Source organism: Perna viridis, chromosome 15 (genome assembly GCF_037379345.1).
Source record: "Perna viridis isolate PV_CMFRI_1.1 ecotype Kerala chromosome 15, ASM3737934v1, whole genome shotgun sequence".
NCBI classification, from domain to species: domain Eukaryota; kingdom Metazoa; phylum Mollusca; class Bivalvia; order Mytilida; family Mytilidae; genus Perna; species Perna viridis.
The window spans coordinates 305,051-593,408 of record NC_142459.1 but is presented as its reverse complement, the minus strand read 5'-3'; the positions used below and the strand labels follow the sequence as shown (position 1 = coordinate 593,408).

General features: G+C 34.3%; 9 protein-coding genes, 2 long non-coding RNA genes and 1 pseudogene across 21 annotated transcripts; 6 read left to right on the top strand and 6 right to left on the bottom strand.

Moving 5' to 3' along the window:
- The first annotated feature begins 1,735 nt into the window (after positions 1 to 1,735).
- On the top strand, positions 1,736 to 11,928 carry LOC148596458 (uncharacterized). The gene is made up of 6 exons (XM_088564526.1): positions 1,736 to 1,883; positions 2,714 to 3,236; positions 3,597 to 3,973; positions 4,439 to 6,574; positions 8,172 to 8,202; positions 9,706 to 11,928. The coding sequence occupies exons 4-6, from the start codon at positions 6,536 to 6,538 to the stop codon at positions 10,005 to 10,007; spliced, it is 372 nt and encodes a 123-aa protein (XP_088420652.1). The 5' UTR covers positions 1,736 to 1,883; positions 2,714 to 3,236; positions 3,597 to 3,973; positions 4,439 to 6,535; the 3' UTR covers positions 10,008 to 11,928.
- Positions 11,929 to 13,881: 1,953 nt separating this feature from the next.
- Positions 13,882 to 36,741, bottom strand: LOC148596457 (uncharacterized). Of its 6 annotated transcripts, none has more exons than XM_088564524.1 (14): positions 36,655 to 36,741; positions 34,181 to 34,266; positions 32,603 to 32,793; positions 30,950 to 31,147; positions 29,438 to 29,536; positions 27,271 to 27,345; positions 25,091 to 25,165; positions 23,056 to 23,209; positions 22,497 to 22,589; positions 19,992 to 20,111; positions 17,911 to 18,119; positions 17,010 to 17,361; positions 15,075 to 15,137; positions 13,882 to 14,263 (listed from the first exon to the last, which is right to left on the bottom strand). In XM_088564524.1, exons 2-13 carry the CDS (start codon positions 34,209 to 34,211, stop codon positions 15,076 to 15,078), a joined length of 1,659 nt encoding a protein of 552 aa, XP_088420650.1. In that variant the 5' UTR covers positions 34,212 to 34,266; positions 36,655 to 36,741; the 3' UTR covers positions 13,882 to 14,263; position 15,075. The 6 variants fall into 6 exon arrangements, with proteins under 6 accessions (XP_088420650.1, XP_088420645.1, XP_088420651.1 ...); XM_088564519.1 differs by having other exon boundaries at positions 15,085 to 15,137; XM_088564525.1 differs by having other exon boundaries at positions 36,595 to 36,729.
- Positions 36,742 to 36,926: 185 nt separating this feature from the next.
- On the top strand, positions 36,927 to 50,344 carry LOC148596456 (talin rod domain-containing protein 1-like). The gene is made up of 2 exons (XM_088563451.1): positions 36,927 to 37,946; positions 48,238 to 50,344. Exons 1-2 carry the CDS (start codon positions 37,148 to 37,150, stop codon positions 48,696 to 48,698), a joined length of 1,260 nt encoding a protein of 419 aa, XP_088419577.1. The 5' UTR covers positions 36,927 to 37,147; the 3' UTR covers positions 48,699 to 50,344.
- A 7,676-nt stretch (positions 50,345 to 58,020) lies between these two features.
- LOC148596455 (LDLR chaperone boca-like) lies at positions 58,021 to 71,238 on the bottom strand. The gene is made up of 5 exons (XM_088563450.1): positions 71,041 to 71,238; positions 68,365 to 68,521; positions 67,321 to 67,402; positions 63,457 to 63,601; positions 58,021 to 60,405 (listed from the first exon to the last, which is right to left on the bottom strand). The coding sequence occupies exons 1-5, from the start codon at positions 71,227 to 71,229 to the stop codon at positions 60,259 to 60,261; spliced, it is 720 nt and encodes a 239-aa protein (XP_088419576.1). The 5' UTR covers positions 71,230 to 71,238; the 3' UTR covers positions 58,021 to 60,258.
- A 2,658-nt stretch (positions 71,239 to 73,896) lies between these two features.
- On the top strand, positions 73,897 to 126,835 carry LOC148596454 (ubiquitin carboxyl-terminal hydrolase 8-like). Of its 2 annotated transcripts, none has more exons than XM_088563448.1 (26): positions 73,897 to 74,067; positions 80,490 to 80,597; positions 81,746 to 81,890; positions 83,522 to 83,607; positions 85,300 to 85,442; positions 87,367 to 87,538; positions 92,136 to 92,298; positions 95,541 to 95,682; positions 96,587 to 97,005; positions 99,735 to 99,892; positions 101,009 to 101,129; positions 101,484 to 101,684; positions 104,656 to 105,001; positions 105,938 to 106,090; positions 107,889 to 108,060; positions 108,843 to 108,927; positions 109,909 to 110,039; positions 110,824 to 110,929; positions 111,778 to 111,882; positions 112,739 to 112,861; positions 113,401 to 113,514; positions 114,696 to 114,838; positions 115,465 to 115,597; positions 120,462 to 120,492; positions 122,279 to 122,367; positions 124,862 to 126,835. In XM_088563448.1, the coding sequence occupies exons 2-26, from the start codon at positions 80,497 to 80,499 to the stop codon at positions 124,931 to 124,933; spliced, it is 3,654 nt and encodes a 1,217-aa protein (XP_088419574.1). In that variant the 5' UTR covers positions 73,897 to 74,067; positions 80,490 to 80,496; the 3' UTR covers positions 124,934 to 126,835. The 2 variants fall into 2 exon arrangements, with proteins under 2 accessions (XP_088419574.1, XP_088419575.1); XM_088563449.1 differs by having other exon boundaries at positions 73,902 to 73,943.
- A 2,591-nt stretch (positions 126,836 to 129,426) lies between these two features.
- Positions 129,427 to 172,191, top strand: LOC148596453 (paired amphipathic helix protein Sin3a-like). 4 transcript variants are annotated; one of them, XM_088562783.1, is made up of 28 exons: positions 129,427 to 129,550; positions 133,684 to 133,744; positions 134,588 to 134,697; positions 136,809 to 136,932; positions 138,651 to 138,701; positions 141,380 to 141,537; positions 141,801 to 141,990; positions 142,463 to 142,663; positions 143,034 to 143,120; positions 143,763 to 143,903; positions 145,390 to 145,530; positions 150,035 to 150,121; positions 150,692 to 150,810; positions 151,290 to 151,420; positions 156,730 to 156,827; positions 157,155 to 157,271; positions 157,547 to 157,704; positions 158,060 to 158,140; positions 159,228 to 159,411; positions 160,191 to 160,311; positions 160,784 to 160,897; positions 164,342 to 164,559; positions 165,175 to 165,358; positions 166,266 to 166,435; positions 167,464 to 167,646; positions 168,572 to 168,747; positions 169,394 to 169,613; positions 170,760 to 172,191. In XM_088562783.1, the coding sequence occupies exons 2-28, from the start codon at positions 133,721 to 133,723 to the stop codon at positions 171,006 to 171,008; spliced, it is 3,837 nt and encodes a 1,278-aa protein (XP_088418909.1). In that variant the 5' UTR covers positions 129,427 to 129,550; positions 133,684 to 133,720; the 3' UTR covers positions 171,009 to 172,191. The 4 variants fall into 4 exon arrangements, with proteins under 4 accessions (XP_088418909.1, XP_088418911.1, XP_088418910.1 ...); XM_088562782.1 differs by lacking the exon at positions 129,427 to 129,550 and adding an exon at positions 129,842 to 129,961; XM_088562785.1 differs by lacking the exon at positions 138,651 to 138,701.
- Positions 172,192 to 174,644: 2,453 nt separating this feature from the next.
- LOC148596452 (cathepsin L-like peptidase) lies at positions 174,645 to 181,391 on the bottom strand. 2 transcript variants are annotated; one of them, XM_088563343.1, is made up of 9 exons: positions 181,280 to 181,391; positions 180,826 to 180,959; positions 179,956 to 180,061; positions 178,800 to 178,952; positions 177,558 to 177,681; positions 176,413 to 176,513; positions 175,841 to 176,006; positions 175,176 to 175,281; positions 174,645 to 174,889 (listed from the first exon to the last, which is right to left on the bottom strand). In XM_088563343.1, exons 2-9 carry the CDS (start codon positions 180,957 to 180,959, stop codon positions 174,790 to 174,792), a joined length of 990 nt encoding a protein of 329 aa, XP_088419469.1. In that variant the 5' UTR covers positions 181,280 to 181,391; the 3' UTR covers positions 174,645 to 174,789. The 2 variants fall into 2 exon arrangements, with proteins under 2 accessions (XP_088419469.1, XP_088419470.1); XM_088563344.1 differs by lacking the exon at positions 181,280 to 181,391 and adding an exon at positions 181,206 to 181,230.
- A 9,232-nt stretch (positions 181,392 to 190,623) lies between these two features.
- Positions 190,624 to 212,596, bottom strand: LOC148596451 (solute carrier family 23 member 2-like). The gene is made up of 12 exons (XM_088564190.1): positions 212,522 to 212,596; positions 208,780 to 208,933; positions 206,694 to 206,851; positions 205,797 to 205,882; positions 204,345 to 204,424; positions 202,755 to 202,936; positions 199,957 to 200,083; positions 199,391 to 199,547; positions 198,874 to 199,127; positions 196,873 to 197,146; positions 194,818 to 194,913; positions 190,624 to 191,245 (listed from the first exon to the last, which is right to left on the bottom strand). The coding sequence occupies exons 2-12, from the start codon at positions 208,930 to 208,932 to the stop codon at positions 191,055 to 191,057; spliced, it is 1,758 nt and encodes a 585-aa protein (XP_088420316.1). The 5' UTR covers position 208,933; positions 212,522 to 212,596; the 3' UTR covers positions 190,624 to 191,054.
- A 7,170-nt stretch (positions 212,597 to 219,766) lies between these two features.
- On the bottom strand, positions 219,767 to 247,770 carry LOC148596450 (solute carrier family 23 member 2-like). Its single transcript, XM_088563780.1, has 12 exons — positions 247,346 to 247,770; positions 245,186 to 245,345; positions 242,379 to 242,536; positions 234,012 to 234,106; positions 229,170 to 229,243; positions 228,226 to 228,407; positions 227,423 to 227,543; positions 226,180 to 226,336; positions 224,371 to 224,624; positions 223,819 to 224,092; positions 222,763 to 222,858; positions 219,767 to 220,007 (listed from the first exon to the last, which is right to left on the bottom strand). Exons 2-12 carry the CDS (start codon positions 245,330 to 245,332, stop codon positions 219,832 to 219,834), a joined length of 1,734 nt encoding a protein of 577 aa, XP_088419906.1. The 5' UTR covers positions 245,333 to 245,345; positions 247,346 to 247,770; the 3' UTR covers positions 219,767 to 219,831.
- A 3,519-nt stretch (positions 247,771 to 251,289) lies between these two features.
- On the top strand, positions 251,290 to 256,065 carry LOC148596449 (uncharacterized). Its single transcript, XR_015918990.1, has 2 exons — positions 251,290 to 251,480; positions 253,473 to 256,065. It is a non-coding gene; the product is annotated as an uncharacterized LOC148596449 (long non-coding RNA).
- A 3,394-nt stretch (positions 256,066 to 259,459) lies between these two features.
- Positions 259,460 to 263,992, bottom strand: LOC148596448 (uncharacterized). The gene is made up of 3 exons (XR_015918989.1): positions 263,833 to 263,992; positions 260,644 to 260,794; positions 259,460 to 259,537 (listed from the first exon to the last, which is right to left on the bottom strand). It is a non-coding gene; the product is annotated as an uncharacterized LOC148596448 (long non-coding RNA).
- Positions 263,993 to 266,161: 2,169 nt separating this feature from the next.
- LOC148596447 (uncharacterized) lies at positions 266,162 to 276,967 on the top strand (annotated as a pseudogene).
- Positions 276,968 to 288,358: the final 11,391 nt, after the last annotated feature.

The window sequence follows — 288,358 nt, the reverse complement described above, 5'->3', positions numbered from 1 at the left end:
TTTCCATGCGGGATAGTGAACCTAAACTGGGTCTTATCTCGTACTATTTTAAGTAGACTAAAAGAACGAATTGTGCAACCATTTGGTAATATTGTTTATATTCTGTAATTCGAAACCCAAAAACATGTTTGTAGTTCGCTGCATGGTACGGTTATTGTTTCTTTAAAAAATCCTGATTTCCATTTTGTTTGCAAATATAAAAAATACCGTTCATATAAAGTTTGTTAATTGCAGTATGATGTATACATGATTCAAGGAGAAATCTTCCTTCAACAAGAATCATTGGAAGATTTAAATCCTAAAGTAATTAACCAAAATCACTTAAATCGAGAAGTTATAACATGTTCCCTATCTTAATAAAGAACCCACTTAAGAGATTCATCTAATGTATTTGTTGACATTAGATAGTGCTCTACACCATTATTTCTCTTTGACGACTTTATTTGTGTTATATCCCACAATGGATAAAATTATGTGAACTAGTGATTTAAAATTTACCATGTTTCAAATGGTTCAATTGTGGTTGTGTTTCATTATCTATCAAACATAATTGGTCGAAATCGGCGTTGTGATATTAATCACATCACCTGTAATTTCAAAGACGGCTCTGAAATATCCGTCACGACAAAAACAGAATGTCAGAGTGACGATCGCTGAAATATCCGTCATGATAGAAGCAGAATATGAAACGGTCAAAGTAATCGAAGTAAATTATATAGACAAATGTTTTATAACTCGCCGAGGTTCTTTTTTTATGATGTTTAAATTAAATAACATGAGTTGATATTTTGCGATATTCAACTTTCACTCAATATGAAACATATTAGTATTTCTTAAATATTTCTAAATATTGCTATTACACATGCCTTGTCATACCTCCGGTAACATATGATATTGAATTCATATTATGTTCCTACCAATGAAAATACTTATCGACATTATGTAATATTATTATATTACAGTTAAATGTGTTTAATGTACTGGATCAAATATCAATATTTACGAAGTCAATGTCGTACTTATATTGTCTTACAAGCACTGCACATTGTGCAATTTAAAATATTTTACTTTTTAATGCAGGATTGCCAAAAGAACTTCTCTACTTATCTATGGTTGACGGGGCTACTTTTTCTAGCAATCTTAGGGCAGGCTTTTATGAGTCATTCGTTGGTAAAATAATGTCTGTGGGGTGCGAAGCTATTGGTAAAGAGTAATCAAGGGAACCAAGGTTATAGCGGTAATCAAACGAATGTATTCCAGGGACAAAGACCAGACATGGAAAACAGACATACACAACAAAGAACATTAAGTAACTAAAATCATACATACAAAGAAACAAAAGGAAATGAGCAACTCGGACCCCACTGAAAACTAGGAGCATGGACCAGGTGCACCGGTAGGGTAAGCGTCCACTGCTTTTCTAGAAACACCCGCCGAGTTGCTTATAAGTCAAGTCCGTGGTAGACAAACGAGCAAAGGAAAACTATGACCCGTTGAATAAATCAGTTTTCATGGTGCTGATGGATACACCATAACGATCCACGAGTTCACGATGACGACCATAAAACTTCTGTAGTGATGACTTCAATCTTGTAGCAACATAACCCTGTTCCAGAAGCCTATTTGTTAGAGACCTAGCGCGATATAAAAAGTCTGCGTAATTTCGGCAAGCTCTGGCATAACGTATGAGTTGTGATATGAACACTCCATACGCAGGAGCCGAAGGGATGTTGCCACAGATGAAAGGAAAGTTGAGAATTCAGCTATCATATCTGTCTTAAAAGGAAATAAACTAAGCAAGAAGAGAAAAGCCATTGAAGGACTAGACCTGCATATTTATAAAGCAGCCGTCGATGTGGAAAAAGACTCGTGGGTTGTAGAAGGTAAGAACAGAATGATTTAAATAAAACAGTGAGAAAAAGTAATACACGTATGTGTACAAAAGAGAAGCAACCAGCTTTACAAATGTTGCAAAAATAATCAGAAAAGTATTGATTTTACGAAATGGAATTGGGTTTTCACTTTGAAAAAAAAAACCTTCATGCCTAAAATATTTTGTAATAATTGCAACGCGTTTATAATTGCGAAAAATACAACCGACTTAAATATAACAAAAACTGACATTTCGGATTGTTAAAAAATGTTTATCAAGGTCAAAACCGCAAAAGAAATCACATTTTCGGCAAAACTTGTAAAATCACAATAAATAATATACGCAGTAAGATCTAAATTTAAATATCAACACACAAAGTCCGCATTCTTAAAGACATTTTTTGATCTTCAAGAGAGCGACGACGTAACTAAATACCTACGCAAAAACGATTCCTATGCTTGATATCATCGATGAACGTTTCATCTTTGAAACATTCAATATATTACATCACTATTTTATATCCAAGATTTATGTACTATTAAAAAGGGCGAACGTCTTTTTTAGCACTTCATTCGTCATTTTGTATGTCGAAACTAAGGTCACAATTTCATGTCTGTACATCTTAAACCGATGATCTGGCTACTTTATGATTAGTCGACTGCTTCGTCTGCTGATTTGTCCAGTGATTTGTGTTCGGATTTGTGCACTGGTTGGTCGATTTGTGTAGTGATTTGTCCATTGATATGACTTTTCTCTATCGCTTTTCTTTTCACCAATCAAGAGTATTTTCAAAAAACTAGTAACATTTTTAAGTGTATTTATTATTCTATATCATTTAAGCATTAAATTCAGACGATGTCGCCTACAGAGACCTGTTAAACAATTCAAACCAAGTCCCCATGGAGATTGACAAGCTAGAGGAACAGGAAGATGTTGAATATGAACATATTGATGAGGACGAGGAATACGATAACGTGACACTAACCACGGACAAAGAAGATAGACCATCGGGAGCAGGCGCTGTAGAAAAGGTACATTATTCCCAAACTATAGTCACAGAAAAACATAAATCGATATTACAACGGTTAAAAGTAAAACTTGGTATGGAGAAACCTGAGATTCGTACAATTGATGATGTACAAAAGGAAGCAGCACGACGTGGAAAAAAAGGTCTACTAAGCAGTTCCCTGGGCCCCATTAACATGATGGATTTTGGGGGCGTCAGCATTCTATTCCACATACCAATCTTTTTTCACGTACAGAGGGATATACATTTTTGTTCTAGACGGAAGCAAGGAATTTGACGAAGTAATTGATACTGAATCATTCATTCCAGGGCGACACGGGAAACCTACAGCACGCAGTAAGTATATTTAGGCAAGAAAATTGTTTAGACGGCGCCAAAAAAAAAACCTCGTCATGTAATAGGTATAAGTTTTAAAGAAATCGTTCGTTGCTATGGGAAATATATATAATGAAGTAAGTATATATATATATATTGATTAATCATTCACGGAAAGGAGTTTCACCCAACCTATAACTAGCATGTGTAAACAGGACTTGGTATGTAACGCTAAGTTACCTACGTCTAGAAGTTATAAAAAGATATAATAATGAATCTTCCAGCGCTTTTGCTCCATGGTTCTACGTAACAGTATAGGTGCAACCTTTCAACTAGAATGAGACATGCATATCTATAGTTAAATGTTGTGTCTTGTTTCAGATATAGCTGACCTAAAGAATTCATGGTTATCAACAGCTTATCATCGTTCATACAGAGCCCTACTGACGTAATATTTATCAGTTATTTTTATGTTTAAATCAATGAGACTACACCAGCCGTTTGTGAAATGATTCGTTCTAAGAAATGGAAAAATTATAATAACAGTTAAACCAGTAGAGCTGTTGAAGGTGTGACTTGAATAATTATGCGTCAAATTTGATCATGTAATTTGTATGACATTGACAATATTGTGCGTATTTTTTTTTTCGGAATTTACAATATTTTGGGTCAGCTCAATTGTATCTTTTTCGAAAAGAGGATCAAGCGGATTTCCGAAGATATTAGTAGTTTGTACTCAGAAGGACAAAGTTCCAAAGGTACCACAAAATTAAACTATGAAATTGTTAAGCTATATTTCTATACATCTTCATGCTGGCATAACAAATATTTATAAAAGACATCGCGTAATCTTAGTAATTAAGCGTATTTTGGCATTGCCCAAACAGCCCCAAAACGTTCATATTAACAATAACGATTAAAGACATGCAGTTCTATGAAATATCATCAAAAATTAACAATGCATCAAACAAGAAGGACAATTCAAAGTCAGCTAAATCCAAGTTCATAGCCAAAAAGTGAAAATGAGGAACAGAGGCGATCTTCATACGTAATGTAAATAACAGAATAAAGTATAATTACATGTAAAAACTTAAGGTAAAAACAGGGGAAAAAAACCAAAACAAAACAAAACAAAATCACTTGCATACGATCTCCCTACAAAACAAACATGATATAAATTTTTCTGATTTGTTGCATATAAAGTTTTACCTGTTTTACTACAGGATAAGGCAGATCAAATGGCGTAGGCCATCTTTGAAGAAATTGAAAAGATGTTTCATTGCACGCCTGCAATAAAACATTTAGTTCTACAACACAAATTATTCCTCAACGCAATGGAGCCCAAAGATCCTGGTTATCACCAGTTGAAAAAAGTTCTCGTTGAATTGCTCTATACTCAGCCATCATGGGGTGAAAAACTACCAAAGTCATGGATTTACCCCAAAATGATAATCAACAGAGCGGTAGAGAAGGGAGACTTAGTAATGTCCATTAAAACAATTAGAAGTGTAACATACGGGGCCAAGGAATGTTCCCAAATAGGGCTAAATATTCAGTGACATTTCCCCATATCCATATATTGTTAACCTTGATTCGACCTCTGGATACATTTGAAGCACATGGCTGAACTTTCAATAGGCTAAATTAGCAAGCTTCAACACAAATATATTTATTTTACAATATAACAATGGTGAATGTAAAGTTTAGTATAAAAAATAACAATATTCAACAATTATTATCACCTTTGAAAATAAGCTTTATCAAAAATATGTCTAAAGACCTCAGAAAAACTGAATGAAGCTTCAAAAATAAGTTACTTCATTATAAATTACATGAAAATACCCCAAATGATAGCCAAAATGTGAATTAAATACTTCGCGTTGTGTTTTAAATGAAAAAGCAAATGAAAAGAGCCAATAGTGATCCCTAAATGTCGGGAGACGGACCCTGGGATAAGTTAACAAATGGATATACCTTTTACAAACGTGGCAAGGTCACAATCTAGAACTCCGTGTGAGCCCGGTGGAAATTGTTCAATTTCCGTGGGTGAGGGTGACCTGGCTCCAGGTCGGCTCTTTCTGCAACTGAGGAATACTTAAAATTGAGCTTTATTTATACTCCTGAGGACAATAGAGCTAAACCTTGACCGACAGCATCGTAAAATCAGCTGTTAAACCGTGAGAACTTACGAATGTTAACAAAACGATTTGCCGAAATTGACCCATCGTGGACCAGATACTAGAACGACTTTGGCACGTGCACTTCCGGTTTACACGGTGCACATGGACAAGAAAAACATACGAAAAATATCGAAAATTATGGCTTCTTCCAACAAATAAGTAAGTACAACGAACAAACTACGAGCTAAGCTCCCTAATGATGTAATTTGCATCAAAATATTGAAAATATAACTTTTGGCTAAAACAGTCCCGGCTACAAGAAGTATAAACCAGGAGAACCAAATCCAGTCCAAAACCTGTCGGAAAAAGATATACAGTTGTTTCTGAAAGTTCATCACTCTCAAGGGGAAATCATCTACTTTCCATTGCCTGGGCTTCGAGACAATGTAGTTATCTCACCAAAGTTTTTGGTCGATGCTTTGCGATCATTGATAAGCGGTTTTGTAAAGGTGACCGACTGAAAACCCTCAAATCTCTGCACCAGCATGGCCTCCTAAAGAAAGAAGATATTGATGCAATTTGGAAGGGGGAACCAAGATTCATACAGTATAAACAATACCTACTGTCACTGATGAGACACCTTGATATTCTAGCTACACCAAAAAAGTACGATGAATCTGGCAAATGGATCGAATCTGACTACTTTTACGTCCCTAGCCTTGTCAAAACTGTTGAAGATAAAAGTTATTTATCGGAAGGCTTAGAAACCAGAGCACTGGGGATATCTTTCAAGTTTCACAGCAGCGTGCTACCACCTGCTATTGGGTACAGATTGATAGCTTCTTGTGTTGACATGTTCGAGTTAAAAAGTCAAAAGGGGATGACGATGTTGTATTCTGGAATGGCAGTTTTCAGGGTTAAGAGAAATCTGGATCTTCTTGTCATGCTACGTTTTGATAGAGTAGACCTTTTTTGCTTCACAGTTCTAAAAGATTTTCAATTGTTCGAGACACCGCTACCGGCATTTCTAAATGTCTGGCAGATATCCTGATTAGTATCCTGGAAAGCTATAAGGTGACGTCATCAGAAGTGAAGATAAAAAATGAAGTGCCTTACCATACTGAGTTCCCATGTTACAATACCTTTGACCCCTGCTACAATCAGCTGCAAACCACGTGGACATGTAAACATGGACACACAATGGGCCTAGAAATTAAAGAAATGTGGTTCGTAAACAGGGTACGTATATAATCTTAGATATATAGTCGACATTATCATATACTAATAATAGCTCATTAGAATTATGGCGGAATTATTTGGGTTTTAAAGATGTTGAAAAGTGTAATATTTAATTTAGGAAAAATATAAAATGGGAACAACGGTTTGTTGTCATACTATAATTCAATAATGTTTCATTAGTTCTGTAAATACGCAATTGTTTCAGCGAAGGTAAAAATTGAATATTATCCCGATTGTCAAAGAACGCCTAGATTAAAAGAGTGTGCGGAACTTGTTCCGCATACTAGTTAAATCCTCAAGCGTTTTTGGCACGATTGACCATATTTTGTATATTCACGATAATCTTTTTATTATAAAAATTTTCTTCATAATATATCGATATTTTTTATATGAAATTTGAATTCTGTGATTGGAGGATTGATATCAAAGTTGTGACGTTTTAGCGGGAGAGAGTCGAAGAGTGAAATTACCGAATTTATTTAACAGTATGAATTATCAAAATTTATTACACAGAAAACTTCCGACAAAACACTACTTTCTATATCAGGCTAAAAACCACTAATTCCACTTCCCATAGGCTTCTATGCTAATTTCACAATATTCAATGGCTTCTCTGGACTTTACCTTAACTTTAACCTGCAGATGACTATATATCAGCATGATTCTACATATGTCAGCTCACAATCCTCAGAATGGCATGTGGGGTTAGCAGACTTGCAGTGCAGTACTGGTCACCGGAAGTGAAGGGTCTATAAATAGCATGGGAAATCCCAGTGTTTTCACAAGATAGGGTTATATTTAAAAATCATTATGGAGATTAGGCTTCACATCACAAGAAGCAAAATGCACCTATAAAATGTACAGAAATGTTTTTCCTTTCAGAAACTGTTTAAATTTTTTCAATAAGATGAGAACTTTTTTTCACAGCACTATGAGGAACAGGGGTAATTTCTGCGTAGGACTATTTTTGCGTACGTTCCAAATGCTCATTGGTTGAATTGGTGGTCTGTAACCTAAAATAATTAAAATGATAAACGATATACAGATTACAATATCGAATAAAGAAAATTCTTACACAGTTTATTCAAGGTCATATCAACTTCTATATATTTTCGTCTAAGTGAACTTCATGGAACTTTACTGAATTTTTTTACAGTATTTGTATAAATGAACTTCCCATTCTACGGTATATAGAGAAAAGGAAAAGTGGATAGTGTTTTGGGGGTGAAATATAAAAGGGGATGATTGAGTAAATTAGTTTTTATATTTTTCATTGATACGATAAATGTATTAGATTTTATACGAAACAACAGTGGAAATTTAGAAGAATTTAAACATATAAAATTCAACTTGATAAAGTCGATATCTGATTAGAAATATGAAATGTTTATTCCATGGGGGATGAGAATGTGGATTTTTATAGGGAATAGGGAAATCTCTACTGGGAATAGGGAATGGGTATGGTATAAGAGGAAAGTTCCTATCATTTAAGGGCTGCACCGCTATAAACGTAATTGCGTTATACTCTCAGTTAGCCTTTAAAGAATGATTCACATTATAATAAGAGTGGCACCATATGTGAATGATTTTTTTTCAGGAGAAAATCTCTTGTGGAGCAGAATGTGAAGGTAATTTATCAACAAACAACAAAACAACACATCCTTAGGAATTCCTATGTTTTGATTAATGCTAGATGTCTATTTAACCGGTATTTGATAAACTTACAAACTATTTCTATTCATGCTGTTCATATATAATATACCTTTTTTTCTCTTTTTATGTTGTTTCTTTTGCACTTACTGACCGTTAATATTCATGCCGGGTTTTATAATAAAAAGTTAATATACAGAAAACAATTCATAGTTATCAAACAAGGCAAACTTCAAAATGGTAAAGGCCCCGCGCGGGTACGGATATCAACAGAATAGGTCCACAGTAGCGCTAAGTTTGTCGTATAAAATGACTGAATAGGGCTCATAACCTTGGCCAGGGCCTAGGGCGATCTGCACTTTAAGCAACTGGGTTTTGTGCCATATTGTGCAATTGGGTACCCATTGTATACTGGGGTCGTCAGGCCATAATACGCAAAACCTGACTTCAAACCACAGTACTGCCACGTTCCTCGCACGATAAAGAACCCTAACGTGGTATTCGATAGGAGCAGAAACATTTGATCTCCTAACTTCCAGTGGCATTCTAAACCCATTAACCCTATTATCCTTGTGTCCTCTGTCACCTTTCATTTCGTCATCATTTCATGATCATTTTATCATCCATTTCATGTTCATAGCTAAAATGTTGCTGCTAGGGCGTTAAACACAATCAATTAAGCAATCAATCAATCAAAGTGTTTTACAGGGAAGCCATTCTAACCATAAATAAATTATATAGAATTTAGAATTTAACTCTAATTTGCTTTGATATATACAGATTCTATTCAGTGCTATGTCTAGACTGTAAATCTTAGAAAGAATATTTCAGGAATGACTGTTATTTGTTTTCGGTCTGTGAAAAAAACATAACCTCAATCACGTGGTGCTCACCAAAAACCTGTGTAGAAGGTTACTTTCAAGGGTACCCCAAGTATTGAAGCTATTTCAAATAGACAGATAAAATATTACAGTCATTCTTTATAATTTGATTTAAAATATAAAAATTCACGAAGTAAATCATTTTAAAAAAATTGATGGCGTCACAGTCATTACAAAATGTGGCCAATGAAGTGATGGACGATTGTTTTTATCCAATCAAAATCAATGTTATTTCTGAAATCAAACTATAAATAAGTGGAGATAAGAGCAACAAAACCACTGTGATGAAAGAAATTATTTTCGATGAAGAGATTAAACAATGTTTAGATTCTTTGACGAACCATTCGCTACATGTAGAATCATTAAATGTTAAACAATGTTAGTGGGTGATGTGGTGGAGTTTTATAACAGTCTGCTTTGCTAGACTTAGTATATGGTTGGCTGACGTAATACACAAGTCAAAGTGTTGTGACATGAACATAAACAATGCAAATTTGATGATGAAATATTTTTTTTTAATATTTAACAAATGTGTGATGTGATTACGCAGAAGTTTGTAAACTATAAAACCTTAGTAATATCCTTGTTATAATGTTATAGCTGTATCCAGTGTAATGTGTGAGAAACGTGTAACAGATCAAATCATTGATGCAGTACCTAGAGAGGTAATTGATGAAAGTCTGTTGTTGTCTGTACAACTTGAAGAGGAGGCTTCGTTTTGGTTGAATATGAAAGATGATCGATATAAAATTATCAACATAAATAGAGAGGTCCTTAAGAAGTGGCGATCTGAGCACCCAGAGAAAGATCAAATGAAAGATCTAGATCAAGCGTTGTGTAACGTTGGTGTGAGCATTACAAGAATGCTTCTTGACTTAAACATACACAACAATCACGCATGAATTGGTGTCAGATTGACATGAATGCTACAAGAGACTTATACATGACACAATATAATGAATGAGTCTAGAAAATAACAATTCTAAACAATAGTACACATTAATATTGTTTACATAATTATTGATGTTTGTTAATTTGAATTAGTATTTAATCAAATATAGATTTGCTACAGTTATTTAAAATAACATATTTTTTGGTTTGTTCTGGGCACAATTTATTGCATATCGATAACAATATAAATCTGTCATTTATTATAATTCTGTAGTTAGAATTGAAAAACCATCATTTGTTTGGTAAGGTTCTCTACACCATGAATCACTCAGACAGTGTCCGACTTTTATGCAGAATGGTACTTAATGTTAACAGTTTTATGTTTTTGTGGTTATTCTTAATATCACTGTAAACCATTTTAGCATGCAGTATCAATTAAGATCATTGTTACAAAATAAAAATAAAAACGCCAATTGATCCTTAGACTGATTTCTTAATCAAATTTCTATTTACTACATCATGTTTTAAATCACTTTCTTGGGATACCTCTAATGGATAAATTGAATTCAATCCAATTATGTCATATTATTGTTTCTATATTTCATCGCAGAGTGAATAGTTTCAGTAAAGTAGTTAAAAAAATATCACAATGTATTTTACTTTTTTCTACATAAATGGTTAAATACCATGTCTTAACTACAGTTAAGTTTGTAGTCTGCTAGTTTGTTCATTTCCTGTCTGTTTTTTTGGTCAGGTATGAATTGTGGGTTTTAAGCAGGAAATCTTTGTCTGGTTTTGACTGTGGGTCAGTATTTGTGTTATATAGTATTCATTAGTTTCAGTAATTTTAGATAATACACTGTATTTCTGTAGGCATACTACTAATACTAAACAATTCATCCCAATCCCGAAATCTTAGAAAGTGATATTTTAGAGGAGTTTTCCAAAATTGCCTAGATTAATTGATTTATGTAAGATATGTATGTATTATGCTAATTTGTGAACTATATTTAAGTAGCAATCCAGATAAAAATCGTGCAATATGAGATTCGTGGTTGGAAAGCCGAAACATTTTTATTCTAAATATGTTGTTTAAAATGGTATAGCAAATAGACATTAATTTGTGGCTTTTCGTATAACCTTTGTTCACATTGAGATAACAATTATATAGAACATACTGTAGAATTCAAAATTAAGGGAGGCAACTCTGTAAGTGACACTGCAATACAATAGAAACTACTGAATGTTAAATGTGGATTATCTCCAAAGAGCAGACAGATTGGAATGAATAATTATATATTTCATCATATAGACCTATAAAGCATTAAAAAAATAAAATGTGTAGACTTTTTGGAGGTGAATTACATACTACAGAATGTGCTTCATTCGTACAAAAGCTACTACTTTTAAAAAACTATCTTTTAATTGCAGTTACTTTAGTCTCGATGACTTTAAATGGAAATGATAACTTGCAAATAATTATACAGATATTGTACATTAGATATATCAACTGTTTTAGTCTAGATGACTTCAGTACCAGTCCATATAAATTTCAGCCACTGTGTATATTAAAATGATTCATGGTTTAGAAAACCCCCACCGACAAACAATGCTTTTTAAATTTGCATATGCAATGTTTTTGCGTATCAGTTGTCTTTCCAATATTCAGATCAGTACTTTAGAGAAAATCTCCCACTAAAATCAACCAAATAGAACAAAATCAGTAACGATAACTCTTGTAAAGACAATCTATAAAATCAACCAAATAGAACAAAATCAGTAACGATAACTCTTGTAAAGACAATCTATAAAATTTTATTTCAAAAGCAAAACACCCAAATGAACATATATGATTGTAACGGATTCTAAATAAGAAATAGAATTAAATTTGTCAGTTTTTGACATGCGTGAATCACCTCCTGTCTGATTTTTTTGTGTTTTTTTTTACACTGTGGTAATTACTGAAATATAAAATTAAAGAGTTAAAGGGTCAGAGAGCCTTTGCCTTTATTGTGAAGTTTGTAATTATGAATGCTTTGTTTTTCTATGTTTAGCTTCAGCATGTTTTAATACTTGTAACTTAAATTTTCTTCTTTGCAGATAGTTATACAACTGTTAGAATTTATATAAAAGTATATGTGAATATTAGCATGGCATGCATAAGGTACCTGATTTGATTGATATTTTGGAGAATATTTAAGTACCATTATGTAAAGAATAAGGCAATGAGTGACACATTATTATTCTCAATTGAGTATTTTTTGTCTTTAATACATTCAATACATTTACAAAACAACTGAAAAGCTATTTTAGTTTATCCTGAAGCATCTGTGACGTAGAAAATTTTTGTCTGATTATACAAACAATTTGAGGATTATCAGGTATAAATACTTGGTTAATGCAAAACAATCTTTGTGTTTTTTTCCCTCACATGCCAGACATTTAGCCCAATTCTTAGACAGAGGGGTACTTAAAACTGATTAAAAAATGACAAAGTATTGTTAAAGAACACAGTAAAGTAACCACTTTTTAATGATATGTCACCAATCTGTAAAAGTAACCTTTAATAATGTTCGAATAGAAAATGATTATTTCTTTATCAGCTATTTATTGCAGGGCTGATTTTATCTTTGCATCTCTGCTTCATTTCCACTTAATATAATGAATAAAGAATCTTTACCCTGAGAGTTACTTTGTTCCCTATCAGTAACCAGAAAATTCCTTTCTATGACAACTCAAGTTAGTGTTCAGACATGATGAATGATGTAGACCCATTTAAAAGGCTCGATAGAAGCACTTACAAGATATGTGGGCAGATGAAGACTGACGGACGGACAGACAGGGTAATTCCAATATACCTCCAAAGCATTGTTTTCCTTAAGTGTAGAATATTTTGTAATGATTGTCTCTAACAAGAAAAGTAATATGTTTAAAATACTAAAACCTTAAGTTTGATAATCTCCCTATGGAGTTTTCTAAGTTAGATAATCTCCCTATGGAGTTTTCTGAAAATATTTCCATTCATTCATTACCACTAGACATTCCTGTCAAATCTTCATTCATTCCCACTACACACAACATTCCAGTCAAATCTTTATTCATTGCCATTACACTAAGACATTCCTGTCAAATTTTCATTCATTCCCATTACACTCGACATTCCTGTCAAATCTTCATTCATTCCCATTACACTAGACATTCCTGTCAAATCTTCATTCAAATCACACGAAGACATTCTTGTCAAATCTTCAATCATTCCCACTACACGCAACATTCCTGTCAAATCTTCATTCATTCCCATTACACTAGACATTCCTGTCAAATCTTCATTCAAATCACACGAAGACATTTCTGTCAAATCTTCATTCATTCCCACTACACGCAACATTCCTGTCAAATCTTTATTCATTCCCATTACACTAACACATTTCTATCAAATCTTTATTCATTCCCATTACACTAAGACATTCCTGTCAAATCTTCATTCATTCCCACTACACGCGACATTCCTGTCAAATCTTTATTCATTCCCATTACACTAACACATTGCTGTCAAATCTTTATTCATTCCCATTACACTAACACATTCCTGTCAAATCTTTAATCATTCCCATTACACTTGAAATTCCTGTCAAATCTTATCAAAGTCCCTGAGCAGTTTAAGAGGAGTGGTGTTTACATAAACTGTTGACAGATGAACAGATTGACAGACAGGCTGGTGTTGGTGAAATCAAATATATCACTGATTTTAAGAGTTATGTCCCTTACCCTAGGTCTACCTCTTTAAACTTGGTTTGCAGGGATATGATAAAAATAAAAGCAAAGAGAAGATGCCTGGTTTGTAGTTACTTCAGACATAGAATTAAAATTTAAGATAAAATAAAACATGTTTTAATTAGCTTTAATGTTTTTTATATCAATGTGAAAAGAAATGAGTCAATTATACAAAGATGATGATCAATAGCTGCACAAAGGTCAGGAATGGTAGCATAGTTTATCCATTCCCAAAACTCAGATCTGATAAAAATCAATGTCAAACTGATGCTTGGATAAAAAAAATGTTATCTACTCATTTACTGGCTGTAACATTTTGTAAGATATCCTCTGATTGGTCCCCAGATGTTAAACCTATGTCACTCAAGCGTTTTTTATATGATGCTGCCTCCTCTTCTTTCTCCTTCAATTGTTGTTTAAAAGCCTCAGCTTGTTTCTGAACTTCTTCCAATTGTTTTTTTAGATTGTCCTTATCCAAACCTGTCAAAGAGTCCTACAAGTAAAAATATTTTTTTTAATATTATTTCCACAGATAAGTCAGCAGTATGTTCACTGGCTTTTCACCAGATTGAAAGATTTTTTTAAGATACCGTATAGCAGATAATTTTTGCAAGGTGCTAATGACAAAGTATTGAAACAGTCTATCTAAAAAAGGCAGAAATAAATTCTGTGAAATATTTACTCTGAGCTTAAGTACTAAGTCATCCAACCACAGAATCACCAACATTTTGGCATCAGCCAAGCTTAGAATAACCAACATTTTGGGACATTTCTGTGCATCAAAATCATGGAATTTTACACCCACTAAAATAACCTGCTATACCGAATGCAATTAGAGATAATAATTTCTTTTATTTCAGACCAATAATTGTTGGACCTTTTCAGCCCGTAATTCTTACACTGTTCAACCACAAAACTTATTTATAAGTTTCATCAATATTAATCAAATAATATTCAAGTCATCACAAAAAAATCAAGTGTCTGGTGACAACAATGACATTGATAATGACACTGTCACACAATTATATAATCACAACTTTTTTACAGTCAAATCAAAATTTCATATCATCAGCCCCTCAACATCCCTGTTAAAAACAATATAAATACAATTGCTGCCCTAACATAAAAAATCTCCTTTCCCATCTTTATAAAATGTATATACCCCACCCCTCAGTGACCCTGATACAAACAACATCAATACAATAGCTACCCTAACATACACCATACCCTGTGTCTCTTTTTTAATTTTCATACCCCCCGCCCCTCAGCATCCGTGTTACAAACAACATAAATACAATAGCTACCCTAACTTACGCCATCCCCGATGTCTTCTATATCAATTTTCCGTTGCTTGGTTGGTGGCTCATCTACAATTGAGAGCATTGAATTTTCTAGATGTATTTTTAGGGGAAAAGATCATACCTTTCTAAACTTCTACTGTGAAAGTTCTTTAATTCATGGATTTTCATGGATTAGGGAAGAAACACAAATTTTTGGATTCTTGAATTCGCATTTTTGAGGTTTTCAATAAACACATCAATAGAAATCTCCTTTCCATTGGGAACCACATTTTGTAGTTTGGCCTACACATGAAAAATTGGTACTCCACGATTTCACTGTATCTGCTCTTAAACCATTTATTCTAATAGAAATACAGTTGAAATATATATTGAAGATAATCAAAAGACTGGGGATTAAGTGGAAAAGTACCATATGAATTTCTGATAACAAACCTGAGCTCAAAAAAATTAAATGAATTTATATAGAAATCATGAGCTTGTTAGCCAAATTCTGCAAGCCCACCAGCATTTCTATCAGCCATTTGCTGTTGGGCTGGGGGTAAACTCTGAAGACCGTCAGCTATGTGGTAGTGAAGAAATGTGTGTCAAAGTTCAAACCATCAGTAAATAGGAAGAGGATTGTTAATCATTAAAGCAGTACAACATGGTGTAAAATAAATCTTAAAGTCAATACCTGTAAATGCTTCAGTCATGACATTTTTTTAGCAACTCAAAGATGTTTCTATAAGAGCAGAGGATGTTTACCCAACAATGCACCTAGAACATGTTCCCAATATAATTTGAACACTAAATATAAATAGTCCAGACTTGCAAATGGTACTTTATTACAATCTATTATTTTTGGCCTTATAAAAATGACTAGTACAATAACATGTTTTGTGATTTTAACACAGGTATTATAGAGAGATTTACAATCCATCCTGAGTTATTTGCAGGCAAAATTTGAAGAAACAAGAGGCTCCCAGGAGCTGAATCGCTCACCTTGTTGTATTTTGCCTTTCAAAGGCAATAAGATAAACAAGAAGTTGTCCAACAATTTTCACTCAAGAAGTCTTTGGTAGGACTTATCACAAGATCTTTTAAACAATTGAAAGTTTCTTTTAATCTATCATAGTTTTCAAGATATTGACTGAAAACTATTAAAAAAAAGTCATTTTTCCCCTATCAAGGGCAATAACTCTTACAAGGAGTCTGAAGACTTTCGTAGTCCTAATAATATGGATCATTTCAGCTATTGAAATAATTTGGATAAACCTAACAGTTTTGGAGATATATGTGAAAAACTACTGTCTAACCCCTATGTTCTATTTTCAGTAACAGTGGTCATGTTTTTCGAAGAATCAAAATTCCTCACGTCAGTTCTATGCAGGATACCCTAAGGTACATTCATACCAAGTTTGGTTATAATTAGCCAAGCAGTTTCAGAGGAGAAGAGTTTTGTATAATTATTAACAACGACGACAGACGATGACGATGACGATGGATGCCAAGTGAGCTAAAAAAAACTACAGACAAATGTTGTGGTAAACTTCTTAGGATTACCAAAAGTCTGATAGCTGTGGTATAAAAAGGTTGAGATCCAATAACCCATCAGTACAAGCTTTAAATAATGTCAATGTACTGTTTTTAAGTTCAAACCTGGTAGTAGTACTTTATGACATACTGTTTTTACTGCTATTTTATAAAAATTACTATATTACTTTATGACAAATCATGTTGCTCACTTACTTATGTTACTTTGTATGTATTATTTTAGTTATTTATGTTCTTTGTTGGTGTGTCTCTTTTCCATGTCTGGTAATTGTACCTGGACTACATTCTTTTGTTTTGCACCAGAATCTTGGTTTCCCTTGATTACTCTCACAAAACATAAAAAATCGAAAATTCAGAAAAGTTTTGCACAACAAAGTACCCCAACACCTACAGTTTGACTCTTACCAGAGTTATCTCCTCCTGCTTCTGTATCTATCTCCGTGGCAACAGTATCAATCTGTAAACTTTCACCATCAATCTCTACTCCTTCCATTGTTACATTTGTGACATCATCAGTAACCTCGGTAACAGTCAATATACCATCAGTAGGGGTCACAATTTCTCCAGTGACCTCTGTTACCATGACAATACCATCTGCTGGTTCAGATACATCCCCAACTAGATCCTGCCCTTCCATAGTGATGACTCCTGTCTGATCATCAATGGCAACAATGTTGCCTTGGTTATTGATATCAACAACACTCCCTTCTGGGGCTTCATGGCTCAGACTCTGACTTGAGACAATAGTTAATACATTCTAAAATAAAACAAAATTACATGGTAACCATAATAAAACCAAGATGTTTCCTATACATGTAATGTCAGTTAAGATTAAGATTAAGATTATACCAATTACACCGAGCATTCCTTGCTCACATCCTGCTAAATCATACAAAAGTTTTCAATGACCAAATAGTGCTTAAAACAATATAAAAACATTTAATCTAATTTAAAAGACTTTTTCAAAGATATGGGAAAATGGCAAACATTTAAAAATGCTCAATAGATAAGTAATAGTAATTATTTTAAAGTATTCTACTTTTCTTTTTGAAGTATGAAAGAATGTCAGATTAGTTCTTAATAGATGGGCTTCTAAGTTATCTTAATAAATCTTAGATAGGTGAAATTTGAAAGGCAGTGTCCAGAAGATCACAGTGGTGTCCAGTAGTAGTTAACATTGGTATAATATAAGGAAGAGCCATTTTTATTTCTCAGTCTCTCCAGTATAAAGCGGTACCAGGTTAATTGTCACTACACCTTATTTGGGTGCGGGTGTGGGTGGGATATAACAAAATGAAATATTCACCTGGTCATCCCCTGCAGAGGAAACTAATTCTGTCCCTTCAGGAAGTCCAGTTACGATATCTCCTACATCTCCCTCCTCAATGTGACTGGTTCCTCCTTCAACTTCAGTAACCTCAGTTCCAAGGTCAACCTCAGGTTTAACAACAATTTCTCCTTCTTCTCCTTCAGTTCCCTGCTGTTTGATAAAATTAAGGGCAATCTTTCCTGCTTCTGTAAAAAAACACTTGGACATAACATCTCTTATGATTATTTGACATTTTTTTTTTTTTATCACCTCACAGATGTAATTTTACCATGTGATTGTGTACCTTTCTCAATTTCCTTGTTAAGTAGCACTCCACATAATAATGATGCAAAATGTGATTCATGGTTGGAAAGCCTACATAATTCTATTTTTGATATTTTGTTTTTAATGTCATGGTAAACAGAAAATAATATGGTTTTTCATATACCCCTTGGCCAGCACTCCACAGTTTTTTTACCATGCTAAATTTAATAAGTGGATTACAAAGTGAAATAGCTCAAAATCTAACCGGCGATGCCCATATGAGGATGGGGTTTTCGAAGGAAAAAGTTTGGACAGTTTCAGGGGATGAAATAAAAATTTAAGATATTCTGCGGGAAATTTGATATTTTTAAACCTGCTTTTCTGAACTTTTTTGCAAATTTTCCGTATTTTTGCATGGTTTCTATGGTAACCTTTTTTGCTGTGGGTAATTTTTTTCCAGAAAATTTTTGCTTCACCCTGAAGGCCTTGGCTTGAGCTATTTCTAGATATATAGATTTACAGATGCTTGACAATTTTTTAAAGTGATAAATGTTATAAAGCATCGGATTACAAGACCAAAATTAGGCAGTTCTACAATACTGTGGAGTGCTGGCTTAAAGGGAGCTGCCAATACCCCTACTCATTTAAAAAATTGCTTTACATCTTAGAAACTTGTGTTTTTATGCTATGCTTTGATACAAGGGTTAAAAAAATGTAACTTATGGTATGGACCTATGTTGTTGTTAGGTAAGAAGTCCCTAGCAACCAATTATGCTGATTTTTTGCAAAGTTAACAAAACAATCATTGAACTAATTCATGTGTGAATATGGCTCTTGCCATCACAAAGAATGGAATATCTTTTTAAAAGCTAAATATTTGTGCAGGTTACATGTAAAATAGTAAAACCGGGCAACTTTTAAGTGCAAAGGATTAATAACCTTAGACCTAGAGCTTAATTTTTTTCCAGAAATTTTTTACTGCATCCTGAAGGCCTTGGCTTGAGCTATTTCTAGATATATAGATTTACAGATGCTTGACAATTTTTTTAAGTGATAAATGTTATAAAGCATCAGATTACAAGACCAAAATTAGGCAGTTCTACAATACTGTGGAGTGCTGGCTTGTTCATAGGAGATACAAATTTTATAGAATATACTGTAGAATTCAAAATTAAGGGAGATAACTATGTAAACCACCATGAAAATACAATAGAAACTATTGGATTTTTCATCAGGATTATTTCCTAAGAGCAGACAGATTGGCATTTTTTCATATTTCTAGGGCAACAACTCTTACAAGCAGTTGTCTGACAACTTCGATCCTGGGGGACTTTCGTATGCCTTATAATAAGGATCATTTCAGCAATTGAAAAAATTTAGTAGAACTTGATGGTTTTGGAGATATATGCAAAAAAACTATCCGACCCCATGTTCTATTTTTAGTAACAAAGGCCATGTTTTTTGACAGATCAAAAATCTAAACACAACTTTTGTGCAACATACCCTAAGGAACATTCATACCAAGCTTGGTTCCAATTTGTCAAGTAGTGTCATAGGAGAAGATTTTTTGAAAGAAACATTAAAAATAACAAAGAAGCATTGAAAAAGGGCAGTAACTTCAACATGGCTTAACAGATTTAAATGAAAATTTTTACCACAGATAGATCTCATCATGCTAAAAACTTTTACCAAATGTCAGAAGTACCTCTGAGGTTGTTATCATAGACACGAACCTATTAAAATATATGGATTGCCTGCTTTCTTTTGCCCATGCAATAATCCCTCTCTGTGAAGTTGTTACCATGGATACAAACCTGTTAAAGATATGGACTGCCCACTTTCAATCGCTGATGTTATAATTCCTCCCTCTGAGGTCGTAATCATGGTGATGCCCTGACTCTCTAACCAATTCATTGCCTCTGTGGTTGCTGTATCTAAATATCAAATGATAAAATACAGTTAAAAACAAGAAATCAGTTTTCAATGGCTCACTATTTATGCCCTCGCTTTCAATCACAATATCAGGAACATAAACAAAGTCCTCAGTAAACAGGAGTCAAATTTTTCTGAACATGTATCCCACAATATGGCATACCCACAGAAAAAATGTGTTAAATGTTGAGTAGTTTATAAGAAAAGTGTGAGTAAAATTTAAATGTTCAAAAATTTAATGTAAAAATGACATATGACATACCTACAGGAAGTCAGTGCTGCTGTGGTAAGTAGTTCCTGAGAAAACTGTGACGGAAAAAAGTATTGTGGAAACACAGACACACAGAAACAGGGAAATGTTAATACAGTATACCTTCAAAGCTGGTGCATAATTATATGCCAAATAATCTACCAGTTCAATGAAATCTGTCTTAACTGAACTTGTTTTGGACTGTAGAGTTTGTCCAGATTAGACAAAGATCTGATTGGCTACCAAAGTTTAAAATACAGTTATACTTAAATGAAGGAATTTTTAATAAATTTTGTTTAGTTTCAATTTACGTTTCTGTTTCTGGAGTCTATAGGAGTAACTATTTTGTTGTGTATAATGTTGGTTTGGGGATGACTTTAGGTAAACCATTTTTGTGAGCAGTTCTTTGAAGTTTACAGTGATTCAGGTAGCGCTTGTCATTTTCGCCACTTATGAAAGGATTTCATAAATGTCGAAAATATATTAGATCATTTTCGTCACTGAAAATTTGAAAAGTGTATAAAAAATTCCATTCAAAAAGTATCTCAGAAAAATTTTCGTCACCTTAAATATAAATGTTGTTAAAAAACTGGCGATCGAAAGTTACATAACACCTGGCCTTACGCTCTGACAAGTTTATGACCATACGCTTGGTAATTCCTGGTCAACCAGGTGTGAAATACATTCTATTGTTGTTAACCTGGCATCCCTGATATGTGCATTGTTAATAATCCTTCAAAATAACAATTGTTCAATATTTTGATCATTAGGAACACAAAAGATAATCCCAGGGTTTCACTAGTCTTCAGCCAGTCGTTTTCTACCACCAAAAAAATCTTCAGATTTTACTCAAGTCATTTTTTATTTTAAATACGTTTAAAATATAACTTATATATCCTTATATTAATGATGAATTGTGTCAAACTATTTCGATTTTTAATGTATCCAGACCGATATTTACTCCTGTATAAAAACAAACCCTTCACGAACCTTACACTTATACAGCTATCTAATTTTAGAAATATAAATACACACATTATATTTACTATGTCTCCGATGTGTGTCTGGTCATCTAATAAATTTCAATTAATTTTAACGCAATACCAGACAGTTAGGAAGTATTAATCAACGATAATTATTTATTATACGATTCTCTTTTATTCTTGAAATGAAATCACAAGGATTACGAACTTCTTCAATTCTTCTCATGATCCGGGGTCTAAAGGTTTCTAAAAAATTACCACCCAGCAGTAAGACATCACGGAGCAACCGCTTACAGAGTTCAAAATGACTTTGCCAATGTGGCCAAGCTCCTTTCTATGTCTAGTTTCAGCTTTATCATCTAGTGACCGTAACAAACATGTTTTCTGATATAAAATAACAGTTATTTTGTTGTTACATTTATTGTATTTATTGTTATGTCTGTATCTGTAAACTTTAAGTAAATATATTAAGCATGTTTATATCTTTAGTTTATTATACTATTAACTATTTACAAAATTCTGCTGCCCATAATATGTCGTTCGTGCTTTATGCAAAAGTGACTAAAGCCCTTCAAATCCTAGCTAAAACCCTGAGTTTGTATGTGTATTTTTAATCCTTAACTTAGACAGAATTATTGTTAAAAGGTGATCTTTGTCTGTCCAAAACCTGTCCGTGACAAAACAATTACTTAACAATAAGTATTGAGTTTATACTCTATAACAGGTGACCAACCTGGGATTGGCAACAAAAAAGTAATCTCAGTTTTCGATGGGTTATCAAAATGACACCCAAAAATTTCAGTTTGTTGCAAAATTAAGTCCCATCAGGTTTTCAGTAAACTGACTATCTTAGATATTTAATTTTAAACTAGAATCTTCTTTAGGATTTGGCTTACCTATGTTACCTATGGCTTACAAAAAAAATGGAGGTAGACCTATGGTAAGGGACATAACTCTTTAAAATCAGTGATATGCTTGTATCATATTCAATTTTAACAAAGCTTATCAAGCTTTCATTTGAAATAGAAAAAAAAATCAATTCCAAGTTTCTTTGATGCTTACATGAGATTGATCAAAAATGCTGAATACAAAAGTTCCAATGATTTGTAAGAGTTGTGTCCCTTACCCTAAGTCTACATCCTACAGCAACTTACTCTGTTGAGAAGTATTTGGTGCAGTTGCCTCAGCAAGGGCAGCCAGTGTAGCTAAAACTGATGAGTTCTGCTGACCTTCTGTTGTATCATTTTCTGTCCAAAATAAATAAACATAAAAAATCCATTAACACCGCAGATAGTACTAGAGTAATAAGTTCTTACATTAGTCCCTCGTCTCTTCCTGGCCTGACATGGAGCGGAACAATTAAGAAGACAATGGATATCTCTTATGCATGAAATGATTGATTGATAATGGTTTAGCCTCCTTTTCCAGATATTTCTTGGTTTTCCAGATAATAACAATCATTTGACAATTGACCAATCAAACAGTCCCTGTTTTGTACTTTTTATTGCACTAGCTCACAGAAACAACAGCCTGTTAGTACATGTATGCATGCCACAACACTCAGACACATTATACTGACTCTAACCAGTCATCTATCAATTCCCTTGGTAGAGAAGCAGTGACTACCAATTTTAAAGTCCTTGATATGACTTGGCTAGGGATCAAACATACCATTTAAAACTTGTTCCCTGTAAACAGTACATGACAACTCACTTGAAACATTCTGAAATATGTTGACAGGCAATGAATCTTTAGATGTTTGATCGTCTGTTGTCACAGTTACTGTTTCTATGTTATCTGATTGGTCAATATCTGTGGTTTCTATGGTAATTGAGTCCCCCTCTGTAATGCCAGCAAGATCTGGATGCTGAAAATCAAACAACCAGTGCAGTATGCATATACATGTACATTGTTTACAAGTTTTCTGTTTTAAATGGGAAAATGTGACTGGCAGACAGTACCAACTGATAAGTTATTCAGTTATCAAAGAGTGACTGGCAGACAGTACCAACTGATAAGTTATTCAGTTATCAAAGTGTGAATGACAGACAGAACCAACTGATAAGTTATTCAGTTATCAGAGTGACTGACCGACAAAACCAACTGATAAGTTATTCAGTTATCAAAGAGTGACTGGCAGACAGTACCAACTGATAAGTTATTCAGTTATTAAAGAGTGACTGACAGACAGAACCAACTGATAAGTTATTCAGTTATCAAAGAGTGACCGACAGTCAGACAGAGATGATAATTATTGTAACCATCAGACTTGTTGGGCAGGGGTATAAGTAAATAATACTTAAAGGGAAGTTACTACATGTGCTGAAAAATATTATAATTAGTATAAATAAATCACACACAGGGGTGAAATTAATACCGTATAGCAGTTATGTTTATGGATGCCAAAGTTCGTGATTTGCTCAATGAAACAGGATATTAAATTTTCATTGTTTCTTTGTTCGCGTCTATTGATATGGTTTACCAGAAATAACTGTGAAATATCTAGACTTGAAATAGGCAACATTTTATTTTAACAATTCCAGAAAATCGGAAATATAGCAAAAATTTTAGGGACAAAGCAGACTTGTTTTCTTTAGTCTAAAGGAAAAAAAATGACATCAATACAATTTTATTCCAGCTTTCAAATAGTAAGGTTTCCACCATATTCATAGTCAAAATTTCATGTAGACAGGTTTCCATGATATTCAAAATCCACCATGAAAATAGCAAAGATTGGTAGACAGTGAAATTTGGTAATATTTTCAATAATACATTATAACCTTGAACTGTATTGCGGAATTTGCAGTGAAAACCTGCACAAGTTTTATGAAGGGAACCAAGATTGCAGCAGAAATTAAAAGAGAGCAATCATTCATGGTTAAAACTACTGTATTTTCCAGACTATAAGTCGATGTGCTGTATAAGTCGAATTGCCTATTTTTTACCAAAATTGACGAAAAAAACATAGATAAGTCGAATTCGGCAGATGTCACTTTGTCTATGGTATTTCATAATTAAATTAATATTTGTGTTTTTGTTAAAGTGTACTTTGTCCACAAGTTCAATTATTTTTATGGAATGGTGCATCAATGGCTCTGAACCTTAGATCATCAGGTGTAAGAAATTGTACACGTCAGACATGGGTAGCCGTGGGTGAAATAAGCAGGAAATTTGTTTGATGAATTAGTCATAATTTAGACCAGTAATTAATAAATAATATTACCTGGTATTACAAAATACAACAAAAAATAATTGTTACCTACAAATTTGGTTGCAATTAGCCTTTTAGATAACAACTATAACTAATTATAATTTGAGTCACATGCGAATGTGTTATGACATACCATAAATGGGTATAAATTTGCATATTAAAGGACCGATAACTCCAGAACACTTGATAATGTCATTCCAGTTAAAAAAACGTATCTTCTAGTGTTTGTTTATAAATTTTATATATTTAAATGGTTTCAAAGTTTCAAAGTTTTTATTAACATCATCATATTCATTCATAAATGATAGCGGCACTGATCAATAATCTTCAAGTTTGATTGCTGGTTTGACTGTTTGAGTGACGGCTTTCGTTGATTGCAGTTAAACCAAAATTTTGAACTAAAGCAATCAAAAGTGAACTAAACAAATGTTATGAAATGCATGAAGTGGACAATAAGTCAAGGCTGACACTTTATTGAAAAAAAAAATATCAACTTATAGTCCGGAAAATACGGTACTTTGATTTCAGTAAACATACCATGGCACCATTCACCATTACTTCATGTGTTTTTACTTCTTCAATCTGTTGTACTGCTCCACCCCCTAACTGCATCTAAAAGTAGAAACGAAATTTGATATCACATCAGCCAACAAGTAAACTACTAGACAGTAAATTAAAATATTACAATATTAACAGCCATAGTCAAATGTGTTATAACACTGCCCTTCCCTTCTTTTCATACTGCATCAGCAGTCTTGTGGACTGATCCTTGCCTTGAAAAAAGTAATCAAGGGCACCTAGATTCTAGGGGAAGTCAAAAGAATGTAATCCAGGGATAAAGACCAGACGTAGAAAACAGACACACGCAACAAAAAACATAAAGTAACCAAAACAATACATACAAAATAACATTAGCAAATGAGCAACTAAAAACTGGGAGCATGGACCAGGTTCACTGGTAGGTTAGGCATCCTCTGTTTTTTTTAGAAACACAAGTCAAGTTGCTCATAAAAACCATTTCATATCTGATCCATGCAAAAGCCTTATAAATTCCTCCATTGAAATTTACGGTCGTATATCATATACAAAAAAATGTTGCACGCTACGTCATGCTAAGTAAGAATACCCCACTCAACCATTGGTGACTAACATGAACAGGGTTGGGGCTGATTACTTTGAAATGTAATCGATTACATCATGATTACTTGGGTTTTTAATGTAATCAATTACAGCATGATTACATGATTTTTTGTGTGTGTAATTGATTACATTTGATAAGGTAATCATGATTACATATGATTACATGACTTGTACAAGTAAATAACATCACTTGAGTAGAGGATATGTTAGCTGTATATATAAGTGCATGTTTTGGTTCATAGACAGAAGTAAGTGGCCTCTGTGTCCCATGTATCATTATTTGACTCTGATTGTTGAAGAAGTCTGGACTTTTGTGATTTCAGAACGACTCAAAAGTTTGCTTTTTTTATTGTTATTGAATGTATTTTTTTTATCTCAGTGCTTAGATGTCTATTTTCATACATTCACCACTTCAATTCTACTGTACATCATTGTTTTAATTTATGTAATCATAATGAAGTTTTTAAAACATGTTATATTAAGTAACTGTGATACTCTCTTGAAATAAAGGATTATTATTCAATTATTACTTAAATATGATACTTTATTTTTTTTACAAACTGTACTTTGTACAATAAGATCAGATTCAATACTTTTATCTTCATTACACTTTATGATCATAAGCATTTGAAATGTTGAATCACTAAGTCTACATCGATCAGGTCTAAAGAACTTTACAGCTATGATGAAAGTCTCTCAACTGGGGCTGAAGTGGCAGTTATTGATTTTCCTTATTTTATATTATTTATATTTGATAGCTCTAGAAAGTTTACCCAAGAGACAATCTAAGAATCATTTTCGCATTTCACAATTGTTACTCTAGGGACATTCTATAGTTATAATAATCATTCTTTTAACATGTTAAATGAACTCCTAACATAAAGGAAATATATTTTTTGTAAATGATCTGAATTCAATTCACTTCAATTGCAATTTACAGCACACAATATATTAACACATTGCTCAGTTTAAGCATTTATAAACACAAACATAATTCAATTCTCAAACATTTTATTTACATGTAATCAAAAAGTTATCATGATTACAGCCTTTTTTTCCTTGAGTAATCGATTACATGTAATCAAACATAGGTGTGATTACTGATTGTGTGTGATTACTTCCAAAAATACAATTGATTACAGATGATTACGATTACCCCATCCTTGAACATGAAATAGATAAGTAAAGAACCTGGAAATGGGGGACACTGTACAAATCATCATTCTTGGACCTTTCACAGTTTGCTTTATGGTATGAGTTTTGCCCAACGTTAAAGACAGTGTGATGACCTGTAGAATTGGGTTTGCTGCTTGACTTTGGGTGAATGTCTCATTGGCAATCATACCTCATCTCCTATTTTCATAAATAACGCTAAAGCAATTTACCAAAATCTCAGCATTTCCTCAAACAAAAGCTGAGAAATCAAACACAAAAATTTCCAAAATACATAGTCGTATTTCACACAGGGAGGAGACAAGCAAACAACCTGGTTAAACAAGCTGAGAAATTTGTTACAGAAAAGTGTAACTGACACATGGACAGACTGATGATTGAAGGTTCTTCTCTTTTAAACTTACCTGAGCCATCGTCAGTAACTCAGCAATATCTGCTCTTCCATTGGCTATGGCTATATCTAACGGCGTACGATCAAACTGAAAAATCATTAAAGGTCATCACTAGTGTAAAACATGGACTAAATATTTGTACAGTAAAGCCTTGTAAGGAATTCTTTTCCGACTAAAAAATATGTTTTGATAAGACAGTTGGTTGAATAACAGTTTCATAAAAAATCAAATTAAAACTTCAGGACTACAGAAGTTTTATGGTTGTCATCATGAACTCGTGGATCGTTACAGTGTATCCATCTGTATCATGTCATCATGAACTCATGGATCGTTACAGTGTATCCATTAGCACCATGAAAACTGAACTCGTGGATCATTACAGTGTATATGTCTGTACCATGTAAACTGAACTTGTGGATCATTACAGTGTATCCATCTGTATCATGTCATCATGAACTCATGGATCGTTACAGTGTATCCATCTGTACCATGTCATCATGAAATCGTGGATCGTTACAGTGTATCCATCTGTATCATGTCATCATGAAATCGTGGATCGTTACAGTGTATCCATCTGCACCATGAAAACTGAACTCATGGATCATTACAGTGTATCCATCTGTATCATGTCATCATGAACTCATGGATCGTTACAGTGTATCCATCTGTACCATGTCATCATGAAATCGTGGATCATTACAGTGTATCCACCTGCACCATGAAAACTGAACTCGTGGATCGTTACAGTGTATCCATCTGTACCATGTCATCATGAACTCGTGGATCGTTACAGTGTATCCATCTGCACCATGAAAACTGCACTCGTGGATCATTACAGTGTATATGTCTGTACCATGTAAACTGAACTTGTGGATCATTACAGTGTATCCATCTGTATCATGTCATCATGAACTCATGGATCGTTACAGTGTATCCATCTGCACCATGAAAACTGAACTCATGGATCATTACAGTGTATCCATCTGTATCATGTCATCATGAACTCATGGATCGTTACAGTGTATCCATCTGTACCATGTCATCATGAAATCGTGGATCATTACAGTGTATCCACCTGCACCATGAAAACTGAACTCGTGGATCGTTACAGTGTATCCATCTGTACCATGTCATCATGAACTCGTGGATCGTTACAGTGTATCCATCTGCACCATGAAAACTGCACTCGTGGATCGTTACAGTGTATCCATCTGCACCATGTAAACTGAACTTGTGGATTGTTGCGGTGTATCCATCTGTACCATGTCATCATGAACTCGTGAATTGTTACGGTGTATCCATCTGTATCATGTCATCATGAACTCGTGGATCGTTACAGTGTATCCATCTGCACCATGAAAACTGAACTCGTGGATCGTTATAGTGTATCCATCTGCACCATGTAAACTGAACTCGTGGATTGTTACGATGTATCCATCTGTACCATGTCATCATGAACTCGTGGATTGTTACGGTGTATCCATCTGTATCATGTCATCATGAACTCGTGGATCGTTACGGTGTATCCATCTGTACCATGTCATCATGAACTCGTGGATCGTTACGGTGTATTCATCTGTACCATGTCATCATGAAATATGTGGATCGTTACTGTGTATCCATCTGTACCATGTCATCATGAACTCGTGGATCGTTACGGTGTATTCATCTGTACCATGTCATCATGAAATATGTGGATCGTTACAGTGTATCCATCTGTATCATGTCATCATGAACTCGTGGATCGTTATGGTGTATCCGTCTGCACCATGAAAACTGATTTATTCAACAAGTCATAGTTTTCCTTTCCTCGTTTATCTACCCTGGACTTGACTTTTTATTACCAACTTGGCAGGTGATTCTTGAAAAACATAAGACACTTACCCTACCAGTGCACCTGTTCAATGCTCACAGTTTTTAATGGAGTTCGAGTTGCTCATTTACTCTTGTTATTTTATGTATTATTTTGGTTGTTTTACATCCTTAAAGGATTTCCCCTCATTCTCTAGATCTGTGTTACATTTTCAAACTTATCTCAAAGGTTTTCCCCCATCTATACTTTCATATTTACAACTTTTCCCACTTTTCCAGCTCAACTGGATGGGGATTCCCCCCCCGCCCCCATTTACATGTTCAGGGACTTCCCCTCCTGTCCCTTCCTTCATACACTCATTCTGACCTTATTTTCACAATTTATGTCTGCTCCATGTCTAATCAACGTTTCAAGCACAGGTCTGTGTCCTTTTTCTGAGGCCCAATGAAGGGGTGTCATCTTCAACTAAAGAAAAACACAGCCATTTGTTTTAAACCAATAGTAAACTTATCCTATACTTGAAATAATTGATATCTTACATTCTAACAGTATTGGTTTCATTACAGCTTCACAAAATTAAATTCATGTTGATTTTCATGAAAAACTGGTTAAGAACCAAGAAATTAACTTTGAATGTCCTCCAGTGTCAAACCACTTTTTTATTACTGACAATTTTCATAATAAATTACCTTTGACTGACCTCAAGTGCCAAACAACTTTTTATTACTGAAAATTTTCATAATAAATTACCTTTGACTGACCTCCAGTGTAAAACCACTTTTTTATTACTGACAATTTTCATAATAAATTACCTGTGAAAGACCTCCAGTGTCAAACCACTTTTTTATTACTTAAAATTTTCATAATAAATTACCTTTGACTGACCTCCAGTGTCAAACCACTTTTTTATTACAGAGAATTTTCATAATGTTCATAACTAATTATTTAACTATGATAACAACTTTTAAGTAGCAATACAGATAGAATCATGCAAAATGCACTTCATGGTTGGAACATATTTTTATTTTTGATATTTTGTTTAAAATGTTCTAGTTAACAGAAGTTTACCACTGTCGCACCATGGTCATAAATGTAGTTTATATGTAATGTATATTACATTGTACTGTTTTTGTTCATGCCATAACCATTTACTGTAAACACGGTAATGTGTTTGTGCAAATAAAATTGTCTATTGTGACTTTTCATATCAGACTTGTTCTTAAGAGATAAAAATTACATAGAATGTACAGTAGAATTCAAAATTAAGGGAGATAATTCTGTATATAACACTAAAATACAATAGATACAGTTGGGTTTTCAATGTGTATTGTCTCGTAAGAGCAGACAGATTGGAATGAATGATTACACACTTCAGCAAATAGACCTATAAAGTTAGAAACTAAATAACAAAAATAAAAACATGTAGCCTTTTTGTGGTGTTTCACATATTACAGAATTTGTATGATTCTTACAAAGACTGTAATTAGTTTAAAACTGAAATCAATCTGACAAGAGGTATTTAATTTGAAACCATTTTTAGTTTTCATTTCAATGAAAGTCAAGTTTGAGTTGTATTATTACTTATTTTTGTTAAGAAACTTATTAGGATAATATTTATTTTTTTTTCTGTACAATAACCTCACCTAGTCATAAAACCTTATGCTGCTGTTTTCAATTTATTTTGATATATGAATCATTCAAATATTTCTGGAAAATACTTCATAAAAAATAATGCAAAAACAAAACTAAAAAAAGCCAAAAAAAAAAAAACAAATGATTCCCCAAAATATTTTTTACACATCAAGCATATTATAAGATGGGCAGCTTTTTTCTAGAGGAGAGTTTATGTCCTACACCTGACTGCTAGATAAGTCTTACCATATCTTTAGCATCTATATCTGCTGCATGTTGTATTAGAAGATCTACTATACCATTATGGCCTTCCTGAGCAGCTACATGGAGGGGAGTCCTGTCCACTTTTGTTCGAGCATCACGACTAATTCCAGCTCTTAGCAAAACTTCAGCTGTGTCATGGTGGCCATATTGAGTGGCAAAATGTAATGGAGAAGTTCCAAGCTGACAAGAAGATAAAAAAAATAGATGAATTTAAGCACAATATAGAACAGTTTGCCATACATATATGCACTAAAATTAATTTAATCAGTAAAAGTTTCAAGTTTCATCAAAAATTGGCTTAAAACAATATGGTAAACAGTGAACCATTAAACATCTATCATACTCACCTAATCAGTGGTAAAGGGAGAACCATTGGACATCTATCATACTCACCTAATCAGTGGTAAAGGGAGAACCATTGGACATCTATCATACTCACCTAATCAGTGGTAAAGGGAGAACAATTGGACATCTATCATACTCACCTAATCAGTGGTAAAGGGAGAACAATTGGACATCTATCATACTCACCCAACCAGTGGCAAAGGGAGAACCATTGGACATCTATCATACTCACCTAATCAGTGGTAAAGGGAGAACAATTGGACATCTATCATACTCACCCAACCAGTGGCAAAGGGAGAACAATTGGACATCTATCATACTCACCTAATCAGTGGTAAAGGGAGAACAATTGGACATCTATCATACTCACCCAACCAGTGGCAAAGGGAGAACAATTGGACATCTATCATACTCACCTAATCAGTGGTAAAGGGAGAACAATTGGACATCTATCATACTCACCCAACCAGTGGTAAAGGGAGAACAATTGGACATCTATCATACTCACCTAATCAGTGGTAAAGGGAGAACCATTGGACATCTATCATACTCACCCAACCAGTGGTAAAGGGAGAACCATTGGACATCTATCATACTCACCTAATCAGTGGTAAAGGGAGAACCATTGGACATCTATCATACTCACCTAATCAGTGGTAAAGGGAGAACCATTGGACATCTATCATACTCACCTAATCAGTGGTAAAGGGAGAACAATTGGACATCTATCATACTCACCCAACCAGTGGCAAAGGGAGAACCATTGGACATCTATCATACTCACCTAATCAGTGGTAAAGGGAGAACAATTGGACATCTATCATACTCACCCAACCAGTGGCAAAGGGAGAACAATTGGACATCTATCATACTCACCTAATCAGTGGTAAAGGGAGAACAATTGGACATCTATCATACTCACCCAACCAGTGGCAAAGGGAGAACAATTGGACATCTATCATACTCACCTAATCAGTGGTAAAGGGAGAACAATTGGACATCTATCATACTCACCCAACCAGTGGTAAAGGGAGAACAATTGGACATCTATCATACTCACCTAATCAGTGGTAAAGGGAGAACCATTGGACATCTATCATACTCACCCAACCAGTGGCAAAGGGAGAACCATTGGACATCTATCATACTCATCAAATCAGTGGTCAACGGAGAACCATTGGATATCTATCATACTTACCCAACCAGTGGTCAACGGAGAACCATTGGACATCTATCATACTGATCCAATCAGTGGTAAACGGAGAACCATGAGACATCTATCATACTCACCCAATCAGTAGTAAATGGAGCACCATTGGACATTAGAGTACGAACTTCATCAGTTTCTCCACGCTTCGCTGCTTCTAATAACCTTTTTCCAAGATCTACCAATGACATTTTATGAAGGTTTCTGGGAACCGATTTGGATTCCTGAATGACAATTTCTCGATCAAGGGGAGGTAAAACCAACACTTCCCGTTCTGGAAAACATATATATGTATGTAAAAGACAAATGGTGAATTAAATAAAGTCATTTTTTTCACAGGTTAGTTTTTGTTCATTTTTCCAAATAAAAAAACTAAAGGGAAAAAAAAACAATATATAAAATGTAAATTATTTTTCAATTGACAATTGTTTACATGTGATGCTCTTCTTGATTCAAAAATAAAGTGTTGGAATCTGTTAGAATCAGGCAAAATTGTGAACAATGTTCAGAAAACACACCAGTTTGACAATGTGGGCACATAGGTTGTCTTACACATGACAGAGGATACAGAAGATGAATTGACAGGTTGTCTTACACATGTCAGAGGATACAGAAAATGAATTGACAGGTTGTCTTACACAAGAAAGGTCCTAGTTTTTTTATGCATCCAAAATGAAAGGTCCTGAATCAGAAACTGAAAGGTTTTCAATCAGAGTAAACATGGACTAAACTGAAATATGGTCCAGAACCTACATGTACAATGTAGGTAAATTAGGAGATACATGTAACAATATTCAATGATATTGTATTTGATGATTTGAATGGTGGCAAATTGAGTTTACAAGATAACCATAAGAGGAGACAGTAAACAGATATTTGCCACAACCAAGTCTACATGTACATGTAGATTGATGTAGACAAATCTTGGCATGCAATATGGTTATCTCCATTCTAAAGCAACTGTCAAAGAGTCAAAATAAAAATTAAAATTTATCAAAATAACTCTGCACATGCAAAAAAAACCTTGCAACACAGTCAATCATGGAATTGCTATCCTGGAATTTACAATATAGAATAAAAATTACCGGCACATGATAAAACAAAGGTTACATGAGAATCATCAGAATGATTTACAAATCATAAATTGAGGGTCCCCATCTTTGACCAGTGCTAATGTGAACCCTTGCAAAATGTGAAATCATTTTGTCATATAAAAGCTCCGAAAAATGTTACTTAAAGATGTAGACCCAGGGTAAGGGACACAACTCTTACAAATAATTGGAACATTTGTATTCACCATTTTACACCAATCTCATGAAAGCATCAAAGTAACTTGGACAGATTTCATTCTGTTCCAAAGAAAATCTTAATACCCTTTGGTGAAATTGAATATGATACAAACATATCATTGATTTCAAGAGTTATGTCTCTTACCCTAGGTCTACCTCCATCAATGTTTACATTCTCTGCAAAAGTGGGTCTTGGAAAATAACCGAAAATATCCAACCAATGATTTTTTTCAAGGATAATCAGAATAATGTGTACAGTCTAAATATCATCTGAAAATGGTCCATTCACAAAATGATAATCAAAGTCATCAGTTAGAATGCAGGGAAATGGAACTTATGGTAATTAACTTTTTCAACCATCTAAAAATATACCTGAAACCTCAATTCTTCTGTTTTCGGACATCAATGATCCTATTTTGAGGCATCCAAGGCTCTGTTATACACCATTCAAATTCAGTCTGAAAATTATACAAAATGTACATGTACATGGTTGCACTTATGGTCTGTTTTTACAGTCTTCCAGAAATTTGCCAGACTGTCTATGTCATGACAAAAGATTTGAATCACTTTTAAAAAATATGCTTCTTCAGCAAAAGTTACTCAAATTTACACAAATGGCCCCACTCAGTGACTTTTTTACAATGTTTCATGTTAATTGAGAAAACCATGATCTAATTAAAACTAGACCTCACACTTGCTCCCTGTTAATTGATTAAGAAAACCACATAAAATTTGGTTCATTAGACTTATATCTATTCTTTGCTGGAACTTACAGTGGGTGTGGTAGGAAAACTCCAACATTTCTTTTTTAACAATATAAATCTTTTAAAACTTTACCCAAAGTCTTTTAATGAAGTTTTTATCTTTAAGTGTTTTCATAAAATGAGAAATACTGTGAAAGTACTATTATTCGTGGGGTACCAATTTCTGTCATTTTCTTACGTAGGCCAAACCATGAAATTTGGTTTTCAATGGATAGGACATTCCAATTAATGTGTGTACTGAAAACTTTAAAACAATAAATTCAAGAAAACTGTTATTTATCAAATTTGTTTATGTAATCTTAATTTTGTTTCATCAATTATGTATGCTATGTAATAAAGTTGAAGAACATTTTCTTTTTACTTGTAATAAATTGTGTTGCAATAAAATGCATATTTATAGAAATTAAGTTTCAATAATAATGATCCATACACTACCTACTAATGATTTGTCAAATATTGAATCCATCTCTATACAAAATGCAAGAAATATTTGTTTATACATTTCCATATGCTTTGATATCAGATAATTTGTTTACAAAACTTGAATATGATATTCTGTTTTGTTAACTGAATTTTAATATCATGTTAATGTGGAGAAAGACACCATCAGTTTTGATTTATATTTGACTTTGACCCAAATATACTTACATACATGTATTAACTTTTGTTTTATACAATGTACGTGTATCTGTCTACTGATGAAAACTTTCATCAAGATTGATTCTATGATGACTTCACAATATTTTTTTTTTTATGAAAAAAGTAATTTTATAACTGAGCCATGTTGAATGATCTTGATAAAATTACTCTGAACCTTCAACTGTACTTGCAATAATCTTACAAATATTTGGAATATCCATCTCCAATCAATTACAGAAATAAACAAATATTTATTAGCTGTAACAGTTACAATAAGTGGTTTTGGCCAATCTTAAAAATTACATGAACTGAACATATTGAACATGTGTTATATATAATGTAAAGTAGTTACAAATGTAGGTTACTGAAATAAAGTAATAAAGGGTTATTAAGACTTTTTCTTTTTTCCATCCAATCTGATATGAAATTGGAAGACAACTTCAGTAATTTAGGATTTTTACTGTTAAACAATATACTTGGGTTTTTTTTTATAATATTAAACATATCAAAGTTTTTATATAAAGAAGAAAATTTTCAGTTTTAGTTCATCTCTTAGTGTGTTGTATAGATCATACTCAAATAAGAAATGTTCTTCGTCTTCAATGTGAATATGGCATATGGGGCATATTATATTGTCATTACAGATGAAAAAATCTTAAACAAACTTGACAATATGATAAATGGCATTTAATTAATTTGCTGAAAGGGGAACCTAATGCTTTATACTTCACTCAAACCTCAGGCCATTGCCTTCTGACCCCAACCCGACATATCAATATCCAAATGAAAAAGAGGATGGTTGCAGGGCCAGAGGATTTGGACTATAACGAAGTAAGTGTTTCTGTCACAATTCCATATGATTTTGACACAAACCGGATGTGTGGATGATTAGCCTGAGGAGTCTCCCTGTCCAAGAAAGTGTGGTCACTGGACAAGGAGCCACTGACTTTCAAAATGCGAGTCCTAAAAATATCCATGGATTTGTATACAAAGGCACTTGTTTTTATCAAAAACCGACCATTAATAGAAACAGTGACAGTGTTTTCTTTTCTTTTTTTTTTTTAGACTCTTTAAATACATTTGTATATTTTACCAATGGCAAAATTAAAGAGGAGATGAAATCTGCAAAATTCTTCACATGTATGCCCAAAAATGTTAACCGTGGTTTTATGAAATAGCCAAGTTTGTTTTGTTCTGTCATTTTGTTTTGATCATCAATATCCTGTCAATAGTTCAGATTAAGAAGTTAGAAACCAGTGCAACTTAATGAACTGAAACTAAAATTTATTAGCGGAGCGGAAGTTGTCAAAGACAAGCGGAAAAGGACATTGATAGTGCCACTTCCGCCTCGATGAAATGCTTCCAAAAACATTTGCTACTGACCTTATTCATGAAATACAATCTGAGGTTACCATTTTACAATAAATACACTGATATTTCTACCTTAAAACAAACTATTCCAACAATTTTACCAAAGCCGGAAGTACGATCTTTTTGTGCTGGGCGATAATGAGGGTTTATGAATTAATGTGCATTCTATTAAAAATGAATACATGTCCTGTTTTTTCTATTGTACTAATTGCTTATAAAATTAAATTGAAAATTTATGCAAGATATAAAGATAGAGGTAGGATTTTTTCAAAATTCGCACAATTTCTTATGAACTATTTCTTGAACGCGGATTTACTTTGAAAGTCGGTTTTTCTCGCTAATTCACGTCCTACACGAGATGAAAAGTGCTTCCTGCTAGAAAGTTGACCACGCCCACACACTCCCACAAAAACTGAACGAGATGGTCGTCTTTCAAAATAGCAGAAGAGCCTAACACAGGACAAAATGAATATTAATCAAGCTTTGCTGTCGACCGTTCCTAAAATGATACCTTAGATAATTTGCAATAATGAAGTGAAAAAGCACATCCATAGAAGAAGATGCAATGAATAGCAGTAGCTCAAGTTCAGCCTCAAGAACCTTGACTGGAGTTAGTGAATTTTGCATCAATAGGATGCAAGGTGTTGCTGAGTTACTCCTCTTATCCTGTAGTGTCCGCCCAGTCATGTCTGATTTTATAAAACACCTGAAATCGGGCAATATCAGAACAGTGCTGAACTCAAAGTTAAAGATTATCTCTGTTATATCAGAAACATTGATTTCGCATGTGCACATTCTTCCATCCAAATTAAATGATATCTGTGAATCTCTCCAAGACTTGTCATTAACAGTGGTGCAATTAATTGAACTAGTCAGCAATTCTACGTATTTGATTGTCACAAACTTGCCCAAATGTTCACCCTCGTGTGTTGGACTTGTTGATAAGTATTCAGTTTGCTATTCGGGTTTGGAGATCAAACTGAGTTGTATGAGATTGAAAAGAACTCGTAGTGATGAACTTTCTCCACAAATCATAATAGATCTGTGTTCCAATATTTCTAAGCATATAGCAGTTATTACAGATATATGCAAGATTGCTGGGCAAAATGTTACTGAAGAAAGTTTAGAAGATCAATTTAAACTCAGTGTAAAAAGTGTTACATGTGCAGCTGGGTGTCTTATTGCCAGTATAAAGTCATATAGATCATCACAAAATCTGACTCATCACTCAAGGGTCATATTATTCTGCGAGCCTGTACTGGCCTCCTCCCAAGCTCTAGTTTCATTTGCCACTGAGAATGATTTCGTTGGAGAGGAGGGGATACTGTCCATACAAGCTAAGGATATTCAGAAAAGAATACTAGGTATACATATATAATGTGAAACCTGTCTGATATGAGACCTGCCAATCTGATCATCTGTCTGAACCTGGTTAAACCAAACACCTGTCTAATATGAGACCTGTCAATCTGATCACCTGTCTGAACCTGGTTAAACCAAACACCTGTCAAACAGTTACAAAAAAGCTTCAAGCATGTTTCACTGAATATTAAAAATAACATAAAGAAGCAGACCTATTTCTAAATTCTTGATTGTCAGGACATCAAAAACAGTCCTTAAGAGGTAATGAGATCCCTATTGATTTGGGGGAAATTTTGTAAAAAGTCAAGGTCACAGTGGCCAAAAAAGCTTAATTTTTTGTCTCGACTGCAACAAAAGTCATGGAAGGCAAGACTTGGGTTTTGCAGCAACAGCAACGGCATCCACAAATTTAACATTAAGTTGTCTAACAAGTTCATTTAAACATGAACCTCTTTCACTAGGTAAATGATATTTGGTGGACAGATGCATTACCATCATTGCATCACTATTTTATGCCATTGTTACGCATATACCCCTGCAGTTATGGTCTGTTAAAGTTTAATGAGTGTCCATCCATCTGTCGCCTAGTTCATTTTGTTGTGGTAACACAAAAATGATAATTTTGTAATTTCATATTAGTATACAAAATATGAAAGCAACACAAAAAATAATATTTAACAAACACACCACTATTTTGACAATGTCGAACAGACTTATCTTTGTGATAACAGTATATTTTCTTTTAAACTGAAGTTTCTGTATAATAACTGGAAAGTTTATATCTGATTCAAACTAACTTTGTTATATACCAGGTAAATGGGATTCTTATTGATTTTTGGGGAAATTTTGTGTAAGGTCAAGGTCACAGCAACCAAAAAACTTAATTGTTTTCCTTAAAATTGAGGGTTTAAAACAATAACTCAAACAGTTTACATCAGATTCAAACCAAAGTTTGGAATATTGTTACATACTAAGTAAAGGCAAACACTATCAAATTTTTGGATATTTTGTTGTTGAATGTCAAGGTTACAGCAGCCAAAAAACTTTTTTTCCCGATGATAACTCAAAAAGTTTTCCTCTGCCTAACTAACCAAGTGGTAGGATATTGTTACATGCCAGATGAGTGAAATAGATTTGAGAAAAGTTTTGGTGAAAGTCAAGTACTTTATGCCAAAAAAATTAAAACTTTTGCATAAAAATTAGGATTCCAGATGATAACTTCAAAAATTTACATCTGAGACTGATTGAAACAGATCTCTCGGATATTGTTACATACCAGATGAATGAAAACACTATGGATTTTGGGGGAATTTCAGTTGCAGTCAAGGTCACAGTTGTAAAAAAACTTCATTTTTTTTTGTAAAATTAAGTTTCTGGATGATAACTCAAAATGTTTGCATCAAATTCAAATTGAACTTTGTGATATTGTTACCTACTACATATGTAGGTAAGTGAGAATTCTATTCACTTAAAATATCTAAAATATTTCTTTCTCTTAAATGGGCATGCAACTGGACTTGTGCTCCTGGGTGCATTTCGATTTTTTGTCCCTATCGGCTTTAGCCGAAGGGGATTTTAGATTTGTACTCCGTCCATTTATCCCTCATTTCGAAATTTAAGTTTTCCAAACTTTTTTTTCTTAATGCTTGCAGATATTGAGCTGCTTTTTAATATATATGTGTCTGCCTTGATGAGTTACATTTCAAGTAGATGTTTTGTTCTGCTCTGCTGATTTTTGTTAGAGTTATGGCCCTTGAATTTGACGAAATTTAAGTTTTCCGTACTTTTTTTCTAAACACTTGCAGATATTGAGCTGATATTTGGTATGTATGCCTACCTTGATGAGTTACAGATAATGTTTACATTTTGTTCCACTTTGATTTTTTGCAAAGTTTCAAAATCAAGGTCATTTCCTCAATTTGGCATTTATACTTGAGGATCCAAGGTAGTATTTGGGTCAGTGATATAAACAGCCGGTAGAGGGCTATGTATTGTTTTGCAATTCTCTCAGAATGCTTGTTATACTTGCTTTGATTTCAATGACATTTGGTTCATGCGGTAAACATGGTCTCCTGAGTTGAATGGTGATGATAAAAATGTTGTATATATAGCCATGATTTTACATCATTTTCTGTTCTTTCTCAGCAAATGCATTGCAGTCTTATGCCCACTCCCCCAGCTAATATTAAACAGGGATAACTTGTGTAACCTTGGTTTTTTTTCAATTTTAGTTATTCTTTTTTAATTGTGCTCCTTATTTGATTCTGGTAATATATGAAAGCAGACTTGATGTGTGTAGGACCATTTTCAAGTTAAGGGGGGTCAAAGTTGGGCAACACCCAAAAAGTTCACCTTTTTCATTTTGGTCAAAGTTAAAAAAAAATTTATTGGATTCCTCTTAAAATTCTGTGCCAGATTTCAGTTGTTTCTTACCGTTTTCATGTCAAATGGGCCACACACCAAAAAATTGACTTTTTATTATTGTTCTGATTTTGAAATTTTTTTTTCATTGGATTTTTCATAAAAGTCCCTGCCTGTGTTCTTCAGTCAGTTTTCAGATATCTCTTATGGTTTTTGAGGTACATGTATAAGGCGTCAAGGTGCCACACCTGAACAAAATCAATAAATTATGGTCTGATTTCAAAACTTTAGTTCATTGGAATCCTGTGTTTGATCCTTCAGTCTCAGTTTCCGCTAAATAGATGACATATTATCTTTAAACAATCCTAATTTCGGGGATTTGATACATCGCATCTACCCAAAAGAACTTGAGGTAAAGGATACTACAGACACTGTGAAATTAGCCTCATATCTTGATCTGCACTTAGAAATCGATGGTAAAGGAAAACTATTGACCAAACTTTACCACAAATGTGATGATTTTTCATTCAGAATTGTCAACTTTCCTTTCATCTGCGGCAACATCCCTTCAGCACCTGTGTATGGAGTGTTCATATCACAACTCATACGTTATGCCAGAGCTTGCCGAAACTACGCAGACTTTTTATATCACGCTAGAATTCTAACAAATAGGCTTCTGGAACAGGGTTATGTTGCTACAAGATTTAAGTCATCACTACAGAAGTTTTATGGTCGTCGTCATGAACTCGTGGATCGTTGTGGTGTATGCGTCTGCACCATGAAAACTGATTTATTTAACAGGTCATAGTTTTCCTTTCCTTGTTTGTCTACCCCGTACTAGACTTTTTATGAGCACCTTGGCGTGTGTTTCTAGAAAAGCAGAAGACGCTTACCCTACCGGTGCACCTGGTCCATGCTCCCAGTTTTTAGTGGAGTCCAAGTTGCTCATTTGCTTTTGTTACTTTGTATGTATGATTTTAGTTACTTTATGTTCTTTGCTGTGTATGTCTGTTTTCTATGGTCTTTGTCCCTGGATTACATTATTTTGATTACCGATATAACCTTGGTTCCCCTTGATTACTCTTTCAGTCAGATTTCATGATCTCGTACTATTTTCAAGAAAATCAACTTTTTAATTTTTGGTCTAATTTTGAAAATTTTAATTGATTTAAAAATTTTGTGCAATATAGTTTTCAAATCATTTGTTGTGTTCATAATAAATTGTATATCATTTTTTTAAGTGTGTCAGAAACTAATGTTGTGTCCACATTTGCCCCAACAGTTCAGTGTTCGACCACTGTGGTTGTATCATGATGTGCTCGTCAAAGCTGTTTATTTCCCGAGGTTCTTAAAACATTTTACAGTGCCTTAGGTACTCGGTTGAACTTACATCATTCATTAATATGTGCTCTTTTTCAGCATTTTTTTGTCAAACATGGTAACTAGGCATGATACCTTTACTTACTTAAGTGAATAGAGCATGGTTTGAAAGGTGAGCAATTCAGATTAAAGATTTCAGTGATTCACTCTTGACAGAAGATCTGTGTTTGTAGGTCATTTCTGGTGCTCCATTCCTGTAAAAACTAGACAAAGTTTCTGTCAGAAGTATATGCAATTAGGATGTGATTGTTTTGAACTTTTTGAAGATTTTACTTGAAACTTTGAACTGACGCTTATTGTGTGTTATAACAATTAGGATCTGATTATTTAAACTTTTAACTGATGCACATTGTGTGTTATTGGACGTCTTGTACATTTATTTATTTATTTATTTATTTTTTTTTTTAATTTATCTGTTTTATTGAAAACTGTACATTTGTTAGTTTGAAAACATCGAGTACCGGTACTTTATCCCGGTTCATTAACATTAGTAGCAATAATATCAAAATATACACAGATGTTAGTATTTGTTAGTACATACATGATTTTCAATAATAATATTTACACACATCACAACAGAATATCAAAGAAAAAAACCACAGATATGTAAGTCTAGAGCAATAAAAATGTAATTTATTAACAAACATACAGATTTGAAAGCAGTTTGTTTAATTGAAAAAAAAATTAGATAATTAGGATTTGGGACAAAATTAAAAAACCACATGAAAGAAAAAAAAAAATTAATAATAAAAAAAAACAAGATTTTTTTGTTTCCCTGGTAAATTTCTTAATCTATCTGTTGGCCATTGTACATATGTTATTTATTGTTTCATCATTTAGAATGAAATCTTAAGTATATATAATTAGTTTTCATAATATAACAGTGAAAATATTCCACAATTCATTAAATTGCTCTAGTTTGTTATTTCTGACAGCAATAGATTTTTCAATGTTATATAAATCTTTGACAATGTTTTTAAATGCTTGTAAAGATAACTGTTTTCTAAGATATTTACAATTGTATATGAATTGTTTAATTTTGAGAAAGAAAAGATTAAAAACTAGACTTCTTCTGCCTCTAGAAGTATCTCCCAACAAAAAATTCTTTTTAGTAAAGGGGATGCTGATATCATTCGATAAAAGCCAAAAATCAATTTCCAGGATAAAATTCTGGACTTTTTCACAGTTCCAAAATAAATGTTCTATAGTCTCAACCTCTTCATCACAAAAAGTACAATTTGCAGTATCTGTAATTTGTATTCTAAAAAGATATTTATTTGTTGCAATTATGTAAAGATTTATTCTAAATTGTAACCATTGGAGTTTAGTGTTTTTTGTCACTAAAAATGGAAGTTTAAAAATATCCTTCCATTCTTGATCATTAATATCCAATATGTCCCCCCATTTTTGTTGTCCACAAGGCACACAATTATTTTTTTATCAACACTGAATACTTATCTTTTGTGCCTTTTTTACTCTTCATAAACAATTTAATATAATTTGGACAGAATGGACATACAACATTATTATCATTGTACACAAAAGATCTTTTTGTCTGTCTTAGTGCAGATATTAAACTATTATACTTCATAGTATCAATATTAATAGCAAATTTCCGCTGAAGTTCTAAATTAGACAAAAAGCATCCATCTTCTTTCAAAATATCATTTACAAAGATACCTTTTTGAAAAAAATCCTCATAAAATACAGGTTTATTACCAACAATAATATTTTTATTCCACCACAAGGGACTAGTAACAAAAAATTTCCAGCGATCATCTTTATCTTTTTCCTTTTTCAATAATACTGTTCCAAGCATTAAATGCATCTTTCCAAAACATATTTTTACATTTTACTGACACTGCATATCCATTCCCACATTTTAAAAGTTTTTCTCTATCAACAATAGAATATAATATATTAAGCCATTTACTCTCAGAATTGAAAACTTTTCTAACCCAGGTGGATTTTAAAGCATCCATAAAACATGCAATATTTATCATTTTCAGTCCACCTTCAGCATTATTTTTTTGTAAAATCTCCTTTTTTACCCTGCCTGTAGGTGAATTCCAAATATATGAGTAAACAAGGCCATTTATTTTATTTATGACCACACTTTTTGGACGTGGTAATGTTAATATAAGATGGTTAAGAATTGGTAATATCAGAGTTTTAACAACTGATATTTTACCAATGACTGTCAAATTTCTCTTCGACCATGTGTTAATTAGACTTTTAATCTTAACCAACTTTTCATCATAGTTCATATCTATCATATTAACAAGATTAACATCAAAATATACACCTAGTAATTTGAAAGTTGTTGCTCCCCAAGACAAATGTCTTTCAGGGCAAAGCACATCTTCGCTATACTTTTTGCTGCCCATCCAAACAACCTGAGTTTTATTAAAATTAATTTTAAGCCCAGATATGTTTGCATACCAATCTAGCTCTTGCATAGCTGCATTTAAAGATTTCTCAGATCCGTCCAATATCAATGATGTGTCATCGGCATATTGAGACAGTTTATGATCTACTTCAAAAACCTGAATACCAGAAATATTTCTGTTACCCCATATTCTGATAGCAAGTATTTCTGCACACAGAATGAAGAGGTAGGGAGACGAAGGATCCCCTGTCTACATCCTGGACCGATTTGAAAAAAAATCAGATAAGTTCCCACCCTGTATAACGGCAGAGTTAATGTTTTTGTAAAATACTTTGACGAACTGTATAATAGAGTCTCCAAAATTAAAGAAACTCAAAACATTTAATAGAAAGCTCCATGACACAGAGTCAAACGCTTTCTCAAAATCTATTAACAATAACAAACCAGGTATATCTTTTTCTTCGGTATATTGCAAAATATCATAAATCAATCTGATATTATCTCCTATAAACTGACCTTTTATAAACCCAGTTTGATCTAAGTCTATCAATTTGTCTAAAACTTTTCTAATTCTTGTAGCAATAACCCCTGAACCAATTTTATATACTGTATTTAGTAGAGAAATAGGACGCCAGTTCTTTAAAAAGTGTCTTGGCTTATTGTCTTTAGGAAGACAAGTAATAATACCTTGTTTCTGTGTAACTGATAACTCTCCCATCATTGCCCCATAATTTAGTGAATTTAAAACATAAACATGTAAGTCTCTCCAGAAAAATTTAAAGAATTCTGTAGAAAAACCATCAGAGCCAGGTGATTTGTCATTCTTCATATTTTTCAAAACCTCACTGGCTTCTGTGATAGTTATCTCCCCTTCTAAAGAATTCTTTTCATCCTCAGATAATCTATTGAAACTCAAATCCTGTAGATCATTTTCAAGATCAGTTAGGTTATAAGTATTCAACGGATCATCTCGAGAACGATATAATTCTGTATAAAAATTTTTTGTTTCTGTCAGTATATCAAATTGATCAGTTACAGTAGTACCATCTTCCTTTTCTATTTTAGGTATAATCTTATTAGCAAAATTTCTAGACTCAAGTCCACAAAAATACTTTGTTGGTTTTTCCCCTTCTTCTATCCATTTAGCCCTTGATCTAATTAATTTACCCTTCATTTTTTCTTTCCTCAGAGCTTCCAATTCAGTCTTTTTATTGTCTAACTCTAAAAAATTAATAATTGATTGTGACTCCAGTTTTTCAATTTCTTTTTAAAGTTCAGATTCTAAATTATTCTTTTGTTTTTTCTTATAACTAGCATAAGAGATAGTTTTACCTCTTATTTCAAATAATAAGGTTTCTAAAAATAGCTGACTATTAATTGTCAACTGTATATTTTCATCCTCTATCATATGTAAATTTTCCATATTATATACTGGAGCACAATACTGTTTTTTAACATCCATAATTTTTTCTTTAACACAATTAATATATTCTGAGTCATATAATGAGGAGTTGTTGAGCTTACATAGTCCTTTACCTCTCACATAAGGATTAAATTCTAATTCTAAAGTAACCATTGAGTGATCAGACCTATAGCTTGGTTCAATTTTACATGTTTTTGAATGTGTAAGCATAGAATCTGGTATCAAAAAGAAATCTAACCTAGATTGCTTTAAAGGAGTTCTTTTTCTCCAAGTATAACGTTTCATATTTGGATATATCTCCCTGAATGGATCTACAAGATTCCACTGATCTATAATTTCTAAAACCTTCATTCTAGCATTTGGATTATTAATATGTAAATAGTTAAAACAATCAATAGTTGGATTCAAAACAAGTTTAAAATCACCAAAAATCACATAATTTTCATTTCCAAAATCTTCAATAATTGACATAATATTATCAAAAAATCCTGGTATATCTTGATTATAATGACAATAATGTAAGTCTGGTACCATTAATACTTATATCTAAGACTAAAAAGTTACCATTTCAATCTTTTTTCTCTTTCCATATTTTAAATTCTACATTATTATTTACTAAAATAGCTACACCTCGTGAATTAGAAGTTAGGGATGAGAAAAAACACTCATACCCCCAAACAGATCTAATAATAGATTCATTTTCAGTTACAAAATGTGTATCCTGTAAGCAGTACAAATTATAGTTTTTGACTTAAAGAAAATTAAGAACATCTCTTCTCTTGCCAGGGTCACCTAGCCCTTGGCAATTCACTGTTAATATTTTCACAGATCCCATATTAAAATATATATTAACAGATCAGTTAACCAACATTTATAACCATCTATAAGAAAAATCACCAGGTAGTTGTAGCAAAATATGAAAAAACTTAATATTTTAAAAATACTCAAAAAGTAAGTTTCTTTAATGATACAAAACAGATAGGATAAAAAATAAATAAGTCTCAAAATGGCGAGCATGTTGAATTAAAAATACTCAATTCAATCTTTGCAAAAAGAAAAAATAAAGTCAACAAAATTTGAACAGAACATTTGTAATGTAAACAATAAAATTCAAGTTACTTCCCTTGCCTCAGTCTGTACTCAATATCATCATATAATCCAAATTTCAGCTGTAGTCCACGCGGAGTCCTTCCATAAGCACCACAATTAAAATACCATACAGATTCAAAATGCCCAGTTTCTTCAAGTCTGTGGATCAAGCCCATATTTCTTCTAGTAACATCATCAACAAATTTCACTTTATTTTTAAGGTCTCGTCTGACACGCATCAAGCTTCTTTTCACATCTGAATTGAAGAGTCTAACAATAATGGGTCTGGGTTCTCGATCGGCTGGTAGCCTATGAATCGCTACTACATCTCTTTCGTTAAGTTCCACTTTCAGGTCATCTTTAACCATCTTAATAAAATCCTAACAAAGGTTTTGTTTTTCTTTCTTTGGTAAATTATATACTTTGATATTGTTTTTCCTTGAATATTGTTCGTTATAGTTACTACTGATGCTGTTTTCCTTTGCTATCTTTTGTGTTTCTGCCATGTCATGTTTCAATTTTGACATACAAGATATATTCATTTCAATATTCTTTTTCAAGTTTTCATTTTCTATAGTAAGGGCTTCCATTTTTTCTTGCACTTCATTTTGAAATTTTGCTAATTTGTCATTCAATTTCTTTTCAAGTGAAGATTCAAATTTACTAAAAAGTTTCTTCACTATATCATTTACAAAATTTTCCAAGTCTGATTGTTTGACAAGGTCTTTTGTCACTTCATTTAGATCATCTTTAGTTGTAAGATCCCTTAGGCTAAACTTAATTTCATCAAGGCCTTTCTTAAAGTTAATAATACTATATATATCAAGGCTAGTATTTGAATCAGATGACACTTCAGAAAAAGTTCTCTTAGATGGATTACTTACAGGTTTATCTACTTTGGCTGCAAGCAATTGTTGAACAGTTTTTCCTTTGCCCTCTGTTTTGCCCTTAAGTTTCGGTTTTGTAGAGTTGTTAGAAAGTCCTGAGGCCATAATAATGTGTTGAAATAATCCTTGTATATTGAAATAATCCTTTGTTTGTAATAAAACACTGCAAAATATGCACTAAATGTCTATTTTCCTCATTTTCCATTTAAATTTGTCTCCAGAAAATGACACTATTGGAATTCCCAAGTAAAATCCCATCTGAAGGTATAACTTTAAAGTCATATCACACATTATTAACACAGAATTTTGCAAAAATTGAGGAGCAGAATTTTAGTGTGTTAACTGCTCGGCTGCCATCTTAATCGTACATTTATTTTGGTTGAGACATTAGTGATATTTATAACAGCAAATCATTGCATTATCAATAAATTTAAATGTCCCTCATAGGCAAAGCCTTAAATCATATTATCATTTGCAAAATAAAAAATGATATTCTGACATTCCCCATACGTCTCAATACTTGAACTTCTGATCAATTATCTCCCCCTTGAAAAGAACTTTTTTGTAACTTTGCAAATAATTATTTTATTCAAATCTTTATTTTAATTCATTTAACAAAAATGTTTTGCATGCATAATAAATGCAAGTTGAAATATTCATTTCTATATAAAGATGCTCTGTGTAATAGATAATCGACATTAAAAGCTTGGAATTATTTTTTCTATTTTTCTTATTATTAATGGCTCTTGTTTTCTTCTTTTCAGGTGCCTGTATGAATATTGTGTCCTCCTGTGTTCAGCTGTGTAAAACAGTACGTGATCTGACCTATGACCTTATGACCTCTTATCATAAAGACAGACTTAAGTCTTGTTTACAATCAATTGGACATAACTCACACAAACTAGTCAAACTTTTAGAAGAACATGATGTGGATAGACTTCTTAATGATTACCAAGAGAAAATTTCTGAAGGATTAAAGTTATCCAAACTGTCAGTTTCTAGTGAACAAACATGTAGTTCCTCTGTGTCAACATTAAGTTCTAATTTTAGCTTCAGTCCAAATGTTTCACCTGTGGATAATAGATCTTTAGCGGATAGTTTAAATAACAGTTGCTTTGATGGAGGTTGCCAGAACAACCATGCAGATAAACCAGAAAGCAATGATCGGAGCATCAATAGTACTACTTCCTTTTCTAGTTCAGAAAACTCTCTAGCTTCCAGATAATAGATTACACTTCAGCTTTTGTTGATTTTGCTATTTTCTCCTCTTTGAGCAACCTGTTTATAGGAATACATGTACCACTTCAGCTAATGTGTACACCCACCACACTTAAGTGGTGCAGTATGATGCCCTTCACACAATGTTGTAGTTTAGTGCCATATGTATGTCCCCTGACAGTTTCCAAATCATATTGAAGGATCTTTTTCAAACTTGAAACAGTTATCTAATACAGATCAATTTGAATTTTCAGTTTTGTTCATGTAAGATATATGAATTTTAGATTGTTTTTACCCCTAAATTTTTTAATGAATTGGAGTTGTCTTTCTTGTTATTTTGAAGAATTGTGGAAGTTAGTTCTTTTGAGGTATTATGGAACCTAGAAAGTTTTTTAAGTTTTAAATTTTATTTTCAGTTGTTCTTACCTACTATATATTTGATGAATAAGAGTTATCTTTCTTTGAATATTTTCAGATTTTCAATATCACTTTAAACATGAAAGTTTATTTTTGACTAAAACTTTCTTGATGAAAATCAGCACAATACTAACTGTATTAAAGGTTCTTGGTGCCCACCCTAGCATTTTAATGCTCATTTTGACAGAATCACTGTTGACTTAAGATTTCATTATCATTAACTCAAGGTAATATACATCACCTACTACCCAATTTTTATATGACTGCAAATTTTTTTGCAATCATATAATGTAATGGGCAAAGTGGCACAGTCTTCATTGTCTGTGGACACTTCATTAAGATGTGACAACTTAAGTTGTGGTTAGTTCTTATTTAATTTGTAGTTAGTGGCACATAACCTTTCAGAATTAATGGCCAAAAAGGGGAAAATAAGTTTTTTTTAAAACTCGTGTAGAATGATTGTTTTTCATTCGATTGTGATATTCTTTTTTTAATGTGTTCCTTATTTAATTCTGGAACAAAGCACAGCTGATTTGATGTGTTTTTGAACATTTTCGAGTTGTAAATGATGAAATGGGGCACACCCCAAAATATTGATTTTTTTATATTTGGTATGATTTTGATTTTTTTTAATTGATTTCCTTATGAAAATTCGCTGCCTGCTTTTTTCAATCAGATTTCAGATATCTCTCACAGTTTTCGAGTTAAAGGGGTCAAATGGGGTACACCTGGAAAAAAAAATCTTTTTTATTTTTGGTTGGATTTTGAAATTTTTTTATTGAATTTCAAATTTTGCACGTGTCCAAAACACTCCATAATGAATTGTAAGTCCTTAAACAAGTGTGTCAAAAACAAATATTGTGTCCACACTTGCCATAACTGTTCAGGGTTTGGCCACTGTGGTCGTATCATGCTGTGCTCTGCAAAGCTTTATATTTAAGGTTTTAAACCTCAAATTGACATATTTTTCCTTTTGGCCCAAGTGTGATGCTGTAATTCATGTAGCGAAACAGACTTGTACCTCTTAGTCTATCATTCTCTATTATTGGCCCGAGTGTGATGCTGTAATTCAGAACAGACATATACATCTTAGTTTATAATTCTCTATTATTGGCCCGTGTGATGATGTAATTCATGTAGAGAAAAAGACTTGTACATCTTACAATAGTGCAATACCTGATGAGATTGTAACTTCCTGATTTATTTTTGTTTGTGTATTAAAATTGTGGAAAACTATTTTGAAAATGACATTTAGTTAATACACAAGGTCAAAGGTCAAGGCAGGGGAAAGATAGGACAGAAAAAAACCACAACAGTCCAAATTCAAATCATTATGACTATTCTGAGGATGACCATTTGAACCTGAGAGAGGAGGCCTGGCAGATTTTCGAGGTTACTAATCTGGCCCAGAAAAAGTTGAAAATAAATAGTCACCTCCTAGAAAATTAATGTTTTTTTTTACCTCAGTCCAGATACTTCATACAGTAAAATGGAAATAAATAAACTTGTCCTGATGTGGTTGAAAAAAGCATGTAAAAAAATAATATTCTGACCCCACAAAATTTGCCGGGCCCACACCTCAGAATTAAATGGTCATCTCCTCATTAGGCCATTCAGATCTACTCAGTCTTTCTGGTCTGTTTTCATTGTACATTACCATAAGTACATGTCATCGTTCATTGTTTTGGGATTTCATAAAAAATTATTTTGGTTTAAGATCCCTAGTGGGGACAACATTGCAAACTTGAAGGTAGACCTTAGGCAGGGGCACAACTCATGCAAATCATTGGAATGTTTGTATTCAGCATTTTACATCATTCTTATGTCAGTATCAAAGTAACTTGGATTGATTTCATTCTGTTTCAAATGAAAGCTTCATAGGCTTTGGTGAAGTTGAATATGATACAAACATATCACTGATTTCAAGAGTGATGTCCCTTAACCTAGATCTACCTCCTTAAATTGGTACTTGCCATTCTTTTTGTTGTATATGGCTTTAACAAGTGGTAGAAGAATGTCTGGTTTTATACAGCTAAGAGTCAGAGTAATGTTATATGAATTCTGTGGACAACTCTATCAAAACCCTTGCTCAGTTTGTTGAACAAGAACAAAGCAGAATATTTCTTTGATCAATCCAAAGTGATTTTCAAAAATATCTGCCAATGGATGGTAAACTCCAATCATTATATCAACATTTTAGGAATAAACAACTGTGAAGTTATCCCCTACTTACTGTAAACCATGAAATTATTGTGGCAACTTCATATTCACTACTTCCACTGTAAGACATGTAACACGAAATTTCCCACAAAGAAGGTTATATTACAATTGCAAGTTTTAAGCTATGTAAAAGTAACATGATAGCAGAAAGAGCAAAAAAAATTCTCAGCTTACAGTATGTAAAATTATGAAGTTTGATTATCTAGAAATAACAAGAAATCAGTGAGTGACGGCTCAATAATATAGCAATCATGGTAAAAGGAAAGTAAACAAAGTCATCAATAAACATAAAATAGTTGTATAATTTTTCTAAAAATGAATCTCACCCTACAGCATACCTATAGGAAAAATGTGTTAAAACTAGAAATCATTCAGACCATCTCTGTGCAGCCTGTCATAACAATTAAACCATGTACATAGATTTGATTTAGGTTTTGTCAACAAACATGAGGCTCCCAGGAGCCTGAATCGCTCACCTGGTTAAATTTTGCCTTCCAAAGGCAATAAATTTTGACAAGAAGTTGTCCAACAATTTTGACTCAAGAATTCTTTGGGAGGACTTATCATAAGATCTTCTCAACAATTGGAAGTTTCTTTTAATTATAGTTTTCAAGATATTGACTGAAAACTGTTAAAAAAAGAGTCATTTTCCTCTTTCAAGGGCAATAACTCTTACAAGAAGTCATCTGACAACTTTTATCCCTGAAGACTTTTGTAGTCCTTATAATATGGATCATTTCAGATATTGAAAGAATTTTGCTAAACCTAACAGTATTGGAGATGCATGTGGAAAACTGTCTGACCCCTATGTTCTATTTGAATCATTCAAAAAGGGCAATAACTCCAACATGGCTTAATGGATTAAAACCAAAATTTGACCAGAGATAGATCTCTTCATGCTGAACACTTTTATCCAGTCAGAATTTAGATAAACCTAAAGGTTCAGGAGATATATGTGAAAAACTACTGTCTGACCCCTATGTTCTATTTTTAGTAACGGCGGCCATGTTTTTCGACATATCAAAAATCCCCACATCAGTTCTAAGCAAGATACTTCAAGGAACATGCATACCAAGTTTGGTTTCAATTAGTCAAGTAGGGTCAGAGGAGAAGATTTTTGAAAGAAATAACATTAAAAATGACAAAAATTGTTGAAAAAGGGCAATAACTCCAACATAGCTTAGGTCTCACTAACCACTTCTAACGTTTCCATTACTTTACATGTTAAAAAAGTAATTTTCTCACTGTGAATTCCCAGGACAAATGACATCTTAAAGTTGCATACGGTTGCGAAGCTTGGAAAATATGGCTTCCAAAATCAGTATGCTAATGGTACGATGATAGTAGAAATTCTTAACAAAATTTACTTGAATAAATAATACTGAAAATCCACATTTTTACCTGTTCTGCTAACTGACAGCATGGAGGCAAATTACTCGCACATGTAAACAATATTCATACACTTTTGTAGTTAATTACATATATGATTTTAAAGTACACATTCTCAGCTTCATTTTGACTACTTTTAATCATAATACACACAAATAATGCACTTACAATGCATATGTCTAGGTTCAGTGTGTTTTAGGTACTACATAGGGGGGTGGCCATTTGACCCGGAAGTGGTTAGTGAGACCTTAAAAACATTTTATGAGTTTTTATGTTTTTTCTGTTTTTACATTTTATGAAAGCTTGTGGTATTGTGAGTCTATTAAGACCAAAACTATCAAAATCAGACATAGGACTACAAAGAAATGGTCATTTTTATATCATGCCCCTCAGTGATATTTTCCCTAAATTACTAAAAATTACAATTTTAACTAACTTGTCACACCAAAGTGATACCTATGATAATTCAAGAAGTTGTTATAGCAAATATCATTTATCATTATGAAAAAAGAACAGATTTCAACAATTATATCATACCTATTTTATTACTGTGTGATTCTAAATCTGTGCTGTGTGACTATTTCAGTACTTTGAATATCCCAAGCAGTGACGTTGTGTATTTTATGGATGACGTCAAGTTTTGAGACACTGTTACTGATAAAAATCTTGTTGCTGTTGTTTTTTAAAATACCTTGCACAATGCACCTCTTACATTATAGCCAGATTACCAATATCACTATACTGATTTTATGGGAAAATGGAAATAATGACCAGGAAAGGCAATTTTCCTCAAATTATGCATTTCTCTGAAATATGCCATAATTTAATTTATGGTCTCACTAACCACTTCTAACGTTTCCATTACTTTACATGTTAAAAAAGTAATTTTCAAAGTCTCACTGTGAATTCCCAGGACAAATGACATCTTAAAGTTGCATACCGTTGCGAAGCTTGGAAAATATGGCTTCCAAAATCATTATGCTAATGGTACGATGATAGTAGAAATTCTTCACAAAATTTACTTGAATAAATAATACTGAAAATCCACATTTTTACCTGTTCTGCTAACTGACAGCATGGAGGCAAATTACTCACACATGTAAACAATATTCATACACTTTTGTAGTTAATTACATATATGATTTTAAAGTACACATTCTCAGCTTCATTTGACTACTTTTAATCATAATACACACAAATAATGCACTTACAATGCATATGTCTAGGTTCAGTGTGTTTTTGGTACTACATAGGGGGGTGGCCATTTGACCCGGAAGGGGTTAGTGAGACCTTAACAGATTTAAAACCAAAATTTGACCAGAGATAGATCTCATCATGCTGAACACTTTTACCCAGTCAGAATTAAGCTAAATCTAACGGTTTGGGAGATACATGTGAAAAACTACTGTCTGACCCCTATGTTCTATTTTTAGTAGCAGCGGCCATTTTTTTTTACAAATCAAAAATCCTCACGTCAATTCTATGCAGTATACCCCAAGGAACATTCATACCAAGTTTTCTTTCAATTGGCCAAGTAGTTTCAGAGAAGAAGAGTTGTATAATTGTTAACAACAATGGACACCAGGTGATGGCAATAGCTCACATGGCCTTTGGCCTGGTGAGCTAAAAAACAGAAATTTGATCTTGATATCAAAGTTCAAGGACATAGGCCACTATCCATGGTACACATCATTCTTCCATGATCTACCCAAAGGCCAAATATCAAAAGCCCATGCTAAATGACAAAAAAGTTGTACCCTGGACACAAGTTTATCACTGAAAGTTCAAGGTCAAAGGACAATATCCATGGCAGGTAACACATCATCTTTAGATGACCTACCCAAATTCCAATTATCAGAAAACCTACATCGAAAGACAAAAAAAGTGGTGGGGCCCAAAATAAAGCTGCTGTGATGAGTAGTTAATAAATTGTGACTGAAAATATAGTTAGACACAAGGACAGACAAACAAGGGTAAAAAGTAAACCCTCCTCTCCTTCGGAGCAGAGGTATAACTGTCTTATATTCATGTACACCAAAGTCTTTACCTGTGTGGATCAACTATATTTGCTGTGAATTTTGTCGGTAATTTACGATATCATAGTACCTACATGTTTATTTAAAATCACATTATTCTAGATTTTTCAGATCTCAATGTCAAAAATACTGCCAAGAATATGAATTGTCAAAAGTAGTTTAAAAGGTCTGTGAAATCTACATACATGTACTTGTTTGATGCTCAACCATTCCATAACATTTGAGCTTACCAGAAACATGGACTACCTGATCAGGTTATTCATATACGATCAAGGCAAATTTGAAACATTTATCTCCACAAAAACAAACCCTAAGGCAATGGCTTGAAAATACGGTCCAATACTCAAGTTTTCTCATTAGGAACACATATAAACAAATAACAAATTCTTTTATTACAATGAGATGAAACAATGGATAAGGAGGTAGACCTAGGGTAAGGGACACAACTCTCACAAATCATTGGAACGTTTGTATTCAGCATTTTACATCAATCTCATGTAAGCATCAAAGTAACTTGTACTGATTTCATGCATCCTTGTTTATGAACAATAAAATATGTTTAAACTAATGAAAGCTTGATAGGTTTTGGTGAAATTGAATATGATACAAACATATCACTGATTTCAAGAGTTATGTCATTCTAGGGCTACCTCTTTAACTGCACATGATTGAAATGTTTCTAAAAACATTTGGAATGAGTATACATAAGTTATAAAGGCACTTTAAAAAAACATACCATGCACCACATTGCCATGTACAAATTGATTCTGCACCAAATGCATCATTTACATTTTGTCATGCTAGTAATACCCCAACTTGTACTGGTACCAGGTTGATATCAGAGAATACCTGCTAGGAATACCCTAACTTGTACCGGTACCAAATTGATATCAGAGAATACCTGCTAGGTATACCCTAACTTGTACTGGTACCAGGTTGATATCAGATAATACCTGCTAAGTATACCCTAACTTGTACTGGTACCAGGTTGATATCAGAGAATACCTGCTAGGTATACCCTAACTTGTACTGGTACCAGGTTGATATCAGAGAATACCTGCTAGGTATACCCTAACTTGTACTGGTACCAGGTTGATATCAGAGAATACCTGCTAGGTATACCCTAACTTGTACTGGTACCAGGTTGATATCAGAGAATACCTGCTAGGTATACCCTAACTTGTACTGGTACCAGGTTGATATCAGAGAATACCTGCTAGGTATACCCTAACTTGTACTGGTACCAGGTTGATATCAGAGAATACCTGCTAGGTATACCCTAACTTGTACTGGTACCAGGTTGATATCAGAGAATACCTGCTAGGTATACCCTAACTTGTACTGGTACCAGGTTGATATCAGAGAATACCTGCTAAGTATACCCTAACTTGTACTGGTACCAGGTTGATATCAGAGAATACCTGCTAGGTATACCCTAACTTGTACTGGTACCAGGTTGATATCAGATAATACCTGCTAGGTATACCCTAACTTGTACTGGTACCAGGTTGATATCAGAGAATACCTGCTAGGTATACCCTAACTTGTACTGGTACCAGGTTGATATCAGAGAATACCTGCTAGGTATACCCTAACTTGTACTGGTACCAGGTTGATATCAGAGAATACCTGCTAGGTATACCCTAACTTGTACCGGTACCAAATTGATATCAGAGAATACCTGCTAGGTATACCCTAACTTGTACCGGTACCAAATTGATATCAGAGAATACCTGCTAGGTATACCCTAACTTGTACTGGTACCAGGTTGATATCAGAGAATACCTGCTAGGTATACCCTAACTTGTACTGGTACCAGGTTGATATCAGAGAATACCTGCTAGGTATACCCTAACTTGTACTGGTACCAGGTTGATATCAGAGAATACCTGCTAGGTATACCCTAACTTGTACTGGTACCAGGTTGATATCAGATAATACCTGCTAGGTATACCCTAACTTGTACTGGTACCAGGTTGATATCAGAGAATACCTGCTAGGTATACCCTAACTTGTACTGGTACCAGGTTGATATCAGAGAATACCTGCTAGGTATACCCTAACTTGTACTGGTACCAGGTTGATATCAGAGAATACCTGCTAGGTATACCCTAACTTGTACTGGTACCAGGTTGATATCAGAGAATACCTGCTAGGTATACCCTAACTTGTACTGGTACCAGGTTGATATCAGAGAATACCTGCTAGGTATACCCTAACTTGTACTGGTACCAAATTGATATCAGAGAATACCTGCTAGGTATACCCTAACTTGTACTGGTACCAGGTTGATATCAGAGAATACCTGCTAGGTATACCCTAACTTGTACTGGTACCAGGTTGATATCAGAGAATACCTGCTAGGTATACCCTAACTTGTACTGGTACCAGGTTGATATCAGAGAATACCTGCTAGGTATACCCTAACTTGTACTGGTACCAGGTTGATATCAGAGAATACCTGCTAGGTATACCCTAACTTGTACTGGTACCAAATTGATATCAGAGAATACCTGCTAGGTATACCCTAACTTGTACTGGTACCAGGTTGATATCAGAGAATACCTGCTAGGTATACCCTAACTTGTACTGGTACCAGGTTGATATCAGAGAATACCTGCTAGGTATACCCTAACTTGTACTGGTACCAAATTGATATCAGAGAATACCTGCTAGGTATACCCTAACTTGTACTGGTACCAGGTTGATATCAGAGAATACCTGCTAGGTATACCCTAACTTGTACTGGTACCAGGTTGATATCAGAGAATACCTGCTAGGTATACCCTAACTTGTACTGGTACCAAATTGATATCAGAGAATACCTGCTAGGTATACCCTAACTTGTACTGGTACCAGGTTGATATCAGAGAATACCTGCTAGGTATACCCTAACTTGTACTGGTACCAGGTTGATATCAGAGAATACCTGCTAGGTATACCCTAACTTGTACTGGTACCAGGTTGATATCAGAGAATACCTGAAATTGCTCACAAGGTATAGCTCATCGACATAAAATAAAATTTAAACCAACCCATCAACTGGGTGCCAAGATAATTGCAATGACATTTGGACAAATGGACAAGGTGATTCCAGTGAAGGAATTAAATCAAGATTCTCTGAGTAATATAGCAGTACATACAGATCACCTATCCACCCCCCTTTTTCCAAAAAAAATTGAAAAAAAAAGAAATGTTCAAGGGTGATAAATAGGCCAAAGGATGCTCACTGCTCTGTTTAAAAATAACAATGATTTCAGAGGGTTGTGAAATCATTAAAATCTTTAATTCTAGAACAATATAATTACAGAAGAGATATAAAACAATGTATAAGTGTTACATTTTGGCAGGAAAAGGATTTCTCTGGATTTTATATAGGTTTTGACTTAGGTTTTATCTATTAAAAAACCCTGAAGAAATAACAAGAATTTTATAAAAACTTCTCAATTAGATTTTAAGGTGTGTGTAATGAAATAATGAAAGGGAAAAGTGGGAGTCACTGGGCAAAAAATATTGATGCTATGACATGAATAAAACCAGAGCAGTTTGAAAATCTGACAAAAAATTACTGAACATGAGTAGCAAACATCCTTGACCACTACTAGGTCATTTCCAGTTACACTATACACAGGGAAAGCCATATATGGAAGCCAATACTAAGACAGTCACTACAACCAATTATACAACAGATTCATACTAAATATAACGAGAATAGGTGTAGACAACAACCCCACTGGGATGAAAATGTCAACCCGAGGCCACCCATTGGTCTTCAAACCCATTGGTTGATAAAGTTCACATCACTAGTGAAGATTTCTTAGTTAACACAGATACTGGGTACAATTTATTTGACCGAACCCACATACATACCAATCTGATTAAAAACAGCTGTTATGATACGCTACACTGACTTACGCTCCATAACAGCTGATTTTAATGAGATAGCATACATACAGACAATACTGTAGACATATTAATTTTCGTGGCAGCAAATTTTCGCAGCTTTTGAAAAGTGAGCATGTTCGTGGGTATTAATTTTCATGGTTCTCCAGGTTGAATAAATTAAGTTTTTCTCGGCAGTGTGTGATCTCTCATTTGATCAGTTATTTTACCGTCAATATTTAAAACTAAAAAGAACTCACTTAATTGCCCAAGCCGTAGCTAATAGTAGGGATTAACTTTCGATACTTTAATTGCATGTTTACGGATTACTTTTACCTGACAGTTATCAGCGTGTGTAAAATGGTAATCTTTCATAGGTGATTACCTGTAGTGTGTGTGTTTAAAACTTACATTTGTTCTTTTTGTGAATAAAAAGTTTGCACAATATTGATTTCTACTCTTTGATGTAACAGGCACTCTATGGTCATTGATACAAATATGTATACAAGATAATGAATTTAGAAATTATAACCCACATGATTTTACCATACATTTTTGTAATAGACTTAGTATAAATTCATACTAGATTGCATTGAATGATACAAACCTTACACAAAACAATGTCTCCATTCAATATTGTGGAAACCATGATTAGAACAGTCAAAAGACTTTAATAGTTAAGTGAATGTATTTTCACAGGTATTTATTTCACTTTCTTGAGGCAAATGCGAAAATAGCAAAAATTAGTACAAGGCGAAAATTAATATGTTTACAGTAGTATAACATAACTGATCCAAGTTGTTCAAATCTTTATCCAGTGGATACAATTACCGAACCATCCAGTGGTATTAGTAGGCAGTGGTGGATTCAGAGATTTAGGTAAGGAGGGGCCCAAAAAAAATTTCTTGACAGGATCACCTTTGAGAATAACAAAGTGATCCAAATTTGCTAGGGTGTTTGAAGGCATGCCCCCAAGAAACTTTTGAAAAATTAAACCTCAAATCCTGCATCCTGAGGGTATCTTGAACAATTTTTCAACAATTTATAAAAATGGCAATTTTCTAAGGGGGAGGGGCCCCCTGAATTCGCCACTGGTAGGAAAACGAACATTTTACCTAACCATTCAATGGTGCTCAGGGGATAACTTCAATACATTTTACTAAAACATTCAGTGGTACTCAGTGGATTACCTGAATACATTTTACTAGACCATTCAATGGCACACAAGTGATAACTTGAATACATTTTGCAAGACGTTATGTGGTATCCACAGGATAACTTGAACACATTTTAATAGACCATTCAGTGGTACTCAGGCGATAACTTGAATACCTTTTTCTAGACCATCCAGTGGCACCCTGGCAATAACTTGAATGAATTTTACTAGACTTTCCAGGAAAAAAAACTTTTGTCCATGGCCAAGTTGTCCAAAACATTATCCTTTGGATAAGTAGTTATCCACAGGATAATTTGTAAAGATTGTACTTTAACATATTTCGTGGATACATTGTGCCACTGCGGCCAAGACGATAAATCATTGAGATAACTGGATCCAGGAATAAAAAGTTTTGAACAAGTGACTCAGATGTCTAGAAGAACAGGATAAATGAAGTGTCCATTGTTTCATAATTCTTCCTTCTTGGGACTACTTCTATTGTCTTCTACTCTTGCACTATTTTTATCCTTCTGCACTTTTTTGTGTATTATGTTTTCGTCTCTCTCAGAACTTGTTTTCATTTTTCCTTTATTCTGACTACTGTTACTGTTTTTCTGAAATAAAATCATATTGATAAAAACAAAAGAAAAAAGACCAAATTAAAAATAACTTCAGGTCTTTGTCTCCTTTGAGGATGTTTTGTTTTTATTGATTTAAAATTCATAATATTTTATACTTTCTTTTTCTAAGTTTAGACTTTTTAGTCTTTGATTAAAAAAAATCGTAGTGAGGGGGTCCTGGGATTTAAAAAAAATATTATTCCAAATTTGAGCAAAACTTTTTTTTTACTCAGCCACACAGAAAAAATACTATGGTTTAATACCCCCTTTATTACTTTACAATGTAGATTTTCAAATAATATATTTAACTCCAGCTGCTGCTGAAAAAAAATTTATATTTTCTAACTCAAAATAAAATTCCAAGCCTCCTTGAGAAGAAAATTGTCTGTGCCTAACAGGACTCTTTTCTAACCCTAACCAGGTGCACATGGTCCATGCTTCCAGTTTTTTGTGGAGTCGGAGTTGCTCATTTACTTTTGTTACTTATTATTTTGACTATTTAATGTTCTTTGTTGTGTATGTCTGTTTTCCATGTCTGGTCTATGTCCCTGGATTACTTTCTTTTGATTTCTGCTAGAATCTTGGTCCCCTTGATTACTCTTTCATATTTCCAGTAAAAATTGATATTTTTCTGCATAAAACTAGAAATGTAGTCAGCAATTTCACCAAAACATACACTCTCTATTTCTAGTAAACTTCAAACCCTGAAGTCGGATTATTAAATCTCTTCTTTCATGCACACAAACTAATGCACATGTACATGTATATGATGTAAGACATTTTAAAAATTGTCCCCAAAGTCCATTGAGGAGACCTTATGAGGCAACAACATGTTAATCATTATTATCTCCCTTTACAGGCATCAGACAATGTATTCTATAAACCTTTCCATGTGTTGCTTTACCTTCTTAAAAATTTCTTACAAAAGCATTCTACCATGAAAATAAATATACATGTAGCTATGCATGACAAATTAAGTTTCATAATATACTATAATTGTGCTTATTTTCGTGGGTTCTTAATTTTGTGATTATTGAAGTAGCTTCAGAAAATATCAAAATCAGCCTAAAAAATAAAGTGTTTCGAATAAATTAGAAAATTCACTAATTGTATATATGTCTTAATAAAAAATAAAGTTTCATTGCTGTAAATGCATGTGTTGCACTAAAACTGAAAATGAAAACAAAGCAAAATTAGAAAATTCAGCCTAATTATCTTAAAATTGCATATTTCATGAGACATTTTTATGTAGAAAATATAGAACCCTTTGTCCAACTCTTTACTATTTATACAAAAAATAACCTTCTGTACCATCGCAACTCCTGAAAAAAGATCTTCTGGGTCATAGCTTGCACTCTATATTTTTGGATTTAAAAAGCTACCCCTTATCCTCTCATTTGTGTGAAAATTCTTTGAAAACTGTGTAGAAGCAGTTTTATGCCCTCTTTGTGACTAAATTATGACACAACAGCTCATATTTTCTGTACACTAGTATTAAGATAGTATTTTAGCTTAAAATCAGGAAAATAAAAAATTTCTACCAGTAATACTGAGTTGAAAACTCAGCAAAATAGTAGACTAGAAACAAGTGTTAGTGAATTTATCCCTTTGAGGGGTGTAGAAATCATAGTTTCATAACACAAAACCAATAGTTGCTCTCCCACACTACCACATGACAACTATGGCGCTCAGATTTGAACTCCCATACTGAAGGCTAGCATACTACCACAAAACCACAATGGTGCTAAGAGTTGTACGACACACTAGATGCTAGCACACTACAACATGCCCACTACTGTGCTCAGAGTTGTACTCCCACACTTGAGGCTAGCATACTACCAGGAGACCACTATGGTGCTGAGCTTTGTACTCACTCCCACAGTGGAGGCTAGCATCATCCATAAGACCACTATGGTGCTCAGAGTTGTACTCCCACACTAGAGGCTAATATCCTCCATGAGACCACAATTGAGGTTAGCATGCCACCACAAGACCACTATGGTGTGTAGAGTTGTACTCCCACACTGGAGGCTAACACACTACCCCAAGACCACTATGGTGCTCAGAGTTGTCCTCCGACAATGCAGGGTAGCACACTACCACAAGACCATTATGGTGTCCAGAGTTGCACTCCCATACTACAGGCTAACATCCTACCATAAGACCACTATGGTGCTCAGTGTTTTACTACCACACTGGAGGCTAGCAGGCTACCATGAGACCACTATGGTGATCAAAGTTGTAATACCACACTGGAGGCTAGCATGCTACCATGAGACCACTATGGCAATCAGGGTTGCATTTCAATGAGTCTACAATGGTGATCAGGGTTGTACTTCCACAAGACCACTATGTCGATCAGGGTAGTACTTCCAGGAAACCACTATGGTGATCAGGGATATATTCCCACAGTGAAGGCTAGCAGGCTACCACAAGACCACTATGGCAGTCAGGGTTGTATTTTCATGAGACCACAATGAAGATAAGAGTTGTACTTCCATGAGACCACAATGAAGATAAGGGTTGTACTTCCATGAGACCACAATGGGGATCATGGTTATACTTCCATGAGACCACTATGGTGATCAGGGTTGTACTACCACACTGGGGCTAGCAGGCTACCATGAAACCACCATGGCAATAAGGGTTGTACTTCCACAAGACCACTTTGGTGATCAGGGTTGTACTATCACACTGAAGGTGAACAGGCTACCATGAGACCACTACAGCTATCAGGGTTGTACTTCTATGCGAGCACTATGGCTATCAGGGTCGTAATTCCATGAGACCATTATGGCCTTCAGGGTTGTACTTCCACACTGGAGGCTAGCATGTTCCCATGAGACAACTATGGCCATCAGGGTTGTACATCCGCAGGACCACTATGGTGTTCCAAATTGTACTACCACACTGGAGGCTAGCACACTACCACAAGACCACTATTGTGATTAGGGTTTTACTCCCACACTTGAGGCTAGCAAGCTACTATGAGACCACTATAGGGATCAGGTTTCCAAAGAAAGTATAAACTATATATCTCTATACCTTAGTTGCTGCTGCTCCTGGATAACTTTTCCCTTCAATAGTTACTTCTTCACATCTCTCTTGTCTGACCAGAAAATCCTTTACATCCCAAGCCTTGGATCCATCTGTTAGCATGAAAATTACTCTATTGCTTCCAACAACATACCTATAAACAAATTCTAATATAACATACTTCAAAGCTCTTTATACCACAGGTAAAAAAGTGATTAACACATGACCAACATTTCATACAACACATCGGCTGTGTTTAATAAAAAATATAAGGAAACTAGTCCTATTAGAATTGAAATAAATCACCGAAACTCCATTATATCTGTGTTTTACGACCATTAATGTTGTTATTTAACTCCTCGCTTATGCTCAAGGTAAAACAATGTGACGTAAATGGTCATCAAGTGGTAAAACACTGATAAAATGGAGTCTACATTATTTATTTCTTAATTATTCTGATACACTCATCAAGTAAGACTAAAAAATAGTTAGATATCACTATAAATCAAGAGCAATAACTCCTGTAAGAATTTTTGTGTGAAGAAAAGAGCTAACAAAGAATAATGGTAAAAAATTCCATCAGACAATCTACCACCAGACATACTACGACCAGATAAACTATGACCAGACAAACTACGATCACACAAACTATGATTATCAGACAAACTATGATAACACAAACTATGATCACACAAACTACGATCAGACAAACTATGATAACACAAACTACGATCAGACAAACTACGATCAAACAAACTACGATCAGACAAACTACAATCACACAAACTACGATCAGACAAACTACGATCAGACAAACTATGATAACACAAACTATGATCACACAAACTACGATCAGACAAACTACGATCAGACGAACTAAATCAGATGAACTACGATCAGACAAACTACGATCAGACAAACTATGATCACACAAACTACGATCAGACAAACTAAATCAGACGAACTACGATCAGACAAACTATGATCACACAAACTACGATCAGACAAACTACAATCAGACGAACTAAATCAGACGAACTACGATCAGACAAACTACGATCAGACAAACTATGATCACACAAACTACGATCAGACAAACTAAATCAGACAAACTACGATCAGACAAACTATGATCAGACAAACTACATTCAGACAAACTATGATCAGACAAACTACAATCAGACGAACTACAATCAGACGAACTAAATCAGACGAACTACGATCAGACGAACTACGATCAGACAAACTATGATCAGACAAACTACAATCAGACAAACTAAATCAGATGAACTACGATCAGACAAACTATGATCAGACAAACTACGATCAGACAAACTACAATCAGACGAACTAAATCAGACGAACTACGATCAGACAAACTATGATCAGACAAACTATGATCACACAAACTATGATCAGACAAACTAAATCAGACAAACCACGATCAGACAAACTATGATCAGACAACTACGATCAGACAAACTACAATCAGACGAACTAAATCAGACAAACTGCGATCAGACAAACTATGATCAGACAAACTACGATCAGACAAACTACAATCAGACGAACTAAATCAGACGAACTACGATCAGACAAACTACGATCAGACGAACTATGATCAGACAAACTACGACCAGACAAACTACGATAACACAAACTACGACCAGACAAACTACGATCAGACAAACTACGATCAGATAAACTACGACCAGACAAACTACGATCAGACAAACTACAATCAGACGAACTACGATCAGACAAACTACGATCAGACAAACTATGATCAGACAAACTACGACCAGACAAACTACGATCAGAAAAACTACAATCAGACGAACTAAATCAGACGAACTACGATCAGACAAACTACGATCAGACAAACTATGACCAGACAAACTACGATCAGACAAATTACGATCAGACAAACTACGATCACACAAACTACGATCAGACAAACTATGATCACACAAACTACGATCAGATAAACTACGACCAGATAAACTATGATCACACAAACTACGACCAGACAAACTACGGCCAGACAAACTACGATCAGATAAACTACGACCAGATAAACTATGATCACACAAACTACAACCAGACAAACTACGATCAGATAAACTACGGCCAGACAAACTACGATCAGATAAACTACGACCAGACAAACTATGATCAGACAAACTACGATCAGACAAACTACGATCAGACAAATTAAATCAGACGAACTACGATCAGACAAACTACGATCACACAAACTATGATCAGACAAACTACGATCAGATAAACTACGACCAGACAAACTATGATAACACAAACTATGATCAGACAAACTACGATCAGACAAACTAAATCAGACGAACTACGATCAGACAAACTATGATCAGACAAACTACGATCAGACAAACTAAATCAGACGAACTACGATCAGACAAACTAAATCAGACGAACTACGATCAAACAAACTATGATCAGACAAACTATGATCAGACAAACTACGACCAGACAAACTACGATCAGACAAACTATGATCAGACAAACTATGACCAGACAAACTACGATCAGACAAACTACGACCAGACAAACTATGATCACACAAACTATGATTATCAGACAAACTATGATAACAAAAACTATGATCACACAAACTATGATAACACAAACTACGACCAGACAAACTACGATCACACAAACTATGATTATCAGACAAACTATGATAACACAAACTACGATCACACAAACTATGATTATCAGACAAACTATGATAACACAAACTATGATCACACAAACTACGATCACACAAACTATGATCACACAGACTATGATCACACAAACTACGACCAGACAAACTACGATCAGACAAATTACAACCAGACAAACTACGATCAGACAAATTACAACCAGACAAACTATGATCAGACAAACTATGACCAGACAAACTATGACCAAACAGTTTTGGAGATATATGCAAAAAAAACTTCTGTTTGCTCTCTATGTTCTATTTCTAGTAACAGTGTCCATATTTTTCGACTGATCAAAAATCCCCACATCAATTCTATACACAATACCCTAAGGAACATCCATACCAAGTTTAATTCTTAGTGGTCCAGTGGTTTCAGAGAAGAAGAGTTTTGAAAAAATTGTTAATGACAACGACTGATGACACCAAGCACATGGTCTATAACCAGGTGAGAAGTTGATTTTTAGGTGTGGCCAAATTTTGTATCCTTTTAACTCCAGAACAGTAAAATATAAGCCTGCACTGTAAAAATTTTGAAAACAGAATTTCAATGAAACAGTTTGACATCTGAATCATAAAAATCAAATAAAAAATAAGCTTTTTTTAATCAATTATAATGATAATAACTATTTTCCCTTTCATTTCCTTATTTCAAAAAAGGGTGAGGCAAATACCTCAAAAACTTTAGGGTCCTTCACCATGTGCCTAGGAACAATGTGTTAAAATTTCAAAAAGACTGGTTCAGTTTAGCTCAAGTTTTCTTGATTTAACTTAAGTAAACCAATGCTGTCAGCAATGAGGACAGGGTGATACTGTTATAAGACGGAATAGTTTTTTTTGTGGCTGTATAAAAAAAGATATACATGTTCAGCAATAATAAAAAAAAAATGCTTCACAGAGTCACACTTTTAACCCAAATCTTCATTTATATACAGTTTTTTATTCAAGTCAACACACTGTCTACAAAACCTGTACTTAATAGGAGAACTTAAAAATAAAAATCAACATTTATTCTCCAAAAGTATTTGCCACTTATACCCTTCATTCCTAAAATCCCTACTCTGTATCTATTGATTGATTGATTGATTGATTACTGTATAACTCTGTAACTAAAACATATCTCAATTACAAACCTTTGAGTTTCTATGTGTGCATTAAATAAACTGGAATGCCACAATGAAGTGATTTTTTCTGTTTCCTTTTCATTTGGTTCACCTGGAACACAGAAACATAAATAAAATGCTTTGCAAAGTGCAGCTAGATATGCCCACAGAGGTTGAAACCCTCTTTCCTTTTTTGACTTTGTTCAATTGAGACATAAACTAGAGGCTCTAGAGGGCTTGATTGGCTCACCTGGTCAAAATATTCTATTTAGCTTTCTAAAGCTGAACTCTTAACCTTACTTAGTAATCCACCAGTTTTCATATTATAAAAAAAAACTCCCATAGTCATTTTCAAGGGCAACAACTCCAACATGGATCAACAGATCTTCATGAAAATTTCAGCATACGTCTGCCTCAACATGCTGATCAATTTTACCCCTGAAAATTGGCTAAACCCATTAATTATCAAGTAATTTCCACGAATCCTCAATTTTCAGTAATGGTAAATCTCCACTTAAGATTCTTAAGGATATCCTAACATTCATACCATGTCTGGTTACAGTCCATCCTACTAGTAGTCTCAGAGCTGTGGACAGGGTCATGAAATCTGGGGTTAAATTAGTTTTATAAGGCCTTAACCACTGCCGTTTAATGTAAGGTAAAAAATGAACTGAAACCACTAACAAACACACCATAAAATTCATTCAATAATACATCCAATTCTCTCCATGGAACAACATAAAACATAAGGACGAATGATCAAGATAGCGGTATCCAATTAAAGAACACTTGTAGTTACTAAAAGCTAGCTCAGAACATATAATAGAATGACAATACCATGAAAACTACCAACATTTGAAATAATTGGTTACTATAAATATCTGATGAATCTCCATGGTTAGTTAAATTGACAATTGATAAGAAAGAATAAAATTTCTACTAGACATAATAGATTTTTATATGGAATAAAAAAAAATAAATCAATTCATTTAATTATCTGAGATATACCAGGCAATCAAGGGAAAACCAACTCTATCCTATGAAGATAACAATTTTATTAGCTGTAAACTATACCTGACACAGTAGCAAACATCATCAATGTTCTCCCCTTTTTAGACATTTTCAATGTTTGTTCTGGATTATTTGGATCAATCTTGGACATATCAATTTTTGGTGGTTCTCTTTTCCATTCAGGTAACTCATCTTCTTCAAGTTCGTCTTCATCATTATCCTAAAAAAATTAAACAATTGAATCAATACACAATAAGCTGTCATTTTCCTTTTCTATGGGTGCATAAAATCCCACAACATCAAACTGAAAAACAATATAAAATTTGACCGCACCAAAGTTCAAGGTCAAAGGGCACTCACGAACAATGTGAGGAAACTTTCTTCCAAGATGACCAACACTGAACAAAAGAATGCAAAATTTTGAAATTAAATTTTACAAACAAAAATAAGTTACACAACAACCTATAAAAAAATAACATAGTTTGAGCTCTCAGTGTCAAAGTTCAATGTAATGGGTTACTAATTACAAAATATCAGCTATAAAAGGTTGTCCACAAACAAAGCCACAGAAAGCCTTGATCCAGAAATATTCTTGAATATTGAATATACCAAGGCCTGGGTTACATGAAAAATCTCAAATAGAGATTCTCCTCAAATCCTTAAATTATTCCTTGAAAATTTGCTTTAACGTAAAAATCTTCCACACATGAGAAAAAATAAGAAGTGATAATGGGGAAGAATATCCCACATGAGCTGTTTCATTTATTTCTTGTATAAATTGTTATTATATACACTAATTACTGAAATCTAAAATTCCATGGATAAAAGGGTTTTATTAGCAGTTTTGAGAACCAATATAATTTTTCAATTATCTTAAAAAATGAAAAAGTTACGATGATTTAAAATTGTTTCCTATACCACTTCATGGATTTTTTGCCAATTAAAACCAATTCACAGGTAAGGCAATTTTTTTTTACTCAGGCATGAACAGATAAAAAAAATCTTTAAGTAGATAGCAAAGATTTACCGAATGTTCCCAGTATAAAAAAAAATCGATAATTCACACTGTGAAATAAATTTGGTAATTTCACTCTCACACTTTTTCCTGCCAAAACTTCACAACACGAATATCAATCCGCCATTCACAAAATACAAAATTCATATTGATAATAGCAATGAATAATGGAGGAAATCTATATAATAAATAGGATAATTAATTGCTCGTGAATAATCAAAATATGATCACTCGTGCCAAAAATGCATTTAACTCATTAATCTAGGCATTCTTCAGCACTCATGATCATATTTTGGTTATTCACTCTTTCCAATTAATTATTCTATTATCATGACTCAGTCAACAAATACAAATACAAATATTTTATTGGCTCAAACTCAGATATTAGAAATGGTTAAGGCCCATTATATGCAAAGATATATATATGACATTATCAATATACATATATAATGTTGAGACTATAACAATAATTTGGCAATTACGCTGAAATATGAAATAATTATCATAAAGTGTTCCTTAGATCAAGGCATTTAGATATGAAGGAGGAAGACATTTTAAGAACAGGAAGAGAGTTGCAATTTAAAATTAGGTTTACTTTTATGGTTACATCTTTATTATTAAAATTTTTATAGTAGTTGCAAATTTTATTTAGAAATATATTTCTTTGTGTATTATATGCACTTACAACTAAATAAAAAGTGTATTTCATCTTCAATGTTTTCACTATTACAAACTGACATAATCTATTATTTCTAGGAATGTTCAGATGTCTTCCTTTTTCAATCACTAAATGATGTGCACTAATTCTAAGTTTGCACAGATTAGATCTATTAGATAAACAAGATAATTTGTCTACATAAGCTGGTCTTATACACATTTCACAGACTCTTTGGAAAAATGACAATATGGAAGAGCTATATATTCTGGAATTTTGTTCTTGGGTACACTGGTCAATAATTCTTGGTTTGATTTGCTCCAAGTGTAGCTTAAGCAAGCTTTGTTTATTTATTAAGTAACTATATCCCAGGGAGTTTAATAATCCTTCAATTTGTTTTGTCCATAAATTTGACAATCTGATTGTATTATATATTTCATATATTAGAGTGTTTCGATCAGATAAAATGTGATTCAAATACCCAATAGCTGCAATGTTTATTTTACTTTTCAGGGGAAGTCTACCCAATTCAGCTCTACAAGCATCATTGGGAGCTTTACAGTGGACACCTAACATCTCTTTAATAAATTTGATATGTATTTTTTCAAATGGGTCAGAATCTTTCAAAGATACACCAAAACCCAAAATTTCACTACAATATAATAGAATGGGAGAAACAAGTGAATCAAATAATTTTCCCAAGAGTCTACAAGGTCAAGGGTTATTCATACCGACAGTTTTTTTTATTATTTTAAATAATGCTTTTCTTGCTTTTTCAGTTAGTGAATTTATAGCTAAATTAATATTACCGTTATGTTTCGTAGTGATGCCCAAGAAGTTATACTATATAGAGTGACACAGTTTCGACAATATTCGAATTCAATATTTCCCCAATTACTTAACCAAGTTGATTTTCAAATGACATATTTTTTTAATCTGACTGCAACTGAAAAAAAATTATTTTAGCGATTTTTAACTCTACATAACCCCACCCCACCCCCCACTTTCCGAGAAGAAAATATAAAATGCAGTTCAATTGTGGTCAAGGGGGGTTAACTCTAGGTCAGACCTCCCATTGGTCAAAAAGTCGTTCCATATCTGCTTCACTGTAGTCTTGAATCTTTTTCTTCTTCCAAGATTCATCTCTGGTTTCTTTAGAATCTTTATCTTTGTCTGTCTTTGTTGTGCATCTAGATATAAAAACATAAATCAAGAAAACGCAAATGATAAATCTAGAGTTTCTTCCTGGGACAACCATCTTGGATTAGAGGATAAAAATCAAACTTTTTAAGGGAACGATACTTTTATATTCATTCTAATCTTAGAAATAAAATAATAAAAACATACTTTCAATCATTACAAGCGAAAGACATCTGTATTTTTATCATTAAGTGCACTTTAATATCAAAACTGTATTCCGTCCTACTTTTTTTTATCGAAATGGGTCTTACTAATTAGCGACAAGATCAAGAAGTACCGGTAAATATATCTTTAAACAAGTACTGTCTTTAAAAAAAAAGGTAGTCGACGCAGTAAAGTTTTACCTATTAATTTCTACATTTCTTTCAAGAAAATAACACATGGCACGCAATTTCAAATTTTCGATACATTTTTTTATTCGAACCCAATTTCAAATTTTCTATGCCCTTTTTTTTTCAACGCCATTAAGTTATCAGTATTTGGCCGATCGGGAGACAGAATTGCTATCAAGTGACTTGCATTTTCATAGAACAGCATCCATAAGGTCAAAGGGTTAAAGGCAAAACTATACCGACTGTGGCGAAAAAAAAACGACGCATATTCTCGTTTTGTTACAATATGTCATAAATTTACCCAAATCTGATTAAGGTTTTATTTTGTAAACTGTGTGATTACCTTACCATGTTTCGTATTAATCGGTTCATTTCAAACTGTCCATTTTATATAAGATTATTCAATTATAAAAGTGATTGAAAGTATTCGGGACACCAATGCATGCCTCAATAGAGTTTTAAACTTCACTGTTGCTATCACATTGTCCAGTGAAATGCGAGGTTGTAAGCAACATCGGTTAGGTTGCCATGGTTAAGCATCATGGATGTCAAAGCGAACTCAATATCGACTGCGTTGGAAAAAGTATCAAGACGTAACAATAAACGACGAAGTCTAGAAAAATGCAGCGCCTATATAGAATTGTCGGTCAGTGAATCGCACATCGGCGGAATATAAGGACAATACTATTCGGGTGAAGAAACGCGACAGGAAAACATCAATTGCCTGCCTGTCAAGTTGATAAATTAAAGCGAAGAAAATAAATAAACAACGAAATTATTTCTTATATCTAGGTATTCAAATAGTCCGAATTTCCTCCGACCAAGCAACCCTCCTCTTTTTATTTGGATATTGATATGTCGGGATGGGGGCAGAACGAATTGCCATCCAATAAGTTGGAGATTCAGCGCGGTACCGCGGAGTACCGCCCTTCAACCGCTTCTGCGACTTTCAAGTTGAAACTGTGCATGTTACATCTATCTAGTTCGATTTCGGAATCATTTACCTGTATTTCTACAAAAATACATTTTTTCTCTCTTTTCCCTGCACATGAGCAACTCGGACTCCATTAAAAACTGGGAGCATGGACAAGGTGCACCGGTAGGGTAGGTGTCCTTTGCGTTTCTAGAAACACTCGCCGAGTTCCTCATAAAAAGTCAAGTCCGGGGTAGACGAAAGAGGAAAGGAAAACTATGACGGGTTGAGTAGATCAGTTTTCATGGCGCAGATGGATACACCGTAACGATCCACGAGTTCATGATGACGGCCATAAAACTTTTGTAGTGGTGACTGCAATCTTGTAGCAACATAACCATGATCCAGAAGCCTATTTTTTAGAATTCTAGCGCGATACAAAAAGCCTGCGTAGTCTCGGCAAGCTCTGGCATAACGTATGAGTTACATTCCATAACACTCCATACGCAGGTACTGAAGGGATGTTGCCACAGATGAAAGGATAGTTGACAATTTTGAATGAAAAGTCATCACGTTTGTCGTAAAATTTGGTCAATAGTTTTCCTTTACCATCGATTTCTAAGTGTAGGTCAAGATATGAGGCCGACTTTACAGTGTCTGTAGTATCCTTTATCTCAATTTGTTTGGGGTAGATGCGGTGTATCAAATCCCCGCAATTAGGATTGTTTAAAGATAATACGTCATCTATGTAGCGGAAACTGAGATTAAAGGATCTAGCTATACAATATTCTTTCTTCCGGATCAGATCAGCTATAAAGTCAGCCTCAAAAGAGTGAAGGAATAGGTCAGCGAGTAGAGGAGCACAATTTGTTCCCATAGTTTAATATTCTATTGTATATTTTTACTTATTCATAGTTGATTTTGACGGTTTGCTAAAAAGTAATTTGTATTTTCAAATGATTTTAACTATTTGACTTTAAAGAAAGTTCAATTAACAATGGAACACGGATATACGAAATGGAAGCCATCCTTGCCGTTATATATCAATCCTTCTATCATGGCTTTGATAGGCCTTAGCAAATGGAAATTAAAAAAAATATTGTAAGAGAGAATACACAATCATATATCTATATTAGTATATTATATTATACACAAAAAACTGTCAAATTTGTATTTAAAAAATGCAAGTTAAACATATATTTATGGGCCGACTGGTCCGCCATGTTGTCCGAGATGTCACGGTCCAAAAAAACCGAGAACCGAGATGACAGGTACCAAAGGTCCTATGATAATAGGGAATGAAAGTATTTGTAAATTATTCATTCAATCTGCTTATCCCCTGAATGTTATTTTACCGACACCGTCAAGTCTTCATGCTCATATATACATGTACACTCCCTGGTACACATAGATACAACACCAACTTTTTATTACTTGACTTGACGCTTCTTTCCTTCTCTTGTCGCTAATTAATGAGATCACAGGAAATTGCATCTTGGGATTTGTTGTCATTTATTTCTATTACATGTACAGTATTACGGGAAATGAAACTTAAGTTTGTAGATAATCATGGGTTAAACAGTTTAAACATGTGATTTATATTCACGTGTAGACTCTGTTCATTTTTTCTGCAGTAATTGAAAACACATAGGTAATAAGAACTATCACGAGAAATTGTTTACACATGTAACAGCTTAAATAGGGGTTCTAAATGTCAATATATCAGGTTCACTATGTTTATACTTTATTAGATGTTTAAACGTTCAACCCTATCTATGGAACCAGGTTACCCATCTATACATCTAACTACATACAACTAGTATAATATTAAGGGTCAACCCTGTCTATGGAACCAGGTTACCCATCTATACATCTAACTACATACTATTAGTATAATATTTATGTACCATATCCTCAAAATCAATCTGAGAAATCCCCAATCCAATATTCACTTGTACAATATACCAATATGTCTGACTACTTCAAGGACAAAAACTCAACTCAAAGCAGAAAAAGAAAAATGACCAGGAAAACTCTAGGACAGTAACAATGAAAAAGTGCTCAGACTTCTAAACCAATCAGAACTCCAAAACCAAACACATCTCCAATAACTCATTTACAATTAAATTGCCACACCTGAATGCTTCCAAAATTACCTTTCCACTACTGCAGTATAATTGATCAACAGATCATTACCTGAGGATCAAAGTCAAATATCAATACACAAACACAGTAAAAGGTATTAACCTGCTCTTAGAATAATGAAATATTATTCTTAAATTTATTTTATTGTCTAAATGAAATGCTTATAAATACAAATGTAATGTTCACATACTGACATAGCAAAGTGAAGTATAAAGTTAAAAATGCAAGAAATGCACCCTGGCACACACATGTACTAAAAAAAATATCACATGATGATCACACATAAATAGTCAATGATAAAAATGACTTAAATTGACTAATCATTTTTCATTTTGTAAGAATCTTATGCAATTACTGTAAACTGTTAGATCTTATACTAATGATTTAATATTATTTTATGAACTATAATCTTTTTGTTTTTAAATTGTAAAATTTAAGAAAATACATGTATGTATTGAAAAGTATAAGATTTTTTTTCAATATTTATATTTAAGAGTAATCAAGGGAACCAAGGTTATAGGGGTAATCAAAAGAATGTATTCCAGGGACAAAGATATGGAAAACAGACATGCACAACAAAGAACGTAAAGTAACTAAAATCATACATACAAAGTAATAAAAGTAAATGAGCAACTCGGACTCCACTGAAAACTAGGAGCATGGACCAGATGCACCGGTAGGGTAAGCGTCCTCTGCTTTTCTAGAAACACTTGCTGAGTTGCTCATAAAAAGTCAAGTCCGGGGTAGACAAATGAGGAAAGGAAAACTATGACCCATTGAATAAATCAGTTTTCATGGTGCTGATGGATACACCATAACGATCCACGAGTTCATGATGACGACCATAAAACTTCCGTAGTGATGACTTCAATCTTGTAGCAACATAACCCTGTTCCAGAAGCCTATTCGTTAGAGTTCTGGCGTGATACAAAAAGTCTGCGTAGTTTCGGCAAGCTCTGGCATAACGTATGAGTTGTGATATGAACACTCCATACGCAGGAGTCGAAGGGATGTTGCCACAGATGAAAGGAAAGTTGACAATTCTGAATGAAAAGTCATCACGTTTGTCGTAAAGTTTGGTCAATAGTTTTCCTTTACCATCGATTACTAAGTGTAGGTCAAGATATGAGGCTGACTTCACAGTGTCTGTAGTATCCTTTATCTCAATGTTTTAATTGTATGAATTCCTAATGCATAATGCATCGAATTATGATTGGGGGTGGATCGACTTTTAAAAATAGGACGGATCCACTTGGGGATGGATCCAATAGGGGACAGATCGACATAAAATCATTTTGGTTAAATCTGGTAAAAACTGGTTTATGGCTTTATTTTAGACAAAGAAAGAATATCGGATTTGATGGCTTTAAGAACTGTAATTGTTACAATGTACATGTACATGTATGTGGAAATATGTCTCCTAACATAAAAATGTGCGAAATGCTTATACATGTATGTATCATTCACAAAATTGTTGTAGTTACAAATCAAGTTTCTGTTCCCTTGCCTCCCATTGTAATGTCACTTAATCTTACATACAGGTGCTTCCAGGAACGTAAGTCTGAAAGTCGTCTATTTGTGTACTAATAGACCCTGAAACAGGAGCTTGAAATCAATGGTGTATGAAGCTCTTAATATAGCTCAGGGACTAGTCACTCCAATCATAGTCTATTATATTGTAATATGAGGAAGGTAAAACCTTTTGACACTCCCGAAGAAACGTTAATTAAAAACCCTTTGATTATTTTTGTAAGCTCTGATTTGATAGTTATATTTATAACTTTTAATATGGAAAAATTTTGTAATAATATATGGTTTTAATTGTCCTAAAGCATTATCACGGTCTGAAATGTCTATGGGTCGAAATGTCTTCGGCATTCTTAAGGAATTATGGGTTGTCATGGTCTGAAATGTTCCATATAAATTGTCCAGCATAGGTAAACATTACAATTCTTATAAACTGTGATACTGTGAAATTTTGTTTTGATTCATTTTTGTTTTTGAATTGTTACGTTTTGTTTGTTATTGTTTCGCAATTTTTAAGTACCCACGAATTATGGGGTAATATTGATGATGTAATTTTCGTAAACATCTGGACACCATACAGCAGACTATTTTGGCCAACCTAATCTTGGAAAAGCTATGATTTAATCATTGAAACTAGCGAATATTTTCCTGTAGCTCCTGAAAACGAAGGTACAAACCGGATATTGATGCTTTTTTTTGGCCATAAGTATGCAGAACCAAGTAGATAATATAACCATTAACGCTCCCTTCATGAGAGTATCAAAATAAATATGCCTTCCCAGTCTTTATAATGGTTAAACATAAAGCCTATAAGATCACATTTAATATATGCATACGGAGGGAAAGGGAAGTTATTCAGAATTTTGGCTACATTGTATTTAAGTTATAAAATTAACAAATTGATGATGACAAAGTTTTGATGACAAATCCTCCTTTCTGAACCTTTAAAAAAAGTTAATATTTTGCTTATTTGTCTAAAAAGACCTAATTTTGAACTTAAAGATAATATTTCTTTTATTTTAGTTAAATAAAAAATACATTTTGCCATTCTCCAACCTTTTATCTTTAATTTGGTATATCAATAATCATAATCCATTCCATCATGTGGTTTTTACAAACACCCATAGCAAAGTTCCCCTCTTTTCAACAGAGAAATTTGAGCAAATTTGCTAATAAACAGCCAAATAGCTACGACAGTGTTTTATATAGGTTATTACGAGTGACCTCTAATATACACAAATTACATACTGTACAGCTTGACTATTTACATCTTTGATGTGATATCACACTTTAATTTGATTGGTCAGTTGAAGGAAGTGAAATTGATTGGAAACTACCGGTATTTGGAGATATCAAGTTCTTACACTGAGATTGAAAAATCCTTATTTTTTTCAATTATGAATATGTTTTTTAATATACTGGGTACAAGATATTTAACACTTGGCTGTTATATACATGTAAATAATGCCGTGGAGATTAGAATGAACCTTCTGAAGTTCCTAAGTCCAAGATCTGTGTAACAACTCTGATCCTGTACCTGTTTGTGCTTGTTTGACTTATTGCATATTATGTACAGTTGTTCCATATGTTCAGTTTGTATTTCCATATGTATTGTCTAGACCATTACGTCTATATGTATGTGTCTTGACCCTTATGTCTACACAGTGTTCTAGGATTTTTCTGACATTGAGGTTTCCTTGGAAAAAATCAATATAAAATCAACTTTCCCACAGTCAATGACTGCTTTCCTAACAAAACAAATCCTTATAGCATATGAAGTTTTCAACTTGCCACGGGAAAGTGTAACTAAGTACCTAACTTTCCCTGACCCAAATTTCACTTGCCCCGGTTAACGGGAAATAGGAATCCCAGAACACTGCTACATGTATTGTCTTGACCCTTACAACTACAGGTATTGTCTTGACCCTTATGTCTACATGTATGTGTCTTCATCCTTACGTCTTCATGTATGTGTCTTGACTCTTACGTCTACATGTACATTTGTATGTGTCTTGGCCCTTACGTCTACATGTATGTGTCTTAACCCTTGCATCTACGTCTAGACTTAAGGGCCAAGACAATACATGTAGATGTGAGGGTCAAGACAATACATGTAGACATGAGGGTCAAGACACATACATGTAGATGTAAGGGTCAAGACAATAAATGTAGACATGAGGCTCAAGACACATACATGTAGACGTAAGGGTCAAGACAATACATGTAGACGTGAGGGTCAAGACACGTAAATGTAGATGTAAGGGTTAAGACACATACATGTAGACGTGAGGGTCAAGACAATGCATGTAGACATGAGGGTCAAGACACATGCATGTAGATGTAAGGGCCAAGACAATACATGTAGACGTGACAGTCAGGACACATATATGTAGACGTAAGGGTCAAGACACATACAAATGTACATGTAGACGTAAGAGTCAAGACACATACATGAAGACGTAAGGGTCAAGACACATACATGTAGACTCTACATGTATGTTTCTTGACCCACACATCTACATGTATTGTCTTGACCCTCATGTCTACATGTATTGTCTTGACCCTTACATCTACATGTATTGTCTTGACCCTTACATCTACATGTATTGTCTTGACGGATTATCTTACAATAAAGGTATCTTATACAAATGAATATTTAAAATGCACAGAATTAAGTCTTCTAATTTTGTTTAGAAGATTTTATGTCAGTGAATTGGGGGCATGTGATATACATGTACTTAATACAATAAAGTAACCCTGTTTCTGATACTCCCCCAACAAGGGTTACTATTCTATCCCATCCCTCGCAATGATGCAAGCCAAGGAGTGATTAACTCCTGGCATGAAAAATCTGTTTATTTTGACAGAAATACATGTATTTATGTATACATTGTATTCAGACTGAACTTTGTAATTATGTTGTTTTAAACAACATAGATTTCATATTTTCATCTTGGAAGCAACAGAAGTCAATACCAGTAATTGTCCATCTTTAAATTAAACAAATAATTTGTTTTCATGATAAAAATTTGAAGGTGATAAAATTGTATGTTTGTATGTACCTGTTCTGGGCATCACAATTGTAAGTTTGAGAATGAAACAAAATGAGTAAAGCAGGAATGTGATAATTATTTTAATTATACTTTATATTGATGTATGTCTCATATTTTTGTGCAGACAAAAAACTGTTGCATAATTATGAGTAATAGAATTGAAATGTAACCCTGTTTGGAGGATTACTTTATTGTATCAAGTGTTGCACATGCATACACCTTGTTACACCTTTAAATGTACATGTACTTGTTCTGGGCATCACAAGAGGGTTCTATCTCTACCTTATTGGCAAGATTTCAATTTACTGTGGTGTACAAGAGGATAATATGAGGAAGGCAGTGGCCTTAAGTGCAGGCAAAGCCCGAAGCAAAGTTATCAGGTTCCCTTTTTAACAGATTAAACTTCATGCCATTTATCATTTTGTTTTTAAGGAATTTTTCATCAGTAGTATGTGGGAGATGGCAGAGCGCATTCCAAATATTCATAAAAACTATCAGAAGAACTGTTCTGGGTTAGGGATTGCAGGATTACATCCTTCCATTATCAGAAGAACTGTTCTGGGTTAGGGATTGTAGGGTTACACCCTTCCATTGTCAGAAGAACTGTTCTGGGTTAGGGATTGCAGGGTTACACCCTTCCATTGTCAGAAGAACTGTTCTGGGTTAGGGATTGCAGGATTACATCCTTCCATTATCAGAAGAACTGTTCTGGGTTAGGGATTGTAGCGTAACATCCAACCAGAAGTAGTTTTTTTGATAGATGTCTTTCAAACATTTTGCCTGCATTTTTACTATTTCTGAAGCTTTAATGTATCCCAAAGTGGTGTTTTGCATGGACGAAAGTTTATCCAGTGTCAGTATGATGAATTTTTAGACAAATTTCTATACATTTAATAGTGGGCTTTGCTCGCTTTTAATGGGACAAAGTATTTTTATGTACATTGTACATTGACAACCTCTGCAAAAATAAACTTTTAATAGAGCTTTCACAAACATGTTCAACTTGGCCACATACCTTATGTTCCTGTCCCAAGCCAGGAACCTGTAATCCAGTGGCTGTGGTTTTTTATGTTCTTTGTTATTTTTTTGTTTTTACTTCACTGTATATAGATTAGATCAGTTTTTACAACTTGTCTTATTGTATAGGTTTTACACATCATTGAAGATGTAGGATGACTTGTAGAAGTTTAATTTTTTATCATTTGGTATTTAATGGATGACTGTCTCATTGACAATCATACCACATCTATTTTTGTATTTTAAGTAAGAATTAAATGGAAGCATTATCTACATGTACCTACTACATTTCTTCTGGTTTTACTTATTTACATATGGCATTTTATTTTAGTTTCAGAATGCCAGTTACTAAAAAGGACCTGTACATCGCCAAAAACATTGGCGAACTGAACAAGTTGGCAGAGTTGCCAATGAAGATGTCCACCACCAATTCCAAAATGTTAGTATTAAATACAAATTAAACAATTTTAAAAGAGTTTATTGGTCGATCATGTACATATGGTTCATATATCTGTTGGAAATATCATGGAACATCTAAACCTGTACATTTAGTACATATATCTGTCATAGAACTTCAAAACCTGTACATTTGGTACATACATGTATATCTGTTGGAAATGTCATAGAACTTCTAAACCTGTACATTTGGTACATACATGTATACCTGTTAGAAATGTCATAGAACATCTAAACCTGTACATTTGGTACATATATCTGTCATAGAACTTCTAAACCTGTACATTTGGTACATACATGTATATCTGTTGGAAATGTCATGGAACATCTAAACCTGTACATTTAGTACATATATCTGTCATAGAACTTCTAAACCTGTACATTTGGTACATACATGTATATCTGTTGGAAATGTCATAGAACTTCTAAATCTGTACATTTGGTACATACATGTATACCTGTTTGAAATGTCATAGAACATCTAAACCTGTACATTTGGTACATACATGTATATCTGTTGGAAATGTCATAGAACTTCTAAACCTGTACATTTGGTACATACATGTATACCTGTTAGAAATGTCATAGAACATCTAAACCTGTACATTTGGTACATGTATCTGTCATAGAACTTCTAAACCTGTACATTTGGTACATACATGTATATCTGTTGGAAATGTCATGGAACATCTAAACCTGTACATTTAGTACATATATCTGTCATAGAACTTCTAAACCTGTACATTTGGTACATACATGTATATCTGTTGGAAATGTCATAGAACTTCTAAATCTGTACATTTGGTACATACATGTATACCTGTTAGAAATGTCATAGAACATCTAAACCTGTACATTTGGTACATACATGTATATCTGTTGGAAATGCCGTAGAACTTTGAAGCCATTACAAATGGTGCATAAACCTGTATATATGGTATATGTATCTGTTTGAAATGCCATAGATCTTCTTAACCAGTTCATGAAATATATACTGAGATTTTTGAAAGGCTGTTTTAGAATAAAAGGTTTGATCCCCCACCTTCTCAGAAGAAATCAGGTCCAACCCTTGAACCCCCCTCCTTGATCCACTACTGTAAGTCAACAAAATTTATGTTATATGTTTCTCAGCTTGGTAAAAACAGCAGATAAGATGTTAAAGGAAGCAGAGCATGGTGATTCTCTTGGGGACGAGGAAAGGGCATATGTTTTGTACATGAAATATTTCAATGTTGTCAGTTTCATCAAGAAAACTCCAGAATACAAGAAACAAAAGGTAAAATTAAATCATAGTTCTCTGATAGAACATTTATTCTAATTTTTGGGAGATTTAAAATGATCATGGGGTCTGTACACAGCCTTTTTGTTTCAGTTTTCTCAGCAACTCAATATTTTGACATTTTATACAGGCATGCTGTATCATAGCAACATCACACTTAAGGAAGTTAAGGGGCTATCTCTTACAAATCATTTGTACACTTGTTTGAATCATTTTACTTAGATCTCATGAAAGCATCTAAGTAACTTGGATTTATTTCATTCTGTTTCAAATGAATGCTTGAAAGGCTTAGGTGAAATTAAATATACAAATATATCACTGATTTCATGAGTTATGTCCCGTACCTTAGGTCTACCTCCTCAATTCATATTTTGGTAGCTGGAATGTGGATCCAGGGTAACTTTAATGAGTTTTCCTCACAATTTTTTTCTAGTTTTAAGAATTATCTTTCTTGACAAAACAAAAACAAACAAACAAAAACAATTGGGATATTAAATATTGGATTATTGATAGTACTAATAATAATTTATTGACAATTTCTTGAATAAGAGTTATGGAAATGAACATCTGTTAGTAAATTTTATATATTTTCCCAAACCCTCCAACCAAATAGCCTTAAATATATATTTTCTTGCTTTTTGTACCCTCTTGAGGAAAGGGCTTTTTTTTTAAATCCGTCATTTTCATTTTGAAAATTTTCAAAAATTTGTTTACATCATATCAAACACCATGAGTATCTGGCCGAGTAAGGTATACATCCAACTGACCATGGTAAATTCCCCATCAGACTACATTGCAGGTAACACCATGAGTATCTGTTGAGGTGTAGCCTAGTCAGGTATACATCATACTGACCAGGGTAAATTCCCCATCAGACTATATAACACTATGAGTATCTGGCAAGGTGTAGCCGAGTCAGGTATACATTCTTTTGACCAGGGTAAATTCCCCATCAGACTATGTAACACCATGAGCATCTGGCGAGGTGTAGCCGAGTCAGGTATGCATCCTACTAACCAGCTGGGTAAATTCTCTATCAGACTATGTAACACCATGAGCATCTGGCGAGGTTACGTCAGGTATACATCCTACTGACCAGCTGGGTAAATTCCCCATCAGACTATGTAACATCATGAGCATCTGGTGAGGTGTAGCCGAGTCAGGTATACATCCTTCTGACCAGGGTAAATTCCCTATCAGACTATGTAACACCATGAGTATCTGGCGAAGTGTAGCCGAGTCAGGTATACATTCTTTTGACCAGGGTAAATTCCCTATCAGACTATGTAACACCATGAGTATCTGGTGAGGTGTAGCCGAGTCAGGGTATATATCCTACTGACCAGGGTAAATTCCCCATCACCCCATTGATTATCTGCAGTATTTGTATTTGAGTGAAACATTTTATATTTGTTATGATTGGAAACTTCAGCACTGACCTGGTATAAAATGTTGACCATATGATGCTAATAAGGAGCATCTGTCTGTGCTTCTGTTTTCAGAAGCAAGAAGATCCAGTTTTGTACTTGTTTTTTTTTCTCTCTTTGCCCCTGCCTCTTGACATGTTTCTTTTATTTTGTGCATATGTTTTTGGTTTATTAGTTTTTATGATCAGTTTTATTTTTCAGCAATATTATGACAGTTTCCTTGGACAGAAAAATTTATTAAAGTCTATAGATAAAGCAGAGGAATTGGCTGAAAGTCTTAAAGAAAGGTGAAGATGGAGATAGAATGTCTTTAGGGGGTAGACCTGGGGTAAGGGACATAACTCTTGTAATCAGTTAAATGTTTGCATCATATTGAATTTCACCAAAGCCTATCAGGCTTTCATTTAAAACAGAATGAAATCAATCCAAGTTACTTTGATGCTTTCATGAGATTGATGTAAAATACTGAATACAAACGTTCCAATGATTTGTAAGAGTTATGTCCCTTACTCTAGGTCTACCCCGTTAATTACCATTCTGTGTAAGAATCAGGCAATGGATAGCACATTTTTTTCTTCTCACTTTGGTTTTTTTGCCTAAAAGATAATCAATACATCTAGAAAAAACTAAACAAATATTTTAAGTTATCCTGAAGCATCTTTAATGTAGATGTTCTTTTAATGTTTATATAATGGGGAAAAGTGTGGGAAAATTTTCCTGCCATTTTTCCATAGTGCATTTCAACTAAATTTGACCAATCAATATTTTAAATCGGCTAGCTTTACAAACACTTTGATAGTAATTTCTGTAGTTATGAGGTATAAATACTTGGATATTACAATAAAATCTCTGTTTTTTCCTTCATGTGCTACACCTTATACACATCTTGCCTGATTCTTTGAGGGAGAAGTTCTTAAATACATAAAAAAAAATACTGAAGTATGAACAATGGGACAATTCAAATAGGTAAAAATCCTGGCACATGAAAACAGGAAACAAAGACAATCTACATACACAATGTAGTGAAAGGAATAACATAGATTACTTACAAAACTCAAGACGTAATACAAAAAACTAAAACACTATCAATATAAACTCCCACAAACAACCAGATGCTTTGGAAGAGAGAAAAGATCGTTCAAAAGAAGAAATAAGTGACTAATATTTTAAAATTTTAGATGAGTCAGCTAAATTGCAAATGTTTTATTCATAGAATGCATACAGGATATTCTTCTGCTTTAAAGGATAGATCTGGATTTTACTGTATGATCAGATTTTGTCAGTTTTGCTTTTTTGTTAGCTTTGTCTGGAAATGTCCATACATATGCTGTATGAAGCATGCTGGTATTAGCTTTGTCTGGAAATGTCCATACACATGCTATATGAAGCATGCTGGTATTAGCTTTGTCTGGAAATGTCAATATACATGCTGTATGAAGCATGCTAGTATTAAACTGGTATTTGAGGTGAAATTTATATTAGAATGTGTTAGAGAAATTAGAGTTATTTCCCTGTATAGTAAATTTCAGTGGATTTCACTATTTATTCCCGTCATCAAAGAGGGAAGATATATAAATAAATATATTTGATATTACAGTGCAACCTAATTTACAAGTAGAGCACAACTTCAATGAAAATAAGTTTTAAATCAGCCAGCCTTCAAAGGCTTATGAAGCACTTTCAGTTTAAAGATCAAATGTTGAATACAAAAAAGATTGATGTCCTTTAAATGTGCAAAATTATTTAAATGGGCAAGATAATAACTGTAAACTAGAGGTAGAGTCTGAGATCAAATGTCAATGGTATATTCCGTAATTTTTTATCCATCAACAAACATGAAACTTGTAGCGAATTAGAATAATCTGAAGCATTTTAAAAAACATCTTAAGAATAAAAATATGTGATTTTTTTACCAATATCTGGACTTTGATTGATCAGTTTATTAAAACAATTGCAATTGATACTTTGGTAATTTGTAGGTATGAAGAATTTGAAGCAAAATTGATTGCAGAGAAGTTATCTCCCTTGAACAACGGTTCTTTGCCTTCTACTGATGAACCACAGATAAAAGACGATAAATCCGAAGAGAAATTAGAAGAGGTGACCACAAAGACAGATAAAGGTAAATACATGTAGGCTGGCCCTGGTCTATTCAGTACAGTATAAGCTGTCATAACTGAACCTCATACAGACTCTAAAATAGGTTCAATTGAAACAGATGTTCAGCTTAGCAAGGTTGGAAATATATTTAAATTGATAAAAGGACTTTAAGTAGTAGTCTTTTTAAGAATCATGCGAATTCTGTAAAATGGGATACACTCAAAAAAAGGCTGTCATAACTGAACCTCATACAGACTCTAAGGCTGTGTAGTTTTATTTTTGTTATTATATTGTTTTATAGATTTATAGATTACTCATTGATTACCGCTATAACCTTGGTTCCCTTGATGACTCATTGATTACCTCTATAACCTTGGTTCCCTTGATTACTCATTGATTACCGCTATAACCTTGGTTCCCTTGATGACTCATTGATTACCGCTATAACCTTGGTTCCCTTGATGACTCATTGATTACCTCTATAACCTTGGTTCCCTTCATTACTCATTGATTACCTCTATAACCTTGGTTCCCTTCATTACTCATTGATTACCGCTATAACCTTGGTTCCCTTCATTACTCATTGATTACCGCTATAACCTTGGTTCCCTTCATTACTCATTGATTACCTCTATAACCTTGGTTCCCTTCATTACTCATTGATTACCGCTATAACCTTGGTTCCCTTCATTACTCATTGATTACCTCTATAACCTTGGTTCCCTTCATTACTCATTGATTACCTCTATAACCTTGGTTCCCTTCATTACTCATTGATTACCGCTATAACCTTGGTTCCCTTGATTACTCATTCATTCCAATCGGTTTGCTTTTAGGAGTTAATTCACATTGTATATTGTATTTTGGTGTCATTTACAGAGTTGTCTCTCTGAATTTTAAATTCAACAGTGCATTCTATATAATTTATATCTCTTATGAACAAAGGTTATATGAAAAGCCATATATTAATTTCTGTTTTCTACAACATTTTAAACAAAATATGAAAGATTAAAATTTGTAGGCTTGAATAACATTTTGCATGATTCTTAGCTGGAGCACTGCTTAAAAAGATGTCTGGTTTAGACAGGTTTTTGGACTATTCCAGGTTCTGTTTAGACAGGTTTTCAGACTATTCAGGGTTCAGTTTAGGCAGGTTTTCAGACTTTCAAGGGTTCAGTTTAGACAGGTTTTTGAACAATTCAGGGTTCAGTTTAGACAGCTTTTTTTTACTTTTAAGGGTTCAGTTTAGACAGGTTTTCAAACAATTCAGGTTTCAGTTTGAACAGGTTTTTTTTACTTTTAAGGGTTCAGTTTAGGCAGGTTTTCAGACCATTCAGTGTTCAGTTTAGACAGGTTTTTGGACAATTAGGGGTTCAGTTTAGACAGATTTTCAGACAATTCAGTGTTCAGTTTAGACAGGTTTTACTGTATTTTACTTAGTCTAGCTAATGTAGATTCGATATTTTCATACCTCTTCAGTGGTTTTGTTGTAGCATGCTCAATTCTGAACTCTTGTAAGATCATACCAAAGACTTAAAAATTGGTAGTCATTGCTGCTCAGACTTACCCATGGCATATTGGAGAAATCAAAAGCAGAATACATTTTCACAAAAAAATCATCGGAGTAAAATTAATCGTAAGTTGTGATGTCATAACTTCAGACCAATTTTACACTTACGATATTTTGTGAAAAGGACCACTGAAAAGTAAGTTGAAGTTGCGTGACATGCTTACCTACGGGCTGTGGCATGAATCAGTGTGTACCAGAATAGTGATTAATCAAGTAACATATGATAATCAGTGTGTACCAGAATAGTGATTAATCAAGTAACATATGATAATCAGTATGTACCAGAATAGTGATTAATCAAGCAACATATGATAATGTGGGACTTGGTTATGTAGGCATCATACATGGTTAACATATGTTTTGTTTTTATCCTCAGAGGCACCACCTACTCAAGAAGGGGAGATAACTCCTACAGCTCTTTATAACTTATTACAAGAATCTGATAGCCAGATGATTATTATGGATGTTCGACCACAAGCTGAGTTCAACACATCACACATAAACCATATAAGTTGTATCAATGTACCATCAGAGATCATCCCTCCAGGGTATTTTAAATTTTACTAATCCACAGATATTATCCAGGGTTTTAGCTAGGATTTTGAGGGCTTTAGTCACTTTTGCATAAAGCACAAACGACATATTATGGGCAGCAGAATTTTGTAAATAGTCAATAGTATCATAAACTAAAGATATAAACATGCTTAATATATTTATTTTTATTTTAAGTTTACAGATACAGACATAACAATAAATATAATAAATGTTACAATAAAATAACTGTTATTTTCTATCAGAAAACATGTGTGTTACATAATAAAATAAAATAATTACTGTAGAAAAATAGATTTTTTACATCGTGACAAAGCTTTGATGCATTAAGTCTAGAGATAGTTACTATTTGACAAAGGCTACTATTATGGTATGAGAAAGTCCTCCTGTCCTTTCCCAAACACCACACCTCAAAAGCCCTCTTCAACCTAAAACTCCTCAAATCAGATGGATGGAGACAGATCTTTAGAAGAGAATAGACTGATGAAACCTTGAGTCTGTTCCTAAGATACATGTAGGTCTTGATCAGATTGTACCTACTAAATCCCCTCTCACGGTCACCAGATGATAAAACTGAAACTAGACAGATAGAAAGGAGCTTGGCCACATTGGCAAAGTCATTTTGAACTCTGTAAGCGGTTGCTCCGTGATGTCTTACTGCTGGGTGGTAACTTTTTAGTAACCTATGACCCTAGATCATGAGTCGAAATGAAGAAGTCCGTAATCATTGAGATTTTGTTTCAAGAAGAAAGAGAATTGTAAAATAAATATTTATTGTTGATTAATACTTCCTAACTCTCCGGCATTGTGGTAAGATTAATTGAAATCCATTAGATGACCAGTCACACATCGGAGACACTGTTTTTATAGTATGTGCATTTAAATTTCTAAAAATAGATAGCTATATATGTGCGAGGTTCATGAAGGGTTTGCTTTATATGGGAGTAAATATCAGTCAGCTTCCAATAAAGATCGAAATCGTTTAACACGACTAATCCTTAAATTAATTATGCATGTAAGTTATATTTTAAATGTACTTAAATTGGAAATGTCTAGAGTCATCTCAAAGATTTTTTCGGCGGTAGAAAACAATCATATGGCAAGCCAAAGTGGACAAAAATCAATATTTTGTAATATTAGAAAATGAATTTATAATATTACAAAATCATTTTTTTAATATTAGAAAAGATTTTTTAATATCAGAAATTCAATTTGTAATATTAAAAATTTATTTTCTAATATTACAAATTCCTGATTTTGTAATATTATAAAATATCACACATTTTGTAATATTACAAATTGAATTTGTGATATTAAAAAATTAACTTGTAATATTTGAAAATTAATTTGTATTAGAAAATGAATTTGTAATATTAGAAAATCAGTCACATTTTTTAATATTACAAAATGATTTTCTAATATTAAAAAATTGTAAATGAATACAACAAATCCATTTTCTAATATTAGAAAATCAATTTATTATACTAAAAAATTGTTTTTTTAATGTTAGAAATTCAATTTTTGTGATATTAGAAATCTAATTTGTAGTATTAGAAAATGAATTTGTAATATTAAAAAATCATTTTTTAATATTAGAAAATATTAGAAAATGCTCATTTTTGTCCACTTTGGCTTGCCATACGATTGGCTGAAGACGAGTGAGAATCCCAGGATTATCTTTTGTGTTCCTAATGATCAAAATATTGATAAATTAATTGTTGTTATTTTGAAGGATTATTAACGATGTACATATGAGGCTTGTCAGGTTAACAACAATAGAATCTATTTCATACCTGGTTGATCTGGTAATTACCAAGCGGGGCCGCGGGGTCATAAACTTGTCAAACTAGGCCAGGTGAAATGTGTAACTTTCGATTGACAGTTTTTAACAACTTTTATATTTAAGGTGACGAAATTGTCAAAAATTTATCTGAAATACTTTTTAAATGGAATTCTTTTATACACTTTTCAAATTTTAAGTGACGAAAACGATCTAAAATATTTGCGTCATCTATGAATTCCTTTCGTAAATGGCGAAAATGACGAGTGCTAGCTAAATCACTGTATTATCTCTCCAGGGTATTGTAGATTTAAGCACTAATCCACAGATATTATCCCTCCAGGGTATTGTAGATTTAAGTACTAATCCACAGTTGGTGATCCTGAGAGAAGTGTTCCAGGTGTTAACCTCTCTTCCATTTAGTTGGAAGAAATTTATTTTTCTTGCACAATTTCGGCATAATGAGCAATTGAGAGCCTGGAACCTACTTTTGTATTGACAACATCCCCCTATTTTTTGTTTTCTCTGGACCTACTTCAGATCCATATAAAATATAGACTATGTCAACAGAAAAAATCTAAAGAATCAATGATGTTTTTTTCACCATTATTTGTTCTTATATATTACAAGGAAAAATTGGTGGCCCCCAATTTTTGTTTTGGAATATGATAGATAGGTAGTCTTATACAAATTTTTAATACTTTTTATATACCAGTTTTTTTATAGTTTGCAAAATAGTTAGAAATCCCTACAAAATCTACGCCAAATGGTATAAAAAGATCTATTTTTTAGTCAAAATTATCCCAAAGTTAAGTTCAGTGTTTTATATTACAATTTTACAGGAGAAAAATAAGGAAAATCTATTTACTTTAAAATCAACCAAATCAAGAACCATAACTCTTGCAATATGCCAATTACATTAACACCTATATAATTTTTTTTTCTTAAGTATAGCAGCTAAATAGACAAACAAAGACTAGTTAGGTGGTCTGTTACTGTTTTTGAATAAGAAATGAAAGTAAAATTTATGGGTTTTTGACGCATGAATCATCTACTATCTGATCTTTAATTTAAAATTAAAGAGGTGGCTAAATGAATACTTGAGATTTTTGCAACAATTTTTGTATGTTTAATTTTTGTGTCGAAACTTGTAATGCAAAAATGTAGCTGATGCAAATAGTTTCTTTCTAAAACATTTCATCAGATTCGACCAACAATCATGAATTTTAGTACATTGTAGTACTTCAGCTAAGAATCATGCAAAATCTCTAATATGTGATACACCCCTAAAAAGGCTACACATATTTTTTTTTTCTTTTTAAGTTGCTTTCTGTGTCTATATGATGAAATTTATAATCATTCAATATGTCTGCTCTAAGGAGATAATTCACAACGAAAATCTAATGGCTATATGGGTTATATGAAAAATGACTTGTAAATTTCTGTTTACTATAATATTTTAAACAAAATATAAAAAAAAAAGTATGTAGGCTTTCCAACCATGAATCACATTTTGCATGATTCGTAGCTGGAATGCTACTTAAGAATGTGCAGAGGCAGATTATATTGTAAATAGAAAACCCATGAAAAATAAAAAGACAGTTTGACCAAAATCTGGTTTACATTCTTGTTCATTTAAAAATCCATTACACAAACAATAAGATATTTCTAAAACTGAACAACCTAAATTTTCAGTCAGAAATATTTACTTTTAAATTCAGAAATTATTTTATGCATTGATATTTAACTTTTGTGACTTTTGAATTTTAGCCAATATTATGATCCTTCCAGTAAAAGTATTCAAGACCTGACCCAAATGTACACTTATGATGGCAAATTATTCACAATTTTACAAAAAAAAAGAGAAAACAAATAATACATTTTATTTGAATCCAAACATCACTTTCTTCCACTTTTTCAAATCTGGATTTTACTGTTAAGGTTATATTTTTACTGATGTTTACTTCTGATTTTGGCAATTTCCACTTTTTTGGTTGGCTTCCTAAAATCTTGTTTGTGAATTTGTGGACCTTGGCTTAAGGCAAGTGGCTAGAATGTAAGTACTGTGGAAATGCAATTCTAGTTCCTGAAATTTTGAGAGAGATCCTGCATCAGTTATTCTGAATATTTCATAATGCTAGTGCTTATTATTGCAAATTCAAACCAGTCAAATTTTTTAAAATGATAGTAAGATTACCTACCAGGTGGCTGTGGCTTTGGAAGAAAGCGTCTGATGTTCAAAATTCACTCTAGACGCTGCATCCAGTCCTCTCAGAAAATGCAAGAATCTTGCTAAGTCTGAAAAATGTGAATGATTTTACATGACATTATTGGATTATCAAACAACATTTGATTTTAAAAATGTGAGAGAACTTCTCTCTGCATTGGTTAGTAAGAGAGGAAATGAACGACTGCCTCTGTGTGGAGCTTGGTGAACTAGTACATTAAGCATAAAGCTCTGAAATATCAACCATTGAACGTAAAACTATGATCAATCAATCAGTTGAAAAGAAGAGTGACAAAACTTTTTAAATGTAATGACCAATGTATTTCATATAAGAAATTTAGAGCTGTAAACAATTCTTTAAATGTAGCAGCTATGGCATTATCATATGAGGCACATTTGGCTGTGTAGGATGTAAAAAAAAACAATCAATCAAGCAGTCAGTAGAAAAGAAGATTGACATAACTTTTAAATTATCACTATGTTCCATTGGAGAAGCTTCACTCTATCAACAGTTATTTAAATGTGGACTGCCATGATCAAATTTTATTAAAATACTTATAATTGAGAAATTTATTTCATATTTCAGATCAACTGTTAATCATATAGAAAAGGTGTTGCCAGAAGATTCTAAATCACTGTGGCAACAGCGAGGACATGTTGACCATATAATTTTACTTGATTGGAAGTCAAATTTACAAGATTGCAGTATAGGATCAACACTGAGGACTCTCAAAGATGCTCTTTTTAAGGTGAGGTCCCTAAATATTGGCAGCATGAACAATAAAACAATTCAAATACATGAAACAATGATGATCTACATACACAATGTAGCAATATACATAAAACTTGAAGATAAGGTAAACAAGACATCACATAAGACCTGAAGATAAGGTAAACAAGACATCACACAAAACGTGAAGATAAGGTAAACAAGACATCACATAAAACCTGAAGATAAGGTAAACAAGACATCACACAAAACCTGAAGATAAGGTAAACAAGACATTTCATAAAACCTGAAGATAAGGTAACGAGACATCACACAAAACCTGAAGATAAGGTAAACAAGACATCACACAAAACGTAAAGATAAGGTAAACAAGACATCAAACAAAACGTGAAGATAAAGTAAACAAGACAAGACATCACACAAAACCTGGAGATAAGGTAAACAAGACATCACATAAAACCTGGAGATAAGGTAAACAAGACATCACATAAAACCTGAAGATAAGGTAAACAAGACATCACATAAAACCTGAAGATAAGGTAAACAAGACATCACACAAAACCTGAAGATAAGGTAAACAAGACAAGACATCACACAAAACCTGAAGATAAGGTAAACAAGACATCACACAAAACCTGAAGATAAGGTAAACAAGACATCACATAAAACCTGAAGATAAGGTAAACAAGACATCACACAAAACCTGAAGATAAGGTAAACAAGACATCACATAAAACCTGAAGATAAGGTAAACAAGACATCACACAAAACCTGAAGATAAGGTAAACAAGACATTTCATAAAACCTGAAGATATGGTAACGAGACATCACACAAAACCTGAAGATAAGATAAACAAGACATCGCACAAAATGTGAAGATAAGGTAAACAAGACATCAAACAAAACGTGAAGATAAAGTAAACAAGACAAGACATCACACAACACCTGAAGATAAGGTAAACAAGACATCACATAAAACCTGAAGATAAGGTAAACAAGACATTTCATAAAACCTGAAGATAAGGTAAACAAGACATCACACAAAACCTGAAGATAAGGTAAACAAGACATTTCATAAAACCTGAAGATAAAGTAAACAAGACATTTCATAAAACCTGAAGATAAGGTAAACAAGACATTTCATAAAACCTGAAGATAAGGTTAACAAGACATCACATAAAACCTGAAGATAAGGTAAACAAGACATTTCATAAAACCTGAAGATAAGGTAAACAAGACATTTCATAAAACCTGAAGATAAGGTAAACAAGACATCACACAAAACCTGAAGATAAGGTAAACAAGACATCACACAAAACCTGAAGATAAGGTAAACAAGACATCACACAAAACCTGAAGATAAGGTAAACAAGACAAGACATCACACAAAACCTGAAGATAAGGTAAACAAGACATCACACAAAACCTGAAGATAAGGTAAACAAGACATCACACAAAACCTGAAGATAAGGTAAACAAGACATTTCATAAAACCTGAAGATAAGGTAAACAAGACATTTCATAAAACCTGAAGATAAGGTAAACAAGACATTTCATAAAACCTGAAGATAAGGTAAACAAGACATCACACAAAACCTGAAGATAAGGTAAACAAGACAAGACATCACACAAAACCTGAAGATAAGGTAAACAAGACATCACACAAAACCTGAAGATAAGATAAACAAGACATCACACAAAACCTGAAGATAAGGTAAACAAGACATCACATAAAACCTGAAGATAAGATAAACAAGACATCACACAAAACCTGAAGATAAGGTAAACAAGACAAGACATCACACAAAACCTGAAGATAAGGTAAACAAGACATCACACAAAACCTGAAGATAAGGTAAACTAGACATCACTCAAAACCTGAAGATAAGGTAAACAAGACATCACACAAAACCTGAAGATAAGGTAGACAAGACATCACACAAAACCTGAAGATAAGGTAAACAAGACATCACACAAAACCTGAAGATAAGGTAAACAAGACATCACATAAAACACTAAAGCATTTGCAGTATAAACTTTCACACAATGTGAGTGACATCAACTGCTTGGGAAGGGAAAGCATGTCTTGCTCTGCCAGGGTCACCCATTATATTCAAGTGAGTGTTATATGGTAATAATTTAGCAACACTGAGTTGCAAAGTGGTCATGGTTTTAATATATTGTCTGGCCATTCAAAATTAATTTCTTGGTCCCCCCTCTTTTATGGGAACCTCATTAGTTTTCATACCAATTGATTAAGTACATATACTCCTTCTCCCCAAAACCTTTTTTTCTGCTGTCTATAAACAATGATAGAAGAACTCACAATCGCTTGTTTTTGGCTTGAAATATTATAAAATGAAAAAAATCACTATTTCTCATGACAACCAAGAAATTAACTTTGAATGGACGAACTATTTGTTACTTCAACTTTTTTATAAGCATGATAAGAGTAATCAAGGGAACCAAGGTTATAGTGGTAATCAAAAGAATGTAATCCAGGGACAAAGACCAGACATGGAAAACAGACAATACACAACAAAGAACATAAAGTAACTAAAATCATACATACAAAGTAACAAAAGTAAATGAGCTAGGATAAAAAAGTAATAACTAAAATGAAATGATTGGTTGATGACTGCAATAAGCAATTAAAAATAATACAATTTTTCATATCTATCAAAAATACAATTCTTTGTGACTGCTACAAAATTACAATTCTTCATAACAATGCAAATAATTTAATTTTCCATAACAATTGAAAACATATGATTCTTCATACATTGTCATAACTATGGAAAACATATGATTCTTCATACATTGTCATAACAATTTAAAACATATGATTCTTCATACATTGTCATAACAATTGAAAACATATGATTCTTCATACATTGTCATAACTATGGAAAACATATGATTCTTCATACATTGTCATAACTATGGAAAACATATGATTCTTCATACATTGTCATAACTATGGAAAACATATGATTCTTCATACATTGTCATAACAATTGAAAACATATGATTCTTTATACATTGTCATAACTATGGAAAACATATGATTCTTCATACATTGTCATAACTATGGAAAACATATGATTCTTCATACATTGTCATAACTATGGAAAACATATGATTCTTTATACATTGTCATAACTATGGAAAAAATGCAATTCTTCATAACTATGAATTGATAAAAGTGACTATATTTTTATGCTTTTTATAGTTTAGGACTGAAAAAATATTTTTTTTCAGTATGATTCTACTGTAATAATCAGGAGTGAGCCGTTAGTGCTGGAAGGAGGGTATGATCAATGGCTATTATACTACCCTCAACTGACCACCAATGCAAACATCTCACGACCAACGACAGATATTCTTACAGCGCCACCTTCCTGTATGTTGTCATATGGATTTTCCTTTGCAAGACCTAATAACCACTTCCTGTTAAATTACTATGCCATAAAACATATTACTGATCAAAATGAAAAGCTGTCTTTGTAATTTTGATTACTGTAAACATACTAATTTCGCTATTTTCCTAGTGGCCAGGAAATCGCAAAAAAAGTACACATTAAATTGATTTTTAACACTATATAATGCTTATCATTTTTTGAATTCTTTGAATTTGCTCACATGACAGAAGCTGTGAAAAAATTAACAACCACAAAAATTAATACATGGTATAAGTTTCATTATAATTAAGTCACAATTTTTATTTTTTCATGTAAGTAAGTTTTTGGCATTTTATTGATGAAATGAACTCAAAATATTTATATGTTAAATACTGTGAAAGTTCTTCAAAATAAGAAGGGAAATTAACAGAACCAGGAAAGTCAATAAAAAAATACACAAAACATGGAACAACAACCAGACGAAGAAATATAGACAACAAAGAACATGAAATACCAAAATAACACACACACACACATAGAAACAAAAGTAAATGAGCAACCCCAATTACACTACAAACTGGAAGCAAGGAACAGGTACACTGGTAAATTATCTGCCAATGCATTAGTTATATAATTTACATCATTGAAATTATATGTATAGGTACTTGTGTGTAGATAGCAGTGAAGTATCAAATGTGACCTTTGGCGGTCAGGTGTGAAGGTTTCCTCTTCATTTGTTGAAGACCCATAAGTGGACTTCAGCTGACATTTTTTTTATCCTGGGTTGTTGTCTCTTTGTCACCAAATCTATTCTCCTTCAATTTGATATTTCGCAGGCGGAAGAAATTCTGTATTTTCACTCTTGATTTTCTCCCACCTATATCTTGGTACTTTTCACTATTTCAGTGGATTTTGATTACCCAGATTTTGATGAGGCTTTTGCCACTCCCACTCCAGACCAAACCAGTCAGAATCAAGCTAATGAGACAGTTGACCAATCAAAACCAAGCTTACAATCTTTACAGTTTCCAAAGATTGACAGGTCCACCAAACCGAAGGTTTCACAAACAGCAGGGCCATCTGGTGTTCCATCTGTGGTTAATTCAAATAGTCTTACGGACAATGAAAAAATAAATGACTTGAAATCAGCAATTACCTCTCTTTATCCATCCACGGGGTCAATATCTGGGGGAAAATATATAAATGTTGAGTCGTATGGAGCTTCTTCATTGTTGGAAAAAGAAAAGGAAGAATTAAACAAGATAAAGAAGGAAAAGGAGGAAGAATTAGCTAGATTTCAATTGGAAAAAGATAAGATTTTAAAGGTGAGTTGAGGTGATCAAAGATAAGTTATTTGAGGTGATTAAAGATGAGTTGAGATGATTAAAGGTGAGTTGGGGTGATTAAAGATGAGATGAGACGATTAAAGGTGAGTTGATGAGTTTAAAGGTGAGTTGAGGTGATTAAAAATAAAGGTGAGTTGTGTTGATAATACATTCTGACTTAATAACAGTATAATTTTTCTATTATATAAAGGTGTAAATTTTTTTTCCATGGACAAATTTTTGCTATTTGGTGGTGGACAAATATTTGCAAAAGAATAGAAGCCATGAGACGTGACATTATTGACAACCATGAATATGTTCACCTCACAGGATCTGCAAAATCTTTTACAGAATTTATTTAATAAACCTTTGGAGATAAACTGGTTTCAGGATATGTATTTAGTATTATGGTAGTTTTAGGAGTGCTGCTATAGCATACAAAGTATCGTCTGAAACTAGTGATAGGAGTCCTGCTGAAGCATACAAAGTATCTGTCTGATACTAGCGATTGGAGTGCTGCTATAGCAAACAAAGTATCATCTGATACTAGCGATATGAGTGCTGCTAAAGCATACAAAGTATCTGTCTGATACTAGTAATAGGAGTGCTGCTATAGCACATAAAGTATCTGTCTGATACTAACGATAGCAGTACTGCTGTTGTATACCAAGTATCTGTCTGATACTAACGATAGCAGTACTGCTGTTGTATACCAAGTATCTGTCTGATACTAGTGATACCAGTACTGCTGTTGTATACCAAGTATCTGTCTGATACTAGTGATAGCAGTACTGCCGTTGTATACCAAGTATCTGTCTGATACTAGTGATAGCAGTACTGCCGTTGTATACCAAGTATCTGTCTGATACTAACGATAGCAGTACTGCCGTTGTATACCAAGTATCTGTCTGATACTAACGATAGCAGTACTGCCGTTGTATACCAAGTATCTGTCTGATACTAGCGATAGCAGTACTGCCGTTGTATACCAAGTATCTGTCTGATACTAGCGATAGCAGTACTGCCGTTGTATACCAAGTATCTGTCTGATACTAACGATAGCAGTACTGCCGTTGTATACCAAGTATCTGTCTGATACTAACGATAGCAGTACTGCCGTTGTATACCAAGTATCTGTCTGATACTAACGATAGCAGTACTGCTGTTGTATACCAAGTATCTGTCTGATACTAACGATAGCAGTACTGCTGTTGTATACCAAGTATCTGTCTGATACTAGTGATACCAGTACTGCTGTTGTATACCAAGTATCTGTCTGATACTAGTGATAGCAGTACTGCCGTTGTATACCAAGTATCTGTCTGATACTAGTGATAGCAGTACTGCCGTTGTATACCAAGTATCTGTCTGATACTAACGATAGCAGTACTGCCGTTGTATACCAAGTATCTGTCTGATACTAACGATAGCAGTACTGCCGTTGTATACCAAGTATCTGTCTGATACTAGCGATAGCAGTACTGCCGTTGTATACCAAGTATCTGTCTGATACTAACGATAGGTGTGCAAAGGCTGTTATTAATCATTTCAAATAATAATAATGCCATTTTTTAGTGTAGAAATCACTCTAATGTGCCCTTTTAAAAAAATGTGGGCCTCCGCCCTAAATTTCTTGCCAGAACATTGATGATTAAGGTAAAGATGCCTCATTGATAGAAATGTCACTTATCTGTAGTTGGGTGACATCCTAGGTCTTAGTGGACTGATGACCTTGTCTGTGGGTCTAGTTGTCCCATATGTTAAACTTCTGGACTAGCATTTCATATCATGATTTGCAGCAGATCCCCACCTATTGGCATACAAATTCTGTAAAATGGGATACACCTAAAAAAGGCTATAAATTTTGATTTTTGTAATTAGGTTGTTTTGTGGTGTATTTGATAAAGTGTATAATCATTCATTCCTGTCTGTCTCCTCTTAGGAGATGATTCACATAGAATGTTAAATAGATTCTATTGTATTTTGGTATAATTTACAGAGTTATCTCCCTTAATTTTGAATTCTATGGTACATTCTACACAATTTTTTATCTCCACATGTGAATATCTGTTTACTATAACAATTTAAACAAAATATCAAAAATAAATTAATTTAGGCTTTCCAACCATGAATCACATTTTGTATGACTCTTAGCTGGCATGCTACTTAAAACCTCCAGATCTTCAAATGCAGCAATCTCATAATACACAGCTTTAAAACAGTGACCTCATAATACAGCTCTAAAACAGTGACCTCATAATACAGCTCTGAAACAGTGACCTCATAATACAGCTCTGAAACAGTGACCTCATAATACAGCTCTGAAACAGTGACCTTATATTACAGCTCTAATGCAGTTACCGTTTAATAAAGCTAATTCATAATATAATTACCTCATGATGCAGTTTCCTCATAATACAGTTTCCTTATAATACAGTGATCTCATTATACCCCATGATTCAGCTACCTCATAACACAACTACCTATTCAAACATCTACATATATCTCATAATATACCCCATAATGCCCCATAATATAGCTACCTCATTACACCCCATAATGCCCCATAATACATTTACCTCATTATACATCTACCTCTTAATACATCTACCTTATTTTACCCCATAATGCCCCATAAACATCTACCTCATTACACCCCATAATGCCCCAAAATACATTATATCACATAATTCATCAGCCTCATAATTCTTTGATTTTTAATGTAATAGGAGCAGCAAGCGAGGATAGAAAGACTCAGAGAGGAAGAAGAGAGACTGAAAGTCATTGAGGAGAAGAAATCTGAACAAACACAAGAATTGGCCAATCTGATGAGGAAGAAAAAAGGCCTTCAGCTCGAGCTTAAAGGCAGTGATGAGGAAAGCTCTAGGTATACTGTATCTGCATGACCTTGTCTGTCTTTCTGTACATCCATTCATCCAGATGTTTTTGATTACTCAAATATACATGTACTTTGAGGGCCTTTGCAATTTTTTTTAAACAAAAGTTTCTAAAAAAGATATTTCATTTTCATTTTTAGATTTTTTTCTATTTTATATGACTGCAAAAATTTTGAGTGTGATATTGTACCACAAATGTCATACTGGGATTAATTATGGGGGATTAGAACTGGTCTAGGAATAAGAAGCCAAAAGTGAACCTTATTCTTTTTGGGATAATTTATATTTCCTACTATTGGAGGAATAAAAAATCAATACTTATGATGTTGAATAAATAAATATACAGCCAACTGTGCCACACATTACAATATGCTTGATTCGCAAAATAATCATGGAAATCATATGATAATCATGGAAACCATTTGTTAATCATGGAAATCATATGATAATCACTGAGGTGTTTACATTCATGGATTGTTCATTGTTTTTGACAATTGAGTGTGAATCTCTCCATGGTGCCTTTGTTAAAAATCACAAATTAAGGATTTAATTGATTATTTCTATGAAATAAGGCAAACAATATGGATTGTCAAAAAGTCTGTAGTCATATGATAATTAACATATGATAATCATATGATCATGATATGTATCTCATATGTAAAAATGCTGACATATGATCATCATATGTTTGTAAAAAAATATGATTGTCAAATGGTAATGAAATAATCATGTTTGAACAAAAAGATAAAAATGATATTCTGATTGGTCATGATAATCATGTTTTGCACTGCATATGGTTTTATATTCAGTTTTTTTAGCTATTATGTGATAGCCTCTGAAAAGTTACTCTTCTTTCCATCTGTCTGTCCCCAAACAATGAAACAGGTGATAACTTGAGATCAATGTATATTTGTACAGTTGTTTTCTATGTTCAGTTTTCAGTATCTCTTGGAAGTTTCATTAATGCCCTACTTTTTAGCTGAGTAAATAACGTCACAGTTAAAAAATAAGTTATACAAGATAACTTGGCTTGCTCAAAGAGAATCAACCAAACAGAAAGTTTGTTACAAATCAAATTAAATTATTGGTATTTATTTCATTTACAGAAAGGAAGAAGTGAAGAAGATTGAAAATGAAAACTATAAGAGGATGGAAGAAGTAGAAAAATTGAGACAAGAGAGGAAAAGAAAAGAAGAAGAAAGAAGAAAGCTAGAAATGGACAAAGAAGTAATGGCCAATCCTGGAAAAATTTTGGATTTAAAAAAAAATCATAAATTGATGTTAAGTTAGCAGTCATCAAATCAAGAATAATTATGACAAGTCTTCACATATAACATTTAGCTCAGTTATAGTACAATTGTCAGTGAAAATACAAATGAAAGAAATCTGTAAAAGAATATTGCATCCTTAAAATTGAAGGGGTCAGCTATGGTATGAATAATCTAGAATATATGATACTGACTAGAATACTTGATATGCAACAAATGTTACATTGTAAAGAAAAAGTGTCACAAAAATCTTTAAAAAATAAACTTAACAACAGCACATGATACATTTGAATTGCTTTGAATGTTTTTGTAGAAAGAAGAGTTGGAGCAAGCAAGGGCCAGAGTTCGCCTTGAAGAAGAAAAGAGAGAGTTAGAACTGAGGCTGGCAGAGGAAACTGCCCGCAGATTGCAGAAGGAAGAAGAATTAGATATTGAAGTCCATGAAATGAAACAAAGAGAATTGAAGACTAAGATCGAAGAACAGAGGAAGATGAAAGAGTTGCAAAGACTACAGGTAATATATTTATCATATCATTTATAAATGCAGTAAAAATGAAAGAATCTAATGTTAATCCCTAAGATCAAAGAATAGAGGAAGATGTAAGAGTTACAAAGACTACAGATAATAGAACAGTGGTAGAAAAGGAGTGACAGTTAATGAATGGGTTCCTCTGTGTCCAAATATTCATAGGTGACAAAGTCCATGTTTTGCTAATGTGAAACCTCCAAATTGATTTAAATGGAAATCTTTAATAGTACTTCTCTTATTGATCGCTGTATATTGCCTATTTTCTCTTATTTATCGCCGTGTATTGCCTATTTTCTCTTATTGATTGCTGTGTATTGCCTATTTTCTCATTGATCACTGTGTATTGCCTATTTTCTCTTATTAATTGCTGTGTATTGCCTATTTTCAGAATTTTTTCCCTTTCTCATACCCTTCGATTATGGTTAAAGAAATGTATACACTGTAATTATGAGAATTGAATTTTACATTTTTTATTGTAAAAGTGTGGACTGGTCACACATTATTGACATGAAACACTGCGTTGAAAATGTACTACAGTGAGTACTTTTACACGCCAATGAAACATAAATTATGTAACATTCAATTCTTAAATGAAAGACAGGCTTTAACTATAGGATAATATACTCCACTTAAATTAATTATGGAGGATTTTGTCTGTGTTATAAGGGGCTTCTCCTTAATGGTTTAATGGATTTTGATGAAATGTTACTGGAAGGTCATAGGTCATAGTTAGATGTACATCAATGAATATATAAGTACCAGGCCATATAAAATTAAGACACTACTCATGTTATAGGTGAATCCTACGCATTGCTTTTGCGAAAGTTAAAAATTTATTTGTGTCATCTGCACCACAAACCATACTGTGAAAGTACTGTTGTTCGTGGGTACTAATTTTCATGGTTTTCATTGCTCATTTGCTTTTGTTACTTTTATGTATGATTTTAGTTACTTTGTTTTCTTTGTTGTGTATGTCTGTTTTCCATGTCTGGTCTTTGTCCCTGGATTACATTCTTTTGATTACCGCTATGACCTTGGTTCCCTTGATTACTCTTTCATGGGTAGGCCAAACCAGGAAATTTGGTTCCAACAAAAAGATTTCCATTGATGCGTATATATAAAATCTCAAAGCCACAATTTCATGAATCCATGAAACTTATGTTTCTTCCCTAATCCACAGAACTTGGTATCCATGAATTAAAGTACTTTCCAAGTACATTGTATTTCATTTGCACCAATTGCAGCTGCATTTAATATAGAAATATTTTATATGTATATCATTTTACTTGTACCTCTTCTGTTTGCTAGCAGTATCTGTTACCTCTTCTGATCACTAGTAGTATCTGTTACTCTTTCTGTTCTGCAGCAGTATCTGTTACCTTTTCTGTTCCCCAGCAGTATCTGTTACCCTTTCTGTTCCCAAGCAATATATGTTACCCTCTCTTTTCGCTAGCAGTATCCGTTACCCTTCCTGTTCCCCCGGCGTCAGTTTCACAAAAAGTCGTAAGTGTAAAATTGATTGTAAGTAATGACGTCATAAACTAAAAAGCATTGTGACGTCATGATTTACGATCAATTTCACACGCACGACTTCCTGTGAAACCGACACCATCAGTATATGTTACCCTTTCTGTTCCCCAACAGTATCTGTCACCCTTTCTGTTTATTAATACTATCTGTTACCCTTTCTGTTCGCTAGCAGTATCTGTTACCCTTTCTGTTCGCTAGCAGTATCTGTTACCCTTTCTGTTTACTAGTAGTATCTGTTACCCTTTCTGTTCCCTAGCAGTATATGTTACTCTTTCTGTTCCCCAGCAGTATCGGTTACTATTTCTGTTCTGCAGCAGTATCTGTTACCTCTTCTGATCACTAGTAGTATCTGTTTCCCTTTCTGTTCACTTGCAGTATCTGTTACTCTTTCTGTTCACTAGTAGTATCTTTTACCCTGAAGCTGAAAGTTGAAAATTTGAGCATGATAAGTCATTTAATGTTCAAATTGTTAAAAAGCTAAAATTGCAGAAAACAGGGTATTTGGTCATCTTAAAATTATCATAAAACTATATACATGTTAAGTAGGAACCTGCAATCACTTTACATGTCTTTAATACCAAGGACTTTTTATTATTAGTATTATATACTGTGATGGTACTATTGTTCGTTGGGTACGTTTGGTTCCCAACGAAAAGGAAATTTTCATTGATGTGTACACTGTAAACCTTACAAACACGAATTCAGAATCCATGAGCTTGTGTTTCTTCCCTAATCCATGAAAATAGGTATCTACGAACTACAGTTGTCGCTGGTTCTGATGTTTACAGTTTTGTAGGAGTACTAATAGTTAAAACTATCTACCTCAAACTTTATTATGTGCCTTGACTACATAGATAATAGTTACCTACACAAATTAAATAATTTGGTGAAAATGGAAAACAACCTTCCTGTGCTAATGAAATAGTATGCTTTTCAAAAACTGGCCCAGGTGAATCATGGTGTAGAAAAACCTACCAAACCAATGATGATTTTTCAGTTTACTTATACTATATTTTATGTAACAATAGTCCTTTCTGTCAGATCTTCAGTTTTGAGAAACCACTAAAATCAACCAAATCAAACAAAACCAAGCATGATAACTCTTCCAAAGTTTGTACACAATTCATTGATCTTGGAAGTATAACAACTAAACACTGGTTATGTGGTTATGTGGTCTGTGTTTTTAAAAAAGAAGGTAAAATAAATTTGGTGGGTTGTTAACATGAATCACCTGCTGCCAGATTTTAATAAATACTGGTACTTGATATCAGTTCACTGTAATTATCCAACAGGTTTAGCATGAGTGTATTACAACAGCTTTCTTACAGTAGATTTACATTCTATGGGCAATATTTTTTTGTTTTATACTTACTATTCTATTGAAACTTTTGTAAGTCCAAGATCTTTTTTATTATTCAATTTATAGGATGAAAAGGCATTAAAAGAAAAAGAAGAAAAGTTACGAAGAATGGAAGAAGAGAGGCACCTACAGGAAAAAGAGCGGGCCAAGAAAGAAGAAATTGAAAGGGAAAGTATGAAAAAATTAAGAGAGAAAGAGGAGGCAATGTTAAGACAGACTAGAGAGGCAGAGGAGAGGGCAAGGGCAGAAAAGCTGGCAAAAGAGGATCAGGAAAGAAGAGAGGCTGAACAAAAAGCAAAAATTGAAGAGGCAAGAATGGATGCAGAGCAAAAGGCGAGAAAGGAGGCTGAGGAAAAAGAAAAGGCTGATCTTGCTCGTAAACAGGCGGAGGAAAAGTTGAAGTTGATAAATGGTTTGTAATTAATTAATTTAAGACTTATAAACCCCTCCCCCTTTAGGACCGATCATTTTAACAATATTTGAAACTTATTCAATGTTTTAACTTAGTTGTTATATTTTAAGCTCTGATAAGAAAAGAACATGAATAAAATAAATACTGTTATATTAGTATAGCAGTTTCTTGAAATACAACATTTCTATGACAGTCCTGTTTTTTAACACGGTTTTGGCTTTATAATAGGCTTTCGCAGATGAGTACCAAACTGAAAACTTTGACATTGTAATGTGTAATGAAATGTCACATTGATAATTTCAATGACAATTTCTGACATCATGATATAACAATTTAATGAGGGCTGTTCCATTAAAACATATGATGGACGGGGTAAGGCACTTTCATTCTTGGTATATATGCGTGGGTGTTCAGGTCTCTTGACAAAATATAGAGTTTAATACAAAACATCAATTGAACGTCTGTTAGTGGCTCCCCGGATACAAAAATGCCTTCCCCAGGTACCTCATATCTTTTAATGGAACAGCGATGTTCATTTGATATTTTGCATTGCAATCAAAACAAAATTGATTAAAAGAAAAAATAATTGCTTGTGATATTTTTTGAAGTTTCAAATAAATGTGCTATCATTTGATTCAAATATGTTTATGCCTACATTTTTTATAGTTTCTAAGAATTTTGTTTACAAATTATGCTCTACAGATTGTGAATCTCTCTTTTTTTCATATGACATATCTAAAAAAGTATGTACTCTTTCATAAAGGCCAGTTTTAACATTTAGTGACTTTTTCAAATCAGAAATATCTTAAAAGCATTTGTGTTTTATTATTCTGGTTGTTTATAAACTAATGTTGTTCTGTCTACAATATGTTTAATGTTTAAGTGACTCTCACAGTCTGCCTATTCATGTTTAATTTTGTTAATGAATTTTCTCAGCTGAGAGTCCTAAGATTAAGACGATTCCATCACCAAACCTTCCATCTGGTTGGGAAAAACGACTGGATCCACCAACACACAGATATTACTATATAGACCACAACAGGGGAACCACCCAATGGGAACCTCCACAGGCAGAAATAAAACTTCCAGGTATTCATTATTTACACCATATGTCCTAACTCCAGGGAAACCACCCAATGGGAAACCTCCACAGGCAGAAATAAAACTTCCAGGTATTCATTATTTACACCATATGTCCTAACTCCAGGGAAACCACCCAATAGGAAACCTCCACAGGCAGAAATCAAGCTCCCATTTTTAAGGCTTTTTCATCTGTCTTCTGAGAAGGGTAGATTTGATATAGCTGAATTTTTAGTTTAACATATAGAGGGACTTTGCAGACAATTTTGCAGATTTCAATATTGTTCTTGAAAGGAATACATGTATGACAGCTGATCATGCTATTTGATGTGTCAGCTTGACCAGGAATATGAAATTATTTACGTGTGGTATATTAAGGGATATCAATGTATGGTCCTGAATGGGTCGATTCAGGGATATCAATGTATGGTCTTGAATGGGTCGATTCAGGGATATCAATATACGGTCCTGAATGGGTCGCTTCAGGGATATCAATGTATGGTCCTGAATGGGTCGATTCAGGGATATCAATATACGGTCCTGAATGGGTCGATTCAGGGATATCAATGTATGGTCCTGAATGGGTCGATTCAGGGATATCAATGTATTCAGGTAATCAGTGTATGGTCCTGAATGGGTCGATTCAGGGATATCAATGTATTCAGGTAATCAGTGTATGGTCCTGAATGGGTCGATTCCAGAATATCAATGTATTCAGGTAATCAGTGTATGGTCCTGAATTGGTAGAGTCAAGGATATCCATATATGGTCCTGAATTGATCGATTCAGGGATATCAATGTATGGTCCTGAATTCGTCGATTCAGGGATATCAATGTATGGTCCTGAATTGGTCGATTCAGGGATCTCAACATGGTCCTGAATTGGTTGATTTAGGGATATCCGTACTTAGCCCCTTAGATACCTTACAAGTAAGTCACTTATTATGTACCTTTGAAGATTTTTTTTTTCATGGGTTACTCATTATTTTGTAGTTCTTGTTCTGTTTTAATCACGAATTCTGAGTTCTCAACCCAAGTAAAGTTTCTTTTAAGTAGCAGGCCTGGTAAGAATCATCCAAATTCTGTAATATGTGATACACCCCAAAAAAGGCTGAATATTTTTATTTTTGTTATTAAGTACTTCTGTGTTTAAGAATCAGGCAAAATTTGTATAAGGTGTGGCACTTGAAGAAAAAAATACAGAGATTTTATGGCATTATCCAAGTCTTTATTTCTCATAACCTCCAGTAACAACCATCAAAGTGTTTATGATGTTTGCCTTTTTAAGATAATAATAGGTCAGGTTTTTTGTTGAAATGCACTATGGAAAATTGCAGGAAAATTTTCCAGCACTTCTTCCAGATATAAGCAGTCAACAAATATCTATGTTATAGATGCTTCGGGATAAATTTAAACATCTTCTCAGTTGTTTTCTAGATGCATTGAATGTATTTAAGGCATAAAAGACCAAATTGAGAATAATGATGTGTACCTATTGCCTGATTCTTGCACAGTATGGTACTTAAGTTTCTTTATATGACTACACAATAAAATGTAAAATATTCATTCCAATCTGTCTGCTCTTATGAGTTAATCCACATTGAAAATTACTGTTTACTATAACATTTTAAACAAAATATTAAAAATAAAAATATGTAGGCTTTCCAACTATGAAACACATTTTGCATGATTCTTAGCTGGAGTGATAATTAAAAATAGAGAGGCTATATGAACACTCGGAGAATTAATAAAATTTTGACAAACTATGAAAATTTATTATCTTATTACTATCATTTTTTAATTTCAGCTTCAGGGAAATATTCAACTAAGTTAAAGGATGAACCAACAACCTCCAAACGAGGGCTGTCGAGATCAAACTCATCACCTAATATCGCTAAGATGATTGAAGATGAAGACAGCCTGGATACTAAGACAATATTAAGGCCCAATATTGATAGATCTAACAAACCAATGCCAAGGTTTATCAGCTTTTTATACCATGCCAGACAAAGTGGTGATGTGTTTTATGTCACTACATCCGTCTGTCATTTTTCCTGATGATGATTTGAGAATGGTTCTGTGATTTTTTAAAAAATTTTCTACAGTTGCTAAGTACCATTAACTAATTGTTAAGTCCAATTAAAAATCTAGAATGTTGTTTTTGAGTTGGACCATTTTGAAAATTTTGCCATCACCTCTTTATTCACCATAACGTGAGGGGTATCACTTAATGTTCCATTAATGCCTTATTTTTGACTTAGCAACAGGTAGTATACTTAGACCCCAATTAGGCCCAGTATTGATAAATCCAACAAGCCAATGTCAAGGTTTGTCATGTTTTTAATTTGACATCAGACAGGATACTGAGACCCAAATTAGTCCCAATATTGATAGATATTACAAACCAATGTCAAGGTTTGTCATAGTTTTAGTTTGGCAACAGGTGGGATACTTAGACCCAAATTAGGCCCAATATATAAGGCCTAATATTGGTAGATCCAACAAATGTTATTAGTATGGCAATAGGTGGGTAAGTAAGACCCAAATAAAGCCCTATATTGATAGATCAAACTTCATTGGTTCTGTAACTACTAATGGATGCACTGGATGTTAAATTTTTAAAGAGCAAAATTTATAATATAAACTAACCGTCTCCCCTCACTTTTCACTGTGATTCATTTTAGAACTTGTACATAACACATGAGATAATTCAGATGATACACTTTTCATTTTCAGTTTGATAGTCTTATTTTTGTTGCAGACAACTTATACCAGAAATGAACCGGCCATCTCCAGAAAAACAAGCTGCTAGGTTCCGTAATTTAAATCCTGTTTATGGTAATGTGGTAAGTACGTATAAGGTAATGTGGTAAGTTACCATGATATTGAATCTGTACATGTGCTAAGAGATAGGGCTATAAACATGATAAAGGCTCAGAATGGCCCCAGAATAAAATTACTTCATGCTTATCTGAATATGTGTGTATTTTAACTCCTGATAAAGAGTCCTGTTTTTTTTTCACAGCTAGGTTTTAAAATAACAAAACTAAAATTGTGACATCATGAATATTGGTATTTTCATTCCATACCCTTTCACCAAAAGGTCATTCTAATATATCACAACATATCCATATAATTAGTTGGTGGAAGCGGATGTTACTATTTTTACTAAAAACCAATGTTTATAAGGGATTTTTGAAAATTTTTCGCCATTTCTGACAAAATATCCCTTAGTATGATGTCATAATTACATCATAGAATCAGGTGTAAGAAACCTGATTTTTACAAAAGTTTTTTTACAGCAATTGTTCATAATGAGGAAAAATTCTAGATGTCACAGAAATCTAGTATTTTACAGAAGTTTATGGCAGATTGAGGCTGTTATAATCCCTTTTACTTGGAATTACTGATATGTTATACTAATTTGGTGTGCCTCATAGGACCACAACCATGGAAAAACTGTATGACCTACGTCAGATATACAACAGTCTTATTTCCTACATCATAGATCAGTTTTACTCAATTTTACTGATGTCACAACAGAACTTTTTCCCCATAATGGATGCCATTTTGTGTAGAGATGTGCCTTGATTCAGTTCCATTAATGGCTTCATACAGTATATTAGTAGAAGTGAGATGCTACCTTAAATACCAGCAAAATATTTTTGCAGAGAGGTACCCATCTCATATCCATTACTCTGAATTGAATTTAATGAAACTTTCACAGAATCTGTAGTTTATATAAAATATAGTGGTAAACTTTGATTGAGTTTTTTTTTTTTAGAGGTCATCACTAGGCTTCATATGATTATTTCATTATTTTGTAGGGGCGTGCCTTGACCGGGCTGAGGAATATGGGCAACACCTGTTATATGAACTCTACCATTCAGTGTCTGAACAACTGTTCTCTGTTGGTGACATACTTTCTTACAGACAGTTATTTATATGACATTAACAGGTAAATACCAGATAAATACTGCTCCCTTGACCCCCACAAAATATTCTGATATAATCTATATATTATACTGTGAAAGTACTATTGTTCATGGGGTACCAGTTTTCTTGGTTTTTGTAGGTAGACCAAACAATGAAATTTGGTTCTCAATGAATAAGAGATTCCCATTGATGTGTACACTGAAAACATTCAAACCACGATTTCAAGAATCCACAAATTTAATTTTGGTTATTCACAATAATCAATAGGTTATTATATTTATTATATAGATAACTTTTTTGAGATCAGTGAATTGATGATTAGGTGGAAGATATTGAAATCACTGAACTTATTTCACAGTGTGAACTACATACTGTCAGGGATTTATGTTTGGACAAAAATTGTGGAAATGACTTCTGCAGAATTTAAGCGTTTTTCAGTAAAATTTGGTCTTATGTGTTGTTTGCAACTACTCCTTATCAACTTGCAGGATTGTGATGGAACTCAATGGATTGTTAGATTACCATATAAAAATGTGCATTTTGTCAGGAATTTATGTTTGGGAAAAAAATGTAGAAATGATGACTGTTTGACAGGCATTTTTTCAGTAAAACTTGGTCAATGTTGTCCCATAAAAATTATGTCCAATATGAGTCGTGTGTCCAGATTGGACTCCAAATGTGCAGGGTTCAACAGGTAGGGTTTTAGTCCCATAGGGGTAATGTCTAGTTTACACGTGAAGCATTTGATAAATCACTGCTATCTATTTATAAATATTTTTTTCAATGATGTCTACTTTATTTTATAGAGAAAGTGAGCTTGGTAGCCATGGTGAAGTTGCTGATGATTTTGCTGTGATTGTCAAAGGCTTATGGAGTGGGCAGTATAAGTGTGTGACCCCCAGGGATTTCAAGGTCAGTTGCTCGTACAGAATTAAATTACAAGCAGAACTACTTGGCCATTTCTACTACACTAAAAATATGATGCAGATTTTTTTATATGAATTTATTGCTAGAAATTTAGTGACCATAATAATTCTATCCAACATATAAAAAAATTTACAAAAAATAAAGAACATTAACCCCTTCAAGAAAGAAGAAAGAATTAAGGTCCAGATCAGACTAACAGTGTATTTTGGGTTTGGGTCAGGGTTGAACTAAAGGTATGATTAGGGTATGGGTCAGGGTTAGACTAAGGGTATGGGGAAGGGTTAGACTAAAGGTATGGGGAAGGGTTAGACTAAAGGTATGGGGAAGGGTTAGACTAAAGGTATGGTTAGGGTATGGGTCAGGGTTAGACTAATGGTATGGTTAAGGTATGGGTTAGGGTTAGACTAAAGGTATGGGTCAGGGTTAGACTAAAGGTATGGTTAGGGTATGGGTTAGGGTTAGACTAAAGGTATGGGTCAGGGTTAGACTAAGGGTTTGGTTGGGGTATGGGTTAGGGTTAGACTAAGGTATGGTTAGGGTATGGTCAGGGTTAGAGTAAGGGTATTGTTAGGGTATTGGCTAGAGTTACACTAAGGGTAAGGTTAGGGTACGGGTATGGGTAAGACTAAGGGTTTGGTTGGGGTATGGGTTGGGGTATGACTAAGGTATGGTTAGGGTATGGGTTGGGTTAGACTAAGGTTAGTGTATGGGTCAGGGTTAGTTTAACCCTAGATTATCTCCATCCCTAAGTTGACAATTTCACTCATTGTAATTTTAAACCGATAACACTGAGTTAATCACTACTGTTAAATGCATAATTTTATCTTTTTTAGATTACAGTTGGAAAACATCAGCCCATGTTTGCTGGATATGATCAGCAGGACTCACAGGAGTTTCTTACTTTTCTGCTGGATGCCTTACATGAAGGTTTGAACAAGGTGTGTTCCTTGGACTATTTCAAAGCAGGGTTTGTTTGATTGGCTCAGCATGTCGAACTATTACAAAGCATGGTCTGTTTGAGTGATTTAATGTTCTTGTCATGAAATGCTAGAATGTTTGGAATATGACATTAGAACACAATTAATCAATCAATGATTTGTTTTAAATGAAGCAATACTGTAAAAATGCTGGTCATCCCTTAATAAAGTGTAAGTTTTTGTAAGAATCAGGGAAATGGGAAAAATTAGAAACAAGCATATCAAAAACCCACTGATCTGACAATTTACTCAAGGATGCTTATTCTTTTTGAAAAGACCATTATTTGATCTCAGAATCACTGGATTTGCTCAGAATTTTTTCAGTAGAATGTTAGAAAATATAGCTTTTGAGAGAGTGCTATCTGTACTTGAATTGTTCATTTTCAGTGCATTTCAATGAAATTCTAACTCAGTTTACCAAAGTGACATTGAAAATCTTTTCCTTTTTTTTTTATTCTGATGGTGCAAGAAGTCAAATTAAACTTTCAAAACTTTGGTGTTTTTTATACCTCATTTCACTTACTGCAAAATCAAAAATAGATTGTCATCGTGTAGCAAAAACAGACCTGCAATTCAGACGAAATCTATCTGAAGGGATCTAAAACCAAAACACAAAACTATTGTGAGTTATCTCCCTTAGAAGATGAAAATCTCTTCCAAATGTTTCTCGTAAGTCTCTATTGCCTTATATTTCCCAATAGATTTTGATAAAATTTAAGGTGCACAACCAAGTATATTAGGTCAATAAATATCTTAGACAAGTTTGGGCAAGAGAACACAATATTACTTCATTGCATGTATTAATCAATGTTTGCAGGTAAGGATTCGACCCAAGATACCTGAACAAGATAATGATAATCTCCCTGACCATGTAAATGCTGAGTTGTCATGGAAACATCACAGAATGCTGCATGAGTCCATTATTGTTGAACTTTTCCAGGTAAGATGAACAATAGATACCAAGCTTTTATACTGTGAAAGTGTTATTGTTTGTAAGCAAATCAATTTTTGTGAACAAAATTTGGTTCCAAGCGAAAAGTAAACTTCCTATTTATGATACAGATTTCAAATCCTTTAAGAATTTAAAAACTAACCTTTTTTCTCTTAACCACAAAAATTTGTCCCCACAAATAAAAATCCTTAAACCACAAAATTGGTCCCCTCAAATAAAAATCCTTAAACCACAAAAATTTGTCCCCACAAATAAAAATCCTTAAACCACAAAAATTGGTCCCCACAAATGAAAACACAGCACACAATATGGAACTTATGTTACATTCTTAGTGAACTCACAAAACTAAAGTTTCATGATGACCCTCATCTAACATTCAAATTGTAAAGCAAAATATTCCATAGTTACCTGTGTAACATCAAAGTTAAATTCCATGGTGACCCTCATATCAATGAACAAAACATTTGAAATGATGAAGCAATATATTCCATAGTGACTCTCATATTCCTAAATTTTATTTTTATTAGGGTCAGCTGAAATCAACACTTCAGTGTCTGACATGTAGGAAACAATCCGTTACTTTCCAGGCCTTCATGTATCTTTCATTACCGATTCCCTCCGGTTCAAGATGTCGTTTAGATGTAAGTATGACATTGGATCTACATGTATCTGGTATTTGACATTTGACATTTTTTACATATGCTTAACATGCAAATATGAAAAAAAGTATAATGAAGCCAAAAAACGAAGATTTTCTTGGTTTCTGTACAAAATGTTTGAATCTATAAGAAATCTTACCACAGAAGGATTTTGTTTTTTTATGTTTTTTATGGATTTTAAGTGTTATTGCCCTGTTAAATCTTTTTTTAGAATAAGGGGGTCAGGATAAACATTTTTTTTCTCTGTATTAGTGTTTTATTTGTGTTCTAATTGCTAATTATAAAAAAAATTTAATTCTTTCATTTTGCTCAGAACTAAATGAAACATTTGATCATTTTTAAACAAGAGCTGTGTCATTTTGAATGTTGTGTCCATACATGCCACAACTGTTCAGGGTTTGACCTCTGTGGAACGTATCAAGCTTTGCCATTAAATAAATTTACTCTTAAAACTTTTAATAGCACTCCAAATGAGAATCATGTAAAATGGGATTCTTGGTTGGAAACCCCATTTTTTTTTTGGATATTTTGTTTCAAATGTTATGGTAAAGAGAAATTAACCTGTGACTTTTCATATTACCCTAGTTCTTAGGAGATCAAATATTACAAGGAAAGTATTATATCATTCATAATGAAAGAATATAACTCTGTAAAGATACTGAAATACGATAGAAAATACTGGAATTTTTACATGTACTATTTCCCAAGAACAGACAGATTGGAATGAATAATTATATTATATTATATCCCATGATGCAACTTAATAACAAACAAGTACTATCGTTAAAAATAAAGATAGCTGACGCATTAAAATTTGTTCTTTTTACTTATAATTTTCTACACCACATTTAGGAAGACTCACGTTTTTTGGAACGTAACTAAGTTATCAGTATTTGGCCAATCAGGAAACATAATTGCAATCAGGTGACTTGCGTTTCCTTGGAAGAGTGTCTTTAAGGTCATAGGGTAAAAAGCGAAACTATACTGACTGAGTTGGGGAAAAAATGTGAAGCTTTTTGTGGGTGTATCATATATTACAGAATTTTCATGATTCTTACAAACACTTAATTCTACTCGAAACACTAAAAAGAAGGATGAATTTTTTTATTTTCCTTACTACAAATTAAACTGATCTTCATTCTAAAATTATAAAACCTCCATAGGACTGCCTGCAACAGTTTCTTAAACCAGAGAAAATGACAGGAAGTTCTAGATGGCGCTGCCCACGATGTAAAGTTGATAGAGACTCTGTGAAAAAGATTGACATTTGGAAATTACCCAGAATTCTTCTGATTGGACTAAACAGGTACATTTTACTATCATTCATCTCTTCAGATTCATGTATGAAATACTTTAGGGTGGGAACTTTTCATGGATTTTCATTTGTGGTTTGTAATATGAAGACTGATATTAAGTAGCAGTCTTAATAAAAATCAGGCAAGCGATGATTTATGTAATGTCAAAACCCACTATTTTCACTTTTATTTCTTATTTAGAAACAGTTACAGACCACATCTCAGTCTTGAATAAATGTTTCATGTTTTCTTTCTAAAGAAAATTTAATTGGTTGTGAATATTACCTTTTTAGTCACTTAGAAATTAAAAAAATCATGAAATTAATTAATGTTTGGTTTAGAGACAACAAGCATGAATTTTCTCATCATTCTCAATAGTTTGACAATTCTGTGAACAGAAATTTTACAGAAAATACTTTTTTTCTGTTTAGCTTTTTGGTTACTTGGCCAAGTTTATTTGTCAAGTGTTTTTTGGGTGAAAAAAAAATGGACAGCTATTTGTTCTATTTTTTCATCTATAAACTGAAAGGTAAAAAGAAATGGGGAACCCCTTTGTACATTTATATTTTTCAATATGTATACATTTGTAAAAAATGAGGAAACCCCTTTGTGCATTTATATTTTTCTCTATAAATAGATTTGTATATGAAGGACAGTGGAGACAAAAGATTAGTGCCTTTGTTGATTTCCCTGTAAAGAGCCTCAATTTGAGTGGTGTAGTACAGTCAACATCCTCCAGTAAAAACATTTACAATTTATATGGCATATCAGTAAGTACTTTAGTATGGCTTAAGTCTCGTCACTTGACCCTGATTATGAAGAGGATCCATGAAAAAGATGGAGAAATCAAACAAAACCTGTGTAAATGCAATGATAAAACTATTATGCTCTACTATATTTACACTATATAATAAGTGCCATAATAACAGAGAATTTCTATGCATTATATTAATGTAAAAATCAGAATCAATACATAATCAAATACAAAACACAAATTTAAATTAAGGACCTAGGGTAAGGGACATAACTGTTGAAATCATCAATATATGTGTGTATCATATCCAATTTCACCAGAGCCTTTCAAGCTTTTATTTGTAACAGAATGAAATCAGTCCAAATTACTGTGATGCTAAATACAAACGGTCCAATGATTTGTAAGGGGTGTGTCCCTTACCCTAGGTCTACCTCCTTAAAACTTCAAATCTTTCACTCCATAAAATTTATTCAATCATTTGTTTTATAAAATTTATCACTCCTCTGTGCTGCAGACATCTTCTTATGTCTTTTAATGTCAGTTTTGATGAATTTTGAATTGAACATCAGCATAAAGAAAGGCAATTGTTCAGTCCCAAATATCAGCAAAAAATATTGAAACGTCAATAAAAGGACAATGTAGGTACGTAAAAAAAACAATGCACCCATCCCATTGCAGCAAAGTCAAATCCAATAATGGTTTATTATATAGGCTTGTATAAATGATAAGGATTATTATATGGTTTATATAGTTACAAATTCAATCCAAAGTCAATTATTATACATATTGGAAACCGTGATCTTCAAGGACATGATCCTGGTTTGAACGATAATGAATACTCAAAGATGTTGGATTAATGTTTAAGGTCTTGGCCTGAAGCCAAGATTTATGTACTCCCAATTATGACCCGTCATGACATTAGTGCTGAAATAGTGGACCATGCTAACAATACAATCAGTCTTGTATGTGAATTTTACCCAACAATCAACAAAATCAACAAATTTGATCCCAGCCCTGATATGTTTTATGATGACATTCATCTCAATTATCACAAGGGACTCCTGGCAATGGTAGTACATCTTAAGACAACCCTTGGTATTACAGGGCCACGATCAGTAAAACGCCCTCGCCTAAAGACTAACACAAACCAAAATGTAAACATCCGTAAAAGTGCTATAATGCACCCGCAAGATGACTTTCCTTCATCACGACCTCCGTTTAATGGCCCACAAATGAGCCCAACGAACATGCCGTCCCAAATGCCAATGAACATGCCGCCTCAAATGCCAATGAACATGCAGCCCCAATACCAATGAACATGCCATGGTTCTTATCGCCATGGATGAATCCTTTGGGTGCACAGCCATTTAGACCCCCGCAACCTCTAAATATGACCTCAAACTTCTAGATACAATTTAGAGGCAGAGCATTGTTTTATTTTGTTTAACATCATTGTTTCATTTATTTACATATGTTATAGGTGAATGTAAATTTGCAGCACAAGAACTGCCACAATATACTTACTTATGTATTAGTATGTTATAATATCTTCAAGATTTTACGGTCCATATTATTTTATTTTTTCTTCTCTCGCTCTTTTCTTTTCTTTTTGGCTATGTATAGTATATTATAATAACATACATTAAGTATTTTCAAGACCATATTTTGAATCCCAGATAATGATTCTCTTTCACTCCATTTTTTTTTCCCCTCCATTTCACCCACTCAAAAAAGCCTAAACAGGATAATATAGCATATATATAAATCTTATCTTTGTTTTCTCTACAATACCTGGAATGGTATTTTTGGGTGGGGGAATCACTACCCCCTCCCACTTTAAGGGAAAAAAAAAAAAGAAGTTTCATCATTTGTCTTTTATATCATAATATCTTACCCAACATTCTATTCAATTGAAATTATGAACAGGATTACAAATAATAGCCAAAAGAACCTTTTGAGTTTTGGCATGTGGAATATACAGAGTCTGACAGGTGAAACTAATGATATTAATATCGCAAATTTTGAAAATGTCCATTCAAGCAGTAGAAAAAAACACAAAAAAGCAAGGCGTCATTCTGGGGGAATAAGTATTTTTGTCTAACCAGAAGTTAAAATGGGTGTGAAACCCATGAAAAACAGTCATGCTGATATTGTATGGATAAAATTAGATCATTTATTTTTTAAGACCAAGAAAGATATCTTTTTGGGAGTTGTATATATATCACCTGAATATTCCAATAGTATAGTAAATGATATTGAGTCAATTTATTCTGTTCTTTTGTTAAATGTTGAAAAATATTGTAGACTTGGTGATGTTATAATTCAAGGCGATTTCAATGCCTATACTAACACAAAACCAGATTATATTGTATTCGATAATGATTCTGAATTTGTAAATAGACATGATTTGAATCACAAAGTTGATATTCTAACGTCAAGAAATAATCTTGATTACAAACACAATAATAATAGTGGCAATTTGTTGCTCAATTTTTGTGAAGAAACCAGAATGAGAATTTTAAATGGGAGAACAATTGGAGATTTAAAGGGTGAATTTACTTGCATTACATATATTGGTTGCAGTCTAGTGGATTACACTTTAGTGTCACAAGATCTATTAAGTTCTGTTGGATATCTAGACATTTTTGATCTGGTACCATTTTCTGATCATCGCCCAATTAGTTGTACATTTTTTATAGATTATCTGTCACAGTGCCATAGAACTGTTCAATTAGATGCCCTCCCTGGTAAATTTATATGGTCTAAGGAAGCTAAATGCTTATTTAATGAAAAAATCAATAATAATGAATTTAAAGGTAAATTTTTGGATTATATGAGTTCTGAATTTGAAGATTGTGACCAAACCACTAACGCTTTCAATTCTATATTAATAGAATGTGCTAAGCAATCTGCTAAATATGTCAACCAGTCACCAAACAGAAAGAAAAAAAAGGTACAAATCCTACAACCTTGGCATACACAATCATGTGCAGATTTAAAGAAGTTGGTTAAATGTTATGAGAAACTTGTCAACAAAAATCCTAGTAATGGATATTACGGGAGAACGTATTATACTTATAAGTCAAAATATAGACTACTGGAATTTACAAACAGCAAATCTCTCCTAAGTGAAAACCAAATTGGTTTCAGAGAAAACAGTAGAACTGCTGACCATCTATTTTCAATCAAATCCATTATTGACCACTGTAAAAACAAGAAAAGAAAAGTTTTTGCTGCTTTTATTGACCTATGTAAGGCTTTTGATACCATTTGGCGGGTTGGTCTTTTTTACAAACTTGCGTCAGCAAATGTTCCTCCAAAACTATTTCAAATAATATTTTCTATGTATCATATTACTACAAATAGAATCAAATTTTCAAATGGACTAAGTTCCACATTCAAATCAGAATGTGGTGTCAAACAAGGTGATGTTTTGAGTCCTTTATTATTTAATATTTTTTTAGATGAAATTGTAAAGGTATTAAAGTCAAATAATTGCAATCCTGTAAAAATTGGGAATATATCAGTAAATTGTCTTCTATATGCTGAAAGTAAACAAGGTTTACAAACTAACTTAAATATTGTTCATGAATATTGCTGTAATTGGAAATTACATGTTAATGTGTCCAAATCTAAAGTTATTGTATTTAATTCAAATGGTAGATCTTATATTAATGAGTTTACATACAATAATGATATCATTCAAACAGTACCAAAATATTGTTATCTTGGTGTCATGTTACATTATAATGGTAAATTTAATTTAGCTGTATCTTTGCTGATGGAAAAGGCTAGAAAAGCTGTATTCAAGATAAAAAAGTCAGTAAGGCTAGATCATCTATTAGAAAAGCTGTTTGATACTTTAATTAGCCCCATTCTTTTGTACTGTAGTGAAGTCTAGGGTATAGATATTGATACATGTACTTTTAATAACTCAGTTGTAGAAAAATTTCATTTAAAATTCATCAAGGAAATTCTTGGTGTACATTGCAAAGCTGCAAATGCTGCATGTCGTTCTGAACTTGGACGACTCCCACTTCACTCAAAAATTATGTTTTCCTGTGTTAAATTTTTAAATCATCTTCTTTCCTCAGAAAACACTTTGGCTTTCAAAATATTTCAAGCTACAGAAAACAATAACACTTGGACAAAGAGAATGTATTATATTATCAATAAACTTGGCTTTTCACACATAATCTATCAAAAATGTAGCTTTAAACCTATTTTATCAAATATAAAACAACAAATAACCGATCAATTTATGCAAGAACAACATTCCCAAATCCAAAATTCAAATAAACTAACATTTTATCGAAATATACACATTGGATACAAACGAGCAAAGATCAGAAAGATCCTCTCTTTGCAATATTAGAATCAGTAGCCATAATTTGGAAATAGAAAAAGGCCGTCATCTATCAATTCCTGCAAACAAGAGATTATGTAAAGTTTGCAACTCCGGGGAGGTTGAAGATGAATTACACTTTTTGCTAAAATGTGAAAAATACTCCAAAGTTAGAAGTCAATTTATGTCCAAATTATCAAATATCCTCAAAAAAGATATTGATTCAATTAATTACTACACACCGAAACAATGTATATTCAGTGATTCATATACTATACTAAAGATTATCACTAATTTTTTAGATATTATTTTTTCTATCAGAAAAAATTTTATCTCATAACATTTGATTAATACTCTATTTAGATGTATACCGCTACTGTATATGTTACTCTTTTATATATCAATTATATAGACCTTTGCCAATTATTGTAATTGTGTTTGTGCCAATAAAGAATATTATATTATATTATATTATTATATATTTTACATTTTTTTCAGTTTGTTATACATGTTTTTTTTTTTTGGTATATTTCAGAATCATTATGGTACAATGGATGGCGGACACTGTAAGTACATGTATACCAAACATTATATACAGTCAAACCTCGGTAGGGACAATTGAAATGTGTTCCAGTTATCGGGAGTTCGAGAGATTTTCAGTTGTTGTCAAAATATTAAACAGATGTATATCAACCATTTGGGTTGCCTTGTGGTGATGTGTCTGAGTGTGGTAGGTCAAAGGTTTAATACCCAGCCTTTTCTTACATGTTACAATTGTTAGTCAGTGCTTTCTCTGTCAAGATGTAGTTTAATGGCTGATTGTTCTGGAAGTATGATTATGTTTACAGTTGCTTCTGTGAGCTAACACACTGGAATAGCAGCGTTAGTGTTTTGGACTGATAAAAAGCTGTGTGTTCTATTGATCAAACTTTTTATACCCCTGTCCCATAGGGTGTACTGTTTTGTACCTCTGTTCCAGAGAGTGGACTGTTTTATACCTCTGTTCAATAGGATGGACTGTTTTATACCCCTGTCCCATAGGGTGTACTGTTTTATACCCCTGTCCCATAGGGTGTACTGTTTTATATCTCTGTTCCATAGGGTGGACTGTTTTATACCCCTGTTCCATAGGGTGTACTGTTTTACAACTTTGTTCCATAGGGTGGACTGTTTTATACTCCTATTCCATAGGCTGTACTGTTTTATACTTCTGTTCCATGGAGTGGACTGTTTTATACTCCTGTCCTATAGGGTGTACTGTTTTATACCTCTGTTCCATGGAGTGAACTGTTTTATACCTCTGTTCCATGGAGTGGACTGTTTTATACTACTGTCCTATAGGCTGTACTGTTTTATACCTCTGTTCCATGGAGTGGACTGTTTTATACCTCTGTTCCATATGATGTAGTTTTTACTGCGATATGCCCTGAGAGGCAAGAAATATTTGCTATACTGATTGTCAATCAATCAAGTCATCAATTTTTTGGCCTGTTTATTGATTGTATGTGATTCTGGAAATAGATTCCCAGCGCTTTTACATAACACATAGGCGTCTATGAAATAACTTGTGGCACTTGAGCTATAAAGCTTATCAACTGAGAAATGTAGCTAGTTTAGAGGAACATGTATTTAAGGATATGATTTATTTCAATGATTGTTGCTTAATTTTGAATTATTTAACAGACAGTTTCGATCTGGAGGTCGATAAATTGAATTTTTGTCACCTTTTCTCCTGGAATAACTTCTGCTTTGTTTGATTTTCATAAAAAGACACAACACAATATTGGAAAGAAAAGGCCATTTATTATACAATGATGAAAACTAAGTATCAAAAGGACATCAGCAAAACACAACTATACATATACAGTGATTTACAATAAGTCTAGAATAACCTGAATTGTTTGTTTGTTTGTTTGTTGGGGTTTAACGTCCGAGCAGCAATATTTCAGCTATATTCAGACGAAACCTGAATTGTAAAAAATACTGAAAATACATAACTAACCCATGAAAAATATCTGAGCTGAAAATCAGAGGTGAGGAGCAGATAAATTGAATATAGACCAGAAAATTTAAAACTGGAAACCAATATCGAATATTATGCAAACTGATGCATCAAAGAATTTTGGTGTGTGTGTGGTTTTTAAATGTATTTCGTATCAGAATGGTGAAATTAAAATTAAAACAATTTTCAATAGTTCAATATTAAGCATTTATAACAATAAGCCTGTGTCACATTTGAATTTGATCCCCGTACTATCCATTTATCCCTTATATTTGAAACTTGACGATTATTTTAGGCATAAAAATTCAAATGATCGATATAAATTGATTCAGTACTTTGATTTTTTATAGACACAGCTTTTTGTCGGAATCCATGTACTAAACATTGGTACAAATATGATGATGACCAAGTATTCGATATGTCAGAATCTGATGTGAAGGTAGGTCATTATTCTTTAACTGTAATGGTATTTGACTGTGCTAGACACATATCAATGTGGTCAAAAAGGCTGAAGTCTTTTTAACTTACCTGGTAAACAAAAACCCTTAAGTCTTATATACTTACATAAAAAAAGCCTTTAGTCTTATTTACTTACATAAAAAACTTTAAGTCTTTTTAACTTACATAAAAAGGCTGAAGTCTTATTAACTTACATAAAAAGGCTTGAGTCCTATTAATTTAAAAAGGCTGCAGTCTTATTACCATAATGTGGCAACATCCCTTCAGCTCCTGCGTATGGAGTGTTCATATCACAACTCATACGTTATGCCAGAGCTTGCCGAAACTACGCAGACTTTTTGTATCGCACTAGAACTCTAACAAATAGGCTTCTAGAACAGGGTTATGTTGCTACAAGATTGAAGTCATCACTACAGAAGTTTTATGGTCGTCATCATGAACTCGTGGATTGTTATGGTGTATCCATCAGCACCATGAAAACTGATTTTTCAACGGGTCATAGTTTTCCTTTCGTCGTTTGTCTACCCCGGACTTGACTTTTTATGAGCAACTTGGCGGGTGTTTCTAGAAAAGCAGAGGACGCTTACCCTACCGGTGCACCTGGTCCATGCTCCCAGTTTTTAGTGGAGTCCAGATTGCTCATTTACTTTCGTTACTTTGTATGTATGATTTTAGTTACTTTATGTTCTTTGTTATGTATGTCTGTTTTCCATGTCTGGTCTTTGTCCCAGGATTACATTCTTTTGATTACCGCTATAACCTTGGTTCCCTTGATTACTCTTTTAAACAAAAAGACCGAGGTCATGTAAACTTGGACCTACATGTAAGCCAAATTCCCATAGTCAGCTATAATGAATTCCTATGATATTAAAAAAGACTGATATTTCTATAGTCTCAAGGACAAAAAGCTGTAAAGCCATTATTGTATATCCTGTGTCAACTGGTCAAATTTAGTATCTGGATATATTGGTTCTATACAAGTTAGACTTTGGGCAAGGGACATAACTCATGAAATCTGTGATATGTTTGTATCATATTCAATTTCAACAAAGCCTATCTAGCTTTCATTTGAAACCGAATGAAATCAGTCCAAGTTAGTTTGATGCTTACATGAGATTGAAGTAAAATGGTGAATACAAACATTAAAATGATTTGTAGGAGTTGTGTCCCCTACACTATACAAGTGCAATACAAAAGCATTATTTAAGGTTGATATTATAAAATAATACAACGTGAGCTCCTGGAAGCTTTTAAAATTAGTCTACCTCCTTAAATCATTGGCAACAAGAGGTTGAATGTCACCACCTTGTAGGATTATGTTCAAAAATCTTTTTTTATGCAACAAGCCTAGTAAAACTAGAAAAAAACATTTTTTTTTAAGTATAGTATTCCCTAAGAGTCATGCAGAGGTTGATATTTTTGTGTCAATTTTTCATCTATGTTAATGCATTCAGTATGTCCCTAACAAGAATTACTTTTCATTAGTGATAAATAATGATGGAGGCTTGGAAAGTTAAGAAAATAATTGACTGGTTACATAATGATCTGAAGTGGGAAAAAATGATGGAAAATACTGGTAATTTTCAACTGAATGCAATTAAACTGTTGATTAATTTCATAACTTGCAAAGCCATAAATATAACTTTAATTGATATTTGCACCATAAATGTGACTTTCTGAACAGTTTCACATTGTAAAGAGAATTGACAACAATTTTTCAACTTTTATATCCTCTCTGATGCAGTGTTTGGTATATATATATATATATATATATATATATATATCACCTTATATCAAAATTATGTTGCAATTATCTCAAGTGGCAATGGATTGATTGATTTCAAATTTAGCATTACCTGGTTGGCTTTATATAGATGGGGCGTATGTTGTAGTTCATTTTGGTTGCTATCTGTTACCATTTTTTTTGTTTCGAGACACTTTGCCATTTTCAATTATATATGGAATGAGTGGGGGTATACCCAACATGACAAATCAGGGGAACTAAAATCGAGTGGAAATCAAAAGAATTTGTTCCAATGACAAAGACTACACAGGAAAATAGACACATACAGGAACATGAACTAATGTGTACAAAGAAACAAAAGTAAATGAACCTGGACTCCACTAAAATTTAGGATCAGGTGCACTGATAGGGTAAGCATCTTCTGCTTTTCTAGAAACACTTGCCGAGTCTTGAAATTGTATTCAGTGTTTAACTTTGATAACAGAAGGGAAATATATTGTTTATAAATTTCAAGAAATTTTAACCCCATGTTTCATTGAAATAATTACAATGAACATATAGTAACTTCATCAACAAAACTTTTGATCTCTAAGATGTTTCGAGTTAGGTATCAGAATGTCACAAAATAAACATGTTTTGTTGATTTTTACAGTTATTTCCCTTAGGTGTTGTGTCCCCTCACACTGAAAATATAATACTGGTTTCATATTACTTTTTTTTATTTTAACAGAGTTCAGCTGCATTTGTATTATATTATACATCAGTAGAACTGCAACCACCAGACTTCAGAAGAAATTTTTAGCATCAATGGAACTTCAGAAGAATTTTTAACACAGATTGAACTGTATTTTGCTTTTGGTACCAATTGAAATGTAATTCACTGACTTCAGAAGATTGTTTAAGTCTTTATAAAAATCAGACAGGAAGTTATTCATGCTTGCGAGAAAAATACAGATTCCAATTACAATATTTATTTACTCGTTAATAGTTAAAGACGATGTAAATCATAAACAATCAATAGTTTTTCATTTGAGATTTAAATTGTGTGACTTGATCATTATTCTTGATTTAGTTCACTTGTGTTTGCTTTGTTAACATTCATGATGTAAGAGGCTGTTCATTTAGAAACCAGACAGCACAGAGAAAATAGTTCTCTACCAATTTTGTTCGATTCCGTGTCATCATGATGCTGTATTCTAGGATTCTCGTCGCCAGGGACAAGTTTGGTGTTGGAAAGTTCAATATTATGTTTTATTTTCCTTTTGACATAGAAAACTGAAATTTTGAATTGTTATGTTCGGAAAGCAAACTTAAACTTTACAGCTAATTCTTATTTGGAGTTTCCCGTGGAAACCTAAAATTTTCAAAAATCCTAAAACACTGATGATATCAGGAAAACTGGAATCTTTCTGTTTTAAAAATGGAGGACTCAGAAAATATGTTCAGAATTCCCTAACTTTTGCTGCAATGGGCCAAAAACAGCTATGAACAGGTCAAAACTTAATAATGTTGCATACAGTTGTAAGAAAAAAAACTCAGTTTGAACAGGCCAAAAGTGTGCTTGAACCATGCAATCTCAGTTTGAGCAGGCCAAAAGTGTGCTTGAACCATGCAATTTGGCCTCCTTCTTAAAGAAAATCCTTATTCTTACCATTTCAGTTGCATTACTCACCAACATTCATTTTTCGAAAACATGAGTTTGTTATCTCTAAAGGATGACATTTCTTTAGAATCAGGCCACTCATGGACATGGTCCTCTGTAGACCCTTATAATCACTAGCTCTACATTGTTACAGATCTGTTCTGTAAACCAGCATGAATTATTGAGATTTTGTTTATTTCAGTCAAAATTATGTTAAGTTGAAAATCCATAACAGGACAATGATTGGCACCACTTTTATTTTCAACAATATTTCTAAATACTCTTACAGGATCTCCATAAATTCCTTGTTTTAAACAATGTGATTGGCCTCAGTTGAAGCCTAGGAAGCATATGGAAACATTTCTCACTGTGTAATTTTCCATTAAGGTTCCACTTCTTGAAAAAAAATCAAATTAAAGCAATCTGTTCTGTTGAAATTTAAGATTTGAGTGAAGGTTTGAAGGAAGACTTTATTAGCTTCTTACTGTGTAGTTTTTCATTAGTGATTTTATGATTAATTGGTTTAGATAATCGTAAAAGAGATTTTTGATACAAGTATCAAACTACTAATAAACTTTAGAGTTGATAAATGGTTAATCTAATGTTATCAATTATAAGACATTTGTATATAATTGAAATTTATGTCGAGACCATTAATATTTTGTATCATCATAGTTCACATATTTCTATATCAATTTCTGAACCGGAAATTCAGTCATTTAAGGCTTTTCATAAAAGCCGAGACTTGAACTTTAAACTTTAATAAATCATCCATTATGTTACTTTGATTATCTTCACTATTTCTCATGTAGGTTATAATTTCATGACAAATCTCATACTAGGTTTTAACAATCTTGTTAAAATGTAAGATGTAAGGCAGGAAATTTGAAGAAAGGTTTACTTTGTTTCTTAGGCATAGACTATTTTTTTTTGGGGGGAGGGTCTCCTTCACTGATATAATGGTTGGTGCTTACTGTACTCATTTTATATAGATTTCATGTTTAATGTTCTGTGTCTGAATATTTTTACTGTGATATGTTAATAAATTAATGAATAGCTGTGCATTTATTTTTTCTCTTTTTCAGATACTGCATTTTTATATGCCCGTCAATTTTGGCAGGATGTATTATGGTATACATATGTCGGGTGTCTGACTGTCCGTCGTAAACCTGTTGCACTGTAACTTGAGAACAACTTGTCCAAATTTCTTGAAACTTAAAATAGTTGCTTCTTATGATGGTCAATTGGTCTGTATACTTTTTGGTGAAAATTAGATTAAAACTTTTCAAGTTGTGGATCTTTGTAATTAAAATAAAGGGGTGTTTTTTCTCACGTTGCACTGTATCTCAAAAAGAATTATGATTATTGCTTAAAACTTTACACACTTGTTAGTTATATTAATCTAAAGATCGGTTTACTTTTTGGTGATGATTCTATATTTTAATTTCAAGTTACATTTTCATGATGATTCTTTATTTCATTCCTGAGTTTTTGATTTTTTTTTCAGTTTTTTTTTCCTATTTTGAAACATTATACCATAAACACTGAAACATGTAGTTACAATTTTTTTTCTCTCTTTTATCAACTTTCTGTTTTATAGAACTATTAAATTTTCAATTGATGTATTGGCATGCTAAATTTTTTATGCAAAAGTCTTGGCTTCCTTTATCAGAATTATTGCTTCAATAGGCATCATATAAACTTATTGTTAGTATTTTTTGCTGGTCTCTTACATTGAGTGGGAATAAGGAATGAGTCAGGATATACTTAGCATGACATCCTGTACACCCCTACGTTCTTCCAAAAACATTTTAGGTGTTGTTTTTTTTTCAGGAGATGACGAGCATGTCATGTGCTGGTGGCGCAGCTGTTTATTATATAACCCCTGAAATAAATCCCAGTATGGCACTTTTTAACAGAATTTCATAAAGATCTATATACGTATACTAAAGTTAGAGTCATGAAGTGTCTACGGATGACGACAGACAGACAGCATGATATACCATTATACAACCACATTTAGGAGCAAGCATGTTTTGTATTGAAAAGGAACAAAATTTATTGAGAATGGATTTTTTGTTTTTTTTTTTTTATTATTCAGTAACTATCAGGATATGTGTTTTATGTATGATAACTGCATTTTTACCCAAGTGCAGCACAGAACAAGTATCCTGTATAAAAACATTGCATTGGTGATCATCAAAAATCTCCTTTCTTCAAGAAAGAGGGTCCCCCAAAAAAAGCAATTTAAAAACTTAAGTGATCTGGGCTCAACAATCTATGAGAGTAGATCTATGAAAACCAGTAAATGGTTCAGATAAAAATGTGATTCTTTGGTTATTATTCTAGGCTTTTGAAATAAGTAAAAAGAATATTTTAAAATACTAAAAATGCATTAAATTTTGATAGCTTATTGAATTTTTTGGTATTTTCCTTAATTTTGGACATGAAGACAAACGTTTTACTATATATTTCACACCTGATTCTAAGCCTCATCTGAATATTTTGAGTCCATACACTGTTATTGTCTATGTAACTGTTTTTGCACATGCACACTGTCCTCCCCCTTTTTGGGTTCTTGATCCTAAAGGATCAAATATCTTTTGTCATGGGCCTGAAACTTTTCTATTGTTTCTGAACCCTACACAAAAATACATTTCCTTTTATACATTCAATATAGTTATTGCAGTAATGTGTCAGAATTTAATGAGTTAAACGTGTCCCATTTAACACAACGATCAGTCAAAATCTCCATCCTGTCATTAATATTTTATTATCAAAAAACAGAATGTGAAGAGCAGTGATTTTAACCAAGTAAAATTGGTAAAAAAATTCAAATTGATAAAAAGTGTCCAGTTTTATAAATCTTATATTGATCAAGTAATTTTATTTTCTTGGTTCTATTTGACATTTGAAGTGTAGGATAATGATCTGCTAAAATAGTTTTGAATGTGATTGCAAATTAACTTTGAACAGGTTTTTAAAAAAAATGGGAAAAGGGTGAAACAGTTCAATGAAATTTGAAATGTGTGTCAAGTTGTATACTGTTCAACTATTGATTACAGTTTGTACTTCAGAAATCAGTAGTATTGATTGACATTCAGTTTATACATATTAGGACAATTCATATATATGCAAATGTATGGATTAATAGTTTTATTTTATTTTATCATAAAATATTTTAAATTTTGTTCATGCTACATTATTCACAATAATATGTTTTCAATATTTTATTTGTTCTAACACATTTAAAGTAAATGGTCATAACACAAATAATAGAAACAATGTACATTCTGACAACAACAACAAAGAAAAAAGATATAAATGCATATGGTCTACATCTAGTTTCATTAACATAGGAACTTGCGGCAGAGGTAATAAAAAAACAGTGCCAGCAGCACTTTGATTTTATTGTACTAAAGGTATATCCCAATGCTATATTTAGATTGTTGGTTGGAGTGCACTACCTCCGGATAGCCATTTGTTGGTCAATTCATATGTAGCAGTAAAAAATAGGTCATTTAATTTATTTAAATTAATTTTAAACTATTTACAAATAAAATAAAGATGTCAAATCCGGGGGGGGGGCGGAGGTGCATACTAGTCCCCGTAAACATGCTGTGGTGTGATTCTTGTATTAAATAGACTCGTCCAACACATTCAAATGTTAGCAAGATTGTTTTGTGGTTTCTGTTATTACGTAGAAAGTGGGCACTTTAGTAGACATGTTTTTAACATAGAAAGGGTGATACTTGGCAGTTATCTATTTCATTACAGGTAAAATATCTTGGAATAAATACAATCCAATGCATTAAAAGTGTATTCCGCGAAGTGTTAGGAACTTGACAAATGCCATTCGGAAATAAAAAAAATCCGCGAAAATTAGGTAAAGATGAATTGCCGAATTTAATTTTATTTTACCCTTATTGTGTTTTTCATTTAAAGTTATTTGAATGATTTTTTATAAAAAATATTGTTATTTTTAACAGAAGTACAAACAAAATGTTGAGAATTACTTCTTAATCTTCTCACGATAGTGTGTGGACTGTTCTACTAATTACACACAAGGGGTGAATAGGTTGTTGTTTATGCGGCCGACGTGAATGTCGGCTCCACACAGCTGTGAAAATGTTTTTTTACCATTCATCTTGAAGGTCGTAGTCCACTGAATTTAATGTGTTAGGGAAGGTAAGAGTATTTTTTATCCACGCGTGATAAGATTTTTTGTTTTAAATGGTCAAGACCTGTTTCCTGGGTATAAACACATCAAAGGATGTTTATAGTCAAAATGTCGGCCATGTTGGGAGTTGTGTATAAAATATTAACGCGGGAAATGCGTTTCAAGTGCATCTTCGTTGCTTATACAGCACCATTTAATGTGTGTCAATTCGGTCTTGGGTCTGTCCTGTAAGAAGAGACGCTTGTAGTTTTACGACTTGTTCAGTGTGTGTGTGTTTGAGCGGGTGTGTTTATAAATAAATTGTTGTGTACCGACACATTCAATGTGGGCAGAACAAGTCTTTCTTTTGGTCTTATAATAATGTTTAATAGATTACAAATGAAAAGGGGGTATGCTTTAAACATTTAGGTCATAATTGGCTAAATAAATGAGTCCGTTAAGGGTTTACTTATCCAATTGCCCTAACTAGTAACTTGGCCTAAGTCAATTAATCTGCAAACTGAAAATAAAAGAATGCAATTTGGTAATTTGTGTTAAGAATGTTAATTAATTCCACCGTTAAGAGTAAACTGGTTGTTTACACATTCATCAAAAAGACATAAATGTTTTGGCAACCCAGTCATAAACAAGAAGTCAACATTGCAGTAGCCTTGATAAATGTTGTTATGGACAGCTAGTCTGTTATTACAATGGTTCCTAATAGACACCCTAAGAAGAAGGATGTATAGAAACAGTACCAGGGCTAAAGGACAATGAAAATTTACTCTCAAGATGTAATCTGGATGAATGTGTTGAAGTTAAGGTGTAACCAGTGGTGTAAAAATGAAATTCATACCTGCCATCACTTTACAAAACTCTTCTCCTGTGACACTACTTGACCAATTGGAACCAAACTAGGTGTGAATGTTCCTTTGGGATATCCTGCATATAACCCTTGTGGAGATTTTTGATCCGTCGAAAGGCATGGCCACAGTTACTAAAATTAGAAGACAGGGGTCAGACAGTAGTTTATCAGATACATCTCCAAAACCTTAAGGATAAGCTAAATTCTGATGGGGTAAAAATTTTCAATTTGATGAGATCTATCTGTGGTCAAATTTACATTATAATCTGTGAAGCCATCTTTGAGTAATTCCCTTTTTTTTTGTTTTTGTTTTTTTTTTTTTTTGCTATTAATGTAATTTCTTTCAAAAAGTCTTCTCTGACACAACTTGACCAATTGGAACCAAACTTGGGATGAATGTTCCTTGGGGTATCCTGCATAGAACTGTTGTGTGGGATTTTTGATCCGTCAAAAAACATGGCCACAGTTACTAAAATTAGAAGATAGAGGTCAGACAGTAGTTTATCACATATATCTCCAAAACCTTTAGGTTTTACAAAATTCTGAATGGGTAACTGTGTTTAGCGTGATGAGATTTATCAAAGTGAAAGTAGAATTGGGCTGAAAACGTCACTTCCTTAATAGTTTTGCCCCTAGTAAGGTCAATGTTGTCTTTTTGTTTTCTACATCAATACTTAAGTGTGATCAAGAAATATTCCTCAGACATTAAGCTTTCAGATGATACCAAACTTTTTGCCATGGAATAGTTCTCAACAAAAATATAACTCCTCAAATTGGAACTATTTCGTTTTTACGGACTACTTTCTGGTATGTGCAGGCGACTGGTTCCCTAAATAGTGGTATACCTGATAAACTTATGAGGAAAATATCATTGCTCATTTACAATTTCACAGTTAAAAAAACTCAGAAACCTTCAAACGGAAAGCTGATGACAAGGCATCAGACCTGGAGACGGAATCAGTTGACACTGTGTTCTTCAAACATAGAATTATACATAAGAATATCAGACAACAAAATTGCATTTATATCGATTGAGACTTGACACAACATTGTTCGGGCTTAGTGTACAAAAGATGAAAGGTCCAGGGCTCGGGTCTTCCCCAAAAAAATTTCGACCCCTGGTAGGGTTCATTTATTGGACCCTTGCAAGAGCAGAATTGATCTGTAGTACTCTATTTAGCCTGGAAACTAAATAAGAATGATTTCAGTCACCACCATTTCTATGTCAACCCCTTGTATTGTCTACTTTCAGTTTTAGGCCAAAAATTGGAAAAAATCCTCATTTTTTCACACAAGTGATCCTTCAGGGGACTCTTGACCCCCTCTTGTGACTGTAACCCACTATTTGGCTTCAGTAGCCTTCACAGTGTACAGGCTGTAGGATGAATGTGCTTTGGTTCCTGATTTGCTCTCGTTGAACTCCACATGTAGCAAAAGATGACCAGAAATAGACAAAAATAACTATTTTCGATGGACAGACCCTTTTTTCAGCATTTGGCCACCCACCCTCCCACATTGCCTAAAATTACTCCTGGGATACACATCATTATTATAGTCGGCGTCACATAAATAACATACTGTTAAAATTTGAATAAAAATATTTTCTACGACTTTATTGACACCTACCGTCGTTTAAATTGTCTTAAATGACTTGCTCATTCGTTTAGCCAAACGGCTTCTCCCTAAACATTGAATCGTTAAATTCCGGTCAGATTTTAATTCTAGGTGGCAATATTTACATTGTAAAAAGTCGGCCATGTTTACAGTGATCGGGTTGCTAGGAGATGTTGTTTACGTTTAAATGGTTTGTCCAAAAACCGAAGAACCCAGAATGCAATTCGGCGTTATTTCGGATATCTCGGATTTATTTTACGCGAACAACGTATAATACCGAGAAGTTGATCAAGCAGACGATTGTCACCGGAGTTCGACGGGAACTTACACACTTCGTTTGTAAACAAATCGTCCCGTAAAAACCAACATGGCGGATATTAGTATGGGATTTTCCCGTAAGGGTTTGTTACGCATGATTTAAGCTAATAAGCGACTTGTTTTTGAGAAGCTGTTTGGCTAAACGAATGAGCAAGTCATTTAAGACAATTTAAACGACGGTTGGTGTCAATAAAGTCGTAGAAAATATTTTTATTCAAATTTTAACAGTATGTTATTTATGTGACGCCGAATATAGTATGGAATGTTAAAGACTTCTGTACACAGACCTACTCAAGTCTTGTGCAAGTTAAACTGACCAACTTTCCAAGTTTCTTTTACCAATTAAATGAAAGAGTGAATCATTGTTTACTAAGGCCTTAACTCAGGTAAAACATTAAATGATAGAGTGAACCATTGTTTACTAAGGCCTTAACTCAGGTAAAACATTAAATGATCGAGTGAACCATTGTTTACTAAGGCCTTAACTCGGGTAAAACATTAAATGATCGAGTGAACCATTGTTTACTGAGGCCTTAACTCGGGTAAAACATTAAATGATAGAGTGAACCATTGTTTACTACTGCCTTAACTCATTTAAAACATTCTGTTACAAATTGTTATGTGATATACATGTATATCACCATACTTGGCTGACAATCTGATGTGTAATGCAATGCCATTTTACTGAGAGGTCTTGTTTGTGTTATTTCAATAACATTTCAATCAATTCTGAAAAAATACCCATAATGCCCTATGTAGGTAATGACAAGCCTTTATCCCTTAAGTCCAAAGTGCTCAGCACGCAATATTAATGGATTGTGATTGAGAAACAAAATTTGTAGCATGTCATTACTCTGTTTTTGACTTCCAGTCTAGCTAATTGGATCGGAATTGTAAGAAAAGCAAAGGTATCGAATTCTGGATTGTAACTTGTTTCTTGCCATTTGTTTTCAGATCTCCTAACTCTTTATAGTGACGTTATTACCAAAGTATGCAGCGTCGTGTGGAGGACCAGGTAAGTACAAAGTTTATTTAGCTGTGGAGCAAATAATGAGGTACAATTATCACTCTTGTTCCCTGAGGGATTTTCTGTTCTTTTGTGAACTGTTTCTTTCTGCATGTTTTGATGTGAGCTTTATTCTACCAAAATACGGTGATTTGATGTTTTTGTACCTTAACTCCAAAACCTGGGCAGCAATGTCATTGAATCTGGTGAATTGTCTGTAATTTGTACTTGACGTCTTGAGTAAGCTCCCTGTCAATTTTTGTACATTTCCAATTTTACAGTGCAGAGTAATGGGATTTAGTTCATAAAACAAAGGAATTCCACAATTTTTGGACTTAGCTCTGTAGTGGTTCCACCCATTTTCATGGTTTCTTATTGTTGATATTAGCTCCCTATTGAATTGTTAAGAATTTCAGATTTTTCATTTTTGAGTTACGGACTTTATTCATTAAAAAAGAGGGGAATTTCAATTTATTGTTACTCCAAAACACTTCAAACATTAATCAGACATTGTTGATTTTTTTTCTATTATTTATTTAGATGTATCAAGCTTGAATTTTTTGTCCATATTTACCCTATCAGTTCAGGTTTCGACTTAGTGGGCATATCTAGCTGTGCTTCTTTTTTGCTTCTGGCCACCCTATAATTTAATGATGGATTCGGTTTAACATTGAACATTCAATAATCCAGGCAGTATTAAAATCATAGTCTGCTACTAGTTCGAACCTCAATTTCAATGATACTAACAAACTACTCAATTTCTACTAGTCCTCTGGAACAGTATTAGTGTCTAAAGACATAGACTGACCACATTAAAAGTAATTTTATTTCCTTTTTCTTTTTTTTTTTCAGAGAAGAGTATCCTCCGGAGAAACACAGTATCCAAGAGTTATTGCCCCTTCAGCACAGAGGTTCGGAGAAGGTGGAGATAATCCAATGTCATTTCCACTTCAGAATTTTCAGTGAGTTTCTACAATCTATTTTAAAATGAAAGATTAAATCAGACATAATTTTCTACTGTTTTAAAATGAAATCACATCTTCTCAAGTCAGAATTCAATTACATGTATTTTGCCGTGGTATATTGATTTCTTATTTAATCAGTTAGACTAAGAATGCAGCATTAACAGTTCAAAAGTTACATGTATGATCTATTTCTTTGGTAAATATTTGATGGCCATTGAAAGCAGGTGATGTGTATCCCTTGTTTTTATACTCCCAGTTTTGATCTCATTTCACTAGAAAATGCAGTTTTTTTTCCAGGATTTTGAAAGCTTTTAGTTACTTTCGCATTAGAAAATGAGGACCATTTTAATGGTATATTTTTTCAAGTAGTATATGCATCTGACTATATATTCTATACATCCCTCGTAGATATAGATATGAACTGCCCTAACATGCACCAGAAATACATACATTGAACCGATATAAATATTTCCAAATAAGTATTTCCCCTGTGTTGCCTCATAAAATTCTTTTTTTAGCATAATTTCCATTGTGATTTTGGGATCCAAACCGAGTTAATCACAAATTTGTGTCATTATTTCATATTTATTTTTAGTATTGGCTTCTGAGGAGTTCATTGATACAAAGATTTATATATCTATATTTAACTCCTTGATTGATAGCAAAAAATGGTATTTTCACCCTTGATTGATAGCGAAAAATGTTAATATTGCCGACATGCAACTACAAAATAGAGTGACACCTGTGTATTTACCAAATTACCCACACAATGATGTACATTAATAAAAGATCATGAACTTTTGATGCAAAGTTTACAAAAAGTAAAGAAATTTCCCCAGCAGAAATTTTGTAGCAGGTCTTTATTAACTTTTAAAATTTGTGTTAAAATCACACTTGTGTGGTCAAGAGATGGACATTTACTCCATGTGCCTGATATTTAAAGTGTAATATTTGAATTAGGTGATTGTTTAACACCTGTTGAGAGTTGTAATTAGCTTGGGGTAATAAAATTGTCATTTTCGCCAATTGAGCCAATGTTTTGCTTACATGTTTTTTGTACTTTCAAAGATTTCAGGTGACGAAATGAGATCAGAATATTTTAGTCAATTTGAAAATTCTTTAGTCAGTAACGAAAAGCGACGTAGGCTGAAAAATCCCTGAAAATATTTGTTGGCCATTGTAGGGGGTATGTGTATCTTCTGTTTTTATACTCCCAGTTTTGAAATCTAGTGGTATATCTGTCTTCACAATTAAGCAGTAGTCTGAGGCCCAAGGCTTGTCAAAATGAGGTGTGCCTGTAAAGTTAACCAGTACAGGCCAACAGTCACTATATAAACATTTCTGAAAAATGGGGGATCCATGTAGGTCCGGGTGTCAAAAGAATAGGCCTGCAGCAGCGCTAAATTTGTCATAAAAGGTGACTAAATAGTGTTCAGAAACCTAGCTGGGGGCTAGGCACTCTGCCTACAAAGCAACTTGGATGTGTGCCCCAGGTGGTGGAATGGGGTACCCCTGGCGTGTTACATGCTGGGATTGTCAGGCTATTTTAGAAAACCTGACCTTAAACCATAATGGTGCATCGTGTTGGGAAAGATGTCACATTCCTCGCACGTTAAAGAACCCTGCTGGGGTATTCAATAGGAGTAGGAACCTTTGCACTCTGCCACAAGAGGCTAAATTGCCCGATGCTACCCATCCTTCCTTTTTTCTTGTGGCAATCAAAATTTGTCGACTATTATCCTAGTATCCCATCCCTCTTTTCATTTCATCATCATTTCACATTAATGGCCAGAATATAGCTGAAATATTGCTGCTCAGGCGTTAAATCCCAACAATCAATCAATCATCTGAAAAATGGGCCTGTAAACTGGAGTTAGTTTTGAAAACTGAGTATATATTGATCATGGTGTTAAGAGTCCATTGTCTGTCCACACCTTACTACATATTGCAGCTACTTGATATTTTGATGATAGTTTTATATAGGTATTTGCATAATGGGATCCAGTTTCCAACTCAACCTATGTCCTCTTTTTATATTTTGTGGGCTGGGGAGTATTCTTTGGTGATCCTTTTATTGTAACAAAAACCTATTAACTCATCTTTTACAGAGTAAACCAAGGCAGTGGAATGCACCCTAGCCAGGCCCCAGCAGCACATCACGGGACCCAACAACCACCACATCAGACTAATCCCCCACAACAGCCTATACCACAAGTTGTTGGACCACCACAGGTTTGTTTTAGTCCTTAGACCAGTGATGGTTTTCTTTTGGGAATGGCATTGAAGGCCCATGCAATATGTAATAAGCTTGAAAATTGTGTCATAAGGAAATGGTCTATATACATGAGAGATTTTAATACAGTATTTAAAAATTATATTCTCTTTAAAATCCTGGATGAGGACATTACAAATAACATTGTCTAAGCTTACGCTACTGTCGACCAAATTTTTATATCACTCTTCACAGTGGAGTCACTTAGGCCTAAGAAAAATTTTGTGTTTCCATTAACATCTTCAAAATAAGGGTCGGTAGGTAGTTTTTTTTGTTATTTTGCAGGACATCAACCGGTTTTGCTGCCTCCATTATGGCACTGCTAGATACTGAACTTGTAGTAGTCACAGCCATGTTGTTTCATTTTTTTAATGAATTTTGAACCTCCACTATGGAGAGCAAGATGATTCTAGAAAAAAAAATCCAGTTTGTATGTTTTTGGTTGTTTTTTTTTAAACATGAAATAATTAGGATTGGTTATTTTTTTAAGGCTCATGTTCTCTGTTTGGAGTCCACTAAAGTAAAAATTGAGATAAATTTGCATCACATCAATACTTTTCACTATTTTTTTTGCTATCCTTTCTTGAAATATTATTAAACAGCCAGAGTCTTTAAATATACCTAGGTATGGAGGCAGGAGAAGTCAACTACAGACAGTATTTGAATTAATATCTCCACTGTGAAGAGTGGAGAATTAATATTTGTGTTGACAGTAGTGTGTAAGAGTTAAAAGTGAATTTCTAAAGCTAAGGCCCATATTACGAAAATAATAATTCCACAATAAAGTATCAGTTATAGAGTGATACTGATCTGAAGACCAATCTTCAAGTTTGTGTAGTTATCAGTTATGATCTTGTCACAAATAATAATTGACAGCTTTGCAAACTTGAAAGGTAGTGTCTAAAGATCACACAGGTGTTCTGTTGTGGACACAGCCATATAATACAAGGCTGATTTCTGATTTCTATTCAGATCACTCTATTGCAAATTGCTGTAAAAGGGTTTAAGATCCAGTTCACATTTGCTCAGTGATAAAAACATGGAAATAATTTTCTTGAAGAGTATGCCAGTGATCTCCTCAGGGCCATAAAGCATCACAAAGCCTTGATGCTGCATTTTGTTTCAGGAAGCTACCCAAAAAGAACTTCCCTTAGTGTCCAATGCAAATGTGACGCTATAATATTTGGATGAATCGAAGATGCTATATTGAAATTCAGGGGATACAAGGATGTTTTTGTAAATCATAGGGAGAATACTGTTTGCTATTTTATTTTTCAAAATGTGTTGAGCATTCCATATTAAGGAGTTAGACCTAGGGTAAGGGACATAACTCTTGAAATTAAGGATATGTTTGTATCACATTAAATTTCACCAAAACCTATCAAGCTTTCATATGAAACAGAGTAAAATCAGTCCAAGTTGCTTTGATGCTTACATGAGATTGATGTAAAATACTGAATACAAACATTCCAATGATTTGTAAGAGTTGTGTCCTTATCCTAGGTCTACCTCCTTGATACAGAAGTATTTTTCAGTTCTCGTTACGATTTATTGATGTGGTTTTTACCCTTTGTGATGATATGCATGGGAAAGTGTTAAGAAAATGCAATCCATATAAGTGTAAAGGAGGGTCTTTATGTGCTTTCCTAACAGGAGTTATCTTTCCTTTTTTATCAAGGATGACAAGAAAGCCATTGTCATCCAAACTGAGAACAAAACAGATCCAGCTGTGAGTTATCTCCCTTTGTCTCACATAACCGTTGAGTTGTGGTTTGCTTTCACTGCTAACACTTCTTCTAATTAATGTATTGTCTCTTGACTACATAACAGTTTTACACCTTGCGTGATGTTTCTGCTAACCAATTTTGAAGAGGGCTGAAAAATTGATACATATAGCTCTTTGTCTTTAAGATGGTAATTCTTAATTTTCGACATATAAGCTTAAACAGGCATGTTAGCCATACTTGCCAACAGTTCCAGATTCTCTAGGTTTTATGTTTTCATTCCACGTTTCCCATTCTGGTAAAATGATAATGTTTCTGATTTTTCGCAAGACTTATGAAATGAATGAGACACTGTCATCATTGCATATTTTAAAGTGGCTGCAAATATTTAAAAAACAAAACAAACAAACCAGACTGATGTTTGTTCACTGTTAGACCCCCAAGAATGGTTGATTTTGATTAGAATTTTCAACAGCATGGTGCCCTGCTCTTGTACATTAGCAGATGTTGGCAAGTATGGTTACCATGGAGAGTAAATAAACACTAGTCTGAAGGCGTTTCTTCTGTATAGAACAGGCAGAAAATCATTTGGAAATATGATCATTACTCATTGACTGAAAAGTCAAAAGGAGATAGTATTTTTAATGATATTACTTACTGGTGATGGAGAGTGTTGAGAAGTCAGAAATGGAATTCCATGTTGCCTACACTGTATATTGAGAGAAAGAACAGTGTTCTAGGATGTTTCAAATTCTAGGTTTCAACTGGAAAACTCTTAATTCCTACAAGTCGGCTTTCTGAATATTACAAGTTCTTTCAAAAATTCAATTTTTTCACTTGAAAGTGGAGCATATAAAACTGCTTTCCTTCAGCCACTACTAGCCTAAAGCTGTGGGCTAGTTAAAATTGATTTGAAATGGTGAGTACTTTTTTTATTTTGGGCTTGTGGAATCCTGTAGTCCTCTATTAATCAGGCTAGTCATTATTAATTTTTAAGGAAAAGACTGATCTAAGCTACTTTCCTTCACCAAAATTGCATTTGTCATGGAAAGTGGAATCCAAAAACACTGCTGACTTTATCCCTCTTGTTATAAATACTCTTGAAACAACGTCCTTCAATGGATTTTGACATAACTTGGTACTTGATGGAGTCCTTATGAATATCTAGTACCTTATTGGTTTTAACGTTAAGTTTCATGGTCAGTTTCAAAATACCAGCATTTGGTATTTGTGTTAGAGTTGATGAAATTTTCTTCATGTCCCTGGACTTGAATTAAAAATTATATTGTTCCAAGCTTAGCCTTAACTTGTGTTTTTGGGGAAGGTCTACTGTCTTCACTGTGTATTTCTCATTCTGCAATATCTCCAGTGTGTTGCCCCTCATTTTTTCCAGGTCTTTAGTGCTCATCTAAAATAAATAGTGTATTGGTGTAAGGCCACATCAATTGATTTTCTTGTTCTACAGAATTTTTCCACTTTGAAAATTGGGGCGAGTGGACTATTTGAAAATTTTTATAGAAAAATTATTATTTGTACAAATTTTTTAGGCATTTTGTGGTTAGACTAGGGAACGTGAGGCTTTTTTAAGTGTACCTCTTTGATGTAGTCATCGGACAGACAAAGCTTTATTGCATTAACACAAAATTAGAAATGAAATCTACAGGACTTCCACTGTCACAAGTTATTGCAGTCAAATATTGAGCATTCTTAATTTTCACATCGAAAATAGGCATTTGCATAGTCAACAATCGTCCTTGTCTTTGATAAAAATCTGTGTTAATACTTAAAACAAATTAAAGGACCGTGATTTCTCTGCAAATCAAACACTCTAGCGATTGCAGAGTTAGGATTTTAAATCATAATTTAAAAAAAAAACGATGTGGGGAAATGGACACAATGTCTTTTCCAGATGCAGCAAGCAAGAACATTTTAATGGTATTTTTTCTCGTTTTGAAAAAAGAAGCGTGCAGGCAGGTCCACACAAACGTGAAATTAAATTGGTGTGGCCTTATAACAGGCTGCATTAGTATCCTACTGTTTGTCTTCGCTTGTGAATCTACTTATCGTACCATTACCATCCATGTACACATCGTAAAAAAGCATTTCGATATTGATCAGTAAGGTTTTAACTGCTTTCTGACATTTCAGTTCAGAGTTATTGAACTTTGAACACCCAGACACTAGAGGCTTTAGAACAAGTGTTTATTGTATTTTCAGTCTACAGACAACTGCATTCGTATATAATTTTGTTTACATGATGAGTTAATATGATTAATGTCTTGCTAGATTCTGGAGAAACACCCAAAGTGTGGAAATTTTATGTTCAAGACGTGTATTTTTTCCTTTGTCAAAGTATGAAACGGCTTTGATGAAAAAGTTTATAATTTCAAGACTTGGAATATTTTTCCCATTTCAAACTTCAGAAGACAGTAAATATAATCACTATTCAAATAGAAGCCACATAGTAGGGGATAAAGCAAGCTCATTTTATTGTGCAATTTCCGTTGTAGCAACATTAAGCAAATGAAACTGTTGAAACAAAAGGAAAAGATTGAATTTTACACTCTAACAGGGAAAACAACAGAAAACAGGCTGGAGGCAGAATCTTGATATTGTAGTGAATGACTGATGTTCACAAATACTTTATTCAAATTACTGCATGTGTATTGAACTCTCTTTCTAGGCTCATTCAGCCCAAGTTCAAGGTCAGCAACAACAGTTCCAAAGGTTAAAGGTGGAAGATGCTCTGTCTTACCTTGACCAGGTCAAATTACAATTCGGGAATCAACCTCAAGTTTACAATGATTTCCTTGACATCATGAAAGAGTTTAAATCTCAATCGTATGTATATTTGGTCAGCTTCAGTTTGCAATCATTACCTTGTGAGAGAATTTTAATTATGGACAATAGTAGTGATTATTTTGTATTTAGACATATATTTAATCCCCAATCAAAATTGAATATGAATAATATGATGTTTATTTTTTTATATATTCCACCAATCACGTAATGCTTGAATGGTAATCTATTGGTTAGTTCTGTAAAGAGTTGGATCAATTACTGTCTATCGAGGTCAGAGGTCAGGGTTTATACTTTATTTACAGAATTGACACACCTGGGGTTATCAACAGAGTGTCCAACCTGTTCAAAGGTCACCCTGACCTAATTGTAGGGTTCAACACTTTTCTGCCTCCTGGATATAAGATAGAAGTACAGGCAAATGAGATAAATGTCCACCAGCCAGGCCAACAGACATTATGTATACCTACATCAGCACCAGTCAATTTAACATCAGTATGTAGTTATTGTAGAAAAGGAAATGAGGGGGGCACACAACTACACATTTGCACCTATTAATTTGACATCAGTTCTGTGTTTTCCACTCCTTTTTTTTTGTAATGCTTTTACCAAATCAGACTTCAGCGAACTTACAGTTTTCCCCACGTTTTTTTTACAGATAAAGTTTGACTTCGGTTACGGTTGATTGATTTTTATGAAAGTTAAGGCCCTTGGACTTTTAATTTTAATGAATTTAAAGTTTTCCACTCTTTTTGTTTTTGTTTTTTTTTTTTTAGGGGGAGATGGGGACGCTGTTCTTTTATTGTTAAAGAGATGGAAGGGATTAAAAGATGGGGTTTCTACTTGTAGTTTTTCCCATCCTGTCATGTGGCAGAACCTTTTTCTTCATACTTAAGTTGTATTGTTGATTATGTGGTAAATTTGTATCTGTGTAAGTAATGTAACTTAATGTCTTGCTAATTTACAGAAGGTGCCACCTCCAGCACATATGCCTAGTAGTCATAACAACCAGTCATCACACCATAGTTACCACCAGTCTCCAAGACACAACCAGGAACCAGTAACCCCTGGTAACCAGCATGGGACACAAGCTCAGCAACAACAGCAGCAGCAGGCTGGACAACCAGTCGAGTTCAATCATGCTATTAACTATGTCAACAAGATAAAGGTAGTTAAAAAGCCACTGCTTGTTTATCACAGATAAAGTGGTCCTTCAGCATATTCCCCTCCAATGCAAGAGATCATAGGTTCAATGCCCACCAGGCCATACCCAAGACTTGTAAGTTGGTAGCCACTACCTCTTCACTAAGCATATGGCTGTAGGAATGACAACAGACAGATAAACACATTTAATAATTTGGAATTTCAAGCATGTATAAAATAAACCGGGTCAATATATCCAAATTGAATCCAAATATATTTTTTATGGTGGTAATGAGGAGTTAAATGATTCATCATCTGATAAATTTGTCAATTTAATATCCCCCTTCCCATCAGTCAGTTTTACTTTTTGTCTTCATGACCAATTTTACTTCCAGAACCGTTTCCATGGACAACCAGAGATCTACAAAGCATTCCTGGAAATTCTCCATACATACCAGAAAGAACAGCGAAATCTGAAGGAGGTAAATATCAGGACTGGAAACATTATAAGGACCAGAAACGGTTTATCAAGCTCTGAAATGTGTCTGATGTTCGAAATTCACCCTTGACGCTGCAGCCAGCCCTCTCAGAAAATGCAAGAATCTTGCAAAGTCTGGGGAAATTGAATGATTTTACATGACGTTAACTGAATGTCAGACAACATATGATTTGAATTACGCTCGATAATTTTGAAAGGCCGTCAGCAGCAGTTAGTAAGAGAGGAAACGAACGTCTGCCACTGCTTGGAGCTTGACAGTTTATGTGAATGCAGCTTTTTCAAAATTTTTAATTGAATATCAAATTTTGTGGTATATTGTGTCCATAATGAAATGTGACTAATTTAGTGTCCAAAGTTTCCCCAAGCGATCAATGTTTGACATGTTGTGGTTGTATCATGCTGCCCTTTGCAAAGCTCTTTATTTAAGAATGGATGTATTTTTTTACTTACACATGACCAAATTTCAAGGAATTAGTTATTTTGTTAGAATGATTAGAGTGAAGCTGACAGTCATTTACCTTTTTATTTTATTGTTATATTTCACATTAATACGGCTTAAAATGCTAAGGATGGGGTTGAAGAATCATGCTTTTAGATAGCTATTTGTTTTTTTGTAATATTTCAGGGCATTGTCACATCTTACAAGCCTCTGACTGAAGCCGAAGTGTATTCTCAGGTCGCAAAGCTTTTCCAGAACCAAGAAGATTTGCTGGCAGAATTTGGTCAATTTCTTCCTGATGCTAATGGATCTTCATATGGTGGCTATGTAAGTTAGGCATTACAAAAATGATGCTTACTATTCTACCTTATTTTTTTTTACCCAGCAACACCAGGTGGCTGGGTATTTTGTGATGCCCCTTAAAAGGTTTCATGTACTTGTGTTGGTCTGTTCATTTAGGATTTATAGAATAAACTTGTATTGTACACCTCTATATTTTTACTGGTTTAAGTTAAGTGATAGTACCGTATTTTTCCACACTATAAGTTGATATTTTTTTCAGTAAAGCGTCGGCCTCGATTTATCGTCCACATCGACGTATGTAAGGATTTTCAAGAAAAATGTTTATCAACAATGCATTTCATTAGATTTGTTTAGTTCACTTTTGATTGCTTTCATTCAAAATTTAAACTGCAATCAATGAAAGCAGTCACTCAAACAGTCAAACTGGCGATTGAATTCAAATATTATTGATCATTGCCGCTAACCTTTATGAATGAATACGATGATGTTAATAAAAACTCTGAAACTTTGAAATCGTTAAAAAATAAACTCTAGAAGATACGTTAACAAAACTCTTTTTAACCTGGAAAATATTATCAAGTGTTTTGGAGTTGTTGGTCCTTTAATATGCAAATTTATACCCATTTACGGTATGTAGTAACACATTCGCACGTGGCTCAAATTATAAATAGTTAAGGTGTTATCTAAATGGCTAATTGTAATCAAATTTACAGGTAACAATTATTTTTTATTGTACTTCGTAATTCCTGGTAATATTGTTTATTAATTACCGCACGTAAATATGACTGATTCATCAAACAAATTTCCTGTTTATTTCACACATTGCTGCCCACGTTTGACATGTTTACGATTTCTTACTCCTGATGATCTATGGCTTCAGAGAGCCATTGTCACACCATCCATTAAAAATAATTGAACTCGCAGACAAAGTACACTTTAACAAAACACAGATATTTATTTAATTCAGAAATCGCTGGAATGATATGCTGTTGAAAACAAACCGCTCAACTCGTATCTCCGCTGACACAAATGACAAAAATGCACACCCTCGATTTATCTATGTTTTTTTCGTCAACTTTGGTCAAAATTAGGCAATTTGACTTGTAGTCCGCTAAATACAGTATTTAAAAGAATCAGGCTGAATGGGAAAAATCAGAAACATGCATGTCAAAATCCCAATGATGTGACAATATAATTTCAGTCATGAATGATTTCTCTATTTCAAAATACCATTTGATCTCTGCATCACTGGATATGGTCAAAAATTTTCATTGGAATGTTAGAAAGTTCATGGTTTTGACAGAGTTTTCTACCCTTGTAATGTTCATTTTCAGTTCATTTCAATGATATTATAACTCGATTTACCAGAGTGATTTTTTTCCTTGATTCTTATGGTTCAAATAGTCAAATTAAACTTTCAAAATGATGGGTTTTTTTTCATTGCATGTTTCACCCACTGCCTGATTCTTACAGAGACTGACACTTAAATGACCTTGACTTTTATTTACAGCTGAACATGTTACAAAACGACTCGTCTTTAGGAGTAAGGAATGATCACTCTTCAGCTGTTAAAAAACCTGGAATGAAAAGTCAGATGAACAAATCAAGTCAGCATCGTCGACCCTCAAGTGGTCAACAACCTCCTCAAAAGGTCAGATTTGAATTAACTTTTTTCATATTACTGCAGTTTTTTTTTTATACCACTTGTCACTTTGGTCAATGAAGAAAGACTTTTCAAAATGACGAAAATAATCTAGTCTCATTTTGTCACTTGAAATCTTCGAGAAAAAAAACATTAAGAGCTGTAAGCCCTACATTTATTTAAGTGGAAAAATTTTATTACCCCCCAACCTAATCACCTCAACAGGTGTCAAAATTGTAAACAAACACCAATTACACTAATCATGGATGTGGAGTAAAAGTCGATCTCGGGACCACTCAAGCAATTAAAGTTCAAATGATTGTAACGATTGTTTCTGGGAAAATTCCTTTACTTCTCATTAACTTTTTGTCAAAATGACATAAAAGTTATTTTTCATTTATTTTTGTACATCAAACTTCGAGTAATTTTGTCACTACCGTGTCACTACATTTTTACGATCTTGAAAATATCATTTATGCTGTCAATGAAGTCCTGAGGGACCAATAGTCAATTTATTTACTGAAAAATAATTACATAAATTTATCATTAACTCACTCTGGATCCCAAATGTACAGTTGAAAATTTTGCTAAAACTAGAATTTCATGAGGAAACGATAGGGAAATACCTATTTGAAAATATTTACATCTATCCAATGTAGCACTGGTGCATGTTAAGGCAGTTCTATATCTACACTGTGCTAGATGTATTTCTGTGTTTCTACAAGGGTGGCAGTGGAGAAAAAAGCATTTTGAATGTATGAAGTACATTTATAATTTTACAGGGATGTATGCTCCTGATAAATGTATAAGATTAAAAGTCTAAAGGGATTTCTATTTTTTATTTTTAAACGCTGGGGCGTTTCTTTTTTAATTAAATCTCAGGCATGCTATTTAGAATCTCTGGAGAACATGCTTCCATAACAGTGGAAGAAAATTATGTGCTTTATTCATATTCAATGTACATGTACATTTAAGTTTTATTTCATGTCTTCACACAGTGCTGTAAATAACAGATGATTCTAAAATATCTTATGTCAGATGCAAATACTACCGCACTTAAAAAAAAACAAACATTAAAATGGTCCTCATTTTCTCGCACAAAAGTGACTAAAGCTTTCAAAATCCTGGAAAAAACCCTGTTACTGTGAAATACAATTGTAAATGGGGTACCAATTTTTTGTGGTTTTTGAGGTTGAGCCAGACCACAAAATTAAGTTCCCAACAAAATGGAGATTCTCATAACAAGCTTTTTCTTACACCCATCTTTTTTAAATCCTGCACTTCCAATCTGGCATTTGTTCTGAATTTTTATAGCGGAAGTAATTTTAGGATAAATATCTGAATACCTAAATGTTGTTTCCCTTTGTTGGTTGACATTTTACATGTATCTCACATATAAAGCTAGATCAAGTAAAATATTACAGATCTGAATCATTAGGATGTTTGTTACTACTTCCGTGGAGTTGTGGATCTGAATCATTAGGATGTTTGCTACTACTTCCATGTGAAATCCTTACAAGATATTTCATGCTAGAACAATGTAAGAAAAAAAATGATGGCTCAGTTTGCTCCTTTTTGAAATTTGAAATTTTGGATTTTGGCGGGAAAAGGATTTTTCTCCATGTTCCAAAGGTTTTGTGTTAGTAAGTTTTATCTATTAAAACTCCAGAAGAAATAACAAGGATATTACAAAATCTTCTCAAATAACATTTTAAGGTGTGCTTATGTTAGGCTCTTGTGATAAATCATACCCACGTAAACAAAAATAAATAACCTTTAATGCAAAATACACTTTTATAAAGTGCTCAAGGCTATACAAAGTTTGAAATCCTTGAAATATAAGTGGACAGCCATCTTGCAGAACTCTCCTATCTGAAGGAAGATTACAGTCAGATTATTGATTTTTACCGATAGCTTCCGATTGGCTTGTGACATCACTAAGTCAGTTTGGTACTTATAGAAGTACTGCAAATAATACACTCCGTAAATATTTCTACGATCCTGTTTATCTTATCACCAAAGCAACATTTGCTTACATGTTGTGCTTCAATCTCCTCTTCTGTTTATTTTGGGTTGAAATTATAGGGGAAAAGTCCCAAATTTGCAATTTCTTTGGACATCGTAATCAATTGCATATTTACTTTCACTTTACAAACCGACTTCGTGACGTCACAGTTCATCTGATCATGATGGCGCTCATAGGCACAGGAAATTCAAATTCCCTAATATTAAGGCTAAAAACCACTAATTCCACTTCCCATAGGCTTCTATGCTAATTTCACAATATTCAATGGCTTCTCTGGACTTTACCTTAACTTTAACCTGCAGATGACTATATATCAGCATGATTCTACATATGTCAGCTCACAATCCTCAGAATGGCATGTGGGGTTAGCAGACTTGCAGTGCAGTACTGGTCACCGGAAGTGAAGGGTCTATAAATAGCATGGGAAATCCCAGTGTTTTCACAAGATAGGGTTATATTTAAAAATCATTATGGAGATTAGGCTTCACATCACAAGAAGCAAAATGCACCTATAAAATGTACAGAAATGTTTTTCCTTTCAGAAACTGTTTAAATTTTTTAAATAAGATGAGAACTTTTTTCACAGCACTATGAGGAACAGGGGTAATTTCTGCGTAGGACTATTTTTGCGTACGTTCCAAATGCTCATTGGTTGAATTGGTGGTCTGTAACCTAAAGAGTCACTTTTTGTCTTAGAAAAAATAAATAACTACACAGGTATCTTCCTACACACATACTGAATGCATTTGCAAAGTTTCAGTGGAATGTGACAAGCACTTTTTTAAATATTTGATTTTTAAATATAGGGTAACCAAGTTGTGCGAGCAAAAAAGTGAAAATATTCTACCATACTGAAATGCATTAAATATTTGCAAAGAACTTTTTCTGACTTTTCAAATAAAAAATATCAATCACAACTTGTTTTTTAACAATATTAATGAAGAAATAATTTTAAAAGTAATCATTTTCTGAGAAATTGGTCTATTTTTAAAAATTTATTTCTGACATGCCTCCCCCTTTTTCTTGATCACATGTCAAAAATCCTAAATCTTTAAATTTTCACAAAAGGTGATATATTTGGCTTTAAATTTGTAAATACAGTGTTTTCACATTAAAACATGACCAGTAAAGGGCACCTAAAGCAAAAAAAGTGCTCAAAAATGGATTTTCCATGTTGCCATAGGGGAATGCTTATATGGCCTTAACCGCAGTAATGAAAGTGAGTTTTTCCTCATTTCTAACCTAATTTTTGCTCAAATCTACACAAAACTTGATTTCAAGTGCTTATTACTACCATATTTAGGTAAATATAGCCCTCAAAGTTTAATATTTGATATTTTTACTAAATTTTCTACACTTTTTAAAAGATAGGACATAAAAATCAGCCAAAAAGACCAATTTTCCATAATTTGGACCTATAACTTAAAAAAATGCATATTTTGAAGGATTTTTGTAGTGTATTCCTCTCATGGCAAAGTTAACAAGATCTTCAAGTAGTTTAAAGCTATTTCAAGAAACTTTTCATTTTGCCATGGCTTCCCCTTAAGGCTAAAAACCACTAATTCCACTTCCCATAGGCTTCTATGCTAATTTCACAATATTCAATGGCTTCTCTGGACTTTACCTTAACTTTAACCTGCAGATGACTATATATCAGCATGATTCTACATATGTCAGCTCACAATCCTCAGAATGGCATGTGGGGTTAGCAGACTTGCAGTGCAGTACTGGTCACCGGAAGTGAAGGGTCTATAAATAGCATGGGAAATCCCAGTGTTTTCACAAGATAGGGTTATATTTAAAAATCATTATGGAGATTAGGCTTCACATCACAAGAAGCAAAATGCACCTATAAAATGTACAGAAATGTTTTTCCTTTCAGAAACTGTTTAAATTTTTTAAATAAGATGAGAACTTTTTTCACAGCACTATGAGGAACAGGGGTAATTTCTGCGTAGGACTATTTTTGCGTACGTTCCAAATGCTCATTGGTTGAATTGGTGGTCTGTAACCTAAAAATAAATCTCAATTAATTAGTTAAGAAAAGGAAATTATATTGTTTCAATTTAATTTTCATGAATATTTAACAGATTATTTTCGATATTTATGGCTTGCACAATAACATAGTCTTCTCCGTTAATGAAATTATGAAAAGAAAAATGGGGGTGAGCAGACAAAAAATATTAATAATATGAAATGGATAAAACTAGATGGAGTTAAAAAATCTGACAAAAAAATATGAGAAGTGAACATCCTTAATGTCTATTTACTGAATTGCAATAGCAAAAAGTGTCTCGTTTCCATGGTACCAAATTTGTTCATGTTTCTATAGTAACAGAATTATTTATCCTTCTATGGTAACAGAAGTATTTGTTTTTATGGTAAGAGAAGTATTTATGTTTTAATGGCAAATGAAGTATTTATGTTTTTATGGTAACAGAAGTATTGATGCTTTTATGGCAACAAATGTGTTAACTTATGTTTTAGAAACAGAAGACTGGCACGCTAAAGGATATATCGTTAGCAGAAGCCGGGAGATATGGTACTTTGAATGAATTTGCTTTCTTTGACAAGGTAAAGTTTACAGTCACACAAAGAATCCAATATTATCCAGAAAATGTAAATTCAGAGCCTTTAATTTTTTCAGCTTGAGCTTTGGTTTTTCATTGCTTTCCTGAGGTGTTAACCATTAAACTTTTGCCATAGGTTTTACGATGTGTGACGACTGCAAGGTATGTACTACAGATTGTAAATCTCTCCATGTTAGAATGACACAAATTTAGCTAGAGGGCCCGGTGCCCGGGCCCCAAAAATTGTGTTCTTAGTAAGCCTGACAGACTTCCAAAAATTTTGGGGTGTTGTAGTGTTCTGTTTATTTTTGGGTTCTTAGACATATCTAAATAGTCTGAATCGAATGAATGTTAGTTGTTATGTACTTTCATTTTAACAGGATATTCTTATCACTACACATAGATTCAGATGATTTAGGACTTAAAAAAAAATAATTTCAAATTTATTTCAGGCCACTGAAAAAAACAATCAGAGATCCAATTTTTGTAACTTTGGAAGTCCAAATGGCTTCTGTTAGAGAAAGTTAACCATGAAGACTGCATTTGTTTATTTTAATGCTTTGTGACATTTCAGGTTAGAAAGGCTTTGAAGTATCCAGAAGTGTATGATAATTTCCTGAGGTGTCTGGTTCTATTTAACCAGGAAGTAATATCTCGAACAGAACTGGTCCAGTTAGTTCAAACATTTCTTGTGTAAGTATTAGAAGCAAGTAACCAACATTTGACATTCAGCTCAAACTTTATAATCTATTGTCCATTTCACAAAAAGTCAAAATGCTATTTTCTATTGTGATGGCATCAGTACATTATACTATAGTTGCATTTGAAACATATAATTTACATTAGTTTTGTTTACATTCAAATATTTCATTTCACGAGTATTAAGATATTTATAGGTTTTATAATGAGTAACAAAATGAGAACTTTTGTTATTTAATTTCAACATCACAGCAAAATATCTTGCCATCCAACAAAACAACCCAATTATAGAGAATGATGTTAAAGCTGTGTTGATTTTATACAGTCAAATTTTGGTTACATTTTTATAGCAGACTAAAGATTGATTGTCCACAAGTTTTGATCATTTTAACAAAAGTTTGGTACAGTCTAATGAATTTTTTAAGCTCTAAGAAGTCGTTATTTGTATTTAGGTGTTTTTTTTTCCATTTCAGCAAATATCCTGAGCTGTATAAATGGTTCAAGGATTTCCTGGGTTATAAGGAGTCAGGTGGGACCACAGAGTCAATCCCCATGGGAGCCTCTGGAAAGGAGAGGGTCAGTGGGGATTTGGCCATGGAAATAGGTGATTTATTTTTATGTAAAAGTTTTACCCATTGTGTTTTTATAGGCCCTTTCATAATAGATCATTTGATAAATACTTGAAAACATCTGATTGATTTAGAGGTACAATGCTTTCATGGAGGATGGATTTGATACCAAAGATTTTGAAGTTGACATGTACTGCTTCTCCACCAATCACACAAATTTTGAAGTTTTGGCTACCCATGTCGGTCATTTTATCAAACTCGAGCAGATGATGTGTCAGTCTTTTACATACTCAGATCCAGAATATACTTAAGAACAATTTTTTTGGGGTTATTTAGAGATAAATGTAGGAATTTGTGTTATTTCATCACATTCTATGTCTGTTACAAAATATCTGAAGGCGGGAATGAGTTCAGTTTGAGCCACACGTGGATGGTCCAACATGTAAACAAAACTTAGTACGTATCTCTTTCTCATCACATCGGCAAACAGCCGAAAACTTCCGGCTGATGAAAAAAATGTTGATGAATAAAAGACAATCATGAAAACATTTTTGGATATTGATTTAAATGTGTTGTTGACTTCGATCTCAAAATGATTCAAACGATAAATTAATGATTAATAATTACGACTGATTTGTAGTTTCAGCACCGTATGTTTTCGTTATCTCTGAAAGATCAGCGAGAAAATGATGGATTTTTAAATCTTTTTCTGAATTCAAAAAATCAAGTAATAAATGTATGAAAATTCTGTGATTCAATTCATTGGTATACACACTGGTGCTGCATGTGTACCGTAAATTTAATTATGCAATCAACTAATCAGTTACATATAAATCACAGTCACATGTGGCTGTATATCAGTTAATATTGACACACACCTGTCATTAATTGCCAATTAACAATTAGAAGACATGTAGCCAGGATGTTTAGACTCTAATAAAACCATGGAGACTGTAATTTATAAAGGTTTACTATATTTTATGTCTGATTTTGGAAAATGATCATCATCCAAATGTAATTCCCTGGATATCTTGCAATACCTCTTTTATAACATTCTATTATTTACACAAATAAAATTAAGATCTAGTCTTAATATCAATTAAGTCTCTCCTTTTTGGCCTTGACAGATATTTAGGGCTGTTCCAGTAAAACATACATGGGATGGGGGGAAGGCACTTTATGACATAGTAAGAGGCAAAATGTTGCACGAAATGCAACAAATATTCAATATTGCTCAAATTCAATTTCAAAATCATATCTCTAACTAATGTAATTATAACTTTTGAAAAATTACCTATACTGTTGACGATATAGAAAATTTTAAAAAGAATTGAACTGACAGAGATAACTGACATATTGAATAAACAAACATATGCAACATGCAATTGTTTACACCCATGGTTCTACATAACATAGACCTATCAACTTGAAAATATTTTTAAAATTAATTGTACAAAAGAAAATCATTATTAACCAATGATTGGCTGTCCATGAAATGGTGATAGATCCAATCGGGATCCAATTTCTACTTGTAAATGATCATCATCCGGCAACTTTGATCAGCTGAATGATCACCAATAATTATCTCAGGTATACCTGAGGGTTAATTATGACAGGATATGGTAAATGAAGGTGACACTTCTTAACTGGCTTGGTGTAATTAATTAACAAAAGTGTAATCTTCAGATAATTATAAATGGGCACTAAGGGGGTAATATGGCAGAGGGGCGGGGCGCTGTGCCCTCCATTTGGCTAGCTAAGACACTGATTAAAAAACATATATTCGCTGTTTTGCCTATTTCTTGCATGTTGCATATATTCATGTATAGACTTATGCTTTTACCTCATGTGCATTCACATATCTGTACATTAAAATCATTCCATATATTGACATTCATTTTTATGCACACATATCCTCTTTTCAATGCATAGCTAAGTCTTGATTTTTGTCTTGTCTAAGAGCAAATTTGAAGAAGGCCAGAATATAGGGATTGCCTTTCTGTTATTTGCAATTGTGAGAGTATTTGTCCATAGCAAATTTTCAACAACCACTTTATATCACAGGTCAATGATATTTGGTATGTGAAATAGAAGATAATGCAGAAGTTTTATTGATCCACACTGTACAGCAGTGACTGTATATGAAGCTGGTGTATTACCATGAACTATTTTGTATCTCATCTAACCAGTTGAAATTTCTGTGTGTATCCATATGATTGCCTTGACAGTTGTGTGAAGTTTCCTGAAATTCATTTGTTTTATTGGGGATCAATGATTTCAAGAAAACTTCTCTTCTTGTATACCTATCACTTTCAGCTGGAAATCTGCTGTATTTAAGCATCACTCAAGTTTGCATGCACTCTGTGCAGGTGAGGAACAAGAGAGTATAAAGTAATATTGATATTTATCAATATGGAAAATTCTGCTCATTTTCACACTGGGGACTATCTTGTTTAAGGGTATGGAAATTTTGCCCATCGTTGTAGACTCTCGGATAATTTCTAAGATGAAGAACAGAAGCAAAAGCCCTGTTCTTTGATAATTTGGTGTTTTTGTCGCCTACACATTCACTCCATAGCCCATACCCTTTCATTTTGAAGTTTTGGAATGGGTTATTCTTGATATCAATATGCAATGACTACGCAGTGATTTAACAACTGTTCAAATTCAGTTTCAAAAGAAATTTAATTGTTAAAGAGTTGCTTTGATGATAATTTAGACACACTGAATAGAAATAAGAAGATGTGGTATGAGTGCCAATGAGACAACTCTCCATCCAAGTATATTTTGTTTGTTTGTTGGGGTTTAATGCCTGAGCAGCAATATTTCAGCTATATTCAGGCAATGAACATGAAATGGATGATAAAATGAACATGAAATGATGATGAAATGAAAAATGGGATGGGACAGAAGGATAATGGGGTCGACAAATTTTGATTGCCACTGGAAACAGGGAGAAGTGGGTAGGGTAGGGCAATTTAGCCTCCTGTGGCAGAGCCCTATGGTTCCTACTCAGGGAGAATACCAAAGTTGGGTTTTTTAACGTACCAGGAAAGTGGCATCTTTCCCAACACGGTGCACCACTATGTTTTGCGGTCAGGTTTTCTGTATTTTCTGTTTTCTGCATGTAACACACCTGGGGCACACAACCCAGTTGCTCTGTGGACAGAGCGTCCTAGCCCTCAGCTAAGGTTCTGAGCACTATTAAGTCGCCTTTTACAAGAAGCTTAGCACTGCTGCAGGCCTATTATTTTGCCACCTACACGGGTCCCATCCAAGTATAATAAGTCTTAGTATGGTCTTCAACACGGATCACACTGAAAATTAAGCTATAAAGGGCTCCAAAGTGTGTGTGAAGTTGGATCAGTAGTATAGATTGACTTTCAGTTTATTCACATTAAAAAGAGCAGTTCTTAACAGTATTTTAAATGCAAATGTATGCTGACAATTTCATTTAACATCATATAGTCTTTGAAATTTTGTTCATACCACAATTTTCACAAGAATTGAAAACTGCCAGTGCTACCAGCACATTGATTTTTATTATTTTTAATTTTCATCAGCAATTTTTAGCTCACCTGGCCGAAAACCATGTGAGCTGTTGCCATCACTTGGCGTCCGTCGTCGTCATCGTTAACAATTTTTCAAAACTCTTCTCCTCTGATACCTCTTGACCAATTGGAACCAAACTTGGTATGGATGTTCCTTGGGGTATCCTGCATAGAACTGGTGTGGGGATTTTTGATCTGTTAAAAAACATGGCCACCATTACTAAAAATAGAACATAGAGGTCAGACAGTAGTTTTTCGCCTATATCACCAAAACCGTTAGGTTTAGCATAATTATTTCAATTGTTGAAATGACCCTTATTTTAAGGCCTTCAAAAGTCTTCTGAGGTCAAATTTGTCAAGTGATTCTTTGTAAGATTTTTAAAGATTAAAAATGCCTTCTTGAAAACTGTAATAGATAGAAAGAAACTTTTAATCACTGAAATGATCCTTTAGATAGTCCTACTAAAGTCTTGTTGAGTCAAAATTGTTGGACAAATCCTTGTTAAATTTATTGCTCTTGAAAGACAAACTTTAACAAGGTGAGCATTTCAGGCTCCTGGGAGCCTCTAGTTGATTTTTGTGGTGAACAGAATAATGGCAGTACTGAAGTCAAAACAAAAATGTAAGCTTAATAGGGCAAGGTGTCTCTAATGTGATGTTGTGTTGAGATGTTAAAATCTGGCATTGTTCTCTTTATTAAGGCTGTCACTTTGGACCTAATTTTACTATTGGAAATTAAAGATATTTTTCATTGCAGTTACCTGAGAATATATCAGGCTACAGAATCTAAGGAAAAACAATAAAGTTGTAGATAAATATATTACTTTATATTATAATGTGCACATTTTTACATAGAAATCATTTCCAGATTATGGGGTGTGTAGTATGCATCAATATGTAAGAATTGGCCTCGAAATGAAAGATTTTATTATAAGAAAAGAGCTTGTGTTATGTAAATAAACTAATTGGAAATGAATGCTACTGAAAGAAAGTTTATCTAATCATCAAATCATGTTTGAATGTCTTAAAAATTTGTTTCAGACAAAGGTTACACAGTATTTCTTTCTTATTAAAGGTTGTTAGAGATTAAAATGAAACAACTAAAAACCGAAAAGTAATAAAAGTTTTGTTTGTCAAACCCTCCTTATTATGTGCATTTGCAGCTTAAAATTGAATTTGAAACTTATTTTGATTATCTATAACTATTTTATAAGAATGTTGTAAAATGAAAAATTGAAAAATTTTAGTAACATCCAAGACTGGATTTTGTTTTATTAACCATTTCATACCTCCTGTAGCAATTTCATTATCCATTTTATATTAATTGCTGATCTTCACGTTTTAGTGTGAATATAAGTTTCTTTCCTTCAAATTTTTTAGGAAATACTGCATCAAGATAAATAGACCTTTCTAGTGCAAAATATTGATTTTTTTTCCTTCAAAATTTACTGCATTCTATGTCTAAATAACTTTTTGCAGGTTTTGACCTTCAAAGTTGCCCACTGTAGAATACATAAATGGGCATTGTACACACCAGAATGTGATACATTACTAGAAATATCACAGGTTTTAGTGGGATTTCTACTGATCAGTTAATACAACAAAGGAAATAAGCCTTTAAATTTTGTTTTCCGAGAACAAACTTGCAAGTAGGGTTTAGTATTTTATTTGATCAATTCAAACAAATTCCAGTGATATTCCCTGTAGTTATAATAGAATCTGGCTTGTAACACCATTTAAGACTATTTTTTAACTTTTATTTAGCTTATTACAATCTGATTTTTATTTTACAGATTATGCAACATGCAAGAAATATGGTACAAGTTACAGGGCACTTCCAAAATCCTACCCTCAGTCACGATGCACTGGTCGGACCCCATTGTGTAAAGAGGTAAGATGGCCTTCAATTTCCTCTTAAAACCTCATGATGTCTCCTCCACTACCTTCAAAGTTATGCCCTAGATACATGTGGAATCACTCAGTCAACAAAGATCACTTGTAGATCAAGTTCAGAATGAATGACAATGTTTGGAAGATTACTCTTTGATAGGAAAAACATATTACATGGTCCTTTTGTTAAAACTCCAATTCAGATTGAACTTTAAATCTTTCATTGTAAACATGGATGCTCTATTCAATCTTTTAACACAATTCTGACTAATATGAATAGTAATGCCCTCTAATAAAATGTCCGTCAATCTGTCCACAAATATTTTAGGTTTTAAATGACACATGGGTGTCTTTCCCATCGTGGTCTGAGGATTCTACATTTGTAACATCCAGGAAGACACAGTATGAAGAACATATATATCGATGTGAAGATGAGAGGTTTGAGGTAAGTAATATTGTATATCGATGTGAGGATTAGAGGTTTGAAGTGTCATATATATTGATGAGAAGTTTGAGGTAAGTTATCTCGTACATGCAGATGAGAGGTTTGTTTTGATTCACTTCGCACGAACTAAATAACAACCGACAGAAGTCGGAAGTGATTTTCCTAGTCTTTATCATCTTTCTTTGTTGTTTTATGTGTGTGTATATATATTGTTATAGTCCGTTTCATCTATCTTTATTGTTAGATATTATAGTCTGTTTCATCTTTTTTTGTAGTTAGATATTGTTATTGAGTCAAATCTGACCACAATAAAAGTGCTAGAAGGTGTTCAGAAGAAAATGGCACGTATGAACTCAGAAGAGGCGGCTAAGTTCCGATTGGATAACACCTTGGGAGGATCATCAGAAGTTTTACATCGGAAGGCTATACAAAGGTAGGAGTTTGTAGTTGATAATTAGTACATGTAATTGGAAGGTAGAATCCATTAGTTATTTCAAAGCAAGATGCTTTTGTAAGTGTAAAATTGATTGTTAGTGCTGAACAATAGACGTAAAAACTGAACAAAGAATTAATACTTCACAGGTAAAATCTGACAGTAGAATTTACACATCTGACTTTTCTTCGTAAAAACTGGCCGTACTATTTACACTTGAAAATTTTCATTGAAAAACTGGCAAAATAATTTACTCCTTAGACTTCTTACTAATGATAGAATTTACTCCTACAATTTTTCTTTGTAAAAACTAAGCAGTCAAATTTTAATTGCCATTTTTGTTCATTATTGTAAGGATCTATGGGGATAAAGCTCCAGACATTATTGATGGCTTAAAGAAAAATCCTGTAGTTGCTGTACCATTAGTCTTGAGGAGGTAAGAATTCATTGTAACACTACCGTAAGTCTTGTTGAGGAGGAGGTAAGAATTAATTGTATTACTGTATCATTAGTCTTGAGGAGGGGGTAAGAATTCATTGTAACACAGCAACTTGAGTGTTTAAGAGGTATTGAGTTGTTTGTACAATTTACCTTTAGTATTAAGGAGGTCAGAGTGTACCTTAAGTGTTTAGAAAGTCAAAATTGTTTTGTACACTTTACCTGTAGTGTTTAGAAGGTGAAAATTGTTTTGTACACTTTACTGTTGGTGTTGAGGACAAAGTTGTAAGTTCGCTTTACCTTTAGTGTTTAGAAGGTCAAAATAATTTTGTACACTTTACTTTTGGTGTTGAGGTCAAAGTTGTAAGTTAAGTTTACCTTTAGTGTTTAGAAATCAGAGTGTACCTTTAGTGTTAAGAAGGTCAAAATTGTTTTGTACACTTTACCTTTGGTGTTGAGGTCAGAGTTGTAAGTTAAGTTTACCTTTAGTGTTAAGAAGGTCAAAATTGTTTTGTACACTTTACCTTTGGTGTTGAGGTCAGAGTTGTAAGTTCACTTTACCTTTAGTGTTTAGAAGGTCGAAATTGTTTTTTACACTTCCTCTTTCGTCTACCCCAGACTTGACTTTTTATGAGCAACTTGGCGGGTGTTTCTAGAAAAACAGAGGATGCATATCCTACCGGTGCACCTGGTCCATGCTCCCAGTTTTTAGTAGAGTCCGAGTTGCTCATTTACTTTTGTTACTTGTATGTATGATTTAGTTACTTTATGTTATTTGTTTTGTATGTCTGTTTTCCATGTCTGGTCTTTGTCCCTGGATTACATTCTTTTGATTACTGCTATAAACTTGGTTCCCTTGATTACTCTTTTATCTTTAGTGTTGAGTTCTAAGTTGTAAGTTTGCTTTACCTTTAGTGTCTAGAAGGTTAAAGTTGTTTGGTACACTTAACCTTTAGTTTTGAGCAGGTCATAATTTATTTTTATAGTTACTCCACACTATACTTGTTAAAACGTTCATTCCACACTAGGAGATATTTTTTTATTTCAAACTTTGGTAGTATATTTATGTATTGTTTATATTGCAGACTTAAAGCTAAAGAGGAAGAGTGGAGGGAGGCACAGAAAAATTTCAACAAAGTTTGGCGGGAACAGAATGAAAAATACTATCTGAAATCTCTAGATCACCAAGGCATTAACTTCAAACAGAATGATGTAAAGTCTTTGCGATCCAAGGCCTTGTTGAATGAGATTGAAACAATTTATGATGAGGTGAGTCCTCTATTCTTAATCTGGTCAGGGACTGGTTTTATAGGTATTTGTAAATTTTGCTGTGTTTGCAGTTATTCAATACCATTGAAAATACTTCCTTATCAAATTAGTCAACTTGTAATAATGTATGCACATGAAAAATGCTTGAACTTGCAAAGCATGAAAACTTTCATTATTACTGTAAGTTTTTTCTGTTCATCTTTTGCCACTGAATCCAAGATGTTTTTTTTTATTATTTTATTGGCATTTTAACTGTTGCTATTTCAAAAGAGAGATCAAAGAAGTTGTAATTTATTTGCATTGTTCATGGGGAGCAAGTTTATATGACTTCATGTCATCCACATACTCTCAGTCATTTCAAGAATTGAATTTCATTTTTGATGTCTCATCAGCATGCTATTTTTGATGTCTTATCAGCATGCTATTTTTTATGTTTCTGTGGCCTGTAAAAGTGTTTAATGTAAAGCATTTTCTATTCATGTCAAAAATGTGCTATGGTCAACACTTTTACATGTTCAATTCTTATTATTATATTTGACATGTTTCACTTACTTCTTCTGTAAGAAGGGGTCTATTATAAACTTATTTTTAGAAATGCAATACACTAGGATCAATTAAGGTAGTCTGGCTTGCATAGTTAAAATCTGGATTAATGTGTTGGACTTGTACAAAGCAGTGTATGTTCATTTGATGTGAGGATCTTGTTCTGAAAGGTATGGTGTATCAGCAATGAAAAAGTACAGTCAAACAATCAATTTCTGCATTGCAATTTTTTCCAGCGCCAGGACAGCGATTCTACAGCTGAGCACTGGAATCCTCATCTAACTTTGTATTATAAGGACAAGTCCATGTTGGAAGATGCAACTTCATTGATCATACATCATGTTAAAAGGCAGTCAGGTAAGAAAAAGAGGGTTACAGGAAATTGGGTAAGGGAAGAGGGAGGTAAATGTTCAGGCAATTGAGTAATTAAAGGTGGGGTGCAAACATGGTCACATGAGAAAATAGGAAAATAATCCAGAATGTCCAAAAAAGAATGATTCTTTTGAACTAGATCAATATCAGTCAAGATAAATGCAAAGGAATTTTGATACTTGTTGTTTCAACTAAGTAAGAGTCTTAGTTGACGCAGCTCTTCAGCATTTTGATTTATATTACAAATTTAGTAATAGTCTTTGTTGATGCACTATTCAGCATTTTGATTTTATTACAAATTTAATATTAGCCTTTTTGATGCAGCTCCTCAACCCTTTGATTTTATTACAAATTTAGTAATAGTCTTTGTTGATGCAGCTATTCAGCATTTTGATTTTATTACAAATTTAGTATTTGTCTGTTGACACAGCTCTTCAGCACTTTGATTATGTTACAGGTTTAGCCAAAGAACACAAACAGAAGATAAAACAGCTGATGAAGCATTTTATACCTGATATGTTCTATACTGCCAGAGGAGAACTTAGTGACGATGAACTCGACCCAGATGATGGTATATCATAATTATTCCTATCTTCCTAGAAATTTCTCTTTAGCTCACTTACCCAAAGCACCAAGTGAGTTCGCCTGACCCAAAGCACCAATTGAGCTTTTGCCATCTGTTTGCGTCCCCTGTCGTCTTTAAAAAGTTATTCTAAACTTTTTCTCCTCTGAAACTTGGTAAAAATGTTCCTCTGAATAAAAAAGGGATTTTTTTATCCTTTGAAAAAAATGGCTGCCGTTACTTTAAATAGAACATAGGGGTTAGACAGAAGTTTTTATATGGGATGCATTTTGGTATACCATCTGTCGTCAACACGTTGGACAGTAACTCAAAAACACTTTCACCAACTTGTATGAAACTTTCGTGAATTGTTGATATCTATTGATGTAAGCTCCTTTTCGATTTTTCATTTCCGAGTTATGAATTTTTACACTTAAAAAAAGGGGGAATTTTCAAGTTTTCGCATAATTACTCAAAAACATTTTCACTAACTTTTATGAAACTTTGGTGAACTCTTCATATCTATTGAAGTAAGCTCTTTTCCAATTTGTATAAATGTCAAATGTTACATTTCCATGTTATGAAGTTTTAATATTTTAAAAAAGGCGGAAATGGCCACGGAAATATATTCGTTGAAAACAGACCATTTGTTATGAAGACGACTAATAGATATAAAAGGTATTTGGTAACCTTCTCAAAAAATTGTGTTTTGAACATGATAGAAATGTATGGGTGAAAAATCAAGGCAACAAACTTAGTTAAACTTGAGGTAGTCTTGGTAGTGCCAAATTTTTTGTGCATTTTTTATTTACTATTTTTTTGGAGGGTATTTGACAGGGCTCCCAGTATTTCTTAGTTTATCATATAAGTTCATTAAAAGCACAAGGACATGTTAAAAGGGCAATGGCATATCATACGCTTAAAGCACAGCTTTCGTTAGCATATACTTCCAAATTCTGATGGGGTAAAATGTTCAGCACAATGAAATCTATCTATGGTTAAATTAGTGTGTTGATCTGTTATGCCTTGTTGGAGTTGTTGCCCTTCTTAAATGTTTTTTTCTGCTATTTTTAAGGTTATTACTTTTTTTTTTAAGCTCACCTGGCCAAAGGCCAGGTGAGCTATTGCCATCACTTGGCTTCAGTTGTCATCGTTAACAATTATACAAAACTCTTCTCCTCTGAAACTACTTGACTGATTAGAACCAAACTTGTTATAAATGTTTCTTGGGGTATCCTGCATAGAACTGATGTGGGGATTTTTGATCCGTCAAAAACATGGCAGCCGTTACTAAAAATAGAACATAGTGTTCAGACAGTAGTTTTTTGCACATATCTCCCTTACTGTTAGGTTTAGCCAAATTCTTTCAATAGCTGAATGATCCAATAAATTAGGACTACAAAAGTCTTCAGGGATAAAAGTTGTCAGATGACTCCTTGTAAGAGTTGTTGCCCTTGAAAGGGGAAAAATGACTTCTTTTTTTTAACAGTTTTCAGTCAATATCTTGAAAACTATGATGGAGTAATCAAGGGAACCAAGGTTATAGTGGTAATCAAAGGAATGTAATGCAGGAACAAATACCATACATGGAAAACAGACATACACAACAAAGAACATAAAGTAACTAAAATCATACATACAAAGTAACAAAAGCATATGAGCAACTCTGACTCCACTAAAAACTGGGAGCATGGACCAGGTGCACTGGTAGGGTAAGTGTCCTGCTTTTCTAGAAACACCCGCCGAGTTGTTCATAAAAAGTCAAGTACGGGGTAGACAAACGAGGGAAGGAAAACTAGGACCCACTGAATAAATCAGTTCTCATGGTGCTGATGGATACACCATAACGATCCACGAGTTCATGATAATGACCATAAAACTTCTGTAGTGATGACTTCAATCTTGTAGCAACATAACCTTGTTCCAGAAGCCTATTTGTTAGAGTTCTAGCGCGATACAAAAAGTCTGCGTAGTTTCGGCAAGCTCTGGCATAACGTATGAGTTGTGATATGAACACTCCATACACAGGAGTCGAAGGGATGTTGCCACAGATGAAAGAAAAAAAGTTCTGAATGAAAAGTCATCACGTTTGTCGTAAAGTTTGGTCAATAGTTTTCCTTTACCATCGATTTCTAAGTGTAGGTCAAGATATGAGGCTGACTTCACAGTGTCTGTAGTGTCCTTTATCTCAAGTTCTTTTGGGTAGATGCGATGTATCAAATCCCCGAAGTTAGGATTGTTTAAAGATAATACGTCATCTATATAGCGGAAACTGAGATTGAAGGATCTAGCCAAACAATATTCTTTCTTTCTGATCAGATCAGCTATAAAGTCAACCTTATAAGAGTGAAGGAATAGGTTAGTATATAAAGGAGCACAATTTGTTCCCATTGGAATGCCGACTGTTTGTTGAAAAACATGTCCACCACACTGGACAAATATGTTGTCGATTATGATAAATTGAAAGAAACTTTCAATTGTTGAAAAGATCTTATGATAAGTCCTACCAAAGACTTCTTGAGTCAAAATGTTAGACAACTTCTTATTAAATTTATTGCTTTTGAAGGGCGAAATTCAACCAGGTGGGCAATTCAGGCTTCTGGGAGCCTCTTGTTTTAAATTCTCTTCAGAAAGTATTGGAGTAAAGTAGATGAAATTTATATGATTGTTCCTTAGGTATAAGTGTGTGAAATTTTTATCCAAGAAAATACATGGCCACTTATACAAAAATAAGATGTTGCTTTTTGGGGGATTCAGGGTCTTTAGAGCCTCCTTTTCTATAAATCCTGCTAATGCTGGTATTTTTACCATAATCTGTATTGATATGTCTTTAGGAAAAATGTAATGTGATTCTGATCTTGTTATGATTCATGATTTTCTTTCATTCCTATACTTATTTCCGTTTTGATTCTATTTTTACTGTATATTTATTTCCCTTTTATTGTTCAGTCAAGCATAGAAACTTATCCGACATAATTTTATGAGTTCAACACATTGAAATGGGCGAAATGATTCCACACTGTCAAGGTCTGATACATATCACGATTCTTGGCTGACAGTCCGATTGGTATCAAGATATTTACAGACATCTCTTGTTGGTTTTATATCATTTACAGTTCAACAGATTAGGGAAAAAATGACATATTCATGTCCGTAGGTTTTGACCAGCCTTTATACTGACATTGATGTCCGTAGGTTTTGCCTTTATACTGACATATTGATGTCCGTAGGTTTTGACTTTTAAGTAAATCTATCATGTTTAACTTTGACTTCGAGTTAAACTAAATGAGGATTGGGATTGGAATCATAAAAACAACTGGTTCTGGATAGTAAGAAGATTGTGATGGTGGATCATTACCCTCGTACAATACATAGGCTGCATCTTTTACAAAATATGATTAAACTTTAAATTTTCAACAAAATATTTCAAACATTTTTATGTTATATTTTCAGATGATGGCAGTGACCAAGAGGATGACAAGGAAAATAAACAAAAAGTGAAAGTAGAAAAAGAGGACAAACTAAAAATAGAAAGTGAAGGTAGAGATGATGAGAAAGAGAATGTTCCTGTAAAAGATGAACCAATGGAGACAGATTCAGCAGTTAAATCAGAGGATGAGAAACCAGTTATGAATGGTGATGTTAATGCTGAGGACTCCGATCTTGATGATGTATGTACTGTACAGAGTTTAGAATTTGAGTTCAGCTTGTGGTCAAAAACAACAAAAATAAAGTTGATTAGGACAACTGGGTTTATTTTTTATACTTTGTTAGGACAATGTGGTTTATTTTGTATACTTCGTTAGGACAACGTGGTTTATTTTGTATACTTCATTGGGACAATGTGGTTTATTTTGTATACTTCATTGGGACAATGTGGTTTATTTTGTATACTTTGTTAGGACGACCTGGTTTATTTTGTTTACTTCTAAGGACAACATGGTTTTTTTTGTATACTTTGTTAGGACAACGTGGTTTATTTTGTATACTTTATTAGGACAATGTGGTTTATTTTGTATACTTTGTTAGGACAACGTGGTTTGGTTTTTATTTTGTATACTTCTACTTGTTTTTCTTCACTCAGCGGTGTTTATAGATATTTTTTTAAGTTTAATTACCCTACATGTGCACTTCCACTAGGTTGGGCAAATCTGCCATTGTCAGAGGTTGAGTACTTTAGTTAAAGCAAGTTGAAAATAAACTTGTTTTGCCCTCTGTCCAACCTAAGACAACAAACTCTTTACTGTACCTGAAAATTTCAATATGTATTCTTGTTGTTTGTTTAGGATGACGTGTACACTTTGATCCACATAAACAACAACTGGTATCTCTTCTATCGTCTTCATCACATACTGTGTGACCGATTATATAAAATCTACACTCACTCACAAAAAATTGCAGCAGAAGAAGCACTTTGTCGAAAAGACCGAAAAGAGTCTACTGCTATTGCCCTCAGACTAAAGGCTCCAAGTAAGTTTACTTTAGAACCACTATAGCCCTTACACAACAAGTATTCAATATGATTATGATAGTTCTGCCCTTGGACTGAAGGTTCTAAGTAAGTTTATTGTAGAACCACTAAAGCCCTCAGTATCAGGTGTCCTTATTATAGTACTGCTTTAACCCTCTGACTGAAAGTTCTAAGTAAGTGTATTGTAGAACCACTAAAGCCTTCAGTATCAAGTGTCCTTATAATAGTACTGCTATAGCCCTCTGACTGAAAGTTCTAAGTATGTACCTGTAAACACATGCTGTAGCCCTCAGAATGAGGTTCCAGTTGTGTTCATGATACCTGTTAGTAGTGTACTAAGTACTGCTTTAGCCCACAGCCGAAAGGCTCCAAGTATATAAATTTAGTACATGTTCTTGCCCTCCGACTGAAGGTTCCAAGCAATGCATATACGTATATTACATGCTATAGTCCTCAGACTGAAAGGTTCTAAGTATTTACGTAATCTGTTAGAACTTCATAAAGTTCATTTGATGGAGGCTAACATCTAAATGGTAATCAAGGGAACAAATGTGCGAGCAGAAATCAGTGGAATGTATTCCTAGGATAAAAACTAGACAGGAAAAATAGACATACACGAAAAAAACCTGAAATAACTGAAGTAATACATACAAAGAAAATAAAGTAAATGAGGAACCCGAACACTGAAAACTGGGTACATGTACCAGGTGAAATGGTAGGGTAGTCGTTCTCTGCTTTTCTAGAAACACCTGCCAAGTGTCAATGTCATGTCTGGGGTAGACAAAAGAGGAAAGGAAAACTAACACATTGAACAGAAGGTTCTCATGGTGCAGATGGATACACCATTATGATTCATGAGTTCATGATTACTACCATAAAACTTGTGCAGTGATAACTGTTTTTCAGGTGAAGTAGAGCCAGAGGAGTATTACCCATACTTTATTGAGATGGTTAAGAGCCTTCTGGATGGTAACATTGAGCCGACACAGTACGAGGATCAGTTAAGGGAGATGTATGGCATTCATGCTTACATAGCTTTTACCATGGATAAACTTGTCCAGAATCTGGTTCGACAGGTAATAAAAAGTAATTTTTACCATGGATAAACTTGTCCAGAATCTAGTTTGACAGGTAATAAAAAGTGATTTTTACCATGGATAAACTTGTCCAGAATCTTGCTGGAAGGTAATAAAAAGTAATTTTTACCATGGATAAACTTGTCCAGAACCAAGTTCCAATGGGTAACAACTCTTTTTGTTCCACTGCAAAAATAAGGAAAATTAGTACACCATGAAAATTATTATCTTTTTTCACAAAGGAGGGGTTTTTTTTTTTGTTTTTTGGTGTTTTTTTTTTGTTGATAGACCATCGTAGTAACAATTCCTGGTATTCATTTTTTTCCCGGCCACTATTTGGAAGGTCACATAGAAATAGCGTTTTTCCCACGCTTTGGCATGCAACTCTTCAGAAACTACTTGACAAATTATGTTGTAAGTTTGTAGGATTTTCAGTCTGGTCACCATTTAAAGTTGATCATATTAACGGATTTTACAGGAGTTATGCAACTTTGCACTTCAACTTTTTTTGTGGTTGTGGGGGACATATGGCTACAAGTTTTTTTGTTGGAGTGGTTTTAATTAAACTGTCAGATTTCTTGCATATTAACTAGAAAAACAAGTTAACACTTCACAGAAAAAGGGGTATACTATTTTTCTGTCAAACTATGCTTCCACATGATTGAGTAGAGGTATTTTACATCAGGCCAAAAAAAAATGATAGTTCTGTTTCCTGCTACCCTACCTGCTCTAGTTTTTTGTGCCATTTTAGGGCAATTTTGATTCAAGAACTATTAATGTCTACATGATGTCATTGTAAAATTTTACTGTCCTATGCAGAACGACAATTTTTGCAGGTGGCAGCAGTGTACAGACTTTAAGTACATTAAGAGTGGTAAAGGACTAGTGAGAACTCAGGAAAAATAACCTGTGATGAAAATTGTTGCCTTATTTGGAAATATTTTTCAACTTTTGACATGGCATTGTCTGCTATCCTGTATTTTGTTTGTATGTTACACTGTATTACTATGGTTACCTTTTATTTATAGGTACAAAATATGGTGAGTGAAGACACAAGTTGTCGGATCCACAGTATGTTCTTAGAAGAGAAGAGGAATCGTGCAACTGGGGGTCGAGTTGACACCTATCATCAGCGATCTAATGCTGAGTTAGCCTATCAGAAAGTTGCTGAACATTTACTGACAGATGAAAATTGTTTTAAAGCCATGTTGGTAAGCTCAATCCTGTGACATCATTTTCTGTCCATTTTAATGTCTTCCCCTTATTTTATGGGGAGACATATTATCTGTCTGTGTATTTCACACATTTTTTTTAAGCCTAACTCCGGAAACTACATCAACCTTTATAGAACTTTGTAGTTATTTTGGACATGATATGGTGGTGTTTATTACCAGGAATTTAGGATTCACTGAATTTTGTAGGAGTGTTAGCCCTGTGAACTTTTGAACAAGAATAGACATAGGCATAAGCAAACATTAAATTTGATGTATAATTAGGGTATATATTTAATTTCAATAGAAGACAATGACAATAGAATCAAACTCTCCATTCTTATTTTGATTTATAAGCAACAAAAAAGAAAATTGTTATTTTTCCTTTGAAGGAAGGTTTTGTTCTACTATGTAGAGAGAACAATTAAAATGTTTTGGGCTCAAAGATGAAGATGTGACATAATACATATGATGATGCCGGGGAAAAAGTTGGTCTTCACCTCAAGTAGTTAACTGGACTTGATATCCAGGGGATAATGTTGGTTTACCTCACAAGTAGTTAACTGGACTATTGATAACCAAGGGATAATGTTGATTTACCTCACAAGTAGTTAACTGGACTATTGATAACCAGGGGATAATGTTGGTTTACCTCACAAGTAGTTAACTGGACTATTGATTCACAGGGGATAATGTTGGTCTACTTTTGATGACATTCACCTTGAGAATTACCTGTTAACTGGATTATTGATTTTTCTATCATTTCTTTTTTGACTTTTTTGTTATACAAATGAATTTTAACCAGTTCATTAAACCCAGGAAAGACCATCTCTATCTACCGATCATCATTACAGTATGTGCTATAATCCAGGAATTTGAACTAGTGAGCTTTCAGAATAAATATTCATGACCATTGTCTTTTCAGTTTAAAAAAGATTGTAAGTTGACCCTTGAACTTCTGGATACTGAGCATGAGCAATCAGATGACCCAGTTGAAGTTGAGAGATGGTCAGAGTATGTGGAGAAATATGTTGCCAATGATGATACTGTTTCTGAAGATCTAAAAGATCAGCTATCAAGGAAGCCAGTGTTTCTTCCCAGGTAAATACCTATTTGATTGTAGTTAAATGTTTTTGTTGTCTCCCTTGGCAGGTGCCAAAATTAAACATGCGTTATTCATTTTTGAAAAGGTAAGATCAGATGTTATTTGTTATTATCAAATTAATCATACCCAACTGTTCAGGGTTAGACATCAAACTGCAAAGCCTGTATAACCTAAACAGATTCTCTACTTTTGGGAAAATTTGGAATATTCATCCATGATTTAGACTTATATTCAGGGTTTTTTTGGAGGAAAGTTAAATTTTTCATAAAATATACAAAAAAGTTCACATGAAAATTTATGGTTCTCATGCTTCATGTGAAATTCACTTAAAAATGAACTTAATGTGAATATTAAAAGTGAAATTCATGTAATGGCTCTTGTAAACTCTCACAAAACTTGTTAGCCCAACTCTGATACATATTGTATGAAATTCATGTGAATATCAAGTGAGTATATATTGTAACAAAGCTGAGAATATACCCCATGTATTTATTATTCCCTGCTGTAACTTAGGGGTGCTGGGAGTCCCAGTTCTCCCCTGACTGCTGGAACTTAGAAGTGCTGGGAATCCCAGTTCTCCCCCGACTGCTGGAACAGAAGTGCTGGGAGTTCTCTACTCCATGTAATTGTTATATATTTCAGGAATGTTCGTCAGTGGCGACAGCGCAACAAAAATGAAAAGAGAAAGGAAGACGAGGATCAGGTGGAAGGTGGCGCCACCTCTCCTAAAGCAAATACTGATGATATGGACATACTAGATAACACAGAATGTAAATTTAATGTCAACTCGTTCAAGATCGTTTACGTTGTAAATAGCGAGTACTACCTCTATAAACGTACTGCTCTGACCAAAGCTCGCCAGGTGAGTTTTAGTTTGGCCTTTTTCATACTTTCCTAATCATTAGTTATTAAAAAAGTAAATTGTTGTTGAAGGACTGCTCTGTGTAAAAGTCTGGCGGATTCTACCAGTTTTTTTTTGTTTTTTTTTTTTTTTCATCACCTGAAATTAGTGCTGAGATTTGATTGAATTATTTTTTATTTTTTTTATATCACTGATCCGCCGTTACTTAAATAGAACATAGGGGTCATACAGCAGATTTTTTGCATATATCTCCAATACTGGGAACTTGAGCTAAATTCTGACATGCATAAAAGTGTTCTGCATGATGAGATCTATCTCTGGTCAAATTTTGGTTTTAAACTGTTGAGTCATGTTGGGGATATAGTCCTTTTTCAAGGATTTTTGCTATTGTTAATGTTATTTCTCTCAATTGAACCCAAACTTGGTACAAATGTTCCTTGGTGTATCCTGCATAGAACTGATGTGGGAATTATGATCCGTTAAAAAACATGGCAGCCATTACTAAAAATAGAACATAGGGGTCAGACAGTAGTTTTTTGCATATATCTCCAAAACTGTCTGGTATAGCCAAATTCTTTCATTAGCTGATATGATCCATATTATTAGGACTACAAAAGTCTTCAGGGAGAAGAGTTTTCAGATGGCTCCTTGTAAGAGTTGTTGCCCTTGAAAGGGGAAAAATGACTTTTTTTCTTTTAACAGTTTTCAGTCAATATCTTGAAAACTATGATAGTTTAAAAGAAATTTTCAATTGTTGAAAAGATCTAATGATAAGTCCTACCAAAGACTTCTTGAGTCAAAATTGTTAGACAACTTCTTGTTAAATTTATTGCCTTTGAAAGGCAAAATTAAACAAGGTGAGCAATTCAGGGTCCTGGGAGCCTCTTGCTTCCATCACCATTTTCTCAGCAACTGCTCATCACAGCAGCTTGAAATTTTAACACATTCTTCCTGTAGGCATGCCATGTAGTGGGATTCATTTTCATCAAAAAACAACAACAGCTTCCTGTCTACCATGGACTTTGTTTATTTTCCTTCTATCCTGATTGAAAGCGGGGCTAACTAGTGAGTCATCGCTCACAGACTACACTATAAAAAGAAAACTTGTATTCAATAACTGATAGTGAAGGTCCTTTTTATTTTCAGTCACACAAGAGAGTCTCGCTGAGCATGCATGAACGATTTTCAAGTCTTGTTTCAAAATGGCGGGAAGAAAATGTAACAAGAGAAATGACAGACAATACAGAGCAATGGCTGATGGGAGAAAACGATGATGTCAGACCAAGTGAAACAAGACGGGAAGAAATATCTGACCCAGAAAAGATGCCTTATTATGATTTCTGTAAATACAGAGTGAAATTTCTGAAAGAATCTTACAAGGAAACTGATGAATGAAATGTAGTAACCATGGCAACTGATGAATGAAATGTGGTTACCATGGCAACTGTTTTGAATGTTGATCTGACTTTGTTTAAAGAACCTTGATTATAGAATTGGTATTATGATATGACCTTTTTAAATAATATATCTACACTCACCAATGGATAGTATATGTGAATCACCTTGTCTGTCTGTCTGTCTACATTATCTTTACTTCCTAAGAAGTCCTTTATTTCAAATTTGGTAAATGGCTTTATTTAAATGAAGCATACATTGTGAGCAATTTTGGTTGCTGTCTGATATTAACATCCTGTATAAGTCGAGGTATACCTATAAGTAGGGGTTTACCTAACACGACCATCCGTTCCACTTCATTTATTTTTATTTTTTTATTTTTTTTGGGGGGGGGGTTTTGGTTTCAGTTGTAGATGTCAATGAAACAAGCAATATACCTCTTTTATGTTTTGATTGTGTTAATTTGGATGTTTTGGTTAAAATGTTACAGGTTAAAGGTCATATACAAAAATATCACTGCCATGTATATAGTCTTAAAATGAATGTCATCATTAGTATATATGTCAACAATTAACATGTATTATCTTGTTAATTAATTAGAAACTACAAAAAGGAAATCTCTTGTTTTTGCTTATCAGGACCAAAGGTCAAAGGTCAGAATTAGTGCTGTAGAGGAAGTTATTTCAATCACTGCATTATGTAGTAATGGATTGAAGTCATGTAACAAGGATTGGTTCTAGTTTTTGTAAGGCCAAAACTAGATAACTCATGTTACAGGACTATTTTAGGTTGGGGTATTAATTCATTGCCATTAGAGCAAGTCTGGAAAGTTCTTGGGATAAAACTTAAATCAAGGTTTTGTGCATTAAGATCCATTTTTTTTCCAATCACATGGGGTCGCCAACATAATTTCTGTTTATTCTTCCTCCGGTTTGGATTTTAATTTGACCCTGATACAGGAAAACATAAATGTTTGTTTCATATAAGATTGTTTTTGAGAACATACTAAACCCTTAATGAAATTATTTAATGTTATCTAAATTATAATTCAACATGAGTCTTATTTTTGACTGTTTCATTCCCCTGTCTGTAAATCTCTCCCCTTATTTTGAAAAGGGTTGCCATTGTAAATAACATATTTTTCGTCATTATTCACCATTGTCAATTAAAATATCAAAACTTCTTTTGTTTTTCATTTCAATTTTCTCGTGGGAGAAGATTCTGAGTAAGGGGAAGAGAACTTTAGTGTCTATTTTTAATGGACATGATGAAAGGAAGGTAAAAACTTCAAGGCCAGCATCATACTTCCATAATTCATTAAGTGTGGCCCTGTCCTCCACCTTTTTAGGTTGTTCTTTTTCAATTGTACTTTGTTTAGTTTGGGATGTCCTCCACCTTTTTAAGTTGTTACATTTCAATTGTACTATGTAAAGTTCTGGATGCCTCTTCCTTTTTAGATTGTCCATTGTCAAATTTGCTGGTTTGTCGTGTAGTAGTTTTTAAACATTAATGCCAGAGAAATTAATTGGATCAAATCATGGCCCAAGTACCAAAAAATAACCTCTTGAGTTTTATAAAGTATGATCTTCTTGATTGATAAGACATAACAAGATACTTCATTACCCTCCAACACATAACATGTAAAAGAGGGCTTCAAGGAAATACAAACACGAACAATCAATAGCAACAGAAGTAAATAAATTACATTCACAATAAAGTCAATCAAGCGTTTCAGTATAGAATATAAAGTCGCACGACTTTATTTTTAACTCTACCACCATTGGGATTTTGCAGATAAAAAGATAATGAATTAATCTCCCAATGTTTAACAATATTCAATAAGATTTTTCTTGTTATGGGATACTTAACCACCTTCCTGTTTCAACAGGAAATTTTACATTTGAACAACAGAACTTACACATCAAAAATCTATTGGCTTTGTTTAGCCCAAGTAAGTAATATTTTACATACTATGAAATTCTACACGAGAGGAGTTACATATATTTGAAAACCATGATTGTATAAATTGGTCCATTAGTTCCTGTCGCAACATCGATTTTAGTACTGATTTTAGTATTTTTTTCTCGATAATCATTTGTTCATTCCATATATAGTTCCGACCTGATTCATAGATTTGATTACTCTGCTGAAGCTTGTTCTTGTCTTCTCGTATTTTTCAACCAAGGACTGATATGAAAAAAAGACTTGTTAGAGACCTTTTAAGACGCATTTCCTCATACCCCTGATTCAGGAGTCTTACGTAGATATTTATGGCGTTCAAGGAAATCAGAGTAGTTACATGTAGTACTTGCTCTAGCGTAGCTAATCAATTGTGAAATATAAACACCGTATGTAGGAGATGAAGGGATATTGCTGCACAGGTAAGGAAAATTTATGACATTAAAATTAAATTCGTCTCTTTTATCATAAACCTTAGTGCTGAGATAGCCATTGTTGGCCATTCGAAATGTATGTTCAAGAAAGGTGCAGAACGGGCGGTTTCTGTAGTCCGCCTTATCTCGAGCTCTGGTGGATATATTGACGGTAACCATTTACCAAAAGAAGGGTTGTTGATTGACAATACATCAATATATCTGTATGTAAAGTTAAAGGATTTAGCATCTTGTAAATTTTTATTCTTTATGAGGTTCTGAAGAAATGAATTTAAAAACAAATCGGCTAGGAGAGGAGCACAGTTAGTGCCCACTGGAATGCCAACTTGTAGAAAAATAGCTCCTCCAAATGTGACAAATATATTATCAATGAGGAAATCAAGCATATCGCAAACCTGTTTTTCTGTGTAGCACACTCTACCCTTCTGCGATGTTTTAGAAAAATAAGTGGATTTGTAACCAAGAACAACATAATTTTTTGAAACAGCAAAAGATGAATAAGTCCTTTCAAACGAGACTTCAATTTATCATGTGGTAACGTAGTATAAAGAGTTGAGAAGTCAAAAGTTTGGAGGGAACCAATTCTCAAAAAGGTGCGGGATTTTAGGTTTTGAAGTAAATCTGTAGGAAGAAGTAATGTCAAATATTTGATATAGTGCAACATTCAAAAATAACAGTTTTTACGTAGGAATGCAATTAGTGGTCGAATATTTCTGTTTGTGAAAAGGATCAAAGAACAGACATCCTTTACTAATAAATCTACTAAGGATCTTTAAAGAACGTGAGTGAGCAACACGATTCTTGATTAAGAATCTGTATATGCTATTATATTTTTGTATCAAAGTTTTGTAATGGTGAAAAAAAAATTGGTAAATATTTTTTGAAGTTTTTTTTTTATATTGATACCATGATGCAAAGGTTTTTCTGTCAGGAATTTGTTAAAAACTGACACTTTATTACAAATAGAAAAAGTTATGAAACATGTAATACCATAATTCACTTCAGGAAAATCACCCAAAATTGAAAATTAACCACCGGAAAATCAAAACCACCTCTTTTGTCATAAATTGTAATATCTAGCGTAACAAGATTTTCAAAATGATTAACGAATCTAACAAAAAATGCTTGTTGACCCACCCTGATCGCTAATCCATTTGTAGCATATTCTTGTTGACCCACCCTGATCGCTGAACAATTTGTATCATATTCTTTGCTCAGCTGTGGTATACAAAAATCAACGAAATTTTTAGTATTTTTTTTTCAATTTATTTTACGTCTAAAAATAGAAATTATAAAGTCAACTAAATGACATGTATAGTGTCTTGCAGATCAGAAGAATTCTTCACAAATAAGGTTTGATGAGGAGGTTGTTTCTTCTGTCACATGACCTACACACGTGGATAGCTGGCTTGTGTAGCAATACCACACATATTTTTCTTATTTCTGGACATCATCACGTATCCTTCCATTCCCCATTGTGTGCCCCAACTAAAGGAGAAAATAAAACATTAATTTAATGGAACAAAAGTTCACGTCACAGTCAACAATCAAGACTGGAATAGATCGAACTGTTAATTTCGAATTTATTCATATTACATGATTACTAAAATACTGTTTTGTGGTATTTTTAAAATATTAATCGGATTTTTGAAGTATAATTTTCGCCAGGTCTTATAAATCTCATCAGAACTAAATACTATTCACTAGAATAGCAACAGATCTACACAGCATTCACCATATATGTACAGTATTCTTCAGATTATAAAGTACTCACCTGTTTTTGACAAGCCAGTAATCCTCTCCCATGTGCGTACCATAACCCACAGCCAGAACACCGTGATCCAGTTTTACCGAGCTGCACATTGGCTCACTGTATACACCTGTATTATACGAGGAGATTTTAAGTCGACAGGCACTGATGTAACAGCATAGTCACACCAGATGTTCAGTTTCAGTTTGGTACAGTACCCCCTTCACAATGATTAGTATTCAATCAAGGGCTCAAATTTTTAAGTGCTTATCAGTTGTAAACAGTACACCCCAGATTTTAACTCGACTTATTAAACTATATGGTGAGTACTTCTAAATCTGTATGGTATTCCGGTATATACAATGGAAGTAATCAGATCAATACAGTATATATTTGATTCAATCCGGATTTGTATGTTTTGTTACATCTATAAACTAACCCTATATTTAAAAAGCACTTCCCAGTTTCATATCGTACTCACCAGATATACACTTGTCCCTCCCAGATTTACAGGTTCTCTCCATTTTTTAACAGTGCTTTCGAAATTTATATAGGACACACCAGATCCAAAAAGCACTTCCCACGTGCATAAAGTACAGTACTCACCGGATTTATAGGTTCCGGCCACATCTACACAGTACTTAATTACCATATCCTAGCAGTACTTCCAAGAATAATAGAGTACTCACCAGATCTGTATAGTTGGAATGATTTGTGACCGGCGTCAATAGCAACAGAGATTGGTCCGACAGTGGCCACAGCCGACTGGAGTTCGTCCTCACTCTCTCTCCTGATATCGGTATAACCAACATCTGTAGCACCAACATTATCTCTCTTGAATTTACACACGCCATTCTGTAAACAGATGTAATAAGCATATGAAAAGCTCCACGGAGCGGCAGACGTTCGTTTCCTCTCTTATTAACCGCTGCAGACAGGCCTTTCGAATTTTTCGAACATTATTCAATTAAAATGACGTTTTACAATCGGATAACCGCGTAAGATCATTCACTTTTCCCGACTTTCTGAGAGTGCTGGCTGCAGCGTCTAGATTGACCTGTTCAGAGATTGAAGCTCTAAAGTGATACTTTAAACCTAAACTTAGAGACCCTATCAGACCGATTCCATATTTCCTGAAAAAAATATCAAACGTTTCCCCTGCAATTTTGGACTCGATAGCAAACGGGTTTACATCACAAAATATAGTTTTGTAATTTGAAAAGTTAAAAAGTTAATGGTCCTAGCCAAGCGTTATACGAACCTTTGCCATGTATGGGTACGATTCCTCTGTATCGATGCCTTTATTTTTCTCGATGTACATGAAAGCATTGTCCATCAACCCTCCCATACAACCTTTGTTACCTTCAGGAGAACAACATTCAAACTCAGTTAAGAATCAGGCGGGCAGTCAACTTTAAAGACGGTATGTTTTATGTTTGTATATGTATATATCATATACAAAACAATTCAATTTAATAAGTTCCTTTGAAACCTTTTTTTCCCAATTGTTACGTTACTTGAAGTTCATAAGGGATACAGTTATTGACAAATCGTTAAAGATAGCATATTGATACACTCATAGGGTTTTAACATAGATACTAACACTATATTTAAAAGCAATTTTCGGCATTACATGGACCGTGTCCATATTGTATGACTTATGATGTACTGTGATTCTCAATCCCACATGGGAAGAATTGGGACTGAAATTGCATACGATGAGGACATAACTTTTTGTATTTTTTAAATGGTCTTGAGTGGGCATGTCAGCAAACTGCTAGTAGTCCCTTTGTCTGCGCGTTTGTGTAACGTATAATCACTTTCTTTGTTTCTACTTTAACAAGTGACTCCGACCTTTTTGAACTGATTAAGGTGTGTTTAATTATGTAATATTTTTCCACAGTAACCAGATTTAAAAAAGGAGGAGGACTGCGACCACGCCGAAGTACTTTTATCCCGCCGTATTTTTGCGACTGTCTCAAGTCAGGAATTTCTGGCCTCTATATGTCTTGCTATGTTTTCACTTTCAGTTTTCTTTTATGATGCTGGACTCTATATGGACAGCTATTTCGTTGTACCTGTGTATAATGTTTTAGCGCCAACTGCAGTCCGCCCTGTGGTGTGAGGGTTTCTTCGTCGATGATTGAATACTCATTGGTGACCTTGCATGAGCTGGCATTTTCCAACCGATGGGGTAAATTTCTCTTTGACACAGTCACTATATCCATTCTCGCTATATTGATAGCGTCTGATACACTCTATACAATAAGTACCGTTTAAAGAAATTACAAAGTGGATCAAAAAGAGATTGGGTTGTTCCTGTTTTACATTTTTGGTAATTTACTGTAGTAAATTTAGCTTCTGGTTTAGAGAGGTCAACGAGGTTTTATTCTGACAAAGGCTTACCTTCGGCTTTAGAGCAGTCAACGAGATTTTGTTCCGACAAAGAAACGAGTTTCCCAGCTTTCTTAAAATGCTGTCCTTCGAGGGAACCAGTGGCAGAGAAAGACCAACATGATCCACAATGTCCCTACAAGCATTACAAGTTTTGGTGAAATACAGATGGATTTTTTTAATGTCACTTCTTATAGCAGACTGAAACTAAAAGTGTATCCAATAGAAAAGGGACCAGATATGGTGAAACGCAACAAATGCACACTTTATAAAAACAGTAAGTACTTACAGTGATCAACAAAAAGTCTGAAATAAGTGTAAACACACCAGCAAGTATTGTTTGTTATATTACTCAAGTCACAGCAAAAAATCTACGGAAGTTTTCAAATATCCTCTGTTAACCTAATATCCTCTTCCTGAAGATTACTCCGCTAACTTGTACAGGGTGTTTATTGTGTCACTAATACACGACACATTAAATACTTTTTGCTTTGTATATAGAGACAAGCTTATAGTCATGAGTGTGACACGAAAGCTGTAAAATAACGAATACAGCTCTGTGCGGGAGATTGGAATTTTAATTGATTTTGGTGAAATGAATGTGGAAAATATCCAAGAGAAAACGAAAGAACCGTCTAATTTTCAAGATAGGAAAAGGGCATTTATAGGACAAACGGCAGTTAAGTTCTTATTAGCGTCAAAAAGAAAATTTGGTTCCTCGAAGAACGACAGATTACAAACACTGTACAAATAATTAGTAAAAGAGGAGTCGGTTAGAACTACTTTTAATCATTGCGATTGCTTTGTTTACTGGGTGATATGCGATTATTGTTTTCAGTAACCTAATACGAAAATAAAACCATATTATTGTTTCAGTAACGGAAATATAATCATATTATTGTTCCCGAAATCTTTGAGAAAGTAATCAATAGTTTAACGAATAAGTACCAATTAATTTGAAATTGAGCGAATTGTGTATACGTGGGTGGGCTGGGGGTTAACCAAAATGTATTTCAGAAGAAAAAGACTGATACAAAGCAAGCCACTGATTCGCGAAGCTAGAAACCCGCAGATTAAATAACCTACTTGTGTATTTATTATATATCTTTGTTGATAAAAAAAATCACAATATATTCAAAGCACTTCATTACCGTTGTGCGCAGTAGTAATTTTCTTAGAATGAGGCGTTAATACTGTATATGGCCGAGATATATAATCTTTGGAGAAAAAAAACGAATTCAAGTCAATCCTAACCTGGTTTTTGATTGGTGTGACGTAGCCCTTTTGTCTCCAATCGACAGTGTCTGGTAAATCACCAACGTTGCTGGGAGGAAGGTAGGTGGCGCCAGCTGTTCTGTTGGGGTTCATTCTATAGCCATTCATCATGCTGACAAACTCATCAGTTGCCTTTAAAATAAAGTTTGAATTAGTATTCATTACTCTTTGGATATTTTTAATTGAACGTTATACTCATATACTCTCTGTTTGAATACAGATGTACTATGCATAGTCTGCACACGTTTTGACTTCCAGCTAAGAGGGTTATACGCATGTCTGCCAGGCTCGACCCACAAATCATCAATTTCATAAAGTGAGGTTTCCAGGCTAGCTATCATTTTGCAAATTTATGTCAATATTGTGGACGAAATTGAAACCAATTTTCTACATATAGATAGAGGTTTCAACAGCCGGAACTCCCCGGTCCTTCCAGCATCCACCACTGTCTGCGGCATACTCGTTTATTCCTAGCAAGAGCCAGTATTGTCTTGCGTACGAGTCTGCGGCGCACTTAGTTACTCCAATATAGCAGTATAATGTGCAAGGTTATTCTACGTAACTATTGGAACTACTCGGCCATTTCCGTTTCACTAACTCTCCAGTAAGTAGTTCCGGTTAATGTGTCGAGTATCACCCTGTATAATCCCAGAACTGGGTACTAGTTGTCTCTTAATAGTTGAAAGAGTAATCATGGGAACCAAGGTTATAGCGGTAATCAAAAGAATGTAATCCAGGGACAAAGACCAGACATGGAAAACAGACATACACAACAAAAAACATAAAGTAACTAAAATCATACATACAAAGTAACAAAAGTAAATGAGCAACTCGGACTCCACTAAAAACTGGGAGCATGGACCAGGTGCACCGGTACGGTAAGCGTCCTCTGCTTTTCTAGAAACAACCGCCGAGTTGCTCATAAAAAGTCAAGTCCGGGGTAGACAAACGAGGAAAGGAAAACTATGACCCGTTGAATAAATCAGTTTTCATGGTGCTGATGGATGCACCATAACGATCCACGAGTTCATGATGACGACCATAAAACTTCTGTAGTGATGACTTCAATCTTGTAGCAACATAACCCTGTTCCAGTAATTAATTAATTTAAGTAAGTAATTAATTGAATATATACCAAGTCTGCGTATTCGTTGACTCCAAGCCAAAAAGTATGGTCTCCTCTGTCTGCTGCAAGATTGTGGTGTTGGATGTATTTCACATTGTCTTCCCAGATCAATCGTCTGTAAGTAAACATGATTAAAACAGAACTTTTCGCAGAATATAATTATATCCTTATCAGTTTCTGTTTTTTTTTCTTTTTTTTTCTTGTTGTTAAGTAATAGTCATTGTAAGAATCATGCACATTCTGAAATATGTGATACATATTTATTTTTGTTATTAAGTTGCTTCAGAGGTCTATATGATGACATGTATAATGATTCATTTCAATCTGCTCTTTATATATAATCCACATTAAAAATCCGACAGTTTCTATTGTATTTTAGTGTCACTTACAGAGTTACCTACCTTAATTTTGAATTACACAGTACATTCTATATAAGTTTATCTCCTAAGAACAAGGGTTATATGAAAAGCCACATGTTAATTTCTGTTTACTATAAAATTTAAAACAAAAAATATCAAAAATAAAAATACGTAGTCTTTCCAACCATGAATCACATTTCGCATGATTCTTATTTGGAGTGCTATTTAAAGTTCGAATAGATTAATTTACAAACTGAAACGGAAGTACTTGTATACAAACCTCTGGTTCATATTTTGTTCAAATTGAAATTGTCAGATTTGTTTAGTATTATTTTTTTACCTGATTTAGTCCTGGGTTTTGTCAATTGTTATTCGTTAGGTTTCGGCTTTTACTGATTGTTACAAATAGTTTCCGGTTTGTTCGGTTTGTTTCAGATTTACCGATTTGTATCGGTAGATTCTGGGTTTAACCGATAATGTCTCGACAGTTTTTGAGATTAATTATTGATAAGTGTCTCACCTAAGCATATGTTCTTTTTCTCCATAGTTTTTATTGTAGTTCTGTTTAAAGAGTTCCCATTCATCATTTAGTTCTGGACTGAGGGGTTTTGTTAGGGCAACCCCAACACACAGCAGACATACGAGGAGTTTCATCTACATGATTAAAAAATGTTCCACGACTCAATAGCACTATAACCGAACATGAATTGTTAGTAAAAGTTACTGAGTTAAGACCAAAACCTACATTCGATTGTTTTGATATTTATTATTTGCACGATTCTAGAAGCACCTTTTAAGAGGAAAAAAAAAAGAAAAACAAAAGAAAGAAAAAAAATCACATAGAAATTCACCAAACGTTTCAATCACGTCATCCAGTTTAAATTATGTGAATAAACATACTTATGTATTTTTTGTATTCGTCCAGTTTAATTATTTATATGATTGTCACTTGATATTTGTAACTTTGCACTTACCTTGATTCGGTTATTATCATGTTAAAGGTGTACCTTTGGGGAGGCCCGAATTTATACAGTGCAAAGTTACAAGTATCAAGTGACAATCATGTGACTTTTATGATAATCATGTGATGTAGACATATCTGCTATGTAATACAGATAGGCCAAGCAAATTATAATAAATGTTATATAGTCAATTTAATTAACTGAAGATTATTTATGAAACACGAACCCATTCCCTTAATTATAGCTCCTCCTGTCCCCTGCCACATAATAGAGGAGTGGATCTAGGATTTAAGGTTATGAGGGAATTAAATTATTATTTTCTTTTTTTTGGAGTTTGTGAAAAAGCAAGAATTCATGCAAAAGCATTCCATTTTCTCCCAAAAGTGGGGTGTGTGGTTAGGTGGGGTATACACCCGGCATGACCTTCCTTGAATTCGCGATAACCAATACGACACCAGTCACCCCCAAAAAGGATGACACAAGGAAATGCAATGCATTGTCCCTGTTTCTAGAAAAAAGAAAAAAATAATGTTTCTTAATTAAATGCGAAAATAAGATTAAGTGATTTGTGTGACACTTTGCTGAATTCTATTCATGAAAGAGGAAACAGTCGCGGATCTGTAGACAACTAGCAATGAAAACTGTCCAAAATAACAAATATATTGCCATTTTTATGAAAGTTGCTTAAGTTTTTTGATACAAGTTTGAATTCTTAAGTTTTCCTACTTTTAAAGAAATCTGAAAAGTTTATAATAATGTATTTTCTTTGCGAGATCACACGTGAATTGATCATAGGTCTAGAAACTGGAATTAAGTAAATACAATTTGTGATACATTTCATGTGAAAATCGTGTGAATCGCGTCTTAATGTAATTTTTTACTTGATATCTTCATATGAATTTTATGTAACGTGAAAATCTTGTTAATTCCGTATAAGTTTCACGTGATCAAAATTTGCCTGTGTATGGTTTTTATGAGATTAATTAATTGAATGTAATAATGTTTTTTTTTAGAGTTAAAGTGTGTGTGTGGTGGGGTGGGGGTGGGGTGGGTTGGGGGTACCGGATATACCCATGACCTAAGTGTCACACGTCAGCATAGAAGATTCATACACTGACATACTGACGCTAAATATCTCGTTCAGTTCTTCACTAGTTGTACTTGTCCACATTTTGGGTCACAACCGCCTTATAAAGGCCAATAGTATTCTGTCGAACTGTCCGTATATAAAACCCAAACAAATAATCAATTGTAACCAATATAAATGCAGTGTCACTCTGACCTTGTATTATCATCATGATTGCGCCAGATATTAACATTCAATTTGTTTATCTGATATCATTTTAGTTGACGAATTTCACTTTTTTTCCTTTTGTACCTTTCAAGGATAGGAAAATAAATTATATGGGATTTTCGATGTGATACGATACCCGGCTCTTATTATTCGCTTTATAAATCTATCTTGAAAACCGGAAATGGTATTGGATAATGCCAGACTACACGTTTAAAATCAGAAAACTATACGGAAGGTACAATCGTCGGAGAAATCGAGCTACCTCACAACATAGTTATAGATCAAATAGCAAATTAATAAAAAAGAAGTAAATACAAAAACTGAAAGAGTACAGAAAAATACAACAATTAACCTAAACCACAGTAAACAGGAAGAGGTCTAGTATTACGTGGACTGAGATAACCCCCGTGGACTGAGATAACCCCCCCCCCCGTGTACCCCACTCATTAACCAAAAATATGATTTTCAATTACCCTTATACCTCCCATTCACGAATTTTTTTTTGTCGCCAAAAATAAACTGAAGCATTTTTGTATTTTTGGCTACTTTTTATACCTCGTTGGGGCAAAAATCTATTTTTAAAGTTTTTTTATTCTACGAAATTCTTCTTTCTACAGAACGTAATAAATTGACATATATATGTATCATAATGTAGCCCAATGTCTAAGCTTTACAATAGTACCAAGGAAGTTGCGGTAACACTTAGGTTTGCCGGTAAAATGAAAAAAAATGTACCACTACCCCGCAGAAAAATCGCTTAAATTGACATATTGTTCAATGTCAAAACTCCTAGAGTATTAATGCTTCAGTAAAAATGGTATTTTCTATTTAGTATTGTTACAATTTATACTTCTGGAGTTCTTTTGATGAATTTTGGCGATTTTCGTAGTCAGAATTAATCAAAACATGCAAAAAAATGGGATTTTCGATTTTTCGGTCAAAAGTCACATAAATTCGACTCTAGAAGTTATTGCTCAACTAAAACGTCTCATTCACGTGTCATTCGATTTCTACATAAATAAACAACGAAAAACTAATTTTCTATAAAGGATTTTCAAAAAATGTTAAAAATATTATCCTTACCCTTAGTAAGCTCGTCTCAGTATCAAACAGAATTCTCATTCACAGCATACCGACACCGTAAAACTCATATTTTAGGTATTCATAATTAAGATAATGATGTTCCCAATATATCTGATAAATTCAGGCGCTTAAATTTTCTTCTTGGGGTAATAATTACTATAAAATCGTAAAAAGAGGAATTTTCAGAATTTCAAAATTTCTTCTATATCATCCGTTATTTCCCTTTTTTTTTTCAGAATACCATGAATATTTGAACTTTTGTAAGTCAAGTTAGGTGAAAAATTGCCACCCCATCCATGAATAAAAATGCCTCAACATGAACCCAAATGTTAATAATTAATATATAAACGGTGTACAATAGACATTTTGGGTGCTGTTGTTTTAATTATCGATGTATTCAACATAAATTCTCATTTCAGGGGCGTATTTTTCAGTTTCAATGTGACAATAATGAGTTTTTCATAAAAAAGTGGAAATTTCAGAATTTCACATTTCCTTCCATTTCACCTATCATTGGCATTTTTTTTAAATACCGTACTTCAAATAAGCTTTTGTATATTCAAATACAATTAAATAGTGTCGTAGTTTTGTAATGAGCCCAAATAATAAATATTTGAACTTTTCCAAGTCCAATTAGGTGAACAATTGCCACCCCACCCATGAAAAGAATACTTAAATATGAACCAAAATTTTAGTCACATAATCGATGTTAAAAAGACATGTTGGGTACTATTGTCTTAATTATCGATGTATTCAACATATCTTTTCATTCCAGGCGAGTTATTTTCAGTTTCAAGATGACAAAAATGAGTTTTTCATAAAAACGGGAATTTTCAGATTTTAATATTTTCTTCCATTTCGCCTATAATGGGCAATGTTTTTTCAAGTGCCCTACTTCAAACAAGCTTTTGTATATTCAAACACATTTAAGTAGCATCTTACCTATCTAATGAGCCAAGGCAATGCACGATTAAACGTATTCCAGGACATTTGGGCGAAAGAATGGTACCCCTACCCACTAAAAACTGCCCCAATGCTAAAAAAAATGATTATTTATAGCGTACAGGAACTGCACGCAATGTCTGTCTGGCATTTATTATGGACATCTTCTTGTATCAATCACATTGTTAAGCAAAATTATGTTTTATTGTCCCGAAGACGACAAAATATTACAAAAAAGGTAATTTAAGAATAAAACAGATTATCACGCATTTTAGCAAGTAAGTTGTATAATTTTTGTTTAAAATATCACAGTTTTTACATGATTTGATTTTGTTTGCTATCATTACTTTTATACATATAAGGTTTTAAAGGAACAACTATTATGAATGATTGACATGCATCTATCCAACACCATTAAAAAATGCAAATCTAACACATACGAATTCTGGGTTTTTCAGACACTTTAGTGGGCATGGGGTACAATTCTTCCGTCTTTATGGCTTGGAATACGTTAAAGTATGCGATGCCTTGGCTCATTAGATAGCTTAAATGCTAAAACGACGTGTTTGTATATGCAAAAGTTTGTTTAAAGTAGGGTACTTAATTGAAAAAAAAATACCAATTACCGTTGAAATGAAAGAAAATCCGAAAATATACCTTTTTATGAAAAACTCATTATTGTCATGTAGAAACTGAAATATACGCGCCTGAAATGAGCAGGTATGTTGAATACATCGATTTTTAAAATACTAGAAACAACATGTCTATCGTACCCCGTTTATATGCCAAAAATTAACATTTTAGTTCATGTTGAGGCATTTTTTATCATGGGTAGGGGGGCAATTTTCCACCTAACTTGACTTGGAATAGTTCAAATATTTATTACTTGAGCTCATTTTTAAGCTAAGACATTATATCAATGTACTGTGTCACACAAAAGCTTGTTTAAACTACGGTATTCTGAAAAAAAGACAATATAGGGTGATATAGTAGAAAATTCTTAAATTCTGAAATTTCCCATTTTTCCGATCTTATAGTAATGTGACCCCCAAAAGGAAAATCTAAGCTCTTGAATTGATCAGACATGTTAGATACAACATCACCTTAATTATGAATGACTAAAATATGAGTTCTACAATATCAGTATGCTGTGAATGAGAATTCTGTTTGATACTGAGACCAGTAGGGATAATATTTCTAACATTTTTTGAAAGTTCTTTCTTGAAAATTAGTTTTTCGTGGTTTATTTATGTCGAAAATTATATTATCTATCGAATGATACCGAGTTTGAGACGTTTTAGTTGAGCAATAACTTGCAGAGTCTAATTTGTGTGACTTTTGACCGAAAATTCGAAAATCCCATTTTTCACATTTTTTGATAAATTCTATGAAAATCGTCAAAATTCATCAAAAGAACCCCGGAAGTATAAATTGTGATAGAAATAAACAGAAAATACCAAATAAGCCATTTTTTACTGAAGCAATAATACTCTAGGGGTTTTGATATTAAAAAATAATGAGAAATATATGGGAGGGTTAACAGGTTGGTGAACTCGGGTTCTGTGGTGGGTCAGCAGGTTGGTGAACAGGTATGTACCAGAGATCGCGGATGGATACGTACATGAAATTGGTGAAAGGGAGGCAAACTATAATTCGCTCATTTTTGCTTAATTTTTGTACAAAATGGACGTAAACTTTAATAAAAGGAGGGGTCTAAGTCCTGAATTCGATCCTCCCCTGGAATTAGCTGCAACTGGTTATCCATGTATATTGGAGGCGGACTGATGGGCGGACACCATCTCGATTAACTTTCTCAAAAGAGGAGGCAGCTTAAAAAGAATTTTTGTGTAATGACCTAAATATTTATCAATATTTACATATTTTGTGTTTATACACATTATCAAAAAGACTTTAGATATGTACAAGGAATACAATGATTTTACGTAGTAAAAGTTTGTACTAGTTACTTACTATTTACCCATTTGAAGAGTGGGGTACCTTTTACTATATAGGGATAGGGTTGTCCGTTCTTCTGGCAGTACTTCCTTTCTTCCGTGACACAGAGGAGCAGTTATTCATCCTACACTACTGAATGGACTTAATGAAACTTTCATAGAATCTTAATTGTATATTCCGATTGTGAACCTCTTCTTTTAGATCTTGCTCTGAATACATTTTGGGGTTTCATGTACCGAATAAATATACTCTGTATTCATGAATATGGTACCCACATTTTGTCCGTTATTCTTCCTACATCACTGAATGGAATTTAATGAAAGCTTCACTCATTTTTTTATTATGAATTTCCTGTGTATACATGTACCTCTTATTTTTGATTTAGTCCAGATTAATTTAGAAGTCAACAGGTGCATGCTATCAAATGGGAGGGTGGGGGTATCGTGCAAGTCATAGAGCATTGCTCACAGTTTTCTGTTTATTTATTTATTTATTTATTTATTTGTACGTTGATATTATCTAATTTATACGACTTGTGTGCGGGGGCAGGCTGAAACATGGTTCTGTCGGAAATGACGTCATTTTGAAATGATAGTAAGTAACTAGTACGTCGATTGTTGATGACCATTTATTATATTTGATGAAACCAGCGTACTGTATTACACGCTAGTTAAAATTTAAACAGTCACTATCATGTGAAATGTAATAAGTCTTTTTAGAGGAAAGTTAATTCAATCTAATCGTGAATACCACGAATACGACAAATGAGCGAGATAGGGTCATTTTTTATTGGTTTTGAGGCCATTTTTTACATTATTGTGTCAAATTATATAACAAATCAGAACAGAAAACAAGGAAAGAGGTTATGATCAGGCAGTGATGACGAAAATGGACAGATACTGTAAGAAATGCAAAAAAAAAAACAAACAAACAAACAAAGAAAGAACATAAAATTATCTTCGTCGTGAGGCAAACTGTATTAGCACAAAAATGAATGATACGAGAGAGTTAACGATGATCAAGCTCCGAACAGCTCCTTACTCTAAACAGTCTTCTCAGAAAATACGAGAATCTTACAAAGTCCGGAAAAAGTGAATGATTTTATTTAGCGGTATCTGATTGCTATAGTCATTTGATGTCAGAGAATTTTGAAAGGCTTGTCTGCAGCGATTAGTACGAGAGTAAACGATCGGCTACCTCTGCTTATAATGATAATTGATTCATTACATTTGAAATACAGCATTGTTTCAACACGGAAGCGAATGTCCAACAGTTAAATAAATGTGCAGACAATTTTTACTGGTACCCTTTCATTGAAATTTTTTTTTATCAAAACGATATGAAAATTTAACTGAAGTATAACTACGAACAGTATACGAAAATCCCCCCACCAATGTGTACACAATTTCTGTTTAAATTCTGATCTGGGGATCATAACACTTGGGGCCGAATAGGACTTGATCTTTTTGTAATCAAAATCAATTTTGTGTACACAAAATCGAATTCCGTCATAACAAAATCATTGTTGTCGTACAAAACTATGTTGGATAGAAAATTGAAAATTTGTAGCATGTTTGAATTTTGTTAATCTGAACTCATTTTGTTGAAGAAAATTTACTTTTGTCTGTTCAAAATTGAATTTTGAGTACAAAACCACAAGAGTCCCATTCGGCGACAAGTACATAGTGGTATAGATTGTTTAAGCTTCAACTGATTACATGTACGCTATTTCTTAAAACACCCTTAAAATAAAGTCGACAATGTGTGAATTTCATTCAAGTGGAAGATAAAAGACCCCCAGCAGACTAATTACACTGGTAATAACAACTTAAACAATTTTGTCTTTGAACTTGCAATATGATGATCGTCGCTGGTGCAGCATGACATGCCTACCCTCCCGGAACACCCAATGTCAGCAGGACATGTATACCCTCTCGGAACACCCAATGTCAGCAGGACATGCGTACCCTCCCGGAACACCCAATGTCAGCAGGACATGCCTAGTCTCTCGGAACACCCGATATAAGCAGGACATGCCTACACTCTAGGAACACCCAATGTCAGCAGGACATGCATACCCTCTCGGAACACCCAATGTCAGCAGGACATGCCTACCCTCCCGGAACACCCAATGTCAGCAGGACATGCCTAGTCTCTCGGAGCACCCGATATAAGCAGGACATGCCTACACTCTAGGAACACCCAATATCACTCCCAGCTTTTTGCGGGAGTTATATTGTTAGTATTTTAGTTTTTTTTGTGTAATCTTTTTCATTCGCTTTGCTATATTGTGTATGTAGTTCATCTTTGTTTCACGTGTTCACGTTTAGGTCATGTTCACCATTTGTTTTACGGTAATATTCTACACAAAGCACGGAAAGCTAGATACTCGCCCAATATGTTAACTGAACCATTGAATAATCCCATTCGTAAGAGATACAGTTATGACATTGTTAATCATTGAGGATAACATTGTTTTGGTAGTAATATTGATTCGATCATAGGTTCTTTAAATAGAAATCATAACACTATATTATAAAGCAGTTTTTCGGCATGACACTGGTTGTGTCCTTATTGTATGACTTATTATGTGCCGTGGTTCTCAACTCCGCATGGGAAGAATTGTGATTGATGTTACACACGATGGGGACACGATTGTTTGTAGATTTAAAATGGTCTGGAAATGGCATGTCAGTTAATTGCTAGGATTGCTTTGTTTGAACATTTGTGTAATTTATATTCAGTTTATTCATTTCCGTTTTAACAAAGAACATAGACTTTTTTTTATCTGAATTTTAGGTGTATTCAGTTGTGTAATAGTTTTTTTCACAATTGCCAGATTTTAAAGGGGGAGTGTTGTGACCACGCCAAAGTACTTTGACCCTGTCACATATTTTGCGCCTGTCCCTAGTCTGGAATATTTTACCTCTGTAAGTCTTGTTTGGTTTTTACCTTTATTTTATTTTTATGTTACTTGAGTAATCTGTGTACATGTATGATATTTTGGGGCCTGTGGTGTGAGGGTTTCCTTGTAGTTCAGTGAAGACCAATGGGTGGCTTTGGCCTGCCCTGTGGTGTGAGGGTTTCCTCGTAGTTCAGTGAAGACCAATGGGTGGCCTAAGGAAGCTTTACCGTGTCAAATCTGATGTAGGGGTTATTGTGTCTCTTTCAAAACAGGCATTAGTGTGTCAAAACTAAAGTAGGCGTAACTGTGTCAAATCTAAGAGTAGATGTTTCAAGTCTCAAATCTAAAATAAGCATTACTATGACACATCTAAAATAGGCGTTTCTGTGTCAAATCTAAAGTAGATGTTACTCTGTCAAATCTAACGTAGGATTTACGTTGTCAAATCTTAAGTAGGACTTACTATGTCAAATCTAGTGTAGGCATACAAATCTCAAATTTAAAGTATGCGTTACTGTGTTAAATCTAAAGTATGCGTTACTGTATCAAATCTAAAGAAAGCGTTACTATCTGAAATCTAAAGTAGGAGTTACTGCCTCAAATCAAAAGTAGGCGCAACTTTGTCAAATCTAAACAAAGCGTAACTGTCTCAAATCTAAAGTAGGCGTTACTTTATCAAATCTAAAACAGGCTTGACTGTTTCAAATCCAAAGTAGTTGGTACTGTATCAAATCTTGAGTAGGCGTTACTGTCTGAGATGTAAAGAAGTCCTTACTGTGTCAAATCGAAAGAGGGCGTTACTGTGTCAAATCTAAAGTATGTCTTACTTTGTCAAATCTAAAATAGGCGTTACTGTATCAAATCTAAAGAAAGTATTTCTATGTCACATCAAAAAAGGTGTTGCTGTCTCAAATCTAAAGCAGGCGTTACCGTGTAAAATCTAACGTAGGCTTTACTGTGTCAAATCTGAAGTAGGGGTTACTGTGTCTCTTTCAAAAGCAGGCATTACTGGGTCACATCTAAAATAGGTTTTAGATAGTTTCTGTGTCAAATATAAAGTATGCGTTGCTAAATCTAATGTAGGATTTACTTTGTAAATCTAAGTAGGACTTGCTGTGTTACATCTTGTGTACAAATCTCAAATTTAAAGTATGCGTTACTCTGTCAAATCTAAAGAAGGCGGTAGTTTGTCCGATCTAGATTGGGCGTTACTGCCTAAAATGTGAAGTAGGAGTTACTGTCTCAAATCTAAAGTAGGTGTTGCTGTTTCATACCTAATGTAGGCTTTACTTTGTCCTATCTAGAGTAGGCGATATTGTCTAAAATCTAAAGTAGGCGTTACTGTTTCAAAATTAATAAGGCGCGTTACATGCAGCCTCAAATTCCTACCAATGATAACAAAGTTTAAAGGAACTGATTCTAAATGTTAACGTATGGATGGTCCGTTCTATCCGAGATCTTTAAATAAACCGGAAGTAAAAAGAGCCCTGAATGTCTCGATCTTTACATGAAATCTAATGGCAGGAAAACTTTTCGCTAAATTTGATGTTTATAAAACAATATGAATAATATGTACCAAGTCACCGATCAAATTTTACATTAGCATGTTATTTTACTTCAATATCATTTTGTTTCTCAGTGGAATCATCATATGGTTGACAAAAAGGCAATCGACGAAATACTCTGCATTTACTCTGTAAGCGACTAATCACAGGCAAGTCATAAAGGTGCGGTCTTGATGTCACATGGTCATCACGTGACAGGGGGTCTTTGACGATACCACGCTCTTTGTCAGAGCCTAAAATATATAGTAAACAAATATCAGGGATAAACTAATGTAGACAAGTTCATGATAAACAAATAAGATACGAGAAAGATACTACAGCAGGAATATGCTGTATCAAGACAAATCGGTAACCGTTCTTTGTATTAGTAAAATTTTCAACTGTAAATATACCACCAATGCCTAGTTCTTTAACAATCAACCTTTTACGGAAACACACAATTTGATTGAATGTTTTATCTCCAGGAACAATCATATGTTGTATGAAGTTGTGTCTTGTTTCCCTTATCTACAGTTTTTATGTGTAATCTTTTTTTATTCAATTTGCTTCATTGTGTATGCGTGTGTGTTCACGTTTATGCCTTATCTTTTTAAATTTTTTACGTATTTTAATCATTCCACTGCTGACTTTTCGGTATTTTTGCCGATATGTAGAAACAACTGTGTTTTAAGATTTTTTTTGAGGTTTTTTAGACTGGCCGTTCAATTTGTCAAAATATCTTTCCTTTATCTTTAGAGTATTAAAAGAGTAATCAAGGGAACCAAGGTTATAGCGGTAATCAAAAGAATGTAATCCAGGGACAAAGACCAGACATGTAAAACAGACATACACAACAAAAAACATAAAGTAACTAAAATCATACATACAAAGTAACAAAAGTAAATGAGCAACTCGGACTCCACTAAAAACTGGGAGCATGGACCAGGTGCACCGGTAGGGTAAGCGTCCTCTGCTTTTCTAGAAACAACCGCCGAGTTGCTCATAAAAAGTCAAGTCCGGGGTAGACAAACGAGGAAAGGAAAACTATGACCCGTTGAATAAATCAGTTTTCATGGTGCTGATGGATACACCATAACGATCCACGAGTTCATGATGACGACCATAAAACTTCTGTAGTGATGACTTCAATCTTGTAGCAACATAACCCTGTTCCAGAAGCCTATTTGTTAGAGTTCTAGCGCGATACAAAAAGTCTGCGTAGTTTTGGCAAGCTCTGGCATAACGTATGAGTTGTGATATGGACACTCCATACGCAGGAGCCGAAGGGATGTTGCCACAGATGAAAGGAAAGTTGACAATTCTGAATGAAAAGTCATCACGTTTGTCGTAAAGTTTGTGTCAATAGTTTTCCTTTACCGTCGATTTCTAAGTGTAGGTCAAGATATGAGGCTGACTTCACAGTGTCTGTAGTATCTTTTATCTCAACTTCTTTTGGGTAGATGCGATGTATCAAATCCCCGAAATTAGGATTGTTTAAAGATAACACGTCATCTATATAGAGGAAACTGAGATTGAAGGATCCAGCCAAACAATATTCTTTCTTTCTGACCAGATCAGCAATAAAGTCAGCCTCATAAGAGTGAAGGAATAGGTCAGCTAGTAAAGGAGCACAATTTGTTCCCATTGGAATGCCGACCGTTTGTTGAAAAACACGTCCACCACACTGGACAAATATGTTGTCGATTAAAAATTCCAGCATTTTGTAAACATCTTCCTCTGTATATTTGGAAGATGATTTGGAATTATTTCTTACAAAGTATGAGGAATCTCTACCAAGAACTATATATTTGTATCTTGGTGTATCATCTTTTTTGGAAAAACAACGATGTATAATGTTTTTAAGTCGAGATTTTAACTGAGTATGGGGAATAGAAGTATACAGTGTTGAAAAATCATAGGTTTTAATGCTTTTATATTCAGATAATAGTCTTGAACTGATTGTCTCCAAAAGATCTTTTGAATTTTTCAGAATCCACATTGAATTAATACCACTACGGGAGTAACAAGTGTTGTGGTAGGACTGTAGACCCTCTTTGACAGTTGTGAGTATAGAAGTTAAAAGTTTTGAAAGAGGTTTGGTGGTACATTTTGCATATCCAGCTATGAAACGTTGTTTGTATGGATTCTTGTGAAGTTTAGGAATCCAGTACATAGACGTTAAATCACAGTCATCGTCCTTGGTAGAGAGACCAAAAGAGGATAGCACAGATTTATGGTTTTCCACAATCTCTTCGTTGGAAAGAGTGGTAGCAGTGTAGGTCTTATCACTGCTATTGTTTTCTACGTCTACCTCTGATAAAGTATTGTATATAATATTTTGGTGTTTTACGAGAGAAATTGTCTCTACTTCAACTTCTCGTGAAATGTACAATATTTCTTGTAATCTGGGGAGTTAATTAGAAATTTTCATGTGTAGAAATTATGTAGTTCACTCGACACTGGGGAAAAATTAATTTTTTAGACCGTCGTCAATGTCTTTACGATTTGTCGTTCACATTGTTACTCTCACGACATGTCACTATCTATTGTAATTAGTATTTGAGATGATGATGTCATTTTAGTTAGAACAAAACAAAGAACTCTCAATAGTAAATTATAATTGTTAGTTTTTACCTTTGATTGTGTTTTCTAGAATCAGTTGCAGTATAAACCCCACAAGCAAAGTAATACCCAACGTCACTTAACTATTTTGTCTAGAAAGAGTAATCAAGGAAACCAAGGTTCTACCGGAAATCAAATGAATGCAATCTAGGGACAAAGACCAAGCATGGAAAACATACATACACAAAAACAAAAAAAACATTAAGTAACTAAAATAATACATACAAAGTAACAAAAGCAAATAAGCAAGTCGGACTCCACTAAAACTGGGAGCATGGACACCGGTAGGGTAAGCGTCCTCTGCTTTTCTAGAAACACCCGCCGAGTTGCTCATAAAAAGTCGTCAGGGATAGAAAGAGGAAGGAAAAACCATGACACGACGAACAAATCAGTTTTTATGATGCAGATGAATACATCATAACGATCTACGAGCTCATGATGGCGACCATAAAACGTCTGTAGTGATGACTTCAATTTTGTAGCATCATAGCCCTGTTCCATAAGCCTTATTGTAAGAAGTCTAGCGCGATACAAAAAGTCTTCGTAGTTGCGGCAAGCTCTGGAATAACGTATGAGTTGTGATATGAACACTCCATACGCAAATGCTGAAGGGATGTTGCCACAGATGAAAGGAAAGTTGACAATTCTGAATGAAAAGTCATCACGTTTGTCGTAAAATTTGGTCACTAGTTTTCCTTTACCATAAATCTCTAAGCGTAGGTCAGGATATGAAGCCGTCTTCACAGTGTCTATAGTATCGTTTATCTCAAGTTCTTTGGGGGAAGATGTATCAAGTCCCTGTAACTAGGATTGTTTAACGATAGATCATCATCTATATAGCGGAAACTGAGATTAAAGGATTTACCTTCTTTCTTTCTGTTCAGATCAGCTATAAAGTCAGCCTCATAAGAGTAGGAATAGTGTAAGAAGTCTAAACTTTGGGATAATATAAACCATTTAAGCAGAGCACTTTACCTTTAAGGTCTTGCTTTGAACAAGCGCAGAAAACGATATAAATCAGGGGTGGTCAAGGATTTTATAGGGGGTGCGGCTTTAATAGAATAGGAAAAAACTGAAGGTATAGGTTTTTGAAAAATCAAAACATACATACAAATGTTTTTTCTAATTATTTGGAGGGGGTGGTCGACGGGTCACCCGCCTAAATCCACGCCTGCAAAGATAGCATTACCCAATGTCAGTTTACCTTTAACTGTGTTGTCTAGAATCAGTGATAAAATAAATCCAACAAACATAGCATTGCCAACTGTTACATTTACTATCTGATTTAGCTGGTCAAATTCTGTAGAAAAAAAGATAACAAATAAAGAAAGGATCAAATTGTTTTTTTTTCATAATCGTGTAGTTATTCAATAAAGTTTTAAAATTATTCAACGACTTATTGTTGTAAGATATCAATTAACAGAATATTAAAACACAAAGAACAGCTCATACATTTCGAACGAATTTAAAATAATAAAGAAAAAGATAGAGGAAACATTCTCACAGCATGGAAAAAGAGAGTCACAAAATATAAAGGAAACATTCCCATAGCGTGGATAGAGAGAGTCACAAAATATAAAGGAAACATTCCCATAGCTTGGAGAGAGTCATAAAAGAATGAAAATCAAAGCATATACTGTTCGCGTATTGATTCTAGCGGATGCTATTTTTAGCAGAGTCTGTAAAGTGAACATATTTGCGGGTATCAATTTTCGCGGTTTCAAACATTAAATAGTGTTTAAAATAAATTTCATGTCTACTAATTTTGGCGGTTTTCTCAATCATGAAAATGGAGAAAACAGTACACCGCGAACATTTGTACATTTACAGTAAAGAGAACATCACAAAAAGACAGAGAAAACATTCCAAAAGTATGGAATGCAAACATCACAAAAGACAGGTAACATTCAAAAAGCATTGAAAGAGAACATCAGAATAGATAGAAGAATCACTAAAAAAGAACGGAAAGATAATGTCACGAAAGACAATGAAAACATTCCCAAAGCATAAAAAGAGAACACTACAATAGACACAGGAAACATTCTCAAAGCATGGAAAGAGAAAGAGTAATCAAGGGAACCAAGGTTATAGCGGTAATCAAACGAATGTAATCCAGGGACAAAGACCAGACATGGAAAACAGGCATACACAACAAAGAACATAAAATAACTAAAATCATACATACAAAGTAACAAAAGTAAATGAGCAACTCGGACTCCACTAAAAACTGGGAGCATGGACCAGGTGCACCGGTAGGGTAAGCGTCCTCTGCTTTTCTAGAAACACCCGCCGAGTTGCTCATAAAAAGTCAAGTCCGGGGTGGACAAACGAGGAAAGGAAAACTATGACCCGTTGAATAAATCAGTTTTCATGGTGCTGATGGATACACCATAACGATCCACGAGTTCATGATGACGACCATAAAACTTCTGTAGTGATGACTTCAATCTTGTAGCAACATAGCCCTGTTCCAGAAGCCTATTTGTTAGAGTTCTAGCGCGATACAAAAAGTCTGCGTAGTTTTGGCAAGCTCTGGTACAACGTATGAGTTGTGATATGGACACTCCATACGCAAGAGCCGAAGGAATGTTGCCACTGATGAAAGGAAAGTTGACAATTCTGAATGAAAAGTCATCACGTTTGTCGTAAAGTTTGGTCAATAGTTTTACTTTACCGTCGATTTCTAAGTGTATGTCAAGATATGAGGCTGACTTCACGGTGTCTGTAGTATCGTTTATCTCAGGTTCTTTTGGGTAGATGCGATGTATCAAATCCCCGAAATTAGGATTGTTTAAAGATAACACTATAAAAGACAGAGGAAACATTCAGAAAGTATGAAAAGAGAACATCACGAAAGACAATGAAAACATTCCCACAGCATAGAAAGAGACTATCACAAAAAATAGAGAAAGCATTCCCAAAGCATGGAAATGAAACATCACAAAAGAGAGACAAAACGTTCAAAAAGTAAGTATACGAATCTAACATTAATGTTGCAAGTTTCGGAATGAAGAACACGTGTTTCAATAAGTAATCTTTAAGCAGCAGCATTTGAGCTAAACATACAGAAGAATCAAGGTTAAAGGTCACGAAGTACTTATTACTAAAAAATCGAAATATCAAGCCAAAACAAGCAATAAGACAATATTCACAATTCAATAGTACTCCACATTTCGATAAACACTCCATGGTGTGATTTAAGGCTGATGAGAAAATTCCATTCAGGAAATACGATAAAAACATCAAGTGAAACATTTACCTGTACGGAGAGAATCGGGAAACTGTCTTTGCCATTCAGCCATCACTATTGCAACAAAAATAGAAACTCCAATCACAGATTTGTTTCTACTAGATCGCAGTTCTACACTATGAAAGATTGAAATACCAACAGAACAAAGCTTGCCAATCACACCAAGTGTTATCCCGCCTAAAACTGGGTCCGGAACTGTAGTCATTAATGCTCCAAATTTTCCAAATATAGCAAACACAATAGACAGGATACCAGTAACAACCAATACAATTCTACTGTGTATCTGTAAAACAATTTCATAGTTAGACGATTTAATTGGAAGAGTAATCAAGGGAGCCAAGGTTATAGCGTAATCAAAAGAATGTAATCCAGGGACAAAGACCAGACATGGAAGAGTAATCAAGGGAACCAAGCTTATAGCGGTAATCAAAAGAATGTAATCCAGGGACAAAGACCAGACATGGAAAACAGACATACACAACAAAGAACATAAAGTAACTAACATCATACATACAAAGTAACAAAAGTAAATGAGCAACTCGGACTCTACTAAAACCTGGGAGCGTGGGTCAGGTGCACCGGTAGGGTAAGCGTACTCTGCTTTTCTAGAAACACCCGCCGAGTTGTTCATAAAAAGTCAAGTCCGGGGTAGACAAACGAGGAAAGGAAAACTATGACCCGATGAATAAATCAGTTTTCATGGTGCTGATGGATACACCATAACGATCCACGAGTTCATGATGACGACCATAAAACTTCTGTAGTGATGACTTCAATTCTGTAGCAACATAGCCCTGTTCCAGAAGCCTATTTGTTAGAGTTCTAGCGCGATACAAAAAGTCTGTGTAGTTTCGGCAAGCTCTAGCATAACGTATGAGTTGTTTTATGAACACTCCATACGGAGGTGCTGAAGGGATGTTGCCACAGATGAAAGGAAAGTTGACAATTCTGAATGAAAAGTTGGAGAAATGAACATATACAACATGGATAAGAAAGTAAATACATCCTCCGTGCACCCCACTCATTAACTTCATGGTGATTTTTAGGTACCTTTATACCTCCCATTACCAAATCAATTTGTCGCGCCAAAGAATATTCTCGTATTCTTTTTCAGTATAATCCTATATTTGTACCCCATTGGGTAAAAAAACCAAGACTTTTGTGACTCAATTGTTTGTATGTCTAAGCCTTCCTAGGATAAAATGTGTAAACAAATTATAGTATAAAGTATAAATTATAATAATACTAAACAGAATACCGAATAAGCCATTTTTTACTGAAGTATAAATACTGTAGGGGTTTGGACATTGAAAAATATGTCAATTTAAGCGATTTTTCGATGGGGTAGGGGTACATTTTATTCATCTTACTCCAAAACCCTCAGTGTTACTGCACTTTTTATTGGTACTATTGTAAAGCTAAAACATTGGGCCACATGATGATTTATACATATGTAAGTTTACTTTGTTTTTAAGAAAGAAGAAGTCCGCAGAATCATAATACCCCAAAAATGGATTTTTGCCTCAATTAGGTATAAAAAGTAGCCGAAAAATACAAAAATGCTTCAGTTTGTTTTTTGGCGACAAAAACATTAGTAAATAGGAGGTATAAGGGTACCTGAAAATTATATTTTGGTTGATGAATGAGTGGACGCACGGGGTTATCTCATCCCACATACTAGTTTTGTCACTGGTAGAAAAATCGTTGAGAGTTAAGATCTGGTCATGTGGTTGTCATTGTAAACTAGGAAGGAAGAGGATACGGGAATATGTCAGAAAGAAACACAATTCCTACCAAGCTACGAAGGAGGAGGGGATGTGCCCGAGAGACAACTTTGCTTATTAGTGCAGAAACTGCTTGTACCCAGAGTAAATATCTGGTAGAATTTATTTTGGCGTGTAAATACGTCTAAATTACCGCTGTACGGTATATAGGCACCGAAAAATAATTTGCTCACAAACCATTTCTAAAGAAAGGTAATCGATAAAAACAAGTGACAGTTTTTCCCACCTTGGTAATTTCAATAATAGAAAGCGATGTACTATACGACGTCGTAGCATGCCCTGTCCCTAAAAATCCAGATAATACACTGAATATTCCTTCAACAGCAATTCCACGATTTATAGCATGCCTAGGAACTGGATAAGCATTACAAACACGTGACGTAGCTATATAATCTCCAAGCGATTCTATGATGGAAGTGATGACAGAAATCAGAAATCCAATGAAAATGGCAGTATTAATTCTGGGAATTCCAACCTGACCTGAAAAATATAAAGAACAAAATCTTCTGCTCAAACAAAACTAACCGTGTATAATTAAAGAAAAATCAACTTTAGAAAGCTGTGTAAATTAAGCTGTACTCGTTGGAAACTGATAAAACTATTGTATCAACAATATCAGAAATATTCATTTATTGGCTAAAAAGAACAATTGTAAGTTAAGTTAAGATTTACTAAAGATATCAGCTTTAATTGATTTTAACATTAATACTATGGTCAATTTTGTAGTAAAATAGAAATTGTACCTGGATACGGTAATAAAACCCATGGTGTTTCCCGAATGAGTCCATTCCGTACATCAGTCCTAGCCATGTAGGAAGTATCCTGAGGGTCATCCGAGAAAACATTTAGTACCGTGAAGATTACACAAGTGATCCACATGACAATTAAAGTTATTAAAACCTGTAAAAATAAAAGTAAAACCAAAGTAGGTACCATATTTACATCTTTTTACTGGATGTTTGACAGCTTCTCATGTTGATTAATCTTTGAAAGGGCGCTGGATGTCACAGCGGTGCGAGTTCGAGTCCCGCGGAGGGAACGACCAAAAATTTGCATCGCAAATTTGACAGTTCTAACATCGTTGGGAATTTTTCTTCCCTGTATCAATTTGATCCGATGGAGCAGTGTAGCGAATAGAGTCGTCACATTCTGAGACGACACATTCTATATATATATATAGGCAAACATGTAACAAAATTCAAGTGTATAACCAAAACGTGAAAACCGATCTGTATAAACAAAGTAGGAAACAAAACTAGAATGCAATTACATATAGAACTGATCAAATACTAAACGTAAACATACATACTGGAAATACTTGAAATACAGGAAATGTGTCCCGTTTCATTTCTGATTTCCGGTTACTAGTACATCTTGGCACAGGTAATCTGATGTGAGCCATGTAAATCGCCATCAAAACCAAGAAAAATAAACCCCTGAAATTTGATCATATGACTCATACACTTAATTGATGTATCAATATATATCTCTCGTTTTTCGAAAATTGCGTATATAATAAGAGTAAATGGTCTCTTTTACACGTATCTTGAGTTATTTTTTCGTTTTGCGCATCGTCTTTTCTCTTTTATGATTATTACCTTGATTATTATGGACGTCATCAGATTAGATGTTTTAATAACACAACTTATTTTCGCCAACTCTCTGTTCGCCGAAATTCCTTTTGAACTGTGGCGTCACAAAAGTTGCATGTTTCATCTCACCCGTGGATGAGAAAATAATATCTCACATGGCTAAAAAAAGTAATATGCTTGTCTCTTTAGTGTGTAAATGAGATCTCCAATTATTCACATTGGTTAAGGACAAAATAATATTTTAATCAGTGGGCTTTTATTTTCTTTTCATATTCCTGAATATTAATGAATGGATGAATGGCAAGGGTCATCGACCGCCATTAATGTTTTTGTTTAATCTGGTTCCGGTACAAAGGTGTAATTCTTTGTCACGCGTGCATTTAGTTATCAACTAAAACTTTCTACATAGGAGAGCATTATTCACTTCTGTTTATTTTATTGTAGATTGAAAATCAATACTAAAAAGTGAATCAAATATTAATTGCATACACGGATTTTTAGGGTCAAAGTAAATCAATATGGCGAACTTATAAAAAGAATATTATACCATATATGGAATGTTAAGCTGATTTGAATATGAAAGTAGACGCCTCATACCATCACTTTGATGAAGTGTGATCTACACGTGTAGGCTCATGTTCTTTGTTACAAAAAAATGTGATTGCACCGGATTAGGTTGCACAACATTTCAAATTTAAACCTCCTTAATAACTTACCAAAAAAGACATTTGACAACCCCCCCCCCCCCAAAAAAAAAAAAAAAAAAAAAAATGAAAGTTTTTTTATTGTTCCAGAAATTATGTAAATTCCGTATGTAATCTATATATTATTTTTTTAATTCAAATTTGTGACCTATTTTTTAAAGGGACGTTCGTCCGTGGAACGTCGTCTCTATAAAATCCAAATATTCAATAAATAATTTACCCTGAAGTGTATGATGAAACGTTAAGTTAATACACAAAACGTGCTACAATTTTTATTACATGAATCGAAGGTAACCATGATTAACATATGTTTCAATTTACATATCACATGTTATGATAATCGTGTGGTAGAAATCCAGCAATTACATATGTCGATAATTAATTAATCATATTTTTGACTTAAATTCATTATCATATATTTATCATATATTCATTGTCATATGATTATCATATGTTGATTCGATAATCTTATCATTACCATATGATTCCAGCAACAGTGAATTCGTAAATGCAAAATTAATAGTCGTTTGTAATGACCTCTTTATGGAAAATGTATTCTGGCGTCATAACTTACGGCAAATTCTTCACGAGAATCTTTTGTGTAAGAGAATCAAGGGAACCAAGGTTATAGCGGCAATCAAAAGAATGCAATCCAGGGACAAAGACCAGACATGGAAAACAGACATTCACAACAAAGAACACAAAGTAACTAAAATCATACATACAAAGTAACAAAAGTAAATGAGCAACTCGGACTCCACTAAAACTGGGAGCATGGACGAGATGTAATCGATCACATTTGATCATTATATGAGAATATACGGTACTTTTGGCTCTGTACACTGGTTTATTAGGAGAACATTATCTAATTATTTTCAGACAATACTGATGACAGGCTATGACGATAGACGCCGAATAATCGATGGTATGCTTTGACGATTTACGTCAGGATTACGACGACGATGATGGGCTATGAAATGGTAATGAGAGTAGCTTCTAAAATACATTATTTTTCTTCATACCAGAGAATTAAAGTTGCGTTTTTACTAAAATGACAAAATAGCAACGATTAACAAAGGCACTAATTTTTGATTTTCAAAGAAAATGAATTTCACCTAATTGTCTTGAAAGAAAAAGTGAATTTCATATACAGTGGAACTTTACTCGCTCGAACCTGAATGGCACGAACACCTGGGATTTCTCGAACACAATCTAAAGTACGATTTTTTCTCTATATAATTAATACAAATAACCTTGAATTTCTCGAAACTGAATTTCTCGAAAACTCGAATTGACTTGTCGGTCAGTTTGGTAATAAACCTAAGAAAATAAACTCCAACTCGTCAGCAATTTTTTTTTTCAGCTTGGGTAGTAAAAGGTGTGAAAAACTGAAAACCTTTCACTAATCAAAGTGTCATTTTGGTTAATTACAGGTAATATTTAGTCATCACTAATAGGTAGTTTTAATCTAATATAGTACTGATTGAAGTTCGAGAAGGCAAATGAAAGCATCAAAGAAAATTATATGAAAACAAGTTATTGACCAAGGAACTTGAACTATGAGAATTTTTTAAATGCAAACACAGCATATATAATGTCCACGAATCGACACGGCATTCAGAAAAGGAATGCAAATTATCAGATAACTAATAAAAACTTCGAAGGAAGTAGGCAATTTCTAACGAAAAAGTCGAATCGCACCGACAACGAAAGAAATCCGGAAAAATACGAAATTCAGTTTCTCGAACTCCCGATTACTCGAACACATTTCAATAGTCCCATAGAGTTCGAGCTACCGAGGTTTGACTTACCCAATGCCTATTGCCCAGTTAGCTCGGCAGAGCATGATCGGAACCGGATATAGAGAATATCCCAAACAAAAGATTGTTACACCGGTTATTATTGGTGTAATGAACTTCATCAAGATCCCTATAAAACCAGTCAAACCAATGAATACCTCGAAAACAGATGCAGCTATCAAACTTCCTTGGATCTGTAAAGAAACGTTGAACATTTGTTTTAACCCAGTTTTATTGATTGACTGATTGTAGCTCTACAGACTTCTTTTTGTACTGGTTCGCCACGATGAGCTAGATATGTATTGTATTGTAAACCATGTACATATCATCTAGCTCAATCACAGTATAATGAACCAGTGTCAAAAAGTCGCCACTTTATCTTCTAATTCAGCGTGCTTGGTGAAGAAACCGTGACCACCATTTTAACTTTTGTTTTTGTTACAACCCCGCTGGGGATCGAACCCACGATCATCTGCATTCAAGGCAAGCGTCTAAGCATTTGTATATCAAGTGTAATAATGTCACATTGACTAAGCGTTTATGTATAAAGTGTGATGACGTCATCTTTGCTAAATGTTTGGATATCAAGTGTGATAACGTCGAATCGACCAGGCATTCTTGTATCAAGTGTTATAACTTCACGTCGGCTTAGCGTTTGTCTATCAAGTGTGATCACTTCACCTTGGCAATGCGTTTGTATATCAAGTGTGATAACGTCGCATCGGCTAAGCGTTTGTTTATCAAGTGTACTATTGTTATTTCGGCTAAGCGTTTGTGTATCAAGTGTGACGACGTCACCTCGCATCGGATAAGCGTGTGTATATCAAGTGTGCTAACAGTATCTCGGCTAAGTGTTTGTGTATCAAGTGTGGTAACGTCGAATCGGCCAGGCATTCGTGCATCAAGTGTTATAACCGCACGTCTGCTAAGCGTTTGTTGATCAAGTTTGCTAACCTTATATCGGCTGAGCGTTTGTGTATCAAGTGTGATGACGTCACCTCGCTCGGCTAAACATTGTGTATCAAGTATGGTAACGTCGCATCGGCTAAGCGTGTGTATATCAAGAGTGCTAACGTTATCTGGGCTAAGCGTTTGTGTATAAAGTGTGGTAATGTCGCATCGGCTAAGCGTCTGTGTGTCAAGTGTGCTAATGTCGAATCGGCCAGGCATTTTTGTATCACGTGTTATAACCTCACGTCGGCTAAGCGTTTGTCTATCAAGTGTGATAACGCCACCTTGGCAATGCGTTTATATATCAAGTGTGATAACGTTGCATCGGCTAAGCGTTTATTTATTAAGTGTGCTAATGTTATCTCGGCTAAGCGTTTGTGTATCAAGTGTGGTAACGTCACCTCGCTCGGCTAAGCATTGTGTATCAAGTGTGGTAACGTCGCATCGGCTAAGCGTGTGTATACCAAGTGTATATCAAGTCTGATAACGTCACCTTGACTAAGCTTTGTGTACCAAGTGTTATAACGTCGCATCGGTTTAGCGTTTGTTTGTTAAGTGTGATAACGCCATCTCGGCTAAATGGTTGATACCAGCGGTACAACTTTATTTCGGCTAAGCGATAATGCAATGTATCAAGTGTGGAAAAATTACCTCGGCTAAACGTTGGTAAACTATATCCGGCGTCTCAAACTCTGTTTCTGAATCAAGAGTGATGTTGGTAGTATCATTCACTGTAATGATTTAACTTATTTTAGGATTATTAAACTAAACATATATATTAGGATATCCAACTTAATAGTAAGTCATTTCCTTATAAAAGTTATACATTTACTGACAACAGCAAAACACACACATATACAATTGTAAACAATAATTTATAACTATTAAAGTTAGTAATTTGTATATGAATATAAATCAACGAACTTGCCTTTTTGTATCGCACTAGATTTTGTACAACTAGGCTTCTGAACAGGGTTATCTTGCTACAAGATTGAGGTCATCACTACAGAAGTTTTATGGTCGTCATCATGAACACGTGGATCGTTACGATGTATCCATCTGTACCATGAAAACTGTATTTGTTCAACGTATCATAGTTTCTTTCCTCTTTCTTCTACCTGGAATTTGACTTTTCATGAGGAACTCGCCGGGGTTTCTAGAAGAGCAGAGGAATCTTATCCTACCAGTACATCTACTCCAAGCTACCAGTTTTCAGCGGAGTCAGAGTTGCTCATTACTTTTCTTTTTTGTGTGTCTGTTTTCCATGTCTGGTCTTTTTCCCTGGATTACATTCTTTTGGTTTCCGCTAGAATCTTGGTTTCCTTGATTATTCTTTGACATTTTACATACCGGAGATGTCTGTAGGGACAGTTTGCATACCGGAGATATCTGTAACGACAGTTTACACACCGGATACGTCGGCAATGACGGTTAACATACCGGAGATGACGGTAATGACGGTTTACATACTGGTGATATCTGTAGGGAAAGTTTGAATACCGTAGATATCTATAGGGACGTAGGTTCATACCGGAGATGTCGGTAAAGACGGTTTACATACTGGTGATGTCTGTAGGGAAAGTTTGAATACCGTAGATATCTATAGGGTCGTAGGGACATACCGACGATGAACATGACCATTTGTACAGATACCACTGGTATGTAAACCCGTGATAATGGCCCCTACAGACGTTTCACATTCCAGAGGGACATGAATTAACATGTGGTTTAAACAATAATGGGGTCTTTAAGGGTAATCAACATTCAGTTTATCAACTTTGAGTGCCTGTAAGGGCAATTATCAGGGGTTTACATAACTGAGGTGTCTGTAAGATTGGTCAACACGCTGTTCATATACAAAGAATGACCTTTGCAGCGATTAATATACGATTTACATAAGAGGTGTTTCTAGTAGAAGAGTGAACATGCTTTCCGTTTTGTGCCTTGATATTTCAATTTATTATACGGATTTATCTTTTGAATACTCATTTTGACTAATGCCTAGATTTTATCAGTTCGGTAATTATGTTAATTTTGTTACTACTTTTCATGCCTGATGTGCCCATTGAATCTGTCATAATAATGATGTCTGTAGAAACATACCTGTTGGACACTTCCATGCGTCTACATCTTTCAAGGCAAGGATCGGAATTAAAAAAACTCCTGACGGTCCCTGAAACACTGGAAGCCTGTGAAAGATATAGTCAGGTTTAAATGTCTATCTCAAAATAAACTTGAATACCGTATAGCAGGTAATATAGCAATATGCTCTGTGAGTAGGGAAATAACATACTCGCGGTCTTTATTTTTTCACGCCCATAGATACGATTTTTGGGAGATAACTATGAAATACCTGGATTCAAATTTGGTCAGCTTATACTTTTTCAATACCCCAAACCTGGTGAATATATAGAAAATAAGAACATTGCGAAAATTTTCCGCTAGACGGTAGTTGACAGCAATAGTTAGCTCACAATTAGAGATTACCACTTCCAAAGTCAGTAATACGTATTGGGTTCCCTTTGTCACTTTTACCTGTAAATGAACGTGGTAAAACTATCATCTCACCGATTATCGATAAATGAATTAATTTTTCTTTGTTCCAAGTATTCGGATAGGGTTTGTAAGTCTCGTTCTAGTTTCATTTTTCTTACCGGAATTTCTGATGTAGAACGTATTAAATTCCGAAGACCGATCTGCATTTTATTGTTTACTTCCGGAATCTCGAAACGCTGTAGTACAAAGCGAAATATTCTATTTTACGCTTTTTCTTAACACTTTTATCATGTGGAAATATTTTTATTGGTATTGTACACAAAAAATTGTCTTCTTTTATGTACTGAACCCCATGCTCTGAAATGACAAATCTCTATGCATCTGAACGGTAGACTAGGATACTACATTCTCGCGAAACCACGGAGTTATTTGAAAAGACTTACAAACCCTACTGTGTTGATAGGGCTACCATGTGCTTTAACGCTAGGAAGTTTAATGATTTACCTTAGTCCGATATATGATTGTACGACCGTCGACAGTCCGCTAGCTAAAACAGATGAACTAAACAGTACAGATCTGACAGGATCATTGATGTCAGCACAAGCCGCCTCGGACACAACTACCAGGATAGGCATCAGAAAGCTTATACCTATAAACATGTGCTGGAAAAGTATTAAATTAAAATAAAAATCGCTTCTTATTTGTTAGAATTGTTACAATTGATTATATAATCTCCCAGTTTTTAGTGGAGTCTGAGTTGCTCGTTTACTTTTGTTACCTTGTATGTATTAGTTTGTTTATTTTATGTTCTTTGTTGTGTGTATGTTTTCCATGTCTGGTCTTTGTCTCTGGATTACACTCTTTTGGTTTCCGCTATAATCTTGGTTCCTTTAATTACAATTAAAACAATTACAGTTAATATCAGTTTAGTTCACGTTTTATTTCTACGTGGAAGGATTTTTAGAAGTAGATATTTGGTTGATATAAAAAAGGATTGATATAAAGGAGAAACAACAAAGAGGTTTGATATATGAGCTCGTGAAAAAACAACAAAAATGAAAAGTATAAGGACAAAACAATAAAACGAAATAAGTTAGATCAAATTAAAATACACAGAGAGAGAAAAATAAATACAGTAAGAGGAAGCACTAACCCAAACAAAAAAGTTGGGGTGAATTCAGCTTATCCTGCAGAGTAAAAAAAGGTCTACACCATTGCTATATGCCTAGACAATATATGTTTAAAATGTTGGATCTAGGTAGTATTACAGTTAAATGAGACTTGGGCAAGTGGAACTGACGATTGGAATAATTTGGGAAAGAGCGGTAAGTGGAACAGTTCATCCAATAAAACATCTGTAGTTTTGATTATTCATAGTTGACAGTAGCTTTATGTATTGAGAGAGTAATCAAGGGAACCAAGCTTATAGGGTAATCAAAAGAATGTAATCCAGGGACAAAGACCAGACATTGAAAACAGACATACACAACAAAGAACATAAAGTAACTAACATCATACATACAAAGTAACAAAAGCAAATGAGGAACTCGGACTCCACTGAAAACTGGGAGCATGGACCAGGTGCACCGATAGGGTAAGCGTCCTCTGCTTTTCTAGAAACACCCGCTGAGTTGCTCATAAAAAGTCAAGTCCGGGGTAGACAAACGAGGTAAGGAAAACTATGACCCTTTGAATAAATCAATTTTCATGGTGCTGATGGATACACCATAACGATCCAAAAGTAAAACACATTCATACAAATATCACATGCATGGTATGGTGTACACGCCTTCCTTAAGTATCATATAAAACCAATTATACAGGAAGATCGATTTTCAAAGATAAGTTGCATACAAAAGTTTGGCGGACGAGGCACTCCAATATAAAAAGACTAATCCCATATTTATAAGGAGTGTTTCCTTGATTTTTGATACACAAGGATACATAATAACAATATTCATCATTATTTATCCTACATACGAAAATAATGACAGAAGATGGGACAAGAAACCTTTTGACTCGTAATGTAAACTGCATTGACTTGTCATATTACTATTCACGTATTTGGTAGAAAATAGTACCTATTCCAGGGGTACGTCCTATCACCTTATATATAGGACGTACCCCCTACCTTATGAGACAATAAGGACTAAAAGCCAGAAACATCGGATTTGTTCTCAATTCTTTAATATTTAGTAATATATTTTACATCGAAAAAAAAACTTGGAGGATGTCTCTAAAAAGGCAGAGGACTCATATACTGTAAACGCATTAATTTTCGCAGTTGCTAATTTTGGCGGATTCTGTCATGTGACCATATCACGGGTATCAATTTTCGCGGTTTTTTGTCCACCTCGAAAATAGCGAAAATTAGTATACCGCGAAATTTAGTACATTTACAGTATCTGGTACATACTTTCAGTTTAGAAAAGGAGTCCAGTTTGCTCAATTATTCTGTAATTAGTGCATTTTAGTACATTTGTGTTTTTATATTCTCACACGGTCTCCTTGCTTTTACGGATAATTGTTCTTTTTTTGCGATCTTCCAATTAAATTCATCTCGGCTTTAAGTCGTTAAGTGTTAATATACCTGAATAGCAACTGTGAAGATGACTAACCAAGGAGGTGTGTCTTCGACGTCATAATCAAATTGTTTTTCGTTTTCATTCTCTATTATTACGTCACCGTTGACCTCAGATGAATCGGAATCGAGTAAAGTTCCATTGTTGCTAGTGTGGTCCATTCTGAAATAATTCAATTTGATTGTTTATTGCTCTTTTGGGCAAGATAGGTTATTTTCCATTAACTAATTTGGTACTGTGACGTCATAACATCGGTCGGTCTGCACACCAAAATTCAAATTACATCTAAACTAGATAAGGAATTGATGAAGGGCTGGTCTAAATTTTCACTGGAATTGGTGAGAAATTAAATTATAAATTAGTTTCAAATTTTTGACCAAGTTATGCTTGGAAAAGTTAACGCTTGTTCGTAAACCGTTTCGCGGTTCATGAAGCGTAAACTGTCTCAAATAGATCAAGATTCGCCTGTTTTGTTTATAATGTTATAACAAAATCAATCTGTTCCCCTTAAATGTTTTTTATAAAAAAAAATTGACAATTTGTGATGAAAGTTGGTTTGGCGAACAAACCGGAAGTTTACAAAAGATTCTAATATAAAATTATGACGGACAGGTATTACGGTAGAAAAGTAAATAGATATTCCAGCCACTTTGTTATGACTGTTAACTGAATTGGTAATAAATAGAAGACAAAACGAAAAGATTGATATTAACTGTATTATAAGATTGAGAGAAATAACTGAACTACGATCAATTAATCGTCCGAAAATGAAAAAGAAAAAAAAAACATGAAACCCCTTAAGACTTTAAATTTTGTAATTTTAAAATTTTACAAAAGATTTTACTTTTAATTAATGTTTTAATTCATTCATTCACCCACTATGAATGTACTTACCTGTTGGCAGTTCATTAATTACAGGTGAGTAATTAATCAGCCCAAGTACTAATTTGGCTTCAGAGGTTTCAAGGATCAATTAACGAAATTATTAACTTTTGATTGGCAGGGGTCGGTTTTACAGTTAAAAATACTTATAAATTAAGGGAAGAGATGCAGAAAGAGTTCGGAAATCGGAATTGATAGGATGAGGTTTAATCGGGTAAAATTACTACAGATTGAATAGGAAATTCTACGGGACTTTGAAATTAGTTCGGTTTATAGTGAAATTCGTTTTTTTTCTGGATTCGGTTTATGCAATATTAATTGCATATTCTTCACATTCTTTTATTCTTACAAGTAACTTTATTTGATAGAGTACGAAGTTAAATATAACGTTAATCTTTACGACTTTAACCTATCACCTTAGAACTACTGAGGGTCTGATATCAAATGATGGTAATCTGAGCAAATACTAATCCGAACTATTCATACTTTCTCGTTACACAAACATGTAGCAAAAATGGGTGAGTAGATACGATATTACAAAGAAATGTTAGACAATATGGCCCATAGAATACAAGATTCTTGGTCGAGTCCCATTATATATCTAACGATAAGGCAGCTCTAGCTTATAAGTTCGGCCTCTTACAAGTTTAACACGTTTCATGTTAATGCCAAAGTCGTGTGTTTATTAGGTTGAGACCACCAGTTTTGCGCATGCGCTCTTAAACTTTATACCTAATATTATTGACTATATATTTTTTTCTTAATGATTTAGAATTTGAATTATCAAAAACATAGTCCACAGAAATTACACTTTGAAAAATTTACAATTGAGCCCTTAATTTGTTTCCAAGACTATGTAAATATTTACCTTATTTTGGTATGGAAAGGACTAATATTTCGTTCCCTGCTTAATTGTAAGTTTTGGTAAGAATCAGAAAATAAGAAAAATAGAAACATGCATGTGCGAAACTTATCGATCTGACAATATCATTTCACTCAATAATGCTGTCTCTATTTGAAAAAAAAACATTATTTCATCTTTATATTACTGGATTTGCTCAGAAATTTTTAATGGAATGTAGATTTTGACATATCTGCTTCTGACATGTTCATTTGCAGTGCGTTTCAATGAAATTATAACTGAATTTACCAAAATGATATGTGAAATCTTGCTTTTTCCCTTGATTCTGATGGTGCACAATTATGCTTTCAATATGGTGTTTTATTTTCATACCATGTATCACCCACTATCTAACTGACACCCAACTGCTTTAGTGACATATATCGATGTCCATGGATTAGAATTAGAAGAAATATGGGGGTGGGCAGTTCAAAGAAAGCTCATGATACACTATTCTAGAAACTTTCTTTGTTTATTGCCAGAATATGTTTCCAAAATGACAGTTTCTTTCATGTCGTTTACACTGCGGTTTGCCTCCCGAAAAAGTTCGCCGACTGGGCATTCCTTTCCATTGGTGAAGCTTTTTTTGTGTTCTACAAAACGATCATCCAAGCACCGATGGGTCTCGTCCACGTCTCGTTAACCATTTTTGCAGCGTTTGCAAACCACAGCGTAAGCGATGTGTGAAACCATCTTTTAACTTAAAGACGTTGACTGGCCCGACGATACCGTCAGTTTCCAAAGTACAAAGCGCATGTCGAACAACGTGGTCGCTTACAGTGCCGTGTACTGTAAAATACCAAATGATCAGAAGTGGAATGATTAAAGAACGTCCAAATCTTTTAAAATATGTCTTAAACGCGAACACATGAAAAAGGACTATCTACGTACACGATATAGCGAACCAAATAAAATAAATTACACATGAAACTGAATAAATAATTTTCGATATTCTAAAAGGTTCTTTTCGAAATCATATCGGCAAAAACAAACCCAAAGTGTGAGAAGTTTGATGATTCAAATACGTCAAAATCCAAAATACATGGCCTAAGCGTGAAACAAAGACGATTGATATAAACAAGGTAGAAACCGAATGAAAAAGAGTACAAATAAAACTGAAGATAACAGAAACTAGACTTCACGCAAATAATACTATTTAATGCACTAGCGGTATGAACTACCAGGAAATGCAGGGAATGACTTCAAGTGCTCCGGGAGGGTAAACATGTCCTGCTCCGTCTGACGCAACGCCATATTGCAAGTGAGTAAAAATTTAATTGATATGTTTCGGTTAATTGTTTTAAGCTTTTTAAATCTTACAGCATTTACTATTTTGTATTTAGGTTATACATTGGTGGATTGTACGTCTCACCATATCTCTTCTTTCCATGAAAGTCATTTATCACAGTACCCGAACCAATCCGTGCAACTACAGCTGCATTCTAGTACTAAATGATATAAAGTTAGACTTTGATTAATTACTTTTTTTCTCTTCTATTATTTGCTTTTTTACTGGAATACAAAATGTGGATGTAATGTTTTAAGTTAAAAAATGAGATGTAGCAGTATCTCTGTAAAGGAGATGTAGTTGTAGTATGATCTCTATAAAGAAGATGTAGTAAGATTTCTGTGAAGGAGATGTAGTAGGATCTCTATATTGAGTTCGTTCCAATGAAAATTCTGAAATAAACATACGCCGATCAACCGTTATTTTACGACTGCGATCAGATCAGTAACGGTCAAACTACTATGCGTCAAAATAAAAAAAAATGCCTAAATGTAAACACATGATACACCGACGATTAACACACACAATAAAACGAACCAAATAAATTACACATAAAACTAAACTGAGAAATATTACACATACTGCTCGCATGATTGAAGGAATCTTCTCAACAATTCAGCAATATTTTAGTTAATTTCAGAATGAACATATGAAGACAGAAATCTCATAAAATCTTTACCTTTACATTACTTCAAGACGAAATAAATTTTGTCTGCAAAATCTACTCCCTAAATAAAAAAATCAGGTATATATATATCTATGCTTAATAATTCTATCAATATAACTGAGTTTTGTCCACCAATACATGCAGTTGACTGGTGGTAACATATGTGATAATGATGACATGCCATTTATTGATGTTTCCCCGTTTGTGGATATCAGATTATTAATGTTACTATTCTCTTTATACAAACTTCAGCATCATTCTAATGGAACTATTTGAGTTCATTAAAATTATTATTGTTATATTTCCCTTCGTTACTGCTTTTATACGTCACATCTGTTATTGAGTTAGAATGATATAACCACAATTATAACTGTATTTTTGGAATTTTCAATTGTCACAACTATATATATATAGAGTATTGTTCATGTCTGAACAAGCTCGATCTTAACAGTTATAAGCCATTTGTATTTTACAATATCTGCAGAAATTGATTAAAGCCCCATATTTGTATGGTTGTAATAAAAGCCCGTGTATGATAGGGTGTAATAAAAGCGCCATACATGTAATAACACCTCATATACGTTTAGGTGTAATAAAAACCTTGTGTATGTTGGGGTGTAATAAAAGCGCCATTTACGTTAGAATGTAATAAAAGCCCCTCGTATGATATATTATGTTGGGCGTAATAAAGCCCCATGTGCGTTGGGGTATTATGAACGCCCCGTGTATATTTGGTAGCAATAAAGCCAATATGCATTTGAAAATATATATATATATACATATATATATAAGGTCTGAAAATTTCCAACGATGTTAGAACTGTCAAATTTGCGATGCAAATTTTTGGTCGTTCCCTGCGTTTAGGTGTAAAAAAAAGCCCTGAGTATGTCAGAGTATAATAAAACCCCGTGCACGTAAGGGTGTTATAAAAGACCCGTAAATAAATCCTCCCGTACGTTGGATGTAATAAAAGCACTATTTAGGTTAGAGTGTAATAAAGCCTATACATTTTTTGGGTATAATAAAAGCCGATATACGTTGTGATGTAATGATAGCCCCATAGACATTTGAGTGCAATAAAGGTCCCATGTATGTTTGGATGAAATAAAAACTAATTTGTTCTACGTGTCTTAGTTTTTCTTTCATCTTCCGTCTACCTTGGCGCTGCCTTTTTATTTTGCGGGCATTTCTCAAAAAGCAGAGAACGCTTACCCTACCGGAGCACCTGGTCAATGCTCCAAGTTTTAGTGAAGTCCGAGTTCCAAATTTACTTTTGTTACTTTGTAAATATCATTTTGGTTACTTTATGTTCTTTGATGTCTGGTCCGTTCCTGGAATACATTCTTTTGATTTCCGCAAGAATCTTGGTTCTCTTGATTACTATTTGTAACGTTTTATATGAGAAGTAAACCATAGTATGTATTGCAAACTATTCAATGTTGTAACTTTCAATATATTGAAATGTCTCTGTAAAAAAATATTTTAAAGTTTAAGCCATTTAATTCGATTTTTTGGTTTTCAGACTGATTGTCATTCAAATTAAATAAGTTTCTATGGCTTGCACAGTCGATACCTCTGCTGGTGGATTTTGTCCCCCGAGGGTATCATCAACCCAGTAATACATTTTTTTTTTTAAATTAATGGTTTTAACACGAGGAATGAAACAAAAACTGGCTCGGACCTCGCCCAGTATAAAAAGGTCCGAACCTGACAGCAGATCGGACACTCTGTTGTCTTGTAAGTATGTGGTATCCCCAAATGGGAATCTTAGCACACTCACATCTGGTATGGAGAGTGCCCCGACCAATTCAACTAAAAGTACCCAATCACACGTTCAGTCTGCAGACCATCTATTCCAGTACAAAGATTCTGACTATTTTAAAATTATCAAACCATGTTCCATCACTTTAAACGATATATTGGACTATAACGATGACGAACCACATTGTACCATATCAAAATGTGGTATTAAAAATTGCAAAACATGCAACATTCTTATAACTGATCCTTACTTCTCCAGTTCCCTTACAAACAAAACCTTCCATACAAGAAGTCACGATGACTTAAGTTGCAAATCAACAAACTTAATATATGGATTAGAATGCAACTTATGTGGTTTAATATATGCCGGAGAAACACCAGAACGATTAAATAAAAGAATGTGCGGTCATCGTTCGGGAATGAACACCACCAAATTCCCGACAGTTTATGAACACTTTAATCAACAAGATCATTCAGTCCTCTCCATGCAAGTTTTTAGAAAAAAAATTACCATCCTACGAACAGTCCCGTTCTAAGTAAAAACAATCGTAGGGAAAGAGAGAAGTACTGGATACGCAGACTAGGTACTGCAATACCTTACGGATGCAATGACAACATCAACGGTATAGGTAACCTTTCAAGCCAATATAACAATAGCATAAATGTGATGAATTTATTTGACAAAAATCCAAGACGGGAAAGGAGTCATGGCCATCGCCACTATACGTCACCTAAGTTACATGATGTCTCTATAGATGGTCTCCTTCCTTTCATACAAAAACCTCTTGGACTTCATCACATTAGAAACAAACTTTATTCTATACCTCTCACTCTACTACACTCCCTTTACAAAATAAGTCTTGACACTCCTGTTTCTGACCCCACCTCATCATTATACAGACTTGTTGCCATCATTTTGGATATTGATTTCCACAGACTCTTTAAACCAGTTTGTGTGAAAAGTAAAGATGAAGAAAAACGATCATTTCTTCCACTACCGTTTGTCAACAAAGGTATAGATGCAATTAATTTGGCTAACATCATCCATCACAAAAACGTTACCAACAAAATTCCCCCATATTTCAAAGACAAATCCATACCAATCATTTCACATTCCTATACTTCACCCACTGAATCTAAAATTTTCAATTATAAAAGGCTATTGCAGAACCTCGAGATTGAGGACTTCGAGGCTAAACCACCTGACTGTTCTCGCAAAACCTCTCTATTCAAATATGGTCCTTTAAAAAATACTCGTTTTATGTTATGTTCTACAGGTACAAAACAATATGGCAAAGGCCAATTAAAAAACAATCAGTATAAAATAATGAAAAATAGAAACCGCGTTGGTTTAAAATAATGTGCAATCCATAGAAACTCCATTAGTATATAAGTCGGGATTTTAACTGAGTATGGGGAATAGAAGTATACAGTGTTGAAAAATCATAGGTTTTAATGCTATTATACTCAGATAATAGTCTTGAAATAATTGTTTCCAAAAGATTTTTCGAATTTTTCAGGATCCACATTGAATTAATATCACTACGGGAGTAACAAGTGTTGTGGTTGGACTGCAGATCCTCTTTGACAGTTGTGAGTATAGAAGTTAAAAGTTTTGAAAGAGGTTTGGTGGTACATTTTGCAGATCCAGCTATGAAACGTTGTTTGTATGGATTGTTGTGGAGTTTAGGAATCCAGTGCATAGATGGTAAATCACAATCACCGTCCTTGGTAGAGAGACGAAAAGAGGATAGTACAGATTTATGGTTTTCTAATTTTTTTTTTGGAGAGTGTGGTAGCAGTATAGGTCTTATCACTGCTATCATTTTCTATGTATACCTCTGATAATAAACATTGGATGTAAAACGTTTTGCAGACAAAAACAATGTTGTTTTGGGCTTTGTCTGCTGGTACGACAACATATTTGTCATGTATAGTAGACAATGTTTTTGCTACATTGGGGTCTTTGAAAACTGATGTACCCTTGGCACTCATTGGCCTACTTAAAACTTTCATTCGTTTCAAAATTAAAGACCTCACGGCCTTTAACCACTGTCAGAGAATCAATGTCTTCTTGTTCTCGTTTTATCCATTTTCTTGCATAGTCCTCGACGGCGTCCATAAGAACTTTAAAGTTATAATTCCAATTTATGGAGCGTGGTTCACGGTACTTGGGACCTTAGAAAGGATATTACGCAGAGATTCGTTTTCGATAATGGTTTAATCTCCCGTAACGACGTGACCAGAAGAACCATATTTGAATGGAGAGGTTTTGCAAGAACAGTCAGGTGGTTTAGCTTCGAAGTCCTCAATCTCGAGGTTCTGCAATAGCCTTTTATAATTGAAAATTTTAGATTCAGTGGGTGAAGTATAGGAATGTGAAATGATTGGTATGGATTTGTCTTTGAAATATGGGGGAATTTAGTTGGTAACGTTCTTGTGATAGAGGATGTTAGCCAAATTAATTGCATCTATACCTTTGTTGACAAACGGTAGTGGAAGAAATGATCGTTTTTCTTCATCTTGACTTTTCACACAAACTGGTTTAAAGAGTCTTTGGAAATCAATATCCAAAATGATGGCAACAAGTCTGTATAATGATGAGGTGGGGTCAGAAACAGGAGTGTCAAGACTTATTTTGTAAAGGGAGTGTAGTAGAGTGAGAGGTATAGAATAAAGTTTGTTTCTAATGTGATGAAGTCCAAGAGGTTTTTGTATGAAAGGAAGGAGACCATCTATAGAGACATCATGTAACTTAGGTGACGTATAGTGGCGATGGCCATGACTCCTTTCCCGTCTTGGATTTTTTTTTCTAAAATACGAACTTTCATGGAGAGACGTGTTTAACTATTAAAACGCTGAACCTGGATAGCCAACGAATGTTAATATCATTGAATAATGACGTCACCAAATTAAAATCAAGTACCTACCACACCGATGTCTGATCTAACAATATTAAATTTATACAAACAAATAAAGAAACAAAAAATAAAAACTGAGCCACTGTATGTGAACTAAAAATTGTGGAACATCTTACATTCATCGACATGGGACATCGAAAAGAAAGAAAAAGGTGTTAAACAAAAAACGAAATCTTGACCAAACTTATTCCCCTGGAATTCAATGATGAAAATATCGTTTTAAGAAACAAATTCATGGTACAATTTTAGTATACAAGCCTATGATACAATATCGATCGAGCAGCTCGTAACAACATATCAATCGACGCATTCATGACACCATATGCAATTAAATCTCTGTTTTTTGTTCATGTGCCACACCATAAATATTTTATTAGACAAAGAAGTATTGAAAACACAACTGTATGAAAACTAACCTATGGCAAGCGAAAGTGGACAAAAATCAATATTTGTAATATTAGAACTTTTTAATATCAGAAAATATTTTTTAATATAGTAAATTCATTTTGTAATATTAAAAATGCATTTTCTAATATTAGCTTAAGCATATTTTATTTCAACGAATTCATCATTATATGAAATGACGATATTATAATACAACACAAAGATTCGGAAACAAGCTGAAGCTTATGCTAATCCGTCTCCTAATAAACAGCGAACAATGTTAAGATAATAATAGCATGTTCTTATATACGTATCTATTGAAAATGTAAGGGTTGAATAAAGAATATGTATTGAAATTGAAGAGAGATAGATAGGAAAGGATACAAAAAGGGTATTGAGGAGTTGACATGCACAGACAATAACACACAACACAAAGAAATGTATGTATATACACAATTATGCATTGACAAATCGTTTACTTTTTTAAATGTCAGTTTGCACTTTTAAGAATAAATCTGTATTTTGTTCTAAAGTTATAGCATCAGACCCTTTGAGAAGAATGTCAATATCGATATCAGTATGTATATCTATAGACAATTGTTACATTCGAGTAAGAAGTGGCTGTTTGTTTCTCTTTGTCCCCAGATCCTGTTCGGACTAGCCACCAGACCTCGCCTGTACAGATGCTCATTGAGAGAGCAGCGGTCTATGCACAAGACCTGACCGATCTACTATCAATATTATAGGACATTGGTTTTTTACAACCGTTCGCAATATTAATTAGCGTTTTGAATATATTAAAAGACCTGGAATCAAGAGTGGCGACTGGAAGGTCGTTCCACATTTTCATAGTAGACGGCAGAAAATAACTGGAGTATAATGACGTCCTAGTACGTAACTCGGTTAAGATATGTGATTGGCTGGTAAAATTGTTATGGATGTACGCCCGCGCATTGGGCACCACGGTACTCAAATACTCGAGGGTATCACCATTCACCATCCTATACCTCAACACAAGTCAATGTTTTTCCTTCCTATCGGAGAGTTTTTCCCAACCGGTTTCGCGATATACCTCGTTCAGCCATGTTAGTTTGGTACCACCTGTAACAATTCGCATGGCTGCTACTTGAACTCCCTCGATCTTGTTAATCAAGATTTGTTAACCGTTATCCCACACAACGTCTCCGTATTCAATGATCAGTCTGATAAACGACATATATATTTTCTAGTGTAAAACGATCAAGAACCAATCGCACGCGTCGTAGAATTTTAATCATATTGTATGCCTTTTTAATGATATATTCAACATGGTCATGCCAGGAACCGTCGTCGGAGAAGTAGATACCGAGATTCTGGTGACTGATGACCTCTATCTAATATTAACAATTTATTTTCTAATATTACAAATTCATGATTTAGTATTTTACAAAATATCACACATTTTAGTAATATTACAAATTGTATTTGTAATATAAGAAAATAAATTGGTTATACAGGGAAATGAATTTGTAATATAGAAAATGAATTTCTAATATCACTTTGCACCTGGTCCATTCTCCCAGTTTTTAATGGAGTCCGAGTTGCGCATTTGCTTTTGTTGCTTTGTGTATATGATTTTAGTTGTTTTATGGTCTTTGTTGTGTATGTCTGTTTTCCATGTCTGGTATTTGTTCCTGGATTGCATTCTTTTGATTACCGCTATAACATTGGTTCCCTTGATTACTCTTGCAATATTGTAGTCAGTCACATTTTTAAAAAAATTATTTTCTAATATTAAAGAAACTGTAAATGAATACACCAAATCCAATTTCTAATACCAGAAAATCAATATTTAATATTAAAAAATCATTTTTTAATATTAGAAATTCAATTGAATTTTTAATTTCAAAAAAATGATTTTGTAATATTAGAAATCAAATTTGTTATATTAAAAATGAATTTGTGATATAAAAAAATCATTTTTTGTAATATTAGAAAACACTCATGTTTGTCCACTTTGGCTTGCCATAATAATCATTTATGGAAGGACAAGACAATCCATTCCTAAAACTAATCAAAACCCTTTGAGCGACTCAGAATTCCGACCAAATAGCCGAACGGAATAACATGACATTATCATTCTCCAAACGGAAGTTTGGTATTGTTTTTTTTCATTAAATATAAAAAAGAAAATCAATATGAAAACAAGTCGTTTCAAAACCAACTACATAAATCTTTATTCGAACAAATGCGTCTTTCATTTAATTAACAGTATCCTCAGCTTTTATTTTCAAAGGAAGTGACGTAGGGCTGAAAGAAAGGTACGTGACGCAACACTTTATATTTACGTTGTAAACGAGCAATCAGTGGCAAGTCATAAAGGTATGCCCTGGATGTGAGATCATCCTCATGTGGCAGTCGGTCTTCATCTACACCACGTTCTTTATCACTACCTGAAATATTTGTTTTTCATAAAAGCATCAACATTTCTCATAGAGAAAGTTTAATAGAAAAATATCAAAAGACAATTGATTCTAAAAATCCGAAACGACACTAACATTAAAAAAGTAAGCAAGTCCATAGTTAAAGTAAATGTCGTCATTTTTGTCATCGATTTTTATTGTTATATTATTACGATTACAGACACATGGATATTTACATCTGATGGTTAAGGATAATCTCTACAACAAAGACCACGAATTTTGGGACATGTGTTCCAGCATACCACCGGAAGACCGATATGAACGAATTATGTGCCACTCTCGGCAAATCTCTTCCAACATTCGTATAAAGCCAGATTTTTACAAAGGTGTCTACAGAAAAATGAAAATCGAATATTCCAGTCCTTCAATTTCAGTTTCCGTTGTATGAATTATGTATTATTTTTTTTAAATCCTAGTTTCAGCGATTACCTACATCTAATCCACCCAACTGAACTTGATGTTAAAGAGACAGCATATACGCCTTAGTCTTTCTCATACTTCGATCTTAATTTGAACATAAATTGTACAGGACGTTTGAAATCGAAACGTGATAATTTTGACTTCCCAGCATCTCCAACCTATGATGTATTGAGTATTCCTTTCACAGTTGATTCATTACTGTCGAGTCTGTGATCTCTACATGGACTTTGTCTGTATAGCGCAGATATGGTCAAATAATTTTTTTTGTGGTATACCTTTGTTAATATCACCACTACAGAAGTTTAACGTCGACAGCACATCTGGAGCACGTAAAAGGTCATATGATTCACTACGGTTCCAAATTATAAATATCACGCTATCATCGTGTGTTCAAATGGCACAGAGATATATTACATTTCTTTGAGTAAATTTCGGACAGTTGTTTATCTTCTTCGCATGATTTACCGCTTTGTTATATCTAGTTGAAAATCAATTCCTAGATTTTTTTTGGATTGATTGATTGATTATTTGGGTTTAACGCCCGAGCAGCAATATTTCAGCTATATTCAGGCGATGAACATGAAATGGGATGATAAAATGAACACGTAATAATGATGAATTGAAAATAGGGATATGACACAAGGATTATAGGGTCGATAAATTTTCATTGCCACTAGAAAAAGGGAGGGATGGGTAGGGTCGGGCAATTTAGCCTCCTGTGTCGGAGCGCAAATGTTCCTACTCCTATCGAATACCACAGCAGGGTTCTTTAACGTACGAGAAACGTGGCATTTTTCCCCAACACGGTACACCACTATCGTTTGCGGTCAGGTTTTCTGTTTTCTGCCTGACAACTGCAGCATGTAACACGCCAGGGGTACCCAATTCCATCACATGAGGAACATAACCCAGTTGCTCTGTGGGCAGAGCGCCTAGCCCCGGCTAGAATTCTGAGCACTACTTAGTCGCCTTTTACGACAAGCTTAGCGCTGCTGCAGGCCTATTCTTTTGACACCCGCCCTTGCACGGGGTGCTTTTTTGGAAATACAGTTGGTAATAACCCATGTTTTGGTGGTTTTATCATCCTAATTAACACTGTTAATTTCTGACAATTTTGTCTTTGTTTACATCATGAAACTTTATTTAATTGAATAATATCGCCAAAGTGTGTAGTGTGATTTGTTTTGACGGGACCCTTTTGTGTCGGGGTGTTGCATTATTGTTGTTATACTATTGCCGGATTATACTCATTTGCAATATGTCGGGTGCCGTTGACCTAGCAGGACATGCTTACTCTTCCGGCGCACATCAATTCACTCTCAGATTTTGCGGGAGGTCATACCAATAGTGCTTTGGTTTTTGTGTGACGTCTTGTTTCCCATGTCATGTCAGTTTTAATTTAATATTTATTTTTTATTTGCTTCGTAACAAAGTATCTGTAGGTCGTCCCCTTTTCTGTGTTCACGTTCTGGTCATGTTGTTTGGGTTCTGAAGTAGTTGTAATGTCATGCACCAAATAAATACCGCACTGAGAATGGAAATTATGATCACGGACAAAAAAATACTCTATCGAAAATGTAATTATGAGCATGGATTAAACAAGTAAAACATTGAAAATTTAAAGTTATTAAGTGTATATTCTTAATTAGTTGCTGTCCAGAATCAGATATAGAATGCACACGACATTCCGTGGAAGGAAAGATTGTACTGAAATACTATTGTTGACTGATTTTGTAACATTATTTGTGTTGTTTTAAATTAAAGCTTTGACACTTCGTACTTAGTACTATACCTTTGACTGTATTTTATATGGACCCTAGAATAATACACTCTAGAATAAGCTAGAATATATACATTACCTAGAGTTACTTTACATTTGACTATATTTTATATGGACCCTTGAATCATACACTCAAGAATAAGCTAGAATATATACATTTCCAACAGTTAATTTACCTTTGACTGTGATGTCTAGTAATTGGGATAATTTAAACTCTACATAACATTTCCAGATATCGGCAAAAAATACCGAAGCTTCAGCAGTGTGATGATTCAAATACGACAAAATATAAAAACGTGAAAGAGATGATCTACATACATAATGCAGCGAATCGAATAAAGAACAAAAAATATTACACAATAAAAGAAACAACAAAAAACTGAAGACAAGAGAAACAAGACATCACACAAAAAAGCTAAAGCACTAGCGATATGAACTCCAATAAAAAAAGGTGATCCGGCATAGTAAGTGTGTCCTTTGTCAGTGGCACCTGTCATATGGCAAGTGGGTAGGCAGTTACTTTACCTTTGACTGTGTTGTCCAGAATTAATGATAATATAAACCCTATAAACATGGCATTACCAACAGTAACTTTAACGGCCTGGTTCAACTGGTCAGAGTCTGTAAGAAAAGAATGTTGCATAACAAAATAACTAAACAAACAATATGGTGTCAGTCGGTATAAAATTCAGACTCTGCCAATGGCAGAGGTGATTCAAGAAATACAAAACCCACCAAACAAAAATTCTATGCTGTTCTATATTTGTTATATTTTATACGTTACAATACTCCCTATCGTACTCAGATCTGCATTCACCTCCCACATACTTTAACCAAACCAAACCAAATCAAGAATAATAATTCTTGCATAGTGCCAATTTCATTTTGATAAAGATTGCTACCAAAGGATGAAAAAAGGTGTAATTGAGCATTTCGAACTCCACTAAAAATTAAGAGGACGGACCGGGTACACAAGTAGGGAATGGCGTATGCTTTTTTGTTTCGTAACACACCCGGAAATGTTCATAAAATCTTTCGCCCAGGGTAGACGAAACAGGAAAGTAAAACTATGAACAAATCGGTGTTTATTGTAAGATGGATTCTTCGTCAGGATTCAAGTCCATAGACCACGGATTTTTTTCTGCAACAAACGTTTATGACTTGCAGTGCCCTCTCCAAAGAGGTTTTTTTCTGAGGAATGAAACAATTTTGGTGCTTTTTGAACTACTTTAAGGAGGTAGACCTAGGATAAAGAACACAACTCTTACAAATCATTTGAACGTTTGTATTCAGCATTTGACATCAATCACATGTAAGCATCAAAGTAACTTGGATTGATTTCATTCTATTTCAAATGAAAACGTGAGAAGCTTTGATGAAATTGAATATGATACAAATATATCAATGATTTCAAGAGTTATTTCCCTTACCGTAGGTCTACCTCTTTAATGAATAACAAGTAGTGGTGCGACTGCAGTCAACGCAATCAGCGTTATTTTGGTTTATATTGAAATACAGATTGTCACAATAACAAAACAATTTACAGGTTTTAACAGAGGAAAGAATTATAGTTTATATTACCTGTTCGTAGAGAATCAGGAAACTGTCTTTGCCATTCTGCCATCACTATGGCAACAAATATTGAAATTCCAATGACTGACATATTTCTACTAGATCTAAGTTCTATACTCTGAAAAGCTGATATGCCAACTGAACATAGTACGCCAACCATTGCAAGAACTGTTCCACCTAAAGCTGGAGATGGTACAGATGTCAAAACTGCTCCAAACTTACCAATAACAGCAAACATTATTGTTAATAAACCAGCAATTACCAACACAATTCTACTATGTATCTGTAAAGGAAGTGACTAATGAAGAAAAAGGCTGACAAAGTAATTATCCTTGATAAAGGTTATAACACAATTACCGAACTCATGATAATATACCATAAAGGAAGATAATTAGTAATAGGCAAATTACAGGATAAATCAGAAAAAAATTAAGTGCCAAAGATGAAATGAAAATTAACAAGTTTATTTAGTCATACAGCCATCAAATTTTGTCAATTTGTTAACAAATAAAACAAACTGATAAATTTCTGTTATGTCCAGTATCTCAGTACGACCCCTACCTTCGTTATTCCTAGTAAAGAAATCGTTGTGCTATATGACGTAGTAGCATGTCCTGTCCCTAAAAATCCCGATAAAACACTGAATACTCCCTCAACAGCAATACCACGATTTATAGCATGCCTTGGAACCGGATATGCTTTACAAACCCGTGACGTAGCTACATAATCCCCAACAGATTCTATAACGGAAGTAACGACAGAAATAAAGAATCCAATGAAAATTGCGGTATTAAATCCAGGTATTCCAAACTGACCTACAAAAACAATATGTTCAAGCTTATTAAAGGGACAGTACAAAGTTCGTTACAATCATCGTATGATTTATACAACATTCGTAAGAGTAATAAAGGGAACCAAGGTTATAGCGGAAATCAAAAGAATGTAATCCAGGGACAAAGACCAGACATGGAAAAAAGACATACACAATAAAGAACATAAAATAACCAAAATAATACACTCAAAGTAACAAAAGTAAACAACTCGGGCTCCACCAAACACCGAGAGTATGGACCAGGTGCTCCGGTAAGGTAAGCTTCCTCTGTTTTTCTTGAAGCACCCGCCGAGTGGCTCATAAAAAGTCAAGTCTGGGGTAGACGAAAGAGGAAAGGAAAACTATGACAAGTTGAACGAATCAGTTTTCATGATGCAGATGGATACACCGAACGATAAAAAAAAACTTATCTAGTGATGACTCCAATCTTGTAAACCTGTTCCAGAAGCCGAATTGTAGGAATCTAGTGCGATACAAAAAGTCTGCGTAGTTACGGCAAGCTCTAGCATAACGTATGAGTTGTGATATGAAAACTCCATACGCAGATGCTGAAGGGATGTTGCCACCGATGAAAGGAAAGATGCGATGTATCAAATCCCGGAAACTAGGCCTAGCCAAAACGTAGCTAACATATATTCCTTCTTTTAGATCAGATTAGTTATAAAGTCATTCTCATAAGAGTGAAGGAATAATTATTACAATAAAATAATGATACTGTTTCGTTGTTCTAAGTACGTAATAACAAAATGAAGATGTTCTCGAAACTACGAGCATTTCATACCAATACTGTTTCGGCCGTTTTGACTTACTTTATATTGATTTTACTATCTTGAAACATATTTTAACGACGTCTACGTCATGACGTCAGTGATTACCGTGCCGTATATGATAAACTCGTGAATAGCTTGATGCATGAAAAAACAGTCTAATTGACAAATAGATAATACAGATTTCAAAGAATAATCTAGCACCGACAAGTTCTGTCAAAATATGTATAATGAGTTACAATATTGTAAATTACATGTTTAACACAGGGGATATGCCTCGGTGATAAATTCGTATGTATGTGTGTTTTAACTTCACAATTTTGTTCCCTGTCGCACCGCGGAAGGGCAATAGAAATACCGGTGACCGTCCGTGGGTCACACTTGCCATTTTAGATACAACTCCTCCGAAGCAGCTCGTTGCATTTTATTCAAACTTTGTATGTTAATAGTCACAATATGTAGTTGATCATTATTGCATTGCAATTTTTATTAAACAAATTTTACTGGACTTTATTTGACTTTTGCGTTACAATGTCCTGGTGGCGACAGGGTGACATATGGCTACGCGTAGCAACCTTGTTTGTGGGTGTTTATGGATAGTGACATCTTTATTGAGTTAAAGAGGCTATAAAAACACTAATATTCTACGAAGAATTCGTACATGTTATAAAAATGGAGATGGGTTCTATTCAGGTATATATTACATGTACCTGGATAGGGAACCAAAATCCAAGGAGTATCCCTAATGATTCCGGTATATATTACATGTACCTGGATAGGGAACCAGAATCCAAGGAGTATCCCTAATGATTCCGTTTCTTACATCCGTCCTAGCCTTATATGTAGGATGTTGAGGGTCGTCAGAGAAAATATTCAGCTCAGTACAGATAGCACATGTAATCCACATGACGGCTATTGTAATGAAAACCTAAATAAGAAAAAAATCTTTATCTGTTTGTCAAATGCAACTTCACTTCGATTAGGTTAGATATCATTTTAGTACTTCAAATAAACGACAGATACTGAAACGATCCTTTCCCCCCCAAAAAAAAGAAAAAAAACCATACATGAACATACATTTAAAACATTTCAACTACACAGGCAAATGTGCCACACATGAAAATCATATGGTTTGTATCAAATGATTATCATATAAGTCGAGCACCATGTGATTTGGTTAACATATGATAATCGCATGATTATCATATGATAATCGTATGTTTTTTTTCACAAACATGTGATTGTCATGTTATCAAGACAAAATTAATATATGAGAATCATATATATCATATCATATTTTAATTCATAATGTCTGGTGTTGAAAGCAATCACAACTGAAGGCCGATTTTATTTAGGCTAATATTTTTGGTATGCTGGTTTATTTCGTTGTACGTGACTTCAGGCCATAGTTTTCCTTTCCTCGTTTGTCTACCCCGGACTTGACTTGTTATGTGCACCTGGTCCATGCTCCCAGTTTTTAGTGGAGTCCGAGTTGCTCATTTACTTGTGTTACTTTGTATGTATGATTTTAGTTACTTTATGTTCTTTGTTGTGTATGTCTGTTTTCCATGTCTGGTCTTTGTCCCTGGATTACATTCTTTTGATTACCACTATAACCTTGGTTCCCTTGATTACTCTTTCAGTTTTCGAGCACAATAATTTGTTATAAAAAAATAGTATTTGAGTGTCATATTTTTATCGTAGTATTTTCGCATAAAATGTTGTAATCTTGACTTAATAAACAAACACATCGCGAGTCATTGTTGTAAATTTAGAAGGATCACGTGATGCAACATAAAATTTCTGTTCTGTTCTGTTTCGCACTATGAACATCTGCAGTATTCCAGATTTGTTATATTTAATCGCCTTAATTTTCATCCCCTGCTGAGTGGAATGTGTCAACTTCATAAGGAATGCGCACAACAAATTATGTGGAATTCATTCCAGTATAATGTTTTTTTTTATAGAAATAGATCAGGTTTAGTAGTAAGCATAACAGAGCTACGATACGTACCGGAAATACCTGAAATACAGGAAATGTTTTCCGTTTCTTCTTCGGTTTTCGGTTGCATTGTGGTAAAGGTACTCTGATATGAGACATGTAAACTGTCAACAGAACCATGAGAGTGGCACCTCTGTAATTTGAAAGATAGTTTGATATTCAGGTGATCCTAGAAAAGCAGATGACACTATCAATGCATTTCAGTGGAGCCCAGATTGCTCTTTTACAGTTTCTTTTCTGTGTGCGTGTCATTTTGTTTATTTCCTATTTTTTGTGCGTGTCATTTTCTTTATTTCCTTTCTGTGTGCGTGTCATTTTGTTTATTTTCTATTTTTTATGCGTATCATTTTGTTTATTTCTTTCTGTGTGCGTGTAATTTTGTTTATTTCCTTCTTATCATTATCATTTCAAATCAGTAAAAGTTTGCTAGTGTCAGGCATCTATGTGATTCTGAAATTTGAACAAATTAAATGCCAACATCATATTGCCATTATAACCGTACTATATGTTTGGTTACTAATGTATGTCTCGTCTTTTCCATCAGGAAAAATTATCGCCAATTTTATTTCAATTGAAATACTTCCCTATCATTCAAAGTATGAAACAGAGTAAGTATGAAGTCCTTAAATCTATAAAAAGCTTTTTTTCATGACATTTTTATTACTGTAGATGAAAAACCGAAAAAAATCATTTTTTTTGCTGACACTTTAAATTCAAGCATTCCTCCGTTACATAACAGTTGTGACCAAATATGATTTTTGAAACACAACTATTAAACATTTCATCTGTATAATGAGTATACAGTGCTAACTTACGCAATGCCTATACCCCAGTGCGCCTGACAAAGAATTATTACAACAGGATATAGAGAATATCCCAAACAGAAGATTGTAACGCCAATTACTATTGGTGAAATGAACTTCATCATGATCCCTATTAAACCAGTCAAACCAATGAAAACCTCGAAAACAGATGCAGCTATCAAACTTCCTTGTGTCTGTGAAAATATGAAAATGCATTTTTTTGTTGCGTAAAATATCAAGATTAATAAAACATGCATATTTTGTATATAAGATTTACAAATTAAATGTGGCGTAATGAGGTCAAATGGAAATAGCCCTTGTTAGGATTCATACAGTTATCCAACCTGAAAAAATTGCATTTGTACATAATATCTGATTAAACAAAGTGGACAAAGTTCCGGCTAAGATCTGACTTAAAAAATGGACAAAGTCCTTTCTAAGCGTTTGTACACACTATCTGGCTTAACAAACTTAATTTTACAAAGCCCAGTCTTAGCATTTGTACATAATATCGGTCTAAATTAAGTGGATAAAGTTGCGGTTAAGATCGGACTAAACAAACTGGACTAAGTCCTTTCCAAGCGTTTGGTTTGTACACAATTATCTGACTAAACAATCTTTACTTGACAAAGCTCCACCTAGATGCTAGTTAATAACATCCGTTATTATACATATTATAGCTGACCTCATTTTTGGAATAAATTTGTTACAGAACATCTGTTGTTGGATACTTACTGAGCGTGATGTACCTTGCTTCGACCAGGTGTTGGATAATGTACCTTACTGAACCATGATGTTTCCTCACCTCGGCCAGGCGTTGGATGATGTAACTTACTGAACCATGATGTACCCTACCTCTGCCAGGCGTTGGATGATGTACCTTACTGAACCATAATGTTTTCTTACCTCGGCCAGGCGTTGGATGATGTACCTTACTGAACCATGATGTACCTTACCTCGGCCAAGCGTTGGTATACTATATTCGGTGTGACTAAAGATAATTCGTGCGTGTTGTTACTTGTAGCATTAACTGAAATGGTTAAATATATAAATGGTAAATTTAGACAATAATTATGATAGCATTAGTCCTTGCACCAGGGAACTTAACAGGTTTAGATTTAATGATAGCAGTAGTCCTTGCACCAGGGAACTCGGCAGGTTTTAATTTTATGATAGCAGCAGTCATTGCACCAGGGAACTCGGCAGGTTTTTATTTTATGATAGCAACAGCCATTGCACCATGGAACCGAGCAGGTTTTAATTTGACGATAGCAGCAGTCATTGCACCTGGGAACTGAGCAGGTTTTAATTTTATGATAGCAACCGCCATTGCACCAGGGAATTGAGCAGGTTTTAATTTTATGATAGCAGCAGTCATTGCACCAGGGAACACAAGGTTTAATTTATTTAATAGACAACGTAAAAAAAAAACGGAACAAAATTTGCTTATAATATTTAGAGTTATATTATGATTGGGCACCGACCATTTTTATACTGAGGGAGGTGGGGGCTGGGATTTTCAATGCTGCTAAATATTTTTTTCTGCTCTTTTTAAACTTACTTTACTATTTTTTTTTAGCACAGGAATTAATTTTTTTTTCAAGAATATGGCAGATTTTCTTTTTTTCTGCAAGTCAAAATAACGATAAACAAGAAAATTGGAAATATTATATGAATATCAACGGAGTAAAGATTAGGATCAATTAGATATTTTATTCTTGTTAAGACTAAATAAAATTAATCAGTAGATTTACACCTCCGACTTCTAAAAAATAACTTTTTAAATTAAAAAATAGGACGGAAATTTCAAAATCAGGATTTTTAAATCAGTTTCTTGTATTTAGGCACTATAATGTTTAAATCTTTCATTTGTTTGGTTACCAAAATAATGTTTCCTCTGTGACACTGATGTGGCTATGGATTAACAACATGTCTATACATCAAATAGCTAAAATAATGCTAGCAAATATAAGGTCAGCAATAAAAACCAAAAAAAAAAAATCCTTCCTAACCATTCCACATTTTGGGTGAGGGTTGGATGAAATTAACTTGGCCTAAACAAGACATGGCTTTGTCTGTAGCCAGGAATTGGATGAGGTTCTGCTCTTTCTTTCTAAACAATAACGCATCATGAGAAAGTATGGGACTCATGCAGACGGGTAGCTTCCCTGCAAATTCTGCAACAGCACGAGACAGTTTGGGACTTGTGCAGAGAAGCAGCCCGTCACAATCAATTATGCATGGCGAATCTATAGTGATCAACTTGTGTAGCACTCCAAAATATATCAATTAGATCAAGAGCAGTCTATGATGTAATTCATGATTGTATATTATATCTAATTAAAATTCTTGCACACTTGTATTTAAAATAAAGGGTGACAGGAGATAACCTTGGCGTTGTCCTGTATGTACACCGAAAGATGGTGAGTGTGTTGAATTGTAAATGACTTGGGTTTTTGTGTTTTTGTAGAATCCTTGAATGATCTTTACCATTTGATAGGAATTCTATAGTGTCTTAGTACCCTCCAAAGAGTATTTCTGTCAACTATGTCGAAGGCTTTCTTGAAGTCCACGAAGTTGATGTAGGGAGTTGATTGCCATTCTATCAACTGCTCGATGATGACCCGTTACGTGGCAATTTGGGCAATATATGATCGGCCGCATCGGAATCCGGCTTGCTCATCACAGATGTTTGTATATATTGCTGTCTTGATTCTTTCCAGAATGACTCTTGCTAGGACTCTACTTGGAAGTGAGAGTAGCTGAATTCCTTAACAGTTTTTGGCAGTTGCTCAGGTCGCCCTACTATGGAAGCTCAATGATGTAACCTAAACTCCACTCATCAGGGATTTCCCAGATGTTCTCAAACAGCTTATGCTAGATGCTGTAGGACTCTGTGCGGGTCCAAGTGTCAAAGATATAAACATGACCAGTTTTATATATTATAAATTTCGATATGCTGTACACAAATAGGCCCGCAGCAGCGCTAATCTTGTCGTAAAAAGCGACTAAATAGTGATCAGAAACCTGGCGGGGGCTAGGTCCCACTGCCCACAGAGCAACTGGGTTGTGTGTCCCAGGTGGTGGAATGGGATAACCAAACCCGATCCTGGGGCTTTTCCAATCTTGATTCTCCGTAGGGCTTTTATGACTTTTGATTGGGCCAGTATGTACATCAATGTCTTCTGAGGGGGTAGATCAGGAGCATCTGGTTTTTTTTTCTCCATTTAAAAGTGGTCGATCTAGGTTTGTTACATGTATCACATTACCATCTTTGTCTTTTCTTGGTTTGGATGTATTGGTCATGCTACTTGCGTGTGATGTTGTACGCAGGTTTGGTGTCATTTCTGGCAATTGCATTATTTGCTTTTGAAGCGAGCTCGTTGGTGTTTCTCTTTACTCCTTTTCTGATGCTTATGTAATACCTCGTCAACTATTCTTTCAGCAATCTTGTTTTAACCTCGTCAGGTTGTATCTTAATAGACCTACACTTTCTCAGTTGTCTCGATTGTATCATTAGATACACATGGCTTGTATTCCTTTGAGAATCAAAGTTCTGTTAAGCATGTTGTGTTATATGTCTCTCCCATTGTTTGTCTACTGCGCCTCTTCCTTATGTTATACAAATCCGGGGTAGACAAACGAGGAAAGGAAAACTATGACCCGTTGAATATATCAGTTTTCATGATGCAGATGGATATACCATAACGATCCACAAGTTAATGATGACGACCATAAATCTTGTAGCAACATAACCCTGTTCCAGAAGCCTATTTGTTAGAGTTCTAGCGCGATACAAAGTCTGCGTAGTTTCGGCAAGCTCTGGCATAACGTATGAGTTGTGATATGAACACTTCATACGTAGGTGCTGAAGGGATGTTACCACAGATGAAAGGAAAGTCGACAATTTTGAATGAAAAGTCATCACGTTTGTCAAGTTTGGTCAATAGTTTTGCTTTACCATCGATTTCTAAGTGTAGGTCAAGATATGAGGCTGACTTCACAGTGTCTGTAGTATCCTTTACCTCAAGTTCTTTGGGGTAGATGCAATGTATCAAATCCCCGAAATTATGATTGTTTAAAAATAATACGAAGATAGTATGACCGCTCCGGATGATTTCCATCTAACTTCGTTCCAAAATATCAAGGTTGTAACCCCCATTGTATGTCATTTTAAGAACTATTTCTAATATTAGAAGCAAGTTCTCATTGCTCAAATGTATGGCATAGTCTTCTATAATCGGACCATCTGGTATTCTTACCTCTTCTCTGTCATAATGTTTAGTGGTAGTTCGTGTACTTTTATATATAGAGTCTCTGGATATTGATATTCATTTAGTTGCTCATTATAACATCATGAATTTTGACACTAAAAACCATAAAATTTTAGTACAAAAGACATTTGTTACACACTTCCTCATACATTATTTATTCACTATATGTACATGAGATTTTAATTTTTTTTCTACCTAAATTTTTTTTTATAAAAAACAGAATACAGCATTATTTTTTTTTACCATTGTGGAACTTAATTTATTTTTTTCTAGCCACACAAAAATTATTTTTTTTTATTTTTTATTAAAGTGAAATTAATATTTTTTTTAAAAATATGCCCCCCCCCAATATAAAAATGGTCGGTGCCTTAATTAAAAACTTATTTACTTTAAGTATCGGTGGGTGTTTCTAGGAAAGCAGAGGACGCTTACCCTACCAATGCCCGTAGTACATGCTTCCAGATTTCAGTGGAGTCCGAGTTGCTCATTTACTTATGTTTCTTTCTATGTATTATTTTGGTTACTTTATGTTCTCTGTTATGTTTGTCTGTTTTCCGTGTCTGGTCTTTGTCACTAGTTTACATTCGTTTGATTTCCGCTAGAATCTTGGTTCCCTTGAATATTCTTTTAGAATACACCTCAGATGTCTGTTTGCAGACAGTTCTCTATAGAAATAGGCAGGTCAATGTATTTATTGGTCTGTAGACCTGTTATATCTTGGAATCGTTTTTATTTTTAGCGTCGTCTTTATTCCCGCGACTTTAATCACGTTTTACATCTCTGTTCTCGAATATAGGGGAGGAATTTACGGACCACCAGGTACAAGTACTAGTATTGACTAGCGTCTAATGGCGTTCTGTAGACAGTTTCGTGTGTTTCACGCATTGTAACTTACATGCAGTGTCATGAGGGAAGTTCCTCGTATCTTTAAAAAATTAAATTTATTTGTAGTGATCCACGAAGTCCTTAAACAGTTTAAATTAAATATAGTGTCCATGTCCTTATAGAACAATTCCATCTGACTTTAGAGAGTTTAACTTACACATAGTGTCCTGAAGACAATTCCACTTACATGTAGTATCCTGAGGACAATCCCACCTGTCTTCAGGCATTGAAATATACATGTAGTATCTTGAGGACAGTGCCATGTACATGTCTTTAGACATTTAAACTTACATACAGCATCTCAAGGACAATACTACGTGTCTTTTGATGTTTAAACTTACATGCAGTATGTTGAGGTCAATGCCACTTGTCTACAGACAATGAAATGTACATGCAGTATTTCAGGACAACGCCACGTGTCTTTAGACATTTAAACTTACAGGCAACCTCTCGAGGACAATGTCATGTGTCTTTAAACATTTAAACTTACATGCAGTATCTTGAGGGCAATGTACATGTCTTTAGATATTTAAACTTACATGCAGCATCTCGAGGACAATGTCCCTTGTCTACAGAAATTGAAATGTTCATGCAGTATCTTGAGGACAATGCTATGTGTCTATAGACACTAAAACTTACATGCAGCATCTCGAGGACAATGCCACGTGTCCATATCTTTTAGAGCAATCAGGGGTATCAAAAACGAAGAAGAAGGTCCTTGGAAAACTGGAAGTCTGTAAACAAATCTTTCTTTTAAACAAATAATCTCAGTGAAATGGTGTTGACAAGTTTATAATCAGTGTTAACATAAAATAATGAATCACTGTAAAATATTGTTGACATGTTTATAGTCAGTGTTAACAAAAATTTTGAAAGTTGGCAAGTGTATAGTAATAGTTAACAAAGAATATTTAATCCCGGTAAAATGAATTTGATAAGTTTATTGTAACGGTTAACTAATCCCGGTAAAATTTATTTTACAAGTTTATAATTAGTGTTAACAAAAATATTTAATCCCGATAAAATATTGTTGACAAGTTTATACTTAGTGTTAACAAAAAATATTTAATCCCGTTAAAATGGATTTGACAAGTTCATAGTTACTTTTAACATAAAATAATGAATCCCGGTAAAATTTATTTGACATTTCATTCATTCATTCATTCATTCATTCATTCATTCATTCTTTAATTCCTCAAAATAGAGATTGCAATTACATAATTACAAATTAATTAACACACAAATAGGAAGTATTAAATAATAATAATAATGAATTGTATTATTAATTCATTACTATATACAAGTAAAGTGAGGAAGATATGTTCGTGTACTAGTGACATTACATGCATTAGCTACAAAAATGTATTGCAACAACGTAAGCATCTTAAATATTCGCCTGTTGACTTTACAATATGGATGTAGCAGAGTCGTCTGAATTCTTCTATATCGGAATCACAGAGTTCAATGGAAGTTTTCCTACCGAGGAGAATTCGGACAAGCGATTCATCATCATACTCGCTTAGTTCTACGTACAACTCTAGAGGAAAATGTTCAATTATAAGGTCCATCCGAACATTAAACAACTCTGAAGTACTTGTACAGTTTTGGGTAGCATGGACAAGCATGTTGGTGAATATTTGATCACATAATTTACATGATTGTTCGATTAGGTTTGGTACAGAGGAAATGTATTTAGCAATAATGTGAGCGGTACGCAGATCAAAGCAGTTTGCAGGGTACTTCCAGATGTCAGCAACAGCAATGGAATTGTGGATTTCTCTGAATCGACTAAAGCCACTATGTGAGTCTATACGTGTTTTCCAGTCATTATAATGTTTTGTATGAACCGCATTTATCACCATGTGTTTCCATTCTAATTTGCCAGGAAAGTCACCGTCTCTGATAAAGATCACAAGGCATTCGTACAGGTTATATTTGATTAAGATATCTAAAATATCCGGGATAAAGCCTATGCGATTTCGATTGTCTGTTAGGCATGTAAAAAGTCTATGTGGGAAGATAGTTTTCGCCAAACAGCTATTATCCAACTTGCAAAGTTTGCCGAAGAAATAAAGTTTGCGTTTTTCGATTTCACTTGTTATGCTGCGTAACCCAACCATACTTTTGCAAATGTCCGATCGTGTGAGTGTGCTGAACTTTTGTGCACGTTTGACAACAAAATGTTGAAATCTATTTAGAAGTGCTAGCTCGGTATTCGTTAAATTGTTCCATACTTCACAACCGTATAGAACGGTGGGTATAACAACAGATCTATATGATTTCATAAGCACTGACGGATTTGTATTTCGACATCTGATATTGGCAATTGCAAAATAAATGTTTCTACCTTTCCTACAAACGTTCGTTGTCCTTGAGAGAGACTTAAATTTACCATTGAGTTCAATCCCTAAATGCACATGGCTTTCTAAAATTGGAATTATTTCCTGGCTAACTGTCCATTTTAAGGCTGATTTTACGAACGATTTAGAAAATTGTATCACACCACACGATTTCTTGCCATTGAGCTGAAACCGCCACTTATTCGCATATTCGGTGCACACATCAAGCATTCGTTGTAATGCTCTAGGTGTTGTAGCAATGCATGTAATATCGTCAGCAAGCGAAGGGGCACAACATTTTATACTATTTACACCTGTTACCTGATTAGAATTACACAGCTCATTGATTAAATCATTAATAAACACAAGGTATAAAAAACCAGATAACACACCACCTTGCCTTACACCTTCATTTACTTCAAAATACTTCGATTTGCGTTGATTTACAATAACCGAACTTTGTGTATTACTATATAACATATTTATACAGGACCAAGCTTTACCTTTAACACCTAAGTCACAAAGTTTGACCATAAGTGCTTTGCGCCATACCGCATCAAAGGCTTTTCTACTGTCTAGGAATGCGGCAAATACTTTACTGTGTTATTCAATGTTATTATAAATTGTTTCAAGAAGACAAAAGGACGCAGTCAGACAACCCAGACCTTTCTGAAACCCGTGTTGCAGTGGATTTGGAAACGATCCTCGTATTATCACGAATGTTTGTATACGTTGGAGTAGGAGTTTTTTTTAAATGTTTTCAACACACTGGACAAGAGACAAACGGGTCGGTAACTGTCAGGGTGTGACTTAGGCTTGCCACCACCTTTAAATAACGGAACCAAAAGACCCTTTCGCCAATCACTGGCTACTTCACATTTAGATATCATAGTATTTAGAAAAACTGTGAGGCATTCAATTAGTTTCGGTCCGCCAAAAATTAAATGTTCATTTTGAACCAAGTCATTTCGACTTGCTTTTCTACGTTTTAATTGTTTGATAACCGCCGCAACATCTTCGTCGGTTATGATACCACCGGGTAAGTATTGTTTTTTAACAACGTCACACACAGTTTCAATGTCGTCATACATTTTATTCACTTCACGGAATGTTGATTCGTCAAACATAGAAGTATCGGACGGTGTATATAAGTCTTTGAAGTAACTGGCAAACACATTACAAACCGATTCGGGGGTATTATGAACAGTGTTATTAAAGTTTATCTCATGGCACACGTTTGACTGTTTTGGTTTCTGTCGCTTTATAAGTTTCCAAAACAACCTTATATCACATTCAGCTGCATTGTTTATATCATCGTATGTCTCTTCCGTATATTGATCATGAGCAAGTTGCTGTATATTCCTGAAATTACGTTTCGCTCGTTTATAATTAAAGTAAGAGGGATATTGCATACTCCTTGATCTACCATCCTGCAACCATATTTTACGCATTTCACGTTCTTTACGATGCGCTGTTTTAACGTCTGCATTCCAATACGGTTTCGTATATGGATTGAATCTGTTACATGGTATTGATTCTTTTGCCGCATCAAGTATCGTAGTACCAAATCCGAATAAAAGGAATCTATGTCTTTGTCGTTGTGTTGAAGATCGTGTATAAGACTATTTAACGGTTCACGAAGACTGTCTTCGTATTTACGCACATGCTGATCGGTGACTTTGTGCCACGATGCAACTTCGAAAATTTGTTTGACTCAATATGAATATTTTCTTCTTGCACAACGGATGCAATAACGGGCAGATGATCCGATGTCGAACTGAATGTTCCTTCTTCGAGAATTTCGTATTATCTTAATTGTCTGACTAGCGTCTCTTCAAGTAAAATATAGTCTAACATGGTGTTCTTTAAGGGAAATGTAAAGTCTGGACCTTTTCGCAAAGCCTTAAATGAATCAGTAAATGGGTGATATAGAAAATGTTTTTTTACAAAATTTTGTAGTTCTTTTGATTTTACTGTTTGTAAGATTCATGTGTTTACTGATGCAACTAGAGTTTAAGTCTCCTGCAACAATAATTTTACCATAATTAGTGTAAAACGAACACAGGTCATCAAGGGCATTTAGCTCTTGCCTATAATTATCAACTGAACTATCTGCAGGTAAGTACACGCCAAAAATAAAAATTGATCTAGAATTTTTGCATTTCACTTCAATACCTACAATTCTATCAGAGTTCGTATCTACAATTTCTTTAACTGAGAATTGTAAAGTAGATTTATACATTAGAGAGATACCACCTTTTCCATGTGTATAGTAGTATGGTTCATGTAGCTTGTCAGTTTTTGATATACTACGATACCTTTTATCAAAACTTTCCATATACGAAAGAAAGTTTGGTTTAAGTTAATGCTCACATATAATTGCAATATCACAATTTGTATGATTAAGTAAATTTGCCAAGCACACAGTGGATGACATTATACCTCTCACATTCCATGTTAATATGTTAAGGCTCATTATAGCAAAAGCAACACAACTATTATTAAAAATAAACATTATGAACAACATGGGGACTAGTTTATTGTATATACCAGACTAATTCTCTGGACGACTTTCACTCCATTTCTGTTGCCAGTCGCGGTTGCTTAACCATCTTCTACATCGTACACCGGACGGCCAATGAGTATTGTTTTCAATAAGGTCAGCGCAATCTTCTGATACGTTCAATTCTGCGGAAATACGAGACGATCCATATTTGCCATGGAAGAGTTGTAAAAATGTAGGTTTTACTCCTTTTAATTCTTTTTAAACCTCGTGGACTTATTGTCAATTCCAGATAAATAGAACATTGCCGAACGTTTTTCTGGGAGACACACCAACGAATACATCAGAGTTGGTCGGTTTTGTTTCCTCGGTATTACCATGCACACGAACAGAAATTCTAAAATTTACTTGGTCTTCATTCGTATCAATTATATTTATATTGTTCGATTCGGAGTTTAACAAAGTTTGTTTAACACCACTTGATTCTATGGTAGCATGTCATCGTTATAACTTGAAACTCGATTCGTACCGTTACTTTCGCCGGAAGATATTCTTGTGTCTAACTGTTTATTGTTCTGCGGCGAAACTGTACTCACTTTTTCGTGTGTATTTGCCGACGTGTTTTTGACATTTAAATCCGTAGGGGCTCGCTCCGGGGACAACTTCGAAGCATAAGACGGCTTGTTCAACACTTTTAACTCGTTTAATGTTTTTGCATCATAGCTTGTAGCTTGACATGTCTATCCAGATCTGAGTTTATAAGATCTATGTCCGTTTTAAATTTGTTTAAGTCAAAATCATCCAGTGGTTTGATTTGTTGTGAGATTAATTTAAATTTAGTGTCATTTTGTATTGACTTTCTTTCACATTCACTCAAATGTGTATTGAATCGATCTTTTAGATCGCACAATTCTGAACGCAGCTTACTGTTTAACAACTGTAGATTCTTAATTGTTTTTTCTTTCAATTGCTCGGATTTTTCTAGTTCTGACACCCTTTCCAAAAGAGCATGTAAAGTAATACGCATCTCGATAATTTCAGTATTAAGGGACTCGCTAAAAGTTTCGGTAACAATGGATTTACTGTGACCATCGTCTTTTCTGAAAACTTCTTCAATTTGAATTTTATCGCCTTGTAGAAACATATATAATATATGACAATCTCTAGCATACTTTGTTAATGAAGAGCTTTTTGTAGTCGTTTTTCTTGCAAATAATTTCCCCGTGGGACACCCTTGTAGTGATTTTGCTCGACTAGCAGGCGAACTTCGATACCATGTAAGGCAATCTTCCGAATTATTTGTTAGTTCAATAAGTTTTATTATGTATGCATCTTTAGGGAGATCTGCAAGATCCCGATCTAGTTTTGCAATGAATTCTTGTTGAGGAACATAATCCCTTTGAAAAGTTTGGTTTAAGGTAGAGTTGAGTTCACCGTGGCCATTGTTTACCTTTTGTTGACTTGTGGTACCAATTTCGGTGAAAACTCTGATAAAGTCAGTGTTTTGGGGTGAATACTCTCCTAAAGTTCCATTTCACTGAGAACTATCAATAACGCTCTGATCCATGGGAAGAACAGGCGATGAATCCATAAATACATCCATAGTTTGACTGATTTCAACACCCGGGCAAATAACATGTCCACCACTATCGGTAGCCATCTTAACTTACCATTTGACAAGTTTATAATTAGTGTTAACAAAAAAAAACTAAATCCTGGTAAATGTACTTGACAAGTTTATTGTTTGTATAAACCAAAAAAAAAACTAAATCCTGGTAAATGTATTTGACAAGTTTATTGTTTGTATAAACCAAAAAAAAAACAACTAAATCCTGGTAAATGTATTTGACAAGTTTATAGTTTGTATAAACAAAACATATTTAATCCCGGTGAAATGTATTTGACAAGTTTATAATTAGTGTTAACAAAAAATGTAAATTCAGTTAAATAATGTTGGCAAATTTAAAGTTAGTGTTAACAAAAAATATCAAATCCCAGTAAAATGTTGTTGACAAGTTAATTTACTGAATCACGGTACAATATAGCTCTCGCGAGATTTTGTGTCGAGGAATCATGAATCATATTAAGCCAAACCATCGGTCTAAAAATGGAAGTCATTTCCTCTTTTGTCTACCTGGACTTGACTTTTAATGAATAACTCGGCGGGTGTTTCTAGAAAAGCAGAGGACGCTTACCCTACCGGCGTACCTGGTCCATGCTCCCAGTTTTAAGTAGAGTTGCTCATTTGCTTTTGTTGCTTTGTGTGTATGGCTTTAGTTACTTCATGTTCTTTGTTGTTTATGTCTGTTTTCCATGTCTGGTCTTTGTCCCTGGATTACATTCATTTGATTATCGCTATAACCTTGGTTCCCTTGATTACTCTTTAATTAGTATAACTATTATTATTATTATTATTATTATTATTATTATTATCCTGTGCTGTTGGTATATTCACTATTTCAAACCTTTGCACCTCTGCCACACAATGTACTATAAACCCCGCTTTTTTATGCAAATGAGTATGGTACAACGAAAGTAGCTTTGTGGATTTGTTATGAGTAATGATCATGCGTTGTCGATTTTTTTTTTCACATCCTATATAACAGAGCCTATATTAAAGCTACCGGAATGATACGTGGTAAATTGGGAAGAGGTTATAGGTTGGGGAGGAGATTACACTCTTATTTACAGCGTTTTTCTAAATGTATACAAATTTGTCTACAATTTTATTAATATTGGCCAATTGAGAAATGTTCGTCAAAGCATAAAGTTACATCTCTATCTATTGAAACTTTGAAACATAATCAAAACACCAGCTAGACAAAACATTTCAAAGACGCGCATGTAATTTGTTCGAAACTAATCGGACATTTTCCTAAAACCTACTTCCGGTTGTGATAAAACAAGGCTATCCTCGTAGATCCCGTGTCCAACAAAATTACAAATTTGCCGGCTTCCACAGATTTTTTTAATTCTAAATTTAAATCTAGCTGAAGTGGTTTAGGACATGAAATTTACTTTCTTTAAAAGGGAATCTACTATATGCTTAGGCTCGCACTTACGGCAAATGTCTTCCCCTCATATTAATCATATATATTAAAGTAATTAATATGAGGGAAAGGCATTTGCCGTAAGTGCGAGCGGAAGTATATAGTAGGTTCTCTTTTAAAGAAAGTAGATTCTATGTCTTAAACCACTTTAGTTAGATTTATATATATAAATCTAGCTAAAGTGGTTTAGGACAAATTTGACAGTTCTAACATCGTTGGGAATTTTTCAGACCTGTCTATACGTTTATATATCTCCCCTGTATCACTTTGATCAAATGAAGCAGTGTAGCGAATAGAGTCGTCACATTCTGAAACGTTTATACATATATATGTCTAACTTGGTAGAACTGTCAAATTTGCGAATCAAATTTTTGGTCGTTCCCTCCGCGGGACTCGAACTCGTACCGCTGGGACATCTATGGTGACACCGCCTGCACTAAGTTCAGCGCCCTTGACCACTCGGCCAGCTAGGCTGTATAAAAATATAGCTTTCGATGCCCTGGTCATTCCTCCTCGTAGGATTAATCTAGGCTCTAACTTAACACACGATGTATGGTAGTACGGGACAGTTCATCTAGATGTTATGTAGGATAGAGGATCAAATTAATGATGCATGTCACAACAAATTAATATTATACTAACGTCTCAGAATGTGACGACTCTATTCGCTACACTGCTTCATCGAATCAAATTGATACAGGGAAGATGTATATTAAATAAACCATGATAACAGTCTCCTTTGTTCTTTGGTTATTATGCTCATGTGATGCAAAGGATATTCAACGTATACGAAGCCTTGTTTCTATTTTTAGATATTTTGACGCTGTTTCAATTTATATGTATATTGACGCTATACTACTAAATTTAGATCCGGATGTAGACCATTCCGTACCGTAATTACTCCCAATCATGGCAAAAAATGACAACACTCAAGTCCATATCCAAAATACATTTTCACATATGTAATATATAAATTAAAAACTAAGTCAGTCAATACGCTATATATGGACCTGTTCGATTATATTGACCTCGGACTTGGATCTCAGTCAATATAATCAGAACAGATCCACATATAACTTGGCTTCGTTAAAAGTCCGTAATTAATCAATATTACCTGAGACCAAAGAATGATTGCACAGCCGTAGACAGCCCAATAGATAAAACAGATGAGCTAAACAGTACAGATCTGACAGGGTCGTTGATGTCAGCACACACTGTCTCAGACAACACAATCATTAAAGTTATCACAGAACCTATACTTAGAAATGTGTGCTGAAATTAAGAAAAAAGCAAATATGTGTTATTCTAAAGTTTGAACTCTTCCACGGACTCATCTATTCGAACATTTTCATAACGATTTCGTTTAAAGAGTGTTTGAATTGAATATTTTTTACCAATGACTTATGATACAATATTTTATCATACATTACAGTCATACTGTTGTATAGACCCTCGGCTTTGTGCCTATACAGCTAACCACGATTCAATACGAACTTAATATTGGCTTTATATGAAAATTATAACCATTGAATAGCATTGTAAAACAAAATTTAATATAACAATTGGCCATGGACAGGTCAGCTATGTGTAGAAGTTTCTATGTGGACCTATAAAATTACCTGTCTCAGACTATAACGGTTTATGATAGCTTTGTGTAAACTTTGGGTCTACAATGGGACAATTCAAATCTGGACAATTCAAATACGTCAAATTCAAATCTGTGACTTGAACGTGAAAACAAAAAACATACAAAAAGTTAACCGAATAAAAAATCTGAAGATAAGGAAAATAAGACGCAACAAAAAAAACTAAAAACTCTAGAGAGCCTGAATCGCTCATCTGGTCAAAAATAGTCTTTATACTTTCTAAAGCTGGACTCTTGACCTTACCGTACTATTGTTACATGAATCATTTAATCAATACAGAGCATCTTACTAATTCACCCGGTATTTATACTATAAATTAGATTGTTAAACATTGTTCTACATAAAATTCATACAAAGTTTTGTTTCAATCCATCCAGCAGTTTAAGAGGAGAAGCTTTTAGCTAAACCCAACTGTTTTTGAGTTATTTGCATAATTTTGCAATATGGACCCCTATGGTCCAATTTAAGTAACAGCGACCATGTTATTCGGCAGATCAAAACTCCCCACACAATGGTTGTTAAAATACCTTAAGGAACATTCATGCAAAGTTTGGTTACAAACTGTAGATTAGTTTCAGAGGAGATGCTTGAAAAAAATCTCAGACGACAGACGACGGACACATAGTGATGACAATAGCTCACATGGCCTTTCGCCAAGTGAACTAAAAACTAAAGCTCTCGAAATATGAACTTTCGCACTAACAAATTAAACCGTGCGGTCAGGCTATGCATGTTTGCCATTAACGAGGGCGGATCCAGACACTTTGAAAAGGAGGGGTGCCAGCCGGTATTCCTCAGAAAAAGGAGGGATGCTAGGAGATTATTTTTACGTGTACAGAGCGCTTATATCATAAAACATATTGTTTCTCATTTCTAAATTTCTCAATGTGTTATTTTAGGGATCTTCATTCATTCTTAAATTAAACTGTCATCGACATCAGAACAGTAAAACTTCTATTAAACACAATTAACTGAATGTTATCTAGACGATGTGTATGGCTTACAACACCAAAGGATTACTTAATACTACTTCTCTTTAAAGAAGTTTAATGTTAATAGCGTCATAAAATTTGTCTAAATTTGAACACAATTGATAACAGTACAATTGACAGCTGACCATAAATCAATTTCATTACATTCTTTACCCTTTTGTCATATTTACACATAAAAATGACAAATTTTCCAATAAAAGGAAAGGTGCCAACCCCCCTGCACCCCTCTTGGATTCGCGACTGCATTAAATAAAAATGCTTATAGTCAGATCAGTTTTGCGTATCCTTTTAAAAATAGTTTTAGGTGGACCTTGTTTATATCAGTATACCAAAAAATTTCACATGCAATATATTATATTCATTTATTTTTGTACTATCAAAAGCAACTGTATTGCATAACAATTGGAATCACTCTACCTTTTTCGTTGTGAACACAGAAGGAAAATCTCGTCTGCGGAGCTTGTTACTTTTGGAACGGAAGGGTAGCGGACACGTAATTTTTCAGCGGAATTTTGAAATATTCTGTTAGATTCCGGTTTTAAAAATCGTTTCCGCTCCGTTCCGTTCCAAAGGTAACAAGCTCCGCCCACTCTCTATTACGGTTCAAAATGTCAACAAAACAGGGTCTCTCGTGGAAAATTATCGAAACTTCAATAATAAATGTAATTTTTGTAGCAAATTTGGTATCAGCATACAGGAAAATGATTTCGGAATCGAACTAGGTAGGTGTGACATGCACAATTTCAACTTGAAAGTCGTTACAAGCGGTTAGAGGGCGGTACTCCGCGGTACCGCTAAATCTCCAACTTTTTGTATGGCACATCGTTCTGACCCCAACCCGACATATCAGTATCCAAATAAAAAAGAGGAGGGTTGCAGGGTCAGAGGAAATTCGGACTAGTTTGCACTGTGGAAGAAGCCCTCAGGATAAGAGTTGAATTGGTAGAAATTTTTACCATTACATTTTTTCTCTAAATAGGTCGTCTCTTTGTACCAAAGTTGTCGGTAGTGATATTGTTATTTTACTAACCTTGAAGAGACATATGTTGAATGCAGCCACTCTAAACAGCGGATACATTCTGGCAAATAATTCAAGAATTCGTTCCTAATGCATCTGAGATATTTTTAATGTAGCAGAGTATTGCACTAAGCATGCGAACATATCAGATTATTCAACTACTTTACATAAAGAGGTGTGGTTTAGTGTCAAGTTCCGTTGAGTTCATCGTGGTAGCGTATTTACTTCTGCACCATCGATTGGATGTTTTTAAAAATTATTTTACCTGAAAAGCAGACGTAAGAGTAACAAACAAAGGGGGCGTGTCCTCGACGTCGTAACCAAATTGTTCTTCATCCCCATCCTCTATTACTACTTCAACTTTGACCTTTCGTAAATCAAGTAAACTTTCAGTTTGATCTGAGTGTTCCATCCCGTTCTACAGACTAGAAGAGGTTAATAAAATTGCTTTACTGTTTACTGTAGCGGCAAATAAACAACTAAATAAACAATCGACAATTTCATGAATAGAATTCTAATTTTCAAAACTTTATAACTTTGTTATTTTAAATCCAATTTTGGTTCCGTAAAATGTTATATTTGTATGGGAATGTATTACTCTTACTTGAAAAATAAATTTGAAATGATATTTATAAACCTCCATTTTAAAATTTTATGCTCATATTTTCTAATTACTGAATATTTATTTAAAAATTCCATAGACCAAAAGAGTTTTATTGACAGTATTCCCTACTTGCGGATCTTGGGATGCAGCCATATTTTATCCTGTTTTTGCAGAGTTACCTCCTGTAAGAGCAGGTATAATTTCGAAGTCTCTCTAATCGATGCTCGGATTTGGGTGCAGAAAAAAGAGGTAACTCGAATGAAAATGGAATCCCCAGCAGACAAACACAAGAGTATTTCTAAAATTTACAGGGTGTTTCATTTTCTTGGTAGGTTACATAAGGATGATTTTCATTTGTATCTCGGGTAGAGAAAATTTATGGCATGGTCAGTAGAACGAGAAATTCCCTTTTGACTTTCGAGATTTTCTAAAGTATCGTCGATATCGGATGGAAAACCTTACGTGTTCCGAATAGACACCTGCTTCAAGGGGAGATAAATGTTGACAAAATGTTGGTCGGCAAGTCGGGAATAGAGAACCAATGAAAAAGTTATGATGATTTAAAGTTGATGCCCCATGCCACTCAATGGATTTTTTGCCAACCAAAACCAAACCACCGGTAAGTGATGACATCTCTCCTATACGTATATACATGTAACTGTATTAACACTAACACGTTTAATTATGTGAATAATATTTTTTTGATTTTAGTTAAATTGTACTTTGTACAAACAACAAACAATGGCTTCGGCTTCAAACGATTCCTCCGCAGAATTGATTTATTATGTTTCACTCAACAGGTTGTTTACTGCACTAAATTTACCTTTAGAGAGGTTTATTTCTTTACAATGGAGAGTTACGTTCCCCGACCGGAACTACTGACTTTCCCTGTTACACAGAAGAAAACTTTGTACGGAGCAGTCCGAAGAATCTGTCTGAAATTTGCCTGATCCGACTCTAAATTTAGAGCTAAGCTGTTTTACCATCGCACCAAAGTTATTCGTCGAGTATAAACTGTTCTTTTTTTAGTTTTATCTAACTAAAATTTTAGCGCCATCTGCTGGATGGAAATATTTTGATCTGCCTATCACTACAATTCTGGCAAATAACTCAAGAAGAAATTCTGCCATCTGCGTCTCGGAGGTTATCTTTTAGTTAAGCAAAAAAAAAAATGCCGAGTTGTTCGGATTGATAACTTCCCCGATTCATTTAAAAATACATATACAGTTTGTGTGTGTGTGTTGCTTAAGCTTTCTTATTCTGCTCATAAAGATAAACTGCTTCATTAAAGATTGATAAGGTCCGTTTAAACTCTACGTAAGTGTGCTTTTGTATCGAAACTTTTTGTCTTGGAACCATTGAATTATTTTGTGTGTCAAGGGTTTATATTTATTAGTATCCATATGTCTTTGTCCATTTGAATACAGTGAAATCTGTTTTACTGTAACCTTTTTGTACCTAATATTTGTTCAGAAAACCTGTGTTCGCTTTATTAAGGTTCAAAATACATTTTAATTAATGTAAAGGGACATTGAAAAGTGTCTGTATGAGTGAGATTTGCTGATTTTTTGGAGTTTGGTTTAGACATATATTTCTGTATAATTCCTGTTACGACAGAGCAAAATGTTTAAATGTTTCACTTGAACAGTCATCTGGTTACGCCCTTAAATAACCATCCTTATTGCAAATATAAACAAAATGGGGAAAAGCAGAAATGAAAACAAAATAATGTGCTAAATAAAATGGTTGCTCCTGTGATTATTAACTCAGCAAAGTGACATTGTTTCTGCAAACCTTATCATTTATACATAAAACACTAACCTGCTAGTTGAGGTGTGTACCAGAATTAAACCGAATTGGACAGAGTCCTACAGTTCACAAGGTGAAGAGTGTACCAGTATTGGACCGAGTCCTACAGTTCACAAGGTGAAGAGTGTACCAGTATTGGACCGAGTCCTAAAGATCACAAGTTTTAAGTGTGTATCAGAAATGGACCGAGTGCTACAGTTCACAGGTGTATCAAAACTAGAGCAATTCACAACAATCACAAACAATGTGGTTAGAATTGGATTAAGTCCTAAAGTTCACAAGTTGAAGTTTGTACCAGAACAGCTAGATCGCGTCCTTAAGGTCACAAGTTGAAGTGTGTACCATACATAGATCGAGTCCTACGGTTCACCAGTTGAAATGTTTACAAATTGGACCGAGTCTGTTTGTAAAGGTATACCTATATGTGAGACCCGAGCCTGTTTGTGAAAGTATACCTACATGTGAGCCAATTTCTGTTTAATTCGTAGCAAAACTTTGTCATACGTACGTTCTGAATCCTGACCAATAATTAAGTAAGTTGTAATTAAGGCTAAATCTATTTAATTCTTTTATTGTACCGGTTATCAAATCTGTTTTCCCTTGTTTCTCGCACTGACCACCTGACGACACGAAGAAAACCCAAGGGTGTCGGTAGATTTTTCTGACCAAAGTCCGTCGCTCGCGCTTCCTTTGTTTTCAAATAACAGGTGCGACACTGTATTAACAATAGGTATTGCCTTTCATAGCTAACAACAGAAAAAAAATATGTTTGGCCTTAAAAGAAATAATAAGATTGAGAGTCGTGATAATGATTTAATAAGCTAAACTCAGTGTTAGATAATGATGGGTATTCAGGTATCCTATTTAACCATGTTTATTAGCCGACCATGTGAGCTGTTGCCTTCACTTGGGGTTCGATTTGGTTGAAATACAGGGGAAAACAATAAACCTTAAGGGTGAAATCCATTGCTTTGAAATGGACAAGATAAGATTTAAATGAAACAGGACCTATATATAAAATTCGTCAAAAAAAATCGGAACGACTATTTCAATAAGCTTACGTATAACAAAAAAATTGTTAAGACTGAAAATGCAATGAAAAAAATTATACATCATGCACACATATACACTTTGAGTCTCTCATAACCCTTCTCCAAAAAATCAAAACGGTAGGTTGAGTTCACATCATAATAATATCCATAGGTTATTCCTCTTGGTGCGTTATGTTAGCCTGCGGCGACGTGGGAGGAAGTCTGTGTTGCTTAGCAACGACAGAAGTGGGTCATACTCTAGCAATATCTGGGGTCTGTATGCCTTACTCTGGACAGGAATCAATGTCTGGGGTCTGTATGCCTTACTCTGGACAGAAATCCATGCCCTGGGTCTGTATGCCTTACTCTGGACAGAAATCAATGTCTGGGGTCTGTATGCCTTACTCTGGACAGAAATCAATGTCTGGGGTCTGTATGCCTTGCTCTGGACAGAAATCAATGTCTGGGGTCTGTATGCCTTACTCTGGACAGAAATCAATGTCTGCAGTCTGCGTGCCTTGCTCTGGACAGAAATCAATGTCTGGGGTCTGTATGCCTTAATCTGGACAGAAATCCATGCCCTGGGTCTGAATGCCTTAATCTGGACAGAAATCAATGTCTGGCGGGGTCTGTATGCCTTACTCTGGACAGAAGTCAATGCCCGGGGTCTATAGGTACGTCTTGCTCCATCAATGCCCGGGGAATTTGCTTCTTACCTGTGCGAGCAATGCCTGGGATCTGATTTACTGAAGCGATATAAGGGGTATACCCATCTTACTCCACGAATGCCTGGAGTCTGTATGCATTACTCAAGCAATGTCTTGCTTCTGTGTTACTCCAGCTCTATATGACATTGAACTGCACTTATATTCTTTGTTATTGAAATCGACGAAATAAGAACAACTGCTTACAAAGAGCTTTCGTTTTCAACGATAGAATCGCTTGTATAGGTGACGAATATTTGGATAATATTATATGATATTACTTAAGTATTGTTGCCTATTGAAAAATTGTACTATTTATGAAATAAAATATATAATATATGTGGTTGGAGGTTCAACTTCATTCTGACCAAATTCAGAACATCTATCAATCATGGGCAAAGCTGGAATATATACAGACAGAAAATTACGTACAAGATCCACTTTTCTAACACCTAACGCAGGTTCTACGGTTTCAACAGCGGATTCACGGTTTTGGAAAACAGACATACACAACAAAGAACATAAAGTAACTAAATTAATACATTCAAAGTAACACAAGCAAATGATTATGCGCTGTTTAAGCCGTTTCGATTGGTTGTCTACAGAGGTAAAAGTTTACCATTCGTGAAAAGCAAAGCGAATCTGATCTTAATTTTGCTCTTTTCAACTCAAAATAATTTGTTAGGAAGTTCAAATAAATATCGGGCACTCCATGAGTCATCATTTAGTCTTCGGAGTTCTAAAATTTCCCATAACTAAAGTTTTCGGTCCCTTCTGAGAGCATTTATGGGAAATTTGAGACTAAATGATGAAAAAAGGAGTGCCCGATATTTAGAGAAATAGAGAATAGGTACGGCGGGTGCAGAAATTTGAAAGGAGGTCAACAAACAAAAATGTCTCTTGGCTCACTTGCGCATGACAATATATGAAACATTTTATATTAGAAACATACAGGAATTTGTAGAGGGGTTTCTTTAGACTCGCGGTGCTATCGACTTTAATAGTCACAAATCAAACAAAATTTTGAATAGTGCTTATTTGTTTTTAAGGGGAGGGTCTTAAGAACCTCAAGAACCCACTGGCAACACTTGCCTAGCTACGAGTGTGACATATATCATTTCATGTAATTCACGTGTTTAAGATATAGAATGAAAATGTTTGTATGTTTAAAAAATAGTAAAAAAAAATATTATTACCGCTATAACCTTGGTTCCCTTGATTACTCTTTAAAAATAACAATTTGATAAACATGGTTTTTAAGTAGCACTCCAGCTAAGGATCATGCAAAATGTGATTCATGGGTAAAAAGCCTACATATTTTTATTTCTGATATTTTGTTTGAAATGTCATTGTAAACAGAAATTAACCCGTGCTCTTAGGAGATAAAAATTGTATAGAATGCACTGTAAATTTCAAAATTAAGGGAGATAACTCTGTAAATGGCACTCAAATACAATAGAATCTACTGGATTTTCAATGTGGATTATCTCCTAAGAGCAGTCAGATTTGAATGAATAATTACACATTTCATAGTATAGACTCATAAAACAACCTAATTATAAAAATAAAAATATGTAGCCTTTTTTGGGGTGTATCACAATTTTCAGATTTTGCATGGTTCTGCAAAGACAGCTACTTAATACGTTTAATTTTATAAAATAAATTTACGTTTTTGAACATTTTTAAAATAAGAAGCATTGGGTAAAATGTTTTAGCATACTCTCAATTAGTTAAAAATGGTTTATTGACAGTTAGTCGGAGATTGCTCAGGCGTTCAATGGTCGATTAGTCAGGCACGGCCCAAACTTGTCTGGGAAATCAGCCATTGGCGTCACATCATCCCTGCCTAACTCAATAAACCATTTGTCGCCAATTTTTGTCCGAACTTTGCAAGAAATTAACAAATTTCCAAAAAAGAGTGGAACCCTCCCCACCAAACCAAAAGGTTCACGCTTTAAACTCTCTATATAATGTTATATTCATGTTTTAAAAAATGCCCCTTCAAACATCATGGCAATGAATATTTTCAGTGTGGAGACTCCAGTTTTTAGTGGAGTCCGAGTTGCTCATTTACTTTTGTTACTTTGTATGTATGATTTTAGTTACTTTGTGTTCTTTGTTGTGAATGTCTGTTTTCCATGTCTGGTCTTTGTCCCTGGATTACATTCTTTTGATTACCGCTATAACCTTGGTTCCCTTGATTACCCACAATTCCGTTTCATAATAAATGTAAAACGTGGCTTCCGGCTTCTAAAGTGAAACGAGCCACTTCTGCGGAAGCCGGTCAGAGGTTTATCTGCTAATAGAACGGTTTTAGTGCAAAAATGGTTGATTACGGCTCAGGTCCCATAAAAGAAAGTATTGACAATACAGTATTTATAGTACCTGGCATCATAATTGGATGTTTATTCGGTAAGTTGTAGACAGGTGTATTTGTTTACACCTGAAGACTTTGACACTTGACAAGTACAAATGTACACGTGGAATATTGTTTTATGTGGTACGCATCGAGTTAATCACGCGTGGGTTTTTAAGTATATTATAATTCGTTGTTTCTGTTTATCTCATTCAATAAAATGCATGCCATCTTTCCATTTTATCCGCTCAGCATGATATTTTATTCCATATGTTGCATTTTCATTTTATTCATTTTCTCCTTCATGCCAAGGACGAAGCTAAGAAACTCTGGGACTGTGGTTCATATTTCTTCAACAAAAGTTGTCTAATGTTTACATCATGTATAAGTAATCTATGATTATGGTAAAACATACATTTTTGTACATGTAGGCTCAGGCTGTTAGACTTGATCCTTTGACAAAATGTTGTACATATATGACTAGTCAAGATAATCATGACCTCTGCCATTATGTTTGCTGAGGCATTGGGTACCAATTTTTGTGGTTTTCGTGGTATACCATGAAATTTGGTTCCCAACAAAAGGAAATTTCTCATTTGTTTGTGTGATAGAGTTGTCAAATCCAAGTATTCAACAATCTGTGAATTGATATTTTTTCCCTAAACCAAGAAAATTGGTACCAACGATTAAAAGTACATAATAAATGTACTTTCACAGTATTTTGAATGTTAAATGTGAAAATGTTCCTGCAAATCCTTGAAACTTACAAATTAAACTGCCTTGATAGTAGAAGTGCTGCTTATGATTCTTTTTACAGGAAATAAGGAAATAAAAGCAATTAGTTATCACAAAAAGCAAGAAAGAATAATCAAAACAAACATTATGATCCCTAGAAAGCAAACTTTTAGTAAGTTAATGAAATTAATATGCTTTCATTGTCCTTATTTTAATGTAAGCTTGGGGAACTGAGGCAAGGGATGTGATCAGGACTTGAGTTGTGGACCTCTAAAATTTGTAAAGCCAGTTATATATATTCCAACAAATTGTGTGTCTTTCTTTAAAATGGAGGAAGCCCTAAACTGGAAATCCTGAATCATGCCCCTGGTAAAATATTGTACGTAGCAGATCTGAAAATTTGTGCACATTTGATTTAAAAAAAAAAATACAGAAACAATAAAATTAAAGATATCCCAATAAACTATGCTGATGATTGATCACATTTCAGGTATAATTTTTGATTTCCCTATTTGTGACATATGGGGTTTTATATTTTTATGCAAAGTGAATCACTTTGATGATCAAAGAAATAATTGCATCTTTTTTCCTGATAAAGCTGAATATTTGTTTTTTTTTATGTGGAGTTTGATTTGGTACTATGCACATGACAAATACCAAAAAATTGAAAAATGAATACTTTTGTAAGAATTGCTGCCTGGCTAATAAATTGCCAAACAGTGGATACAAAATAACTGTTGCCTGACTGTTGAGAATCTTTCTGTCCTTCTACATATTTTTTTTATCTAATTTGTCTTGCACAGTTGTTTGTAGTATAAACTCCCTTTTTCAAATATTGTGTTTCACAACCATGTGACTTCAAGTCCAAAAACTGGAAAAGAAGTGTACATGCTACTCGAATAATAATAAAGAAAATCTGGCATTGTTTTGTTGAACTATATCTTAAACTACCAAACTGATAAACTCTACACAATAGTCAAAAGGGTAAAAAAAGGAAAGTCTGTATAACAAATGACAAAATCAACATAAAACACCACATGGCCATTATAAAAATTCCTTGATTCTCATCCAACATTTTTCATAATTAGGGGTGGGCAAGCAAATTTTATTTTTTACCAATTTAAATGGAAAATGCTGTCAATTTTAATGAAGAAATTGACCTTAATTGGGATAAAAAATTAAAAATAAGGTTAGGAGGGGATGAGCATCTAGGACTGGATACTTTGTTATCTTTTAGCCAAATGTTAGGGAAAACCAGGTTTTATACTAAACCTCCTGCTTCCATTACAATTAATTTTTTCTTCTAATTGCAGCATTTTTTGCCTACAAATTGATTAAAAGTCTACGTGACAAAGAGAAAATGAAGCAAGAAAAGAAACTGATGAAAGAAAAACGGAAAGAAAGAGATCATTCCAAAAGATTGAAGAAAAGATGAGTTTTCTCCCCTTTAGGAATTTTTGAAATTATTTTCATTGGATGAAGAAAATCATGTGATTGAATGGAAGATTTAAACCAAGTGCAATTTGTATAAAAGACAGGATCCTAATTCATCTTGTATGGAACATTTAAAATTATTGTTCTGTTGTAGAATTATGTACATGTATGATATTCTTTGGACAATTCTGAAATGGTCAATTTGCATTCACTGAGGTCACTTTTTTTTTAATTGAAATTGAGTTAAAGTAAAACCTTTCAATATATTCCCTTTTTGACACATTTGTTTGGTTAAGGCAGATTAAAATAAAACAAAAATAACAGTTTAATGATGGACATATTTCTTGTTTGGTCAGGGTTTGGTGTAGACATGTCTCATGTTATATTTATTAATGTCCAGGTAATGTCATATTTGGCCAGTCATACCCACCTACCAGTTGTATTCTAATAATTTTCTAATGTAGAATATTTGAATAAGTTCTTAAGTTTAATGTATCAGAACTCCTATTATTTTATATTTATGTTGAAGGTTATATAATGTTGGGGCTGTACAAACAACAAACAGATTTTATTTGTATGTAATGAATGGCTGAATTTTGCCAACTTGTGGTTATTAGTCATAATTTGGGAATTTTGATTAACCTGCTCTAAAGGAAGTAACTCTATAATCAGACATTTTTGGACTATCAAAAGCATTGTATGCTTTCTTTTCTCTCCCTCTCTATAAGACATACAGATAATTGTGGATAGTTTATACATTGATTTTTCCTTTCATGTTTAACCTAAATTTCCCATTTCTGAAGTTGGAATAGTAAACTAGATAAGTTTCCTTTCTCTACAATAATGTGCCAAAACTATTGTCTCAAAAACACCGATAAACTTGACACTTTTTAAAAAAAATTTTAATTCTAAAATTTTTGAGTAATCATTGAAAAATAATATTTTAATTTTATATAGCCATTGATTGACTTGACTAAAAAATTAAACCTGTAGCCAAGTCAATTAACTGGGGATGTAAATCTCATTACCTTCTACAATTCAGGTAGGCAGTCTTCCTTGGCTCATTTGATAAAAATGAAATAAAGGGAACCAGTTCATCCTACTAAATAATAACTTCCTGTGCAGTTTAAAACCACAAATTAATGACAAATAACCAATTATTGGCAAATGGATTATTAAGTTGTCTATCTTTGTCTACTTATACAATCTCCCACCAGAGGAAGATGGTGCTAATATGTACTAGTAGCCAGGACCAGTAGCTGGTGTCAGAGGATTCCAAATATATGAATTACTACACAAATTTATTTCCCTAAGTATATTTTAATCATTATTTTCGTAATTCAAAACCTGAGAAGTCCAAATTATTTTTATGATAAACTCTGTACTCTTTATAATCCCTCTACTGTTTCTTATATAAGACTTGTCACAATTTTTGAAATAATGAAAATATTATATTTTATGAGGGGGTCTATTAAACGTAGAAATCTTGAAGGGGTCAAATAGGTGTAGCAATTTTTTTGGGGTCAAATAGGTGTAGCAATTTTTTTGGGAGGGTCCTCTATTATGTAGTGTGTCTTTATTAATATAATGTATGTATATGTTGGTTATTAGGTTGTTTTTCTGTTCTATACAGAATATCACAGAACACATGTCCATTCAGCAGCTATCAGTTACATTCTAGTCAGTATAGTTTCATAGCCATTATGTTCAATCACTCCAAACTATTTATCTCTTTTTTTTTTATTTTGAGGTTTTGTTTTCACAATTTTTTTTTCTTACAAAACAAATCTTGCATCATAATTCTGGTATGTAATTGAAAAATTACCAAAAAAAGAAATAGTAATTTGATGTAAATGTTCATAGCTTAAGTCACTTTGAGTTGATCTTGTTTAAAAACTTTAAATGTGAAATTTCCATTTATTTTGATTATACAATGTTATGCCACATAAAGATCGGTTTCTCATTCTTTACTGGACAATTTATCTGAATGTACAAGTTTGTTGCGTTTTACTACAATATCATCTGTGCTGACTTATTTGTGTTTAATTTTAAGAGAAAGGTTTATATGGCATTCCATTTTTCTTAGTGTTTACCATGAGTTACCTCCCTTTGCACAAAGTGCCAGAACTTAGCAAGACTTGTTAAAATAAATATTTATTATTTGGTATAGCTAATAATCAAAAAATTTCTTTGAAAAAAAATGTAAGCCTTGCTCTTTTTGGTGTGCAGGGTCCCAGTATGTAAGAAGAATATAGTGCTGTAAGCTTACAAGGGTAGATAACTCATGGTTTTCCACACACATGAACAGATGGAGTATTATCATGTATTATATACAATACTCACAAAGCTGATGAATGTAATTAAAATCATTTTATCATGTTATGTATTATTATTCAATCTCTCTAGGTGGCAGTTTTAATGAGATGGATTCTATGTTTAAGGGGCCAACTGTAAATAAATTCTTAAAACCTATGTGTCATAGTTGTAACATCTTATATAAAAAGACAAATACATTTTAAGTCTAGTAATTAAATTTATCAAGTTTTGTAAGAATCAAAAATACATCAGAAAACCCACCAATATGACAATATAATTTCAAGGATTTATTTGAAAAGACTATTAGAATGGTGGTTGTTTTACCCACTGCCTGATTCTTACAGGAAACTGACAACTGAAATATTTGACCACAATATCAAAGTCAATTAACTGTGGTGTGCATTATATTTACTCAACACAATTGTTAGGTTGCTTTGCAAGGACATGGTGCAATCCAAAATAAATGTATTTTAGATGTTGTTACTTTTCGTTTTTTTTTTTCTGTGTTGAGTAACTACCTTCCAGTGTGGTTTGTTAAGTTACAGTCAAAGGAAAGATTTTGTAATCACCGCTTCTTCATCAAGTACAGAACGTTTTAATAAGATACATGTAACTTGTTAAATCCAAGTCAGAATAATGTTGGCATTGGTTGACATGACTGGAGACTCTCGTTTCTATGAGCAACAGAATAACACATAAAAGATAAGGCTAAAAGTGTCAGAGTAGTAGTGCATAAAAATGCTTTGCAGGGCGAAGCTAATTATGCCTACAGAGGTTGAACACTGAACAGATGGGGCAAGTACAAATGCAAATTCAAGCTTGATACAGCTCTCTGAATTTGTGATCAAATATTTGACACAAAATAGTAATTATATAAACATTTTAAAAAAAGCTTACATTAATGAAATAAACAAAATTCAACAAAGTATCATGAAAATTGAAGTTATTGCCCACTTAACTAATTTCTGCTCCTTTTCTTCTTAATACAATGTAGTTACAATCCCTGTGGTATCAATGACACCCTGAGCTTCAATTTCAATGAGATCAATTCACTTTTACAAGACTTATACATATTATCCAGACATCAGCAAAATGTTATTTCTGGCCCCTTTCAGGTCCTTAGTTATAAACTCCCCTCAAACTAACTTCCAAGGTATTGCACTTTGTGGTGCCATTTTATTTTCCTTTAAGAGTACACTTATACTAAAGTCTCTACAGATGATGCCTGAGGACACCCAGGATTTAATACCCGAGGACACTCAGGATATAATACCCAATGACACCAAGGATTTAATACCCGAGGACACCCAGGATATAATACCCGACACTCAGGATATAATACCATTATGTAGCCATAATCTTATCTCTATTAGTGGAATGATTCTTCTGTTACTATAGATTTTATTACTTTTGTTGTCTTCCAGAGCTTTAATAGTTAAGGTGTGTTTACACTTACAGAAGACTTTTAGATGATCTCTCTATTTTTATTTTTTGTTGCGTTTTGTCATCTGTTTCCCTTTCTATTAACTTGCCAATTTCCAAAGTATTTTAAAACTGGAGGGACACCGTGCCCTGACCCACTCTTCCATTATGGAATACCCATTATTGTCCATTTACAATTATCTGAATGTCCCTTTAAGACAACACTCTTGCTAATAAATTACCACAAGCAAAATAAGAAGTGTCACCTTCATTAATTACATCCTGTCATAATCAACCCTCAGGTAATTATCAGAAATCAATCAGCTGATCAAGGTTTTCGGATGAATGAAAAGTAGAAAATGGATCCCAATTGGATCTATCCCCATTTTATGGTAAGCCAATCATTGGTTAATATTTACTTCCTACTACACAATTAATTTCACAAATATTTAAAAGTTAAGTAGCATTCAGGCTAAGAATCATGCAGATGTGATACACCATCAAAAAGGATACACATTTTTATTTTGGATATAAGTTGCTTTATAATTCTATGTGACAAAATATGTAATTATTTTTTCCTGTCTGTCTGCTTTTAGAAGATAATCCCCATAAAAAATCAAATAGTTACTATTGTATTTAAGTGTCATTTACTTTCTGTTTACTATGACATTTTAAACAAAATATCAAAAATAAAAATATGTAGAATTTCAAACCATGAATCCCATTTGCATGATTCTTATGTGGAGTACTACAGCGGGGCTAGGGGTGGGGTTAGAACTCATATCAACAGTAAAGGTCATTTTCCAAAAGTTGTGATAGCAATAGTTATAGAAAATAATATTCCTCCTAAATAAATTGGATTTTGAAATTTTATTGAATATTTATTATATTTCACCTCATAGTAGGTAATAAATGTAAAGAATCACCCTTACTCAACTAAATTGTGTGACAGCCACAGCTATGTTAATAATCATCATCATTCTGATAGTGTTCCCAACTCAGTAAAAAGGGGGACAAATCATTTCAAGTGCTTATTTCATGTACAATCTATATAAATTTTATCTCAAAAGCACAACACCCAAATGAAAAATGTTTTATGTGATCTGTAACTAATTCTGAATAAGAAATAAAAGTGCATTAGGTAGAAAGAAGGGGCTCCCAGGATCCTGAATTGCTCATCTTGTTGAATTTTGCCTTTCAAAAGGCAATAAATTTAACAAGAAGTCCAACAATTTTGACTCAAGAAGACTGCGGTAGGACTTATCATAAGGACCATTACAAGGCTTATTCGATCAAAATGAAAATTTAACCACAGATAGATCTCGTCATGCTGAACACTTTTATCCCTGTCAGAATTTGGCTAAACATAATGGTTATAGAGATGTATGTAAAAAACTACTTTCTGACCTTTATGTTCTATTTTTAATAACAGCGGCCATTTTTTTTACCGATCAAAAATCTAAACACAACTCTAATGCAAGATACCCCAAGGAACATTCATACGAAGTTTGGTTCCAATTGGTCAAGTAGTGTCAGAGGAGATTTTTGAAAGAAAAAAAATTAAAAATACATGTGTAGCAAAAAATGTCCATAACTTCAACATGGCTTAACAGATTAAAATGAAAATTTTACCAGATAGATCTCATGCTGAACATCTTCACCCATGTCAGAATTTGGCTTAACCCAATGGTTTTGGTGATACATGTATATGCAAAAAACTACTAACTGTCCCTATGCTCTATTTTTAGTAACATTGGCCATGTTTTTCAATGGATCAAAAATCCCCACAAAACATTTTTAAGAACATTCAAGTGATGGCAATAGCTCACATGGTCTTTGGGCAGGTGAGCTAAAAATGAAGAAAGATATTCCTGACCAAATGCAAACATAAATCTTACAAAAACTAAGATCAATGTCCATTTTTAGTTGAAAAAAAAAACATGCTACATCATTTTTAGTTGAAAAAAAACATGCTACATGTTAAAGTGCCCTCTTCCCTCTATTAAGGTATTTTCCTAGAAAACTGTAGTTAATACTAAACATTTGAGGATTTTTTTCTTTGTTTTTTGTCTGCAATTGTTTCTTACAGTTAGGATAATTGGCTAGTGGAGTAGATTTCTGAACAGTATTTTTGTTTTCTAATTTTAATACAAATCAAATGTCAGCAACACAGTCTACAGTTCTCTACTTGGATGGTGTGGTACAACTGAAATTATACAATTAATTTTTATTAATCACAGCTGTGTGTTATAGAGCAAGGATGTATATTTTGTCATGGATCAAAGTACATGTACTTCTCCATCTAAGAATCAGGCAAAATTGGTAGATGTGGCACATGCCAAAAACAAAATTGGTAGAAGATGTAGTACATGACAAAAAAAAACCCCAAAAAAAACAGATTTTATGCATTGTCCAATATTCATATCTCATAACTTCAAGAAATGTCCATCAAAGATTTGGTAATTTTGCCTTTTTAAGATATTGATAGATCAAATTTAGTTGAAATGCACTTATAGAAAAAATGCAGTAAAACAATCCCACACTCTTTTAATATATAAGCAGTATAAAAGTAACTACGTCACAGTGGATAAACTGAAAAGGTTTTTGTTATCCAAATGTACCGAATATATCTGAAGCAAATAAGACTAATTTGAGAAAACTGATGTGCATCCATGCCTGATTCTTACACAGAATGGTACTTCAATAAATTGCTTTGGTGGTTGTGATATCGAAATTCCCTTAAAATTATTAAGTCACTATGTACTTGAAAATGACTGGCCTTGAGCTGTTATTTTTCATCCAGTAAGCGTTGTTGTCTGTTTGACATACTGACCATATCCACTCTTATTATATTTCATTTGAAAATAAAATAGATATGTAAACATCTAGCATGAAGATAACCATCACAGAAGGCCAAAACTTTCTAACAGTTGATCTTTATCTTTACCAACAACATCGCAGAGATGCTTTGCTTGTAACAATGGCATTGAATACAAAACTTAACTTGCAAGTTAAAAAAAAAAATATACATTCTTATTAGCTTCTGGGTGAAATTACAACAGATGTCTCAAATTGCTTAACAATAGCAAACGCAACGAAAAAAAGGAATTACTGTGAAAAATTTCTTAAAAGAACATCTATTTAGCAAATAGTTCATGATGCTAAGGGCCATATGACAATATGCTTCTCATGAGCTACTCACCTCAGTCCTGTAAAACGTCTAACCCTGGTACAAGCAGTATCGTCTCACGAGCCACTCACCTGTAAATGTTTTACTCTGATACAAGCAGCATGGTCTCATGAGCTACTCACCTGCAAATGTTTAACCCTGGTACAAGCAGTATCTTCTCATGAGCCAGAAAGGAAAGTTCAGTGCACTGGATACAAAGACAATGTAAGCTAATGTGAAGGCATGTCTGTGGGCCAAATTTCCAGGATTAAAATTCTGGAATCCAGGTAGAGTCTGTAATACAAAAAAAAAGGTTAAAATTTACTTTAAATTTTCCTGTGCTACAATGTAAATACAATGTATATCTTGCTTTAGTAGTACCTTTAATACAGTTAAACCTGTCTATAGTGACCTTTCAAAGGCCACTGACAAAAGGTCACTATAGGCAGGAGCTCCTTATACAAAGGTAATCAAGATTTTCAAAACAAAATATGTTTCCTCATGTAGACTAGAGTATTGAAAACATGGGTTGTGTCATTACACATCTTTCATTTTTAATATGCTGTTGTATTTGTTAAATTTTCCCATATCCTTTCTTTTTTTCAATTACATTTTATAATGAAGTTTTTAAATGCTTTACCTTTAATGCATGAATAAGCAATGTTTTTATTTAAAAATTACATGTAATATTACCAACAACATTAACACATTAAATTCTTTGTCATCAAAATGTCTTTTAATTTTATTGAAAATGGATGGTTTTCTTTTCTGATCTATCCCGAGACATTGTTCTCAGTGTCATCTAACACCTAGTTTTCATAAATTCTGAATCTTGGTTTCCCGACGCCAAACAATACTGCAACTTCAGTGCCTGAAATAAGGGCCAGCCCTTATTTTGAAAATTTTTTTGGTGCGAGTAAAAATTTAGAATAACTGGCCCAAACTGACTATTGGTGGCCCAACTTTTTACTGACAGAAGAAACACAAAAGAAGAAAATCTAAATCTGTTTCCAGAAGAACTTGGGTCTAGACATTGAAAAAGTACATACATGTACCAGTTATCAGTAAAATATTTTAAATTGATACAAAAGATTCATTAGGGGGTTCTGATCCCGGATCACAATTAGTATTTTGCTAGAATCCCGTGTCAAGATTGTTATATTTTCATTTTCCTATTTCCCGTGTTTTTACATATGAATGAATACTTTTACTATATACTGGCATTTGCCAAAGGTATTTTGGGTTGGTCGGCATTCTTCATTATAAGGCACGGGCTGGCAGGACCATTTGATTTTCTGGAGGTGGCCTGGGATTTGTTTGAAAAAAAATCTTGACCCTGAATTTTACAGATAAAAATATTCTGGTCAGTACAGGCTTTGAAGAAAATAATCTGGCTTTGATTTTGGCCAATGTAAAAAAAACAAATTTTCCAACAAAAATTTCTTGTATTAGATGTATTGGAAACAAAATTAATCTGGTCTGCAAAGTGGGCGAAAAAAATTCCCAGCTCAGGTTAAAATCCCAGGCCACCCCCAGAAAATCAAATGGTCCGTGCCTTAAGTGTACTAGAAAACAAACTAAAAATTGTGTGTTGGCTGGCTCTAGCTAAAATACGTTTTCCCGATTTCCCGCACAAGATTTTGATTAATCCTGTGTCACGATCAAACTATTTTCCGTTTTTACAGAACTTTTTTTCTGCTTTTCCTGCGTGTCACGCTTAGACCCCAATGAGACCCACCAGAAAAGACCACGGAGATTTTTCCCTTTCAGCCATGCCGGTGCGCTACGTAAGAAAAACTCTGGAAAAAAATAAAATCTGAGAATTCCGATGTCATTATGCAAACTTGATTTCCATTGGTCAGTGAGATATTTTCGACCAATCGCTGTGACCGTATTATATTTGCTATGGAAAACTGATACTGATCGCAAATTTCTGTCTTCGCCGGAAACCGATGGCCGATTTGTTTATTAAAATGATTTTTCATCTGTTTTTCTGCAGTCACCCAGATAATTCTTTTTGGGCTAGCATCTCCATTACTTTGGACAACATTTAATCGCCCCATAAAGGTTTCACTCGCCATTGGCGAGTGGGCGACCGTCTATTTCAGGCACTGAACTTTCTATGCAGGCTTCCCACAGGAGGTCGTTCTAAGAAGGGGGTGGCTAGTACAAATTTTACAGTAATAAAAACAAGATAGTACCATACGTGCAAAGTTTTTTTAAGATGTAGATTGCAGTAGAATTTTGTAGACAACAGATTGATATTTTGTAATTTTTTTCTGCTATTTTTGTTTATGTCAACAACCGCATGGGTCGTGAAAACGCTTGGAACAGCTGATCGATATACATGTATGAGTTTCACACGAATTATCTTTGTTCCATCAAAATAAATAGAATGATTTACAATTGGATGGCTAGTTACATCTAGAAATGATCAAACTGTGTGGCCGAAACACAACTGCCTGTTCCCTGTGGCTAATCATTTAACTGACTTGGTAAAAAAAAATATCCTAACAGTACAAATACAGAGAAATTTTCATGTTAATGGTCTAAATGCACCAAAATCATAAAGCAGGCTATAGCATCAAGTCTTGAGGCTACAGAACAGTGACTGAAAATTGTGAACAGAACCCAGTCAGTATTTCATGTGAAGAAAGCAATGATAAAAATGCCATCAAGTTCTCTACAACTCTTGCAGGTCCATCAAAACCAGATACCCCGACATGCCAGTGATAACATTAAACAGTGATTTTGCCACCCTTTGTCACTTTCGACATTTTTTTGGGTCATTTTCGTCCCTTAAAATTTACCTTTGGAACGATTCGGAGCAGAAACAATTTTTAAAATCGAAATCTAACAGAATATTTCAAAATTCTGCTGAAAAATTACGTGTCCACTACCCTTCCGTTCCAAAGGTAACAAGCCCCGCCTACTCTCTATTACGGTTCAAAATGTCAACAAAACAGGGTTTCTCGTGGAAAATTATCAAAATTTTAATAATAAATGTAATTTTTGTAGCAAATTTGGTATCAGCATACAGGAAAATGATTCCGGAATAGAACTAGGTAGGTGTGACATGCACAATTTCAACTAAGTCGTTAAAAGCGGTTGAAGGGCGGTACTCCGCGGTACTGCTAAATTTCCAATTTTTTGTATGGCACATCGTTCTGACACCAACCCGACATATCAATATCCAAATGAAAAAGAGGAGGGTTGCAGGGTCAGAGGAAATTCGGACTATTGCTGACTGTGTTAACTGCCACTATCACTGAGAAACTTGCACATACAGAAGACTCCCGTTACACTGTACATAGCTTTCATTCAAAACAAACCCTGAGTGGCATTCCCATCTGTGCATCTTGTCCTGATTTCAGAACTCTGCTAGTAGAGAATTGGCGTCTACTAGCCGATGTGAAAAAACGGGGAACTGTTCTTACAACCGCCGCCATGATCGTTCAATGTAACCTTGAGACGAAAGGACGAAACAATAGACAATTCGACACTTACACTATCTGTCGTCCCTTTTGTCTTACCTGTAAAGATTTCATATCGATCGGTATCCTAGCGCAGCTAGTGAATCCGTCCCCAAGTGGATCCATCCCAAGTAGATCCGTCCCCAGTCATCAATTCGATACATAAGGAATTCATATAATTAACATATTATACATCTTATCATTTTCCTACAATGAAATTTTACAATATACATGAATAGATTATAAACAGAGATTCATAAGTTATGTTATCAATATTAGAGTATGATTATTACATTACAAAATGAAAAGTAATTAGTAAATTCGAGTTATTTTTTTATCATTAAAGGGTTATTGTTTTTCATTTACTTGTTTTTATTAAAATTTTTACAAGTTCAAAGCAGTCATCCAAGCCTATACCCCAAGCTTGATTTAACGAAATAATGAACATCAAACAGTAACTCAGAAAGAAAACGTTGTTTGATGTTCCGCTCCTTTTTCAATGCTTTGGGATGAGAGCAATGCTCCCACAGGCAACATCGCCTTTGTAATACAGGTAAGTTAATACTAATTTTCTATATTGGACAAAAAAAAAAAAAAAAAAAAAAAAAAAATAACTGAAAAATTTTCTTTTCTTTTTCTTTAAAGTTAAGTCTATACAAACACTGTGAAGTCAGCCTCATATCTTGACCTACACTTAGAAATCGACGGTAAAGGAAAACTATTGACAAAACTTTACGACAAACATGATGACTTTTCATTCAGAATTGTCAATTTTCCTTTCATCTGTGGCAACATCCCTTCAGCACCTGCGTATGGAGTGTTCATATCACAACTCATACGTTGTGCCAGAGCTTGCCGAAACTACGCAGACTTTTTGTATCGCGCTAGAATTCTAACAAATTGGCTTCTGGAACAGGGTGTGTTGCTAAAAGATTGAAGTCATCACTACAGAAGTTTTATGGTCGTCATCATGAATTCGTGGATCGATATGGAGTATCCATCTGCGCTATGAAAACTGATTTGTTCAAAGTGTCATAGTTTTCCTTTTTTCTTTCGACTACCCAGGACTTGACTTTTTATAAACTACTCGGCGGTTGTTTCTAGAAAAGCTGAGGACGCTTACCTCCCGGTGCACCTGGTAACTTGGCTCCCTTGATTAATCTTATTTAAGTATTCAAAATCTGATAAGTTGCAGTCGTTATTTTGTCGTCAACATCGTAATAAAACGAATATCAACAATTTTATAGTTTTTTTCAACTCACGCTTAATAAATGAAGTATACTTCTGAGAACATTTTTGTAAAGTTATGCATTATTAGTACAATTGCTCCCAACTTGCATTTTCGTTACAGGAATTTCAGCCCAACATACAGGTCTATCTCGCATCAAGAAGCAGAGATGTGGTCTTTCAATGCATCAACTGCATAGAAACACCATAGTTTGAATGTTTGTTTGTTTCTGAAAAATATACAAAACCTAGCTTATAGTTGTTTTTTGTTTTTGTTTTGTTTTTTTGTTTTTTTTGTTTTTTTTTTCATTTCTTAATTATAAGAATTTAGATACCTACCTTGAAAGTGTAATGACCGCAGTCCTAAATAAAATTGTCTGTAAATAACAAGTTACGATATATGAAACTAAACATTTATACACATCAATTCTTAAAATATTATTATCAGAGTGGACGGATCAACGTGGAAGACGGAAAAACCCGAGGACGGACCGACTTGGGGATGGATCAACATGCTACTTCTGTAAGTTAATTGTTTGAAAAAATGAATCAAAGGAAAACACAATTTCAATTATCTTGAAGGATACGTAAAAGTGTTTTCTTTTCCCCAGCATGTAGACTTCACTCCCTTGACACTTTTTAATAAACCTATATATGGTGACATGTATTTTAAGCATTTTTTTCAAGATTAGAACCACAACAGCCTGCTCCCACTAATGGGGCGGAGTAAGTTTTGTTTGTAATCGGGTACGGGGTGCAGCTAGAGCTGGAAAAGCACCCCCATTCATATATTTGTCTAGCAAGAAAATCCCATTCATATATTTATCAGTGGGAAATACATACCCATTCATATATTTTGGGCTAGAGAAATACTTATCTCAAGTAAATTTTGAGCAAAGGAGAAAAATTACAAAGCTGCGCATTTCATCTCATAGACTAGAGATAGAAACAGGGCGTTATCATGGCATTCCTAGACAAAATAGATTATGTCGCAGGTGTGCCTCAGGAGAAGTAGATGATGAAGTACATTTTCTTTTTTCATGCTCATCAAATAAAAAAGAGAGAGATATACTATATGAGTTAATAATATCTATATGTCCACATTTTATTAACCTCAGTGATGAAAACAAATTGATATGGATCTTAAATTGTGAAAATTCCATTGTTTTATCTGGTTTAAGTGATCTTGTTATATCAAGTGGTGTTTAAATTATAATTTTTCTTTTTTCTTTTTGTATATGTTATTTATAATTATTTTTTTTATCTATCATTAATATCTTCCCATATCTTTTTCTGCTTATATTGTAATATGTAATGTAAGAATTTTGGGTAATTAAAAGCCCAGTATATGCTAATTTGATCCTTAATTTTCATACTTGAAGCCAAGAGCACCGTCCCTTGGTGTCCTTTGTCTTGAAGCAACTCAAAAGACTTGCATCTCTGCACTGGGCACAAGGAGACTTCTAGTGAGTATTATGTACACTGCACTTATTTATTTATTTTTTCTTTTCTTTTTTAATGCATCATTATCACTATTGCAAATAGATATGCCCTTAAGTGAATATACATTTACATTCTTCATTCATATAATAATTAGGTGATCATAATTATAATCTCCATTATCATAATCCAATTTTGTAAATGAAACTGAGGTGTGCCAGTATGATAACTAAACACTATGTGTTGATTACTATGATGTATTACTCATAATGCAAGTAAAAGCTAAAAAAAAACGTGACAATTATTTAGTTTGTAAATTAACTGTTGATATTATATGTTATTATATATGTTCAATCAAAACTGTTATATTAAAAAAAAATTGTATTGTAATCATGCCCTTTATGGACCCTTAATTGGTGAATAAACAGTTCTTCTTCTTCTCCTTCTATATTCTACTACATCAGTTTGAATTAAGAGAAGATATAGGAAGACACTAATTGAAGATTGATTGGTGAAAATTGTAAAAAAAAAAAATGCCTTAGCAATAAATTATACATTTAAATTGTAGAAATATGACCCATTGATATAGTACATATTAGAAATGGTAACGCATAGGAAAGTAGAAAATTTATGACCCAATCATATATTTCAACTCTAGACAAACAGACCTATTACAGCTGCACGTCTGTATTTACTGCTATATAGGAAGTGCCCCACCCCGTTTTCTCACTATAATAAGTAATAAATAGAGTCGACATGAAATTTAATTATTTATTACAGTGGGACATAATAAATACATAATCTCTGCAAAAACTGCATGAATTGATGAAAATTTTTATTTCAATGCATTATAATACATGTACGAGTCAGAGATTTATTTATGGTTTCTATATATTTCTATATTTATTTATATCTATCTTTATTTAATTTAAAAAAATAAAGCGATGTTGATGAATTCTTTATTGAAAAGAGTAACTGATTTCCTCCAGCTAGAGATTCTTTACGAGATAAAATTATGAATAAGTTATAATTATGAATGAGGGAAAATATTGATATCAAAAATAAAGTACGTAGAGGCAGACGGCTAGTGTCACGTGTACCACGCGTTTACGTTAAAACACAATGTATCTCATTTCTGTATTTCTCAATGGGTTCTTTTAGGGATCTTCATTTACTCTTAAGTTAAACTGTCATCGACGTCAGAACAGTAAAACTTATTTATATTAAACACAATGATATAACTATTCTCTTTACTCAAAATTAATCTAACTAAATCAAAATCAATTCAATAGTGAGAAGTTTCTATTAAGTGTTTAGATATTATACGTAATTCTATTTTAACTTAATCCTTATAAAACACAATTAACTTAATGGTATCTAGACGATGTCTATCGCTTCGCGCGAGACTCTCGGCAAAAGATTACTAAATACTAAATATTACTTCTCTGTAGAAGTATCCTTAATATAACACAATAATCTTATATCGCAATTTAGACGATGTCGATCGCTATGCGAGACTTTCGTCTCAACTCTGTGACCACCAGAACTAAGCGACAATTAAGGATTGCAACGGCTTTTATATGCCCAGGTCACCTGACTTAACCATATGACTGGATCAGTTCATTAACGCCAAAGGGGTGTTTACAAATTGTCGACCTTACCATTGTATAGAAAATGATGGATTTGTCCCCCTGTCAAATAAACCAGTCCAACTTATCGTATGCAAACAATACAGCTAGATACCAATTGAAATTGCCAAATATAAACGTACATACTTTAACAATGACATTGAATCAACCATGTACATCACAATGTATCAGTGGACTTATTTCAAAATTGTGCACTACTGTGAAAGTACTATTGTTCATGGGGTACCAATTTTTGTGGTTTTCATGGGTAGGCCAAACCACGAAATATGGTGACCAACGAATAGTAGATTCCCATTTAATGTATATACTGAAACTTTAAAACAACGAATTCAAGAATCCACGAGAAAATAAAGAACTTGTGTTTGTTCCCTGATCCACGAAAATTGGTATCCACGAATAAAAGTACTTTCACAGTATTTCTTTCAATGACTGTATAAAGAATGAACTATATTTAAATCTCCCGTGATGGTCAGCGTAATTGTTTACTTAACAGATTAAAGAGTTTCAACTGATGTATTTTGTTGATAATAGCGTCATACAATTTGTTTGACAAAGAGTAATCAAGGGAACCAAGGTCACAGCGGTAATCAAAAGAATGTAATCCAGGGACAAAGACCAGACATGGAAAATAGACATACACAACAAAAAACATAATGTAACTAAAATCATACATACAAAGTAAAAAAAGCAAATGAGCAACTCGGACTCCACTCGCACAACATTGTAATTTGCAGCTGATCATAAATCAATTTCATTACACAACCAACGCCTCAATTTTCATGCGTCCCACATGAGACTTAATAAAAAAAAAGATAACTACTTAAACAACATATTACGGTTACTCTCATTCATTGTGAACCAAAAGCCTTGGTAACATATTCTAAATTAGTCTCATCATTTGCATGGCCTCCTTTATCTCTACAATTGTGATCTCTCTCTCTCTCTCTCTCTCTCTCTCTCTGAAAATTCAGAGGTAGTCATCACTCCTTTTGATAAATGATGTCTCACACTCTACCTAGTTCAACATCGACCTGTTGGATCATAACCCAATACCAACCTTAAACTCTTTTCTTGACATCTAGCGATTTGTGTCCTCTTTCCTACCACGCTTCCTTGAATTGTTCGGTCAATTTTATTCTTTTCGGTTCAGAGTACTCATTCATCAATCTCACAGGTACACCATCTTTTATATTTACAAATGCCCTTGCTATCAAAAATGAGTCACTTCCTAATGAGTTTTCATCACCTTCAACTATTGGTTTCATCCCTGGTAGTCTCTGAGCTTTCGATTGATTGATTGATTGATTGTTATCTTTTAATGTCGTTTCGGCGACTAGGGCCATATCACGGCAAGAATATTGAATGAAATGGAAATATAAAAAGCAAGATCAAAGTCTCTTAATAAAATAATGAAATTAAAACAAGCAGCTATTTACATATAAAAGAGTACATAAAAGATGAACCTAAGACATAAAATACATATAGAAATATAACTTCGATAAAACATTTAAAATATTGAAAAATCAAGGAAGGTATCTAATTAAGGATCACCAACAAGCAAATGGCCATGTGTAGATCTAGAATGTCCAATGCGGCATCTAGTCATGACCACTTGCTCTTTGCGATTGCCCGACCCGGATTGATGAACACCTAGATCGGGTTTTATGGAATTGAGTTTGTTGTGTTCAAGACCGTCCCATCGGTGCTGCCACATCTTTAAAATATATTTCCTTATTAAAGGTGTAAATTCGGTGTATGGCAAACTAACGCCCTTTATTATTTCATATAATGCCTTCTTGGCAACCCTGTCTACAACTGAATTCCCCTGAATACCAACATGACTGGGTACCCAGAGAAAAACAATCTCTATATCAAATTTCCGAAGTCGATGAATAAAGTATAAAATTTGTAAGATAAGAGTGTTTTTCAGTTTGTGATTCTTAATTGCCAAAAGACAGCTCAAAGAGTCAGAACAAATAATAAACGGTGACAGATTACATTGTTTGTTTGTTTGTTGGGGTTTAACGTCCGAGCAGCAATATTTCAGCTATATTCAGACAATGAACATCAAATGGATGATAAAATGAACATGAAATGAAGAAAAAAAAAAGGATGGGTCACAAGGATAATAGGATCGACAAATTTTGATTGCCACTGGAAAAAGGGGGGATGGGTAAGGTAGGGCAATTTAGCCTCCTGTGGCGGAGCGCGAAGGTTCCTACTCCTATCGAATACCACAGCAGGGTTCTTTAACGTGCGAGGAACGTGGCATCTTTCCCAACACGGTGCACCACTATGGTTTGCGGTCAGGTTTTCCGTATTATAGCCTGACAACCCCAGCATGTAACACGCCAGGGGTACCCCATTCCACCACCTGGGGCACACATCCCAGTTGCTCTGTGGGCAGAGCGCCTAGCCCCCGGCTAGGTTTCTGAGCACTATTTAGTCGCCTTATACGACAAGCTTAGCGCTGCTGCAGGCCTATTCTTTTAACACCCGGACCTGCACGGGGCCAGATTAGATTGAGTAATCAATTTAAGTGCTAACAATATTGCTCGAGCTTCAGCTGTGAATATGGAAGCGCTTGATGGCAACCGTTCAGTTACAGTTTTGTCACCATGGACAGCAGCACATGCAACGCTATCGCCATCTTTTGAGCCATCTGTATACACTGTCGAAAAATCTGGAAAATTTGCTTCAATTTCAGAAAATTTTTCTTGTAAAAATAAAGGATTTGTATCGGACTTTTTATATTCACGCAGATCAAAAATGAAAGAAGGGTGTGGAAGCTCCCATGGAGGGCATTTCGAAGTAAGAACAGGTGTCACTGCATTGGTCTCCAGATGAATTGCTTCCAAATGAGGTTTTATTCGAATTCCAAAAGGAGGGGTTTTGCTTTCATGTTTTCGATAAATGTCGACATAAATAGGATTAATGACACAGTCGTAGGCAGGGCTATCTGGGTAGGCCATAAGTTTACTTACATATTGAAGACCTAATTTCAAACGTCTGTCTCCAAGGGATGGTTCATTTGCCTCGGCATAAAGGCTCTCAATAGGAGAGGTTCTGAAGGCACCAAGGCAAAGTCGCAACCCCTGGTGGTGAACAGCGTCTAAAATTTTAAGGTAAGATGTTTTGGCGGAACCATAAACAATAGATCCATAATCAAGTTTAGACCTAACCAAAGATCTATATAAATTTAATAAAATTGAGGTATCAGCACCCCAATCGGTACTGGACACCATTTTTAAAATATCTAGTGCCTTAAGACACCTAGATTTAAGTAATTTGATATGGGGAAGAAAAGAAAGTTTACTATCAAAAAGTAATCCAACGAATTTTGTTTCTTCTACTATTTTGATTTTATAACCATAAAGAAAGAGATCTGGGTCCGGATGCAGCTTTCGCTTTCGACAAAAGTGCATATCAACAGTTTTAGATGTAGAAAACTTAAACCCATTCTCCAAAGCCCATTTCTCAATTCTTTTGAGGCAAAGTTATAACTGCCTTTCAATATTACTCATATTGTGTCCCCTGTAGCAGATCAAAAAGTCGTCTACATACAAGGAACCGTCAAAATTGTCCTTCAAAACTTGGGCTAAACTATTAATTTTAATACTGAAGAGAGTGACAGAAAGAATACTTGAGTCCCTGAGGAACTCCCATTTCCTGTTCCTTCTCCTCAGAAAAAGTCGAATTTACCCTCACATTAAAATGACGATCTGACAAAAAATTAGACAAGAAGAGAGGAAGTCTTCCTTTCAACCCCATATCAAATATATCTTTTAAAATACAATATTTTCACGTCGTGCCATAGGCTTTTTCTAAATCGAAAAAGACCGACACAACATGTTCATTTTTAGCAAATGCATTTCTGATGAGCATTTCAAACCGGACTAAATGGTCAAGAGTACTTCTGCCTTGCCTAAAACCACACTGAATATTAGTGAGTAAGTTGTGCTTCTCAAGGAACCACACAAGGCGATCATTGACCATTCGTTCCATTGTCTTGTAGACGCAGCTTGTCAATGCGATCGACTACTGAAGCCGTTTTCCAGAAGTCCATATCTCGTTCATTAACGCAAGAAGTGTATGTAGAGATAGATCAGGAAGATGTTTCAAAAGTTGATAGTGAATATTATCTAGCCCACTAACTGTATCGTGGGCTTTAGCCAGTGACGATTTTAGTTCCTCTATAGAAAATTGAGAGTTGTAGGATTCAGCATTATTTGACTTGAAGTTTAATTTTTTCTTTTCTGCAGATGATTAAATTTTTTGAAAATCCGGTTTGAGTTAGTTGAGGATGAATGTTTAGCGAACGTTTCGGCTAGCTTATTGGCGATATCTTTTCGGTGGTTAGAGTGGTATTACCAACTTTAAGGTGTTTCACTGAAGAATTCGAATTTTTTCCTTTTACTTTTCTAATAAAATTCCATACTTTATTGAGGGGAGTGTGAGATTTAATACTAGAAACAAAATTTTTCCAAGAGGTTCGTCTGGCTTGTTTACATGTACGTCGAGCTCGAAATATTCGGAAGTTTGACAGATTTGCTGGTGTAGGATTTTTGTCAAACCGGCGATGGGCCTTGTTGCGTTCTTCGATCGCTTTGTCGCACTCATCAGTAAACCATGGTTTACTAGGCCTTTTTGGATTTGTCGAGGTTTTAGGTATTGTTTTATTAGCAATTGATGTCAGTCTTTCATTAAATAATAAAATGGGATCTTCAACATCCTTCATCGTTTCTAATCGTAATTCTTCAAGACAGTGGGCTTCAAATGAAGCCCAATCTGCTTTCTCAAGTTTAAAACGAGGTTGACGTTCCTCCGTTTTGGAGGATAAATGCTCCAAAATAATTGGAAAATGATCACTCCCGCACAAGTCATCATGAACTCGCCATGTAAACTCTGAAAGTACGAGAGGATCACAAATGCTTAAATCAATAGAAGAATACGATCCATTGCCTGAATGAAGGAACGTTGAAGATCCGTCATTAAATATGCACAAATCTTCTTGCTGAAGGAGCTCCTCAACTTTCTTACCTTTATCATTCGTATGATTACTTCCCCATAAAGGATTATGAGCATTAAAGTCACCCAAAATAATAAATGGTTTGGGCAACTGTTTAACCAAATCAACTAATTTATTTCTGCACAAAATTGAATTTTGGGGGAATGTAAATGGAACAAACGATTATAGTTTTATCAAGGGATAACCGAACGGCCACTGCTTGTAGATCGGTAGTTAAAGGAACTGAACTATGTATTACTCTGTCCCTAATAAAAATGGTAGATCCACCAGCAGCTCGTAAATTTGCCTCAGCAAATGTACTATACATTGTATATCCTTTTACGGAAATTTGATCCGTTTCTTTTAAACGAGTCTCCTGGAGACATAATGCAACTGGTAAAATAGACTGAACAAGAAGAGTTAATTCCAAAATATTAGCCTTTAAACCTCGACAATTCCATTAAAGTAATTTGGCCATTTTTATGGGTGACGAATGGGGGATATTTTCTCTGACTTGGATCCGCGACCACGACTCGATGGCCTTCTAGTACGAGTGCCACCATTAAGGTCAATTCGATTGACTGAGCGCGCTGCTCCTTGCATTTTTTCATGGCAACATGATCTGTTTGGTCAATCTGATCAAGGTTGGGACCCAGCCTGTTTTCACCTGAACAAAGTCCATGATCTGTTGTTTCTATGTCAGACTCGGAATCCGAGTCCGACACCACAGGCGACACAATCTGTCGCCTAGACTTAGATTTCTCCAAATCCTCCACACGGAAACTTTTTTGGGGGATGGACATTCTTCTGTTGAGATTTGGAAGACGATGACTGTTGTGATGATGGAGATGATTTTGAAGATGATGCTGAATTTTGGGATGACTGAGTCTGTGAACATTGGTGAGATTTCTTAGCTCTGGCCTTTTTAATTTCCTCTAAACATTATTTTGGTGGATACCTCAGTGGGCAGTTTGGCAAGACCATTGATATCCATTTTCCAACTCATGATCGTCTGCACCTCAACAGTAGAGGACAGACAAGTACGCTTTGCAACACTAGCATAAGATATTTTGCCAGATGCAAGAAAATTGTTGGAAAGGGACAACTTCTGGCGAGCTTCACTATATGAAATTTTGTTTTCAGTTTTTATCTTTAAAATATCTTTTTCTTTCTTATAAAGAGGGCAATCTTTAGATGATGACATGTGAGCTTCCTCACAGTTTCTGCATTTCAGATCTTTTTTGCAGTCGATTCCCTCGTGTCCTTCTTCAGAGCATCGGAAACAAAACAGTTTTCCTCTACACTGGCTCTTTCCAAATTTCTGGCATTTAAAACCCCATAGGGTTAGGAATATACAGACTGACAGCTGTCCTGTATGGACCAATGTAGACATGAGACGGCACTGAAGTGGAACTACATGTTAACAGGATTGTTCTCATTGGTGTGGTTGCATCTGCACGTCGAGAAGTAAACCTTTTCACTGACTTAACGCCTTGTGATTTCAGTTCCTCACAGATCTCTTCATCAGTCAAGGCGTCGAGGTCTCGACCTCGGTATTTAAGGACACCCTGTGACTGATTTAGTGACTTGTGTGCAGATGAAACCACATCAAGGTCACCAATCCTGGTTAATTTTAACAAATTTGATGATTGGCCAGGTCTGAGGCATTCAATTAAAATTCCTGATCTTATTTTCTTTGTATCTTTAACATCACCAGCTACACCCTTGATAGTTTTCTGTATTAAAAAAGGAGAAAGGTCATTAATATTTTTGTCTTTATCTTTTGCAGAAATTACAATAAATCTTGGCCAGTTTTTATCACTTTCGTCAGAAGAATTGCAGACATCAATTTTTCGTTTTTTTTTAATAAGAAACATTGGACTCCCCGTTGTTTTTTGTCGCCATGTTAAGTTTTTATAAGTTTCATCGTCTCTGTTCCCCACCCGTCACCGAGTGCCAACACGGGCGATGCTAGGACTCTACGGATTTCCAGCAGATAGTATCAGGGATTCCAGAGACGACATACTCGAACAGAGCGTATCTATCAATGGCGCATAGACAGCGTACTACTCGATTGACCCATGAGCCACCGCCTTCTTCATTTGCCATTTGTAAGCTTTTGAAAATCTTAGAAACATTGGATTAAACAAAATGCCATCAGTAAAGCAAGTGGACAAATGAAGGGCATGGCGTGACCAGCCGATTGATCGAACCGGGTCCATCCGATCTCCCGTTTAGATGACCTAAGAGCCGAGTGGCATATACAGCCATATCCTCGATCATCCAGCCATCGATGACACGGGGGTTACGTCACGACTGGAGTCTAGATACGACCTTCATCCACTAGGACCTCCTCGCCCACCAATAACTCACGGGTTGCAACTCATGGCAAACAAGTAGGTGAACCCACTTTTTATTTTAAACACCGGGCCCACGGTCGATGTTCGGATCGCTTTAGTCTAGCCTCTAACCTTTGACCTTTCCAGCATGGGTAACCCTACCAGGAGAAAAAACTCCAGCTGGCATAGCTCTTAGGATCACTGAGGCACGCAAGCCCCCCTACCAGGACAAGGATAGCGATCCACAGGGGGGGGGGCGAAAAATCTGGATAATTTGCTTTAATTTCAGAAATTTTTTGTTGTAAAAATAAAAGATTTGTATCGGACTTTTTATATTCACGCAGATCAAAAATGAAAGAAGGGTGTGGAAGCTCCCATGGAGGGCATTTCGAAGTAAGAACAGGTGTCACTGCATTGGTCTCCAGATGAATTGCTTCCAAATGAGGTTTTATTCGAATTCCAAAAGGAGGGGTTCTGCTTTCATGTTTTCGATATATGTCGACATAAATAGGATTAATGACACAGTCGTAGGCAGGGCTATCTGGGTAGGCCATAAGTTTACTTACATATTGAAGACCTAATTTCAAACGTCTGTCTCCAAGGGATGGTTAATTTGCCTCGGCGTTTTGTAGAGGAAGAAGACACGTTATCAGAGGACTTAGCTCTCTGGACTAACCAATTTCAAGTCAATCACAACGCAGTAGACTCACTTTAAAAAACTTTGAAAACTATGGTCGCTCAATATTACCGTCCACATGTCGTACAATATTACAAACAGCAAAGGAGGTTGAAACAACTTTTATCTCTGGCATGGAATACTTTTATTTTGGAATAAGTGCTGAATTATAGAAGTATAAAAGTTATAGAATTGTATCCAAAAGAAATGATTGATAACCTCAACACTTTGGAAATCTCTCTCAACATTGATGGTCACCCTCTTTTCAAAAGCACAGACACCACTCTCTGGCCAATTTTATGTGAAGTTCATTTGACCCCAGCAAAAGTATTTCCTGCCACACTAACAACTGGAGCATCAAAACCAGAAAACTTAGACTTCCTCAATTATTAATGAACTAAACTTGATTTTGCAAAATGGACTTAACATAAATGATAAACATACAGATATCAATTTAAGATGCGTGGTATGTGATGTTCCAGCTAAAGCAATGGTAAAAGGAATTAAATTATATAGTGGTTATTATGGTTGTGACCGATGTAATCAAAAGGGACATTGGTGTGGTCGCATGACATATCAGGAAATTAATAATCTGCAGTTAAGAACTGACCAGGCATTCCGCAATCAAGACCAGGAAGAACAAAGTCTAATATAAATGAAATGCTGTGTAGAGTTTATACAAGGAGTCAACCCCTCTTCCAAACACCATGTGATTCAAGGATAATAGGAGCCTATAATTTTGACAAACGGTTTACGTCCATACGACGTTTGAGTGCAAATAACTTGGGAAGGAAAGCTATTCTAATTGAAAAAGAGGATGACAACATGTTTATCCTATTGGCAATTCTGCATGATTTTTAACCTGGTAAGCATTATCTAACACCTTAGTATTTAGTGAAAAGTCTACACAAAGAGCATGTACACACAAAACTTAATCTTAGAGTGAATGTAGAACATAGATTTCCACATGACACACTGGACGTAGAATTTGTTTTAATATCAGTCCACATCTCAGCACATTTACATATACATTGTATCCCCACGGGGAAAAAGATTAACATTTGCCCACTTGCCAATGGTGACCAGAAATGTGCCTATGCGACCTTTTTCTCTACTTTAGTAGCCTAGCTGGCAAATTGCTTGAAAACAAAGTAGTGTAAAAAAAGTTGTGGTCGGAGTTACCGGTTACCATTTGATTGAAAATGTAGCGTCCCTAGTAAAATTTTATCAATAACCAGTTCTAATAATACGGAAATCGTTCATTACCAATGTGGTTTCTTATTTAGCATTGCTTATTAATTTCCGCATTCAGTGTTGCGTAAAATGTGAAATTTTATTTCTGAACTAATTTTGTCCGATTAAGTCTGGGCTAGTTGATTTTATAGTATAGTAGCGCAGGTGGCTAATGGCCTCAAAAAGTTAATCTTATGTGCACAAATATAGATAATACATGGCAAGCTAAATTTGTTGTTCATCCCTATCAACTTCCAGTTAAAGGGGAGGTGACTATTTTTGCAAACATGTAGCTATCATGTGTAGGGACTAATGAATGAGTGTATACCAAGCACGACAGTGTGTGCAACCACATGTCTATCTTTGAAATTACCTTGAGTGCATACTCATGGCAATAATAATAACTTTATCTTGTTTGTTTTTTTGTTTGTTGGGGTTTAACGTCCGAGCAGCAATATTTCAGCTATATTCAGACGATGAACGTGAAATTGATGATAAAATGAACATGAAATGATGATGAAATGAAAAAGGGATGGGACACAAGGACAATGGGATCGACAAATTTTGATTGCCACTGGAAATAGGGTCGGGCAATTTGGCCTCCTGTGGCGGAGCCCTATGGTTCCTACTCCGGGAGAATACCACAGTAGGGTTCTTTAACGTGCGTTTGTTTGTTGGTTTGTTTTGTTTGTTTGTTGGGGTTTAACGTCCGAGCAGCAATATTTCAGCTATATTCAGACAATGAACATGAAATGGATGATAAAATGAACATTAAATGATAAAAAAAGGATGGGTCACAAGGACAACAGGGTCGACAAATTTTGATTGCCACTATCCAATGTTTATTATCAGACGTAGACGTATAAAATAATAGCACCGACAAGACCTACACTGCTACCATTCTTTCCAAAGAAGAGATTGTGGAAAACCATAAATCTGTACTATCCTCTTTTGGTCTCTCTACCAAGGACGATCATTGTGATTTACCGTCTATGTACTGGATTCCTAAACTTCACAAGAATCCATACAAACAACGTTTCATAGCTGGATCTGCAAAATGTACCACCAAACCTCTTTCAAAACTTTTAAATTCTATACTCACAACTGTCAAAGAGGGTCTACAGTCCTACCACAACACTTGTTACTCCCGTAGTGGTATTAATTCAATGTGGATCCTGAAAAATTCGAAAGATCTTTTGGAGACACTTCAGTTAAAGACTATTATCTGAATACAATAGCATTAAAACCAATTATTTTTCAACACTGTATACTTCTATTCCCCATGCTCAGTTAAAATCCCGACTTAAAAACATTGAACATCGTTGTTTTTCCAAAAAAGATGGTATACCTAGATACAAATATATAGTTCTTGGTAGAGATTCCTCATACTTTGTAAGAAATAATTCCAAATCATCTTCCAAATATACAGCCCCGTGTAGGTCCGGGTGTTAAAGAATAGGCCTGCAATAGCGCTAAACTTGTCGTAAAAGGCGACTAAATAGTGCTCAGAAACCTAGCCGGGGGCTAGGGCGCTTTGCCCACAGAGCTACTGGGATGTGTGCCCCAGGTGGTGGAATGGGGTACCCCTGGCGCGTTACATGCTGGGGTTGTCCGGCTATAATACGGAAAACCTGACCGCAAACCATAGTGGTGCACCATGTTGGGAAAGATGCCACGTTCCTCGCACGTTAAAGAACCCTACTGTGGTATTCTCCCGGAGTAGGAACCACAGCGCCCCACCACAGGAGCCCCGTGCAGGTCCGGGTGTTAAAAGAATAGGCCTGCAGCAGCGCTAAGCTTGTCGTAAAAGGCGACTAAATAGTGCTCAGAAACCTAGCCGGGGGCTAGGGCGCTTTGCCCAAAGAGCTACTGGGATGTGTGCCCCAGGTGGTGGAATGGGGTACCCCTGGCGCGTTACATGCTGGGTTTGTCAGGCTATAATTCGGAAAACATGACCGCAAACCATAGTGATGCCCATAGTAAACCCCAACAAACAAACAATTCATCGACTTCGGGAATTTTGTATAGAGATTGTTTTTCTCTGGGTACCCAGTCATGTTGGTATTCAGGGGAATTCAGTTGTAGATAGGATTGCCAAGAAGGCATTAAATGAAATAATAAAGGACGTTAGTTTGCCATACACCGATTTTAAACCTTTTAAAAGGAAATATATTTTGAAGATGTGGCAGGAACGATGGGACGGTCTTGAACACAACAAACTCAATTCCATAAAACCCGATCTAGGCGTTCATCAATCCGGGTCGGGCAATCGCAAAGAGCAAGTGGTCATGACTAGATGCCGCATTGGACATTCTAGATTTACACGTGGCCATTTGCTTGTTGGTGATCCTCCACCTGAGTGTATCCCATGTGATTGCCCTTTCTCTATCAAGCAATCTAGATTATTGATTGATTGATTGTTGGGGTTTAACGTCCGAGCTTCTATGTTCTAGATTGTGTGGATTTTGCCAACACCAGGCAAAATTATTTTGACTGCGCCAATATGTTTGATTTGTTCAAGACCGTTTCATCTAAAAACATTATCGATTTCTTGCGGGACATCGGTTTATTTAATAAAATCTAAATTGGATACCTTCCTTGATTTTTCAATATTTTAAATGTTTTATCGAAGTTATGTTTCTTTATGTATTTTATGTCTTAGGTTCACCTTTTATGTACCTTTTTTTATATGTAAATAGCTGTTTGTTTTAATTTTATTATTTTATGCCCCCCTGTGGATCGCTATCCTTGTCGTGGTAGGGGGGCTTGCGTGCCTCAGTGATCCTAAGAGCTATGCCAGCAAGAGTTTTTTCTCCTGGTAGGGTTACCCATGCTGGAAAGGTCAAGGGTTAGAGACCAGACTAAAGCGATTCAAACATCGACCGTGGGCCCGGTGTTTAAAATAAAAAGTGGGTTCACCTACTTGTTTGCCGTGAGTTGCAACCCGTGAGTTATTGGTGGGCGAGGAGGTCCCAGTAGATGAAGGTCGTATCTAGACTCCAGTCGTGACGTAATCCCGCCCCGTGCAGGTCCGGGTGTTAAAAGAATAGGCCTGCAGCAGCGCTAAGCTTGTCGTAAAAGGCAACTAAATGGTGCTCCGACACCTAGCCGGGGGCTAGCCGCACTGCCCACAGAGCAACTAGGATGTGTGCCCCAGGTGGTGGAATGGGGTACCCCTGGCATGTTACATGCTGGGGTTGTCAGGCTATAATACGGAAAACCTGACCGCAAACCATAGTGGTACACCGTGTTGGGAAAGATGCCACGTTCCTCGCACGTTAAAGAACCCTGCTGTGGTATTCGATAGGAGTAGGAACCTTTGCGCTCCGCCACAGGAGGCTAAATTGCCCGACCTTACCCATCCCCCCTTTTTCCAGTCGACCCTATTATCATTGTGACCCATCCTTTTTTTATCATTTCATGTTCATTTAATCATCCATTTCATGTTCATTGTCTGAATATAGCTGAAACATTGCTGCTCGGACGTTAAACCCCAACAAACAAACAAACAAACGTGACGTAACCCCCGTGTCATCGATGGCTGGATGATCGAGGATACGGCAGTATATGCCACTCGGCTCTTAGGTCATCTAAACGGGAGATCGGATGGACCCGGTTCGATCAATCGGCTGGTCACGCCATGCCCTTCATTTGTCCACTTGCTTTACTGATGGCATTTTGTTTAATCCAATGTTTCTAAGATTTTCAAAAGCTTACAAATGGCAAATAAAGAAGGCGGTGGCTCATGGGTCAATCAAGTAATACGCTGTCTATGCGCCATTGATAGATACGCTCTGTTCGAGTATGTCGTCTCTGGAATCCCTGATGCTATCTGCTGGAAATCCGTAGAGTCCTAGCATCGCCCGTGTTGGCACTCGGTGACGGGTGGGGAACAGAGACGATGAAACTTATAAAAACTTAACATGGCGACAAAAAACAACGGGGAGTCCAATGTTTCTTATTAAAAAAAAACGAAAAATTGATGTCTGCAATTCTTCTGACGAAAGTGATAAAAACTGGCCAAGATTTATTGTAATTTCTGCAAAAGATAAAGACAAAAATATTAATGACCTTTCTCCTTTTTTAATACAGAAAACTATCAAGGGTGTAGCTGGTGATGTTAAAGATACAAAGAAAATAAGATCAGGAATTTTAATTGAATGCCTCAGACCTGGCCAATCATCAAATTTGTTAAAATTAACCAGGATTGGTGACCTTGATGTGGTTTCATCTGCACACAAGTCACTAAATCAGTGCAACCACACCAATGAGAACAATCCTGTTAACATTTGGTTCCACTTCAGTGCCATCTCATGTCTACATTGGTCCATACAGGACAGCTGTCAGTCTGTATATTCCTAACCCACTTCGGTGTTTTAAATGCCAGAAGTTTGGGCATGGAAAGGGCCAGTGTAGAGGAAAACTGTTTTGTTTCCGATGCTCTGAAGAAGGACACGAGGGAATCGACTGCAAAAAAGATCTGAAATGCAGAAACTGTGAGGAAGCTCACATGTCATCATCTAAAGATTGCCCTCTTTATAAGAATGAAAAAGATATTTTAAAGATAAAAACTGAAAACAAAATTTCATATAGTGAAGCTCGCCAGAAGTGGTCCCTTTCCAACAATTTTCTTGCATCTGGCAAAACATCTTATGCTAGTGTTGCAAAGCGTACTTGTCTGTCCTCGACTGTGGAGGTGCAGACGATCATGAGTTGGAAAGAGGATATCAATGGTCTTGCCAAACTGCGGTATCCACCAAAAAAATGAAACCATCCAAAAAATGTTTAGAGGAAATTAAAAAGGCCAGAGCTAAGAAATCTCACCAATGTTCCCAGACTCAGTCATCCCAAAATTCCGGATCATCTTCAAAATCATCTCCATCATCACAACAGACATCGTCTTCCAAATCTCAACAGAAGAATGTCCAACTCCCAAAAAAGTTGGGGAATTTCCGTGTGGAGGACTTGGAGAAATCTAAGTCTAGGCGACAGATTGTGTCGCCTGTGGTGTCGGACTCGGATTCCGAGTCTGACATGGAAACAACAGATCATGGACTTTGTCCAGGTGAAAACTGGCTGGGTCCCGATCTTGATCAGATTGACCAAACAGATCATGTTGTCATGAAAAAATACAAGGAGCACCGCGCTCGGTCAATTCGAATTGACTTTAATTGTGGCACTCGTACTAGAAGGCCATCGAGTCGTGGTCGCGGATCCAAGTCAGAGAAAATATCCCCCATTCGTCACCCATAAAAATGGCCAAATTACTTTAATGGAATTGTCGAGGTTTAAAGGCTAATATTTTGGAATTAACTCTTCTTGTTCAGTCTATTTTACCAGTTGCATTATGTCTCCAGGAGACTCATTTAAAAGAAACGGATCAAATTTCCGTAAAAGGATATACAATGTATAGTACATTTGCTGAGGCAAATGAACGAGCTGCTGGTGGATCTACCATTTTTATTAGGGACAGAGTAATACATAGTTCAGTTCCGTTAACTACCGATCTACAAGCAGTGGCCGTTCGGTTATCCCTTGATAAAACCATAACCGTTTGTTCATTTACATTCTCCCAATTCAATTTTGTGCAGAAATACGTTGGTTGATTTGGTTAAACAGTTACCCAAACCATTTATTATTTTGGGTGACTTTAATGCTCATAATCCTTAATGGGGAAGTAATCATACGAATGATAAAGGTAAAAAAGTTGAGGAGCTCCTTCAGCAAGAAGATTTGTGCATATTTAATGACGGATCTTCAACGTTCCTTCATTCAGGCAATGGATCGTATTCTTCTATTGATTTAAGTATTTGTGATCCTCTCGTACTTTCAGAGTTTACATGGCGAGTTCATGATGACTTGTGCGGGAGTGATCATTTTCCAATTATTTTGGAGCATTTATCCTCCAAAACGGAGGAAAGTCAACCTCGTTTTAAACTTGAGAAAGCAGATTGGGCTTCATTTGAAGCGCACTGTCTTGAAGAATTACGAATAGAAAACGATGAAGGATGTTGAAGATCCCATTTTATTATTTAATGAAAGAATGACATCAATTGCTAATAAAACAATACCTAAAACCTCGACAAATCCAAAAAGGCCTAGTAAACCATGGTTTACTGATGAGTGCGACAAAGCGATCGAAGAACGCAACAAGGCCCATCGCCGGTTTGACAAAAATCCTACACCAGCAAATCTGTCAAACTTCCGAATATTTCGAGCAAAAGCTCGACGTACATGTAAACAAGCCAGACGAACCTCTTGAAAAAATTGTGTTTCTAGTATTAAATCTCACACTCCCCTCAATAAAGTATGGAATTTTATTAGAAAAGTAAAAGGAAAAAATTCGAATTCTTCAGTGAAACACCTTAAAGTTGGTAATACCACTCTAACCACCGAAAAAGATATCGCCAATAAGCTAGCCGAAACGTTCGCTAAACATTCATCCTCAACAAACTACAAACCGGATTTTCAAAAAATTAAATCATCTGCAGAAAAGAAAAAAATTTAACTTCAAGTCAAATAAAGCTGAATCCTACAACTCTCAATTTTCTATAGTGGAACTAAAATCGTCACTGGCTAAAGCCCACGATACAGCTAGTGGGCTAGATAATATTCACTATCAACTTTTGAAACATCTTCCTGATCCATCTCTACATACACTTCTTGCGTTAATGAACGAGATATGGACTTCTGGTAACGTTCCGTCCATCTGGAAAACGGCTTCAGTAGTCCCTATTCCAAAACCAGGAAAGGATCATACGGATCCTTCAAACTATCGCCCGATCGCATTGACAAGCTGCGTCTGCAAAACAGTGGAACGAATGGTCAATGATCGCCTTGTGTGGTTCCTTGAGAAGCACAACTTACTCACTAATATTCAGTGTGGTTTTAGGCAAGGCAGAAGTACTCTTGACCATTTAGTCAGGTTTGAAACGCTCATCAGAAATGCATTTGCTAAAAATGAACATGTTGTGTCGGTCTTTTTCGATTTAGAAAAAGCCTATGACACGACGTGGAAATTTGGTATTTTAAAAGATATATTTGATATGGGTTTGAAAGGAAGACTTCCTCTGTTCTTGTCTAAATTTTTGTCAGATCGTCATTTTAATGTGAGGGTAAATTCGACTTTTTCTGAGGAGAAGGAACAGGAAATGGGAGTTCCTCAGGGACTCAAGTATTCTTTCTGTCACTCTCTTCAGTATTAAAATAGTTTAGCCCAAGTTTTGAAGGACAATATTGACGGTTCCTTGTATGTAGACGACTTTTTGATCTGCTACAGGGGACAAAATATGAGTAATATTGAAAGGCAGTTACAACTTTGCCTCAAAAGAATTGAGAAATGGGCTTTGGAGAATGGGTTTAAGTTTTCTACATCTAAAACTGTTGGTATGCACTTTTGTCGAAAGCGAAAGCTGCATCCGGACCCAGATCTCTTTCTTTATGGTAATAAAATCAAAATAGTAGAAGAAACAAAATTCCTTGGATTACTTTTTGATAGTAAACTTTCTTTTCTTCCCCATATCAAATTACTTAAATTTAGGTGTCTTAAGGCACTAGATATTTTATAAATGTTGTCTAGTACCGATTGGGGTGCTGATACCTCAATTTTATTAAATTTATATAGATCTTTGGTCAGGTCTAAACTTGATTATGGATCTATTGTTTATGGTTCCGCCAAAACATCTTACCTTAAAATTTTAGACGCTGTTCACCACCAGGGGTTGCGACTTTGCCTTGGTGCCTTCAGAACCTCTCCTATAGAGAGCCTTTATGCCGAGGCAAATGAACCATCCCTTGGAGACAGACGTTTGAAATTAGATCTTCAATATGTAAGTAAACTTATGGCCTACCCAGATAGCCCTGCCTACGACTGTGTCATTAATCCTATTTATGTCGACATTTATCGAAAACATGAAAGCAAAACCCCTCCTTTTGGAATTCGAATAAAACCTCATTTGGAAGCAATTCATCTGGAGACCAATGCAGTGACACCTGTTGTTACTTCGAAATGCCCTCCATGGGAGCTTCCACACCCTTCCTTCATTTTTGATCTGCGTGAATATAAATAGTCCGATACCAATCCTTTATTTTTACAAGAAAAACTTTCTGAAATTAAAGCAAATTATCCAGCTTTTTCGACGGTGTATACAGATGGCTCAAAAGATGGCGATAGCGTTGCATGTGCTGCTGTCCATGGTGACAGAACTGTAACTGAACGGTTGCCATCAAGCGCTTCCATATTCACAGCTGAAGCTCGAGCCATCTTGTTAGCACCTAAATTGATTACTCAATCTAATCTATCACAGTTTATTATTTGTTCTGACTCCTTGAGCTGTCTTTTTGCAATTAAGAATCACAAACTGAAAAACACTCTTATCTTACAAATTTTATATTTTATTCATCGACTTCGGGAATTTGATATAGAGATTGTTTTTCTCTAGGTACCCAGTCATGTTGGTATTCAGGGGAATTCAGTTGTAGATAGGTTTGACAAGAAGGCATTAAATGAAATAATAAAGGACGTTAGTTTGCCATAAACCGATTTTAAACCTTTAATAAGGAAATATATTTTAAAGATGTGGCAGGACCGATGGGACGGTCTTGAACACAACAAACTTAATTCCATAAAACCTGATCTAGGCGTTCATCAATCCGGGTCGGGCAATCGCAAAGAGCAAGTGGTCATGACTAGATGCCGCATTGGACATTCTAGATTTACACATGGCCATTTGCTTGTTGGTGATCCTCCACCTGAGTGTATCCCATGTGATAGCCCTTTCTCTATCAAACATGTTCTTCTAGATTGTGTGGATTTTGCCAACACCAGGCAAAATTATTTTGACTGCTCCAATATGTTCGATTTGTTCAAGAACGTTTCATCTAAAAACATTATCGATTTCTTGCCGGACATCGGTTTATTTAATAAAATCTAAATTAGATACCTTCCTTGATTTTTCAATATTTTAAATGTTTTATCGAAGTTATGTTTCTATATGTATTTTATGTTTGTTTGTTTGTTAGGGTTTAACGTCCGAGCAGCAATATTTCAGCTATATTCAGACAATCGTCCGAGCAGCAATATTTCAGCTATATTCAGACAATGAACTTGAAATGGATGATAAAATGAAAAAAAAAGGATGGGTCACAAGGACAATAGGATCGACAAATTTTGATTGCCACTGGAAAAAAGGGGGATGGGTAACGTCGGGCAATTTAGCCTCCTGTGGCGTAGCGCAAAATTTCCTACTCCTATCGAATACCACAGCAGGGTTCTTTAACGTTAGAGGAACGTGGCATCTTTCCCAATACGGTGCACCACTATGGTTTGCGGTCAGGTTTTCCGTATTATAGCCTGACAACCCCAGCATGTAACACGCCAGGGGTACCCCATTCCACCACCTGGGGCACACATCCCAGTTGCTCTGTGGGCAGAGCGCCTAGCCCCCGGCTAGGTTTCTGAGCACCATTTAGTCGCCTTATACGACAAGCTTAGCGCTGCTGCAGGCCTGTTCTTTTAACACCCGGACCTGCACGGGGCATGTATTTTATGTCTTAGGTTCACCTTTTATGTACCTTTTTATATGTAAGTAGCTGCTTGTTTTAATTTCATTATTTTATGAAGAGACTTTGATCTTGCTTTTAATATTTCCACTCCATTCAATGTTCTTGCCGTGATATGGCCCTAGTCGCCGAAGCGGCATTACAAGATAACAATCAATCAATCAATTATTTTATGAAGAGACTTTGATCTTGCTTTTAATATTTTCCTTGCATTAAATGTTCTTGCCGTGATATGGCCCTAGTCGCCGAAATGGCAATAAACAACAACAATCAATCATATGTAAATAGCTGTTTGTTTTAATTTCATTATTTTATGAAGAGACTTGATCTTGCTTTTAATATTTTCCTTGCATTAAATGCTCTTGCCGTGATATGGCCCTGGTCGCAATCAATCAATCAATCGCACGTTAAAGAACACTACTGTGGTATTCTTCCGGAGTAGGAACCATAGGGCTCCGCCACAGGAGGCTAAATTGCACGACACTACCCACCTCTCCCTATTTCCAGTGGCAATCAAAATTTGTCGACCCTATTGTCCTTGTGTCCCATCCTTTTTCATTTCATCATCATTTCATGTTCATTGTCTTAATATAGCTGAAATATTGCTGCTCGGACGTTAAACCCCAACAAACGAACAATACTTAACTAGTTACTTACTAACCTTTTTGTAAATGGTATAGAGACTTACTTGACTAGTTACATACTAACCTCTTTGTAATTGGCTTTAGATACTTCCTTGACTAGTGCTCCGTGCAAGTCCGGATGTCAAAAGAATAGGCCTGCAGTAGCGCTAAGCTTGTCGTAAAAGGCGACTAAATAGTGCTCGGAACCCTAGCCGGCGCTAGGATGCTCTGCCCACAGAGCAACTGGATTATGTGCCCCAGGTGGTGGTATGGGTATCCCTGGTGTGTTACATGCTGGGGTTGTCAGGCTATAATACGGAAAACCTGACCGCGAACCATAATGGTGCACCGTGTTGGGAAAGATGCCACGTTCCTTGCACGTTAAAGAACCCTACTGTGGTATTCTCACGGAGTAGGAACCATAGGGCTCCGCCACAGGAGGCTAAATTGCCCGACCCACCTCTCCCTATTTCCAGTGGCAATCAAAATTTGTCATCGTTTCATCATCCACTATATGGATGAATATAGCTGAAATATTGCTGCTCGGGCGTTAAATCACAACAATCAATCAATCAATCATACATGACTAGTTACTTACTAAGCTCTTTGTAATTGGCATTAGATACTTA

Excerpts from the sequence above, each read along its gene's own strand:
- LOC148596454 (XM_088563448.1), top strand. The coding sequence starts at position 80,497 with ATGCCAGTTACTAAAAAGGACCTGTACATCGCCAAAAACATTGGCGAA. Across the intron at positions 80,598-81,745 it reads TCCACCACCAATTCCAAAAT|CTTGGTAAAAACAGCAGATA; the intron begins GTTAGTATTAAA and ends TATGTTTCTCAG. Across the intron at positions 108,928-109,908 it reads ATCCTGTTTATGGTAATGTG|GGGCGTGCCTTGACCGGGCT; the intron begins GTAAGTACGTAT and ends ATTATTTTGTAG.
- LOC148596452 (XM_088563343.1), bottom strand. The coding sequence starts at position 180,959 with ATGAAACTCCTCGTATGTCTGCTGTGTGTTGGGGTTGCCCTAACAAAA. Across the intron at positions 177,682-178,799 it reads TCACACCAATCAAAAACCAG|GGACATTGTGGATCATGTTG; the intron begins GTTAGGATTGAC and ends TAATGCTTGTAG. Across the intron at positions 176,514-177,557 it reads TGACTGCTCTAAAGCCGAAG|GTAACAAAGGTTGTATGGGA; the intron begins GTAAGCCTTTGT and ends GTTCTCCTGAAG.
- LOC148596456 (XM_088563451.1), top strand. The coding sequence starts at position 37,148 with ATGAATAGCAGTAGCTCAAGTTCAGCCTCAAGAACCTTGACTGGAGTT. Across the intron at positions 37,947-48,237 it reads TATTCAGAAAAGAATACTAG|GTGCCTGTATGAATATTGTG; the intron begins GTATACATATAT and ends TCTTCTTTTCAG.
- LOC148596455 (XM_088563450.1), bottom strand. The coding sequence starts at position 71,229 with ATGGTTGTCCCAGGAAGAAACTCTAGATTTATCATTTGCGTTTTCTTG. Across the intron at positions 63,602-67,320 it reads GCACACATAGAAACTCAAAG|GTATGTTGTTGGAAGCAATA; the intron begins GTTTGTAATTGA and ends ATTTGTTTATAG. Across the intron at positions 60,406-63,456 it reads CAGGAGCAGCAGCAACTAAG|AAAAACAGTAACAGTAGTCA; the intron begins GTATAGAGATAT and ends ATTTTATTTCAG.
- LOC148596451 (XM_088564190.1), bottom strand. The coding sequence starts at position 208,932 with ATGGACCACACTAGCAACAATGGAACTTTACTCGATTCCGATTCATCT. Across the intron at positions 205,883-206,693 it reads CAATCATATATCGGACTAAG|GCTTCCAGTGTTTCAGGGAC; the intron begins GTAAATCATTAA and ends TATCTTTCACAG. Across the intron at positions 194,914-196,872 it reads TCCCGATTCTCTCCGTACAG|AATTTGACCAGCTAAATCAG; the intron begins GTAAATGTTTCA and ends TTTTTTCTACAG.
- LOC148596458 (XM_088564526.1), top strand. The coding sequence starts at position 6,536 with ATGGGCCTAGAAATTAAAGAAATGTGGTTCGTAAACAGG. Across the intron at positions 6,575-8,171 it reads AAATGTGGTTCGTAAACAGG|GAGAAAATCTCTTGTGGAGC; the intron begins GTACGTATATAA and ends ATTTTTTTTCAG. Across the intron at positions 8,203-9,705 it reads TTGTGGAGCAGAATGTGAAG|CTGTATCCAGTGTAATGTGT; the intron begins GTAATTTATCAA and ends ATAATGTTATAG.
- LOC148596450 (XM_088563780.1), bottom strand. The coding sequence starts at position 245,332 with ATGGAACACTCAGATCAAACTGAAAGTTTACTTGATTTACGAAAGGTC. Across the intron at positions 234,107-242,378 it reads CAATCATTCTTTGGTCTCAG|ACTTCCAGTTTTCCAAGGAC; the intron begins GTAATATTGATT and ends ATTTGTTTACAG. Across the intron at positions 227,544-228,225 it reads CACTGGGGTATAGGCATTGC|AGGTGCCACTCTCATGGTTC; the intron begins GTAAGTTAGCAC and ends TTCAAATTACAG.
- LOC148596457 (XM_088564519.1), bottom strand. The coding sequence starts at position 34,211 with ATGTCCGAAAACAGAAGAATTGAGGTTTCAG. Across the intron at positions 23,210-25,090 it reads TAATGGTGAATGGTGCCATG|CATCCAGATCTTGCTGGCAT; the intron begins GTATGTTTACTG and ends TTTGATTTTCAG. Across the intron at positions 17,362-17,910 it reads CCTCTGCAGGGGATGACCAG|AATGTATTAACTATTGTCTC; the intron begins GTGAATATTTCA and ends GTTTTATTTTAG.
- LOC148596453 (XM_088562783.1), top strand. The coding sequence starts at position 133,721 with ATGCAGCGTCGTGTGGAGGACCAG. Across the intron at positions 160,898-164,341 it reads TGAACTCGACCCAGATGATG|ATGATGGCAGTGACCAAGAG; the intron begins GTATATCATAAT and ends TTATATTTTCAG. Across the intron at positions 164,560-165,174 it reads AGGACTCCGATCTTGATGAT|GATGACGTGTACACTTTGAT; the intron begins GTATGTACTGTA and ends TTGTTTGTTTAG.